Source organism: Ambystoma mexicanum, chromosome 3q, assembly GCF_040938575.1.
Source record: "Ambystoma mexicanum isolate Mex_15411 chromosome 3q, UKY_AmexF1_1, whole genome shotgun sequence".
Classification (NCBI taxonomy): Eukaryota; Metazoa; Chordata; class Amphibia; order Caudata; family Ambystomatidae; genus Ambystoma; species Ambystoma mexicanum.
In genome coordinates this window covers 1,081,710,892-1,081,959,673 of record NC_090926.1, presented here as the reverse complement: position 1 = coordinate 1,081,959,673, position 248,782 = coordinate 1,081,710,892, and the positions used below count along the sequence as shown (strand labels likewise).

The window sequence follows — 248,782 nt, the reverse complement described above, 5'->3', positions numbered from 1 at the left end:
AAGGGTGGGTGGGATAATACTCGCCTCCTTGTCTTTAATAGAATCTAAACCCCCATCTCACGCTAGTGTGGGGGATTAGCCATTCTATGTCAAGACAGGAGGCTCATATTGTGCAAGTTTGAAGCCCTTGCATCCCATTAGTACAACATGATCAATACAATAGTGACAATATAATAAAAAAATAATAGGAGAAGAAAATGTATTTAAATGCTTTCATTTGATCAATCAGCTGAATGCAAGAGTATTGCCCAAGGCTAGGCTACCCGAATAACTGCCTTATAAGACATAACCAAATCCACTGCAAGAAAAAACAACTGGAAGATGTGCCAATTCCAGCGTTCCTTACAGGCCACCAAAACCAACTGGTTAAAAGAGGGGGAAAGAAACACTGAACAGAATCTTCCTGTACTAATAGGTTAGGAAAAAACCCCATAGGAGTGATAAACACCTCCGTTGTCCAATCAAACAATTAAAACACTTACATTCATACCATCTTTGGGAACCTAGATAGTAAACAAAAGAAGTTAAACCCTTAACTCTCCTGGAGATAACAGAAAAAAATAAAATATATATATATATATACACATACTGTTACAAACTAGATGGTCGTGCAGAGTATGGGCAACCCCTCTGTCCCCAAGTATCACACTGACAACACCAGAAATACTGTCTGTGTGATCTTTGAAGCCACATGTGGAAGTCCGCAAGCCTGGGCGTGGGAACAGCCGGAAGAACCCCTTGAGCGCTGCAAGGCAAGGTGCAATGTGGTTAGGATACAGGGCAAGGCAATGTATACTGAATGCAAAATACAAGAGCACGATGTACCTGTGAGGATTTGAGGGTGGTTCCGGAAAGGCCGACGGAGGCGTTGACCTTCAGACAGCTGTTGGGCCAGACAGAGGGCAAGGGTAGGTGAACACCTAGTGCAGGACCGAAATCCTAAAGTGGTACGTGATCCGTAGAGAAAATCAAGCAGTCCGTGGTCAAAAACAGGCGATCCAGGTCGAGGCAGATGAAAGGTTAAGAGACAAATACAGTCCGTAGAGCAAAGCGTAGTTCGGCAGCATGTAAATCAAAGTTCCAAATCAAGTGAAGGGTTAAGCACAGAGCAGTCCGTTGGGCAAAGCGTAATAGTCAGCAGGCAATCCAAAGTTTCAAAACAGATGAGGGCTAAGCGTAACAGTCCATGAAGCAAACCGTGGTCAGGCGATGGACACAGATCCTTAGAACGAAGAAAGAGCGTCACGTGATCCAGACGAAAACAGCTGTGAAGCAACGTCTTCAGTTTCCGGTCTTTCTTTATCCCCTGGGAGAAAGTACGTGACCGTAGTCACGTGAGGTGTGGAAACGAAACGCTGCGGCGTTGCTAAGGGACCGAGAGTCACGTGATCCGTGACGCGCCGTGACGCGCAGGTTTCCGTGAACGCCGTATGTCTCGGCGATGAAGGAGTCTCCACTTCGTTTGCCAGCGATGTGAAGGGCGATAAACGCCAGTCCTGCCAATCCTGCCATGCCGTGCCCTGCTGTACAGGAAGCGAGGAGGCAAAACGGTACATGTGTCAAGGCGTGTGTGTCGGGTGGCAAGAGGGGTGGAGGCCACAGACGGGATAGGGCGTGTCTTTATTTTCATAGGTGCAGCAGGTAGCGTGGGGGGCGGCGTGACACATACCCCCCCAGGGGGTGAAAGCTTAGTAGGTTCCATCCCATGCATTAAAGGAAGATATCGTATTAGAAACAGGACATGTCACATAACTACACAGGAAACCAAGTGGCAAAGGAAATCTTCATAAAAGGTAAAGCGGGAGTAAAAGGACATTTTATTTACATGGTATAGGGAGACCTAGCTCAAGTGGAGCTGAAAAGCAATAGACCTGCAATAGACCTGGGGCCTTGTGAACACAGAAAAGTCTACTGCAAGCTCTGTCCTTAACACACCATTGTCCCCAAACATATGTGTATACTAAGACAGGTATGTCTTCTGGAGGCAGAAGCAGAATGGAAGAGAGGGGTCCCACCTGTAACCCAGCAGCTAGCATTAAATAACATCCGGACTAATAAAAAAGACCCACCAGGGGACCCTGATGACAAAGAGATAATCCCGAAAAATCCTTGAAACACCAGGAAGAGTTAAACCTGCCAAACCGCCAAGACGGAGACCCTCAGACCTCCTGAGCTCTTGAAGAAGGACACTGCTACCATGACAAAAGGAAGATATTTACAAACCTGACCCCCAAGAGACCAAACCTGGCAAGGAGAAAAAGACGTATCTTACATCTCATCGCTACCATTATAGTGATACCTTAATCCCTATGAAGATGTGCCAGGTGCTTGGACCTTATCCCCTCCCCCATGGTTGATAAATCCCCTAGAGGATCATAAACTAACCGAAGGAGGACCCACTAAATTCCATAGTCTTAGTAAAGACTCTAAACTGCAAAGAAACGGATCCCTAAACAGTTAAAATGCAGTTGTTTACCAGAAGAGGACGAACCTCTATTTTAGTAAATCTGAAGAATCTTGAAACCCCCAGCACCCTGCGCTGGCACCTTATTGCAAACAATCTCCTGTGAAAACCCAAAAGGTCTACCTGCCATGCAGGTGACTAGGAGACCCAAGCCATTAACTAAATATATATATATCCCAGCCCTCTAGCAATCGCACTGACAGACCCCTACTGAGATGGTTAATGTAGAGGTGTTGGAACGCCCTGTGATAGAGGGCCGCAAAATACTTGGATGGCAGATGAGGAGCACTCCCAGACCCCTCTACCCCCCCGAGGGATATTGTGCCTTCCCATAGGAGGAGATAAAACCTCCTCCACTTATCTCACGAAACCCTGCAACCGAGAAGAAGGCTACCTTGAGGACCACACTAAAGCCTTGCTTTACACTTTTAACCAAACGCCATGCCCGTGGAAGGGGCTCTGCTTAACTTAGTGAAATACCAGGAAATTGGTGCAAAGGAAAGTAAACTGATGGAGGGAAATGCCCAGTGCGAGTTTTGCACTGGTCATGAGCCAGAACTCCTGTTAAAGGAAAACCGGAAACCATCAGGTGTTACCCCAAGAGGTGTAACATTATGATGCAATCCCCCCGCAAGGGTGGCTGGGAGGGGAATGAGGGGGGAAGGGGAGGGGGGAAGCATTTTGGGATAATTAATGTGCCCCGTAATTGAAAGGTTGTGAAGGAATACTGGGACCACTCTCCCTTCAAACACTGAGACACTGAGGCACGGGCCTCCGTATGCCTGTAAGGCTGACTGGCCTCTCTGGGGATCAGGGGAAGGCAAAAAATTAAATTAAGCACATTGTCCATATCAAAAAGCATTTATCTAGTGCTACGAACCCTCAGGTATACGAGTGCTGCTCATCATTACTACCAACGGGGTGTGGTGTGTGGCTTCCAAAATTCACAGATTTGAAAGCAAGCGCTATACTTGCTGCACTGTAGGAAAATATATATAATGAAAGAAACTACACAACTCTCTTGAGGGTACAGAAACCTGCTTGTACTCCTCAAGCAGAGGAGAAATTGTAACACACCGCTAGGCGATTAGCGGAAAAACAGGCCAAGCCTTGGGAGGAAAACCATGGGCGGGCACCAATAAGTTATCATTTGGTACCCCGTCCCTCTGATACCAGCCAGTGTTTCCAAACACTCCAACCAAGTCAGAACACCGGTGCTCAACATTGCCTTGCAACAAAAAACTGAACCGTTACCCGTGAGCAGACGCTGTCCCCACCAATATTCCAAATTGTATAATGAATGTCATATTGGGACAATAGTAAGGGAAACACTCCACCCTCTAAGGAGAGAACATGGGGTTGCCGAGCAGGTAAACCCCATTTGCACATCAAGTCCTGCATCCTTCCATAGGGACAGAAAGTGTCATTTTCTCCTCCTCATGTCGAGAGAAAATTCTGCAACTTAATCAACACGGGTACTTGGTGGAGCAATTGTTATTGGGGAAAGAAATGTCTAAGGAAACGGACTGAGTTGTCCTGAAACTAACTAATGTAAAGGGAGACAACATTTTAACTAAAAGATGATGGTTAACACCGGAGTGATGGCTACAGAGGAAGGTACAACCCCCCCATGGGTCTGCTTAGACCATCTCCACACACTCTTTTCTTTAAAAGTACCTAATAAATAAATAAATTAATATATAAAATAATATAGCTACGCCCCAACAGGGGTCCGAACCCCGGCCCCTTATAGGAGCTGATGCTTACTGAGCTATCTGGGCTACTGGCAATCCTGAAAACGTAAATTTGCTCCAGGCACAGCTTAAATATATTGTTTAGCGGAAGAGTACACTGAGCAAGTGCACCTCCACTGCTCACCCAATCAGGGGGTGGAACCAGCAGTACACGAGGGGTTCACCCCACAGAAGAACACAGGCAAACCTGCCACCGAGCAGGCTATGGCGCACATACAGTGAAAGCAATCACCAATGCCATATGCAGCACCTAAGCAAAACTGCCGACCTTAAGGGAGGAATACACTAAGCAAGTGCACCTCAAACTGCTCACCCGAGCAGGGTGTGGAACCAGCAGTACACGAGGGGTTCACCTCACAGAAGAACACAGGCAAAGCCTGTCACCGAGCAGGTTTATGGCACACCTACAGTGAAGGTAATCCTCTATGCCATATGCCGCGCTTAAACAAGGCTGCAGACTAGCAGCGCATCAGGCACTTGAGCGGGCGGGTGACAAACATATATATTACAAAATATTCTTATTTAAAATGTAATTAAAATTATATATATATAATCTTGTTAAAGTGAAAAGTCCGTACTGGGCTGGCTCAAGTTGTCTCGCATAACTAGGGTGACCAGACGACCCGGTTTTCATTTTGGAACCCCGTCCGGGTTTTGGATGGTTGGGCAGTATGGTAATTAAAATTGTAATTATTTTAACAACACGTTCAGAATTTTGAAGTTGGAGGATTGGTTCGAACCTCGACCCTTCCAGGTACAAGTGACAACCCCTATTGACTGTGCTACAGAGACTGGCTTCAAAATATAAAAGAGAAAAGAAAGGAAAACATAGGAAACATAGCGGACCGAGCATGCCCGTAGCACCTGGCAGCCCCAGGTGCAATTTAAAGGAAAAATAAATGTAAATTTAACCAATATACATTTTTCTAAATACCCATGATGTTCCAGACATTGTATTAGAACTCAGGACACTGGAATTCCAACACCAAGCACTTAGCCATTGAGCCACTGGAGGTTGTGCTTTCCAAAGAACACTGCAGCCACAATTGGGCTGTGCACTCGGGTCGCAAACACTGCAGGCCCCCAAGAAGCTATTGCGCCACCGTAGCATTATTCCTCCTGCACCTGGAACTCCCAGTGCTTTGGAACACAGAGGGCGGCAAGCCCCAACAAACACAGAGGGCTAAATAAACAAAAGAGAGGCTCGCGTGCCCCGGCCTTGAAGCTTTATCAGCTTCATTCAGACATGCGCGTGAAAGCCGTAAAACCTAAAATTAACATAAATTACATCACCAAGAAGAAGAATGCTTGCGTGCATCGGCACAAAGGATTTGTAGCTTCTGTCAGACCATAAATCGTACATAAAAGAGACCCGTGACAGTACACGCTTAAGCATAACGGCCACAGGCAAACTAGCACAGGCATTACAAAGTTACATTAACATAAACAGTACCTGGGAACACCATGCAAAGCCAGATACATGCCTTATAATATAAAGGACCAATATATATTAAATGTAACACCAAGAAATGCTACAAGTACACAATTTTCTTAATGTAACAAATTAAGGTTGATTTCTACTGACAACATGCAAGACACAAAACTGAAAGGAGTGACTTAGCTGTGGTGTCAGCAGCAAAGAAAGAGGAGTTGGGTTTAGAGTAATGGATTTATATATGGAAGGGTCCCTGCTCATTGGTCTCCTGCAGGGCATGACCTGTTCCTCAATGATGGATTGGGGAGTCCTCTTAAATTCACATTGAACTCTATTTATATCTGTTTTTTTTAACAACTTTTGTTTTTGGAAAAGTTTTTCTTTGCTGCTGTGGTTTCAGAGTAAAGATTGTAATGCATAATATGAGCCTCCTGTCTTGTCATAGAATTCAGTAGCGTTTGGAGAAGGGGGTTTAAGTGTCACTGTTCAAAGAAACACATAGTATAATTAATTTATCACAAACTAACACAATCTTGCATTGAAAAATGCAGCATTTCTTTTTTTTGTATTTTTTTTTATACTTAATTCAATTGTGATTAAAAACAATTTTTACAAGACTTGTTCCTGGAAGTTAATTACGTTGGTGGTTAGTCAGGTCGATGCAGCATTTCTTCTGCGCCAGATTGTGCATTCCTGCCGGCCAACTATGAAGACCTACTACAAGAAAATAGGACCACTGCAGTTTCCAATGGGAACATAATCTTGAGAAAGGGGGACAGAGCACCAAATACTGGTTGCCCCTCATTAGTGTGACCGGGACGTCTGGTCACACTAATTGAGGGGCAATTGCCTACCCCCCATTTGCTGCTTTTTATCCCCTCCTGCCAATTGGTGGCCGGACCGCTCACCCTGCCCCCTTTCCTCTGCCAATGAACTATTTCTAGGAGTTTTAAAAGTGGCCCTTTGCCCAGCCGTCATTCGTGCGTTTGCACGGGAATCAATGGCCCATGAATATCACTGAGGCGGGGCCATCACTGCTAAAAGCAAGCTTCCTCATACCTGCCTACATTTGAAAATCAAAAGCCCTTAGATGTACCCCCATAGTCACACAAGACTCTACCTAATTACACAAGGCTCTGCTCACATACCCCAGTCACATGTTAACAGAAAGTAAAACAAAACGTTGAATATGCAACCAGTATTCAAATACAAAACTAAAAATATGTAAATTAATGTGGTTGACATAAACACTACTTCACATTTGAAGTGTAAAGATTATTTTAATTAATTGTGTGTTTTTATGAATCGGCTTACCTTAATTAGAGGCGTCCAATTGTACCTGGCAATGAAGAGCCTACCCCTGCACGCCTTCCTTTTTTAAATACTTGATCATGTGCTCGTTATGTTCCACTTTTGCCATTGGGATATATCTTTCTCGCTGCTTACTGCTAGAAAATTCTCCATGTGATCGATACATAATGTATGCCACCTTACATAATGTATGCCACCTTACATAATACCATAACCGCAAACATATTATTTTCTTTACACAAAACCTTACTCTAAAAAAGTACTCTGCATTCCTGTCAATTGGATTTTATTTTGCTCTTCCTGTTACAACTTTGCGTGCTCCCTTTCTCTCTTTCTTCCTGTCTCTCTCTTACACAGTAGAGAGGGACTGTAGTGTGCAGAGTGCATCCCTACAGAGAAGGGGTGTATGGGCCACTATTACACCCTAAAAATAGGCAAATACTCACACAAAATAAAAATAGGGAGTAAAAATTCTCCCAACAAAAGACAAGGAACAGACATGTAGAAAGAATCGCGTGCCCCTGCTTTCACCCACACAGCTCCATGGATATGTTGGGACTAGTAGTGCTACAAGAGAAAGAAATTACTATTATTACTGCCTGATCGGAAAAAGTAAACATGTATCTTTTAATGTACATGATTAACTAATTGCAAAGAAATAATTACTACAGTAACATTTCTGTTTTCCTTTTTAATCATATTTACTGGCTTATAAAAAATAATCCCATTGGGAAACGGATTTACATTTTACTCCCCCAAAAATTGTTTTACTCCCAACTTTAAAAAATAGGGTATAAAATACTCCCATTTCAAAATTTTATCTGAAGCACTGACCGAGCGAGAACTTATCAAAAGTGCCTCACTGTGCACATTTCACTCTTGGCGGCGCCAAATCTGTTAGGTGCTGTGACTGCTGCGATGGGTTTGTGCTCCCTGGGACAAGGGCCCATATCTAGTTCTGCCACTGACGCCGCGCATGTGGTCAGCACTGCTCTGGTCAGGCAGGGCCGTCCCTTCTAAGTCTGGGGAGACATTCAATGAACTGTACAGTCCGACGGCCGCTCAAACACAGGTGTAAAGTCCACGCAGGCTGTCAGTCCTCGGTGTCTCAGTACAACAGTACCGCAGACAGCCAAGAAAACCCAGAGACTCCACACTCTTGCCCGGAGACCCAGAGAAGAGCGTAAAAACCTGTAGTCTCTGGGTTCAACCCACAGGTTAGACAGGTCTGGGTACCCCCTACATGCTGTGCACACTATTGTTTTTCAAATGTGCATCTAGCACTTGTATAGAAAAAAACAAAAAAGAGATTTCCAAACTAAAATGTTTCTTAAACCTGCATTCACTAGTTATAACATGTGTTTCTTTTTTTGTCGTACTACCTACCACCGAAATACCCTGTGATTTTTGTGCCCCTTCCTTTGGGTTTTATAACAGAGCACTGCATCCATAGATGGTCACACATCTCTCTCTGACGTTCCTGCAGCAACATTTAAGGTAAACCCACCAGGGCTACTTCCACTTGCATCGGAGAATCTGCTCCATTTAATGATGGCCACCGTCCCGCGGCAGCCCGCAGACCCGTCGGCACCCGGATTGGCCACAACCTGTTCATCACCTGAATCCCACTCGAACCGACAGACGAAGCCGGCCACCCTTCAATGCCTTCCATTAAGGCCTAGGCTTGTCTGTGCCTGTCTGGCCCAATCCACCTGCATCAGCTCCCCCGAACATCATTGCGACCATCTCCCTCCATCTACCCCTACTGAAGAGACCAACCTCCAACAAGCAGCCTCATATCTTCCCCAAATCTGCCATCACCTAACACGCAAGGTAAGCAAGCCACTGCCTAAACCTGCTGCAACTGGTGCTCTTTTCGCCTCCTACCCACACCATCTATGCCCTTCCCACCGCCTACCACATTTTTGCCACCGCTTCTTCCCTCCCTCACGTCCAAACACCTTGCCATCTAGAGGTTCCTCCCACAAAGCGATGCCATTGTCGGTCCCACTTCTCGTGAAACCCCTAACCCACAAATGACGATTCCCCTTTCCCCACCCCTACCACCCTCTTCCTTCCTCCTCTTGGGGCCACTGAGTGTCTCTCTTGCCTCTCCCAACTCACACATACCGACTCTACCTAAACCCATCTGCTTCCTCCCCACTCCCCAACTCATCCTGCCTAGAGATAAACACTGTTACCCACACCAAGGCTCCACCATTCCTCTGGCTTATTCATGCACAGGAGCACGAAGACTTGTCAGGCTTCGCTCTCTCACCTTAAGCAAAGCCCCGCAATCCACAGATTTTAGCCTGCCTATTGTCAATGACACCAGATGCTGTAGGCTCTCCTCCTGCACTTCCTCTCCCCATGTCCTTCATTCACCCTTTCTATCCCCCCCACCCCTCTAGCCCGCCAGCCAATTCCACCTCCCTCTCCGGGTTCATGCCCAAGGCCAACCATATCCACAATATCAACTGTGCACTGATCAAAGCCCTCATTGCCAAATACTGTCTAGACATCAGACAAATCCCTGCTCCCCCCTCCAATACCAGGCTGTGAAATACTTCTCTCCAAACTGACCATCAACCCCAAAACCACTCTCAACCTCCTACTACTTTATTGCCAGCCAAAATCACAGATTGTCCCTGAGTCCGACATACCACTACTGCTCACTCCCCTCCTTAAACCTACTACTAAACTCATCCTGCTAGGTGATTTTAACGTTGGCTTTAACAATCCTGCTGATACCAAAACCTATGCCCTCACCAGTTCCCTTTTAGAGATGAACCCAGCACATCTCCACACCCACTCACTCTAAAGACCGTAGCCTTGATTGGATCCTCAATACAAATGCCATGGTTACCATCTCTGCCATCAGTCCACTACCCTGGTCCAATCACCTGCTTATCGAATTACTCCTTTCCCACTCCCAAACCACCTCCAACCCCACCCCTCCTCCAACTCACACCCTAGGCTTCAATACTTGGAAACCTACTGAAGAAATACTTATGTATACACTACAGAAGCTACTCACCCCTCATGCCCACATAAGTAACGACCCCAGGCACTGACTGACCTCTACAACCACAGCCTCTGTAGTACTATGGACCTACACACCCCCTTACACCTAAAACCCGGAAACCTCATAAATCAGCCAATAGCTAGTTCAACGAAGAACTTACCTCTCTCCTCAGGCACAAAAGAGCCCCCAAGCACTTGTGGAAGAAACACCTGACAACCACCAACCTTGAATCCTTCACTAGCCTAGACAGGACATACAAAACTGCTCTCATTAAGTCCAAAGCCAACTCTTATAATACCAGAATCACCAATGCTACCTCCAATCCCAAGGAACTCTTCACCACATCCAAAGAAACCTGTCCCTATCACCCTCCACCCTCGCTCAAACAGAGTGGTGCTCCACCATCCAAACTGCCCTTGCTAATAAAATTGATTTGCTGAATGAGTTGACTCCCCCCATCTCATTCCAAATCTCCCTCAACCCCGCCCTGTAGCTTCTCCCAAGACTCCCAGTCAGACGTTTTCAAAACTATCTGTACACTAAAACCTTCAAACTGTAAGGTAAACACCTGCCTAGCCCACATTGTCAAGCTTTGTGCCTCCACCTTGACTCCCTCCATCAGAGACTTCATCAACGATTCTTACGCTACCAGTTCTGTCCCCACTTGCCTCAAAGCAGCCTGGGTCACCCCTCTCCTTAAAAAGCCTTCCCTCAACCCCTCCCTTCCCACTAACTACCGCCCCATCACCACCGTGCCTTTCCTTCTCAAAATCTTGGATTGGCTGGCCTACTCCCAGATGCAACTTTTCCTAGAACTACATTAACTGCTAGGTTCGAGACAGTCTGGCTTTCGACACAAACAGTACCAAAATGGCCTTGTTAGACTTCAAAATCCATTTAGACAGCACTTGCAACTCCGGCGGTCTCGCCATCCTGCTTGATTTATCCACTGCATTCAATCTGGTAGACCATGATATACTTTGCCAACATTTGTATACCAACTTCCAATTCACCGCCAATGCTGTATCCTGGATTGAATCCTTACTTGACAATTGCACCGCCAGAGTATTCATCAGTGACTCCGCTGCCGATCCCATCGCTGTCACTGTTGGAGTCCCCCAAGGTTCCTGCATTTCACTGACTATCTGTAACACATACTTAAAGCCCCCTTCTGTCCATCTAGAGACCCTCGACACTAACTTCACGGACGACATTCAGATCCTCCTCCCCATCACAGGAAACTACTCCCTAGATGCTGAGTCCATCAATAGGACATTTAGCACCATCCAAAATTGGATGGCCACTCTCAGCCACTGTCTTAATGATGACAAAACGAAGCTGCCTATTGTAGGCTTCCCTTTCGCCGGAAAAACTTGGACCCAGCATGTGCCCTATTCACCATCGACAGTGCCAATATGCCACTTTCAGACAAATTCTCACTCCTAACAATTGCTTGACGCTCACCAGAGCCTTTATTATCAGCAAGCTTGACTATTGCAATTGTTCCTGGGTACATCAGCGAAAAACATTGCTAAGCTCCAACTTCTGCAAAATAAAGCCCTGTGAGTAGCCCTGGGCATTAGATGCTCAGACCATATCTCAGCATTCAGACGAGGCGTCCACTGGCTACCCATCAAAGCCCGAAATGAATTTGAAATGCTTGCTCTCGCACACTGCTGTGTTTACAAAGAAGCCTCCCTGTCCTTTTCCTGTAGTCCTTTTTCATTTGTGTTCTATATTGTTTTCTGCTCATGAGTCCATATGGGACTCCTGGCAGTGCAGCTCTTCCTGTTTTTGGTTTGGTGTATAGACCCATGGGATAGCCTTATGGCACCCATGGGTGGGGGTGCAACCCTGTGCCCCTAATGTATGTTTCTGGGCACCTGTGTGTGGCCCACAGAGCATAGTATGGGCTGGTGGCAGCTCCATGCTGAATTTGACAGGTGCTCTGAGTAACCTCCATTTTGGGATATCCAGGCCCTGCCATTGGAATCAGTTAATTCCTGATAAGAAACAATAGGGCCCCTGTGGCCTCTTGCTTTCTATTGCCTGTTACCTTGTTTTCCCAAAGTCCTGGGAAGCCCTGACTCTGTCCCTTCCCCCAGACCGGCTATTGGGTGGAAGTTCCATATATGGTGTTGTTGTGAAGTCCAGGCCTGACCGGCTGGAGCCTTCCCAGTGACTGTATGTTGTGGGTAAACCCTGTGGGTGGGACCTGGGTGAATGGAGTGGGTGACGAATACACATTCTGTGTTGTGGATGTCTAGTATCTGATGTTTGACACAATGACTGAGACACCCCTGCCCGAAACTGGTATGAATGCAGTGTGGAGTGTTGAATGGCTGGGTGCTTGTCCCAATATTTTTGTTTTATTTTTTTTAATTTATTTTTTTATTGGTTTATTCAACCTTTAAAAAAAGAAGAGACATAACTGCACACAGATCACTCCATTACGATTATCCTTTTCCTCCCTCCCGCTCTCCTTGTGACTTAACATCTTTAAAACAAGAGAAAAGCAGCCTTCCTTTCATCTCATACAGTACTTGACTATGTCCCTTTTAAGTTTTTTTCTTGTTCTTCCAGCCGAGTTTTTAGGACTTGTAAAAAGTTTATTACAATGCTGCTCTATTAAGTCCTTCAAAGAGAACTTTCCACCACTATTCAGTGCTCTTTGTACAGTGTGTATTAATCACAGGGGCAAAGCTAAGGCCCCTTTGTTGCTCCAGAGTCGGACAGGACATAATCAGATGTTTCAAAGTTTCTTTGGCCTCGTTACAAAATCGGCAGTTAAAGTTGAAATTAATTTGTTTGGACCATGTTCCTATACGGTCTTTTGTCAGAAAGGCATTTAGTCTGAATCGCATATATAATGCCCTTGCGTGCTGATTTGAAAGGCGCATTAGATAATTAAAGCGTTGTTCGTATGCTTTCGCCTCGCCCGGTACTTCAAGCATTGTTGTAGAGCTTGCTCTTCGATCGCAGGTTTTAATCCAGTCCAGTCTCCAGAGCTTCTTCTTTGCCGCCTACCGGTTTTTCCAATAACAGAGTAAGAGTGATATCATATTCTTCCAGTAGGTCTTGAGACAGGCGATTCCATTTCGCTAGAATGGAATTCGCGTTTTCCAAGTCAGGCCTGTGTAAAATGCCAAATTGGGGTACCGGGTCCTTCAACATTGTTTTGCAGTATAAACTTAGTAGATTCCATGCAACTCTAGCGTGCATTGAAATCAGCCCTAATTCATACCGTATGCAAACAGTTGATGTACCCTTTGGTAGTTTCAGCACTCGAGATCAGAAGATGTTTTCTAGTGTGTTCCAAAGCTCGTACGAGGAACCAAATGCATTTTCCCCTCCGTAGATCAGAATAGGTACCACTTTCTGTTGATAAAACATAATGATTGGTTTTAATGAAAATTTCCCAAATCTGTTATTGATCAATGAGGCTTGGGATGCTAGCTGATGACACTTAATTTTTGACTGCTTCTACCCAAGGTCCGTCGTTTCGGCTCGCACTAATTCTCATGCCCAGATATGTCGAGTGTTTTACAAGCTGAATATTGTCCTTGGCAATGTGCCAGGATAATTTCTTGCCCCTTCCACAAGCGCCTTGTAGCTTTTCTAAGATCAGAATTTCGCATTTTTGGCTATTGATAGACAATCCATTCGACGTTATATATGAGTCTATAAGAGTCATTTTGCGGTGAAGCATTGGGGTCTGATCTATCAGCACAAGGTCATCGGCATATACCATGTAGTCAATAGGCGTGCCATGTATTTTTTTGGGGGAAACGTGTTTACACCAGAAAAAACCTCTTGTATATCTGATATAAACAGGTTAAATATTGTTGCTGCCTGAGGGCACCCCTGTTTTACGCCTTTGTGTGTGTTTATTTTAGCAGACAGTGTGCCTGTCATATCTAGATGTATGTTAATGGAGGTTTCCGTGTGCAATTCGCGAATTGCACTCACTAAACTCGTGGAGCAGTCCCACTTGGCTAGTTTTTTCCACAACAACTCTCTGTTTATACTGTCAAATGCCTGCGAAAGGTATATCATTGCCAGGTACAGCTTGGTGTTTAGTCTGATTGTTTCCATCTTTAGGATGTTCGGTATAAGTAGATTTAGGCCACAGCCAACCCCCCTTACGAACCCAGCTTGCCTAGGGTCAATATGGTTGAAGTCTTTAGCCCACTTCAAAAGTTTCCGTTGGAGCAGTGTTGCATATATCTTCCCCAAGACATCAAGAAGTGCTATGGGTCTGTAATTTTTCGGATTCGATCGATCCCCTTTCTTGAATAGTGGCACCACAATGGCACTTTTCCAAGAACTAGGGGTTGCGCGACTCAAAACAATCCGATTGAATAAGGTAACACAAAAATCTGCCCATAAGTCCGGATTACGCTTAATCGTGTGGTTTGTTAGGCCATCCGGACCTGGGGCTCTAGATTCTCGCACACTTTTAATTGCGAGTAGGATTTCTGTTCTCTAAAATTCCAGGTCCCATTCAGTTGCAGTCGGTGGATCGCAAGCTGTCGATGGTACTCCTTTGCTAAATAGGGCTGAGTAATACTCTACCCATACTTTTTCGGTCACTGCAATGGCCTGAAGAGCATGTTGAGGCGCTAAGTTGCTGTTTATCAGTTTCCAGAAGTCTGCTGATTGTTTTCCCTCCATTTTAAATAGCATATTCTCAGCGTCATTTTGCAACATGATTGCCACATGGGACTTGAGCCAGTTCTTGTAATTTTGTTTAAGTATCCTTATCCTCCGTTTTGTATTTTCGTTCACAGGCCCCTTAATCTTCCTTATTTCTTGTCTCATCAGTCGTTTTCGTTGCAGAACGGTCACGTCGAATTTATGTTTTGGTCATAATTTGACTTGATTTAGGTTGTGTTTACGTTCTTCAAAATTAGACAACAGGTGTTGTTATTCGAGGCCCTCTGTATTTTTCCATAAAGTTAGTTGTTATCTCCTCTACGACGGTAACAAGAAGGTTTAAACGGATCCTGCTAGACCCAGTACTTACAGAGTGTGGCCAGTACGAACGAACGTGTTTATTCTGTTTTTCAAGGGTGAGTTGCACCATTTCGTGGTCGCTATGAGTCATTTTGAGAACGTCTAGGTGCATCACTCTCTTGTGGATGTTTTCGCTGACAAATATATAGTCAAGTACTGAGGTTTGCTTCAGCCTTCTCCATGTGGGCTGAGCTGGCATGTCACCCACAGTGTTACCATTCAGCATATACATTCCGCGTGACTCCATTTCTGTGCGCTTTTGGCACCAGGTGATTTTTCTCATTTAGACATATAATGTTTAAGTCTCCACATAGAATCAGGTCCAGCGGCTGTGTCTTTTCAAGTAGCTCATCAATCACTGTTGTCACTGTATCTCCAAACGCCTTTGCATCCTTTGCCTGGTGATTCCAATAGACATTAATGATGTATAAGTGGTCACTCTTGAGATTCACAGACTGTGTGACACTTATTGTAGTTATCTGGATGTAGGGCGACACGTTATATGATTCAATTATCCTAAACCCTGAGGCCTTTCTAACTGCCGTCAATAGGCCAGCCATCGGTCTTCCCTTTGACTGACATATCGCTGGGTTAAATGCAATTTCAAATCCTTCAAGTAGCGGACTTTCACTTAGCCATGTTTCTTGTAGGCAAATAAGATCCAAATTATTTGTCCATGAGGTTTTAAACAAGTGGCTGAAGCCTCTGGTATTCCACGAGGCCACTGTGCAGATACTTCTGGGCTCCACCTCCTGGCATTAGGTGTTTGACACCTTATTTAGGGTGGCTGCAAGCCAAGACCAATCGGACATGCTATGGGGAGAGTTAGATGCTGTCGAGCCGTTGGCCGTTGGCATTGCTGGACTCCGGGCTCCGTTGATTGTAATCCTTATCAGTTTGTCCTTGTGTGGCAACGCCGCACAGTCCACAGACAAAGGTAAAGCCATTGTTGGAGCCTTTATCATTGCGTCAGTTGTTCTTGATTCCTGCTCTTGCGATCGACCTCGATTTCTCTCAGACTCTGTTATAGTGCTGTTATCTCTTTTTATTGATGGCAGCCGCGCACTTTGGTCCACTCTAGTTATGTCAAACTCTAATGACATCAGCACAGGAACAGCATCAAGTATGGCGTCAGCTATCAGTTTCGACTGAAGATGTAGAATTACAGCATTGTTTTTCTTTTCATTAAAGAATTGTACAATCGTGAGATCCCCGGAAGCAATCGCTCTTAAATTTGGAATCAAGTGGCACAGCCAAATTACGTTGTGGCGGTTTAGAATTAAGTCATCCGAGGATACGATACGCTCAAGTAAAAGGCAGTGTAGACCTTGCTGGCATTTGTTCCGTAAGGTTTCCAACTTCCTCTCACCCATGCAGTTGCTTCTTTTAGCTGATTTTTGTCTATTATGATGATCTTTAGGCTGCAATGTAGAGTCAGACGGTTTGCTGTCCAATTTGTCGGCCCATGATGGTCCCGTCAAACAGGGCAACACTGTCTCATTGTTCCCGGACAGCAAACCCTTGCCGTCTGGTTTGAGTTTGGCAGCAACGGATCCTTGCGCTACACATAGAATATTAGACTTTGCTTCCACCAGTTTGCGTTTATCAGCCAAGGTTAGAAAATGTAAGATCTGGTCCGCTTTTCCGGGGGAACGAGGATGCGAAGGTTGAATGATTTGGCATAGTCTCGTCAGTTTTCTTTCGTCGTCTACTCCCTTTAGCCCTTCATTTATTGGGCACGCTGCAGCAGTGAGTGGCTTCATGGCATTGTCTGGAACCAAGGTTTTTGCCAATTGTTGGTCTCGCCTTGGCGTGGGCGGTAGGAAGGCTTGTATCAGCCTTGCCTCTGTGTCTAGGACAATCTCTGCTACTGACACCACTTTAGGTATGTGCGTCTGGCCAGTGACTACCTTTTTAGTTATACCATGCTCCAATGAGTTCCCTGATGGTACCTCATGAGCCGATATAGCCGGTGCCGGCAGACTAGGCACTTGAGAGGTTGGTGGATTTGTGGCATTGCTATGCGGCTCTTCATCCTCATAAATCGATACATTCATCAGCGCGTCGGAGACGTCACTAATGCACGTGTAGGAGGCTTCCAAATCTGTTGCCGTCTCCTTGGAAGCTTTCCCCGTCTGCTTTCTTTACAAGGGTTTACTTTTTGATAGCAGTCCATTAACCGTAACATTCACGGTTTTAATGTTACGTAGACATTTTTGTGAATTGTTGGCTCCTCTCTTCGCTTTTCTTGCTGGTAAATTTTTTGTTTTCTTACCGGGGCCACTTAATACATGTTCGTCACTTTTGTTTGTTTTATGTGTGTCAGTTGGGATCTTGAAGATGTCGTATATGACAGCCAACTTCTCGGCTGCATCCGTCATCGCTTTAGGTGGTTCCTCAGGCACCGTTTCCTGGTGTACGCAGCTTGCAGATGTCAAAGGCATTTGAGGGTTTTGTAAGGCTAAATTGGCAACGTCTTGGGCCTCTTTTACAACTTTCTGAAACCCGTTTACTATGGCGGAACAAGGATCCCTAGACGGGATAGTGACGGGCAAACTATGCTCAACAATACCAGTTAAGTCAGACCTTACCGGTTCCGGAGGAACTACTGCTGAGACCTGTACGCCAAGTGTACTTTTCATAGGTTCCAAATTTTTCTCAGGCAATGCTGCTATGCATGCCGAGTTGTTAGATAGATAGCTGTTTTCTAGTCTTGGACAAGAAACACAAGTGTCCAATACTGTTTCAGGATTGCACCTCTGACACTTAGCAAGAGTTGATGGTCCATTCGATGTATCTTTTTGAAAGATGTTCAAGGCTCCTTTTGCGACCTCCGCCAACAGTTTTTTGTCAATGTTGGCATTTCTTACATTGTCTAACAAGGCTGCAAACGTTGCATCCATCTTCTTGTTCATCTCTTGCAAAGCCGCCTTGCGGTCGGTGTACTCTTGTTCAATCTTACACACATTGTTTGTCAAGGTATTTACTACCGAAGCCAGATCTTTCATGTTGTCATTAAGTTGCTTGTACATTTTGAGAAACGGGGCAATGGACATACACATTGATGACATTATCAAGGCCTGTAGGTCTTGTGAGTTTTGTGCATTTCCTAGTGCCGCCTGCTCAGGCTCTCCACGGCGCGCACTTCTTTTTTTGTGAATGACACGGCGTCTAATCTTCGGAAATGGTCGCTCCATAAGAGAAGAATCGGAGGACACTTGCTCTAAATCGTCCTCGCTTACTGTTAGAAGTATTGCGCTCCCACTTTGTTCTATCTGCAGAGCTTCCATTGGGTAGGTTGTGTTCAATAATGAGTTGTGGTAAGAACTTTTCGCCTTTTTATTTTGTGAGCATCTGAGGCTGGGTGAAATACTTTCATCCATTCTTCTGCGTTTAACGAGGCAGCGGACTCAATGAATTTTCTGTTGCACAGAGTTGGACGAGGACGCCCTTTCTTCGTAGGGCAACCTCGTAAGCGGATCTGCGGTCAGCTGGCCGTCCATCGTTGTTCCTGTGTCGCCTTTCAACGTTCTTTGTTTATTGATGTGTGTTAGATCGGCCAGCAGTTTGTTCACAACCTCGAGTGAGTTTCTACGGTCCATGCCAACTACAATGGCATTGGCCGAGGCAGATTCGTGCTCCCTTGTCATTGGGGTCCAGAGGTCATCTGCTGGATTTCCTCACTGTCTTACCACATCGTCGTTTGGGCGTTTAAAGACCACATTTTCGTCTTCACAATTCGAGCCACAATTGAAAGCACAATGAACTCTGTAAGTGTGGAGTTATCTACAGAGCCTATTGAGGACACCGCACTGAAAAAGCGGCCGTGAGGTAGCTCTCCACGGGACGTGAATGTTGGTTTTGGACTTTGAGAAGAACAATTATTGCCGTGACAGCTCGCCACACTTTGGGACTGGCCCAGATTTCCAGACGCCGTGATCGTTTGGATCGTGTCACTCACTGTCGCAGCAAAGTTGTGTGCATCGGATGTGTAGCTCTCCGTCGACACTTGACAAGTATCCAACATTGTTGTAGCATTACTGATGCTGAGGTCGACCATTGCCACAGCGGCACCCACATTACTCCTACTCCCCCCTATAAGGTCCACCCTAGCCGGAACGCAGCCTGTGGTCACATCACTGATTGCCGCCGGAAGGTGCTCATGGGAGTGTGCCAGTGCAGTGTGCTTGTTAGTGTCATTTTCATCGCTGTTAACCACTGTACAAACGTTCATACAGCTCACAGTAACTCTCACCAAACAGTCACTTACTTGGGGATCATCCGGGAGTGCAGTAATGGCTGATGGAGAGACTGGCTCGTTGCTGGTGGCAGAGTCTGTGCGGGCAAGGTCGTAGCAGTTAACAAGGATTGCGGTCGCTGGAATTGCTGGTATGTCTAACAGCGCCGCTTCCAACCTCCGCTGTGCGCGTGTTTTGGCGGGATAAAGGTCTTTCATTGCCGCACAGGACCGTACCGCCCCCTCAAGCTCCCTCGAACTTCCTTGGACTCCTTCGACTCTTCACCGACTCTGCGCCCACTCCGCGGGGGAATTGAGTCTTTGTAGTCACGCAGGCACGCAGGTATGCCCACAATTGTGAAAGGCAGTGTAAACAGATTGCTAAGGGAACAGCTCTCTGCACCAGCCGCTCCTTCGACTCTTCACCGACTCCGCGCCTGCTCCGCGGGGGAATTGAGTCTTTGTAGTCACGCAGGCACGCCCACAATTGTGAAAGGCAGTCTAAACAGACTGCTAAGGGAACAGCTCTCCGCACCAGCCGCTCCTTCGACTCTTGACCGACTCCACGCCCGCTCCGCGGGGGAATCAAGTCTTTGTAGTCACGCAGGTACGCCCACAATTGTGAAAGGCAGTGTAAACAGACTGCTAAGGGAACAGCTCTCCGCACCAGCCGCTCCTTCGACTCTTCACCGACTCCCAATATTTCAAAAAAGGTAGCAGGCGCTCTTCTCCAGAAAGAACATGGCTTGATAACCTGTTCTGAACATGGCATGATAACCTGTTCTGAGATGAGAGTTTGCAGCACACGCATTTTGCTCACTGTACCTTTCACAGATGGGAAATATCCATTTGCATAACAGTCTTTGTCCCGCCCACATGGGCAGTCCAGCACCGAAATGCTATGGCAATTCCTCTCTGAACAAGAGTAGCAACAGCAACCCCATACACATGTTTCAGCCTTGTTGGACCTCATCAGTGAGGTGAAGCTGTGCCTCTCTGAGCACAGTGAGCAGGGAGTCCACGTCTGGTTGCCCCCAGGTAACTCAAGGTGACCAACCCCAAGTTCCTTGCAAATATTTCAAAAAAGGTAGCAGGCGCTCCTCTCCAGAAAGAACACATACATTGTTGTGAGTGTCTGGAGAGAAGTGAATGGCCTGAATGCACTATGCACCTGATTGGATGCCTGCCTGCATGAATGCCCTTCTGACCAATTAGTTGCCTGAGTGTGACCCAGCAGAATGAATAGAGATAAACTAGTATATCTGGGGGCCTCTCACTGCTAGAATTGGTGTTCAGAAGCTGAAGAGGAACTGGAGTTGAAAATGAAGCTTAACCTTGAAGCCCTGCTGGAAGAGAAGAATTGCTGTTGCCCTTCTTCATCAATCTGAAAGCTGCTGTGTCTCCAAGGACTGATCCAGAGAGGACCTGGTAAAGCACCCTCTTCCCGAGCTACGAGGGACCATTGTGCACCAGCCGTTCTTTGCCAAAGCTCCCTGGTAGACGGACCTAGGACAGGCTGCCGACCGGAGACGGGGACTGCCACGGAATCACAAGGAGAAGCGCCCTGACACTGTTGTCCACCACCGTCGACGAACACCGTCGCCGACTGGAGCCACCGTGCTCCCGTTGCCTAAGAACTTTCAATTCACGAATGTGCTCGTCCACACTGCCGCCCACCTTATCCCGCCAGGGACGGCCAGGCCATCAACGCACCGAGGCGCATCCGCTGGTGGGTTTCCTGGCACCCAAAGACCGCAGCGACGCTGACGACTTGACTCCCTTGCTGGGCCACAGTTCTTCAATCTCTTTGGGGTCCTGAACTATCACCTCATCCTTGCAGGACGTCTACGCTCCGTCGCCAATGAGCACCCCTAGGAACGAAGCTGCCACTTCACGGCCATAGTTCACCCTGTAAATCGCCAGACGTTCGACGACCCGTGGCTCCTGCCTTAAAGGGAGTGCACTCAAGAAGGGCCGTCGATTTCCCGACGAGGAACTCTACAATACCAGGTACTTTGGGGTTGCTGAACTATTGGAACGACTCTTGTGAACAATATATGGACTGGGCTTGTGATATATCTTAACTTTACAGGTTGCCCAGGTGGGGGGATATATACACACAATGCTGTGTCTAGGCAGCAGGGCCAGTATTCTGCCTATTGTTCTAACCAATCTAATCCAACTGCTTCCCTCTTATACCTATTGTTGGTTTCCTTTACGAACTGATTTGTGTGACATTTAACCGTACAGTTGATGCACATTAATGAGATCTAATAGTAAGAGTGGTACCACATAGAACAGTATATTTGCCATTGTAGATAACCGAGTACAAAATGAGTTATCGTGATATTGTACATAACCTTGAACATTAATTATATAAAGACTGTGTTTTAACTAATACAGTGTGTGGACATTCCTTTGTGGGGGCTTGGGGACTACACTGTACTTAAGAACCAGCCTGCATCACCTCCTGAGAAGGTAGGCCTTGATTGCTCGACCACGTACCAATAATAGAGAATCTTGGCTGGGGTCCTCTGTGCCTCTCTTCTACCATATAGAGAGCAGAAGTACAGACACCCCCCTCCAGTCTTTACACCTATACCTCATCAAAAGCATCTCCTGTAAAGCTGTGATGCAACCTCTTTTCGATCCTCCTCCTGCCTAGCTGTGCTCACTCCCAGATTCAAAAGAAAAAGAGCAGGTGGTGCAAGCTTTTGTGTCTCTGTGCCCATGGTCTGGAACTCTCTCCTGCCGAACATCAGGAAAATCGCATTGTGTGCGTGTAAGGTTCTGGAGTGCTCAGATGGCTGGCATGTTATTTCTTACTGGCCTTTTATGATAAAGCAAGCATGATACATTTTAGTATGTAGCTGTAGCTAGACTGGCACTTTAATGCAGCTATAGTCTAGCCATTTCTTACAGTGGCATAACATTTTGTCTTCGGGATCTTTAATAAAGTAAGCATGATAGGTGTTGTTATGCCACTGTAGCTACACTGGAATTTGAATGCATCCAGTCTATCCATTTATTATTGTGGCATGGCATTTTGTATTGGCCATCTTTGATAAAGCAAGCTTGATAAGTGTTATTACGTGAGTAGACTGGCCTTGTAATGCAGCCAGTCTAGCCATTTTCTACTACGACATGGCATTCTGTATTGGGCGTCTTTCATAAAGCAAGCATGATAAGTCTTATAGCTAGAATGGATGAAATTGATGGGGATGGATGTATGGAATGGATGGAATAAATCGAATGGATTGACGCCTGTGGAATGAATGGATGGAACAGATGACATAGATGCATGCAGAATAAGTGGACTGTATGTATATGGACTTGGGCGCTTTAAAGATAACCATCATATCACATCACTACGCTTACTCTCTACTATACACCATCATACAACTAGAACACAGCTATACCCCTGATAGAATTTGGCCTAGCTGTTCACTGTTCACATACGAATACTACTCCATGAACATCTCATCAGCCTAGTAAAATGCGCCTAGCCGAGGACATTCCGGCCTAGTTGATCACATAAGCGTCCTTCAGGCCTAAAGCAGCCAGAACCCAGTCTGGGTTTCCACCCACCAGACTGCACACATCCAACTGATATCTTCAGCACCACACCTAACGCTCGGATGCAGCTACCATCCGGCAATTACATCAGCTGCACACATCTGGTGCACCAATGACCCTACGACACTATCTCTCTACTGAACAGAACTGCGGTTCCCGAGGGTGTTCAACCTACCAGCGCTTTGAGATCATACCAATGATACATTGAGCGCTATATAAATGCCAAGTAACATAACATAACATTATTACGTTGCTAGACTTGCATTTTGATGCAGCTAGTCTAGCCACTTCTTACTGTGGCATCACATTTTGTATTGGGCATCTTTCATAAAGCAAGCATGATACGTCTTATTAGGTGGCTAGACTGGCATTTTGATGCAGCCGGTTTGGACATGCTTTCATACTGTGGCATGGCATTTTAATGGTAACAACAACTTTAGTATGTTCTTACTTAGGGATACTGCCATATATTGGCAGAACAAGCGTGGACATGCTTTTGTATAGTATCATTACAGTCATTATGCACAAAGCAAACAAGGGTATGTTCTTACATGGGGATACTGGCAGATATTGGTGAAGCCAGCATGGAACTGTATAGGCACAGCAAGCGTGCACGTTTTTATACTAACATATAATGTGGGCAAAGACATCATGAAAGTGTGTTGGGGAAATGCACCTATGCACTGTTGGTGACTTACATATTTTGGATTTTTTCATGAGTTACCCTACAAAACCAACAGCAAACTGTTTGGCTTTTTACTCCATTAAAAAAAAAAGGTCTGCTGTAAACTGCACCATTTTAAGCCATTATTTTTAAAAAAATTATCAGGGTGGGGGGTGCTCTCCTCAACCGCTCCATTGGTTGTGGCTCCTTCTCTATAATCGGTCTCTCTGGCGGGAAATATGCCCCTCAAATTTAAAAATTCACTAGTCGCCACTGGGGCGCACAGACTGCATAGTAAACAATTCTGTGAGGGAAAAGAGAGATTCCTGCAACCAATACTAAAGAATCAAGACAACAGTTGCCTCCTTCACCCCTGTATGTGATATTTCATCTGTTAAACAGACTATCCTTGACTATCATTTGGAACTGAGGTATGAGTTATATCTCTCCTGTTGAACAGACTCTTTTTGACTCGCTATTATTTAAAGCTGCCTGGAAGCGATATCTCTTCTGCTAAATACCACCTCTAACTACACATAATTTGAAGCTGCACTGGGAGTGATGTCTGCTTGAGTTAAAAGAATGCAGTCGCTTGCTGAGTGCAAGGGCATTTTTGCAATTGTTGGACATAAGTTAACTTGTTAGGATGTGTATCAACTTGATGCAAAACATGAATTGTCTTAAACCTACTCTGAACCTGCTAAATGACAATTTTTTTTAAGCAGCTTGGTAACATATAGGTATACTATATTGACTCGTATTTGATGTTAACCCACCCTGCCCCCCTTGTTGTATGTGTGCCCCCTGATTTGGCTCCCCTAATACTGATTTCTAGTGATGCCACAGGTTTGTGGGAGGTGGCAGGTGTGTGTGTGTGGTGTGTATGGGGTGTGCATGGGGTGTGTGTGTACTGCACACATTAAAGGCTGCTTTTATTGGCACCCTTAGGGCTTGAAGGGGCAACATTCAGGCACAGAAAAGAGCCTGGGTAAGGACTGCTGAATGAATGGAGGCACCACTTGTACCCGTCCATCATGGGACAGAGCCCTCCTTAACGCGACAGTTGGCCACCCTACTCAGGGCTTCACCTCCCTTGGATAAATAAGCCCCTTGCTGACAATTAGCTTTTCAATGGACACTTAGGGCCTCATCAGAAGTTGGGCAGTAGCACTTAAATGCGGTGCTAACGCTATAACCGCTGCATTTAAGGGTCAGCCAAAAAATGAGTATGGTGTGTTTACCCACAAAAAAATGTAGATTTTCGGTGCAATGACCATGCGGTTATTGGACCCAATGGGGAATTACATTTACCACTCAACCCGTGATCCAGCGGTAATACCGCCGGACGGGTGGGCAGTAACGCAAATACAGTTGGGCGGTATCCCATTCGGGATACCGCCCAACTCGTGATGAGGCCCTTAGTGCATAGCTGCCTACATTTGAAAATCAAAATTCCTGAGATGTATGCCCCGCCCACAGCCACACACGACTCTGCCCATTTGCACACGGCTCCGCCCACACGCCCCGCCCACCTTTCAAAAAGGTAAACGTGGTTGTTGTAGCCTTCAGTTTGCTTACTATAGCATTGAAAATAATTCATTCAATGCTATAGTAAATGCTGCGGCGGCGCCCTCAGTGTGTTTACAATATCAGTGTGAAAATCATCCATTCAATGCTATAGTAGCATTGAATGGATGATTTTCAGTGCTATTGTAAGCAAAATGAAGGTGGCACCGCCGCCGAAATACTAGTGCTTTTAATCCATGTCATTGAATTGAAAGCAGCATTATTTCGGCTGCAGTGCGACTTCATTTTGTTTACTATAGCATTGAATTAATTATTTTCAGTGCTATGGTTAGCAAAATGAAAGTGCCAACGCCGCCGTAATAATAATGCTTTCAATCCAATGACATGGATTGCAAGCACTGTTATTATAATGGAGCAGCCAGTGGACACGAACATTTTGCGCCGTTTCCGGTTACCGGCGGCAGCCAATCAGGTGGAGAATATGACGGGACCCGGAAAGAATCTCCAAATTCCTGAGATTCAAGGAACTTTTCTGGAGACCCAGAGAAATGCTTGAAATTCCAGAGTCTCTGGAAAAATTCCAGAGGTTAGGCAGGTATGCCCTTAGTGGCTGCTTGTCCAGTCATGATCTGCAGCTATTAACCCCCTTTGATGCATTCCTTAGTCTCCATTGCAATTTAAGCACCGCACAGGTGCCTCAGACTTTTTCCCCCAGCTGTAGTGAAGGGCACCCCATTCATCATGTTGAAATGGGCCTCCAAAAGCCCCGACTCATCTTCAATCGGCACTGAAGGGAGCTCTGTGTGCCTTGACTCCATACATACCAACATTCCGACCCACCTGTGAGGGGCATTTCCTCGGAAAAATTGGGAGACAACATTTGTATCATAAGAATGCATTGTGCAAAGATATATTTTTGGCGGGAGAAAGTGGAAAATAATATTTTTCACGGAAAAATCGGGAGTCTCCCACCAAAATCGGGAGGATTGGCATGTATGTGACTCTTTCATCTCACTGTGTAGGCCGCCTCCAAAGGAGCCAAAGAAAAGGCGCGAGCCCTGCTCAGAAAAACAGGGAAATGGAAAGCACGTTTCCACAGAGCTCAAGAATCCACAGCCGTGTGTGAAGATGTCGTTTAGATTTAGCTACAGCCCGTGTGTGAAGATGTCGTTTAGATTTAGCTATAGTGTTCACATTCAGGGATTTTGTAGTTTTGAGTTTCGTGTTTTAAATTCAGGACTATACCTACTCACACATAGCATGAGGAAACGAGAACTCTGGTATGGTGGTCTAGTTGCTTACCACTCGCTCAAAAATGCCGTACTGACATGGAATGCGCATGCGCGTGTGTCAAGGGTGTGAAAGGCGCATTTGCGAGTGGTTCATGGAGCAGGGAGCAGGCTGCAGGCGTCCCACAGCAAGCGGATGCATACTTAAATTACCTCCTGCTCATGCAAGGAGTCAATTTAGCCTGAAGTCACAAGGCTTTGCCCAAGTGTTACTCAATACATTCAGTACAAATCACTTGAGTCCAGAGAGTTTATAGCATGGAAGAGAGTCACCCAGCAATATCAAATCAGCATATAATCCCGTGCACAGACCTGTTCCCACCACTGTGTGCAACAGACCTATGCAACTCCTTGGCAAACCGACAAGAGTTGGCACCATTTCAGTCATTTATTCAACTGAATTGTTTAACCTCATGGCAATGATATAGAAACAGGCTGTGTTTAAACAGCAAGATAATGACTGAGGCGATCTTAAAACTCCCTAATGCGATCCTATTGGTAATCATTAGACTCGAAATAGGATTGATATCACCACACGTGAGAGTTGCCTGGAAAGCCCTGACGATCTTCGGCAAACTGAACACCCAAGTCTGTCCACCGCAATTCAAAATTATAGTCAATGTAATAGAATTCTCATGGTCACGAGTTAAGGGAATGTGGAATGTAGAATGTGGGAGGTAGAGGAGGCAGTTCGGTTATTAGATAAATATTAAAGGTGTTGGTACGATTATTCGCTGGTCTCTTGTTTATGGAATTATATCTAATTAATACACAACAATGGCGACGAGGATGAAGCAGGATGATAGAATTAAATAGTTGAGCGGCGTAGAAACGAAGAAACGCGAAAGAGAAGTACTGATGATGAGACTGAGTAGAAGCTGAAGGAAAAAGGAAAACGTACGAGGACCGAAGTCATGAAATGCCAAACAAGTGAATGATGGTAGGACATGTACTTTATACTTGTTAGTAATTGCATTAATACGCTGGCCAAACTAGCTTGCGACATTACGATTAAAAAAAAAAGCAAAATAAACGTACCCGGGCGAGGCACTGCCTAAGCCTGGCGCGAGCAGCTCAGTGTCGGCCTCCGTGTGATGTGAGCTCGTATCTCGCGCACACAATTAGAGGAAAGCACCAGCAAACGCACCAGTGCATGCGGCCATTTTGGAAGGCCCAAGAAAAAGCAACATGGTTGCTATGACAACGCGGCTCCGGAGCAATTAAACTGCTCGTACAGACAACCTGAAATACATACGGCAAAGGGACATTAATTGTTTAAAGGAAACATTAAATGTTACAAACTGCAGTATAAATAAATGCATATTTAAGGCAATTTTAATAGATAAAGCAAATAGAAAAAGAGCAGTAAATGCCAGTGAATGTACATAACTGTGCATAAATAAAACAAAGGTACTGTGAACAACAACAAGGTGCTTACACAACTCAAGGAACACAAACAATATACATTTGATATTAAGAAAGAAGAGCAATTAAAACATGTCTTCTGGCAACGAAAATGAAAGTGGAGATGCAAATGTGTCATCACAAGCAACACCAGGAGCATCATTTATGTCAACTGATGCAACATTTTTTTAAGGAAACCCCCTCCATTCATTCTGGAACCTCCAGACAACCAGGGATAGAGGTGTTAAGAATGGTTGGATGATTTTGAAGAATTTCTGAGAGCTGTGGGCAGCCAAAATGCTGTGAATAAACTGGATATCTTCACGAACTTAGTGGGAAGGGAGATGAAGAAGGTCATCAGGACAATTTCCCAAGAAGAAAAAACTACATACATATGATTAATAGCAGCAATAAATGTGAGAATCATTGTCCCACCAAATCAGGATTATGAGAGATACATCTTTAATCAGTGCACTCAAAGCCCAAATGAGACGATTGAACAATTTGCACTACGCCTGCAACGGAAAGCCACATATTGTGATTTTTCACATTTCAATGATGATGAGGCGATCAGATTAAGAATAATTGAAGGCTGTGTATCGTCACAATTCAGAAAACATTTTCTAAAAAAATCACTTCCTCTAAAAGAAGTACTCGAGCTAGCACAAGTCTATGAGAGAGTGGACACTCAGGCAGCCAATATAGAAAACCCTAAAGGACTGTACACAATAGCCGCCATGGTTCAAAGACAGAACATGCAGTGGCAAAAAAGAAATCCAGGCGAAGTACAATGGCACAATAATCGTAGAAGCTATGGAGAACGGCATTGCTACAGGTGTGGATTTGATTTTCCACACAGGGGTCAATGTCCAGCAGTAAGACACACGTGTTCACGCTGTGGCCAAGAAAATCATTTTCAAAGTATGTGCCGGGAAAGGCTGCCCTGGGCACCTGCACAGAAGTCAAACGAACAGGTGACACAAAATAGAAGATATGCGGATCAAAAACAGGCTAATGGAAGAATGAATGCAGAAAGGATGGATGAGGCAAAACCAAGGCTTAATCAACCAAGCCTGCGGTTGGGGCAATCAAGATTCTGGCCTGGGTTTGTGAGAACCATGGACATGCTGGAAATTGAAGAGGCTGGACAAAGATTCAGAACAGATTAGATATAGTGATCCTTATGAGAACTCCTCTTTGGTGGAAGACAGTGGGACCATGAACATAAGAGGAAAGGATGAAGAGGTGGATTATGATATATATGGCTGAGTATGTGAGATTAATATATGGGACATCTGATGAGAATAGAGCCATAAAGGTGACCATAAGATTGGGTGATCGGAACATACCTTTCCTAGTAGACACTGGAGCCACAGTGAATGTGATGAATAGCTAAATATATAAGGAAATAGTACATTTGTACCCTTTGAAATCATCAAGAGCTAACATATTTCAGTGGGGTGCAATCCACCCATTATCTGTAAAAGGAAAATGTACATGTGATCTGATACACAAGGACACTCACATGCCTTCTGAGATATTTGTCATTGACAAGTGGAAGGAAGATGTCTCATTAGCTGCAAGACGGCAACTGGTTTAGAAATCATTAATGTAAACTACAATAAAAACGAAATGATAGAAGGAATTCCGCATCAGAGACAAGAGATAATGAATATGTTGAAGACCGATATGAGCATTGATGTAATCAAAGAAAAGTTTCCTGACTTATTTAAAGGCGTGGGGAAATTAAGAGGAGATGCGATACATCTGCATATTGACCCGCGGATTAGACCAACTCCACAACATCCGAGGAAAATAGGATTTCATCTTCAGGAAAAGGCGTCAAAGAAATGAAACAATTACTGGACAATGATATAATTGAAAAAGTAGAAAGTGGTCCAACATCCTGGGTATCGCCATTAGTAGTGGTTCCAAAAGCGAATGGACGTTTCCGTTTATGCGTAGACATGACGATCCCTAATGTGGCGATACAAAGGGAAAGACATCCAGGACCGAGTCTGAAGATATGATTATCAGACTAAATCGAGCAACGAGGTTCACAAAGCTTGATCTGAATCAAGGGTACCATCAACTAGAATTTGACCCTGAATCATGATTTATCACTACATTTGCAACCCATGAAGGCTTATATAGATATAAGAGGCTGAGTTTTGGAATATCATCAGCAGCAGAGGTCTTTCAAGAAGCAATTAGAAAAGTGATTTCTCCTGTAAAAAAACACATTCAATTACAGTGACGATATATTGGTATACAGTGGTAATCAAAAGGAGCATGATGAGGCACTAGAAGGAGTATGTCAAGCTCTACAAAACAGCGGATTAACCTTAAATGAATGCAAATGTGAAGTGAATAAAAAGAGTCTGATGTTCTTTGGTCATATATTTTCTGAGCGAAGAATAAGTGCAGATTCTAGTGAAGTTCTTAAACCACCAAAGAATGTAACTGAAGTGAGGTCGTTTCTGGGAATGACGGGGTATTGCGCCCGTTATGTACCCAATTTTGCAGTGTTAACTTACCCTTTGCGACAATTATTGAAAAAGGAAACAACCTTCATATGGGATGATAAGTGCATGTCTAGCTTTGAACTGATAAAAAAAGAACTCATTAATGGCAGACAATTGGCTTATTATAATCCAGAATGGGAGACAGAAGTTATTGTAGATGCTAGTCCTGTAGGGCTAGGAGCGATTCTAGCACAAGTTGAGCCCATGAATCCAGAAAGACATGTTATAATGTATGCCAGTCGAGCTTTGAACAGAATTGAAAAGGGATACTCACAAGCTGATAAAGAAAGTTTGGCTGCTGTCTGGGCGTGTGAGAAGTTTCATTATTTCATAGTTGGAAGACCATTTATACTTATTACAGATCATCAGGCATTAATATCCCTGTTTGGAAATCTAAGAGTAAGAATGACGCCGCGAATAGAGAGGTGGGGAATACGCCTACAAGAGTATGATTATACCATTGTACATAAACCAGGAAAAGAGACCAATCCCACTGAGACATCCGACAATAGAGGAAGAGAATAAGATGCAAATTGAAGTGCAAAACTTATCTGTCAGCAAACACTTTACCACCAACAATATCAATAGCACTGTTTGCTGAGAAGAGTAAGGATGATTTGACAATTCAAGAAGCAGTACATTTGACAGTAACTGGACACTGGAGAAAAATATCTACACGACAAAAGAGTGGCAAGATTAAGATTAATGAAAGATTAATGAAAGGGTAGATATGAAGGAGTTACAAAGATTAGCGAAGATCAGTGGAGAATTAGCATCAACAGAGGATGGCATGCTGTTGAGAGGCAATAGGCTGGTGGCACCTAGGAGTTTAAGGAAAATGCTAGTAATGTTGGCACATGAAGGGCATAGAGGTATAACAAATACAAAAAAGATGTTAAGAAATCATGTATGGTTCCCATGAATTGATACAATGGTTGTAGAGACAGTAAAAAAATGCTTGCATGTCAAGTATCACAGTCTGATGATAATGTAAGTCCTCTTCAGATTGTGCCGTTACCTAATGCACAGTGGAATAGAGTGTCTATGGATTTTTATGGTCCTCTGGAGGAAGGGGGATATCTCCTAGTAATAATAGATGAATATTCACGATTTCCATTGGTGAGACATGTAATGTCAACTGCGTTCCATCATGTAGTTGGAGTGTTGGATGAAGTCTTCAGTGAGTGGGGAATTCCCAAGACAGTCAAGACGGATAATGGGGCTCCTTTTCAAGGGCATCAATTTGAGAATTTTGCTGCGTATCTAGGATTTAAACATAAAAAAATGACTCCGTTATGGCCGCAGGTGAATGGGATGGTTGAAACATGTATGCTCAATTTGAAGAAGACAAGACAGAGAGCTGTAATAGATGATATGGTAATGAATCAGGCGGTGTCACAAATGCTTAGGAGATATCGAAATGCTCCCAATGAGATTACAGAGCATACGCCAGCAGAACTAATGATTTGATATAAACCAAAAACCCGAATACTCCAAACAAATAACTATGCTCTAGAGGAAGATGAAGAGATAAGGAAACGTGATGAAAAAAAGAGAAAAAAATCAAAGATTGGACTGATCGTAAAAGGAAAGCTAAGGAAAACCTCATTGGAGTGGGTGAAAAAGTATTAGTTTGGCAGAGAGCACGATCCAAGTTGGATCCGAGATATAAACCAGTGATTTGAAAGGTGAAGGAAATAAAGGGACCGATGATCACTGCTGTGGATGAGGACAGTCACGAGATTACACAGAATACTTTGTTTTTTAAGAGGATGTTCCAAGAAGACGGTGTAAATGATGACTTGGGTGTGAAGGAAAGTGGCCATGATGAACTGAATGATGACTCAATGTGGGATAGTATATCTGTAGGGAGTCGGAGTAATGAGGAGGTGACTGAACATGTGGAAGTTAGTAATGTTCAAAATGGTTTAAGGTCTGTAACCAGTGGTGAAATGTTACATGCATGGATTGGAGAAAATAATGAAAATAATGGTGAGAAAGTTGATGATATTGCCTGAGATGAAGCGGTAAGAAGTCGACCTCATCGAGTAGTTCATAAACCAGATCGGCTTATTGTACAAATGTAAATTCATGTGAAGTCAACAAACTGTAAGTTATTTCATTTATGTAAATATGTTGCAGTATTAAAGTTGCAATAGAACAATGGTAAAATAACTGGGATGTTAAAAGATAAGTAAGGGGGGATTGTTGTGATGCTAATTAGTCAATGTAATAGTTAGAATTCTCATGGTCACGAGTTAAGGGAATGTGGAATGTAGAATGTGGAAGGTAGAGGAGGCAGTTCAGTTATTAGATAAATATTAAAGGTGTTGGTACGATTATTCGCTGGTCTCTTGTTTATGGAATTATATCTAATTAATACACAACAGATGACGTGCTAACATAGAATGTGCATGCGCGTGTGTCAAGGGTGTGAAAGGCGCATAATATTCCAAACGGAAGGTATACAGTGGACCCCCTGACCCTGTGACGCTTCGTGAACAATTGCAGCAAGCAGATTGGTTTGCGTGTTACATGCCCACTTTCTTGGAACTCTCCCAGAACTAAACAAAAGCACAGCGCGCGCATTTGGGAAGTGCTTTGGAAAGTGTTTTGGCTGCTGTCTTGCTGCTGCACAGGATTTTCTCATGACTGTATACCTTCCAAACGGAGCGCGAGTCGAGTCTTTGTGGACTCCGTGACCCTGTGACGCTTCGTGGACAGTTGCAGCGAGCGGATTGGTTTGGTACGCAAACAGAACTTTGAACATTGAGCCTGTTATTGGCTCACTGCCTGTTATTGGCCATTGTTAGCCGTTACGGTAAGGTTAATTATATACTTTTTCTCTGTTTGTTTTTAGCGTGTTACACGCCCACTTTCTTGGAACTCTCCCAGAACTAAACAAAAGCACAGCGCGCGCGCATTTGTGCGTGCACATTTGGGAAGTACTTTGGAAAGTGTTTTGACTCCTGTCTCGCTGTCTAGCGAGTTAGCGTTGGGAGCAAGGGAGTTGTGATCTATTTTTTATTTTAATTTTCATTTCAATTATTCTTTATTTTTTAATCAAGTAGGAGTAACTGTGAGTACGGGTAGATTTGTATTAGTTAAAAGTTTTCACTTTCTCTACTGTTTTCTTGTTATTCTGATTTGAATGATACATTATACCTTAACCAGTAACATGCCTCCTATCGCAGTAATAAGGGCTAAAACTGATGCACCATCATGAGATAATGTAAATGGCAAAGCTCTTCTTCAGAGCCGCCTGACAAGTCTTTTACCGCTTGTTGGGCGCTCTATCTCCAAGCGATCAGCCTCAGTGCCGGAGGAGATTAGACTCTGTCCCACTGAAAGCGCAGCTCCCCATGCTAAGTGTAATATTGAATCCTCCCACCCTATTGACCAAATTTTAACCCCTGGTGGAAACACCATAGATAAGCATACCAGTGATGTAAGCCAAGAAATCCCAGATAATCACTGTATAGGAAATATGGATGTAGTAAGCGAAACTGATATGAATGGTGCTCTCACAGACATCACCCTAATTGCTGCGTGCCATATTGAAGACACCCGGCAATTATTGCCTCATGTGAGTGATGAAACTATGTTGCAGCCGGTGCTATGTTCCGTTTTGGCGCAGCAAAAATTAAGACAGGCACATGCTCATCTCACCATGATAGGGGAAATTGAGGAGGAGGACATAGAATTTATGAATTTATCCAATAAAACCCAAGAAGGTACTAACAAAGTGCTATATATCTGCTCTAATACGAGTGATTTAATACAGCTGGAAGAAGGAAGAGATGGCAAAAGTCACATAAGCATGAATATAGAAGCATTTTCGCCAGTTTTGCCCAGTCCTGTTGACCAAAAAGACGAGCCTTCAAGAACTCCCAAGCACAATGATAAGTCATCCACTCATTGTGTAGAGGAATCAGTCTCATTTATAGCCCCCACGCCCAGACAATTCAGATTTGACCCAGCAGCTCGTGTTTCCGAGTTTTTCATTAATTCCAATCACCCAGGCAGGTGTTCCTTTCCGGAGGCACCAGCTCTGAATAATACCTTAACTGCAATGAATACCGCCCTATTAACCATAGCAAAACTCTATGAAATGCTGGATATGAAGGTTACAAAACAAACAGAGTATATCGAGCGACTCCTATCTTTGGTATCAACAAATGCTAAACCAAGTCCAGCAGGGCCCACGGGCATCTCTGACTGCGTAGAGTTGTGTGGAAGCCATAGTGTCCGGGGTGGAACAAGACTCAAAAATCCCTAATGATCCTGTGCTCTTACCATGGGCCATTGACCATAGCACTCAAGACTCAGGCGTTGTGGAGCAAAGTGCACCATGCTTAATGGCCCAAATAGATACTCAGGATCAGGGCAATGCTAGTCCAGACAACATCGATTCAGCGATAGAACTCCAAAACCCTACAATCACGTCAGCAATAGTGGACACACATCGAATGGTCGGGGGAGCATCTTTAAAAGCCTTCGCCCACACAAACATGTTTGAAGTATTTGGAGCAGTGGGGTCAAAAACTCGATCCTCTAGGGGATGTAAAAGGTGCAAAACCACGCCTGTAAACTCTCAGAGGCCCACGAGTACAAACAAATCGGCCAAGTATAAGGCCAGAAAATGTATTAAAATAAATCCAATTAAAACCAGCACAAGTACTAGCAAAAACAGTAGACAGGAATTTGGCAAAGAATCGATACCTACAAAATGTTTGTGATACAAGCCACCTGATGAGCTAGCAACCCTGATTGAAGTAAATGCCACTAATAAGCAGCGGGTAACATTGAAAAGCGTACATGAGGCAGTCGAACTGCCACTGATTGCTGAGGTGAACGGTCCCACAATTGAGAAAAATGTTCAAAATTTTAATGTTCCTGTATCCTCCTCGATGGCAGACATTCAGAAGCTGATTCAAAGCTCAATTAAATCTACATAAAACTTGAGTCCACTAAATCGCAAAAGATTATACTAGTCGATCAGGAAAACACTCCCCAAATTAATAACACACACCAATCTAGCCTTGATCAAGGCAATATTGTAAGTACTGTCGAAATTGTGAGTGTAAAAGAGCAAATGGGACAGGATCAGTCATTGATCAAGGCGAACAAAAAAATTGACGCCTCTACTACAGACTTACGTGATGAAATCAAAGTTTCTGTTGAAGCTTACATGACAGAGTATGCAAAGTTAAAGCTAGTTAATAATCATCAACATCAGATAATACCCTCTGCAAATATACCCTCTAGACAAGATATACGTGAGGAAATTAAGGCTTCTATTGAAGCATATATAATGCAATCTAATGTCACTAATCAAAGTGTAATACCTCAATACTCGACAGGAAAATTGTTTCCATCGATAACACCATTTCTAAAGGGACCCCAAGCATCCACTCATCCCAATCTAGAAAATGGGGTCTCGAGCCCACCTCAATATCCATTGATGAGTAATAATGAACCACAAGGTGTAATTTCTGCCAGATCTACTAACCATGCTTGGGAGAAACCTTACCAAAACAGAGAAAAAAAAGATCTGGGTCAACATCGTTTAATTATAAAGTGTAGAGATCTCCCATGCAAGAAATATGATTTGAATAGAACAAGTGTGTTAAACATCTGTGCAGAAATTCCAGACTTGTCTTCAATAACAACGGTGGATATTGATCAGATAGAATTTATCAATCACAATGATCTGACAACAGCCAGGATGTACATGTGGTCAGCTTTGGTAGCAAATACTTTCCGGCAAGCAAGGATGGCATTGTTCGACATGGGCTTTAGTCTAATGTAAGAAACGCCTCCCAACGTTTTAATGCCACAAGGACATACGCCAAGGGTTTTTGTAGCAGCATGCAGTGGTTCATCAAAACCAGGTCTAACAAATGAAACAAGGTCATCATAACAATTTTCAAAAACTAAAACCATAAGCTTGATATCCTGGAATACAAGAGGGCATAGGCATCTTAGCTCATCATCCACTGGTGACTTAGCCGATATGGATATCATAGCCCTAAAGCAAACATGGCTTCTGTTACCACCAGTCTGGGACTTGCATGTGATTTTGTTTACACCGGCTATAAAAAGTTTTTTAGGTCAACCAAAAGGTGGTTTACTGCTTGCTGTTAAGAAAACCACTGGCTTTCAAACTGAGCTTTGCCAGTCCCCTTTGCCCACTTTCCAATTAGAAAAATGAATCACCAACAGAGAGATATTGGCGATAGTTAATATCTACTGGAGTATTAATACATTGAAAACGGATGGATTTTTTGAACAATTTGTTAATGTGTTGGATACTTTAGCATTAGATATTGGAATACTGCACATTATTATATTGGGCGACCTTAATCTACATCTCCATCCGAGTATGGAAGTCAAGCTATCAGGGAATGCATTGACTTGGTCCACAATTATGGCAGAAAGAAACTTCATTATGGTGAATGGGAGTGTGCGGGGGAACATACCTGCGCATGTGACATGGCATCGAAGTCCTCAGGATGCCATTTTGGATTACATTTATGTTAACCCAACACTCTATATTCATATCAACACACTTGAAGTCATATACACTGATATGAGTGATCATAACAAGGTAAAGCTATCATTTGATATATCACTTCCAGTGACCATAATGCCAATTAATACAAATATAGCTGATGTATCCGTGACTAGATTGAGATGGTCTTGTACTAAACTAAATTACCTTGATCAAAATTTGGAAGACATGTATCAGGACAATAATGTAGAGAATGATGATTATACCCATGCAGATGTTTAGGCAGATCATCTTGATGGAAAGCATCAGCATAATCACGTATTTGATCTTGATGTGAAGTATAAGAAAGCGGAATTAAGGCGAGAAATCCGCCATTTGTACATGGCGACCACATGTGATGCTGTCATAAAGATTACATATTTAAAAAAACAGTACAAAATGTGGCATAAACATAAACGATCTAAACAATATGAACTTGATGGGTCAGCAATGCTAAAGCAACTAATTGTTAAGTCTACAACTGGAATTTGGGCCCTACTTAATCAGTCCTCAGGTAATCACCCACTAGCTGTCCAAGCAAATTCAATGACATCTAAGGCATGGCAGGTCTATTTTCAAGATTTGTATCAATCACCGTTCCCTAATATGCATTTAACCCTGCAAAGTGAGGTATTGTCGTATGACCTTTTGTTTGATATTGCTGATATCAAAAATTGCATCAGCAAATTAAGTATATCTCGTGCTGTTGGTCCAGATGGGCTGCATAATGCTATGCTTAAAATGTATCCGAATGAATGGGCTGGTATCTTACATCGTATTTTTGTCCATGTCTTTAAAACTAGCAATGTTCCTGATACATGGCAAAAGTCAATCATATTGCCAATATTAAAAAAAGGTGATCGTGAAGATCCTATGTCTTATAGACCGAGAGCACTACTCGACTGCCAAGGGAAAATATTTGCCAGATTATTATTAAACGTCTTTAATAGGTGGCTGACTAGTAAGAATCTCCATGATCCATTTCAGACGGGCTTCTTATTGGGCACAGGTACTGCCATTAACATGAGAACGCTTACAAGTATCATACAGAAAGCCTACCAGTATAAACAAGCCTTGTACGTAGCCTTCATCGACTTTAAGATGGCATTGGATGCAGTTCCACGAGAACTCCTGTATAAAAAACTTGCTGATGCACACTGCCCTTGGGACATCTTAAAATGGATCATACAATTACATACAAATACCAGTATTCAAGTCAGACTGACGAAGGGTGGTCTATTATCAGACCCAATTGTAACTGCTAGAGGCCTAAAACAGGGCTGCTTGTTAGCCTCAGCTTTATTTAATTTTTTATTTCGGATGTGACCTATGCTTTCTCGCAGTTGATCACTGATTCCCCAAGAATTATGGGCATGCAAATACAATGGCTATTGTACGCTGATGATATGGTTCTCATAACACGTACTCCAAAAGGCCAGCGTACATTATTGGGAGCCTTGGACGAATACACTCAGAAAAACTGTATAACTATCAACATTCCAAAAACAAAAATAATTCAATTTGGAACAAGAAAACAAAGTCTAGCCAGTCTACGATGGTCTCTGCAAAATTGTCAAATATCAGTGGCTACATTTTACATCTATTTAGGTATGTGTATATCCAACCAACGGGCAAATGATTTGTATAACCAACAAGGATTGTTAAAACTTCAAACGGCAATTTCGCAAGCCTGCATTATTAAGGCTAGATATTGTAAGTTTTCAATTGTGCTGCTGATTACCTACTTTAAATCAAAGGTAACCCCAGTTAACTTGTATGGTGCTGAGACTCAAAAATTGAAGACTTATACCTATTGGGCATTGAGAGAAGGACGGTATTGGAGACAAGTGTTGAAGTTACCCAATTGCCAACCTTTGCCATTAATAAGACATGAATTGGGATTAATCTCCTTGTACGCGATCTATAAATGGAGATTGTGTTCGCTATACCATAAATGTCTTATTAATACATTTACAAAGGGTATTACCAACATCATATCAACCTACTTGTTCAGCTCAGCGGATTTATTCCCTAAAATGTGGCGATTGAAAATACATACCATATTAGAAGAAGCCCAAATTGACGCAGATTTGCTAGTAGAAAATCCAGATCGAGCGAAAACCAAAATCTGGCAGATAGATTGGATTAAGACCAGAGCAGCATGTTCAAAATATCAAAATTGTATTGATCACCCCTTTGAGATGAAACGATATCACAACACAAGGTTGTGAGTTATATGGTCAAATCCCCTAGCCCACTACATCGAGATGGTTTTATGAGATTTCGCTTGAACTTATGGCTGACTAACAATGTGTTAAATAGGCGTAATATTGTTGGAACTATGCTAGTAAATTGTCGCTTTTGTAAACAGCAGGTGGACACTCTTAAGCATCTTTGCACTGAATGTACAGAACTGTTGTTGGTTAGATGTATTCAATATAAGCAACTATTTGCTGAGTATAGGGACATGACACCTGATAAATTGTGGGGCTTGCTATTTCACTCTAATAGGAAGTCAGTCAGATACGCGGTAGTACATTTCCTTCACCATCTGGATCTATAAAAATTGGGGAAACACGAAAAAGATGAATTGGCTGGAACTAATACATTCCAAATGTGTATGTGTTTTTTTTCTTTTTCTCTTTCTTTTTGTATATGTGTCTTTTCTTATGTAGAACTGAGGTGCGATATTATGATTATAAAAAGACAATTTATGTATGATTAATATGATGGATATTATGTTTTAACATTTGTATTGAGTTGAAAGGTCTCAAAATGTATTTTCGCGACAGAACCACAAAAAAAATAAAATAATAAGAATGGCCACATGTGTATGTCCCCACAGCCAACTATCATTAGCGGTGGTGTTATTCTTATTAATTAGGCTCCCTACACCCCCAGACATTTCTTGTTCTGTGCCATTTAACCCCTCATACCATTAGTCTACTTTCAGCAGACTACAAATTATTAATGGTGCAATACATACCCACATACAATCCATGGGGGTCATTATGACCCTGCCAGTAGCTGTGCGCTAAATACCGCAGTCATGAATTTACTGGCACCCGGCAAAGGGGACTTACCGGGGCATTACAGCCCCGGCGGACCCGGTACATCCCCATTGCAAGGGTGCTGGAAATTATTTCTCCCCATTCCCATGTGAGACCCATTGGACTCAATGGGAATGGGGAGGCCGGATGCACCGGCACCATTCATGAATGGTGCCGGTGCATCCGTCGAGGTCTGCGAGCGGGTGCCAGTCCGCCTGCCAGGTCACACCTGGCAGCCGGAAAGGCACCCGCTCTCAGAACTCGTAGTTTGCCGGTCCGGTAACAATGGTGCCGGTAGCTTACCAGCACCGTTGTGACCGGACCAGCAAACTTGTAATGAGGCCCCAGGTGTCTCTTCTATACTTTTCTTTTTAAAAACTCCCCTTTTTCATCATTAGTTTGGGCTATTAGGTGTCGCTTGCCACTCCTATAAGTAGTAGTAGTAGTAGTAGTAGTAGTAGTAGTAGTAGTGTGTCATTTGTATAGCGCCTTTCACCATTAGTGTTGTCCTAACGTGCTTTCGAGGGTATGGAAAGAAATTCAAGGAGGTGCTAGTATGCATGTGCTCAAACTATTGCATTGGAGTACAGATAAGGAGGAATGGCATATGAGGAGAGCCAGAGTCTGTAGATGTTGTTTGGTTATGTACACCCTCTTTGCCGGCCCATGGCCGTGCTAATCCCTAAGGCCCTTCCCACCCATTCCTGCCTCTGCCCGCCCAAAACACCTCTTCCAGGGAACTCTTTGATCTTGCTTTGTCAAGCCTTACCGTCAGACTTTGCATTCGAAGTGTCTGCCAGTGTTTGTCCAAAGCAGTCTTCTGCGAGTTAATTACTTAATTGGAGCTCAAAAGCTACTGGTGTAATCAAAATGTCAACCAGGCCTGCTTTCAGACATAGATTTATAAAGCACTCTGTGTGTCCTTCACTGAAGTTTTGAAATTTTGCCAGGCGCTGCTATTAGATACAGGTACTCGCGCCACTTTGCACCTGCTACCAACTATGGCCAGTTAATACCATTACTGGCAAGAGCCTTTCCCATGCTTACACAAAAGCCCAACTGTTGGCTTTGCCAATGCTTCTTTATGTTGTCTGCTTGAGCAGGAAAATATTGTGTGCCGTGTTGCAGCATCTCCCAGCGAAGCGTTCCTGCAGCGGGCGAAGAATAATAACTCGCTTTGCTTACAGCGGTGTTGACGAGAGGCGCTATTATTTGCGAATTCATTCGGTGGTGCCAATGTGGCTGCATGCAGAGGAACATCACGCAAGACTGGCGGGGGCGCTGGTGAATTCCGAGAAGGGCTGTAGAAGAACTCAAAAGCCAAGATGTTGTTCTTTATAATGAGGGTTCTGTGCTTTGTTGTCGCTTGAACGCAGTTGTGTCTGCAGTGGTGCACTTTATAATTGAAAGACACAAACATCTGAGTGTGTAAGACTAATTGTGTGTGTGTGGTTCAGTGAGCGCGAGAATAGCCTAGATGTGCTGAACTTCACAGTTGCGCATGCGCATCAGTAGATAGTTTGTGTAAATGTACTGTCAGTGGGCTCGGATTTCCCCATTTGTGCAAGGCTTAATTGTGAGGGGCTGGGGTGGCAGCTCAACAAGGCTTTCTATTGGGGCTGCATCCGTGATGACAACTTTTTCATTTCGATTTTGATGCTGCCACTCTTCCCGAACCACTGCTTGCCCAGGCCCCAGCACCTCCATTTCTGTCTAGGGCGAGCCACCCTCTTTGTTAAATACATCTGCTTCTGTCTGCACATCTTTGTTTTACCGTGTATTTACCACCCACTTAGACAACTGTTGGCTCAGACGAAGGAACCTGTTTTTAGTTTGGCTATTGGGTGGCTCTTGCACCACCTATAAGCCAAAACTATTGCATTAAGAGTATGGATAGGGGGAAATGGCATTTGAAGAGGGTCACAAAACCTGTAGATGTTTAGTTATTTGCCCACCTATTGATTGCCCATGGCCATGCTAATCCCTATAGCCATTGCCTTCTAGTTCCTGCCCCTCACCGGCCAAAACACCTCCTCATGGGAACTCTTCGAGCTCGCTTTAATCATGCCTTGCTATCAAACTTGGCACTCAAAGTGCCTGCCAGTGTTTTTTTTTCTAAACAGTCGTCTGAGTTGTGACTTAATTGGAGTTGGGAATGCGCTACTGGTGTAATAAAAATGTCTTATACAGGTCTGCCTTCAGCCTCTCGATTTATAAACACTATGCGTGCCCTGAAAAACTGAAATCCTGTTAAAAAGAAGCACTGGCAAAGCCAAGAGCTTTGGCTTGTTTATAAGTATCAGGCATTTGCCAGGCACTACTATTATATGTGCAGGTACTTGCGCCATTTTGCACCTGCTACCAGGAATGGCCAGTTAATACCACAACAGCAGTGCCTCGCAAGTGCCTTGCCTGAGCCTACCCAATAGCCCAATATGTTGGCGTTGCCAATGCTTGTTGGTTCTAAGTAGGTGTAAATCCACTTTTATCTTTTTCACTTTTATGCCTGTGTGTCCTTAATGTGCATTGGAACAGGCCCCCTCTACCATGCCTAAACCAGAGCAGCTACCTGCGCAATGATGCATGCACATGGGATGAATCGAGCCCACAACACGACACTAACAGGGACCCTGCTTCTAGTATGCCACCCTCCCCAGCTGACAACACTGTAGCCGCTTATCGCCCTTCCCCACCCACCAACAGGCAACTATCACTGGAAAGAGTACATGCAAAAACCACATACGGTTCCTAGTTTACACCCCAGACAAGTACGTCTTTTTAATGGCCTTTGAACACCCCACATTATCGGGGGTTGCGTTAACCCATCACCTTCTTAAACCGGCTAAGAGTGGTTTACTGCACACTCAATGAACTCTCTCACGCTCCCTCAGCTAGCTACAAGGGTGCAGTGGCTACCAAAGAACTGCACGTTACCCTGGTCTTCATTCTCTGCGCAGGCCCTCACAAGGTGCATTCCCTTTCGGCCACCCTCGCATGGAGCACGTGCCTTAGTCTCAGCTTCAATACTAATGCAGTACCAACAAACGCCACTGTGAGCAAGTGCTGGTCGCTGCGCCCACGATGGCCTCATTACGAGTCCGGCGGTAGCTGTGTCGGTAAAACCGGTAGGCTGCCGCCCGGACTCGTCTATTTTTCTTTGCCTGGCTACACGGTAACACCGGAGGATTACGACCCCGGTGTTCCTGGAAGTCAGGCGGCAGAAAAATGTAAATCCCCATTTTTTTTTTTTATAATGGTGCCGGTGCTACCGTCAAAGTCTGCAAGCACCTTTCCGCCAACCAGGTCAGACCTGGCTGAGCCCGCAAACTTGTACTCTGCCGGTCCGGTAACAACGGAGCCGGTAAGCCAACTGGCACCGCTGTTACTGGACCGGCAGGGTCGTAATGAGGCCCATTGTCACCCAACTTAAGGGTACTCATTTTGTCGACCTCGGAAGGATGAAGGGGATTCGAACCTGTAACCATAAGGTCAAAACCAGGCCCCTGATGTGGATGCATTTGTCCACTGAGCCACAGACCTGGCTCCATGTGGTGTACTGTGATTTTTCTACAGTGTGATACCCGTTTAAATGCAAGACTACATTTGCAAGCTTTGCTGCTTTCATGTTACCAACCAGAGCTGAGAAATTGATCATTGTATTACTTAATATGCAGCCTACTTTAAAACTGTAGCTTCATCACTTAACGGTGTGACCTTGGCCACAATGATGTTCATTACGAGCACCTTTTCCAAACTTGCTACTCTGCAAAAGTCATTAAGCTTCCAGTGTACCCTAATCGCAGTCTACATACAACCAACTGGACCCCTAGTAGAGAGGTTTCCCTATTGCTTAGTAAATTTATCTTTGGCAATTTCATAAACCGTTCAATAAAGATGCTGATATTCTTAGCTGGCTGGTCCACCCATCATGTTATATTTCATTTAAAACCAACACGTCTTAGAAAATTTACCTACACATATAGAACATTAATTTGCTCCCCCTTAATGTAAAATGTGCTCTTAATGTCTAAATAGAACTCACCAATTTGGTAAAATGTAAAGGCCATAAATAACTCTGCCATACCGTGAGTACCTTGTTATTGTACATTGTTCTTTTCCATTGTTGATCATTTGTATTTTAATGTATTCCGCCCCACTGTAAGTGGTGTAACAGGGGTTATTACCCACTTGTATTGTACTCCATTTACGAACATCCGAGGCATGAAAGGTTAAGTTGGTTCTTTATTGAAGCTTGCAAAATGCAGGCTGCTCTCATGTCAGAGAAAAAATGTGTTGTGTAAAAATTCACCACCATGCAAATGATCCAAATCTGTCAGTGAGCATTGTGGTGTCGCACCTGATGCGTTCCAAGTGCCGGATGGGATTACCAAATAAATTATCTCAAGCCCAAATAACCAGACACAGTAAAAAAATATGGCAAAATACTATTTTATTATCAGCTCAATAAAGTAGGGAAACCTGGCAAACAAACAGATTGCAGCTCACACACTCTCAAATCATTTCCATTACACAAAAGGCTTTATATCCTAATGTACGTCAGCTATTACGTCATCCTACGTGACAAACACTAAAAACATATTGGGCTGAGGGAATGGTTAAGGGAACATATATACTTATAGTTCGTTTAGGTTTTAGTAACATTATTGGCTGCCCCGTATCTGGTAGGCGCACCTTGTATTAGCGCAATGAGTATACTTTCTGGGCTATGCACTTCTCCTTAAATGATTCTCTAAACAAATGTGCATTCTTGATTAGAACATAAGCTTTGTAAGGAGTCTCCTTACCGGACCCCACATTATCAGGAGGATTTAAACCTAATATAGACGATGTTCAACTCAAAGATTTTTCAAGTTTTGAACTAATGGACTCAAAACTATTACGATTGGACAAATAGAAAGATGGCAGGGGAATTTACTACCCTTACATTGTAGAGCTTGGCTGGAACGAATTGTATGCCTTGAAAACGACCAGCAGTCGAAACACGTGTCAGAGGCAAAGTGCAAACAATAGGAAAATATAACCAATAAAAATCTTATGTTATAATCAAGACTGCAAATCTGTTTACAGAATCAATTAAGGAGAAGCGCATAGCTCCGAAAGTATACTCATTACAGTTTAACTTGTAGAGATAAATGCGTGAATCTCTGCTTTCAAGAGTGTTGACAATTATATAGTGTGCTTTTCATCTTTAAACCCCCAAGTGTGCCAACTATTCGGTCTACCCAAACGCTTTGTACTATCTCCAACTACGTATAATACAGTTAATGGCAGAATAACAGCAGTGGATTGGCATCTGCAACAATGTATAGTCCATCATTACATAGGCCCTCATGAATGGTTGGCATTCGCTTCCAACCAAGGACATTCGGCTCGTTAGCAGCACGTAAGCAAAACTAAACCCAGCAGCGGGGAACAATATCAGAAAACTGCCCACTTGGCCAATTAGCCATCATCTCTCATCAGTTAGGCCCTAAGCCAAAGCTTCTTCTATGTAGTTGACCTTGCTGACTGTTCTCCTCCTCAGAACTTTAAAGGGAGTGAAGGTACATTGCTATTTTCGCCTGGAGCTTTACGAATAGGCCTTGTTTCCTGATCTTACACCACATGGGAGGAGACCATAATTCTGTCCATTCTGACCTTTTTAAAGTGCTATTTAATTCAATTATGCAAGGTGCTATTACTCCTCTTGGCCTCTGGAGACTTGGTTGCTCCGTCATGCAAGTGCAGTCTGGATCTTTGATTGCACAATACTTGGCACTTACAAATGTTCACTCCTTTACTTAATCTAAGAGAAATATGTTCTGCGTACACGGCTTAGCCTCTTCGTCTCCTTTCGTGCCTTGCAGTTTCTTCTTGCAACTTGATCTTTGATCCTTAGCCAGACAAATATTCTTTGTTCTTGCACAGAACTGTATTCCAGTGCCTGTCAACTCTGTAGGCTTGGTCTCTCTCCTTGAGGTTTCTAGCTTACTTAGCTCTTCTATGTTCAGTGGTGTCTGCAGACATCCTTCTACCACGTCAGTTTGAGGGTACATTTGATACGGTTATCGGAGTGCATAACGTCTTTCATATCTGCAATGCGGTATTGGGATGATACCATGTGTCATGCACATTGTTTTCTTGCTGTTCTTCCAATATGATGCAGATGAGGGGGCATACACTATAGATGACACGTACATCTGCCACTCTACATTCCACCATCTGATCGAGTCATCGAAAATTTCCTCAATTTTCTTCATCCTTTCTACATACTGTGGGTTCTTCACAATCCATATCTTTGTTAACCCCCTCAGGTCACCTGCATTCTCTATGTGTTCATCCACACTCCAGGTCATATGGCAACACTCCCCAGTTGGTTGACAGACCGACCAACGTCCCACATAGTTCGTATAATCCTTGGGATGATAGAACTTTGTTCCTGGGGGTGCCAGAGTACATCCTTTCAGGTGCTCACGGGCGGTGCTTTCCGTCTGTGTATGTTCATCAGTAACAACATTTACATTGATCATTATCTTCATCCCAATAGCTTTCTTTGCTGTCTTCTTACACTGTCCGATGATTATTCTTATAAGACAGAAACCTAGCAGTACTAACACTAATATTGCTTCAAGCAGTTTGAAGGCATTCACCAGCCAGGTTGGAACCCATTAGAACAAGGATGAAAACCTGTTTTGATCTTCCGTCTAATCTACTTCTTCCACCATTTTCGTATGCAGTGTTGACAGCATAGTTATGACTTCTGTCAGGGATCCATTTTCTCCATCATGGGCAGGTGTGTATATACAGCATGGCGGCACGACATTAGCGCACATGCCTCCTTCCATTGCTGTAGTTCTGGAGGGTCATGAGTCTGATGGCACTCAATTCTTCTCTAATCACATTAAATCCTTTCATTGTTGTGTTCCTTGTTTGTAGCAGCACCCATCTGGTTATTTTTAACCACTTGGCGTTCACTGCAGTTTGAATTCCTGGCATAAATATAGCTGTAAATATTACTGCCGTTCTACTGAACAATTTATGCTTATCTGGAATGGCATGATAAGCTTCTGTTGATTTTGCCAACAAAATAGTTCTCTCTCCTCTGTCGGGTGAGGTTAAACGACCTCTTCCTCCTTTGGTGTGCATCCATTTTTTTTAAAGCTGTCTATGTGTAGATCACATTGGGGGATCACCAATGAAGAAGCATGTATGATCACTATAGAACATATTCCTCCCCAATTATTTGGTAGGTTCATATACACTTTGGATCCACAGGCCCAATAATGGTTCATCAGCACGGCTGTTCCTGTATCCATTCCTGTTACATCAATTATCTGCTTGCATCCTTTATTTTCTCCAACTTTGGTCATACCCCTGTTTCTGAAACACAGTGCCACATTCTTCATTGGCAGTATGGATACATGTCCTGCTTCATTTTCAACCCAAGAATTTCAAATACTTAGCCCATTCCTTTAGGCATTCATCATTCAATATTTGCACTTGTACTGGTGCGGTCATCAATAGGTATGCACTGCGTGCTAACATTCCATTTTCCCATTCTGTACTGGTGGCTACCTGTCCATATACCAATAGCTGAAGTCTCTCCCAGCATTCTGGAAATCCTGGTGTGTCTCACGGGTCTGCACGACACAGTCTTTTTGGTTCAACAATCCTTATTTGTTCTCCAGTCTAGCCACAAAATGAGTATAGGGGCATTCAAGTCACACAATGTATGAACTGCAAGTTGCAAGGCCACTTGATGCCACAGAAGTGAATAACGTCATGCCCATCTCACCCCCATAGGCACCTCGTCTGACAGCGAACAAGGTGGACCAAGAACCTCCCAGCAATCCACGAGGAGAGCCACGCCCCTCAAAACCTGCTACGCCAACAGAGGCACAGCTAGCTGCCACAGCAGCAACACCAGCTCCGCCCACGGAGGCGCAGCCGGCTGCCTCTGAGACACAGCAATGTGACCCAACAAGACAGCCATTAGCCTCTCACCTGCCTCCCATGTATGTCGCTACCTCGACACATGACAATGCTGGATAGAAGGGCAGGGGCACCAGTGAGGGGTCACCAGAACACACACCCTACCATCGTCCATCATTCAGCCCCTCATACCGCCACATCCCACCTCCACCACCGATCCTCAGAATCTGAGATATAGATGCATGCATTCGGCACATAGAGGCACGGCATGAGGAGATGGCAGGACTTGTGTGCCAGCAGCTGTAGGAGACCCAGAGAAGCGTGCAGGCCACCGGCTGGCGCTGTGCCTGTTCCTTGGTCCTCTTCATGTGCTACGCACTTGCTTGTGCAGATGGTCCGGGAGGGAAACGAGGCGATCTCGGCACTGGCTGAGTCCGTCACCCTTTCCCTTGCAGGCAGCCCTAGAGCGCAGGGAAACGGCAGGTTCTGACCCCCCCTCTGCAATCACCACGCCTGCCATCTCCCAACAGAGCAGCCCGAGGTGGTCTGACCAGGCGTGCAAACCGGCGCCCGCGAGCAGAACTCATGATGGCACCAGCACCGTTATGGGGCAGAATGGGGATCGGGAGACCGGCCATAACGGCACCCGCGAATGGGCAATTACTGGGTCCGCCAAACTCGGCATGACCCGGTTCTTGCCCGTTCGCGGGTGCTGGAAGGTGCTGGAAAAAAAACAACTCCGGCGGCAGCCGTGCCCTTAATAAGGGTACGGCTACCGCCAGAGTTACAGTGAGGGCCATTGTCATACTAAGTTGACACCAGGTCAGGAACACCTCAAAGAGGCTGAAAAAATGGGTCTGGGGCTCCTAAGACCCTGAGCCCACTCAAAGGGAACAATTGTCATCGGGGAGAGCGAGCCCCCTTTACAAGGGGGCTGTGCAGAAGAGCTTCTACCAAGATGCCAGTGTCTCAAAATTAACAACAAGGAATCCTACCATAGAGCTGCATATTAGGTGGGCTTAAGAAGCACATGCCTAAAGTGCAGAGAACCAGGTTCCAAAAGTGGCCAAAATTAAGACCCACATCCACAACTTCTAATATTTCAACCAGGCATATTCTTCATGCCACCTGTGATGAACTCATGGTGGCAACAAGTAAGGCAGACAAATGTGATCACAGTTCAATGGTGCTTATTGAACAATGAGTGCTTTATGCAGTTTGGCAAAACACCTATTCTAAACCTAAATCTAAGATGGGAGCAAGCCTAGACCATCAAATGAAAAATAAGGCAGTCCTAGTGGCGTTGTGTCAAAATAAAAGGGCCTATGCTAAGACACCTATTGCCAAACCTCACAACTAATACTAAAAGGGTGTGGGATAGTTCTCAAGAAAAGAAAGAAGTGTTCTCAAATAATAGGTCAGGATGCGGTAGCCTGGGTCTCCCCTACCCCCATTTTGAGCACGGGGTAAAATGAGAGGCTGGAGCACAGTACAGTCTCTGGCTTCTCCAGCACGAGACGACAGTTCCAATGGCAGCTCTCAGGACCGTTGATGGCCAAGTCTTGTTTCCTTGGAAAGTCTCTTACCTTCGGGGCCTGATGTTTTCAAATAACCAAGAACAAAAGTTCCTTTAACCAAAAGAAAGTTTGTTAGGGTGATAATGATTCACCCCTGGGTCCCCCTCTTCTAGACACTGACCCTGCTCAATTGTAATCCACAGTTCACGTAGGGTGATGCATCACCCCTCGATCCCCCTCTTCTGGGCGCTGACCCTTCTCAATTGTTTACCAGTTTCACATAGGTTGATGGCTTTACCCCTGGATCTCCCTCGGTCGGCTCGGACCCCTCTTGACTTTCAGTACTTGGGTGATGACTTCACCCCTCCAGTCAGAATCCCTTGTTCAGGTTCCCTCTTGCCAACTTTACTTTCACAATTGCTTGCAGGATTCACCTCCTTTTCTTTCACACTGCTTGTAGATCAAAGCCTTTCGGTTGTACAGGGATTTTGGTTGACCCTCTGTATCACCACTTTGACCTATTTCACTGGCCCTCCTACGGCCTAATAGTAACTGTAGTTTGAATACAAAACAAAGGGGGATCAGTCAGAGTCTTTCAGACCAGCACCCACATGGTCCCTGAACACTCTGCAGCTGGTTTTGAAGGTTTGATTTGTGTCTTAATAGTTTTACCACTGGGTCTACCTCTGTTGGGCTCAGAACCTTCTTGAAGCTCCTCAAGGGTCTCCCTCGGTCTGGCTCGGACCCCTTTCGAAAAGTCACAAACAAGGTTTTGGGATTTCTAGTCGCAGAATTTATTTGGGTCGATTTTGCTCCCACTTCGTTGCTCCCCGAAATGGCTCTTTGGAAGCTGCAGGAGCCAAAAGGGAATACCTGTAGGTGGTCAGGATCTCTTCCTCTGCTCCTCAGAGATCTGAGTTCACCTGCCTGGCCCAGCTGCCCCTGGACTTGCCCTCTCAAGGGACAGTTTCCTCCTCCACACTACAATCTCCTCTGACTCGCTCACACTGCTGTTCCTGGCTGCTGCTTTTATACCCCAGCTAGAGTTAATTGGAGTCAGGTGTGAATAGTTGTCCCTCCCTGTCTGCCATAGGAATCCATTGCCCATTGATTCCTATGGATAATCCTCATTACTCCCATCTGCCTCTTCCTCGTTCCAGTCCTTGTGGATTTCAATGGGGGAATGGAATTATGGAAGTTGTAGTATTGTGGAGAGGTAAAATTTGTTTTGGGTTTTAGAGGTAATTTGGATTTCCCCTGTTTTCTCTGTCTTTTCCGTAATGGAAAGTGCTAGGGGGGAGGGGAGATTTTGGTGACAACATCCCATAAAGACAGCTGGGATATCGGGTGGGGTTGCAATCGGGAAAATTGGAATACTGTGTCTCTCGACTAGGGTATGCCCATGAGAATAACGCCAGAATCCCCTACCCGGGGTGATCTTGCCGCCCTTGTCCATCCCCAGGGTCTGAAATCCAAAGGTGATGGCCGTGCCCTGGCTACACGAATAGAGGATTCTCGGGGTCCAAATGGGAGAGTACCCCTAGGGTTCCCACACACCACAGACCCAAAATAATTGAGGTTTGGAGTAAAAGGAGGCTAATTCTGAGACACCAGGAACTCCAAAACCTCAAAAACAATGCCAGACACAATCCTCTAGCATACCCAGTGTGAGATTGACCTCACCATCACAGCAGTGTTAGAGGACTGACAGGGAGATCCCACTCCACCATCCTCCAACGGTCTAAACAGGACACAACATTGCAAAGAACAGGCCATATGCCTTTAGCAGCCTGAAGGTAGGACCTGCCCCCCAACGAGAGTTTGCAGCCTCCTTTCCCCCCCATGAGGGGGAAAGAGACTCCAGATGCCAACATAGGTTATAAAGTACCAGAGACAACACTTATTACCCACACCATATACCCACATCTTTAATTGGCCTAGTACAGAGAGCCAACCTGTACCTGTTTCATCTATCAACCGGTGTGAAGCAACGAACTGGCCAAACCACCTAGGCCACTTCTACATATGCCCCTCCTAGATACCTTGGTTGAAACTACACATCAATCCCCCCCATCAATCCACTGCTATGGCTCATGAGCAGATCCAATGTATGCAACAGGTTAATCCCCAATTTTTTGTTACTGTGGGTTTAGTGGTGGAACGGGGAACAAAACATACAATATTCACAAAAAACCACAAACATCCCCTCCTCCTGCTTCTCTAATTTAGAGCCTATAGATGCCTTACCAAGCAGCCAAGTGGCTTACTCAGTTAAAAGTTACAACTCTTTTGATACAAACATATTAAGAACATTTCATAATCATGGTGACATATATTCACCTTTTTATTTCAAAATATTTAAAACACTTTTTGTATAAAACCTTTTGTGTTAACTTTTTTTTATCGGCCTCAGACAATCTGGCTTCCGTCCAAGGCAGGGAACTGAAACAGACCTAATCGACTTAAAAAGACAAATAGAGGACTTTAAAGACAATGGCAAGTTGGCCCTCTTACTATTGCTCGACTTATCGGCAGCATTTGATCTGGTTAACCATCAAATTCTTTGCCCGCACCTCAAATCTGCTGCCCACTTTTCCGATAAAGCAACCACATGGATTGGATCCTTCCTGGCGAATAGATCCATGAGGGTCTTCTCCCCCTCTGCTTCCGCCCAGACAACATGAGTCCTTTTGTGATTAAATTCACATAAAGAAATATGTATTGTCCTGATTCACTGTTGTAACGCATGGGCAGAGGCTAAAATTATTATACATCTTATTAATTTGTCAAGTGAAAAAAAAATAAAAATAAACACAAACAGCATAAAAAGCATAACCGGCCTCCCCCAATGCCTACCTCAATTAGTCCTCTGAACCTGTGAGCCTTCATCCGGACGTCCAAACCCCTCAGATCCGGATCCAAGTCCCTCAAACCTTCTGCACTGCCACGACACTTGATGCAGAAAACCGGTTTCTGCTGCCCTTCCATGATGCACATGAAACAAACCCTGCTTCTCCAGCACACTGCAACCTTCTTGCGGCCCCTCAACGCAACCAGGGAACATTTTTTGCGTCCCTCCGGAATCTTCACTGTTCCGTTTATTAACTTCTTCATGAAAACCCACAGTTATGGGCTCCTCCGGCAATTCCAATGTCCCACGCTGCACCAAAAACGCTCCCGCGTTTACGGATCACAAGACACCTCCACCTCAATGTACACACACCCCTTTGTAATGCCGCCAACCTCAGCAGCATCGAGTCTTGGCAGGACCGAACTCACCTTGCCTGCATCTGGCAATTCGAATGCTACGCTGTGTTCCAACACCACAACGCACTCCAGCAACCCCCGCTGGAACGCCTTTGCCGATTCCGCTGATGTCATCATTACAGCCACTAGCACCAAAGGGGAAATACCTCTGACCGGCTCACCTACGCCAAGATCACTAATGTCTTTGTCCCGCTGTTGCTCTGCCACCTTGGAAACAGCATGCTCCATGACGTCCATCCCGCACCTCACTGCCCTTAAACATCTGTCCTCCTGCTCGCAAAGGCCCATCGCCCGCTCCGGCTGTATTCTAGCAGGGCACTAGTATATTCGCATGGCAAAACGCCCGCTGCCTACAGCCAGCACGCCTGACGACGTGCGGATCACCTGAGCTTGTGATCCTCCTCCTGGCCACCTCAGCCTTCAGCCAGCCTGCCTGGCAACGTGCGGATCACCCGACCTGTGATCCTCCACCTGGGCACCTCAGCCTTCAGCTAGCTCCGGCCACCTCAGCCTTCAGCCAGCCCGCCTGACACATATGTAGATCATACAACCCAGTGATCCTAACACTCTGTCCAGGCGCCCCTTGTGGCACACCAGTTGCTCCTGCCACCGCACATTGCAGGATCCACCCAGCCAACACCTTCTAGCCGTCAGGACCCGGAAAAGATGTGCAATGTCACTTCAGGAAGGCGGTACTCCTCTCCAGCTGCCCCTTCCCAGCAACACAAACATCCTCATCGCCAGTGAAGTAACGTGGGTCACCTGTCTTACACGACGCCAGGACCAGGAAGGTAAGTTAACAGGTAAGTTTATTTCTTGTTGTTACTTTGTAGAGTAAGCACCGGGACATCCACACTCATCCAAAGCAACAGCCAACTGTCACCCCCAGAATCCTAGAACCCAGACCCCCTCCAACCTTCCACTAGCATAGAAGGTTCCACATGACTTCACAGCCCAGAAGAGGAGGGAAGGATAACCCACATTCCACTCTGATGACCCAAGCCACCCACAAGCCACCAGGAAACACAGACACATAATCAAGCTGACAAGCTATGATTAGGACACAATATCATTAAGGTTTCCAATGACATCAAAACCTTAGGCATTTATCTTGACTCTACCCTATCTCTTACTAGACAAATTAACTCTGTTATCTCATCCACTGCTTACACATGTAAACTTATTACAGCCTGTCGACCTTTTCAACTGCACCATCCTTGCCAGAACCCTCATCATGTCGAAACTCAACTATTGTAATGCCCTCTATCTAGGGACCAGTCAAAGGAACCTAAGCAAGCTTCAGGTAGTACAAAACAATGCTATCAGGGCAGCATTAAATATTCTGAGACACTAGCATATCTCTGACACTAGACGTAGCCTACACTGGTTATCTGTCTCCCAAAGAATCTCCCTCAAAACTCTTGCACTCACGCACAAATGTCTGGCTAGCCAGGCCCCAATGTACCTGGCAAACCGCTTCACACCTTACACCTCCATTCGCCCACATAGAGCAGCCCAGGCTCACTGCCTGTTACTACCGAGGTTCAAGCTCATGAAAGCAGGGGGCGGTAGCTTCCCAGTGCTCGCCTCTAAGTTGTGGAACTCGTTGCCCAATCCACTTAGATCTGAAACCTCCTTCCACTCCTTAAAGAGTAAAGCTAAACTGTGGGTCATAGCTCAGGACGCCTAAAGCATCCTTTTGTCTCCTTACACATCTCGCTGCTCAGCGTTGCGACATACTCCTTTGTTAATATCTTGTATGTAAATTGAAATTTTACATTGTTTTATGTTTGGGGCCGAGGTGACAAACACTGTTGAAAATATCCTGTATGTACTTTGAAATTGCATATTGTTTTTAATGTTTATTTTATGCTATGCAACTGTAACCTTAAAGAAATGCGCCCAGATGCCTTTGGGCCAGGCACACTATATAAATAAACAAACCACAAATATATAAAACACACACAACTTGTATCACATATCATATTTTAAAGTGCAGTGCATGCAATTGTGCAAAATGGGGTCAGTTAAGGTGCCACAGAGGGTTGTGCAAATATACAAAATAGAATTCAATACAATGTTCAACCTTTCTGCGAACATTGGTCTCAGGGAGAACAGAGGTCTAATCAAGCAAAGTTCTTTATTGTATTCTCAAAACAGTGCAGTGAGGTCCCAAAAGACAAATTAGCCCATGTCACTTCAATGTTTTTACCAGACTCTCACTATCCGATCTGCTTGTTTTGACATCCAGTTAATTTCCTGTGGGATTCTAATTATGCACTATCCCTCATCTTCCTATTCCAGAATGTGGTTGTAGTGTGATGTCGACACCCAGCATTTCGGCCTTTTCTTCGGCCTTCATGAACAGATCCAGTCATGACCCAGGAATGTCTGATGCTGCTGTTGTAGGAAGGCACTAACTCATGAAGTTCCTGAGACTTCACGAGTAGCAATGGCCAGCTTAATGATGCACCTGAATGTATGACCAGGGCTAGAGCTTTCCACCAAGAACACAGACCCTACCCAATACAACTACTAGGCAACAGCAATCGACCATCTGGTAGGACAGAGTTCAAAAGGACACCAAATTCACACACCACTATGGTATTTCACATACAACCAAAAGGCACCTCATCTGGTCCAGATGGGAAGCAACATAACTACACCTGACAACACCCAATCCATTGAGGGAGGGGACCACAACCCCCTCATCTAAAACTGTGGCCATCAACTGGAGAAGGCAGGAGGGGGGGGGGAACCCAGAGAGCACTTGTGCCCACCCAAATTACCTTGATGAAGTTCAGCCCAGAAGAGGAAGGAGATACAGCTGGTGCCTGACACACATACTCAAAAATTGATGTCTGGAAGATTTTGAAGAAATCATAACCACAGGCACATCTCTGGGCAACCCTCCAGACCATAGTTTTCAGCCTGCCAAGCCATTACAGAAGGGAGAAGACCTTATGCAAATCAGGCTTGGTTCCACCCCAAAAGGGGCGGTCCAGCCAAACTGCTAGGTCAAATCCATTCAGCACGAGACCACAAGCATCCCCCCAACAGGTTTTGATCTTATTGGGCACCATCAGTGGGGAGTAGCTCGGATCTCTAAGCCCAGCAGGCTCAGGACCCATGTCTGAGCATACCCGTCCCACTCAGGGTGACTAAAGCAAAACCAAATGTTGATGGCTGGAAGTTTTCAATGAATAATAACCATGGGTACAGTTCTGGTGCTGTGGAAGGTTGCCAGTGGTTCAGATGTATTCAAAACATTCACCCATCACGTTTCCCTGTATGAGAGAGGGTATGTCCAGATGTGGGTCCCTTGCTCGCTGCGCCACAGAAAACCAAGCTGCACCTGACTGATGAGGCCCAAGAAGGGTGAAACATTTCCGCAGTTGCTTGGGTTTCCGTGCAGAGGGGACCTGGCCTAGCAGTTCGGGCTGGGCTGCTCCCATTAGTGGCAGAACCTGACTGATTTGTATATGGCTGGGCCCCTTTGGAATGGCATAGACAGGCTAACAGTGGTGTGGAAGGTTGCCCAGAGCAGTGCCAGTGATTCAGATGTATTCAAGACATTCCACCCATCACGTTTTTGGTTATAGCCTGACAAACATACAACAGGTACCAACACCTAGTGACAGCTGAAATAAAATGTGGGAATACAGAACCTGCGATGACCTGCACACATCATCTGCAGCATACCTCAAACTGCGCACCTCAGGTCCAGTGGCACAAGGGACTACCACCAGGGCTCACCCAAACCAAAATCTACACCCTCACCCAGCATGTTATAAACAACAAACACCCACTCACTACCGTCGAGATTCGGAGTCCAAAAGCCATATTCCTGGCCATCCCGCCAAACAGTGAACACATCTACAAGCCCTGTGGCCACAAAAGCCCATGATACAGTAGCCAACAAGAAGGGCCTCCCCTGCCAAACCTCCTTGGTGCAATCACACAGTCAAAATGCCAAGAGATCTATATTTTCTGTACCCTCTGCCTTCCCAAAGTGATATTGCAATTTATTAGCTGAAGCTGTGAAGTCCATCACTGCATTCCGCACATGACAGGCAGGGATGAAACATTATGAACACGAAATCGAGCTGTAGTTTTCATGCTTAACTTAATTCTAAGAGGCAGGAGGCACCCTTTCCACCCTGTGTGGGTACTGAACTCCCACCTGCGGGGCTCATAGTCCAAGGCTCTTACTTACCATTGCGCTTAGCAGGTTCCACCAAACAGCAGGAAAATAATTACTTACATGAACAATACTATCATTTTCAAATATAGTTTAACAAACGTTTTTCACTGAAAACAAAACTGTATTACACATTCATGCTTATATCACATTACCATTTCCCTTTATAAACATTTATACCCAGATTCCAAAATAATGTGCTTGTGGGTCAAACAGATTTCTGCAAGAAGGAAAAATTAAATACAAAAATAGGTTTGATGACCCCCACACCACCACACCTTCATTCAATCTGCAGAGCTGCCTCGAAGGCAGCTTGGATCAGAAACTACTTTCAGCAAATGGTGTTTGCCTGGTTACCACAGTAAAGGGTCATTCACAAGGACAGGCAGTCCTGACAGCACATTCTGAAAAGTACAGCCCCTCTCTGTTGCAAGGAATCCCATTCCTCATGCATGATTTACCAAAGACGACTTACACAAGCTCCCTTGTGTTATCAAAACCAAGCTAAGATCGGTGTATAGAAATACAGTTACAACAGCGGAGTGAGAAATGGACAGAGGGGAAACACCTCAGGCCCAACAAGGCCGAAACATGTCTGCTAGACTCTGTTGTGGCAGCACTGAAAAACCCCACCTGAATATGGTGTGGGGGAGATGGGAGTTTCCCAGCAGCACCGGCATCGTGTCTACTGTGCTGTGGGAAGATTCACAGCTGAAATGTTCCTAACCCACTAAGTCAGATCAAGCTGCCGTGGCCGCAACATGGGGTAGTGCCCCAACCTGTACCCATCGCAAAAAACCTGGAAGCACATCATCGCCTGCAAGAGATCTTTTTGGTTGTAAACCCGAGATTGGGGTCATCTCCAGACCCCATAAAGCATAGTGGTAACATAAATGAGACAGAACAAACACAGTAGTTATATTCTCCCTTACCCACTGTGACCTCAGTGATCCATGAAGGAGCGCCACAATCCATATATCCCCTTGCAGCGCTCCTTCATCAAATTTGAGGGTGGGACAGAGGGTTTCCTACCAGTGGTGGCAGCATCCAGTGTGCTGAGGGAGGATTCACAGCCTAAAATGTCGCTTACCTCCTATGGCATTGTCTGCTGCAACAGGGGTAGGCACCAAGAGCTTTGAGACCCACTATGAGACTGGGAACTGCTTACTCTATCTAGATACTGAATCTTCCGCTATAAAATTGGCCTATTCTGATATCCAAATGGTCTACACATTATCTACACGTTTCAGCTGTCCTATTGAGTCCGTTTGTGAACTATGCCTGCCATCTTCTTCAGGACATTGTTTATTGAAGAGGTTTGAGCAAGTGTTTACTTTTCTGAATGAAGAGATGACACCACATTAGGTTTATTTGCGGAGACATGACAATGAATTTGAGCAATGATTGATATTTTCTTTTTGCAATGTGAAGATCAAAATAGTATATTACCAATAATACATTTCATAACTGCCTTTTTCTTCTTAGCAAGTGGTTTTGAAGCCTGTGATGGGGATGAAGGGTCTGAGTTTGCAAAAATGATAGAGCTGATTCAAGGCTGTCTGGGTTTTCTTCACCACCCAGGTCTCTAAGGAACAGCCATTGCCGAAGTTGAGAGATTCAGCTTTGGATGCGACCTGAGGATAGAAGCAATTATGTTTTGTGAGAGAGCTTGGTGGATCCTCTGAGGATGAACTGTACCAACATGTGGTTAAGTTACTGGCAGGTGCCAACACACATCCCCTTAGGTCCATGTAAAAATGAAAGCCATGATTGATAAACAGATCCCATGAGAGCAACTACAGGGTCCCTTTCCCATTCCCCTTTGACCAAATAGTCCATGCCTAAGGAGAGCTATTTAGTGCAGTCAACCTATGTAGTTCCAAAGTAGGATTAATTATCCCAAACCCTGAATACCAAACACTGCAGAATCTCCAATTACAACTACGCCTGCTTTCCTTCCCACGGAAAACATACAATAGACGTCATACTGGCTCTAAAAGGAATATTGTTTAATCAGTCCAGAACATAAAACATGGCAGTCTTTTATGCCATAAAATGGGTTACTCATCAATTACACTGATATTTTCATTGTCTGATGGATAAATGTTTTTAAAAGATGCAATTTTAGCAGCTCCATTTGTTTATGACTTTAAGCAGGTTTTTCGATTTACCTGGAAATTACTATACAAGAGTCCATGTTTGCAGTTCATCCCATTTAATTCAATTCAGTTAGCGTTGTCTTTGTAAATGCCTTTTAGATGCCATATAAGAAAATGGTAAGACATGTCATTTGATGACCAGTGTATGCATTTCACCTGACAAAGACAGGAAACATCGCTTGGCTTATTTACACCATCAGATCGCCCTCAACACGACCCTAACCAGTATGAGAAACAATGTCAGGACAGCAGTCCACCAGGAAGTAATAGAGGCTGTACCATTATAAAAGAGATACAAATAAACTGTATTTTCACACTGTTTTAATGATGCAGTTTGTTATCATTGTTGGTTGTTGTGATTATTATTGCAACACTGTTGCATTTTGTGTTCTCGCATGTAAAGGCAAGTCTGTGACTAATTAGGAGTATTTGGTAACATAGTTGGCTGCTTCAATCGCTGATGAAATGAATGGCTGTTGTCAATAATGTGGTATCCGAGTTACCCTTAATGCCAACCCTCTTATTGTCAATACACTATGAAATGTTTATTAATCAACCAACCATATAAAACATGTCAGTATCTTTCCTATAACATTGGTTATTCATCAATAACTCTGTAGCGTATGCCATGTACATTTCTCCAAGGTGTCTCATATTTGTTTATCCATGGTGTGCTATTAACCAAACCTTGTGTCTGGACAATCTAGCCTACTGTTTGCAGTTTCAAAATGTATAATGTAGAGTGCATAGAACCGGGTTGTGGGCAGTGGAGAGGCATGAAACTCAAGTTAAACAGAAGAATGCAAGATAGTAAAGGAGCAGCTGGTGCAAGTGAATCTAGGTGGTGACACCTCACCGTCTTCGCCCGGACCCTTTTCCTTACTTTAACTTTTACACCTTAAAAACACAAATGCAACCTACATGCTCTCTTCTACAGACACATGACAAAGACGTGTGGTTCACCTCCACACATCTGGCATGTCCTCATTCCCACAGGCAACAGCATCCAACACAAGGACTACTCAGGAACGACTGGAGAAGTGCTCATGGACCTCATGGACAGGTACCCTCATGGAGCAACCAGACATGCATCCATGGAACACCTCACTTGCCACTTCCTGCTCACCCAGGCTCAGACAGCTACCTACCACCTGATCTACCGACCATCCCAAACCAATAAGATCTTTCTCTGTGAAATTCACAACCCATCAGTAACAGAACTAACATTTTCCTTAAACACTTCAACCTGCCTGGAACCCAAGTCATCAAGAAAATCAGAAAGACTCTACTCAAAATACTTGACACCATGGACCTCAACCAATTTGTCAAAGAAACAACCCCACCAAGGTAACACCCTCAAACTGGTATTCTCCTCTACAACCGTTGTATGTATTACCCCTACCTTTGGGCTACACAGACCATAGAGCTATAACCATCCTGCCCCAACACACACCTCTCTCTCATACAGGCCATCCCAAACCAAGACACTCACCATTCTTCCAAGCACTTTCCCATAGATGAACTGGAAGGAAACTCGTCCCATTGGTCTCCATGTCTAACCCTTGGAGAATGTCAATGTCCAGCTCAGTGCACTCAACCACACGCTAACTGCAACCACCAACACCGAAGCACCATTGCAACTTTGACTCAACAAACAAAAGCCTCCACACCTTGATACGCACAGGACCTCGTCAGCAGCAAGCACACCACGCACAAAACAAAAAATTCTAAAGAACATTGCACCAACTAGAAGACCTCATCACCATGAGAAAACACCAGTCAGCAAACAGGGCAGATCGCCAAAGCAAGCTGGTACACAACAACCATTGTAGAAGCATTCCAAAAGAACAAAACACTGCACCAACCTGCTGCCTGACCCAGCAATACCACAATTCACTGACAAATGCAACACCATCTGCAGCTTAACAGACAAGATAGACCATATACTGACAGCTTGAAATGCCTGATCACCTCTCTTGCAGCCCTAGCGCCCTACTAAGAATACCATCTCTCCTCTTCCATTCTAAAGGTCATCACCGGTGAAGCGCTTACTTCACTTCTCAATTACATAAATGCACTGCTCACACAAGGCATTTAGACAAATGCACTGAAAATGTGAAAGTTCCTCCTGCAGCTAAAGCAACCCACACTAGAGCCAGATGACCTAGCCAACTAATCACCCTATCACGCATCTACCCGTCATTTGAAAGTGATTGAGAAAACCATTGCCATCCAGTTGCACAAAAGGATCACTCTGCACAATCTCCTACAGGACTACTAATCCCATTTCTGACCGCCACCAGTACAGAGACCACGACCATCCAAATTATCAAGGTTGCTACACACATCCAGCAAAAATAGGACCCTGATTACTTGTCCTCCGTAACATCTCTGTCTTCTATACCATTGACCATGAAGCCCTCCTTACCATCGTAGCCATTCGCATCAGCTTTGACAAAACAGCCCTGCCGGGTTATAACTCTCCAACAGAAATCAACTCATACATATAGGACTAACTAGATCTCAGCGCCACCAAGGAATGTGCAGAGTTCCAAAATGCTCCATCCTGTCATCTTTAACCTCCACATGGAACCTCAGAGGGAGGTACCAGCCAGCCCAGGCATCATGATAAAGCACCATGAAGAAGACACGCAGATTTACCTTAAAATCAGCTGCATCAACAATATCCATCGATTGGAGCACTGTCTGTCCCCATCCAAGTGTAGATGTCAAGCACCTACCTGAAGCGTAACCCCAAATTTGGCCGGATGACATGCAGATCGACAGATCGACTGATACAGGCACCAACTTTCACCCCATAAAACATCTCACAGCTTTATTCTCAACTGTGACATTCATTCAAAACATAAATAACTACGAAGACTCCTGTGTAATGGTACGAGTATTCTCAGCTGAACAAAGTCAAACCTTTAATAACTGTTCTGAGCTTCAGACCAGTTGAATAAGCCATGCCATCTCCCACCTGGATGGTGGCATCGCCCTACTCAAAGGAGTCCCAAATGCCACCTTGGCTTCTCTGAAAGGCGTACAGCAGGCTGCAGCATGCCTAATCACTGCATCCTCAAGAAGCTTCACTGGCTATTCCTTGAAGCGTGCATCATGTTCAAGATTGCCTGCATCACCTACAAAGCAGTTGCAAATGAAAGCACCACTCTACCTGGTCCAGAAACTCACCATCTCTGGAGGCCAGTGCACCACCAGACGCCACAACAGCAGCAGAATGGAAACAACGAACTACAAGAGGGAACGCTCAGGAAAGAGGCATTTTACTGTTATGCATCCTGTCCATGGACCAAGCGACGAAAGCAAAGAAGACTGACCATTTCCATCCTACACTTCAGGAAGGACCTGAAGACCCTAATCTTCAAAGTTCATCTCACCAATGGCTGATCGCTGCACTCAACCCTAATCTCCCCTGCTGGATTTCCCCCAGCTCTCCCCTACTCACCGTCTACCCATCCCAGCTCTGCTGCAACCCTTGAACTCTGCTTCTAAGCCATAGGTGCATCCTCTTTGTACAGCACTCCACTACCTTATTGGTTTATAAATTCCATACCTACATAAAAAGGACAATTAATTTCAAAGACTCCTGGAGAGGGAATGATAGGGGGGTGGAGGGATTCAGAATTGCATGGAGGCATTGGGTCCTGTGTGGAATATTTTAAAAGCACTGCCAGAAACTAGGGCTATAGTCTCTATACTTTGTATTTTCTAATGCTACATCACAAACATTGGGACTTTTAACATGCTCTGAAAAGAAAAACAAGGATTCTTTAATATGAATTCTGCCAATGAGGGTTATTGTAGAATTATTATGATGTATTGCCTCTCGAAAGCGTATATAGGTGAGCTGGGAAAGTTACCTTTTTGAGGCTTGTTGTTCCACAAAGAAAATGTTTGTTATTTTTCAACATTTTGTTAGGAGCTGCCTGAACTTCCTAGTGCTTGATTAAGTCTTCTCTCCATGAAGAATGATGAACAGTCCCCATAAAAGAACTATCACTTGATCCTAGCAGCTATGTTCGTAGATGTATTTTTTTCCTTGCTTGTTAGGCGTCCTGGTAATAACCATTATATTAGCCAAAATTGGAAAATGACATGCAATACCTACTTTCATTTCTGTAGGGTTGCTGGCCTCTTGGCTCCTTCATGGAACTGCCCTGTGTCTAATGCGTACTGAGTTTCAAAAGGCAGCAGCCGGAATATGTTGCCACATACAATTTGAAAATGTCAAGGGAACCAGTTGCCAGCAGTAGGATATAAGTTGTACAATTATTTTTCGATTCATCAGTATGCATGCATGCATGCACGCATGCAGTAAACAATTTCACATACAGTCCACTAACCGGACATCCAAATACAAATGTCATTTAATTCCAAATCAATTTATTTTGACGGACTTCAGAAGAAATCTGTTTTGAACAAAGTGACTACTGACGACGAGGATCACTAAATAAATACATAATTTGTTTTTCAAAAAAACAATAAAAGTTAAAATAAATATTAAATTAAGAGAATGTTATTTGTTTTTAATACTAGAATGTAGTTAATAGATAGCTGTTGAATGTAGCCCTCCCTTTCACAAAATAAAATATTTGGTTACTGTGCTATGGAAACCAATATCAAACCGGAAACATTTCAAAGTTCATATGAATGGTGACTGATGAAAAAAACGAAGTTGGAATACTGTATAATACATACTATAATGAAACCTGATTGAGGCTGCTTCAATTAATATTGTCTAAGCATTGTAGATTATAGATCAACGACTTGTGTTCATTTCTGCTGGTGTCACTACATTTTGTTTGGCTAACACATGCATTGCAGATCTCAGTAGAAAGGAAAACCTCCTTTTACAAACAATGCTCATTTTTTTAGTGATTTATTTCTCACTTCATTCTTATCACAGCACTTTCAGCAGAGTGGTGGCAGTTTATGCGATCAAGTGCTTTCAAGCGCTTCGACGATTGTGCAGTCTTTAGGCAGCAGTAGACCAGTATATGTTCATCCTTCTGCAAAACTTCAGGAAGTCTCCTTCAAGGCCAAGTAAAAAAGGAAGAGAGATTGCTAGAGTGTAGAGTTCATAAAAGGCAGCCATCTCCCTCTAACACGCTTGCAGCTGGTTGAGGGACGTGGATCTTGTAGAAAAGAAAGGCCTTGGGTAAGGTATCGCAACTTAATAAGATATCATTTCCTAATGAAATGGAAAGGTATCTCATTACAGAAGTGGAAGAGCCTATCCATGACAGTGAGCTAGCTCACATCTTTTCTGCGAAGCTTTCCTTCCACCAATTAATGGGCGTTTAAGTGGCACACGGCAAGTGGTACAGTAAGCCAGCATTTGACACCCAATTTTACAGAGCATATCTCTCAATCTGCATCTCAGTAATGACACTGGAAACTAGGGATACCTGTAACCCTAGCTATTTGGGCTGGATTGCCATTTTTGAACAAGGAACAGATTTGTGTTCATGAATCTCCTTCTATAATGCCACAGATGAGATTAAAAAAAATGGAAACTGTTCAGAGGACTACACAATCATTGTGATTGAGTCTAGGCTTTGCATTTGTCCCTTTTTGGTGTTTTCTGTGACCTTTTATTGCAGGTCTATATATGGAGTTAATATTAAGTTCCATGTCTCATGCTTTTGGGGTGTACATTGTTGGTTAGTACATGGGTCTTTAAGTTATATAAGACACACAATTCTTGATTATATATCCAATCAAATTGTGTTATTTAGGCCAATCCAATCTCCAAAACTGGATGTTAAGGCTTGACTGCTATAGCTTTTTATATATTACATCATGCTGTTAAGGAATGTGACGTTGCTCATTGTTTTGTGCTTAATCATGTGTTTGTTAAGATGACATTGTCTGCTAAAGCTTTTGTCACATTCATTGCATTTAAATGGTCTCACCCCAGAATGTATTAATATTTTGTGCTGATCGAGATTACCTTTTCGATTGAAGCTTTTGTGACAGTCAGTACACAGATATGGTTTTTCACCTGTGTGTGTTCTTCTGTGTCTCGTAAAATCCCCCTTCTTAAAGAAGCTTTTTTTGCATTCAGTACATGCATATGGTCTAGCTCCTGTATGTGTTCTAAAATGTCTAATAAGCTCAACCTTTTGATCGTAGCTTCTCTCGCATTCAGTACATGGGTACAGTCTCTGAACCTGGTTTTCGATGGTAAGACATGGAGGTACGGGTGCATTTCCCAAATTACTTTGACCATCGTTATATGGCTCAGATGATCCTACTTTGAGAATACCTTGATGAACGTTGATATGTGCCAGAGTACCAAAACCTGTGTGACAGTCATTCGGTTTCTCTCCACCAAGTTCCAAATAATTTTCTGACCACAACTGGCTTCTCGGGTATTTTTTCTTTTCAGGGATCCAAGGGACCTTCATGTTGATGTATCTTGCACCTTTCCAGGTGGGTGTTTTTTTATTAAATTCAGCTGAAACTGCCCTTTTCCGTTGCCTTCTCATACCCCCATCTTGTTCTGAAAAGAAAGGAGAGTTCCGCACTTAGTTGCATAGATCTCATAAGAATCCCACAAGGAAATAGTCCTACATCTTATATGAATACTTCATTGAAATATACCTCACCTGTTCAAACATAGCACTGATTTAATGATGTTTATTTTGTTTATCAGCAATCATAAATAATCAGTTTGGTGAAGAAACAAAAGACGCAGCTTCCTCAATTTCACCCAAGCGGCTGTTTCACACCCTGAAACAACCCTCTCTAACCTTAATCTTGCTATCTCCAACACTCTTGATACTCTTGCCCCCGTCATGAGGGTCCGACTGAAGCCTTCCAAAAAGTGCAACTCTTGGTATGGCTCCAATCTGGCAGCCCTTAAATGCAAGTGTAGGGCAGCTGAGTGGAAATGGATCTCGTCGGGTAGACCATCTGACCAACTCGTCTGCCGCCTCCTTCAAAGGCAATATCGACTCTGCATCCGCTCCAAGAAAAGAGTCTTTATTCAAGCCTGCATCTCTGCAGCATGAAACAACATGGCCAAACTCTTCAAAGTCTGCAAGGAACTGGCCAATCCTGCAGCAGCCTCTTCTTCTGTTACACCCTCCCAGGACCTCTGCTCTGCCCTGGCAGCACACTTCACCACCAAAACCCAAGACATCCTTTTCTCCCTTCGCCCCACATCACAGCACACAGCAACACCAGTGCCTCCTTTGGCCCCACCTCCACTCCACCTCTTCTCTCCCTCACCCATCGCACCCGGTGAGGTTGCCAGACAAGTCCGGTCTATGAAGTACTCATCCAAACAAGTAGACCCTTACACCTCCAAAACCATTAAGGACAACATTGGGGGTCATTATGACCCTGGCGGTAGTCATGAATTATCCAGAGCCCGGGAATGGACAATTACTGGGGCATTACAGCCCCGACAGACCCGGTAATTGCCCATTCCTGGGCACCAGAAAATATTACTCCCCATTCCCATTTGAGTCCCATTGGACTCAATGGGAATGGGGAGGTCGGATGCACCGGCACCATTCATGAATGGTGCCGGTGCCTCCGACATGGTCTGCGAGTGGGCGCTGTTCCACCCACCAGGTCAGAGCTGGTGGGCTGAAAGGCACCCGCTCATAGACCTTGTAGTTTGCCAGTCCAGAAACAACAGTACCGGCAAGCTTACCGGTACCGTTATTTCCAGACCGGCAAAACTCCTAATGAGGCCCATTGACTCCCTCGCCCCAGCCTTAGCTGACCTTTGCAATCTCTCCTTTTCCACTGGAGTTTTCCCAACTGTTCTTAAGCATTCCCTTATGCACCCGCTGCTCAAGAAACCCTCTGTGACCCCTCCATTCCTGCAAACTATCGTCCGATCTCCAATACTCCTTTCCTGGGCAAACTCCTTGAGAAGTTGGCTATCTCTCAGCTGAACCTCCACACTGAATCAACTGGCTGCGTCCATGACCATCAGTCTGGGTTTAGAGCATCCAGAGGCACGGAAACTGCTCTTCTGAACACCCGTGAAGACCTGCTCTCAAATCTTGACACTAACACTCCCTCTATCTTTACTCTCCTTGATCTCTCCTCCACCTTTGACACGGTTAACCACAATATCCTGATTGCATGTCTTCATGACACCCTGGGAATCACAGGTCAGGCGCTCGTGTGGTTAACCGCTTTCCTCTCCGACGACCCATCCCAGGTGGATCTTGAAGCCTTTCTCTCGACTATCACTCTCTCAACCTGCGGAGTTCCCCCGGGATCAAACCTATCAGGTTCTTCAACGTCTATATGGCTAACTTGACACGTGTTTTCGCCACTTTCACCTCTAATTACCAGTGTTGTGCGGATAACACTCAACTATCTTTCACGCTACCCTCAGCTGTTTCTTCCTCCTCACTCATATCGGACTGTCTGTCCGCTACGCAGTCATGGTGTGCTGCACCATGACCTCTGCCTCAACGCCAGTAAAACTGAGATCTTTCAGATTGGGACCCCTGCTCCCGCTTTCACTCTGGCCGGCCTCCCTTGGCCCCACGCCCACCCCTACCTGCAAGGCCAAAAACCTTGGGAACATCTTCAACTCCACTCTCTCCTTCTCCCCTCACATTTCTGACATCTCAAAAAAGTGTAACTATCAACTACACCTCCTCAGAGTCACTCTACCTTTTCTCACTTTCCCCCAGCATCTCACTGTCTCCAGAGCCCTGGTTATCTCTGGGCTAGACTACTGCAACAGCCTCTTCTACAACCTCCCTGCATCTGCCCTGCGTGCTCTGCAACTCATCCAGAACAGAACCGCATCTCTCCAGCGCTGAAATCCATTCACTTGCTCCCTGTGCCTTCAAGGATCAAATTCAAGACCCTTTGCACTGTCCACAAGGCTTTCTGGGGCTTGGGACCTACTTCCTGCAATGTTTCATACCTAAATACTGTCTCTCTCTAGCCCTTCGCTCATCTACCTCCAACCTTCTGCGAGTGAGCCAGTTCTCCAAGCTGAGATTTGGAGGGAGATCCTTATCCTCAGCAGGCACCTCCCTATGGAATAGCCTCCTTGCCACCCCCCGTATTGAGCCTTATCTTCTTAAGTTCCGGAAACTCCTCAAGACCTTTCTCTTCTCCTCCTTCTCTTTCCCCTACCCTGCTAACCTAGCTCTCTGCTCTTTCCATCTCTCCCTCATCTTCCATACAGCTTTGCTGACTGGCCGCCTGGTGTACCTCAGAGTCTCACAGGCCTCAGACACCCCCGCCAGTCCTCTTTGCACTTGCCTCAGGGCCCTGCACCCCATCCCCTTCACAGCACTTCTGAATAAATCCATGAAAGCTTCCCTCTCCGCACTTATCCGAGCCTATACCGACTGGGTGCACTTGGACTCTACCCCCTCCCTTGACCGTCTTGCACCTGCACGGTCTGAATGCATCTCTGCCTGAAGATCGTCTGTCTGTTTTCCTTGTCTTCACTCCTTAATGTGCACTTGATAAAAACCGCAGAATCGCTGTCAGGCCTATTTGCTGTATCCAAACTGTTAAATGTATCTTTTTTACTTACTCTGCCTGTGCAGACCGTTATCGTCTCAGAATTTCAAGGGCTCTGAGGGACTGTTTTCTTTCCTGTGTTCCCACCCTCCGCGAGCGCTTTGAAATACTGCCTATGTATAGGCGCTTTATAAATAGACAATACCATACCAGTTTGCTATTGGACAGAATGTGAGAAATTTTCAAACATTTTTTCAAAGGAGAACAATAATAACTATTGTAAACTATGTCAATTTTGATCAAAAGAAGAACACAAATTCCACAGTACCGCAAAATATCACAACCAAATCATTTCTATGGCTGCGGCGAATGTTAATACCAATAACAAAAACAGAATTTGAATATACACAATGTTTCTCTATCAACTAATGCAACTTGGTTCAAAAGCAACAACTGAGGCTGATTGAACAAAACATCACTACAGGGATGTGCTAAATGAGATACAGGGTTTTCCATGTAGTTCTTCAACCATCCCATCCTGCTTTCCATTACATGCACAGGGGGCCCATTCCCAATACTGGGCAGGACTAGGGTGCAACGCCAATGGAAATACGACGCAAATGCAAGCTTAATTACCCCCTCTCCCCACCCAACCTAGTATATATCTAGCTCAAATTCCACTTCAGTTACGTCTGTTTGGCTTGAAGAAAAAAATCAATATTAAAGGCCAAAGAGAAGATAGGTGAATTGTGTAAAAGCAGTGATTAACTGACTAGGGTGTGTGATTAAGTCCCCTGCCTGGTTTTGGGGTCGGCAAGTTTGGAGGAATTTAAAGGGGCCAGGTGCAATCAAAGGCAGTGGATGGCGGGCACATGGGCAGAGCCCACAAGTCATCCCCACCTGGCCCCTACCACATGACAGGGGACAATCTCAGTGTCATATGTCAGGCTAGTCTTGCAACACTAGACTTTCCTCACTACCTTGGCACGGTGGGGAAACCCAGTTCTGGCATGTCTAACTCTACCCAAATCTCTTATGCAATATAGCAAGGCACTCTTAGAACAACTCCTCCCCAACACAGTGCTGGAGGCTCTCCCTGAGAACACCCACTCATAACATTTGACAAAAGGAGCTTCTTTAAGGGAAAGCTCTTCCCTGCACATGATGATTGTAGCAAGCATTTTGGTACTGTTATAACCTTCGGCACAACTACTCCACCACAGTCTGGCAAACTTCTGGAACAAACTACACATAACCACAGATGAAATGTTCTGAATGTTTGTGACTTCCCAGATGCTAAGAGTTCAACATCTGGAAGTAGATCATCAGCAAAATGTTTCTCCAGCAAGAGAATCTCCGACCAGGGATGCAATGTGCCAATTCTCTGAATGCTCAGTGAAACAAAGTATACAATAAAAGGGCCTAGTGTGTTCGCAGCCAGTAAAACACACACTAGACAAAACAAAGAGCACAGTATAGGCGGCCCAAGCAGGTTAAGGCTAGAAAGAATGAAATGCAAGATGGCAGACAAACCAATTACAGACTTGACACAGCTACCTGTGGCCAGAGAAGCAGCAAGTTCATACAGAGAATACAGCCAATCAAAGCCCTCGCCAAGTTACCATCCACAGGTGCTCACACTAACTAGAAGACATACCAGGAGGAGCAATGAGCACACTATAAAACCACCCACATACAGTCAAAGTGTTGATTGGAGGAGCAAGATGCTTGTGTTCAGAAAAGGTTCGAGACAGAATAGTGGTGCAAGAAGCTGACTGCAGAGAATGAGGAGAGCAGAGGTGTTGCGCAATGGAGAGCAAGAAAAGGCTGAGAGTGCTAAGAGGGTCAAGGAGGAGCTGGTAACATCAGCGGGTGAGAGGAGAAGGAGAAGGTGGTAACATCTGAGGGTGAAAGGGAACAGGTAGCAATGGTAATCAGAGAGGAGGTGGCGACAATGGAGGGAGAATGAAAAAAGGAGGAGTTGGTAAAAAGTCAAGAAGAAGAGAATATGGTATCATTAGAAAAAGGTAGCTGAAAGGAAGGTAAAGTAACATCAGATCTGTAGAGCAGAAGTCATGAGGAAGACATCTGGTTGCAGGACACAGTGTCAAGACCAAAGGAGGAGGAAGTGGCAACATCAGAGACTGGTAGTGACACAGAAGAGGTAACATCACAGAGGGAGACAGAGTGAAGAAGGATAGAGAGAGCTGTGAGGTGTCAGAAATGTGAGGTGCACAACTTTGTGAAGGTTATTCAAAAGATGCCATTTTAGTAACTCAAAAGGTTGAATAAATGACTCACTATCCCTACCCCGACAAGGATTTCTCAGTCTAAAATAAACTAAAGGAAACACCCTAACAAAAGGATCCTGTCCCTCACACTTGTACATACAACCACTCAATAAGGTAATATATGGCAATTCAAATACATCAAATGTAACAGATTCACAACCTGATAACTGTCTCTCCTTATAATCTGGGTGTATTCCCCTTCCCCAGATTCAAGCAGGAGTCTATTCAATAGTTCGAAAAGGATAAGGAAATCCTGTCTTCTAATGAAGTTCCAACTCAGTTCTTTTGGTTCCAACTTGAAAACAAAAGTTCTGATACAGCTCTGTTTGTTCCAATTTGAGTTCAACCAACAGCTCAAAAAATGTTCAACAAGGTTTCCTCCTTCCACTTGTGACAAAGAACTCAAGGCAACTCCTTCACATAAATTAAGAATATTTCCAAAGTTCATTAAGATCAACACAAATGTCTTTGTCATGATAATTCTGCAGCAGTTCACACAACACTTGCTTCAGCAATATTAGTCAGGATGATTCTGTAATAGTTCACAAAAACACTTTAGTGGTTCTGCCACTTCTTCTGCAAGACTTTTAACCACAACACAGTACTTCAAAGACTCCCACCTGGTTCACTCACCTACCAGGCCTACTACTACAAGATGCTCTGCCCTGGTGTACTCTCCTGCCAGGACAGAATAAAACTACTAACTACAAGTATTTCTGTGGTAAAAGTTATCTTCCAACAAGTTAGCAATGTCTCTTGCTTCACAACTTCAAGTTTAATATTTCTTCAGGGGAAACAAGTAACACAGTGGTGGTGTTTGTTATACTCTTGTGATTGCCATACACAATACAGGTTATGACCGACTCCTTCTGAATTCCTTCTGACAGAAGGACAGCCCTCCTGCCACTCTGGTTTCCCCATTCACTTCTGCATTAACCAAGTGCTGACAATGATTCACTCTCACATTTACACTTGTTTGACAATGTGGGTTTGAGCCAGTGCCTCTTAGGACCTATTTTACTTATGGACAATATGTTTACAAACAATGAGATTCTAATTGTCCCCTCTTGGCTTTGGCAACATTGGTTCTTTTTAACTTGCCTTTGTCTGTTTCTCTTTTGGCATTGGCAATAGTTGTATGTATTGGTTTCTTGTGATATTGCCCTCTCTTGTTGCTGGCACTTATTCTGAACCACATGAATACAATCACACCTTTCTGGTCTGTTTGTCAAGTTCTTATTCTGCCACTTTGTCCTCTTTGCATCAGCCTAGTTTTCAACGGGATTGTTATTCAACTTCACATCAGTTAAGTATTCAAAATAACCTTTGTTTTGCCTCTTTACTGATTTTATATTGTTTTCAAACTTAGGGCACCCCGGCATGGCCAGTGGGTGATCAGCGCTCCGCGGTCACATAACAACAGTGAACTCACTGGGTCTGGCAGGCGCGTCTGCTCGCTCTGCTGCCTCCAAGTCTGCTGCTGCTTTACGCGGTCCGGCAACCTTCTTCCTTCGGTTCCCTGTGAACCGTGCCACTTGTAAATGGAGCCTTCACTGTTCCCGTGGCTCTTACGGTGCTCGCTTGCCACCGGAGCCCTCATTACTTCGGGGAAAGCTTCCAAAGCTTATGCTTCCCTCTGCGCAACCTCTGCAATCCTTGCCTGCAAGAGGGAAGTTGCTAAATCCAACGCCTCCTGCTGCACAACATCTACAATCAAGGTCTCCAGAGGAAAAGACCCTCCCAGGTCGGCAACTGCTCGACAGACAATAGTGTTCCTAGTGTCTCTGCTCTCCTCCAGATTCTACTTCTGCTGCAACGTGGAGAAAACACGACTACTCCACCTTCTACTGCTGCGCTCTATGCCCTGCACCAGAGGGGGCCTTTTATGCCTCGCAGTCTCCCTCAGGTGTGGGTAATTAACACAATTAGGCTACAACTTGCAGTCTCTTCCCTCTGCAGCCCTCTTCTTCGTCCTAGTACTCTGGGAATTATGCGACTTGTAGTCCACAATGGTAAAATCAGTTTTTCTCACAGCTTTGATTTTACAGTATGCCATCAGAAGGGCAGGGTCTCTGGGGAAATTATACAAAGGATTTTCCCATTCTTCCCGAACTGCTCCCACCCCATCCATCCCACCGTCTATGTGATCCTCCCACAGAACACCATCCACAGGGTCAGGATCAGGAAGCGTCTGCCTTTCCCTGGCCACATGAGAGGGGTCCAAGGTCGGGTTTTCTGTGGGAATCATCTCCGATTCATCACAGACTGCACCATGAGGAAGAAATGGCGGTGGTGCAGAAGAAACTGGGTGGATAACTTCAGGAGAGAAAGGAAAGCTCAGACAGAAGCATCAGGCAATGAGGAAAGGAATCTGGAGGGAAGAGACGAAGAGGTAACATCTAGTTAGTAAGAGCAGGCAGGTTCTAGCAGGCCTAGATGACTCTGAGCAGGACTAAACAGTAGGAGGGGGTACCAACTGGGGACAGGGAGATTTTTCTTATTTTAGAGATCTGGGGAAAGAAACCAAAGAGAATATGAGAGAGGCCCCAGGGACCACTCTATATCTCTCACTGCCAGCTATGTACACTATCCTGCCTGATCAGAAGAATAAACAACAGTGTGACCTGCAGGGTATGGAAACATGGATAGTCCATATCTAGGTAAGACACAGAAGAAGGGTTCGAGTCATCCTAAAGGTGGTAACAAAGATGTTCCCCACTATTTTTCTTATTCTTGCCGATCTAAAGTGATGCCAGGTTATCACCCTGTTCAGCACAAAAAGAACCAAAGAAATACGGCGACAGCCATTAGCCACATCGGAAACCCTCCATCGCTGCCAAGCGACATCCATGCCAAGAAGAGCCAGCGCAGAGCCACCCAGAGAATAGAAAGGAGAGAGAGAGCTGCAGGAGAAAGCTGCAAGCATACGCAGCAGTCACACAGTCTCGTATGTCTCTCTGTCTTGAGCCGGACCTCCTCAAGTTCCGGAAACTCCTCAAGACCTTCCACTTCTCTTCCTCTTTCTCGCTCCCTCTCACTTGCTAACCTCCTTCTCTTCCCCAATCTGCTCAGTTAGCTGACTGGTCACCTGGTGCAGTGCTAGAGACTCACAGGTCCCCGGCTTCCCCGTCAGTCCTTCACTTACCTCCGGGCCTCTGCACTCTGCCCGGCACTACTGCAATATGCTCCATGATAGGGCCAACCACTCTGCACTTAACCCTGGCCCTTGCTGGACTGGGCGCACTTGTCCCACTCCCCCTCCCTTCTTGTGCTTCGCACTTATACGTCCTTGAATGTTCTAGGCCCAGCAAGTCTTTCTGTTGCGTCCTCCTCTGTCTCCCCTCCCTAGCCTGGTCATTCTTGAAATACTCATGCATAGGTGCACTGGAGGACCAAACCTCTAAGCAAATTGAAATGTTCATCAGACCAGTACTGTTGTTCATTGATCTGGATGTTCCTTTCCCTCTCCCCCCTCTGGCTCCCGGCACCATTTGTCAAGCACTTCACTAGTAGAGATCCCTCTGGCCTAGTATGCTAGTTATTGTGGTTAGATCATTCTGAATCTTCAATGCCTAAGAATGACGACTGTATTCCCTTGTTACCTTCCCACCTTGAAGTGCTTTGAAACACTTCACCTTTGTATACGCGCTCAACAAATGAACAATTACAATTTCAGGGTGCGGTGCACACCTTCAACCTGATCCACTTAACCACCAGGGATATTTGCAAAAAACATATCGACACCATCAGGGAGACAGGTTCCGGAAACTCAAACTATTGCGCAGAACTTGGTAAGCCGCCATTATGCTGCGAACACCTGCAGAACCAGTAGTTCCTTTTTAAAGCCTCTGCATGCACATACACATGCCGGGCAGGAAGAGCAGCCCTGATTGGAAAGGCATACTGAACCAATCCCTAGGAGAGGAGGGATAAATAAAGGCAGAACAGGAAGTAGGGAGTGTGACTGTACCTGGCGAGAGCAGAGGTAGAGGACAACCAAAAGACCAGCAGAACAAAGGAAGAAGAAGCGGCTTGTGGAGGTGCTTGTTGGAACAAGTTAGGTATTGGTTTGTGGGCGATTGTGGTTCTGCAGTTTAAGTGAGTGTGGCCAGTGAATAGAAAAAGATGGTGTAAGGAGTGAAGAGAAAGATATTGGGTGTGTAGTAAAAAGGGAGGAGTGGTGCAGCAGTGGGCGGGGGAGTGACACAGCAGTGGAAGGAGGAGTGCTGCAGTAGTGGGAGGAGAAGTGCCACAGCAGTATGAGAAGGAGTTCCACAGCAGTGTGATGAGGAGTGCTGCAGCAGTGGGAAGAGGAGTGCCGCATCAGTGGGAAGAGGAGTGCCGCAACTGTGGGAAGAGGAGTGCCGCAGCAGTGGGCAAACAGATCAGAGAGGAATGGGAGAAGTGGCTACAGCAAATGGTGAAAAGCGAGGAGTAGGAGGAGTGAAACATTGGAGGGACAGAGGACTGAAGGCAAAAGTAAATGGAAAAAGGGGTAGTAAGAGTAGTGAAATAGAGGTGATGGGCATGACTGAGCTAGTCTGACTGAAATCAAGCAAGTGCAGGTCCTTTTCAACCTCCCGGTAGAACACTTACCTGTGGCTAGCATAGCTAAAGATAAAAGTTCCTCGTGGGAGGCGAGATGGCCTGTATTTCGGGAAGCAATCTTTAGTAGAGAACTAACTACAGACATCAGACTACAGAAGTCTGGGCTAGGGAGGAGATTTGTAGACATTTGAGAGAGAGAGGGAGGAATGGTACTAGCACACAAATATAAATAAAACCCTTGAACTGTTTGAAAGACTGTATTTTCTGTGCCATTTGGGAAACCTACATTTATTTTGTTTGAAGAAATGTCTTGTGACAAAATGCGTCTGCTGTGGAGGAGTATAAGGAGTAGTGGCTAAACCCCCTACTCGGCCCCACATTTCTACAAACCAACACTGATTCCTAATTATGAAGGTGAAACAGACACAGCTAAGAGTTATACCTTCTTCACCTTTTGTGGTAACGAGGCTGAGAGAAGGCTATTCTATCAAAAGGTGTGTAAATGTGACCCAGTAGCAACCAAAACAGCAAACTATAACAGCCTAAAATAGAAGGAATGTCAAGTAAAAATGTATATACTTTAACTAAACACACTACAAATGTACAAATAACTATAAAAACATTACAAAAGCCATCCGTTTAAAAGAAAGGCAGAAAAATGTATAATGTAATGGTGCAGCACTTTCGGTTTTCATCAGGCAAGAAATACAATGAGGAGTATAAAAATGACATGTTTTGAAGGAGGAAAAAGGGACAAAAGGGACTGAGCAAGTCTCTTGGGTCCCAAAGTGGACCAGTGGTACAGAGCCTCTCAAAAGTACCTTTTTCCAAAGCTTGGCAGTTTGGCAGCACCAAGCTGGTCCTAGAGCAGTTGTGCTTGCCGCTTTAATCAGGTCTGGAGGCGTAGAGTCGCATAAGTCGAAGTGGCAAGTCGCGTTCGAGGAAATGCTCCATGCGGTTAGGAAATGGTGAACAGTGCAGCTTTAAGGGATCTCCAGAAGTATTATGTCGATATAGCATGTTTTGAGACGATGGGTACAACTGGTACGGGTCAATGAGTTACGGAATGATTCATCAGTTCAAGTTGAGCTACAATGAGAAGTCCTGGTGAGACAATGAAGCAAATCTGAGTCGAGTGCGTGGAGTGCGGGTGCTCTAGTTGGCCAGGTGACCAGACTCTGCTGGAGCGATACAGCGTCAAGCCGGTTTTAATAATGCAAGGACAAAGGTTTGAAGTCAGGTGAGTGCCTAAGAAAGCACTGTGAGTACCCATTGTCTTGGCAGCATCAAATGTAACTTGAGGCGGTTCGACTGCGGACACATAGACCCTAGCTGCTCTGTCTCTCAGGATGCTGTAAAACCCACTGCAGGGCTTTTGGTAAAGGTGAGCACTTTCCGTCTTTGTGCTCTGAGCCTACAGAGGTTTTCAGTTCAGTGACAGGTTTGGTCCTCAGCAAGAGTCACCCCCAATGGGCTACGGGAATGGATAGGGCACAGAGCTTGCTTCTACCTTGAAACACTACATCACCTCAATGGCTGTGGGCTTTGGAAAGGTCAAATTAATTCTTCTGTATGTTCTGGATGGCACAAAGGTGAATCAGAAAAGGAGTGGGAGGCCAACTTTTCTATAGGCAACAGTCCACAAGTGACTGGAAAAAAACAAGCCTGCTTTAAGGGGTCCAATTCCCTATCCTTGTGAAAATGGGTCTTGCATTCTTGCATCATACCGAAAGTGTTTGTGCTAATGGAAGTGAAGGGGACAGGAATAAAAGGGGTACAGAGAGAGAAACCAGATGGTGGAACCCTTCCCCCAACTGTGTGGAGCTCTCACTGTCTAAACTAACCACACCCTTTCTCAGATCCAAAGCATCAAAGGTCCCTCTTGATACTGATGTAGCAGAGCACAGATGTAGCCTATGCTTTTGGCATCGAGTTTGCTGAAAAGAGGACGTGCTAATCAGGCCACACATTGAAAGCGAATGACCGTCATAATTTCATTATTAATTTTAAAAGAAAAGGCCATGGCTTCTATAACCTATACAAATGGCAGTTCCTCACAATCCTGCTTTTATTTCGAGTTGCACAACCCTGTAACAAACCATTAGTAAAAAGACAAGACCCAACTTCTTGGTCTTGAGCCCCTCCTTGATCCCAATTGGAACCCAGAGAGAAGTGCTACCAATTGATACAAAACCTTTGCGAGGTCAGGGCAAAATCTTTCTGAGAAATGCCTGTTCAAATTAATCATTTGCTCTAGTGCTCATATTCAAATTCAATGCATAGTTCTTAAAGGTATAGAATGCAACCCATGTAGTTGCCTTGCGGATCACATTAATGACAATATGCTTTGAAAAAGCCATTTTATCATACTTTTCCCTCTATCCTAAGTGTGGAGGCCTTTGGGAGAACGGATGCCACACTAAACATTGCAAGATAAAAACACAATCCAATAGGTCAGACCTTTATAAAATCCTTATTTTCATTGTGGTGCTGTCATATATCACTGACATATATCACTGCTAACCTACAAAATGAGTTAAATAACTTGTAAGCTCATAAGAATCACAAGGCTCTCCTTACATCCATATTGTTGACAATCTTTTCAGTGGTCAAAATTGGATACAAAAAAAGGACATAAGTAATATCTCATGAATAACGCAGAAATGAAGAAACTTGGGAAGAAAAGAAGTCCTCAACACAACCCCACGCTTGTAAAAACCAGTATAAGGCACCTTAGTCAAGACAGCCTAAAAGTTGTATTGAAAGCATAACCATTGGAAAAGCCACCTTTAACATCACTGGTGACATGCAAAAAGGGTGCTAACTAGTGAAAGGGCAGTGTTTTAAGTCAGCTACCTCTGTGCAAATACTAGCAGGGCTACATTTGTACGGTTAAACAGATTACAAACTTGGTTGGTCAATCTTACACCATCAGAAAGGTCTGGGTCTTTCATTGCATTAAGATTGATTTATTTATTGATTTTATTGTTTGCTTGTTAGGTGCTTCTACAATAAGAAAATACTGTTTCAAAGTGCATATCACTTTGAAAATAAATGGGAAGATAAGATGATGAAAGCAGACCACACAGCTGTAGGTTTTTTGAAGCACACATCCCTTCTATGTGTGCTTGTCCTCATGGCAAAAATATCTATTTCTAAGGTCCCAAAGGGAAACAGATCCTCCGCTAACAGACTGTGAACCTCCCATTTGTGAAGAACATCGATTCACCAACTTAACTCTTCTACCTGTAGAATTTACATGCTAGAGCTGGTTGTGGCTGACATTTTAATGCCCTAATCCAGTTCACACAGCCATCGCTTACTGGCCACTTGACACATACTCTACAAGTGAGGGCCTCCTGATCTGTTTACGTCCAGCATGGGTGTGGTGTTCTCATTGTCAAGCGAGACCCTTTGTGATGGGCAGTAATACCTTTTACTCATATGCTAAGAGACTCACTCTATAAATAGGATTTTGAAGGGATTGGTCTGGTGGGAAACAGAGGTTGTCAGTATGAGGTCAGAAAATAGGGTAGCTTCATACTTACTTTCAAAGAATCAAAGATGATGGACACATGGGAATGCCTGTGGAAGGAAAACGACCATGAAGCAGCGACTGTTGCACCACTAGTCCATCTACTGAATTGTACTTGGAAACTGGAGCAATAAAGTCAGGGCTTTTTTTCTCTAAGCCCCAATGGATCTGAGCAATCCTTGTGAAATTACATAAGGGCAATGGTCTTCCATCAAACTAGATAGGCATGACTTGCTCCAAATTATACATCACTGACTGACTGGTGGAGTCCCACAGACAGAAAATAATCATCAAGGCACATGTAGATGTGAATCTCTGTGACCACAAGTAAGGTAAAAAAAAAATGGCTATTACTTTGCTAAACACCCTTGCGGCTGCGTTTGAATAGATGGCCTTTGCAATGATTGTGTATTCCACTGCGATAAACCTCTTAAACGAGCTTGCCAGAACAATTTATAAACATACTGCAGGTCAATCAACAAAACAAATCCCTGTGCTGAAGTGAGACCAAAGTCTGAGCTAAAGGGACCTATTTGGTTAGGTCCTTTGACTCCGAAGTAGAAGCGCAAATGCAGTCCAGTGTTGTGATCAGCACTAACATTAGTCACCAATTAACCACTTCCTGTGAATCTTTTTGCAGAAAAGGTAGAGATCCAGAATAGCATGAAGGCCACTACTATCCTTGATCATCTTGAAAACGTTTAAAAATGGATTCACTCCATGTGGGAGCTCATGTCCTACAGCTTCAAATTGCAATAAAGTTCTTTGGAAAAATGTTGAGGGTGTCTGCATGTCCTGCTCATCACTCACATCACATATGGATCCTAGTTAATAGACCTACACCACAGGAAGATAAGATTACTAGATGTCACGCTTGACTGGGATTGATCTACATGCCGATCAGAGTGCATACAAACTCTTTTTCTTTTCTCTTTAGTATCGAAACTTTCTACTAAAACTTCCTCTCCTGAAGAACCATTGAGAGTAACAATGGGGAAACACGTGTCGAGAGAGAGAATTATTTGATTTATCTTGAAGAGAGAGAGAATTATTTGATTTATCTTGAAAGAGCAACTTATGAAAATATTTGATTTATTGAAAGAAAAAGAGAAATATCTGAGAGAGAGAATTATTTGATTTATCTTGAAGAGAGAGAGAATTATTTGATTTATCTTGAAAGAGCAACTTATGAAAATATTTGATTTATTGAAAGAAAAAGAGAAATATCTGATTCACTGTACTTTATGAACTACTTTATACTGGTGTGTAGCTTTATTTGGAATATGAATGTTCTCTTTTTTTGAAATCATAAAAGGAAAATAAAAATTATTAGTGTGAGAAAACACTAATAAAACCTACAAGACTGTTAAAGACTCGCCTTTATATATTCATTCAAAGGAGTTAGCGCATTTGAGTTCATCTTCCCAAAATCTCTTTTTTTCTTTCTTCAATGTAATATCTGTGTAGCAGCCACGCAGAATTGGGAAGTTCTCATGCAGATAACCCTTTAAAACTTTCTAAACTCATCCTTTTACAAAGATAATAAGCAGTCGCCAAGGAACCACCTCTTTAACAAAGGCTGTATGGATTGATTAAATCAGGAAGGGCAATCAATATCTGGATCAGAGAAAAGGAGAATAAGGATCTCAAGGAGGAAATAGGACATTTTCTACATTGATGACTGTGCATCCTCATGATCATCATGTATCAGGTAAAACAAAGCCCTCTTCCCTCTTTGGTTAATGCAGGCCAGTCGAAAAAAACAGTGCCACAGAGTATCGTAATTCACCTCTCAGTCAGTGGGACCTGGCCTGCAGTGTTGGGAAAGCAAGGAGTCCCCGTGCAAGATTAAAGCTGGGGCACTCAGGTGAAGCCAACATTAGGTATAGAGATTAAGGAGGAAGACGCAAAAACAGCAAGCAGGAGAGACACCATCCATGAAAGAGATTGGAAAAAGCATCAAGCAGAAGTTTGGAGGTGGAATCAAGCGAGAGGGGATGGAAGAGAACATTAAGAAGGAAGTTGAGAGAAGGTAGGACATGGCAAACTGGAAGCCTATCAAGAGTGAGCCAGGGAGTGGTGGAGATACATGTCCTTGGAAAAGCTTTGAGGTGAAGAATCAAGATGGAGAGAAGTCTGGTGAAGAGGAAAGGACACAGGAGGTCCCCTTTAGTTAAATAATTGTTGCGGGCCATCAATGAGGTAGACAAAGTTTCTTGGCTGTGTGATTAATCCAATGGCGTCATCACGGACTCCCCAGCCGTGATCTCTTCCCACGTGGCCAGGGGACTGCAGCCTCTACCTGATCCTGACCCTGGAGGCGGTTACAAGAGGGAGGATCACATGGGAGGAGACAACAACCGGGGGGATGTCATGACTTCATTGGAGGAGTCACTGTTTTTCCCCCTTCCCAATAAAGAAGACCCTCTAAAACCAGAGTTCTTGCTGGCCTATTGTCATTGTAGTCAGACTCCAACCTTTCACCCTAAAATCCACAACTCACACATAACACCTTTTGTTTCTGATGTGCCTTTATGTGAAGTCCAGGAGACACCCCATCCAAGAGTTAAAAGCCCAAAGACAGTTATGGACTTCAACTCCCATAACCACTCAGGTACTGAGACAAGGAGGAGGAAAAGGTAGTTTGTGCAAAGTGACAGGACTAGTTGTTTTTCCAAACCGTCAGAGCAGGAGATTTAAAGATGGCAATGCACTATGACGACGAGCAGTGCAAGAGGAGACGTTGCCATCCACGTGGAGGCTCTCGAACACGAAGCACACCGACAAGAGCTGGCGAAGCAGAGAAGGCCGCCAGGACAAGGAGTGAGACACCGCGTGTGAGCAAGAAGGGCCGAGGAGATGCTGGGAGAGGTGCAGGAGCTCCTGAAGGTCAGGGCGCTGGACGAGACAGCAGTCTTCATTGTGGGTCGAGAAGAAAAGCTGGAGCATGACCGTGGAGCCACGCTGGAGGAATGTCTGCACACTCCACACTGGAAGGCGGGTGCAGAAGCCAAAACAACAGAGGCGCGAGAGCATTAGAGATGCTGGAAGAAACCGGTGAGTCTGTCCATTGCAGCTGGGGCGTTTCAACAATCGCGCCAACAAGTGATTGAATGGTTCAAGCTTGCTCATGCAGAAAATATACAAAGGCAAAATTTGCTTGAATGCAGTCAAGGCAAAGTACAAATTCAACACCCAATACGAATAATGTTTGAATGCAGACAAGGCAAAGTACAAAGGCAAACCCCAATCAAGTACAGTTGCATGAGATGCCAACATGGGGGAGAGGTTTAAGCAAATACATTGTGAGCAAATATTACCATAGATAGATATACTAAGCACCACATATATGCTATTGTTGTATATCAATGAACGGGGAAACGCATAAGAGTCCTGGTGGGTAATTACCCCAGGCAGCTGAAGTTGTATTAAGGAACTGTGAAACACATACGAAGTCCTGGCAGGCGAGTACACCTGGCAGCAGAAAACAGTGTGAACATTCCTGGCAGGGGAGTATACCAGATAATCTGCAAATTTACAAGAACTTAGAAAGACTGTAACAGAACATTTTGCTTGAACAAGAACTGCGTGAGTCCAGTAAAGACATAAAGGAACGGTCAGCCAAAGAGACATTGTTGCCATCCTTGTTAAGAATCCAGGGGAAGGGGACCATCCTCTGGACCCAAGGGTCTTTAACTTGGAGAACATTTTCGTTGGAGTCATTCTTAAGCTTTTGGTTTGGAACACTTTTTCTGACATCAAGTTAAAGACATTACCTTGCACCTTTTGTTGGTTGTTTATAGTGAGACGGTCAGGATAGGATGTGTTGGACACAAGGACGGCTTTTCAGTAACTGACATCCTGACACAGACAGATCCTTAATTTTTGGTTTCTAGGTAAGGAAGCTCCTCTTTAGAATAGGGCTAGAGGTGTTTTTCCCAACCCATTTTTATTTAATAAAAATGTCTTTAACCATAAATACAACAACTCTGAGTCAGTCTATCATTTCTGACCCCTCACAGTTAGCAGAGCCTGGACACTGAGACAAGCTGTTTGTGAAACAGTTTAAGGAGAGAAACGAAACGTGTGAACAGTTCTAGTGGAAGGTCTGGGTTGCCCAGCCACTCCCTCAGTTCAAATTACTTTCCTTGGAAAGGCTTAGATTGCAGGCACACTTTGTTGGCACATCATCAAGGAGGAGAACCAGATGACCGGAGCCTTCGAAACCTAGAGACAAGAAAGAAGTGTGGGGAACATGTAAAAGCCCCAGGACTGCAAATCTATATTCTTTAACCAGGAATGGGACCTGGAGTGAGATTTCTAGAACTATTGAACACCAGCAGAACGCATCCTATTGATACTTAAACTGTTATGTTGCTTTGTGAAATCTTGTATGTTTTTTTGACCACTCCTAGCCCATCAATTGTAACTAAACCAAATCAACAATCAGTTAAAGCGATGCTAGTGTTTGTTCAGACTTATTGTATGCAAATAGCCGAATCCCATTTGGCGAGCTAAAGGGGGCTATGCAACTGACTGGATTGAAAAACCAGAGGGTGGATCCCTTCTCCTGGAATCTTCTTTCCTCTCTGAGGTTTTTCAACAACAGTTCTTTGGGCCTTCCTTGGCCTAGAACAACATTTGCCCACAAAAGTGTCTGTTTTGTAATGTTGTCTCTTGTAGTACACCTCATATACTTTTCTGCCAGGTGGGGTTGCTCTTTCTCTTTTGGTTAACATAATTCCTTTTCTCAATCCTGATATTACTTCTCAGGACTTCTTTGGAGCTAATCAACGCAATCCCTTTCCTGGTCCTGGTGTTCCTTCTCAGGACTTCTTTGGATCTATTCAACACAATTCTTTAATTGCCTGGTGTACTCTCTTGCCAGGGATTCTAGTTCACACGCTTGAAATTGGCTGGTATACTCTCCTGCCAAGGCTTCTTGTTTTCACAGACTTGTAATTGCCCGATATATTCTCCTGCTATGGCTTCTTGCTCTCAGACACTTGCAACTGCCTGATATACTCTCCTGCTAGGGCTTCTTGCTCTCACACACTTGCAACTGCTTGGTATATTCTCCTGCCAGGGTTTCTGTTCATTCGGGGCCTTTACCTACTCCCAGAGTTGCACATATATATTTGGTTGGATAATGTACCCTCCCAATATATTATCCAATCCTGGTTTCCAATGCACTTGCACTGTGTACATTCACATAATTGTAAAGGGTTTGTTTGCAGTTTAAGCCCCCCTTTAACAAGTTCATTTTCACTCCCTTGGTTACGTTGTTCACAATTATTTGCCTTTCAGCGTCGTCGTCGATATTCCCCAGGGTCCCCTCTGCCTCTGGGTGGACTCACCGGCTCTTGTTGGTGTTCCTGGATTCTCTTGCAGTCAGCTGGTGAAAGGTTTCCATCTGCGTCCTTCTCGCGACCACCTCTGCTTCCTTCACCCGTCTCTCGCAGTTTCCACTTGTCAAGTCTGCTTCCTTCTTAGCTCCAGTAAGTGCAGTGCTGCCTGCTATCACCTGCGAATGCCCAGGAGTCTCTCACCGGATCCTGGCATCCCCGCAGCATGTCCTGGTGCAGCAGCTTCTTCCTTCATTTTGGTGAGTCGCTTGGCACCACCACGCAGGTTCCAGTCTTCTTGTCTCTCGTTCCTCACAGAGAGGTGCAGCTCTCTCGAGCCAGTAATCGCAGAAGCAGATCTCGACTATGCTTCTGCTGCTTAAAATTCCCGGGCACAGGTGTATGCGAGCAACAGCTAGAGAGCACGCTGGGCATCTGGCCTACTGTGCTCTGCATTGCTCGATCCCTCTACCCTGTTTTTTGAGAATTCCAGGAAAGGAAGTTGTACTCTAGCACCTTGAAGCGTCTTTTGTGCTAGATGAAATTACCAATTAAGATCACAAACCAAATAACCAGACAGACTCAAGGAATATGCCAATACACTACTTTATTCTCATTTCATAAAGTAGGGAGACCTGACACACATCAGACTGATGCATGCACATTCACACCTAACCTTGATTATAAAAGGGTCTTATACCCCTTTGTGCATCCTCTATGAGGTCATCCTACATGGCAAAGTGCGAAACATATCCGGGGATGCAGTGGTTAAGGGAACATATCTACTTCTAGAACACATAAGGATTAGTGCCTCATTGGCTGCCCCTTAGCTGTAGGGCACGCCTTGAACTACCGCTAAATACATACAGTACTGATTATAACGGACAAAATGTCAGAAGACTGGTCTATGCAACACTGTGTGCTAGGTTGTCCACTAGACCCACTTATTGGTTGGCATCCCCACTGAACCTTGGACTTTTGGCTTATAAGCAGCATGTTAGCGAAACGAAAATTAGGTGTTTCAATAATGTCAGACTACTCCCTGTTTTCCCAATTAGTCCATCATCTCTCATTGGTAGGACATAAGCCAAAGTCTTCCATCTGCAGATGACCTTGTAGCCTGCTCACTGCCCTGAACATTCGAGGTAGTGTGAGCACACCACTAACTTTGTCTGAGGCTTAATGAATAACCCTTGTTTTCAAGTTCTGTATCACATGTTAAGAGACCACAAATTTGTTATTTTCGACCTTCTATTTACTGCTATTTGATTCAATTATGCTGGGTAAAGTTGCTCTTCCTGGCTTCTGGAGACTTGCTCCCTCCATCTCATATGTCTCATATGAGCTTTATACACTTAATTGTCCAATACCTGGCTCTTGCAAATGTCTTATTTTTCAATCTATGAGAAGCATGACTCGTATTTAGGGCTTATTCGTCTGCCTGCCTTTGTGCCCTGTGATTATTCCTAAAAAACATCATCCTTGAACCTAGGCCAACATAGACTCATCTCTGCTTTGCACACAGAGCTGTGCTCCAGCATCTCATGATTCGGCAGCCTCAGTCTGTTTCTGAGGTAGCTTGGTTAAATCTGACATAAGCCACTGGCCATTTCCCTATCATGGCCGCCCTAGCCATGTTAAATATACCTTCATAGCAAGCATCTATATGTCTCTCCTACCTTGCGTTGCTGCGTACTTACATTTATTAGCCAGTATGTTACTTCTTTCTTCTTTGTATCCATGATTACTTTATCTTCAGGTACATGTTTCTCTTGGTGCTTCAGTTACATCGTTACTCTTGGTATTTTCATATTGTATTAGCATAGGTTCATATTTCTGCTTTATGACATCACTCTGCCCTCGTCAGGTTTCACTTAGCGCTCCATGATGTCCATTGTTGGCATCCTTCCCCTTGATCAGTGTGAGGGTACATTCTGTATAGATGTCTGAGTGCATAGCATCCCTCAGACTAGATGCGTTGTAGGGACAGCACAGGAGGCCCCTTTACTGCTCTTCTACTGTTCCAATATAACAGTGGCAAGGGGACGGGAAGGGAACTAGTGAGAATGCATCCACTTGCTCCTCTACAAAGTTCATTGTTGAAAATTGACTCAAAGTTTTTGGAAAAACATTTTCAAAGGTCTTCAATGGAAAGTCAGTGTTGGATGCTTGATAGTTGGATTAGTAAAAGGTGTTACAGGGCTGACCAAAGTTGGAAGGTTGATCTATATAAAAAGGTTTTCCCTATTCTTCATAGGAGAAGGAGTAGATGCATGACAATAGGCCATTAGGATTTTGGATCTGAGAGGGTTGTTTTAGTCGTCCGCAGGGTCAGGATCAGGTTGCGGCAGCCATTCCCTGGCCACATGGGAGGAGCTCTAACTCCATCAGATTAATCAAATACCCTTCCCCTTAAGACCTGGCTTCCTGCACAAGAGCTATGTTTGGGTGTTTGTCAGTGGTTCCCTGTACAAAAGGACGATCATTTCTAATCTTAGTAATCCCACCTCCAGTTAGGCACTTCTGCAATAAAACCATCTTCTTCCCAGGAGTCAAAAGAGGAAGAGCGAAGGGGGGGTTTTGTTAGCGGTTTTCTGTAGTTTTTTATGTTTTATTTTATTTGTTCTTGATTCTATTACAACGTAACAGAACCTTTACAAAAAGTGTATCATAATTATATCAGTACAACAGTATTATAACAATTTAAAAGAGAATAAAAATAGCATTACAGTAAAAAGTCCTTAAAAGCAGTACTTATCATAAAAATTAATCTATCTCATACAAATGATTTGATCATATGACATTGTCATAGGCAACAGGGTAGATATTTCAGCATACCACATGACAACTTACATTTTATACATGTTGAATAAAGCTTCACAGTGTGTCGCAAGAACCATACCCAGGGAAAAATAGACATAACTATTATATGTCGATTTCGCCGATCTTGCAGCTAAAGTGAAAGTATGTTTAGCCAGATTTTCAAACCTTGGCATACATAGCTAATTCTTTTTCTATTAATTTGCAAAAGCTCACAAGGGCATAGATAAGCGGTTTATGCGTGCCTTGCATCATTCTGGCCCATAAGAATATTAAGCAATCGACATAATTAACATTTACAAATTCCATGAGTAATTTAGTTCTTGGTTTCTTAAAATGTGGACAGTATAAGATCAAATGTTTCAGTGTTTCAATATGTTCAGTGCATAAGGGAAAGCGACAATGCTTACTATCAGATTTGACATTGTTATCGGTCCAGTTTGAGATCCTTTCTTTAGTATAGTGCAAATTTAGTTTTAACCTTAAGTAAGCTTTTCTTGTATGATTGCAAGGAAAAAGCGTAATATGGTCATATCTTGGGATACGCTTCTCGGTATGCAAATAATATTCCTTATGCAATTTGTATTTCCCTATTTGTTCAATAGTTATGCACCAATCCACTTCAAAGAACTTTTTTTTCGCATAAGCTGGTCTAATATGGGCCTCCTTCAAAATGGCATATAATTTGGCCTGATATTGAACAAGAGATGCCGAGGACATTGATTCTATGGTTTTCCTCATATCGACAAATAATGAATTCGTCGGAGGATAAGTTATTTTTGCAAAATTAGTGAGGAGCCTCCATTTCCATCGAGTGGATAGTGCTATTAGACCTAGCTCATGTCTTAACACAGCATTGGGCAATGACATTGGGAGGCACATAGCGCTTTTCAACAATGTGCCTTGTAATTGATCTAAGATCGGACCCATTTCACATAAACATATATCCAACGAATATAAAACACCACTTTCAATTTTTAAGGTTAAAAACTCAATAACAGGAGTTAAAGAAAATTTGCAATATTTCGCATAGATTAGTTTTAATTGTGATAAAAGAGGTCTGGTCTTACTTTTTAATAGGTCAGTCCACGTTTAATAGAGTTTTGCTCCAATAGGTAATAGCCTAAATAAATCGTGTCTGTAATACATGGGATAGCTATTCCCATAATTTGCGATTGGAATTTTCCGCTTTTTTTCTGAACTCTGAATTTCATGGCAGCCGTTTTAGCAGGATTAGGGGTTAGGTTATGCACCGTAGCAAACTCTTCAAATAGCCCTAATTTGAATTGTAGGCCTGCCGGGGTGGGGTCAAATATAATAATATCATCAGCAAAAACGATCCATTTCAGTTGAATGGAGCCAATTTTTACAGAAAACTGTTTTATTTTCGTCCCAAGTTTTATCAAAGTCTGCAAGGTAGAGATTAAAAAAGGTTGCAGCAGGGTTGCAGCCTTGTTTCAGACCTAGGCCCGTGCTGATCGGCTTTGTGGTTCGACCCACTGTTGTGATTTTCATTTTATATGAGGTGTTAGTATGTAGCGCTATGAACCACTATATTAGGACTTAGGAATTCCCATGTTGATAAGTTTGGTCCATAGTAAGTTACGCACTACGTTGTCGAAAGCTGAAGACATGTCGATAAGGGCAATATAAACCGGGTTTGCAGATTTTTTTGGATCCTGCAATAGTAAGTGCCATAATCATAGCGTTGAGCGTGGTGCTCATCCCTTTCCAGAACCCTGTTTGATATTTGGAGTATAGAGCATTATTTTCAAATTATTGTTCCAAGTCGTAGAGCAGAAAATTGCAAAAAGTTTTGCCTCAGTGTCGATTAGGGCGATGGGTCGATAGTTCTGGGGAAGAGAGGGATCGCCTTTTTTGTATATTGGTATGATGTTAGAGGATAACCAGGAGGGAGGGATGATACCCAGATTGAAAATGGCCTGGAATTTGGTCTTTAAGATCACAGCTCATAAGTCTGGGTCTGCCTTATACAAGCAAGGGGGAAAGCCATCTGGACCAGCTGATTTGGTGTAATGAAGTCTGGAGATAGCCCACTTGATATCTGTGATAGACCATGTCAGACGAGGGATCTCATGGTAAGATAGAAAAATGGGAGGGACATTTAAGAATGTATAAGGAAGCTGGTATTTATTTGTAATGTAGGTATTCCAAACAGATTCTAGTATGCAGTTGGGCGTTGGTAACAGCATTTGATTTCGATTACTTTTGATTGTTCGCCATATAGTAAGTGTATCATGTTCTATTATGGCTCTGATAAGTTTGCAGTTATCTTCATTATATCCTAATATCCGAGCGTGTTTTAAGTTTTGTTTATATATGACCAAGATCCGATTCCGCTGTCTTTGATACATCTCACGCGAAAGTTCCGTTTTTTTTAGCTGTCTCAGAGCCTTGTTTTTTTCACGTTTCTGAGCCTTGCAGATTGGATCATATGAGTGCAAGTGGGTAGACTTAGACACTTTTTTGCTGAAGTATGCTAACGCGGAATGAATCATTTCGGAATATATTTTCTCCATTTCAGCTGTCGAGGTTCTCTTACTGATATTTCAGTTGGCAATACATGACGCTACATAATTAACAAATTGCTTGCATAAGCCTTGGTTCCACCTGAGAGAAATATGCGGACGATCCATTTCTACCAACACTGTAGAGTGATCAGCTTCAAATAAAGGACAGTTGAGTCTCATCTTACCAAGAATTTGCGCATGATCTCCGTATGTCATCTGATTGATTATTATCGGAGATGATATTAGAAGCAGGTTGTGTGTGGCAAATATGAAATCAATCATAGAAGACTTTGAATCTCTTGACCATGTGGACCAATGACTCATTTGGTCAGCTGTAATAATATCCAAGTACCAATCACTTAGGACATTTCTCCATGTTGTTCCTCTGTGTTTGGATAGTGCATTTATTTTTGAGCCTCTTAACTCATCATTTTTCCTACAATCACAGTTGAAATCTCCTCCTAGTATTATTTCAGCATCTTGATATTCATTATTAGTAAATTCCAGACAGGTATCAACCGCATCTATCATGTCTTCAATCGAAGTGTTAGCGAGATTCCAATAAATCGTGATGATGATAAATTGTCGGTACTTAGGAATGTTTGTGTTTAGCAATACCCCTAGCAGATTATTAGCTTTCCAAATAATCTTTGAGCTAAACATTAAAGCATTATCCACTGCTATTGCAACACCTCCGGATGGGCGGCCAAAACAGGATCGGGTGGCCGGAGCGAAGTGAGTAGTATAGTCAGGCAGGGTGATAGTTGTAATTTTCATGGTTTCTTGCATCAGCAGGATTGCTGGACGGTTATGAGGTTCGAGCGTGGAATGCCATTTTATTAAGTTGAGGTAGCCACATGAGTTCCAAGATAGGACAGTTAAGTGGGCTTTTGTGGTCAGCTATACTATAGAACCAGATTCTTTAGATTTTAGTATTGAGTTAAGCATTGGCGCCAACCAAGGTAAGCTCTGGGAATTGCCCACTCTGTTTAATAGTTCTTTAATAGCACCATTTTCATCCTCATGAGAGTTCAGTGGCAAAGACGACGTCATAGATGGTACTGCGTCATGAGGGCATTTGTGTTGAATGAATTTCTTTGCATCCAATTCATTTTCAATAGAGCTTAGGGTAAGACCTTCTTCTTTAATTCCTTCTCTATTGAACCATAGAAATTTCGTAACAGCTTCAGAGGTCAGATAGCACACAGCACGATAGTTGTTTTCGATTGACAATGAGACTCTAAGAATGTCTTCTGATCTAAAAATTCGAAGCTGGAGAATTTGTGTGTAGAGTGTTAAAAGAAATGCTCGATTGATACGATTTTTCCCAAGGAGTTCTCGGGTGCCTTCAAATCCTAGAAGATGGAGCTTTTCATTTTTAGTTTCTTGCTTCTTGTCTGGGACTTGATCCAGAAGTCTTGCTGGAGGTACGGAGGTGTTTGCATTAGTCTGGACCAGCTTCCCAGAGCATGTCTTGGTTAAGGTTAATGATTATGCGCCCGAATCTGGGCGCCTCTTTCGGCAAAATTTTCAATATTTCACGGCAGCTAAGCACGGGAGCGTTTCTGATTTGAGCTTCCGAAAGAGATTTACACAGAGCTAAGCCACGGACTGATATACGATTGTTGTCTGGGGAAGCTGGTACCCTGGCGATGGTCGGTTCTTGAATTCTAGGCTGCGGAGGTATTGATTCCAGGAGAGGCAATGTCGTCAGTGTTCTTTCTTTCCCCCTCCATTCACTACTATCATAGGTCATGTTGTATCAGAGGGATTGATGTTTTTTGCAGTGGTGGAAGAGCCGTTTGGATCATTTATACAGACTTCGCTGTAAGTTTTCTTCGTTGTTATGATAGAAGGTTCGATGAGGGACGTGTCATCGAGTCGAGTAGTACGGCTTCTGCCACATGTTGGAAAGTAGTTGTTTTAATTCCGGTCAATTGTATAGGCAATTGGTTGTTTAAAGACTTTACGGGCACTGACACATTAGCTTTTTGGTTTTCAAACTTGGTTGTAGTTATCGCATACATAGAATTTGGTTGGTTTGATTCTGTCTTTCTTGTGGTGAAGTTGATGCATTTGCTGTCATTGCCGGGGTTTGTCGTATCAATTGGATTGGTTAGTTTGGTCATTTTTATTATTTTTTTTGGCTTCTTAGTAATGAGCTTTGTAGCCGGAATTAAAGCTTCTTGGCTTTCTTTTGATAGTTGTTGGAGGTCTATATGATCTTCATCAGGAGTTATATCAGTAGTGGTAGGTATTGGTAATTTACCTGAATCAGCGCGATTCTTACAACCTTTTAACAATGCATCCTTGCGTCTTTTGGTGTATCTTTTGACAGCTCTTAGATGTAACTTTTTTGCTCTCTGTGACATAAAGCAAGAGTTTTCATCAGTTGGTAGAGCTTCATTAGGTTCTGGTTTCATTCGTTCTAGTTCTTTAAGTAATTCAGTGGGACTATCAGGACAGTCATTAGGCCGAGTTAGTTTTGGGAAATGATGCGCTATAGTGGTGTTCATTTCTTCAATTGCTACTTTGAGTTCTTTCAGCTCAATCTGACAATTGCACGAGTTTAAATTTGACAATGTCCCTAGCGAAGTTAAGAGAGGAATTGAGGTTACATCAAGGCAACATTGAGTATTTTTGTCTTTTGATGTCACCTGGATCGCAGGTGTCTGTTTTATACATAGATCATCATTCTGATGATCACCGGAAAAGTACTCGGCCGAGTGCTGCGCATCTTCTTCCATTCTGTTCGAGCCATCCGATATTTTTGGCTGAGAGGCTTTGACATGCATTTCATCAGGTTCTGGGGAATAAGTTAGTTGAGGTGGTGGGAGTTCGTTATTTATATCATCGACCATTTCGATGCTTGTATCCAAGAGGCTTTGGGAGTGTCTAGGCAATTGTGATTGAAATGACATGCGCCTTTTTACAGAGTTAAATACCACAGGAGTTAGAGTGCATCTAATGCCACCATTTTCTCCATAGTGAGGTCAAATTGTTTTTTGTCGCTTTCAGGAACTAAAGGCGATTCTGAGCAACTTCTAAAGTCGTCTATGGCTTTACGGACTTCAGGACTGATGGAATTAGTAGGTGGAATAGGCTCAGGGAGGAATAGTGATGGGATACAGCTGTGAGCTTGCAGGCCACCTTGGGCAGGGATTTGGGCGATATGAGATACAAGTCTAGAAGTGTGCGTTTCTTCCTTAATAGCATTTTCCCCAGGATCTTCGAGAGCAGTCTGGCTCGATGTATGAAGTTCTTCCGTGGCATATCAGAGAATCAATACTCGTTGATGATAGTGGGAGTGCAGCGGTCAGGTTTCCCTTCGCACTTCTCAATCCGCTTGCCATCTTTGCTTTGGAGTAAGACGAAAACAATTGTTTTCTTGGAAAGGATTAGTTCGACTTGGCTAGCGTTTTTTATGGTTCCAAGTCAAAAACTCCCTAGAGATCGGGCTTACAAGTGAATTTAGTAGTTAAGCTCGTAAAGGATGGACAAAACAATAAAAAGAAAAAAGATTAGAAATATAAAAGGGTGTGCGATATAAAGGGTAATGTTCCTTATTTTATTTTTATTCTTTTTTTAAATATTTAGTCGTTAGTGGCAACTCGCAACCAGCTAGCCAGCAAACAGCGCTACTTATAGCGCATACTTAATGCACTTCCGGGTATTTTTGGGGGCGGGGCCAACTTTAATAATACAAAAGAAAGAGAACATATAAGTAATATATACTTATATAAAGTATAAAGTATCAGTAGTTAAAGTATAATATATACCAATGTCCAAGCAGTAAGGCGGTGTCCAATGAAATCCAGTGGGGAGCACCTTCCAATGTTCTTCCACTCACGGGGTAGCTGGACGGGCCAGCAAACAGCGCTACTTATAGCGCGTACTTAATGCGTGCGCGCAAATGCGCGCAGGAAGTAGATTTTATGCACTTCCGGGTATTTAGGGGGTGGGGCCAATTATAATAATACAAAAGAAAGAGAACATATAAGTAATATATACTTATATAAAGTATAAAGTATCAGTAGTTAAAGTATAATATATACCAATGTCCAAGCAGTAAGGCGGTGTCCAATGAAATCCAGTGGGGAGCACCTTCCAATGTTCTTCCACTCACGGGGCAGCGGGACGGGCCAGCAAACAGCGCTACTTATAGTGCGTACTTAATGCGCAGGAAGCAGATTTTATGCACTTCCGGGTATTTAGGGGTCGGGGCCAACAATGTCCAAGCAGTAAGGCGGCGTCCAATGAAATCCAGTGGGGAGCACCTTCCAATGTTCTTCCACTCACAGGGCAGTGGGTTTTGAAGATTGGGAAATGGGTGACAATTATGTTTTCTTCGGGTAGCCCAGGAATAAAAGCATCATTTATTTGGGTTGATTCCCCCTGGACTTGGATGGTAACTGGGGTCTTGTGATATATCTCATCTCCATGGATATATGTCATTATTATTGGGGCTCCTCTTCCAAAATTCCTTGCTGTGATTAATTCCGCCCTTATTGCTGTCTGCTTGCTGCCTGAGTCGATTAAGGCTTTAACCAATGCACAGGTTACTGTGGTGGAGTTACGAGCTGCAAATGGCGTAACCCCTCAAAAACAATTGCCGGCGGTTTCAATACCTTCTTCTTCAAGAAAGCGACCTTCCTATCATGTAACCGATCTCCATCGGTTCCTCCTTTTTGTTTTAGGGACATTGGGCCTCATTACACGGTAGGTGATTACCGGCACCGGTAAGGGCACCTGTGCCAGTAATCCCCTACCGCCCTACTACGAGTTCCCTTTGCGGGTCCTCCCTTAACGCCTGGTTTTTCCAGGCATTAAGGACAGGACCTGCAAAGGGACTTTAGACCTAATAACGGTACCCCAATTTGCGGTACCGTTATTAGCGCCTTCCCATTCCCATTGAGCCCTATGGGGGCTCAAATGGGAATGGGGAAGGGCCCTGGTGAATGGGGAATTACCGGTCCTGCCAACCTCGGAATGGACCTGTAATTACTCCATTCACCAGGGCGGAGTCGGTAAGGTTTTGGAGGCAGCCATGGCGCTATTAGCGCCATGGTTACCTCCTACCGTGTAATGAGGCCCATTATTTGGCCAAATGTCCAGATTGTCCGCAAGAGAAACATATGATGGAGGTGGGTCTAGGGATCCGTCCCTCCTTTAGCTTTATTTCCCCTCTTTCTATGCTTGTGATGGGTTTTCTTTTTCCCCTCCCTGGATCTTTTAGTGTTGGTTAGAGGGAGCTATCTTGGCTCCTATCTTTTACAAGGGAACCGGTAAAGCTCTTTTGATCTTTCCTGGGTTCTTCATTTCGATGTAAGCTTTTCAATAGTTTATTGGTTGCAGCATGGTTTGGGGCTGTTTCTATAGCCATGGCTAAACTGTGTGTGTTTAACTGAAGAACTGCCCTTTGTAGATAGGGGGCAAGGCATTTATAAACTGCTATATGAGCAGAGCTTTTACTACTTCAGGTAAGGTTTTTTTACTGAGCCATAAAGCGATATTATTTTGTACTCGGGGGCCCCCATTTCTACAGGTGTTTCTTCTGGGTTTAACTTGGTTCTTCTTAGTTTTTGTCTATAGAAATTATCTGTTTGGCCCACCCTTTCTAACAATCCTTGCTTTATTTCATCAAAAGTGGCGTGTCCAAAGGATTTACCAGTTGATACGAATGTTGTAGCTTGTCTCTCAAAAGAGGAGCCAGATAACAAAGTCCTCTCCCCAATGGAATTGAGGCGCCAAGTTTAGGACACATTTCCCAGGTCTCCCACTTCCTTTTAAGGTTGTAGCACGCCATGGGGTAATATAGGTTTCTGTTCAGAGGCAATCATTCGATCCAGCCTGGTTTGAAACCGAACTTTGGCTTGGATCTGGTGGGCGGTTAACTGAGTCAACAGATTTCCTATAGTCGCCATCTCAGGATTTTTTGTTATATCAGAGGTTTTGCTGGTATCTTCCTCTCCAACAAAGCCAATATCATGTTCAAAGGTACATCAGGATCTGGAACCCCACTTTCCGTCTGCTTGGTTTTGAAAGGAAATAAATCTTCCTCTATTTATCGACACTGGCCTAATTCCCCTGGGTCTGATATATCTTTTTGTGAAATAAGTTCCCCTAAATTTCCTTTCCTGATAGGGAACCGGGTGGAGGGAGGCAGTCCCCTAAGGCTACGTTTTATACCTCGGATACCTTTTGGGGAAGATCTATTCCAGTTTTGACTATTAAATGGAGCTTACAGTTTGGCGTTTCATCATAATCTGGTCATTACAAAAGTGCCCAATAAAGGCTGACCCCGAAAAAGGAACTGTTGGTACTGAAAGGGGAAATGAAATGCATTCAAAATTCTTTGTTTAATATTAAGGATGGTCTCATCCGCAGGGGTTTGAAATATGAAATCTTCTAGCTGCTGGATAACGAATAACATTTAAGATATCAATGACACAACTAACATGGAATTCCGATGGGTTCCTCAGTTTTTTTTATCAGCTGGGTCAGAATCCCAGTCCTGACACCATATGCGAGGAGTCATCAATGAAACCTGGACACAAGTTAGCCATGATTTTGGTTAAAGACTTTCACTAAAAATGAAATGGGGTCTGGAAACTGCCTCTCTGATCCTGCTCTAAGAGGAATGTCCCTACCTAAACCAAAACTAAGGATCTGGTTGTGTCAGAATGTCCAAACAAATCTATCCAGTGTCTATTCAGACCCTCACACTAAAAACGTAACTCTAAGGTGAAGATGGAAACATTGTCATGGCCACTGGTCAAGGGCCATTACCATTATACTCCAAAGGGTCCAAATGGACCCAGTCCTGACGCCCTTGGCGCCAGGCTTATAAGAAAGTGTGCTCTGCACACTTAATGTCTAGGGCACGTGCTTCCAGCCTGGGTGTGGCCATTGGAAAGCATTGGAAGGCACGTGCAGAAGTCTGTGGGAGTGGCAAGGGCCAGGCTATTTAAGCCAGCCCCACCCGCATGCAGGCGCTTCGCGTTAGTCTGCTGTGTGCAGCGTAATGCTTACCGCCGTCTGAAGCTCTCTTACCTGTTTCCAGCTCAGCACGCTCCTCATCAGGTTCTGGAACATCTTCAGCGTGCATCTACCTGACTCCAGCCATACCATCGTTCCAAGCGCCGCTTACCTGATTCCAACTCTGCATCTTTAGCACGCATCTTACCTGACTCCAGCCATACCATCGCTCGAAGCGCAGCTTACCTGATTCCAACTCTGCATCTTCAGCACGCATCTTACCTGACTCAGGCCACACCATCGCTCGAAGCGCAGTTTACCTGACTCTGCAAATGCGTCGCCTGCAGTCTGTAACTTCTTACCCGATTCCCGGAGCCATCAGAGTCGGGCCGCATCCTCACCTGTTCCAGCATCCTCATAGATCCATCCATCTGGCACCCACTGACAGGCCCTCGGATCGCCGCTCTCCATCAGACGCCATCAGGTCATCCCTGCAAGAGAAAAGGAACACTCAGGTTAGAAACTGCATAAACATCTTACGCTTGGCCGCGCAACACATACGCCTTGCCTACATCCTTATGTCCCTACTTACCTTCGAGTGGGGACTGCTCAATTCCCCTCTGGCACCGTTTGGACCTGCTTTCAATATTGCAACACTGCGTGGCCATCTTTTCACCTATTGGGGAGAGAAAAGACATTACAAGAATTACATACAATAATCATTGGGGAAAGACATTGCAAAGGATACAGACAATAATCATAGTTACAAACACTTACCTACAAAGTGGATTGGTCACAGCCGGTCTGGGCCGCCACGCACACGGACCAGTGAAGCAACTCGGTCCATCAACGGCGCCCCTGCTGATGAGAAGCAGAACAGAGAGCTAATCCTTACAAAACAACAGGTGAGACCATATGGGAAAACGCATGCTCATCTCACTCTGGAACGAAGGGTTAGAGTGGGATCGCAATTCATCCGCAGCATTCTCACTGCCTCTTACCTTCTCCCAAGGGCATTGCCAGCAACCAGAGCAGTCCACACTACAGCAGCTGGGGATAAAGGCTGATCCAGGGGAACCAAGTCCAGGGAGGGCTCCAACCGTGCCCCAACGTCCCCGCAGAGACAAGGTGAGCGTAACAAATATCTTTAATCTTGGGTGTGTGAAAAACCTGAGGGTTTTTCCCTCCCTACACCCAGGGGATCTTCCGAACAGGTGGCCAGGGGAGGTCCATTGCTGTTGCACCCCGACCCTGGGGCATGCTAGCAAGGGAGGATTACCTGGGTGGTGGGTCCCTTGGGATTGGGAAGGGATTACCCGAGGGTGAGACATGCTATCCCCTGCCATTTCAGATTACCCCCTTCCCGACATTCCCATCGCCTACTGTCAACCAGACCCCTGGTTTCCCCAGAGACAAAGCTTCTCATGTCTTAATTACACCACAACGAAACACTTACACTCAAGAGAATTCTTCTCAGAGGCGCTGTTGCATGTTACTTAAGATGGCTGCCTCTATGTGAAGCTCTGCAGCCCAGCGTTTCCACACGCTAAATGCTGAGTTTTAAGGGCACACAACACTGAATAACTGGGCCACCCTTGCTACGGAGCACCCGTACTACAGACCCGTGAGATTCTGGCCGTGTTGAATCTACGGGCCTGCTTCGAGGCCCCTGCTGCCTGCAAGCCCCGGACCATCACTCCTCTGCTCCACTAGACACTATCACCCACTGAAGGAAACGTGCGGCCCCTGCTGCCCCCTCCTGGATGCCGATCCCAATTGCTTGCTGGTCACCAGCTCCAACTGCTTTGTCTCAGAGCCTAACTGTACAGCCGTAGCGGTCGGATCCCGCCGGCCGCTGGTGGTGCTGCCCTTGTGCCGGCCGGTGTGCTGGCGGTTTCCTGCAACCGCGGGCTGCACTACCTTCTGCTGCTCCAGTGCACGGATTACACAGCACAGTCCACATCCACCGTCGACTCTACACTACGGTAGGTGGTAGGGCAGCGGCGGAACACTCTCCAACCCTTCTACAATCCAATCTGGGTGCTGGCCCCCGCCCTTTTATTGTGCCCATACCTTGTCGCTCGGATGCTCCTGAATCCTGGCAGCCTGCCCCCTGAGCCACTGCCCGTGTGACAACCACTGCAGAAATCAGTGCCGGATTGTCTTGCTCCCACCTGATCCATCCCCGGGGCAGGCTGCCAGAACTTCAGCTAAAACCTGTGCACTGCTGGTGTTATTTCCCTTGTACCAGCCAGGAGCGCTGAGGGACTCTTGAAGCGGCTGCTCTGGGTCTCAAATTGAGCTGCACTGAGTACATCCACCTACGGCTCCACACTGCCGTAAGCAACTGGGCTTCAGCGGGCCGCTCTCTGCCCCCACTATAACCCATACTGTGATGAGCCCCCCCTCAACGCAGCTATGTCCCGGCGACCCATGACATAGAGAGCCTTAGAAATTTCAACCATGGACCCATATCAATCCTTGCTCCTGTCTACTACCCCTATGCTCTGCAGAGCCGCCATTGTGCAAGCTGTATATTGGTGTGGGTGGCTCTGAATGTGCTCCACAGCCTGCTTCTCTTCCCCATTGCCCCTCCACATTTCAATAGCTGCACTTCAAGATCGAAATGACTATGGGAGAGGGGAAGAAACACGAGCTCAACCAACATGTACGCCAAAGCTACACCTAAGGCTGTGGAGGGGACAGATGATGCTGTGGGTGGCACACCTGAACTGGGAGAACCCAGCAAACTCCATCGTATGACAGAGTAAATGTGTGAGGGGTCTACTGCCATACACATCAAATCGGACGACATGACCGGCACAATTAGCTCAATACGATCACAGATGGACAAAACCAATGCCCGCATTACGGAAGTGAAAACTAGAGTGGGCACCACCGAGGATATGGTCCTTGCCCTCAGAGCTGATGTCACCTTGCTCTCAAAACAAGTGCTATCCATCAGCAGGAAGAATGATGACCTGGAGTCCCGATTACGACGCAACAACCTGCGTATAATCGGTATACCACAGGATAACATTGATGGATCAATGGAGGACTTTGTGGAACGTACGCTAATGCCCTTACTTGATGCCCCCAAACTATCACCACAATTTGCAATAGAGTGTGCTCAACGTGTGCTTACCCCCAAGCCCAAGCTCAGGGCTCCTGCCCGCCCGATAGTAGCCTGTGTGCTCAACAACCGCAACAGTGACACACTACTACGAGCAGCAAGGGACAATGGCGAACTACTGCTGGGCTCCAGCAGAATTCACTTGCACCCTGATTTTTCGATTGCGGAGCAACATGATCGCAAGTCCTTTCTGGCTACAAAAGAGAGTCCATGATCTTAATGTGAAATACACCATGTTGCACCTGGCCAAACTGAGAATCGAACATGGCAACAGGGTGTACTTCTTCACCATACCCCCAAAAGGCCATTAAGTTCCTGGATGACCATTTCCCTGGGTGAACTTTGACTGTATGGTTCCATTGCCTTTCAGTTCTTGCCACTTGATCCTTGATGTGATACTAACAGTAAGCAGAATGTACCCATGTGCTATCATTGTGCTTTCCTGGTGAGACTGTTGTTGGGTGCCGGATGTTCATTCCTCCAATTGGGAGAGGGAGGAGGGTGGACGTTGGGAGTTTCGGGGTGGATACACGAAATGTGCTTGACATGTGAGTTTGTTAATAGTACGCAGCGATGTTGGACAATACTTCCTCTGCAATGCACAATATCTGCCCGATGTGGGCCTAGGATCTATGCTATATGTTGGCCCGATGGTGGTTGAGGCAATGCAGTTTATGAGCTGGAATATGCAGGCATTGGGCAATCCGACAAAAAGGCAGCGATTCCAGTTATATTTAGAGCGACACAAAGCATGTGTACTGTTGCTGCAGGAAACCCATGCCCTGGCAGTGGGAAGCTCGATATTTTACATTATACTCCACTGAATGTAGGGGGGTTATAACCCTCATTCACCAGTCCATACAATATATCTAGGTTTTCATGTATTAGGGGTTTATTTTTGTTTACTTCCGTGGGTGTTTTCCAGTGTTTTCAAAAATGTAAGGATCTGTGTTTATCAGTGTTTTCCTGTTTGTCACCTTCAAGAAATCATGGATAACAGTTTTTTCCAGTGTAAACACACACACACACACACACACATATTCTTTTATTGTTTCATCGCGTGCATAAGAAGTGTGAGGACTCTCAGAGCAAGATGTTTTGAACACTTCCGGAGAAGAAAGATGAATGTGTTAATCCAGTAATATCTAACATTTCTACAAGTCAAAATTATTGTAAATAATGCAATACTTTTTCAGGAACTCTTTGCCCATCCTAGCGCCTTGTCTTCCCATGATTTGGGAAAACGACCTGTCACATTGTAGAGACTTCTATTTTTAGCAGCCATGGCATAGTGGGATAAAAGGATTTGCCCCGGAAAACCAACTCTGGTGGAGATGAAGATTATTTTGGGTGCTCTACATTGCCACAGGAGGTTGGGAGGTGACAGTGACACCAACACCGTGGTCTAACGTGAGCTTTGTGCATGGAAGCCTCACACAGCTTTTCTTTTAAAGCCAACACTCAGCTGAAACGTTGCAGCTCTCCTCCGGACAGATACACATACAGAGGGTCTGTGGCCACAACCAAGACACTGAAAAATCCATGTTAAACTATTTGTTGTAAATACATATATTTGTCAGTGGTCAAGGGCTATTTTGAGGAATTCTAGCCAATTTTAAGACATGAATTGGCAACCACCCAACGTCTCAAATTTGTCTACAATGCCTCAAAATAGCTCTGACCACATACAACTACAAATATATTTTTTTATATAGAAACCAATGTAACATTGAATGCGCTGTGTTTTGAATAAGGTCAGCGGACAGGAGGGGAAGCAATGGGAGAAAGCAAACAAGCATTCATGGGTTTGAGTAGGGCCCCTTTCCTATTGTCTGCCAAGCCCCCTCTCCAGCCACCTCTTCGCCCCAAACCTCTGCTCATCCATGCTCACACTAAGGCACCACTGGGATGAGGGAAAACAGTGTTTGTCAGTTTAAACTTAGGAGGCGCTTTTTCTTCCAGGGGTGTTTTTCCAGTGTTTATCAGATTTCACTGAAAACAGGAAAGCCTAAATATATTCACAAAAAGGTTCACTAGAACCCGCTGGGACGATATGTGTTGTTACATGGTGTGCTGATAGGTCAGGAGATGGTACTGCTGAACATATATGGGACAAATATTGACGATCCCAAATTCTACTTATTTAATTGACCTACTGGCGCTATCCCCCCCTAGAGCCAGTTCTGTGGGGAGGTGACTTCAACACGATAACGGACACATACCTTGACAAGTCCGGATGTAGGCCCCGACTACTGACAAGAGCCACCCGTGTGCTAACAGAAGGCTTGACTGAAGAGGGGGCTGTCTACATCTGGAGAAAGCTCAATCCGACATCACACACATATATTCCTTTTACTCCACGGTGCAAGATTCCGATTCACAAATAGATATGTGGTTAATGTCCAATGCCCTTGTTAGCCACCTTGATGATGCAGATATATTGCCTAGGACCTTCTCAGATCACTCTCTGATCACATTGACACTGGGGGATACACTGAAGGAGAAAAGGGCGGGCTAGACTTTTTTTGAGGTTGAAATGGGGAAATGTATTGATGAGTACTTTAAGATAAACACAGGCTCTGTCGACAAACATGCAACCCTGTGGGAAGCCTTCAAGGCTTACATTCGCGGCATGGTCCTAGTCACAGAATGGGGGCTAATCAAGACAATAAGATGAGACATCCAAACTAGTGAAACTAACTTGCATCGGCTTGAAATGCAATATGCATCGTTACCTGACTCCACCACCCTGGGGGACATTCAGATCGAACTCGACAGATTTCCATCACATGCAGACAGGGAGTTGAAATTCCTCCATAACCTGTGTTTGCCAAGAAACTATGGCGAGGGGGAACGCACCGGTAGACTGTTGGCCAGGATGGTGTGGCAGGCGGGAGGCAGCCACCATATCCCATTTTTACAAGACACGTCAGGGACATTGGTCCACACTATGACAGAGGTGAACTTTGTGTCGATCTTTCTACACTACACTGTATGCCAACTGGGACGTAGCACCCCTACTTGATATAGAAACATACTTAGACGACCTACCGCTGTCTGTATTGTCTGATAAGGCTGGGGAGATTCTCGATCGTCCCATGTCTTCGGAAAAGAAGTATCCTGCGCTATTGAGGCGCACCTGGCCCTGACGGCCTGACAATGAATTTTATTTGAACATTTCAAACCCTGTTTTGTTCCTCAACTGGCTGCCCTGTGGGAAGATTGTTGCGCTACAGGTATACTCCCCCCCCCACATTGCGTGAAGCCGTGATTACAGTGCTGCTGAAGCCTGACAAACCGGCTGAGCAATGTGGTTCCTACCATTCGCTTTCCCTTATAAATTTGGATATTAAAATATTTGCAAAAGTACTAGCTCTCCGATTAGCCCCTTACATGAGATATAATATTTACTCCGATCAATCTGGCTTTGTTCCCGGCTGTCCCACTGGAATAAACTTGAGGCGCCTCTTCAATATCCTCGCTCAGATATACCCAGCTACTCAGGCAGTTTCTGCAACACTTGACATTCAAATGGCCTTCCACTCACTATCCTGGCAGTTTATGTGGGTGGTATTGGGGAAATGTAACTTTGGCTTCATATCATGGTTGTGGTTACTTTACACGTCACGTACTTCCAAAGTCGATGTGAATGGACATCTCTCAACTCCCATCAACATTTAAAGGGGGCCGCCGCCCTACCAATTGTTAGACACAGAGCCTGGGAACTCACTGGGTATACGGAGTGAGACATGGGAGGACCACGGGAACCATGGAGTTGAGGATACTGAGGCGGATTGGCCCAGCCCCCCTCCCTGGACAGCAACAGTAAGCAAGGCCGTCAAGAAGGCCTAGGGTGATAGACAGGAATATGCACATTGGATTGCCGTGGGACTGATTGGGCTGATTAGATATCTCCCTTTACCAGCGCAAACAAAACGCATTTCCCCCATAGTGCAAGTCACCTCCCTCAGAACATTCCAGTAAAGCCCCTCTGGACCTGCATCATACGGCGAAAAGATTCTAAGGACAAGGGAGCAACTACATTGCCCACAGACATAGGGTGGTTGAACTTGGGGTGTGCAAAGGGGTCCTCCCTTTCTGCAATCAATGAGGACTCGCCACTCTGGTAAGGAGGGGTCGTCTTGAACACGGCAGTACAGGCAAGAGCATAGCGCGAACCCCCTTGGTAGGGGCAGAGGCTCGTCCACTGGGCAGACTGAGAGGATGAGAGGCGGAGGAAGTTGCCCCGGACTAGGTGGGGGGCTCTAACGGTGAGGGGAGACATAGTGGTTGCCAGACATGGTGGAAAAACGACTACCCCCCCACCCCGGACACGAGGAATGGGACGAGTTCAAAGTGTGGGAGGCTTGTGGCCCACCCCCGACAGTAGAAGAAGACGGATCCTCAATAAAGGGGCCAGTGAAGGAAGGGGGAAACCGGGAGTTCAAAGAGGGCCCTGAGGGGGCGGACGCAATCCTGATTGCAAAAGGGTAAAGAGTGACCGCGGGAACGCGTCTGAGCACCTGGACCCACCCAGGCACTCCGTCTGCAGAAAGTGCGCTCTACGTAGTGCTTGAAGGAGGGGGTCCTGGATTGCCGGCTAGAGACAAGGGACCCCCCCGCCCCAGCAGAGTGTGTGGAAGTACCAGGCCGCTTCCAGGAGGTGTGGGCCCCTGATCTCGGGGCGTGTGCCCGCCTCCCGGACCAGAGACTGCAGTAACACCCCCCCCCCCCCCCGACTTGACGGAACCAGGAAGGTGAAAGCCAAGAAGGTGGCACTGATAACCGGTGCCTCCTCCGCAGATAAGTAAGAGACGGCGGGTGGAGGCACATGGAATCAAGGCTGAAGATGGCCGCCTATAAGTATATGTCTAGGGGTCCGGGAGAAGGGGAGACGGGGAGACATTACAGCCCAGAATGGCCACTTCTCCAGAAGAATCCGCAGCAACAAAGAAGGATGTTGCCGCTTTAATGGAGGAAATACGTAATATGCGAGCGGACATTGGGAGCAGGGTGGACAGGATTACTTAACGTATAGACACGATGGAGGAGAGACTCGAGGAACTCGAGCACAACCAATCCTCTCTTGACACTCTAGAGACGCAAATGGACATGAGGATTACTGAGATGGTAATTCTTCCCAAACTACTATACCTCTTTACAAACATTCCTCTATTACTATCACAGCAGTTTCTCCATCGTATTCAGAGCCTAATACTTGACTTACTATGGACAGGTAAGGTAGCGAGAGTGGCATACTCCACACTCATCCAGCCCATGACAAAAGGCGACCTGGCACTCCCAGACCTGGAACGCTACTACTGGGCCGCTCAAGCCCAATTCCTCAGGCACTGGTATTCTACAGACTTCATTAGACCCCATGTCCAAATCAAGCGAGCACTGGAAACCCCATACCTCTGCAGGACAACAATTCTAGGACGACTCAACATATCCCATACACGCTAAACCTGGTCCATATAACATACGCGATCTGGAAAATAATTGCGCAAAAAAGTGTCATCAAACCCAAGAAGTAACACTCAACACACGATACAAATACACTTCAACTACGTACATCAAGTGTACTATACACCGGCAAAACTCCACTCGCAACGTGCAACGACCTCGGCAACATGTGAGCACTGCAGGGCTCCGGATGCAGACATCCTACACCTAGCGTGGTCATGCCCAAGCATAGCTCGATTCTGGAACTCAGTACTGGAAAAGAAATGCAGCAATCACTGGAACTCAACTAGACCAGGACCCTACTTTGGCACTTCTTGGGCTAACTAGACACTTACTGTTCTTCGGACGCAAACTGGCAGGTTTACTACTGGTCCTAGCGCAAAGGACGGTAGCAATGACATGGGGGCGTGGACCACCCCCTAACCTGCAATGCTTGCTGAAAGACGTGACCTACTGTCAGGATATAGAAACAAACTTCATGAAGACCCTGCCACTCCATGCCCATCCTCCAGATATTTGTGGCCCCTACATCGCATACCTGATATCTACCACTGACTCAATCTAATCACAAAACTCATCCCCAGGTCCAGTCCAGTTTAGGCCATCAATGCTAAGCAAACACCATCAGCAGAACATAAACTGGACGCATTACTTGTGTAATTTATCACTGTTGGGTTTGGGGGGAGGGAGTCGGGAGGGTGGGGGAGGATCTTTAGTTGCAGCCTTTGCAACATTGTTGCATTATTGATATTCAAAAAACCAAAAATAAAGTTTAAAAAACAAAATAAAAATCAAGCAGTTCATTCAACACTGGTGTCATATCTTGTATGTCTGTATTCTCTTCTGGAGTTTTATTGTACAAATAAATAATTGGCCCAGTGGTAAACAAATTGTTTCAGGGTTAAACTATGTTTGACATGCAAAATTTGGGCTTGAAGGTGTTAATATTATTGGTGATACCATTTTTGATGGCATAGCGATCAAAATCATCTTATGAGATGGGTTAGGTGGGCTGCAAGCTTTGCGCATCAACAAGCAGTTTAAAATGTTAGAAGTTTTTAAATCAGCTAGCAGAGGCAAAGTACTTGCAGAATAGTCATCTGATGGTTAGCTGTTCAGCATGCATGCTTTTTTAACTGGGCCAGTGTATAGGACCAACACAAATGTACACATATAAATGTAAAATGCACTGAACAACAGCAAAAAGCCAACATTATTGGATTTCCCAATGGTTGTTTTGTATTTTTTTAAATTAATGGAATAATGTAGATGTAAATAAGACATTATCATATTAGAACATTAGGTATTATGGTTTGTAATACAGAAAAATGCAAATATACTAAACACAAAGCTGAAAATGTAAATGTTCAGATAGGCCATTCATGCAACACCCATGAAACCTAACAGCCCAATGTCTCCAAAGCAGTGACCTGGACACTAATACCCTTGTTCTTTGTTCCCTGTTCATGAGATTCCTCTTGCAGCCTCGATGGACATGTCAGATAAGTGATTCTTATATACATCATTCTTATTGACAAACTCAATGCTGTGAAGTAACCAAAAGATGACCTCTCTGTGTTTTACATAACATTAACAAATAAACTAATGAATACAGTGGATGATATAGTTTACAATTGTAATTCTGTATTTCTGTAATTCTTAATTGTATGTTCGTCCTATTATTTTTGAATTATGTTTTTGTGTATGTGTGCGCCCCGATGCCTATGGGCTACCTGGGCGCGCTGGAAATACCATAAATAAATCAATAAACCTCTTACTACTAGCCACCACCATTTGCTAAGAATCCAGAACTCATGGGAGAGGAGATAAAAGGTCTTTTGAACACTACTCCAATCCTGCGGAAGCTGTCAAGTAACTCATGACCATATATTCTGTAGCACAGTGGCACAACGGTTTCTCGAGGTTTTATCTAGATGTAAGCAGGGGGTGACAATTGTAACCACCATAGTCCCCACTTGCAACAGCTATGCACGCTTCTTTAAAACCATGTTCCTTTCTTGCAACACTGATGTAAACTTTATCTTCGTTGAGATGTAGAAGTTATTTTATTAATGTGAAATGTAATGCTTTGTTATGTATTTCCTTGACATTATCAGGTCTAGAGTATGTGTTTTGTCACAAACTTTTATGTCAGAGTTGCAAAGAGACCATGTCTACGGAAATCCGACATGGATCTGGCCCTTCAGGCCTGGAATTGAACAACCCTTAAATCATGCTTGTGGAGGGAGGCCATTCATATGTTTTTAACTCTGAACTTAAAAAATTAAGTACAGTTTCCTCACCTTTGGGACTATCAATCCTTCCTTTCTTTGTACTGTCATGATGATCCAAGGAACATGCCTCTTCCTCATCTTTAATAATGAATGAAATAACTTCATGACCTGCTGACAAAGGAAACATCTAAGTTAGTTTATTACCAACACACAACAATAAAATAACTTATAAGGAGTGTCCGGATTGTGAAATTGAGAGTGAGAGTGCACTATTGCAGGTGCTGGGAAGAAATCCGATAGACAAGAAAAATGAGAACTTTCAGTGGAATTTCAAATTCCTGTGGCCAATCAGGAACAACATCTTCCGAGCAACAAGCTCTGGTACGACAGCATTCCTGTTGACTCACAGGCATCCTTTGTCCGATACCATGCCTGCCAGTACCACCCTTACCTAGGCACAGTACCTCTGCTTTCAATGCCGACTCTCTCCTCCAGCTGCCCCAGAGTTGGGCTGCAGCAGATGCCCTGCCACGCTAGAAAGCGAAATGGGACTTGCATTGTACGACTGCCAGCGTCTGTTGGTAAGTAGCCATTTCTAAATGAGTTTTCCTTTTTAGCAAACAGTGACATTGCATAGAACCTGGCTCTGCGGCCGGGTGCTAATAGCCTTTTTACCTGGAGATGTGGGCAATATGTGGCCATATTGCACATGTTCTGGCAGATAATGATGAATTATATCACAAGCCTGGACCAGAGACTGCACAGGTCTGAGGAACAAGTCGGTGTGACAAAAAGGGAAATGACCAATTGTATAACCCTTGATAATGTTCTTTCCGATGGGTTCTCCTCACACAGATTCCTGATATTAGATACATATTTAGTACCGGCAGCCGCCACTGAAAAATTCACAGGAGGGGTTTGTAGTGGCCTTTGGCACAGAGACCCACAATTGATCCATTCTACGGCTGCAGAATAAAAACTGGTGTGTATAGAGCACACCACGACCCATAAACACAGTGCATCCTTTTTTCGCTTTTCCTCTTCTTCTAATGAACACAAAGCTAAAACAAGCTCATTTTATGAGTCCAGGCTGGGAGGTGGATGAGGAATCTGTTGAAAGAGGATCAAACAACATTACCAGGGGAATGTCATTTGTTTCCCACAGATTCCTCATAAATACACCCTACAGCAATATAGAGTTAATGTAGTAGGAAACCGAGTAAGGAAGATCTCCTGGGTCTAAGAAATTTTGGAGAACCACCCTGCCACAACAGGTATCCAGAGCTACATGGGAATTCAAACACTAATGTTTAGTGAAGGTGTAGAGCTAGGGTCAAGTCTCTGCTTGGCAAATGTCCAGCTTTGGTTCCCCCCTGCAATGCTAACATATCAGTTAACCTATAATCATTTGGGCCCAAAACACCAGCAGTAGCTTCTTGCCTGCCAAATCATAACACTCCATGATGCAAAGGATAATACGTTCTGAAATAGTTTGTTTAAAGACAGCCTTAACCTTTCTGGCCTCTCTGAAAACAATGTAAATGATGGTCTTACTTATTATCTTCCGTAGTGGTCAGGCACACAGAGCTCAATGCCCTCCTAGCCTGTGAAATCTCTGCTCTTCCTTGGAGGGATGAGGTGTAGGGGGGGTGGGAGGAGTGGGGCTAATCCTAGGCCAAAATGAAACTCTGCCAATGTTGTGCAAGAAATCTGGTTGAACATGCATCTTAATTTTTTCAGTCGAGAAGACCAAGAAAGGAGGTTTCAAAGACAGGGCTTGAATCTTTCTGATGCCCCTCGCTGAGATGATGGCTACAAGAAAAAAACATTTCATGAGGCTGCTTAAGTTTTAAAAAAGTGGAGAGGCTTAAACGGTGAGCCCATCAAGAGAGTAAGTAATAAGTTAAGATACCTTGCCAGAACAATAAACTGAACTTGGTGTAAAGTAAGAGCTCTGGTTCAGGCGTTCTTTTGAAGACTCAGATTGCCGTTAGCTCACCGACATGTAAACCTTGTTGGCTAGTGATAACAAAAACTGCAAAAGCAAAGCAGTGTAACAAGCCAAAGGATCAAGATCCCTCTCATACACCACGAGTAAAACCTTCTCCATTGACAGCTGTAAATGGCCTTGGAGGCTGAGCTCCTTGCTGAGAGGTCAACATCAAAAACATCTGGCAAATCTCTGTCCCTGTATCTCAAAATCTCAACAACCAAGCATGCAGGTTCAGTGTGTTGAGATTCAGGCAAATGGTTTGCTCTCCGGACTTCTTATGAGGTCCACTCTTCTTGGGAGGTTTCAAGTGGGATAGATGTTGAAGTCAGAATCGGGACATTCACTCCATGGACATAAAGAAGGAAGGCTATTAGAACAAGTGAGTGCCCACAGCTACATCGGATTGATGTGCAATCTGTACTCTGTCAAGGACCAAATCCTTCCCTAGGCGAGTGCTCCAGCCTTTCAGAGAGATGTACGTGACCATGGTGGCCTGTGGCAACAATGGCCCAAAGATATTCACTGCCATCCTTTTGTCCCATCTGGACCACCACAGCAGGTCAATTGATACCAGTATCGAGACCCCCAGCAGGTCTTTCATGCTACCTGAAAACTGGGACCACTCAGCATGAAGGAGCTATTTTAGCAACTTTATTCAAAACTGAGCCACCGGCATAACGCAAGATGACATTAGGTCCAGCAGGTGAAAGAAGGCACAGGCTGGCAGGTACTAAGTGCTCTGGAACCTTTCGACCACCTGTGAGATGTTGAAGACCCTGTTCTCGGGTGGAAATGCCTTTTTAAGAGCGAGTATCCAGGATTGTGATGCTGAACCGGAGTAGCTGTGAAGGTGTGACAGACTTCTACACCATTTGGACTTCTCCTAAAACTGAAAGAAGCAAGTGTGGCACAGATACAAACTCCTGCTCCTGAGGACAGGCCTTGATGAGCCAATCGACCCAGTATGGTAAGACGTATACCATTCCCCCCCAGAGATGGGCTGTCACTGCCAAGTTCAGTTTGGTGAGTCTCTGGCTCTAAAGGCAGGACTCAGAACTGGTAGTGAGCATTGCCTATCACGAACCTTAGGTACTTCCTGTACTTTGGATGGCTGGGCAAATGTAAATGCGCATCTTGGAGGTCCATTGAATGCTACCAAACTATGGGCCTGCAAGGTCTGGGATAGTGACCTTGGGCCTCATTAGGAGTATGGCAGTGCAGGAAAAAAAAGGTGCTAACAGAATTACTGCCACTTTTCCTGCCCGGTATACTACCCGTTTGTCCCTGGAGTGGGGGAGATTTACCTACAGCATCATGCTGGAGGTAAATCCTCCCACTTTCCACCAAATAATCAGCAAAATAATCAGCAGATAATCAGCAGAATTACTGCAGCAGTAATTCTGCCGAAATCCCCAATGGGGACTAACAACAACACTACCACTTGTAATCCAGGGGTCGATCCGCCAGACCAAATGGCAGTAACGGTCATTCCGTTGGGCGGTATTCTGGTGGATTTACCGCAAGAATACTGCCCAACTTGTAATGAGGCCCATCATCTTTAATTTGTCCACCCTGCAGAACTTGTTTAAAAGACTTGAGGTCCAAGATGGGACACATACCTTAGTCCTTTTTGGATCCAAGAAATGGAATGGAGTACCACCCTTTTCCATTCTCCAAAACTAAAACATACTCTATTGAACTCTTCTGCAGTAGAAACAAAGCTTCATGTAAAAGCAGAAGGTCCAGAAGAGAACATCATCACAAAGGAGTGTAGTCTGGCTGTCTTCTCAGGAAAGGGACAGTACTCTTGGGACAGGGTCTGGTCAGCCCAGACATCTTACTTAATAGCCTGCCATTCATTTGCATGCTTACACAAACGCTACTGGGGTTGCATGAGACAAAAGAGGATTTGGGATAGCAGGTTACAGTGGCACTGGAGACTGAAAGAGGTACAGTTACAAAAGATGACAGGGCAAAATAAGCTGCTGTTTGCTTCACTGCTCAGCCAAACGATTTTGCGGTTCCTTTTGATGCATTGCATTTTTCTAAAGATTAATCAGCCTTCATACCAGAAAGAATAATCCCATTAAAAGAGCATGAGCCTCAGTAAGAGTTGCCAGTATCCCGCCGGTATTATCGGCAGGATACTGGCAGGCTGCCCTTACCGTCTCCACTGCCCGATATCCCGGTATCACCGGGATATTAAAGGCAGCAGAGAGATAGTAAATTCCTATTCCCATGAAGTCCCATAAGAGTCCATGGAATGGGATTGCCTGAATCACCAGCACTGCTATTCAGGCATTTCTTTGCTGGTAGAAATCTACCGGCAGGTCAGGTCTGGTAGGAGATCCAGGGCCTCATCTGCACACTTGAAGTGTGCCAGTCTGGAACAAATGCGTAGCCGGAATTACCAGCATTTTTCCTGGAACCGGCACACTTGTAAAAGGCCCCCTGGTCTTACAGTTTTGCTTGCACATCGCCTGTGAATCCTGTCCAACTCCAGGCCTCGAGGGCTGGCATCCTGACAGGCTTTCAGGATATCCCTCATTAATATTCATGAGGAGCTATTTGCATACATTTAGAATCATTGTATGCACATTTCTCATGACTATTAAGGAGGGATATCCTGAAAACCCAACATGGTTCCGGCCCTCGTGGCCCGGAGTTGACAAGCCACAAATGGCTTGTGACCACCAAGCGGCACCCATTGAATGAGCCGTACAGTTCACTGTATTCAATGCTGCTATAAGTACTTTGCAAGTGGCGTCTTTACAGTATGCCACAAGCTCATTAAAACAAGTGCAGATCTCACCATCCAGTAAGTAAGCTGCCACCTCCAGGAATTAAATTCCTCAGGAAAAATTGCAAGTCTTTACACAAACCACAATTCTCATATCCTTGATGGGGTGGGATTATACCCTTAGTCCGTTTCCCCCAATATTGTGCATTGTATAGATTGATTGAACCCTGCAGATTTCCTTCATGTTACAATATCTCATCTCTCTAGTACTCTGCAGGCCCCTCTGGTACTTTCGATTACGGATTGCACTCTCTTTTTGCAACTCAACTCGACTCCTCCACCCTGGGAAACCCTTGTACCTTCTCTGCCTTCGGGTATACTCCAGCAGGGTGATGTCTCTGGTGCATACATATCTTTTCTCCTTCTCCAGCCCATCTCGAAAGGTTTGGGGTTCCACACACAAAGCAGAGGATTCATTCCTCTGTTGTTCCCTGGTTACTGTGTCGGTTTGCAGGCCTCACACCACCACGGTTGTAGCATTGTCACGCAGCCAGGTAAGTTGGTCCCAGTTTCCGTCTCAGCAATGTTGCCTTTCTCAGTGCCGGCCTTCCGGGTCTCAATTTCCTCTCATCTGTTCTCCACGCTACTGCCAGCTCCGTGGTGTTGAGAAGCACCACCCCTCCAGCACACTCATATCAGAGACTCGCCTCTGCGCAGCATTCGTCTTCCTCCATTCAAAGTTCCTTGTCTCTTTATTCCTGCTGCCGAACTTCAAACGGGTGGGCTGTTTTTCATGAGCTACTGGGTTAAAGGAGATTCCAGCATGACCTTGAGCCAATGATATGGAAGTCATGTAAACAGGGTTTTAGCGTAAAACCGAAGCAACAGCAGTCTTTGTCACTCCCACATATTCAGAGAGAGTATTCTTCATAGGGATTTCCTTAAAGGTATGGCGGTCCTTGTCCCTTAGAGGGGAGTCCCAGTGAGGTCCTTCTTGCCCAAATGCCTTAGGAGGCCTTGCATAGGCTCACCTCCCTAGACTCACAGGGATTGGCTCCCCCGAAGGGAGAAGGGACACATTTCCCAGATTCATCAGAGTCCCCAGGAGAAGGCCTGTATGTCTTAGACAGGACTTTGTCAACCATGGGCATTGAAAAGAACACAGATGTTGCTATAACCTCATCACAGGATGAGCAATATCTGCATTGAAAGGAAGGACAGTATCACTGGGTGGTTCTTTATCGATCCGTCAGGTCTCATGGAATGATTGGCTTTGAGGTAGTACCCAGACCCAGTGCTTCCAACTCCATAGTTTTGCGCAAGGCCGCATTAGGGTGACTGTAGGGACATGTCTTCATTTTATATAGTTCTGGAGAGGTGTATAAGAAAATGGCATCCCTAAGGTCTGCCACAATCATCATTAGGCTAGTCTCATCTGAAATTAACTCTTCAGGAGGTCCTTCTCTGGGGCACTCCGTTGGTTCAAGTCAGGTGGCAAAATTTCAAGTTGCAAGGTACTAGCCAGCCATAAAAAAAGTCACTCACCACCTCGATTCTATGAATACATACAGCACACAATTCTTTACTCACTGAGAGTCAAATATCACCAGCCAATGGCAAATTTTGTGCATTGGTACAATCCCATAGGAAATTTCATTGCATTCTTCATCAAATATGTATATAGTGTAAAATTCAGCATCCCTCGACAGTAGAAGTAACCTCCTTTCAGAAATTGAATAAATCAAATGAGTAGCAGTCAATGACAGTGACAATAAGCAGGCACCAGATTTCGGCATAAAGGCTTAGAAGTGTTTTGGCCTTTGCAGGCAGGCCTGGGAGAGTGGTTGTATCAACATCAACCTTTGAGGATTCACTGCCGGCCTTCAAATGTGCGCTGGGTCCTTGCTTGGCTTTCGGGACCCAGACTAAAGCCGCCATTGCTGATGTCTTGGCCTTTGCCTTTGCCGACAACATTTCCCCCACTGATCTGCTGAGTTGGAGGCAGTAAGGCAGGTTACTTTTAAGACCAGAATCAGTGGAGTGTTCCTCCTTTCTGTCCCTGCGGGAATTATGCTTTTTCTTGTGGGAAGAGGAAAGGGAGGAGTGACGCAACGTGCTAGTGTTAGCGTGTGTTTTTTATAGCGCTTCTTACAATCCCCTTCTGAAGAGTTTTTTATCCGCAGAGTGGGCTGGTTTCTTGGACTTTCCCTACTCAGAAGAGTGACTTTTGGAGGGGGTTGTCCCGTGATTTAGACTGTGGTCTAATGAGACAGACTGAATTTCGCTGCTCTTTCGCGTAAAATTTTCGGTTCATGGCTCGGCAAGAACTGCAGGTCATCACATCATGATCGGGCGCCAAGCACAAGAGGCAGTTTATGCGGATCCATTATCAACATTTATGATGTGCAGTCTCTGCAACAATTGAAACCTTTGTACTACAACAGGGGTGGACCAGGAGGATAGCTCCAGGGCAACATGCTCATCTTGGACACAAGACAACTCCAGCATCACGAGTTGTTCTTTATATATGCACCAACCATGTCACTTCTGTAGTCATATTATGGAGGATCAGAATGCTCAAGCACATTACGCCCCTGTTCTGAAAGGTTTTCCAATGTTAGCTTCTGCATATGTTTCAACGAAGAGTAATCTGTGTAAATAATGCATTAGAAACAATTTCTGCACCGAAAATGCTAAATGGAAGCTTTGCAACCTACCAGGACTTGGACCAGTGCTGTGTTCTCTGAAAGCCCTCAAAACATCTTTGGGCCGTTCCTCCTTCCTCTGGCATATATCAGCATTAGGTAGCGGAAATCCTGTTGGACAACATTTATACATAAATACATCACAGGAATACATTTTTCTATGAACAGATTTTTTTTATTTTTATTGTTCGCTTGTTAGGCACTTATATAGTAAATACTGTTTCACAGCAACCACAGGGCAAATGGGAGGTGACAAGGGGATGAGAAACAATTAAAATATATACAAAATATGAAATACAGTGGGGGCGTGTGGTGGTAGGACGAACCTACTATGCATTGTGAGTGTTCAGAATGTGCAGAAGGGAGGGGGAATGGGACAGGTGCTGGGGTGCTAATGAATGAGCAACAGTTGAAGTGCAATGTAAGGTAGGTGCAAGCCTCCAGGGTGGACAATGAGCTGAGGCAAGTGCTGAGGATAGACAGAAGCTGGGGCGATTCGGTGTGGGAGGTCAGGACCCCAAGGATGCATAAGGGCCCTGAAAACTAAATAAGCAACTGTAAAATTAGCAGAGGAAAGAGGAATGCAAGGAGAAGGTAAAGAGGAAAGTCTAGAGGAGTTTCTGGAATTTAAGAAAGTCCTGCTCAAGATGAAGAGGGAGGCTGTTCTAAAAAAGGGAGCCAGCTGAGAAAAGCGATCAATCTCCAGCCCTTTGTTTAGGGAAACGCTTTACACACAAAGAGTTGAAGATAGTGGGGTCCCGGCCCCAGATAGTCTTGTGGATGATACTGAGAGATTTGGATTTAATCCATGAAGCAACCAGGAGCCAGTGAAAACCTTCTAGGGCAGGAGAGATGCAGTCCCTGGGCTTGAGGCCACGGATGAGACTTGCTGCCCTATTCTGGATTAGCTGGAGGGATCGCAGAGTGGAAGAAGTTAGATTCAGGAGGAGGCTATTGCAATAGTCAAGCTTAGAGAGAACCGGGGCTCGGGTAACATTGAGCTTCTGCGGGTAAGGTGAGAAAATTTAGAATTCCATTGAGAAGGAAGGGCTGAAAGTGTTACTTCTTGACAATGTCCTGAGTATGAGGGAGAAAGGAGAGAGAAGAGTCGAAGATGACTCCAAGGTTTCTGGCTTCAGAAGAGCGAGCATGGGGAGAGGCCATGGAAGAAGGCCATGAGAGAAGGGAAGAAGTCAGGAGCAGGGGTCCCAATGGGAAGGATCTCTGTTTTGCTGGCATTGAGTCAGAGATCATTGGAAGTGCACCAGGCCTGGATGGCAGAAAGGCAGTCTGGGATAATGGAAGGTGCAAGAGGGTCAGCAGGAAGTTTGAAGAAGAGTTGTGTGTCGTCAGCATAAAACTGGAAGTTGGGGGAGATGGAGTAGATGAGGAGTGCCAACTGAGTAAGGTAGATGTTAAAGAGCCAAGGCGAGAGGATAGAGCCCTGGGGGACACCACAGGTGGAGAAGGTAGTAGGAGAGGCGAAGGTGCCCAGGATGACTTGGGAGGAGCTATCAGTTAGGAAGGAGGTCAGCGAGTCCAGTGCCCGCTCCGAGATACCAAGGGTGTAATGGAGCCTTTGTAGGAGGATGGAGTGGTTGACCGTGTCAAATGCAGAGGAGAGATCAAGAAGGGAGACTGAGTGACAAGGCCTTTCAGGATGTCCTGAGTTTTTTTGGTCAAGAGAGTGGTGAGTAGGTGCAGAGGGAATGAGAAGGAATAGGGGAGGAGGATACTGGCATCTACATTTTATTATTGAAGCACACAGCACTTTCTGTGTTGTTGTAAGTTCCTTAAGCTTTTAATTTGACTTTACGTGCATTAACACAAGTTACCGGGGCAGGGGTCACCCTTTTCTCCCTCCTGTATTTTATTTGTGTGAGATCAGCACACCGCACCCTGTGTAGAGTGCTGAAGGGAAACATTGTTTCAATTTTCCAGTAACTTTTAGTTACTATTACAAGTTCATCTGACAAGCTAGTGTACCTTTTTGCATGACTTTTTATGGACTTTTGTCACTGGCTGCCTTCGCAGCTGCGTTAAGGGGCACAGGGGCGGGCATTTGCATAAAATGGAGGCTTTACTTTTCTAAGTTCTGTTCATGATGACTTGTTCTTACTTGAGCCTTCTGCCTGCCTGGGTGGGGAAGGTTCTGATTGGTCTTTTGCCTTTGGCTGTTTCCCTTGGAAAACCCACCAATTCTCATTGAGTCCCTGAAAGGACAGGAAGTGGGGGAGATGACCGAAACTCCCCTGATCTTGTTCCTGGAGTGTGCCTGCCTGGATCCAGTTTGTGCTGGGAGGCTGGCTGCCCATTTTGGACAGCCACCCCTCAACTTTGAATGAATACATCTATGGGGATTGGTGGGCTCAGCCAGAAGAGGAGGAGGAGAATAAGATCGCAGCCACTTCCAGCAACCACCAGAGTCGTCTGAGTAAGTGCTGGAGTCCTGACATAAACTTCTGTGCAACAGGGCAGCTCCGAAGCAGACCTCCTCACTTGGACTTGTGGGCCTAACCAGTCCCAAGACGATCTGCATTTTGAGCCCTCCCTGGCAGAGCTTCAACCTCCATGGCACACTTCATCAATACCGGGGTCCTGTGCCATTTTGCAGTGCAACCTCAACCAAAGCACGGTTTTGTCTGAAAATTTGCAGAACCGAGAACCAGACAAGGTCTACAGCAAGACAACCGTCCTTCAACCATCCTTCAACCGTGCCTTGAAAAAAGCACCAACTAGCCAGTACTGATGAGATCTTCCGCTGGGAGTCCAACTACTCGAGAGAAACTGTCAGATCCACTGCAAGTGGATCTTCAGTCGCTAAGACCAAGAAACCCGAACCGGGGCCTGCTGTCACTTTTTATATTCTAGTGTATAAGTGTTTCCTTGAACTAGGTGTATGCTTTGACTACTGTGTGCCTCACTACAGTCCTAAGGCCTCCTAGGCTAAGCCTGGCTGCTCAGCCATTGCTACCAAACATTTGGGTAGTTCAGGCTAAACCTAAGGGGTGCCCCACTGTTCATCCAAGGTGGGCTAAAGCCTTATCACATTCAGCAACACTGCATGAACTCGGTTTGGATGTTCTCGGTCTGACTGAGACCTGGTTCACGGCCAGCTCTGTCATGAGCTTTGACACTCTCCTTCCTGATGGCTACAATATCCTCTCCGTGCCCAGAACCAACCGTCCCGGTGGGGGTGTAGCCTTGATGCAGGACTATTCCTCTTTTGAATGCCTGATCTGCAGGCTCTCTTTCTCTCTCTCTCTCTCCTGGCCGTTCTCTCACTGTGGCCAACATCTATCGGCCACCCGGCCAGGTAGCCTCCTTCCTCTCAGAGAGGACAGACCTCTCCTCCTCCCTCCTTGCCTCTACCTCTCAACTTCTCCTCTGAGACCTTAACATCCACTTGGATGCTTCTTGTCCTTCTGCAGGAGACTTTCGCAACCTTTGCGACTCTCTCTGTCTATCCTTCCCTCTGGCCCGACTCACTCTGTAGGGCACACCCTGGATGTTCTGATCTCCTCAGACCTCCCCATCTCCAACCCTCTCACCACTCCTCTCTCCTGGAGTGATCCCTTTCTCCTTTCCTACCATCTCTCTCTCTTCTCTCTCTCTACCCCTCAAGTCTAGCTGACTCCAGCACTGCCAACTACCTTCTTGGTCATTCGACCCATGAAGCGTGTGTCAATGGAAGCTTCGCCGCTACTTTCTCTCCTCCCTCTGCACCTTTGGCTGACTCACACCATGACACAGCCCTTTCCAACCTTCATCTTTCTATCTCTGACAGTCTTGATGTACTTGCCCCTGTCATGAGGATCAGCTTGAAGTCCAAATCCAAGTGCAAATATTGATATGAATCCGACCTCGTCACCCTTAAACGCAAGTTTAGGGTAGTGGAGAGCAACAGACGCACCCTCTGACAAACTGACCTGCCGCCTGCTCTAGAGGCAGTACAGACTCTGTCCTCGCCAAGAATAGAGCACACATCCAAGCCTGCTTATCAGCAGCATCTAACAACTCGGCCGTACTCTTTAAAATCTGCAAGGAGCTGGTCATCCCTGCTGCAGTCTCTACCTCTCCTGTTCCCTCCCAGGCCCTCTGTACAGCCTTGGCTTCTCATTTCCTCACTGAAACTCAGAACATCCTGTCCACACTCTCTTCCTCTTCCTCCTCCTCCCCCTCCTCCACCTCCACTCCTGGCCTTCCTCTGGCCGCAACACCTCCTCCCTTCTCTTCCTTTCCCTTGTGCACCCCTGACAACGACAGTCTGATCTATGAAAGTCTCATCAAAACAAGTTCTTCCCTATTCTTCCAGAACCATCACGGACTACTTTGACAGCCTTGCTCCAGCCTTAGCCGATTTCTGCAATCACTCTTTTGCCATTGCAACCTTCGTCGCCCCCCTGAAGCACTCCCTTGTGCACCCCATCCTTAAAAAGACCTCTGCCAATCCCTCCTCTCGGGCTAACTATCGCCCAATCACTATCACTCCTTTTCTGGGCAAACTCTGGGAAAAGCTGGCAATCTCCCAGCTTAACCTTCACACTGAATCTGTTGGTTGTCTCCACGACCATCCGCCGGGCTTCAGAGTAGCTAGAAGCACGGAAACAGCTCTCCTGAACATCCGTGAAGACCTGCTCTCTAACCTTGATTCTAACCTTCCTTCTCGCCTCATTATCCTGAAACTTTCTTCTGCTTTTGACACGGTCAACTATGCCATCCTGCTCAATCACCCCTGTGATAACCTGGGTATCACTGATCAGGCCCTGATCTGGTTGACCTCCTTTCTCACTGATCGACCTCTAAGGTCCAACTGGGGTCCTTCCTCCCCGCTACCTCTCTTTCTACCTGTGGTATTCCCCAGGAGGCTAACCTTCTCCCTGGTGGTTCAAGCAATACATGGCACCTATTGCCCACTGCATCGCTGCTCTCTGCTTCACCTTTCAGTGTTATTCAGATGACACCCAGCTCTCTTTCAGGCTCCCCTCGACTGCCTCTACTCCTTCTCTCATTCCTGACACAATCCAGGAGTGGTGCGCCACCAATGATCTCTGCCTTAATGCCAGTACAACAGAGATCCTCCTCATCGGAAAACCAGCTCCCTCATTTCCTCTCCCTCTCCCTCTCCCTCTCTGGCCACACACTCTGGGCCCTCTTCCTGCTCCTACCTATGAGGGTATGAACCTTGGGGTCATCTTTGACTCTACCCTCTCCTTCTCGCCTCACATCTCCGACTCTATCAGCTGCACCTCCTCAGAGGTATGCTTCCTTTCCTCACTTTCCCCCAGAAGCTCACGGTCTCCAGAGCTCTGGCCCTCTCTAGGCTGGACTAATGCAACAGCCTCTTTATAAATCTTCCTGCCTCTACGGGACTCAAATGGGAATGGGGATTTACGATTACCGGCGCCTGACTTCCCGGAACGCTGAGGTTGTAATGCCCCGGTGATTCTGGCAAGCCAGGTGCCGGTAAAATTGACAAGTCAGGTGGCAACCTGCCGGTTTTACCAGCACGATTACCGCCGGACTTGTAATGAGGCCCACTCTAGCCAACTATGTAACCAATCTCATTTGCCGTTACATTCCCTCCAACATTTGTCAGTGCTAATTAGTTTCATTTTATGTAGCCTTTGTGGGGTATAATGCCATTGTAGCATTGCCTTATAGCATGATTCTCTAATCTATAGGGAGCGTGTTAGTTCAGGAATATCCCTCCATAGAATCTGCCATTCTACGATAGATATCGATATTCCTGGTATCTGCTGCCAATTCTGAACATACCTCGAGCTGCCTTCCTGGAACTCCTCTTGTAGAAGACGATAAAAGTATGGAGATAAGGTTTTTCTCTCCTGAATTTGAAATAAAAAATGTCTCAAATGCAGTTAGGAGCATTGTTTGGGGGAGAAAACAACCAATGTCGACCCTGAAAGTATTGGTATTTATCCTTTTCCGTTAACCCCAACTCCTTTTTACATTATTCGAACAGAATAAAGTCTGTGCCCTGAAACATTTCCGAATTTTAGTGCAGTTCATTTCATTCCAATTAGAAAAGGATCTTTTTTCCAAGCCAGGTTTGAACTGTGTGTTATTAAATATTGGTGAAAAAGGGGAAGGTCAAGTTTTGATTTGGTATCGTCTTACTGCCCTGTCCCATATATTTTCAACCAAGTTAGTAATTTGGCTGGCATGCTAGTTCATAGGGCGGTCTTGTTTAGGAAGCCAGAGTAGTTGCGCAAGGTGAGGACCGCAAATTGCCTTTTCCATTCTGGCCCATATTTTCTCGGTCGTTGAGGAGAATCATTCTCTCAATACCCATAGGTGTGCTGCCTGGTAATACTTAACAAAATTGGGAAGTCCCATGCCCCCCTTGTTTGTTGGAATTATTAATGGTTTCATCGCTACATGTGTGGTTTTATTGTTCGATATACATTTCGTTATCACCCCTTGAAACTCCTGAAAGAATGTGTGCGGTACAGGTATAGGGAGAGCCTGGAATATATATAACACCTTGGGTAGTATTGACATTTTCACAGCGTGTATCCGCTTTAACCAAGAAATCGTAAATTGGCCCCACCGCAATAGTAAACGTTGAAGTTCTAGAAGAATGGGGGAAAGTTTACTTTATATTAATTTTGTCCTTTGCCCATTTAAATTTAGTGTTTGCGGATACCTGAGCTACTTGGGAAGGTGTGAGAGATAAATGAAATATTTCAGATTTAGTCATATTTATTTTTAGGCCCGCTACCTTACCGAATTCTTCCAGTTCCTGTGTGATCCCTATCAGTGATTCAGCCGGATCTATAACCGTAATCAATATATCATCGGCGTATGCCATTATTTTAAGGTTATCTGTCCCAAATGGTATCCCTTGAATATGATCGGTTTGTCTAATTTTAATTAAAAAGGGTTTCAGATGTATTGCATACAAAAGAGGGCATAGTGGGCATCCCTGCTTCGTTCCACGATGTAATGTGATCGGAGTAGATGTCCGACCATTTATTGATAACCTTATCTTGGGGTCTATATAATATACACGTATCATATTCATGAAATGAGGACCAAAGCCCAAAGCCTCTAGAGTTTGAAACAGGAATGACCATTCAACCCTATCAAACGCTCTGCGTCTAATGATAGGAAAAGCGCTGGTTGTCTCTTCTTGGTCATTTTCTCGATCAGATGGCATGCCCTTCTGATATTATCATGGGTTTATCGATATTTAATAAACCCTAATTGGTCACGGTGGATTAGGGACAGCAAATTGTCTACTAGTCTGTTGGCAAGAATTTTTGTGTACATTTTTTGCGTCAAGATTGATCGGGGCGATAGGTCGATATGATCCACATTGTGTGGGGTCTTTATTAGGTTCTGGGAAAATAATCATTTTGGCTTCCTCCATAGAAGGCGTTATATGTCTGGTATATTTAAATTAATTGTATAGTTTTGTCAGTCTAGGGGCCAGTATCGATTGATACGTTTTATAAAATGGGGCACAATATCTATCCAGGTCTGGAGCCTTATTAAGAGGGAGACTACGGATTACCTGCAACATTTTTTCAATAGTTATCTCTTGTTGCAGATATTCACGTACCTGGGATGTAATAATTAGGTGCTTACCTGAATGTAGATATGTTTTTTGGGCTGCAGTGTCGGGATTATCTTATTGATATAAAGTGGAGTAAAACTCCACAAATTGTGTGAGTATCCGTGGGGTTATTTTAACCAGTTCCCCTTAAATATTTTTTTACTCCTAAAATTGTGCACAATGCCTCACTTTGCCTTAGCTATCTGGCCAACAGCCGATCAGTTGTATTCGCTTTTATATAATATTTTGGTTTCGTGTATAATAAACCTTTTTCCGCATTTGATGTTAGCATAAACTGTAGTCTCCCCCTTACCTTTCTATATGGCTTTTTAATGGCTAGCCCTCCATCCATTTACATTAATTTCTATATTTGCTTCAATTCACCCTCTAGTTCAGACTCAATGGTATCACGTTGTTTATGTCTGCGAGCCCCCTCTGAGATGAGTTCCCTGCGAAACGTAGCCTTAAAAGCATCCCATAGTGTTTTTATCGCTATCTCACCTGTATTGTTTAACTCAAAAAATTCCTCAATCTTTCCTCCTTGTTTCTCCATCAATACCGAATCTCAGAAAAGTTCAGTAGGGCAATCCCAGGACCATATCTGTGGTGTTGTTCCTGGAAAGAGGAGCTACAATTCCAGGGGCGAATGATCAGACAATGCAATCGGGCGATTCACCATTTTTTAATGTATCCCAGCAGCTTGGTTGATGACCAAATATAATCTATGGGCCTCATTCCGAGACTGGAGGTAGTGATGGCGCTATTTGCGCCATGACTGCCTCCAGTAATGGTACCGGCACCGGTCTCGTTCAATGGGGACTTACCAGTTTAGTCCGACCTTTGCGGGACCGGTAAGTCCCCATTGAAAAAACCATTCCCCATTCCCATTTGAGCCCCCATAGGCTGCCATCAGGATTTGTTCCTTTTGTGATTAATCCACACACGCTGCCAGCATGTCCCTTGGGCGCATTCCAGGATTGGATCTCTTTGGGCCCACCCTGTGGACGCGATCCAAAGGTATCTTCTCTTTTTCATCGTTACCCAGCAGTTCTTTGAAGATAGAAATTATTGCATCTTTTAAATCTGGGTCTCCGACTCATTCACGGAGATTTCTGACTGGGATGTTTGGCCTGAGAGATTCGTTTTCTAAATCTTGACATTGTATCTCGAGGTTATGAGTTGATCTCGCCAAATGTTCCATCAGTTCCTCTGATTACCTATTATCATGGGTCAATTCTTGTATAACTCTTTCGTTTGCGTCTGTACGTTCACCCAGTTCTGTAAGATCTTTCCTGAAATCTGTGATCATTTGTTTAAACTCCGATGTGAATGCAGTGAACTGTGTTTGAAATGTCGCTGTGAATGAGCTCTGAAAGTCTTGAAAACACTTCTCGAAATCTTCCTTAGCTCCTGCCATTGTTACTGGAACGTCAGTAGCTTGAATAGTACTTGGTTGTTGGTACCTGGAAGATCTAGCCCAGATATCTTGTAATGGGCTTTCCTTAGTTGTTTGAGACAGAGCAAACGGCCAATCCAACTTTATTTTTTGTACCCGTCATAGGGTGTTTGCCTCTGGTAGGGCGCCCCCGGTCTGGAAGACTTAAGGCAATACCTTTCTGCAAGGAGCGAACCAACCCTGCTGCAGTCTCTACTTCTGCTATCGCTTCCCAGGCCCTTTGCATGACCCTTGCCTCCCACGCCATCTCTAAAACTCAGGATACCCTGTCCATCCTCCCATCCTCTCCCCTGCTCCCTCCTCCCCCCACTCACGTCTGTGAACTCTAGAGCTCCTACAGCCACCCCACACCTTCCTTCTCGTCCTTTCCGCTTTTCTCCCCTGACAAGGTCTCTAGACAAGTCTGATCTATGAAAGCCTTGTCAAAACAGGTTTTTCCATGCTCTTCCAACATCATCAAGGACAATATTGACACCCCCGCTCCTGGCCTGGCTGATTTCTGCAACCTCTCCTTTACCTCAGGAGTCTTCCCCTCCCCCTGAAGCACTCTCTTGTGCACTTTCTTCTTCTAAAATAAAAAAAAAAAACACAGCCGACCCTTCTTGCCCAGCTAACTATCGCCCAATCTCCATCACCCCATTTCTGGGCAAACTGCTTGACAAGCTGCCCATTTTGCAGCTTAACCTTCTCTCCGACTCTGTTGGTTGTCTCCACGACCATCAATCTGGCTTCAGTGCTGCCAGAAGCACAGAAATAGCTCTACTGAACATCCATGCAGATCTGCTCACCAACCTTGACTCCAAGATCCCCTCTGTCCTCATCCTACTTGATCTCTCTTCTGCCTTCGACACGGTCAACCATATCATCCTGCTCAACCGTCTCTGTGACAACCTGGGTATCACTGATCAGGCTCTGGCTTGGCTGATCTCTTTCTTCTCTGATCGATCCTCCCAGGTACAACTTGGGTCCTTCCTTTCATCTATCTCCCTGTCTACCTGTGGTGTTCCCCAGGGGTCTAACCTCTCACCCTGGCTTTTTTAACCAATACGTTCATCGCATCGCCATTTTCTGCTCCCACTTTCAGTGCTATGCTGACGACACTCAACTCATTTTCAGGCTTCCTTCGGCCACCTCCTCTCCTTCTCTCATCTCTGATTGCCTAGCTGCCATTCAGGATTGGTGTGCCGCCAACGATCTCTGCCTGAATGCCAGCGATCCTCCTCATCGGCACACCCTCACCCTCCTTTCCTCTCACTCTCTCTGGCCGGCCTCCCTTGGCCCCCCTCCTACCTCTACCTGCGAGGCTAAGAACCTCAGGGTCATCTTTGACTCCACGCTTTACTTCTCCGGCCACATCTTGGACGTCTCTAAAAAGTCAAACTTCCTACTGTACCTCCTCCGAGGTATTCTGCCTTTCCTCTCCTTCCCTTAGAAGCTCACTGTCGCTGAAGCCCTGGTTCTCTCTAGGTTGGACTATTCTAACAGCCTCTTTCTAAATCTCCCTGCTTCTACTCTCCGCCCTTTGTAACTTATCCACAACAGGACTGCGAGACTTGTCCTCGGCCTCAAGCCCTGTCATCGTATCTCTCCAGCCCTGAAATCTCTCCATTGGCTCCCAGTGACTGCAAGGATTAAATTCAAAATCCTTTGCATTGTCCACTAGGCTTTCTGGGGCCTGGGTCCACTGTATCAACAGCTGTCCCTTTGTAAATACCTTCCCTCTCGAGCACTTCGCTCCTCTACCTCTAACTCCCTTAGGGTCAGTCGTTTCTCAAATAAGCGAGCTGGGTGTAGATCTTTGTCCTCGGCTGAGGCCTCCCTCTGGAACAGCCTCCCTGCCACTCTTAAACTTGAGGAAAACCATCTCCGTTTCCAGAAGCACCTCAAGACCTTCTTCTTTGCTTCTGCCTTCGCCCCCTCCTCTCCCCTGCTGATCAGCTATTTCTTGGCACTGTGTACCTGGCCTACCTTCTGACTTCGGGCCCAGGTACCCGCTCACCTTGCCACCCACCTGCACTGCCTCCTGGCAAACCCTTGCACTGGGGCCTGTATCTGTAACCATACAGTCCCCCCGCCCCATCCTTTTTCTTCTCTCTGCACTTACCAGACTCAAACCTAGCACTTGCCACCTGCTGGCTGCACTACTACTGTTTTTTTACTTTTTATTATTTATTTATTATTTATCTGTATTCCTTTGCTCTGCACTTTTCCCCTTTTTCCCTCTCCAATTCACTTGCCCGTTCTCAATGTCACTGGGCCTAGTAAGATTGTTGTTTTGGTTCTCCCTTGTTACTCTCCCTTGCCTTGTGGCACTCTGAAACACCTGTGTACAAGCACGATATAAATAAACTATCAAAGTGAGTAGTGACACCAGGCTCTTGTGGATGTTGTAGGCGCACAATGTTATGTTGCAGTCACTACTATATGGTTGCCTCTGTTATGCTACAGCCCATGCAGGTGTGGCTAACACATTCACTATATGTGTCATGATGCCTACCCCCAGGCATCCGGACCAAGCCCATCAGCCCCGGGAGCAGGCATCTAGACATTTAGTAAAACCTCAGCAGCCCCGGCTAGGGGCTATCTGAGTTCAGTCCTGGCGCCTTAGGTGCCAGGCTCACAGTAGGAATCAGTCCTGGCGCTTAAGGCGCCAGGCTCATAGTCATTACTTACCTCAGGCAGACCATGCTGCAAATGACTCCAATCCAACATGAAGCCTGAAAGGGACTATTTTTCTACAGGGACTATTTTTTACTTGGGTGTGGTTGTAGGGACTTCTTACCTGGGACTACTTTTGAGGCTATTTAAACCACACCCGACCAGCAAAACACGCTTCGCGTTATTCTGCATCCAGCAGCGTAACACTCACCGTGCCTGCAGCCTGCATCCAGTCTTCTGCCACGCCCGCATCGAATCCAGAGCTCCTAAAACAAAGAGGAAAGAAAGGGACAAGGTTAGAAAACAAACTTATTTCTATTCCACACCTGATTCTGGATCCATCTTGTCTCCGGACCTGTAAAGAACATCATTTCTGCACGCGCCGCACCTCCAGCTGCAGCGCCGCGCCATACTCACCAGTCTTCACAGCATCCTTCGGGTCGGCGCTGCCTCCATCATTTCTTCGCCGAACTTTGGCACCTAGAAGACAAAAGAAAACCACAAGGTCAGCTGAGGGAACCAACAAATATAATTCTTACCACCATAGACTTACCTGATTTACCACTGGAGGCATCCTTTTGTGACTCTCCATATTTTCACGTGCCGCATCTGTAAAGAGAGACAAAACAACACGTTTTCCTCGTGCAACATTTACCGGACAGCGCCGGGTAATACAGACTCTTACCTGAGCGCCAACAAGTTGCCACAAGAGCATCTTTTCACGAGCCAGCTGAAAGACAAGAAAGGAAGGGGGGAACAAGAGTGAACATCAGACATATTGAACTCTATGAACTTAATACTTACTGGTCCTCACCAGGAACCTCAGAGTCAATACTCTCCGGAACTCTCCCGAGCCTTCAAACCAGTGAAGTAACTGGAATCGACGCGCCCCTGCAAATCCACGCCGAATGGAGAGCTCATCTTTCAAGAATATAAGGTGAGATTGCTGTGAGGGCATTTCGGAGGTGATTAGTTGGGGAGGACTGTGGGGGTGCCATCACTTGAATCCACAAGTGGCTAAATCCATCTCTCCACTTGCAGGAGAATATTTCTACGGGTTAAGCAGACAAGATTAGGAGGGCAGATCCAGTCAGTCATCGCTGCACTACGCATCATGTGGGTGGAGACCGCAGCTGTCCGGGTCCGACCGACGCCCCTGTGGGAGCCAGGTGAGCGTAACAATATGGGAGGTCACGATATATTGGGATTTATAGATATAATGATATAAAGGTTATGGAGTAACGTTGTATTGGAGCACTCTGTTTAACTGTAGTGGTCATAGAATTAGCTGAGGCTTCAGATTTGGCCTTTGGTGTTTGCTTCTGTGAAAGCTGAACTGCTGAACTTCCGTGAAGGTGGTGTTGGATGACCCTGTTTCTAGTATGGTGTAAGCTGTTGGCTCAATAGCTAATGTGCACTCACAACATCAGAAGTTGTGTGCTACTGGTAACGTTGGTTCAACGGGGGTTAATCTCCCTAATGACTCTGTTTGCATGTATCTTTATTGATCGTGTTGACCATGGGCCGAGGTGCCTTTAGTATTACATCTCCTGCTCCTTGCAAGCGTTGCACCCTTTCAGAAATTTTGCTGAGTGTATTCACTGGTGCCAATCCCACGAGTAGTAATGGGTTTCGGGTGCCAAGTGGAATACAATAGGTTTTATCCCTTATAGGGCTCCTTATCGCGTTGTGTTGATGTGGATACCAATAGAGTTGGGGCCAATGACATTTTTTACATTTGAGAATCACGGGGCTGCCAGAGTTGCCCCCATGTCCCCGAGATAAATCCGTTCAACTTCCTCAACAGTTTATGATCACAGTACGTGCTAACACCGCCCAGATTCAGCCCTGCCAGTTTTTTGAGAGTCTGCACTATGTCTGTAGAAAGGCACCACTGTAATTCTAATTTATATAATTGAAGCTATTTTTAACTCTTTATGCCGGTTAACCCGCAGTGATAATTTATGGCCCACAGTGGGATATCATTGCATTACCTCTTGAGTGTCGAAGGGCCACCAGTAATTTTCAAAAGCCTTTCAACTGCACGTCGCTATACCACACGTGGACCGTGTGAACTATGAAGCACATTTTCCAAGTTTCTTCCTTGTATATTCGTTTCCCTATGGCCAGCCCCAGCGGCACAACAAGATTTCCTGTCAAGTGGTTCCACCCTTATCTTGCCGTCTGCTAAAGTCTCGGAAGGGTGTAGCACCACGCGACCATTACAACTTCGCCCCCCAACTCCAGTGATACCATTGTGATTTGCCTTTTATGTGTGAGACGTGATCCCAACTCATCCGTGCTTGCTGTAGTTGGGGTGCGCCATACAGGATCTCGGGCGTGGCTAGTACATGTAACTCCTTTTCCTCTGATAGTTTTAAGTCCTGAGTCTTCCGGGTGTTGGCAGGGGGGACCCAGACTTTAGTGGAACATCCTCGTATTTATTTTGAAAGGGAAACATCTAGTTAATGTCCGCTTGATGTGCCGGTGATAGAGATTTCGGGATGAGGTCTGTCTGCACTCGTCTCTAGTGCACGGCGGCCATCTTGAAACATCGAACACTTATGTCTTATTTGTTTCCAAAGCTTTGTCACATGTTTTCCAAATTGTGTTGTGTTGATTCATAGCAGTGTTTGTATTGTTTATTTAAACTGGTGTTGAACTGATTAATTTGCATACGTTCTCGTTTTCAACCATATGTGCAATAAATAAACATTAAGGGTCATTTGTTCCTCATTTAAAATGTATAGCACTATTCATATCCTTTTGTTAACATAAAATACCTGGTATCAACATTAAATCCATTATACAATGAAATATAAGAACATTGTAAGTTATGTTAATTCATGATTACATGTAGGTAAAATGTGCAACTAAAAACTCACCAGAGCCAGTGATAAATCTATTTTCTGTACATGTTAGCACCATGCCCAAAAAGAATCCGAAGCTATGGACATTTCTTAAACCAAAAAGGCCTATCAATAGCAGTTGCTTGACAGAAAAGAAAAAGATGGTTTATCATTTCTAACACATTTTCAGACTTCTATAAACGACAGACGTGTTCAGAACTGGGCATGCCTAATCTTGGCCCTATAATAGCTAAGAATTCCAAATGATTTAACTGACTTTCTTTTTTTTGATAATTGATGCAATATGGAAAGTACTAGATATATTTTAGTGTGGTGTGTGAAGGCATCATGAAGAAGGACATGGACAGTACATATCAAATTCAAACAATCAATTTTCATGAACTTAAATGTCAGGATGGAAAAGGGCTTAACTTGCCCTATACTACAGAGGGATTTCCCTACCTAAATGAAACTAAGGAGAGTCTGAATCAAAGAGTTCAACTTAGGAATCTGTCTGTGTCCAAAACCCATGCTTGCCCTCACAACTATAACTATACAATGTGTAGGGATGTCAGCAACCAAAAAGAAAACAGTGCCAAGTCCTGAGCTTCTTCTAGCATGCAGCTTCCTTTCAGCTCCCTTCCACAAGTAGAAAACAGTTCAACAAAGTAAAGGCTCAAAATCCCTTGCTTAGAATTAAAATGCAAAATGTCTCTCCAGGTCTCAGGGTTTCCTTCCCCAAGTTAGGACTTGGGATTCCCTTCCCCAAGCAAGGTTCCCTTCCCCAAGTTACACCATTCCAAAAGAAACACAGAATGTCTTTATCTCCACCAGTCTGGTTAATATTGGTTTTTCTAAGTGCACAGTTCAGATAATTTTGTAGTTGTCCCACAGGTTGAAAATGTCTCTGTGTATCAGGCCATAGTGACCTTTGCCCGTTCTTGTCACCTCTTATTATGTTTCAGCATACAATGGTTGGTTTTATAAGGATCTTCGTTTTGGCACTTCAATGTACAAGGAATTGTATAGGTTTAAAGTTTCTTTCCTCCTTTTAATTTCAACTGATTAATTATGTTCACTGGTCGCTTAGAATGTTTAGGCTGCAGCGCGGATCACACATCCTTCTTCCTCTTGTGGTGGGGATCCAGTTTCTGCCCTTCAGACACTCCTGGGGTGGTCCTCTGTCACAGGGGAATGAGCACTTTAAATAGAAAGGAACGGGGCAGCCATCAGCACCACTCCCTTCACCTTTTCCTTCTGCATGCACCGGCCTCCTAGTCCTTCTCCTTTCGATTCCCTCTGTCACTGGGTTGGGCTCCATTTATACACCTGCAGCACCTTGACAGGCTGCAGGTGTGAATGATTATTCAGTCCTGCCAGACTCCCATTAGAGGGACATGTCTGACATTCACTACTCGTAGCTGACATCTTCCTCTTCCTAGTACTAGAGTGGTAAAAGAGCATAGTCTTCATTGCTCTTAGTAGCCTCTTCTTCGTCCCAGTACTGTCAAGTGTCAATTGTGGAGAAATAGAGGAGCTGGCTTGTAATAGCCCATAAAGGTTGGGGAGGGGTTGGGTGTCACTAGGGAAAGGGGAATACCATGTCTCGCTCAAGGGCACCCCACTCCCAGTTCCCAAGGATTCTCCACCCAGGTGATCCTCCCTCGCGTCTCTGCCCCCAGGGTCGGGATATAATAGCAATGGCCTTTCCCTGGCCACCTGTGAAGATGATCTAAGGGGTCTAGGAGTGAGAATACCCTCAGATTTCTCACAGGTGCCATAACTTGTCTTGTAAGAATTACAATCATGTAACCTAGGTTTTAGTTGTTTAGCCAATCCTATTCTCCAGCTTTTACTGACATTTTAGATTGACCTCTACAGAAATATCTGAATTCTATACAAATTCAAGATTGCTTTTTTTAAAAGTCTCACTCATGTCACTAAAAATGTATAACGATCTAGTATATTTTTGCATGCTGATACACCACTCCTAGTTTTTATTATTGTACTAAGGGCTACCCAGTTCCAATTCAATACATGTTCATGGGCAAGCCTAAAACCAAATGCCAAAATGTGCCTCAGGGTCTACTCTATACTTGAAGTCAGCACCTTCAGTCCATAGGTTACAGCTGGAATAATTGCGTATATATAAAGTGATAATGGGAAGGAGAGAAAACCCTCCCAATTTACTATCTAGGCCCTGTAGGTATGCACCCAGTACCCTAGCTTTTTTCACTCTATGTGTTAAGTTTTCAATTAGAGTACCCAGAGATTATTTTGTGAATTACCTCCAAAGGATGGTTGGACAAAAACCAAGTACATTTGCTAGGAGTTTGTTAATTGTTTTTCTTGGAAAAAGTCATAATTAAAAAATGTTTTAAATGTTTTTATGACTAGGTGTTTTTCATGCAAAAAGTTCCCAAGGCTGCCAAGGTGCATTGTTTATATGTTTGAACAAATATTTTATCACTGGCATATGATGAAAAGACAAGATGATAATCCCCCAAATTGGGGGGAAAATGTGTGCTGCTTTGAAGATGTGTTCTAAGTCAGCCAAACAGATGTTAAAAAGCAGCAGAACAAGCACACAACCATGCTTTAAGCCAAAAATGTTTATGTGGATTTGTTCATAAAGGAGTAGGCAGTTTAGATGTCAAAGTTCCATTAGTACCTAACCGTATTCTAACCCAAGTATCATTATGTAGGCCTTCTATAAATTTCATCCAAGGATTTGGAAAGCCGATCTCCTGCAATTTCGAAAGCAGACAATTACAGCATACTGTGTCAAATGGTATTGGGAAATCTATGAAATCTATGAATGCCATGTATAGTGCTGCTATCCTCTTTTTATAGGAATCCTTCGCTAATGCATGTAAGATCATTAGGCTATATATAGTAGAGCCTTTTTCTCTGAAGCTCACTTGCGACTTACTTAAAATCAAATTTTGCCTGGCCCAATCATTCATTTCCCATAGTAAGAGTTTACAAAAGGTTTTGCCCTAAGCGTTGCAATAAAGCAATTAGTTAGTACACACCGGGATACAATCTTATACCCTTTTTGAAAATTGGGATCATACCTGCTTCTTTCAATGAGTTAGGGATATTCCCCAGTTTCCATTATTTTATTGGCGAGCAGGTAAGCATAATACACCCATTTTTCAGACTGATGAACCAGTGTGATGATAGGCAAGTCATACGGGCCAGAGGCACTCATTTTTTAAATGTTCTAAAAAGTGAGACATTTTAATCAAATTCGACCAAAATAGCGGGGGTCGGGTGGAGAAATAGGTCATTTTGTTTGACCAGAGGTCTAGTTTTTATGCAATCAGAACTCCAAAAATGAGTGTTTATAATAATCAGACCAGACACCCTCTGTAATAGTCATTCATTGCCTATGATCCTTGTTGTCCTCAACATCATTCCAGATCTTCCAAAAGCCCAGGCATCTTTAGCCTTCATAATAGTCAACATGGATAGCCATTGCCTCTCACTTATGAACTGATATTTTTGAGTGTGCAGCCAATTTCTACAAGCCCTTTGTATTCGTTTTTGACAGAATACTCTTCCTCGCCACTGACCATAACAGCTTTGTTAAATATTTCCTCAGATTTATTTTCTTCCATAGTTTATCAAGGGATTGTAACTTTTACAGTACTCCACATACCTTGGGTGTTTACATCTTTCTTATTCTGCAAAGATACTCTTGACCCAAATATATATTTGATTTGCATATTGCTGAATACCAACCTCAGGTGGGATATTCCATGGGGCACAAACATCATGTGATATACAATTATTCAGATAAAAAGAAAAAGCATTTTGATTTTTAAATCAGAGCAGGAGCAGACGTTCCTTTGGGAGATTCAATTTTGCACTAAAGATAGTATTATTTCTATGGGGTAAACATGCCTCCATAGTTAGTAATAAAAATGCATAATCAATTAACACATTTTTGGTAATTGACAACAAACTAAATCTGTCAGGTTGACAAGCAAAATAATCAATTGTGGTTTTCAAAGTTTGGTCAAATATTGTACATATTCCAGAGATATTAAACCCCAGCACCCACGAGTATGGCCATTCAACATGATCATATTCCAGGGATTAAACATTTCATCCCTTTTAATGCCATTGCCTTCACCAATGAGAAATGTAAATCACACCAATTTAAATTCTGTCATGGACAGCTCAAATTCAGGTCACCCCCGCACAGGATGCATGATAGTGGTTCTTTTTCTGTGAAAGAATCTTATCTAATTTTAGATTCTTAATCTTTACTATTATTGTACTGGAGAGGAGCGGAAAGAGTACAGATTTCTTCTTAGGAGACCATGCAGTTGTACTAATTTCAGATCTCATGCTTGAATAGTGACAACAATAAGATTACTATTTCCTATACCTTCCATACATGGTGTGGATTTCAGGTTATTAATTACCCATAATAACAGACTGCCTTTTGGATGGCCTAAAGGCCCCTTCACGCCGGGATTACCAAAAAATGAAATAGCCATTACACAACATTAGGGTCATAAGCCACGACTCCTGAATATTACCCAGGCGGTGATATTCCCCCCTGGAGTTCAATGACAAACTGTATTCTAGCAACTGAATTATCAGGAACAAGACTCCCTCCTCCCCCGTCACCAGAACTTCTGTTAGTCAATAGCAATAAGTTGCACTCTGAATATTATCCGAGGAACTTTTCGGATAAGAAAATTCCAATATCTTGCCTTTGTTATGTGTGCAGCATATGTTATGAAGATTGTTTGGCACCTGTTAAAACCTTTTTGCATCTTTAAAAAGTGTTTTTGCTTGTGCAGGGAAAAGTTTTCTTGGGCAGGGAAAAGTGCTCAGTGACTTTCCAGGTACTCAAGAACCGTGCGTGTAGCAAAAGGAAAAAAAAAAACACAAATCGAGCTAAAACAAACGTTGGCAATACTATGATAATCAAAGTACTCATACGCAAATAAAGCTATAACTTCTAAGGCTATCAATCATAGCTGCAGTATGGTCTTAAAAACGGTAAGGATTTTTGTACGATTCAGAGGCACATGGTTGTCTGGCAAGATATCCTCTGCATACCATTGGAGAGTGACTCTACTATGAGACATCAACCAGAACTTCTCTCGAAGATCTCATGGCCTCTGTGATTGACTCACTTTTACTTTCACTATGAATTCATTTATCTGTTGATTTTTCATAATGTTTTATGTTATGATTGGTATTCCTTGCTTGGTTCCTGTTCCCTGAATGTATGGTGTGTGAATGCCTGGTATGATGTCATAAATGGAATGTTTTAAGAGGGACTAGAATGTTTGTGATTGAATGTGTTTCCACCCAGGGCAGTTTGAAGATGTAGCCTGGGTGGTGGGAGCCAGTGGGATCCCCTCTGTACTACCCATTTCCCAATGTACCTGATGTCACTTGATCCTTTGATGTACTGATCCTGTAACTTGATTAAAGTATCCTGATCAACATACAGGCGGCCTACATGAGTATCTTTCCCTCCTCTTAAATGTAACAACTGGCGACAAGCTGGTCTTTGGTGAGGACCCAGGCCAAGAATAAAGAAGAAATGACAAGGTACCTGTGTGTGTCAAAGAGAGGAGTGCAGGGGTGCAGGAGGAAGTGACATTAAATGGAATAGAAAAAGGGACTGAGTGCCCCCCATCACTGTTTAAGTCCCACCACCCAGAGGAAGATAAAAGGCACAGTATAGGTGCTTGAAAGCTCATTACAGATGGACATATCCGGAGTACCAAGGATGTATGGAGAGAGAAGAGCGCGTTTTGTGGGGTATATGTAGCTGTTGATGGAAGGATGGAAAACCCCAGGGCAAGCAGATGTTGTTGTAATAGACTTTGTCCCCAGTATCTCTATCAGTGCAAGTTTTAGTTTGTGCTGACAAGGATTCTGAGATCTATAGTGAACTGATGACCTCTGTTTTTTGGCTTGGCTAGCACTTAAAAAAAGGGGAAGCATCATTTCATCTAAGGAAGCAAGGAAACGAGCTCCAAATATCCCACGTGAGATCACTCTTCAACAGAACCAAAAATCACCAATAGAACAAACCATCACTGCAGTTCTAAGTTACTCTGACAATACCAACATAATCAAAAATGAGATTCTGAAACTCTGGCCTATACTTAATGTTGGGGATACAGTCTTACCACCCCCTAGATTTGTAGACTAAAATATATTGGGATGACAAACAGACCGATAAAAAATCAGATTCAAGAACATATGTCGTGCATTAGACAACAGATGGAGAATGCACCCATGGTGGCACATTTCCAAGAACTGAACCATTCCCCTACAGCCCTACAATGGTCCATAATTGAGATGGTCATGTGCCCTTGGAGAAGGGGGCATATGCAAGCATTGCTACTCAAACGAGAGCAAAATTGCATATTCTGCCTAAAAACTGAAACGCATGGTCTAAATGAATCAATAGTTTGGCAGACTCTGGGCATGCTATCTTAATCATGACCACGCACTTCAGGATAGTCTTCCAAAGGGAAGATCTACTATAAATACTGCAGGAATACAAACAAAAGATTGATGGAATTCACTTCATCACTTATTGGGAATTGAAACCACTACTCTACATGTTCCTGCCCATTTGGTTTGACTAATTTAGGCTATAATCTGCGACACCCCAGAGCAGGTCTATACCTTAGACTGAGTGAATAAAAACGTCCGTCACTAAGAGCATACCTTAGGGTTACAACATGTACATTGGCTGAATTTCTGTGTCCTAATAATTCTTCCCTGAATATGTTGTGTCTCAGCCTTGGCAGATACGCTGTATCTGAATGGCAAAAACAAGATAGGGTTCCTGTGAAAGCACTATATGCTTTTATGTATGTTGCCTTGGAATATGGTTCAGTGATTATCGATTTGGGGTAATTACTTGTTTAGACATATAAAATGGTTATCAACCAATGTAACTTGCTACATCTATACATCACATCAGGCATCACCGTGCAACAGGAAAAGAAGCCCTGCATGACTTGCCTGTCCTAACATATTGGACATCACGTGGTCTCTGTGTGTGCGAGGTCACGTGATTTGCTAAGAGGATCAGGGCTTCAAGTAAGTAGGCAAAGCCGCCCGCGTTTTGCAACATTTGGATTATTTCCGCATTTCCATGGTCAACAAGTCTTTTCATGCGGCACGGGTCTCCCAGTCCAGGTACGCTAACTTATGCTTTCATAATTCTATTTCATCCGCTGGCAAATCATGGACATCTATAAATCTAACAGGCGTACCACCTTTTTAACTAGGGTCGTTCTGCCTGCATTTGTCTGCCGTGAACAGCATTCCATCAGATGAATAACTAACAAGTCACCAAGTTGACAAGAACTCACGTCTCTGCCTTTACCTGGGAACATATGCGTATTTAACACAGATAGGTGGGCGAGAAAATTGTCATCTCATTTTGACTCATTTTTAGTAAGATGTGGATTGGTCCAGAATCTAACTACTACAGTGAAGCCCCTTAATGGATTTTATCCCACAGCACATGGGACAAGTACAGTACATCTGTAAACACCTTGCGGTGAACGATTAAAAAGTGCACATGCATTACTTTTGGAAAAAATGTCATTATTTATTGCATTTGGTTATACGCCCAAACACTTGGGTGCCACGGCGTAGGTTACATTCATCTTAGGCATCTTGAACAGTTACATACATCTTGGGCTTCTAAAGCAGTTACATACAACTGGGGCATCTTGATCAGTTACATCATGGGCGTTTTGCGCCATTACATAGGAAAAACAGTGCAGGTGGGTTCCAAAGAAACAAGCAGGGTACATGCGGATTTGTAATCAGACAAAATGCGGCGACATAATGGGTTGGACTAGCGCTGTTAGTATTTGTTAAACAGCCAGGTTTTTAGAAGCTTCTTGATCTTCGGGAAGGAGGTTTCATTACTAATGTGGGTGGGAAGTGAGTTCCAGATATGAGGAGCAGCTGTGGGGAAGCTAGCATTACCTGTTCTGGTTAGTGGTGAAACGTGGGATATGGAGGTGTGTATTGGTGCTGGATCTGAGGGTTCTAGTCGTGGTTTTTGCGAGACATGCTTTGGCTGAGGTAGATGGGGGCGTTGTCAGAGATGCATTTATGGGTAATGGTAAGGGTTTTGTGGAGAATTCTAGATTATACTGGGAGCCAGTGTGCATCTCTTCTATATTGAGATATGTGCTCTCTTCTGTTGATACCCCAAGCTGATCTAAGGGCTTTGTTTTGGAGGAGTTGCAGTTTGTTTAAGTTGTTTTTAAAGGTGCCTAACCGTAAAACGTTGCAATAGTCTAACTCCGCTAGGGTAAGGGCTCTGGCAAGTGTGAGGCAGTTTTCGGAAGAGAGGAAGGGCCTGCTAAGTGTGATGAGTTTGGCTGTGTACGCCATGGAGGAGGCAAGTGCGCTAATATGGTTATTCATGGCGAGACTAGAGTCCAGGTATACACCTAGCGCAATATAAATGGTGCATTGCAATACCATGAGTGTAGACCAAGGGGTCACTAATATATGAGTCACAGGAAGATGGACTATTGATCCTGACAGGGTTTTTTGGATCTTAATTATGGGTCTGTCCTAAAGATGAACAAGTTTAAATATATCGATCATGAAATTGGTAAAAATGAATTTTGAGCGAAGTATGAAAGTATGACATATTATTCACATGGTGTGCACTGTGAAACATGCTAAATTAAGCAATGTTTCAATTTTTTAATTAATGTAGGCTTCAATTGTTTGATTCATTACAGGGTCACCTACCTGTTCACGTGTTTGACCGCAGTAATGGCAAGGAGGGTTGAAGCATCACGAAATCCGCATATATATTGATATGAAGATGGTCTCATGAAGTGGTGTATGCTCATGTTGCATGTTTATGTGGGTTATCTAGAATAAACCTGTTGATGATTTTCAGCGTTAGAGTTGTTCAAAGTAGTAACATGGTTTGTTAGCACATTGATGCTTACGTTATGCTTTGGTATACTTAACAACTTTATTTGAGTGTCGCATGGAGGAATCACACCTTGAAAATGGTTGTGTTATGTTTGACTAAAATTGAACTGAAATATTGCTATTTGCTTTTTGTAGTGCAGTACACCACTGCCCTTGGATGTGTGGTGATAAATTGTCATATGGAGATCATCTTTTTGTGTTTGGCGGTTGTGAAAAACCTGAAGGTGTTTCACTGCTTAGTCCCCGGGGATGTCTTATTCAGGTGGCCAAGGAAAGGGCCATTGCTAATGGATACCGACCCTGGGGATGGACTAGGGAGGGGAGATCACCTGGGTAGGGGGTTCTCATGGACTGGGGAGGAGACAACGAAGGGTGAGACATGGTATCCCCCATTCCATGACAGTAGTTTACCCCACATTCCCTCTACCATTGTGGGGTACTACAACACCCATAATTCCCCTACTTTCATTTGGTCTGCCTCGCCTCGCTTTTTTTCTCATCATATGCTTCTTGTCCTTTGTACTGAAAACATGCATCCCCTAGAGTACATTTCTTACTGCTTACAAAAACGTGGCCGTTTTTATATCATATCATGACCATTTCTATTTGATGGGGATTAACACCATGCCTCAGATCGTCAGCTAAGAAGTTATTCTTTAAGAAAGGAATAACCTAATCCAATGCAGCCCCTCCTCTTCTGTGGTTCTTGGCACCATCTATTTACATGTTCACAGTAACAGAAGATAGGCTGCTGGGTTAATGGTATGTACAGTATGACTTGCACACTTTTGTATTTAAATAATAATTCATTGAAATGGCGATTTATAGTTAAAATAATGCTTTATCTTAGTTTTCCAAAGTAGTGTGGTCAGTAGTATATGATTTTAGCAAACACATAGAATGTCGCGACTTACTTTATTTGGATTCTACTAAAATGAATGCTTCGTACACTTTTTGACTCATATTTATTGTTCATGAATGTTTGTATTTTTTCTTTTTACTTCAGTACTTTTACTGTATATTTTGGTTGTACAGTGCTTTGATGACACAGAGTGGTACATGTCCAACAAATATGTTTAAGTAATATTTAATCGGGCCCATTTCTCCATTGTTTAAAAGAATCAAAGACTTGCTTTTACAGTTCAGTGGGCAATAGAAGTATATATAAAATGTTATCCCAAGCTAACTGCCATCTGTATTTTGCCGCTGAAGGAGGCAAGAGGAACTAGCAGCATGCAATTAAACTGTACATGGGTTGGGCCATATGCATCTCTTTATATTAATCAAATTTCTGCGAATGCGTGGGCGATACATCCAGTAGCGGGCACAAACATTTTTTTGCTGTGTGACATTAAGTTTGCAAAAATGAAGCTGGCCACAGATATGCTGTTTTACCTTGGATAAAAAAGCTGAAGTGAATCACTGTTGTTCCTTGACAGATTAGGATTTGGAGGTGGAGCCACTCCTTGTATGATTAAGGCCCTACCGAGGCAAAGCCATAGTGCAGACTTCTATTGCCGCCATCATCATTCCATAAGGTCGGTTGATACTCTACACTTATAGAGCAGTCCAGCTACCCGAGATTCCCTACACTTATCCCTTTTCCTTGTGATAGACATAGATCACACCTTTATCCCCAGTACCTATTTATTAGCAGAATCGACATATAAGGGAGTATGGATAGTGAAACAGTGTGTTTTTTCAGAACAAGATCATCCAAGACATACTTACAGGTCCCTCCTTTTTTTTCAAACCTTCCTGACAACCTATCTGCACAAACTAAAATTACAACAGATTACCTACTGGAACTTAACAAGAATAAATGTCATACTGAATTACATGGCACCAACAAAGGCATATTTAAGATGTAACATTGATCCTTTAGGTTTTCAATTGTCCATCCATTCAGTGCTCTTTTTAGATGATGCAGATTACAAACGGAGTTTTAGTCAGATCTCAATCAAGTTTAGTAGAGACCTGATGCTACACACCATCAACACTGCCACCAGGTCAGCAACACAAATTAGTAAAGAGCTAGAACAAGTAATGTGACGAATCCTTGGATGTCGTCTCTTCTCCCATGGGGGAGAACCCTTTTCCTGTGGCCAGGGGGTGCAGCCACAGTCCAATCCCTGAGGGTAGTGTACCGCAGGAGGATCACATGGGGAGGGAAAACTCTAATGGGATGAGGGATGACACCCTAGGAGAGATACAGTATATTCCTACCACTGTCCCAGCTCCCTGACCCTCACCCTCTTACCCTTTCCAGATTCCTGGAATCTCTCATACTTCTCTGTATGTGAGCAAGGTATACCTTTGTCCTCCTAAATAGTACTGAAACAAAAAAGAACAGTTATGACATCTTGAGAGAAATATATTGAGACAAAGTAGATGTGCCGAGTAGGGAAGAGCATCCTGCAGTACCGCAGTGAGTAGCCAAGTCTATTTAAACTAGCTGAACTCGGCTATGAAATAAAAAGGAAAGGGAGGACTTCCAACAGTGAGCAATCCTCCCTGGAGGAGCCACGATGGAAGGCACTGTGTCTTCCCGGAGACGGGTAGAAAGCAGACAGGTGAAGCACAGAGTTGCGGAGCTGGTCCCGAGACAGAGGAAGGAACGGCAGGCTGGCAGACACAGGCTACAGGATGTCCCTGAAGCTTGGGAAGCGCAACGCTTCCAGGAGGATGGTTGGTGCTGCAGAGCTGCCGCAGACCAACCAAAGCCTCCCCCAGCACCATGAGTCACGCCACCGATGGTGGCGGCTGGCGAGAAGACAGACGCAATCATGAACCAGGAAAACAGGTACGCAGAAGGGCAGAAAGATGATGGGTGGTTCCTTCTTCTGGGGAGAAGGTGGTGGCAAGCAAAGAATGGGGAGAAATACCCTGAACCTAGGGTCTTGGAGCCAGAGAAGCAGAGGAAGTAGTGGCAGAGAAGGGGGAGAATCACCCTGAACTGAGGGTCTGGGACGTTGAAAGTAATATTGAAGAAACGTTCACATCTATGATAATGAAAGGTGTACCGAAATTTTGCTTCGAGTAAGTACTAGACCGAATTTCTGCTGAAAATTAGATATTCGGTTAAATAATTATCACTCGAAGCCGAATAGTTTACCCTTCAAAACACAGACACAAGTGATCACATTTCAAGGGTGTTTATTAAACTGTATAAATAGGTGAGAAAAACGCCTGATCTAAACATAAATCTAAGATGGGAGCAAGCTACGACCATCAAATAATAAGGCACTCCTAGTAGCGCCTTGTCAAATAAAAAGGGCCTATACTAAAAATAACTATTGCCATTCCTTACCGCTAAATTACATAAAAGTGAGGGATATTGTTCATCAGAAAAGAAAGAAGTGTTCACAAAAGTCAGGATGGTATAACTGGGGTCTCCCTTCCCCACATTTTTAGCACGAGAAAAGGGGTGACACTCGAGCACAGCACACTCCTGGCCTTCTTCAGCACAAGCTTACAGTTAGTTTCTAAATTATCAGGGCCTTCTGTGGTCAAGTCTCTTTGGCACCAAGTCACTTGCCTCAGATGACCAGATGTACTTTTAAAAAAAAAATTTCATTGCATTTTATAAACCACGAACAACAAATAACAACAAACTGTCATTGTATACATCATTCCTTTGACATATGTCCTATCCAGTCGTACAATTGTTATCCTTATGCATCAATCCTTCGCTGTTGACTCAGTCTCTTCCCCTCCTTTATTAACAAAGTGTTACTGTTAACGCTATACATCTTTGTATATTCATTCCTGCCTCTGCATTTTGTTCTCCAAGAGCCCTTTCCCATACCCCGCTCTCCACTACACACCATTGTTCCAGTTCCTTCCACCATCTGGTTATATTCGGTTCTTTCGTGTCCTTCCACCCAATGTCTATGCTGTGCTTAGTCATTATGTACATCAGATCTTTGAGTCTGTTCGGCGGTCTCTCTTTACTTTTACTTTAAGAGATTTATTACGCGCATCCATGAACCCTGGGGCTTGAGTGCGCAACAAGAAATATACAACATAAAAACAAGTAGGCCCTGGGGAATCCTATATTCAGCTAGCGAAAAATGCTGCCTATGTGAACAGATGAGTTTTCAGTTTCTTTTTAAATGTTTCAGTGCATTCCAGGCATCTCAGATCTGGAGGCAGATGATTCTATACTTTTGTGGCAATTGCTGAGAAGGCTGTGTTGGACACTCCAACCGTACAGCATTTGGGAGTGGTGATAAGATTATGATTATTAGATCTTAATAATCTGTCATAGGATCTTGTGACCAGTAGTTGTAGATATCCTGGCATCTTACCCGATCTACACCTCTGAACAATGGTTAGGATTCGAAAACAGATACTCACTTCAATCATTACCCCTGCGTTTGAGCCCCATCACTACTCTGACAGCTCCATTCTGACAAACCTAGAGTTTAATCTGGCTAGTTTCATCAATACCCAGGAGTAAACTGGAGCAGTAATCAATGTTTGCCCCGATGATTGCTCTAGCAATGGTTTCTGCATTCTCTTGGGAGATCAAGGGTCTTAAATGAGTGAGAAACTTTATATAATATGCTCATGATGACACCAGGCTGCTTACATATGGTCTCATGGTAAGATGCTGGTCAAGTACTACTCCAAGAATTGTCACTTTCTTCAGAAGAGCAATAATATCGTCTCTATGTGAAAACTCTCATATGCCATGCCTAGTTTCAGTAGCATACGAATAGACCCAATTACCATCAGCTCGGTTTTGTCCTTATTGAGTGCTAATTTATTGTGAATCATCCATGACTCAATGAGTTTGTTACTTTGTTAATTTCTTTTTAAAATTACTTTGTTAATTTCTGTTTCATCCAATTCATGATTCACGGTAAGGGGGACAACACATTGCGTGTCATCTGCGTAATTCGTAAAAACTATGCCCTCATGCGCCAGCCTTGCAAACAGTGGCACAGTAAAAATATTATAAAAACACGGTGAGGTGCATGCCCCTTGAGGGACCCCACAACCAACATTAAATGGTAATGATTCAGCGTCTCCAAGGTAAACCCTACTTTCGTGATTGCCAAGAAAAGAGAACACCCATTGAATAGCAAGTGCTGAAAAGTTTGCAACTTCCTTTAACCTGGTGGACATAATTGAATAGTCCACCTGGTCAAAAGCGCCCATTAGATCCAGCAACATTAGTAATGAGGCTTCATTCCTGTCCATAAAAGTAAGTAGCACAGTCTCAGTACCAAACCCCACTCGAAAGCCTGATTGATGGTCATTAAGGACGGGAAGGGTTTTAAGATGGGCTGAGATTTGTTTGTACGCCACATGATCTAGGATTTTCAGTAGAAAGGCAGTATTAGTAATAGGCTGATAACTACTAGGCAAATCGGGTGACAATCCGTGTTTTTTCAGAATTGGCATCACCTATGCCTTTTTTAGATCCTTGGGAACCATACCGGTTGTCAAAGAGGTATTAATAAATTAACATATTGCTCCTAACAATGTGGGCAGGCATTATTTAATATTCATTGTTGAGTACATCTAATTTTTGCATTTGGTGGGTTTGAGCCGTTTAATGATAGTATCCAGTTCCTTTAGTGAGATTGTCGTAAAGTTAAAGTTAAAGTTAAAAACAGGATTGGAAAGGGATTTCTCATAAACCCACTTTGGTGTTGCATTTTCTTGACTCAGGTTATTGTTTTTCTCCATAAGTGTATGATTTTCTTCAGTTTATCCTGCAATGCTTGTTGCATCAAGTCACACCAAACAGTGTTATTTTTTTAGTATCCGACTGGGCATTTCTAATCCTGGTATTAAAGAACGTTTTTTGCTTCAAGAATTGAGTTTTTGCAATTTTTTCCAGCACTCTGCTAAGTTCCAAGGGAATCCATCGTTCTTTGGATTTTACAAGTATGGAAATACTTGAAAGAAAAGGACTTTCATACATCGTAATTCTGGTGAGAAATATGCATTCCACTTGCTCTCTGCCTTTGGTGTCTTTTTCTTTAATGGTGCTATTGTATTGGCAATATCACATTCTTCTTATATCGGCCAAGCATGCAAGCCTGCGGTGTCTGGAACTCCAATTCTATGCCTCCCTGGACTACTTTATCTGCCACCTTCTTCCAGAATCCCTGTACTACCGGACACTCCCAAAACATATGTATAAGCCCAGCATCCTCTGTCTTGCATCTGGGACATTCTTGTCTACCGGTCTAAAGGTGGAGATAACAGCAGGCATGAGGTATGCTCTCTGTGTGACATACAGTTGTATTAACTGCAGTCTGGCGTTCCTGGAGACCCTATTGCGGTACAATTTTACTTCTCCCCATTCTCTATCCTCAAACGTCCTCCCCAATTCCAGTTCCCATTTCCATTTGCATTTCAGCTCTGATCACGAGGATTGGTTTATCAAGATCTCATAGATTCTAGAAATGGTGTGTCCACCCTCCGCCACAGTGAGCAGAATCTTGATGTCCTCATTCCCAATATGCCCTTGCGTGTTGTTTGGCCATCTACTTCGCAATACACTCATGACTGTTATACGGCAGGAACTGCCCTTATGTACACCTGTATTTTCCTGCAATTCGGGTCGCCGCTCCGCACATCTCCCACCTTGTTTCTATCGCTGCCCTACTGCCCAGCACTCGTCCAGGATCGCCGCTATCGGTACCTGCGGTGAGAGTGGGTCCACCATCGCCATGACCCTACAGGCCCTATGCCAGACTCGGATACCCAGTTTCACTAAGTAGGGGTTTCCGTTTTCCTCCTTGGTGGAGATCCAGAGGAGGTCCCTCAAGTATCTACGTCCTATATTTGGCTCTAGCAATGCCGTTTCCGCTGTGGGATCGTCTGCCATCCATTGCATCACGTATTGTAGCTGGCAAGCTACGAAGTACAGCTCAAAGTTTGGTATCTTCAGCCCACCCTGATCATACAGCCTTTGTAGTGTATTTAGGGCTACCCTGTTCCTCCCTTCCTGCCACACGAACAGCCCCTACACATCTTTTCTAAGTCTCACAAGTATTGCTTCAGTATATCGTATGGGACGTCTCCAAAGCATTACATACTTCTTGGCAATGCCACCATTTTTAACAATGCTACGCTCCCCATCACCGACATAGGTAATTTGCTCCAAACCCCCATGGACGCCACCAACCCGGCTTTGGCTCTGTGTTGGCTTCGTGCTCTCGCTTAGGGTCATGATGGACAATAATGCCCACATATCTAAAGGAGTTCTTACTCCAGGACATGGGAAGGTCTGGGAAGTCCTCTTCTACTCTCTTTGCAGTGGCTGCCAGCGAGAACAGGCATGACTTATTCTTATTTATTTTGATTCCTGTTAACATACTAGAATTTTCCAGTACCTCTAGAATATATGGCATATTGATTTCGGGATCCCTCACAGATAGCAACATATCATCTGCATACATGGATATCACATGTCCCACCCTGCCTATGTCCATGCCTACATCTGCATATTCCTGCCTTAAATATGCCGCCATGGGCTACGCTGCTTAGATGTATAACATTGGGGACAGTGTGCACCCGTCTCGTGCTTCTATACAGTTGCCATGTCTCTGAGTAAATACTTCCCGTCCTGACCCTGGCCGTTGGTTCTGTGTATATTAACCATACCCATTTCATGAACTGCGGGCCAATCCCCATCTTCGTCATTGTGGCATGCATCCCGTCCCAGTGTACTGAGTGAAATGCCTTTGTCACTGCGCATTCCGAGGCGCGATCCGCTGCATTATAAATCACGTGGTGGAGTCTTCTAAGGTTCTCAGAGATGTTTCTCCCAGGCACATACCGTGTCTGATCTGGATGAATCAGCAGATGTATCACCCTTTGGGGTCTATTAGCCAAGATAGCCGTAAGGATCTTACTATCCTGATTTAGCAACAAGAGTGGTCTGTAGGAACTGCCGTCTGTGCTTATTTTATCCGCTTTGAGTAGCAGCACTCTCAGGGCTTTCATCATGCTCCTAGGTAGGGTATTGTCTGCATCAACGGCATAGACTTTATAAAATGTGCTCGGGAGCCCATCCGTTCCCGGTGCTTTCCCCGTCAGCAGGGTTCTGATGGTGGCAACCACCTCATCCGAAGTTATTGGTGCCTCCAGCGGCTCCGCCTGGAGAGCATCTAGCTTGGGCAGGGTTATCTGCCCAAGAACTTCCTGTGTATCCTCCTCTGTGCTTCCTTGGGGATCCGCATATAATGTCTTAAGTACTCAGAGAACACCTCATTTATGCCTGCTTGTGTATGTACCTACTCCATATCTGTGTTCCGGATGGAGCATATTGGGGATCTGGTGTCATGCCGTCTGCACAGCCATGCCAACGTTCTCTCAGGCTTATCCCCCTGCGCATGGCTTGTCTTTAGGTATTTTGCCTAGTTAAACTTCCCGAACCTGTCCCATTGTGCCAGGCCTGCCTGTTTCAATGCGATTATACCCTCAAGGTGCTCCTTGTTTGTCAGGGCCTCCACCTCCTGCGTCTTCAATTCCTCTTCTATCTTCTCCAGTTCCCTTACTAAAACTTTTTGCACCCCTTCCAACCCTGCTATCATTACCCCTCTAATGAACACATTGTATGCCTCCCAGACTGTACCCACCTTCTGCACTCTCTCCTCATTTTCTACGATGTATTCGATAGTGCTTTTCCTGACATACTCGGCAAATGCTGTATCTTGCAGCGATTTGCTCCTCAGTTTCCACGTGGGAATGGGCAGCCTCGGGGTGGACCCTCTCCACCTTGCCACGAGCGGTGAGTGATCTAACAGTACTCTAGCTAGGTACTCCACCTCCGAAAATTCAAATGCGTGCTCCACCCCAGTAAACATGAAGTCTATCCTGGTATATACCTTATGTGGCGCTGAGTAATGGGCGTATCCCCTTTCTTCGCTATGCTTGGCTCTCTACAAGACCTGCAGTTGAAAGTGCTCCACTAACGAGTTCAATTCCTTGGCCGGAGGGGATGGCCGTCTGTGTTTGGCATCCGACCTGTCTTTGGTGGGGTCTATCGTACAGTCGAAGTCTACAGCCCAAACCAAAGTTCCCCTTCAGTAGGGTCCTAACCTTGCATATTGTGATCTAAAGAACACTGTAGCATTGTTGTTTGGGGCATAGGTGTTGACAACACAAACCTTTCGGTTTTCCAGGATCCTGTGTAACATGGCCATCCTTCCCTCATTATCAGTTTTCACTGTCAGCACTTTGAATGGTATATTGGGGGCTATCCAGATGAGGACCCCACTTGCAAATTTCGAGTATGTGGAGCCCACCATCACCCCTCCCCACGCCCTCTCCAAGTTCTTTTGCTTTTGTGCCTCTAAGTGCGTTTCCTGCAACAGCGCTATCCCCACTTTATTCCTCCAGATATACATGCTCACTTTTTTGTGTTTCATGTAATTGTTGGTGGTCAGTCATAATCTCGAATTTACAAATCTCGAAAAAAAAAATATAATAGGTAAAAACAAAAACAAAAATTAAAAAAAGGGGGGTTAGGGGGGGAACAACCCCATTCCGAAAAAAAACGTCAAAAAAAAATTCGACATTTTTTTTTCAGCCTTTTTTTTTCGACATTTTTTTTTCGAGATTTGTAAATTCGTGATTATGACTATAAACCTAATGTTAAGCCCCCTGACATTCCAGGTCATAATTCTAATAGTACCAGATATTATAGACCGTGCCAAGGGTATCAGTGAGGCCTCCAACCTGTCACCATTCTCAGTAGGATTTTGATGCAGTCTGCAATTATTTTTAATAGGCTCCCCATTTCTATCCCTCCCCCTACATAACAAACTTCAAACATAACTCGTCCTGCTATGCCTTGTACGCTGGGACAACCCAGTTTCCGCGCCATTCAACCAGGTCGCTAGACTAGTCTCCTGGAGCCCTATGGGCAGGCCCTGTACAGTAGCCCTTAATCTACTGAGAGGGGGTAGCGGATCTGCATTAGCGTTCCCTCTACCGGGTGACCGTGATTCCCATAATGCTCCCGCTATTCCTATCGCATCATGTAGTTGCCTTGTTATTAAATGATTCACGTGCATGGCATGGGCATATCCCACTCTATTGCTTAGCTATACAGTGTCCATGTTATGGTGTCAGCGCACGCAGTGTCCTGATAACATTGTCAATCTCTCTGGCTCTGCTCCGCTGCATCTTGTATCTGTGTCCTGTCCATCCATTCCTGCGTTTCTTCTGGGTATTCGAAGAAGAGGGCTTTGCTGTTATAGATCACCTGTAACTTTTCTGGCTATATTAACATATACCTTAGTCCGGCCTTCCGAAGTCTGGCTTTCGTGGTGATGAAATGTGCTCTCCGCTTTTGGACCTTAAATGTATAGCCAGGGTAAACTGCGATGTTTGTTGATTCTCTCTGTATTGTCCCACCTGACCCAGAGAAGGCCAGGATAGTTTTGCTGTCTTTATAATTTAGCACCTTGGCTATCATTGGCCTGGGTGGAGCGCCTGGGGGCAGCCTCCTGTTGAGGAAGCGATGTGCCCTTTCTATTGTGAACCCTTGAGTGAGTTCCCCCGCTCCAATGTCCTGTATCAGTAAGTTTTCCACATAGGTGGTGGGGTCTGATCCTTCAATCCCCTCCGGCAGGCCCACAATACGTATTTTATTCCTGCGAGCTCGACCTTCCGCTTCCTCTGCTCTGTCCTCCAGTAGTTTCAGTTTTTGCATGAGGGCATCTATGTCTTTTGTCGCTTGCACTCTGACCTCTGTGTTTTCCTTTACTTGTTCTTCCAGCTTGCTTGTGTGATCCGCAATGGCTCGGACATCTTGACAGAGCAATGCCACGGCGATCGCCACATCATCTATCTTGCCCTAGCGTAGCTTGGAGTGCTACGATAGTCTCCAGGATCTGTTGGTTTCCTGGCTCTGCCATGTTGCCATTGGGTGGTGGTTGTTCTTTAGCTTTGTCGTCGTCATCTTTCTCCCGTCGAGGTACTTGGCCTGATGTGAATGATTCTAGTGTGGTTTGTTTATTCTTTGCTTTGCCGCCTTTAGTCGCCATCTTGTGTAATGGGATTATGGAACTCACGGTGCTCAATTGTTCAAAAGGAGGTTTTTCGGCACCTAGTGTCCTCAGAATTAGGTCCTCTGGTGCCCTGCAGGGTGGGAATTTCAAAGTACGAGTAGACAGGTACATTTGAAAGTATGAATAGACACATCCCAGGTGCCCCTCACAGTGATTGTATACATGCATACTATATTTATACAACGCCCTCTACATCCTAAGACAGTCAGCCTTTTTAGGACGAGGACAAAACGGAGGTCACAGACACCCAATCCTCAAGCAACCGCAAACTTGAGGATCGTTCAACACCAGGAGAAGAGCATATCTGAGGCGAATTCACTGATCTTTAATCTGTCTTCCACAATCCTCAATGACAATCCTGTCATTCTTTTACATAAAGGATGGTCTTTTGTACCCACGCAATCTGTCATGCAGTCACAGACAGAACTGTAGATTTGTGACTTTTTCATAAAATCAGATTAAAAATCTTCCTTGCTAATAAAGAAACTGAAGACCAAAGTGCATTCACCAATTTCCGGGATAAGTCTACCTTTACTTCTCAGGATACAGACATGCCTACGGAAGTATTACCTTTAAAGAAATGCATATTAAGAGAATTAAAGAAATGCATATTAAGAGAATTACACAAAGCGTTCTCATGTAAGAACATATATACACCAGACAATCTACATAAGGAAGATAGAGACACACTCTCTGTTCTGCAAGCTAACTATCATCTGGTAATTAAGCCAGCAGACAAGGGAGGAGGTCTAGTATTATAGGACAAGACATAATGTGAGCATATGATCAATTGTTAGGCGATCCTCTGCACACCAGGCCACGACACATCAGAACACTGCCCACATTCCCCCAACATCTCCTCCCAAGCTTCGAGGCTCAAGTGATTCGGTGAACCCACAGAACCGAAAGCTCCGTACCAGTGTACGGGCTCGATTGCAACCCTTTCTGCATTGGCAACTGCCTTGGAGAACGTATAGCAGTAAGGGCGGCCTTACGTCTTCCCGCCAGTCACGTGATACACTACGGCGTTCCCCATGTGATCTTGGTGGACGTCACATGATCCAGAGAAGTCACATGACCCAGGGGCGATCAGTATAAAGTTCTGAGAGACAGAACGCTCATTGCTTCTCAGCTGGCTTCGGACACTGTTTGGCGTTACAACTTGCTCCTTGTTACCTTGATCACGAAACTCTATCTCGGACTCCCTCGGACACCCCTTGGTACTTTTGCTTGGAACTGTTTACCTGTTGCCGGATTTTTGGACTGCACCTCGACTTGTCTTTGGATCATCCCTTGGTACCTTGCTGATCTTCTACGCCTTTTTCCCCACTGGGGATTCAAGTCAAGCCCTAACTCCCACAGGTGGCTACTCTTCATCCACGCTGAACCTGCGGTTCTACCACTCCAAGGATCGCCGCATCTAATGAGCCTCGAACCTCCATACTAGGTCACCTGGGTCTCCCTTACACCAGATAGGTAAGACACTTTAGTTACTTGTCTTCTTCATTGTATTGTGCTTGCCTGGTACTTAACCTCATTCCCTCTTGACAGCAGCATCGGTGTTCCAAGAGGCTCCGTGGATCCGAGGAAGACATCTCTCACCTGTGGCCTCAAGGGTCGTACAGCGGGTTTATATTTAGTTCCCCTGTGCGTCACTTGGGGACGGAGGTCTCATCGGTCTACACGACACTCAAGTCAGAACAGACTGAGAAGCCGTATAGTCGTGTTAGACGATGCAGGGATCCACGGATGAACCCATAGCCGCTTTAGTTCAGGCAATTACAATATTAAGGGCAGATATGGCCGCCGCAAACACTGTGATCCATCAAAGGTTGGATTCCATACAAAGTGTTCAACATTCCCTTCCTGCAGACCCTGAGTTTGGCGATACCGGCTCTTCCACTACACCCTCTCCCGTTACTGCTCCTGTAGTCCCGACTCCGATGATACTCCCAACCCCTTCCCCCTTAGCTGCCCCTGAACGCTATCAAGGGGATCCCAAGAAGTTCAGAACCTTTATTAATCAGTGCAAGTTACATTTCCTATGCAGACCTTTGGCTTTTCCCACCACCACTGCTAAAGCTGCCTTCGCCCTTTCCCATTTGGCCGGAACAGCAGCTGCTTGGGCTAATCCCCTGTTAGAGAACAATAGCCCAGTTCTTTATGATTTTGATTTGTTGGTCCTAGAAATGGCCCGAGTATTCGATACCCGACACAAGGTACAGTCTAGGGATTTGGAGTTGTTGGAATTGACTCAGGGTAAAAGGTCTCTGATAGATTACATCACCCGATTCAATCAGCTAGTTGCGGAAACATCATGGCCAGAAAACAAGAGGGCGGTGGTTTTCTATAGGGGGTTGAGTAACACCATGAAAGATGCATTAGCAGTGATCCCTTCTATGCCTACTCAGTATCAGGAATTGGTTGATCTGGTCTTGCAGGTAGATGCACGACGATCGGAGCGTAGAGCTGAAATAGGGGCCTCTTCCTCTCCCACTCTTGTTGGCACACCTGCTTCCAGTACCGAAGAACCTATGCAAGTGGGAGGGTTACGTAGTCCCATTACAACATCTGAGAGAGAACGTAGAAGGGTGGATAATGCATGCTTTTATTGTGGTACCACTGGACATTTCGTGAAAGAGTGTCCTCGACGGCCCAGGAAGAGTCAGGTTTTTCGGACGGCTCGACCCTAGAACCGGAGAACAGGTCGAGTGTTCCGTCATCTTCTCCGGGTACCTCCCTTGCCTTTACTCGTGTTCAACCCATTTCTGTAAAGGCTACCCTATGTCCCTCTACAGGCCTTCTTCATGCAGTCAATATCATTATTGATTCAGGTGCCACTGGTAATTACATAGATATTGATTTGGCCCATTCCCTCAACCTACCTTTAGTGGTGAAAACACGACCGGAACATGTCCAAGCCGTAGACGGCTCTGCACTGGTTTCTGGTCCTGTCAGACATCAAACCGCACCCCTCCTGTTAACCATACAAGAAGTACACACCGAAACCCTGAGTTTTGATTTGATCACCACACCCCAATTCGGCATCATACTAGGGATTCCATGGTTACATGAACATAATCCATTGATCAATTGGCAGTCAGGTACTGTAGACTTTGAGTCTGATATCTGTCAGAATTATTGTCTTCCGGTCCATCAAGCCCCTGACACACCTTCTCGGGCCTTGGGGGCCTTAGCCCAACTCACACTGACTGTCGACGATCCAGAGCTTGTGCATACACATACTGTTGGGGGGTTGGTATCTGGGATTCCGCCAGAATACAGAGAATTCGAATCAGTGTTCGACCAGGGCTCGTCTGAGGTACTCCCTCCACACAGACCATATGACTGCCCAATCGAACTGCTTCCCGATTCCAATATTCCTTCGGGCAGGATCTATTCTTTGTCCCCTTCGGAGGAACTGGCGCTGAAAGAATATGTACAGAACGCCCTACGATTAGGACACATCCGCCCCTCCACTTCACCCGCGGCAAGTCCTATCTTCTTTGTACCCAAGAAGGAGGGGGATTTACGCCCTTGTGTAGATTATCGGCGTCTTAACGCTATCACAAAAAAGGATAGGTATCCCATCCCGTTAATCACTCCACTTCTAGACCATTTAACACACGCTTCCATTTTCACTAAGCTCGACCTACGCGGCGCATACAACTTAGTACGCGTCCGCGAGGGAGACGAGTGGAAGACCGCCTTCTGCACTCGGTATGGCCTGTACGAATATCTGGTCATGCCCTTTGGCCTATGTAACGCCCCGGCCACTTTCCAACGATTCATGAACGACATATTCAGGGATATACTGGATGTATATATGGTTGTGTACTTGGACGATATCTTGATCTTTTCTCGTGATCTTGACGAACACGTGAACCATGTCCGAGAAATATTGACCCGTTTGAGAGAACACTCCTTGTTTGCCAAACCTGAGAAATGTCAGTTCCATAAGACAACTGTTGAGTTTTTGGGTTTTCACATCACCCCTGGGGCGTTATCTATGAATGAATCTAAGGTCAAAGCAGTATTAGATTGGCCAGTACCTCGAACACTCAAATCCTTGCAGGCTTTTTTAGGGTTCGCCAACTTTTACAGACGTTTCATTTCTTCCTTCTCCACAATTGTAGCCCCGCTTACGGCCCTGACTAGTCCTCAGGTATCTTATCAATGGCAGAGAGAACAGCAGGAGGCTTTTGAGGCTTTGAAAACCGCCTTTACTACCGCACCGGTACTCCAACATCCAAATCCTGATCTTCCGTTCATAGTAGAGGCGGATGCCTCTTCCTTTGCCCTCGGTGCGGTATTATCACAAACATGTCCAAATACAGGCAAATTACATCCAGTTGCATATCATTCCCGTAAGTTTTCCAGTACTGAGTCTCATTATACCGTTACGGAGAAGGAACTCTTGGCTGTCATGGATGCTTTCCGTGTCTGGCGTCATCATCTTCTGGGGGCTAGGCATCCCATCACGGTTTACTCCGATCATCGGAACCTACAGGATCTGGCTTCTTTGAAATGCATTAATAGCAGACAGGTCCGATGGCATCTGTTCTTTTCCGCCTTTGATTTCCATATCATGCACCGTCCTGGCACTTCACATGGGAAGGCGGATGCCTTGTCACGTTCTCCGGGAGGGGTCCAGTTGCCTACATTTCCCGACACTGTTCTCGGTAAGAGCCATGTGATTTGTCTCTGTACACCCTCATTGTCACTATTGGATTCGGTCCGGTCCTGGACTAGCAATCATTCTGACCAGTTGCGAGAATGGGATCCTGTATATTCTGATGGTTTACCCTTCGTACATGAACGCCTGTTTCTTCCTACACCTGATACACGTAATCTAGCCCTTGAGTGGTCTCATGACGCTCCTTTCAATGCCCATCCCGGACAAGAGCGCACTTTAGATCTACTCAAGCGTTGGTGTTGGTGGCCTTCTATGAAGCGCGATGTGGAGTGTTATGTCAGATCTTGTGCGGTATGTGCTCAGGCTAAACATCAAAGGGGTCGACCGGTTGGATTGTTGCTTCCACTTCCGGTACCTCCCAGGCCCTGGCATACGTTAACAATGGATTTCGTTACCGATCTCCCCAAGTCAAAAGGCTTTGACACCGTCTGGGTAGTGGTGGACACGTTCACTAAAATGGCCCGTTTTGTTCCTTGTAGGGGTATCCCTTCGGCCCCTGTCTTGGCGGACTTGTTTTTTGAACATGTGTTTATGCTATTCGGCCTCCCTTCGGTCATAGTTTCCGATCGAGGTTCACAGTTCACCTCTCGGTTTTGGAGGGCCTTGACGAAACTATTGGGCATTGATACGAGGTATTCTTCGGCCTATCATCCGGAGACCGATGGTCAGACCGAAAGGACGAATCAATCGATGGAACAATACCTTCGTTGCCTCATATTACAACATCAGTCCTCTTGGTTGGCCGTTTTGCGGCTTGCGGAGTTCGCGTATAACAACGCGGCTCATTCAGCTACTGGTTACTCTCCTTTTTACGCCCTCTATGGTCAACATCCCAAGGTTTTGCCGGTCCCTGATGCCTCTGGTTCTTTGAATCCTGCGGCCACGACGTGTCTTAGGGATCTTTCTGCTATTCATGCGAGTACAGTGGTTCATCTCACTGAAGCAAAGGCCTCTATGAAGGCCCGTGTGGATGGCAAGCGTCGTGCTGCTCCCCCCTTGGTGGTGGGTTCTAGGGTCTGGTTATCTTCCCGACATCTTCGCCTGGTGGGTTGCCGGAAATTGCTGCCTCGCTTTGTCGGGCCGTATGTGATCTCGCAGGTTGTTAATCCGGTGGCTTTCCGTCTAGTTCTCCCCAGCTCTTGGCGTATCCATCCTGTGTTTCATGTCTCCCTCCTCAAACCCTGTCCTGACTCAATCCGTCTTCGCACCCCTGTTGCGCCGGTGTCCTTGACCTCTCCTGATGTTTTTGAGGTGTCGGCCATTTTGGGTTCCAGGTGGTTTAGGGGTAGGCTCCAGTATCTGGTGGATTGGACGGGTTACGGCCCGGAGGAGCGTTCGTGGGTTTCCGCATCTGATGTGAACGCCCCGCGGTTGGTAGCTCGCTTCCATAGGGATCATCCGTCCTGCCCACGGGGTCGTGGGCCGTTGGGGGGGGGCTATGTTAGGCGATCCTCTGCACACCAGGCCACGACACATCAGAACACTGCCCACATTCCCCCAACATCTCCTCCCAAGCTTCGAGGCTCAAGTGATTCGGTGAACCCACAGAACCGAAAGCTCCGTACCAGTGTACGGGCTCGATTGCAACCCTTTCTGCATTGGCAACTGCCTTGGAGAACGTATAGCAGTAAGGGCGGCCTTACGTCTTCCCGCCAGTCACGTGATACACTACGGCGTTCCCCATGTGATCTTGGTGGACGTCACATGATCCAGAGAAGTCACATGACCCAGGGGCGATCAGTATAAAGTTCTGAGAGACAGAACGCTCATTGCTTCTCAGCTGGCTTCGGACACTGTTTGGCGTTACAACTTGCTCCTTGTTACCTTGATCACGGAACTCTATCTCGGACTCCCTCGGACACCCCTTGGTACTTTTGCTTGGAACTGTTTACCTGTTGCCGGATTTTTGGACTGCACCTCGACTTGTCTTTGGATCATCCCTTGGTACCTTGCTGATCTTCTACGCCTTTTTCCCCACTGGGGATTCAAGTCAAGCCCTAACTCCCACAGGTGGCTACTCTTCATCCACGCTGAACCTGCGGTTCTACCACTCCAAGGATCGCCGCATCTAATGAGCCTCGAACCTCCATACTAGGTCACCTGGGTCTCCCTTACACCAGATAGGTAAGACACTTTAGTTACTTGTCTTCTTCATTGTATTGTGCTTGCCTGGTACTTAACCTCATTCCCTCTTGACAGCAGCATCGGTGTTCCAAGAGGCTCCGTGGATCCGAGGAAGACATCTCTCACCTGTGGCCTCAAGGGTCGTACAGCGGGTTTATATTTAGTTCCCCTGTGCGTCACTTGGGGACGGAGGTCTCATCGGTCTACACGACACTCAAGTCAGAACATCAATGACCTCCTGTCTAATGAATCACTCGATTTAGACCCTAACCTTGAGATCACGACACATTTACAATACCTGTGCAAAGAGGGCATCCAACAAGGATTACTCACAGAGAAGGAAGCTAGAGTTCTTACACCGCATGACATTAAGGCCTCACGTTTCTATGCACTCCCTAAAATACATATGAATGCTACCCATCCACCGGGCAGACCAATAGTCTTTCTCTGCGGCTTCATTTTGGAACCGATTGGCCAATGTATCGACTTCTTTCTGAAACCATTGACATACCGAACCAAAGCATCTCTCACAGACACTAGAGAAGCTATTCAGCTAAATCGAGAATCGCCCCTTCTAAGCACAGTCCAACTCATTAGTCACACTGGACATTACAGCATTGTATACAAATTTCCCACAAGAGGCGGCTTCGGAAGTGGCTGGACCTTTGCTTAACTCTCGGTATACACCACATACAGTACCCATAGAATGTTTCATTTGTCAACTGAACAAGGCAGACATTACTTCATGTTTGGTTAAAAACACTTTCTACAAATCAAAGAAATAGCAATGGGTGCAACATTTGCACCCAGCATAGCTAATTTGTATATGGCAGCATTTGAGGAGAAATTTGTTTTCAAGCACCACATGTTTAGTCAAAACATTCTATGCTGGCATCTCTATATTGATGACATTTTTCTAATTTGGAAAGGTACCAGTGACCTTTTACATCAATGTGTGACACGGCTAAACAGTTTAAATTCTAATCTACAATTTACAATAAACTTTAGTGCCCATGAAATCACGTTTCTCAATCTCAAGGTCCGACATGTTAAAAACCCACAGTTTACAACCCTTTAAGAAACACACACAGAGGAACATCCAATTGCATTACTCGAGCCAACCTCTCAAACACATGCGAGACAACCTACCTTAAAGTCTCTTTTTACGATTATGTCATAATTGTACACTTCGAGCAGACTACCAAGAACAAGCCAATGATATGTTCATTAAGTTTCTGGAAAGGCGGATACCCATTATATCTTCTCAAGAGAACTACCAAAAGGGTATGGAACACTGACAGAGACACTGCTTAATTCCAACAAAACCACAAATGCTAAATCTATTTGTGCTTGGGTTACAATGTTCTCCATATTTACTCCCACTTCCAAACAACTAATTCGTAAATATTGGACTGCACTGGAACGTTCTAAACTGTAAAGTCCAAATTGCTTGTTGCCTTAAGAGAGGCCACGACCTCAAAAATAAATTGGACAAATCTGCACATCAATCAAGCGCGACAGAAAATATAATCACTGCATTGGGCCCCAAGGGATATTTTACATGTGACCACAGCTCATATTGTCAATTCACCACTAAATAAGCAGAATTTACATACAAAAAATATCCATTGAACAATGAAGCCATTTACTACATGTCAAACATAAAATGTGATGTATGCCATCATTTGCCCCTGCAACCGATGGTATTTAGGTACGACTACTCGAAAACTAACACACGCATTGCATAACACAGATCTAAAATTAGGAATAAATATATTCAAGCTCCCCTCTTTAACATTATCAGGAATATTCACATAATGAGAACGATTTCAGCTGGTTCATCATTGAAACCAAACGCCCCTTTAATTAACAGACTGTACAAGTTAAAGCAACATTGGATCCACAGATTACATACCCACACTACGGGCCTCAACGAGCAGATAAACTGGGCAACACTGCTGCCCAGATAAAAGAGGTAGTCTTTAATATCCTCCAGCAATGTCACATGTATGATTGGCTTTGGAGCACAATCAAGCTCTCACAAGATGTTCTGAGTACCACTCCAGTGACACAATACTGCCCAGCAAAAACCAGTTTAGTTTAGTTTATTATTTGTAATGCGCTCCAGACCAGAGGGTATTCAGGCGCAAGGCATAAAGATATTCAAAGCTTGGATACAGCATGTAAAATACATTTGTGTGCAGGTGCCGATTGGTTACATGTGGGCACAATAGGTTACGATAAATACAGGTAGGTACATTGAGGTATGCATAGTTTTACAAAGTAGTTGATGCGGTTGGTGCGTGCAGTGTAGAGGAAGGTGCCTGGCAAAGTCAGCAGGGTATATGCCTAGATGTCGGCATCTTTGAGCCATCTGGTGACGCTCTGACGGAACTTGTGATAGGTTTGATCGATTCTTAGAGGGAATGGTAGTGAGTTCCATAGGAGTGCTACCTTGACCTGGAAGCTGCTGCCTCCGATTTTGGCACGTTTGTATCTGGGGACCCAGAGGTAGTTGGTGTTGGCTAGTCTGGTGATTCTTGTGGTAGGCTTCAAGGTGAATCTGTCGGATAGGTAACGGAGTGCTGCATTGTTCAAGCATTTGTGGGTGAGGGAGGCAGTTTTTAGTTTTATTTTATCATGAGTGGAGAGCCAGTTGTTCTTTCAATAATAAATGCTCATACTGACACTCTCACGTGACAACAACCAGTATCTAACTAAATTGTGTCTTTGTGCCAGAACCATACTCCATAATTGGCGGTCTCACTCCTGTTAATTACGAGAACGTATTCGAGCAGTATAAGGGGCTGAACATTACGGATTCCCTTAAAATGGCCACCTCAGAACTTCATCCAAAAGAGTCTGTCTTAACATACTAGTGTCTTGTAAATAGGTCACTTCCACGCACACGCGCCGTGTTCATAGAGAGAGTCAGAACTCAAGACTTGCTAAGCACAGTGCCTTACAACGGCGTGGTCGGTCATTCTGGTCTATTTGCAAAATGTATATGCGCAAGGCGATCTACACGTGAAGGTAACTCCACAGTTATTACCCTTACAAACCGGTTACTGCTAGAGTAGACCTATGTGCAGTATCCCCCTTAAACAAATTTTTAGTAAAAGTTTCCTTTTACTTGATTTATCCACACAGATCCGTTTGTCACAGTAATCCACTCCAGTAGCTCAATTTAAGTCTTGGGGACTGGGTAAAAGTTTCCATACTTATTAACCCGAGTGCGCCGTGAGACTCAAATAAAGGGCGACCCACACACTCAAAAATTCAAACAACTTTTCATTCTGGATGCATCCCACACACTCTATACCATATGATATACTTTCTGTGCACTATACGCAAAAGCTGAATTGCTTACTGTGACAAATAGATTCCACTGATGGGAACTTGTATACAAGCCATTGTGAGGTTACACTTCATAACGACAAATAGACTTCAAAGAGACACAACAGTATACATTAACGCTCATAATATACGCACCTATATGGGAATTTTAAACTTTGACCTCAAAAGTGTCAACTAAGCTCACTTGCTAAATATTGCCCACTATTTGTATCAGAAGTTGCTGCCCCTACTATATTTCACGTTATGAGGAAGGCTGGGCTGTTTCTCCAAACCTAGACCCAACAAGCCGAAACTCAAATAGCTTGAGTTGACATTCTCTCTAGACGTTATTTTCATATCACTTCTTAATGCTGCGTAGGTTTGCCTTTAATTTCAATCACCCTTATAAATTACACTGAATGTCACGTGTTTCTGTTAAATTGACTATGCCACACATGTTTACAAAAAATCAGATACTGCTGCACACTTTGAAATGAGATGAAATATCTTAAGGCAGTTTCTATGATATAGCCACGCTTGACATAAAACTAATTCTATTCTTAAGCAAAAACTGATTGTTACTGGCAGCACTCTGACATTTCTGTGTAACCTGTCTATTGTGTTTTGTAAATTGTGTTTGTTGTCTCGTTGTTATAAAAAAAATGGAAAGACTACACTTCCATTTTTATGTACTGATCTGTATTTCAATTGACAGATGGACTTACTAGATGTTGTCTTGGGTCGAGTGGTTTTTACCCTTGCATTTAAGAACATGTCACTCACCTTTGGTAGGGTGCTTACTCATTTCCAAACTGTCTGAGGCAGGCCAATCTTTGAAATTCAGCTCTTGCTCTTCTGGAATTGGAAGTAAAATGTCTGGGTGGATGGCAGGATAGCATTCTGTGCAGAGAATACATGCCGATTATACAAAGGACTAGTGCTTCACTTCTCTAGGAACATGTGTTGGGTCAGAACACTAAAATGTAAAGAGCTGTACTTACCAGGTGTATTGAGCTTACTGTCCATGCACCTCTCTGGCTCTCGAGGGCAGCAGCTATACCCCTCTTCACTTTTACTCTTGACTGAAGCATTATGATCCAACTTATTCTCTGCTGTTATGAGGAGATAAATATATTGTTTGTTTGTTTATTTTATTTATATAGCGCTCCAGACCCGGGAGTAAAAGGGCGCTTAAGGCTAGGTTACAAGGCACAGTAACTAAAAATTGCAACGAACATTTGTAAAGTTATGTACAGTATATGCATTCAGAGGTAATTAGACATACAGTTGCAGCATTTATGCATGTACAATATATAGAATTTCTAGTACGCTAAATCAAACTAAGGTGGTTTTTATTCAGTAACCATCCAATGACAAGTTTCCTAAATAGTTGGAAGGATTTGGTCAGTTTGATGTTCAGAGGCAGGGTGGTCCAGAGTTGAGAGGCGAGGACCGTGAAACTCGAGCCGCCGGCTCTTTTAGAGGTGAATCTGGGCAGGAGGCATAGAGTGTTGGAGGATCTGGTAATTCTGGTGGCTGGCTTCATGATGAATTTGCTCGTGAGGTAGGGAGGGGCTAGGTGGTTTAAGGCTTTGTAGGTAAGGCACAGGGTTTTTAAGTCAATTTTTTGTTGAATGGAGAGCCATTTGCATGAGATTCTAGTGGCAGAGATGTGCTCACGCCTAGAGATGTTTAGTGCTGCTCGTAGCGCATTATTTTGGAGAACCTGTAGTTTATTGATGATAGATTGGTTGACACCTAGGTAAAGGCTGTTACAGTAGTCTTACTTGGATTGTATGGGAGCCCTAGCCAGCGTGAGGCAACTACTGGTGAATAAAAAAGGTCTGCAGGCTCTAATTAGTTTCCCGGTGTAGGCGGTGGCTTACGCGGTCGTGTTCACTTGTTTAGTGAGGTTGGTATTGGCATCAAGATAAAAGCCAAGGGGTTTCACATTTTTAGCGATGGGTATAGTGTTGCCATCCATAATGATGTTGGTGCAGTCCGGGCTAAGTTTCTGTAAATTATTAGGTGATCCGACAAGGAGAAGTTCGGTCTTATCATTCAAGCAGAGGCCATGTGTGGCCATCCATGCCTGAACGATGGAGAAGATTTCGTTGATCCTTTTATCAGATATTATCTGTTAAAACTGGGACGATAAAGATGAGAGGTATATTTTTTTTCTAGTTTGGTGTAATTCTGTACATTTGGATTATAGCACCATTCTGAGATTTTATTTGGTTTCTCTGAAGCTAGAAAGCAGTCTTGCCTCTGAAAACATGCTCCCTTGTTTATGGGGTGAAATCTCCTGCAGTGCAGATTATCATTGTGATTACTTCTATTCTGCTGCACATTCAGTACAGCTGAAAGAAACACCCTTTGATTAATGTATTGAAAATAGCTGAGATGTATGCTGGACAGTTGGCTGTGGTTGGAAGTAAGGCATAAACATTTCCCACATACAAAACCAGGCATCCACAGACTTTTTTCCTGCCTCCGAACAGGGGTTTAACAGAACAATTTGTGAGATAATTGTCACCTCAACAGACTTTGAAAATGTAGATATTATGAAAGAGCAAACAACAGCATGCCCAGGCAGTGACTACAGATTGATGTTCTAACTCAGTCGAAAAAGAATGTTATATTGAGGCATATGAAATCACTTGCACTCGAAATAATATGATCTCACAGACAAAGCACAAAAGTAAAATTATACATGCACAGAACAGTGGAGGATATGATATTCAAGCAGGTTTTTGCATCTCTGTGTAATTTATAAGCACATTTTTACATGTGTTACGCTAATGTTTCCCAAGACTGTCTAATACACACAGCACAAAACAAAGATGATTGTGTCAGACATACAAACTTTTGCTTGTTGGGTTAAAATTATATGATTCTTATGGATCAGAAAGGAGGATAAAGTAAGGGCCAGGTTGGCGGTTAAAGGAATGGATGATATCCAGGTGACGAAGAATGCCACAGAAAAATGGTTACCACAGATAACTGCAGGATGATGTGCTGCACATTGCCCTTGCTAGCTCTTCAACAGATATGAATTATACTTGAAATTAAATGAATGGATAGATAGATATGAAGGAGTAGTGAGCGCTACCAGAAGCCTCATTGTGCATTTACTAGTTAGGCAATGAAGATTATGGTTTAACCTCAGTTGCAGACAAAGTACTGCTTGTTCATAGAGAATAAAGGATGCGTCCATATTTTTGGATACGCAGCGTGGAGATGACATACCTCTGGTTTGTGACACATAAACCAGGGTGCATGGGCACCGCATTCAGCCATTTTTATTATAACCCAGAAAATTGTACGTTTGTAGATGACATCTGCCATTCTTTAAAGAGTAATAATAAACTATTCTTTGAACTTCAGCATTTTTAAGCTTACTCTGTGTTACTGTGTAGATTATTGTTCCTTACGTTTGTGAAGACACTTGACACATTAAATGTTCCAAACACTCCCCCTACACTGCCTACCTGTGCAAAGATAGTTGCTGCTTTCCCTTCCGTCCGTCTCCCTGGGATCCTTCAGATGTTGGTTGATCTCTCCTTTAATACTAAAGGGTGTTATAGAGCTGGCTGTCACACCACCTGTAAGTCGAATGCAGGCCTTAATGATCTGTGCTCGCATGGGCATGGTCTCTAGTTCCTGTCCCATAGTCCAGGAAAGCCCATAACTCAACATTACATTTTCGATTACAACTTTTTAATCTCTGGAGGATAGGATTTCCATGTATATTTATTTGTAGAAACCAAACCACCCTGTACCATGTTATATTAACCTTAAAGCACACTAGACATCGCCAGATAAATAAAAAGTAGTCACCATTCGAACAGCACAAATTGCAAAATAAATTGTGCATTGGTTTCGTTTTGAGCTACTCACTGTCTTAATGTAGTACAAAGTATTACACTGGGCGTGGGACAGCATAATCAATATTTGAATAAAGATAATTTAGACAAATCACATTTTGTTTCATTCAGCCCTGGGCTGAAGAAAAGCAGAGCTTAACTGGACCATGGTCCCCTCACACTAGCCCCAATTGGTGAATAGCTCACTGTACATATAAAAGCCAAGATAAAAAGTGACTATGATGATAGTCAACGTAGTGGAGCACCTAAAGTTTTCAGCCACTGGACATTTTCAACTCACCTGTTGAATGAGTACTATCATGATGACTCTCAGTATCTCGTTTTTCAGCAGTACAGAGTGCTTGATTTTCCTTTTCTCTTAACGAAAAGACAGTGCTGGCAATGACAGGTCCTATTAGAAAGAAAAGAAATACACAAACTTCTTTTTAAAAAAACAACCAGAATAGTAGTATTAATTTCCAACATCTTATACCCAGAGTGAAACAACAAAGTTGTCAACATTCAGCAGACATTGAAGAGTGAGAATATAGTGGACCATGCTTTACTGTGAAGTAACAGGAATAGCCAAACATGTTGGGAAGACAAAAACCTTCGGCCATCATCGATCTAAAAGTGTTGACATGACACACTGGGAATGTGAATGATGGAAAGCTTACTACGCACTCCCAATAGTAAATAAATTAATCACTATGAAAACTCTGCGTGCCACTAGTTGTGAGGGGCCAGAAATGAGATGCAGATACAAAGTTGTGCTATTTTCATTATCAGACATCTTTATTAAAGAAAAAGCATTGGATGAATGCCTCTCTGTTCCCGTCTTGAAGAGAGTTTCCCACCCTAAGAAACTAAAGATCTGTCTGTGTCAAGTCCTCAAACTTATAATATGTTTAGCAAAAAGTGTTCACAACTAAAGCAATTAAATTAATTCAATAAAAACAGTCTTTTCTAAGGAGAAATCCTTGGATCGAGAGATTGGTTCCTTTCCCCTGGATATTTAGGTGAAATGGCAAAAAGTGTCTTTTTCAAACCACAATTCCGTAAAGGACGGTAAAAGAGTTTCTGTCAAACAGTTTCTTAAGAATGGCAAAAGTGTCTTTTCCAAACCATCATTCCTTAAGGTTATTAATACTCAGTTCAGGAAACTTCCTATGCAAACAATATGTTCCAGCTTTGGATTGAGTTAACAAACAGAAAGGATCTTATTCAAACTCAAAACAGCTTTCATGGATCTCCTGGTATACTCTTCTGCCAGAAATCCCCTTGTGGGTTCTTCATATCCCTTCTGTACTTTCCTGCCAGGTATCTTTCCCACATTGCCCATTCTTTTCCACAATACTTTGGTTGGAGGGCCTAGTATACACTCCCCTGCCAAGAATTTCCCCTTGGGTTCTTGTAAAACCCCTAAAGTGTTCTTCTCTGCCTGAAGTGCTCCTTTCACCAGGTCTTCTTATGGGTTCCTCAGATCCCCGGAGTATTATTCCTGCCAGATAGCTTTCCCACATTACCTTATATATTCCATGTATTTTGGGTAGAGGGACTGGTATACTTGCCAGCAATGCCACCCCCACCCCCGAGGTCTTGTAATTCCCCATAAATTGTCTCTGCCTGATGTATTACTTTCACCAGGACTTCTTTTCGATTTTACTGTCCTTTAATATAGCACAGTTGCATCACTTCACTATGTTTTTACTTTATTTGCCTGAGGTATTACCGGTTCCAACTTTCCCCTCATTGACATCTCATACACGAGGACTTGTTCAAGATCTGCCTCTGTACTTATTTCTGAAGTGTTCATTTACTTAGGGTAGTACTTGATCCATTGTTCCCCACATTGTCATCTCATATAAGGCGACTTGCCAAGTTCTGCCACTGATATGATAAGTCATGTATAACTGTTATGCTTGAGCTAAAACATGGCGCTGGTGCGCAGTGCATTCTGGGAGCGCACGGAGCCATGATGGATATTTACTTCATGCCAAAGTGAAAAGCTGCACGCATTTTGCTGAGAGTTAGATTCACGGTGCTGAAGAAAACATGCTTTCCAAACCTGGTATGCAGTCAAGGACATTTCAGCTGGGAAAGCTAACTTTGTTATGTCTTGTTATGAGCTATGGGACTGTTTTTCGTGGTGCTAGTTTTTAGAGGAGGAAGGCACTTTGCTCCTTGAGGGTACTGTCGGTTGACCCAGCTGGTGTGGGATGTTTTACCCATGCATCCAAGCCCTACCATAAAACTGTGCAGTAATGGCATGGAAAACATCATGATGGCCAGAACTCCCCAGAGAGTGCACAGGGAAAACATGAAGAATAGGCTGCCACCCATTCTTGCCTATGTTGTGAGCACAGGAGGGCACTGCCTAAAACCACCATTGGGCTACACACACAGTAGCCTGAAACCATTGGGAATGGCAATGCTGATTGCCAAAAAGCAACTCAGAACTGTGGGGAATTCATTTTTTTAATCCCAAAAATGGTTGCAATACCGGTACTCACCACTATCAGAAAGCCGGCGTTTTCAAACCACCAGATTTTTGTGTAAAACTGAACAAATGAACCGAAACCAGGCCAAGGAAAGACTTGCTAAGAGGTGGATACAATGTAAAACTATATTCTGAAATGACTTGAAGGAAGTAATTATTTAATGTATATATAAAAAATAGCTGCATGTAAGTTGGATTTGAATGTAGAAAACTGGGATCTAAAGTGACATTTAGCTGAATTATGCCTGAAAACTACCCCCGACAGGAGAAACCTGCTCAGCCACTCTTCCCAGGCCTAGCTGCATCCTGCTTCCCCACCAAAAGGAGCTGACACCTCTCTGATTGAATTACCTGGGGACTGCAGGAAACTGAACAATGGACTCAGGCAAATGTTATATTGGGGGGGCGTAAAGTAGCTTCCTCCTGGGAGAAGTGGGAGGAGAAGTGCCTGTGAGAGCCAGCTGAGCTTGGGGGAAGTGGATAAGCCAGTTCTTCCACCATGTGATGTGGGAAGCCCTCCCCTTTTTGACCAGGGCATAAGTTAAAAAGATAGATAACTCATAGTGCGGACTGGTCAAAATTATATAAGTAATATCATTATTCTTGTGATTTTTCTGTGCATGTTTTAAGAGGAGTTAGGACCCTGTGGTGTATTCTGGGGGGTTGCTAGCGGAAAATAGGGTCTCACTCCAAATGTCTGCATGTTAAAAATCTGACACTTCATCAATTAATGTCCATACTCCTTGCGCACATGTGTGTAATTTTTGGTAAATGTCCGATATTGGTAAACCAGTCAAAAAGCGCAAAATGTTGTCATTTTTGAATGCAGGCCCCCAGGAAGAGCAGAGGCGGACAAGCATGGACCATAAGGAATATATAATGTGTACATGTAATTTCAACAAATTGTGTATCTGGGAAATATGTATTTGAATCAAACTTAGATTTGTGGGCAAATTGACCAGGGGAGGATCCTCTGACCCATAAACAGACCTCATCATGATGACAATCCATTTCCTTCCCCTTCATGGGAGAGGGGAGAATTGGGCCAATGACAAGTACAGAGGGGCAGGCTTAACTAGGCCCAGGCACACACCCATTTTCAAAACACATAAAAAGAGACTGCTGGGACAGGTAGAGACATTCAATTCCATTTTCTGCGGTACGCTCTGCCGGGAGACTCAAGACTTCACATCCATCAATCTTCAGAGACCAGAAAGTTACTTCAGAACTTAAAGCAAGGGCCTAAACCCACAAACTGAGAACTCTTCTCAGCAGGCCTCAGCATCCTTAAAATCATTTGCAAACTATTCCACAGCCAGGCGAGCTGTCTGAATTCTTTGCCAAGAACCTTTGCCAGTACCCAGAAAGCAGTGTTACATCCAGAATCCACTTGATCCGGACCGGAAAGCAGAGCAGTATCCAGAACCAGAGGCCGCTGTATCCAGAGAGGCTAGACAAGCAGAGCAGAGCTGACCCAGACCGCTGTGAGCAGAACCAGAGATCCGGATCGCTGTGAGCAGAACCGGTGCCTGATTGACTCGCCGAGCAGACAGAACTGCCGCCGGACGTGTTGACCAGATCCGTGACGAGGCCTATTTCAAATTTATATTGTGAGTACCTAGCAGAACTGTGCAGAACCAATCTCTTAGTTAAAATAATCTAATTCAAGCTATTTTAACCTAAGTAGAACTGCCTCCTAGAAATCGTGTCATCTGTCATTTTTAAAGCTGCACAACTGTCACCTGTCAATTCTGCAGCTGCAAGCTGTCACCTGTCATTTTGAGTTTTACTTTAAATCCGAAAATCTACCTTTATTAAATCGTCCGTATCTCTGAAACAGTTTGGGCTAGGAACGAAATTTTAAAGCTGTGATTCTAGGCTTTCCAACGAACCTAGAACCGACTTATACTTTTTCCGCAATCGCGATTTACGCACTCGTGAAATTTACCGCGATTTGCGATTTTGGGTCAATTTCTCCACTTGTCAAAATAGCAGCTCCATTCTTTCCTTTGTTAAAATCTGTTTGCAACCTGGTAATAACTCATAGAGCATTGCTAAAGTGAGCCTGAACTAATACCAACAAGCATCTCTCACTCACCCTGAATCTCTAGAGGGAATTAAAATCAATTAGCACATTTTCCCATCCATTGCCATCACATTAAAAAGCATTTTGGGCCTGTGTTTTAAAAAGCATACCTGTTGTCTAAGCTTGCTGGGGGGGGGACTGAGTTCCGTATTGTATTTGATTGTATTCCTGAAGACTGTGGGTGTTACTTCCATCTCCTTGCTTTGCATATAGGGGGGGTGAATTGCCACCAGGGGAAAAGTGAACATATTATCTCTTGTGAAACCATATCAGTTTACTTTCTGTACTGCATTTATTCCACCTTGCATTTCCTTGAAACCATAAAGCATTTCAGCTACCTCATTCTCTATACTACTTCTAAGTAACCCAAATCAGTTTACCAGTAGAACGTTATCCATTGTTGATCACTGTCATATTTTAAGTGTGATATCCAATATTAATTTATTATAAAAGTGTGATATATATTGTTATTTTTCCCAAATAAACCTTTTAAATTTGCAAAACAGACCTATTCTTGGCTCAGTGGGGTCAGGGGGATTCTAAGAGGGGGGTGTTATACAAGGGTTGTCATCCAGAGTACTGAACTGGACCTAAATATATATCAATAAGGGTTTCCCACAGCATCCCAGACTAGGCATTGACTTAGCTGTAGTGTTGAAGTGAAGCCGCTTAACAAAGTGGGGGCTCGTAGCCGGAGATTCTGGGTTAGACTTGTGCAGATTAATACAGTGTGCTAACTGACAGGAGACATACATCCGGTCGGATCACCACGTTGCGTTACGCTGTAAAGCACTCCTCAAAGGAACGCTCTATGGAAACGGTCTGTTTTGCAAAAATAAAATACAAACTTCTGTAAGTCAGGAAGGAACTCAAATTCCAGAATGACGACACTGGTAGACATCAAAATAGCCAGAGAGCACTTCTTACATAAGCTATTTGTGAGAGGTGAGTGGACTCATCAGGACCAAATAGTCTGGTTGCAGGCAATCGCGCAACAGGTCACTGAAACAGGGTCAGATATATGGAGGGATCAGGGTCCCCTACATGTGGCCCTGAGTGAACTATATATGGCCCCTAAAGCCAAAGATGAACATAATAAGATTGCCAGGATAGCGGCATATTTGTACCTATATATGGGAGCCATACAGAATAAATGTGCTGAAGGCCAAGATCTGGCAAATAGGCAACAGATGGCGTTAGAGAAGGCCCAATCTGATCTGGACTCTTCTGAGCAGAGGCTGCTCAGGAGCCAGGAGTCAGAAAATGACAGCAGAGAGTACATCACTAAAATAAAGGAGGATATGGATGTGCTGCAACAGGAAAAGGCTAACCAGGATATCAGATTTCTGGCCTTGCAGAAGGAGTACCAAGAACGTTTGGACTCCCTACTGCAGAGCCAGAAAAAGCTGGAGCGACAGTTAGACTTCAATAGGGCATGTGCTGAGCAGGTAGTCACCCTGCAAAGCCACCTAGATAGGGAGAAGGCAGAGAGCAATAAACTGATTTTGAAAGACCTGCATACCCAGGCAGAGTTTGACCAGGAGCGCCAGAAAGCTGGTGCCTTCCAAAGGCAAAGGGACTACCTGGCGGCACAGATGCAGGCTCTTTGTCAAGAAAGGGATACCTTAGGCCAGGAAGTCTGTCACTTAAAAAGGAAAATGGAAGAAAATCACCTGGCCCTCCAGGGACTGGGTGACCTCCAAAAAGAACACCAGAACTTGTTAGACCACAACAGGAGGGTGGAGGAGGCTCTGGCAAGAAAGGAGCAGGCCAGTAGGGATGGGACTCAGGAGGTAACCCTCCTGCAGCAAAGACTGGCCCAGTACTCCAGGACCAATCAGGAGGCACAGAGAGAGAATGAGGCTCTCTGCCAGCACAATGATAGGCTCCGGCAACAGGTAGCGATGCAGGAGAGACTGATAGAGTCTAGTAAGGCCTTAACTGAGGAACTGAAAGCGCAGGCTCTTGCATTGCAACAGGGAACAGGGGCGGATAGAGATGAGGTTCGCTGGAAAAGAGAAACTCCTGAGCATAACCTCAGGAGACCTAGTACCAGAGGCCTTCATCTCTCCCAGTCCCTGGACTCTGCCACCCCCATGCCCCCTTGCGCACATGAGCCCAGGGCCACGGGGATGGCAGATTACTATCCAGCTAGAAGTATGGGGCTCATAGGCCAGTACCTTCCAGGAATGGATGGGCGGGCATCCGGGTATGGGCACCGAAGCACAGTGCAATTTAGTGGGGAACCCCAGGAGAGTAGGCCCATTAAGTGCATCCTGAAAACCTCTGCCCAGATAGGTCAGTGGGGGGGGGGTACCCATCAAATCCTGGCAGCAAGGAGGGATCTGAAGACTCCTCTGAGCATTACAGGACACAGGAGACCAGGTCCCCACATTCTGCCAGCCATTCCCAGACTCGCAGAATCCGGGAATACCTGGAAGATCAGACGTGCACCTCTGGGAGCAGTGCTTCTGAGTCAGAGGATGAATGGACCAGGGTTACCCGAACCAAAAAGGCCAATAAGGCAAAAAGGGCCTTGCTTAAGGACCCATTGAAACAATTAAAGGCAATAAGGAGTGTCATCATGCCTTATCATAAGAACGCCAAGTATTCTGTTTGGGAACACTTGGAGCTCGATGAGCAAATGATGGAGACTTTCCATTTGAAGGACAGCAGTAGCTGCATCCAGTACGTCAAATGGACCTTCTCACCAGAATACTCCAGTTTCTTTGCAGGGCTGGAGGATCAAAACCATTCAAGGTGGTCCACATACAGGGCGGCCATCTTGAAACATTTTTCTGTGCACAGAAATCCTCAAGAGGCTCGCAAGGCAGCCTACAATTTGCAATGTGGGGAGGATCAGGCCCCACAAGAGTTTGTGCAAGAATTAAAGCGTGCTTTTGCGCAGACCACCAGAAGGGTACGCACGGATAGCAGATAATTTATCAATACGTTTTTCCATGCCTTACCCAAATACATAATGACCCAGCTCGTGAGAGATTTTCATGAGAAAAGATCTTTAGACTGGGTCATTGAACAGGCTACCCGGATCTATGAGGTGCAGAAGCCCATAGAAAATAAAAGTAATGCGCAGAAAAAACCCAAAACCAACAGCACCCCTGCTGCTGCCAAGGTGGCAGAATGAAGGTTGCCCCAGTTTTAGATTTGGAGATGGGGGGGCCTAAAAACCTGCCTGCACCAAATAATTCACAGCCCAGAAGGCCCTCGGGCCAGTCAAAGACAGGGAGTCAAGGAGGTAGTCCCACAAATGGGGTCCCTCGCTCCCCTGATTATGTAAGTCCCCGCTACAAGGGAAATCGACCCATCCTGGGTTATGTGTGGACTCCTCCAGCCCAAGGGGGGGGATCCAGCCAAGCACCTGACCCAGGGAACTTCCCTCCCAACTTCCCACAGGAGGGCAGAAATTCCCCAAACACTGGGCAGAACTTTTTTCCCAGGTATCCACCCAATTTCCAACCCCAAAACCATCCATCCTTCTTTCCCCAATTCCCAGAGCCCAGACAACCTAATCCGGGAGAGGGGAGGCCATGGGTGGAGGTGTACCCAAATCTTCCCAACCCAGGGTATTACCAGAGAAGGGATAGCTACCCTTCCCGGGATCAGCCCAGGAGAGAAAACAGGACCCCGTATCAGCCTGAGCGGGTTTCCCAGTTAGAGCGCCAGGTCCAAAATATGGCACGGGATCTGGGTCACATACTGAGGGCTCAACAGAACCCTCAGATGAGCATGCCACCGCAGAATGCCCAAACTCTGGACCTGGTGCTCCAGAACAATGACGGGGGCAGCACCCGGATAACCCACCGGGTCCCAGGGAGGAGGCACAAGGGGAAGGGGGGTGTAAAGCCTGGGAGGAAGCTTCCTTCCCAACTTGTAAACAGCCCCTGGAAAACCAGGAACCGGAAACAAAATCTCCTGCCCCTGAAAGTCTGCCACCCAAGGAGCAGAGGGCGGGTAGGAGAAACAAAGGACCCAAACAGACCCACTTTGTGGAGGAGGTACAGGTCTTCCAATTTGAGGGAAAGGGATCCTCAGAAGATCCTGGGAAAAGGATCTTCTCCTTCAGAGATGGGGGAACTCCTCCCAAAGAAAAATGGGTCCCAAGGGATTCCAATCCAGACTGGGGAGATATGGAGACTGAGCTACCGCCACCCATCATCTCATCCCAGAACCGACAATACCAAAATCCCCTGGTTCAAACCCATCCTGATGACTGCCTCCGAAAAGGGGGGGGTGGCCCAGAACTGGAACCAGGGGAACCCACAATGGTCTGATCTTCAGTTGCCAACTTTTTCTTTCAGATTCCCAAGACTCTCCACAGAATTTTGCCCAAATCTCTTCTCTCGCCATGTCCAAAACCAGAAAATTAGCCCACCAGTTGTCCAAAAATGTGCATTATCTGTGCCCCCTTGAGGAGAAGGAGGGAAGATATTATGCCCCGGTACAAGTACAGGGGCAGGGTACAATTTTGGCGCTGGTGGACACTGGATCTCAAGCTACCCTTCTGTCCAGAAGGGCCTTTGATGAACTGAATGTAGGAAGGGGAGAGAATTATCGTATTCCTCTCACCTCTCTTCCTGGACAACTGTAGAACTTTGACGGGAAGGAAATTCCTGTCGAGGGGACTGCAGATTTGGACATCAAAATTGGGCGACACAAGGTGAAACACCCGGTCATAGTAGTGACTCCAGAGGGCACACCTTATTTACTAGGGAATGACCTTCTGAGAAGGTTGTCACCCCTAATAGATTGCGTAAACAAGGTCCTCTGGACCCAGACTAGCCGACCAATAAAATTAAAACAGAGTGTCAACCATGTTAGTTTAAACGGCACCTGCCACATGGTTGAACAAAAATCTGACCAAGTAGAATTTCACTTCCAGAACAACCAAATTCCAGACGTGACAGTAATACCAGTAGGACAACAGACTGGTGATGGGGGGTCCTCTCTATTTCTGAAAATCAACCTTCCTTCCAGTTTAAGGTGGTATTCCACACTGGAAGGAAACACCCTGAAATTCTTAAACTAATCCACAATCAGAAACTCCCACTCCTATAGTCCAGAAAGATGTGAAATCAGCTCAGAGCCTGGCTGATATTCAGCAGATTGGAGAGCAGTTGTTCATCCCTGTTCAGTTAAATGAAGGGAAGGACTCTGTTCTCGCTCGAGTGTGTGTGAACAACGGTAAGAGCTTCATCAGCGAAGCCATGTTCCGCCAACTCCTAAAAGATCCAGCCATTCCCACATTCAAACTGATAGACAAATGGGAAATGGACCTGGAAGCACCCAATTCTAAACATCAGGTGTATGCTCAAAATCTCCATTGGCAACAAGAGCATAGTCCATAATTGTTGGGTCGTGCGAGACGTCACTGCCGCCTTTTACTTAGGCAGTGACATTCTCAATCGCTTTGCCATTAGTTTGGACCTAATAAACTTCAAAGCTTGGTCCCGATTAGCGGATAATCCCATGGGCTTTGATGATCAAGAAAAAGAATTTAGGTCAGCTCAATTGCTACCTTATGCAGTTGAAATTCAGATTAAAGAGGAAGTCACCATCCCGGAAATGACCCGACAATTCTCCCTGGAAGTGAAAGTTAAAAGAGGACAAAAATTGAAAAACCCGGATGCTTATATTCATCTAAATGCTTCTCTCCAACAACAAGGGTTAGGGGTAAACCCAACACCATTAGTCAACATAGAACATGACACCATTCCAATAGAGGTGGATAACAGCGACTTACAGAGTATTACTCTAGCCGCAGGCACCATCATTGGAATGGCGGTTGATGACCGACATTTCTCCATTGATTTAGGAAATTAACTGTTAGGACCGATCCCCAAGGACTGTTTTGACAGTGACAGTGAGGACAATACAACACCAGACAGGATTTTCACCCGGCATGGGGGGAAGTTCCTGGTGTACACTTCTTGCCCTTATGGTAAGGAAGATGTGACTTGTGACTTCAGAGGGGATGAGGTGATTTTCCAGGTCCATGAGGGTTGCCTTGCCCACCTGAAGCCTCCGGTCCAAATCAGCACTCTGACCAGGGACTTCTCCACCCAGCTGGAGGAGGCCGCTGAGATAGCAAAACCAGAAGTCTTTTCAGGCTTCAGGCAGATGGTGGAAGAGAGAGTCAACCTAGCTGATGCCTGTGTGACTCTGGAACAGAAGCAAAAGTTGAAACAAGTTTTCTTGGATTTTCAAGATCTCTTTGCGGTAGACTCATGACTGTGGCCGCACTGACATCCACACCACAACAATTCCCACAGACCCTGGAATGACTCCAGTGTTTGTGAAGCAATATCGTTTGCCTCTCGCATCCATGGAGTCCCTTACTGAAATAATTAAGAAACTTGAGTCCCGGGGAATAATCCGTCCAGTCCACAGCACTTTCAATAATCCGGTGCTGGGAATATTGAAGCCAAACGGCCAGTGGATACTCTGCGCCAACCTTAGGGAGCTCAACACGGGTCCATACTTCCCGATGGCTTCTTCCCTACATTGACCAAGGGCTGGCCCAGATCCAGGTCACAGGTATTCACTGCAAAAGACCTGACCAATGGGTACTGGACCGTGCCTGTCAGTAGGGAGGACCAATACACAAACTGGCTTTTACCTTTGGAGGCCAGCAGTACACATAGACCCGGACTCCCTTCGGATACCTCAACTCCGCCAATGAATTCAACATTTTCCTACATAAGGCCATGCCCGACCTGGGTGCGAGGGGTAACCTGGCTTATGTAGATGATGTCCTCATCAAAAGTTCATCTGCGGAGGAACACATAGCGGAGATCCGTTATGTTCTGACACAGTTGAGGGCCGCCGGAGCAAAACTTTCCTTTCAGAAAGCACAGTGGTGTAGAACCCGTGTTAATTTCTTGGGGCATGAGATTACTCCTCAGGGTCTCTGTCCCCAAGAAAAGAAAGTGGAAGCACTTCAGAAGCTGAAAGACCCCACAACTCTGCGGGAACTAAGGAGCCTCCTTGGACTGACTAATTACAGCAGAAAGTTCATTGAAGGCTACGCAGAGATCACTAGATCCCTGATTCATCTCTTGAAGGGGGGGTCAAGTGGGAATGGGGTCCAGAACAATCCGAGGCAGTAAGACAACTCAAAAGAAGCCTCTCACAAGCGCCTTGCCTAGCTTACCCTGTCAGAAACAAGGAGTTCTTCCTGGAGACAGTGTTCTCTAATACGTGCTTGACGGCAGTATTATACCAAAAGCATGACAAGGTCAATAAAGTAATCTCCTATGCGAGCAAAACTTTATCCTCTGTGGAGGAAAAATTCAACGATTGTCAGAAGGCACTCCTGGCAACGGTGTGGGCATTGAAGAATTACCGCCTGTTTATCCAGGGGGAACACATCATAGTGGAGACTCCACACCAGCCTCTGCAATATCTCCAGAGTGACAGAATCCGGGCCGCAAATGTGAGTAATTCCCGAATTACTTCCTGGATTCTGTCAATGCAAGGCTTTCCTGTGGAGGTCAGATATGGCCAAAACAAGAAGAGTCCCCTCGCGCAAGGTCTGGCTGACTTGCATGATTGTGCCAGAGAAAACTGTCTCGAGGACGAAAGTCTAAAAATCAAGGACAACATGGAGGCATACCTTAATTCCCCACACAAAGTCTTTGAAGAAGACAAGTGTGAGGGAATGCCCACTGTCTATGTGGATGGATGCTCTTACCATGTTGACAACAACGGGGAGAAAGAACCGGTGGCCGGCGTAGGAAATGCATGGGTGAAGGAGTTTCCAGAACCCTCCGCTGGATACAAAATTGGTCCCCAAAGTAGTCAGGTGGCAGAGTTGATGGCTGTGCATCAGGCCATCCTCACTGCTGTCCAACATCAACCCCACGAACTGGTCATAATCACAGATTCGGATTATGTACGGAATGGGTTCGTGGATCACCTGGTGAATTGGAAAACCAAAGGCATGTTATGTGCTAATAACAAACCCCTGAAACATGGGAAGCTAATCCAAAATATTGATGATCTGGTCACATCGAATGGGATGACCATCTACTGGAAAAAGATCAAGGGTCATTCCAAAGTAGAGGGACCAGACAAAACTGGAAATGACTTAGCTGATCAGCTGGCCAAAACCGGGGCCATCCAAGGGGATCTAATAGAAATAGAGTCCCTGTTGGGGGAAATCCAGGTCACTGCCATCACTAGGTCCCAGACCAATGCTCACAATGATCTTTCAACTGCACAATGGAGTAAGGAGACCCCTGATGCTGATTTGATTACAGCTCAGAAGGGGGATCCAATAATTGGTAAGTTTTACCAACACATTGAGGACCCTGAGAACTTTCCCCTGACGGATACCGATTACATTGGGAAAGAGGACCTAAGAGTGTTGATGAAATGTCCAAAAAGGTTCCGAATCCAAGACGGTTTGTTGGTAAGGAAATCCCAAGCTGGCCATGATCAGTGGGTGGTCCCTACCTCATTTCGAAGCCTGATGTTAAGTCACGCCCATGATGCGGCCACCGCCGGTCATAGGGGGTTTCACACAACACTGGAAATATTAAGAGAGGTTGCATACTGGCCACACATGGGGCAGGACCTCGACCAATACTTGAAGGGGTGTCTTGTGTGTGCACAATTTCAGGCCATCATCCCGCACACACCGTGCGCCTCTCCAAAAGAGGGGGATGACACTGCCATGGTCAGATTTGCAAATCGACTTTGTAGGCCCTGTAATTCGCTTGTCTAGAGGAAACAAGTACATGTTGACCGTTACATGCTTGTTTACCAAGTGGGTGGAATGTCTCCCGGCCCCAAACTGCAAGGCAGAAACAGCAGCTGCCCTGATGATTAACCACATCTTTTCCCGTTTTGGTGTACCTCAAAGGATTGAGTCAGACAGAGGTAGCCACTTCACCAGTGAAGTAATGACAAAGATGTGGGAGATACTGGGGGTTAAAAGGAAGCTACACATTGCTTACAGGCCAGCTTCTTCTGGAGCAGTAGAGAGATACAACCGAACCATTGTGAGCATATTAAAAAAGTTTGTGGCAGATTCTGGGCCAAGTTGGGATATCCGATTACCTCTGGTCCTAATGGCCATCAGATCTTCCCCTTCATCTGCAACTAAAATGTCACCATTTGAGTTGATGATCGGACGCAAGATGGTGCTTCCCCAGCATTTGCTCTACAGGACCCAAGAGCAGACACTGATAAATGCCTCCACAACTCATGAGTATGTGGAGAATTTAAGGAAACACCTCCAACATGCTTTTGCCTATGCTCAGCGGAATCTAGAAAGATCAGCTGAGTGATTTGAAAATCACCAGGAAGGAATATGATGTGGGAGACCGGGTCTATCTATACAATTTCCAAAGGAACCAGGCAAAACAGCGAACATTTTTGCCTACATGGAAGGGACCCTTTGAAATTATAGACAAGATCTCCCCTGTTGCCTACAAAATCCGCATCCCCAAAGGTAATTTGGCGGAAGGGGAAGATAAGTGGGTCCATATTAATCAGCTGAAGTGTTGCCATCCCAGGCACACTCTGCAGCAACTGGAGGAGTCCTCTGCAATACCAGAGGGGGCCGCTCCAGAGTAATTCAGTTCCAACCCTAAAATATCCCATATATAGTCTCTAAAATATTATGACGCTTGTAAGCCACTGTCTCTGAATTATATCTTGTTTTTAAAAATTGGAATGCTATGTCTATTAAAGTATAAAATGTATAGGTCGCCCCACTATATCAATAGTGGGGGAGAAATGTCTATGAATAGGTATTGCCGCTTTCCTTTGTCGTCCTAGGAGAAAGAAAACATGGAGACTGACCACGGAAGGCGACCTGGGGACCGGGAGCGAAGATCCGAGTGGGCCCGGGGTACCGCCCAATCCTCCCATCAGGACCAGCAAGGAGAACTGATTGATCGACTGGAGGGAGGAAAAGATGCTTAACTGTGCCATCTATGGAATTGGAAGAAGAGGAGGCGAACATCCCAGATCTTGCGAGTTCCATCAGTGAAAGGACAGAATGGCCATCGCAAGAGGGGGGGCTTGTGGGATGTTTTTACCCATGCATCCAAGCCCTACCATAGTACTGGCATGGAAAACATCATGATGGACAGAACTCCCCAGAGAGTGCACAGGGAAAAAATGAAGAATAGTCTGCCACCCATTTTTGCCTATGTTGTGAGCACAGGAGGGCACTGCCTAAAACCACTATTGGGCTACACACAGAGTAGCCTGAAACCATTGGGAATGGCAATGCTGATTGCCAAAAAGCAACTCAGAACTGTGGGGAATTCATTTTCTTAATCCCAAAAATGGTTGCAATACCGGTACTCACCACTATCAGAAAGCTGGCGTTTTAAAACCACCAGACTTTTGTGTAAAACTGAACAAATGAACCGAAACCAGGCCAAGGAAAGACTTGCTAAGAGGTGGATACAATGTAAAACTATATTCTGAAATGACTTGAAGGAAGTAATTATTTAATGTATATATAAAAAATAGCTGCATGTAAGTTGGATTTGAATGTAGAAAACTGGGAACTAAAGTGACATTTAGCTGAATTCTGCCTGACAACTACCCCCGACAGGAGAAACCTGCTCAGCCACTCTTCCCAGGCCTAGCTGCATCCTGCTTCCCCACCAAAAGGAGGTGACACCTCTCTGATTGAATTACCTGGGGACTGCAGGAAACTGAACAATGGACTCAGGCAAATATTATTTTGGGGTGGGGGCGTAAAGTGGCTTCCTCTTGGGAGAAGTGGGAGGAGAAGTGCCTGTGAGAGCCAGCTGAGCTTGGGGGAAGTGGATAAACCAGTTCTTCCACCATGTGATGTGGGAAGCCACACCCCTTTTTGACCAGGGCATAAGTTAAAAAGATAGATAACTCATAGTGCGGACTGGTCAAAATTATATAAGTAATATCATTATTCTTGTGATTTTTCTGTGCACGTTTTAAGAGGCGTTAGGACCCTGTGGTGTATTCTGGGGGGTTGCTGGCGGAAAATAGGGTCTCACTCCAAATGTCTGCATGTTAAAAATCTGACACTTCATCAATTAATGTCCATGCTCCTTGCGCACGTGAGTAATTTTTGGTAAATGTCCGATATTGGTAAACCAGTCAAAAAGCGCAAAATGTTGTCATTTTTGAATGCAAGCCCCCAGGAACAGCAGAGGCGGACAAGCATGGACCATAAGGAATATATAATGTGTACATGTAATTTCAACAAATTGTGTATCTGGGAAATATGTATTTGAATCAAATATAGATTTGTGGGCAAATTGACCAGGGGAGGATCCTCTGACCCATAAACAGACCTCAACATGATGACAATCCATTTCCTTCCCCCAATCATGGGAGAGGGGAGAATTGGGCCAATGACAAGTAGAGAGGGGCAGGCTTAGCTGGGCCCAGGCACACACCCATTTTCAAAACACATAAAAAGAGACTTCTGGGACAGGTAGAGACATTCAATTCCATTTTCTGCGGGACGCTCTGCCGGGAGACTCCAGACTTCACATCCATCAATCTTCAGAGACCAGAAAGTTACTTCAGAACTTAAAGCAAGGGCCTAAACCCACAAACTGAGAACTCTTCTCAGCAGGCCTCAGCATCCTTAAAATAATTTGCAAACTATTCCACAGCCGGGCGAGCTGTCTGAATACTTTGCCAAGAACCTTTGCCAGTACCCAGAAAGCAGTGTTACATCCAGAATCCACTTGATCCGGACCGGAAAGCAAAGCAGTATCCAGAACCAGAGGCCGCTGTATCCAGAGAGGCTAGACCAGCAGAGCAGAGCTGACCCAGACCGCTGTGAGCAGAACCAGAGATCCGGATCACTGTGAGCAGAACCGGTGCCTGATTGACCCGCCGAGCAGACAGAACCGCCGCCGGACGTGTTGACCAGATCCGTGACAAGGCCTATTTCAAATTTATATTGTGAGTACCTAGCAGAACTGTGCAGAACCAATCTCTTAGTTAAAATAATCTAATTCAAGCTATTTTAACCTAAGTAGAACTGCCTCCTAGAAATCGTGTCATCTGTCATTTTTAAAGCTGCACAACTGTCACCTGTCAATTCTGCAGCTGCAAGCTGTCACCTGTCATTTTGAGTTTTACTTTAAATCTGAAAATCTACCTTTATTAAATCGTCCGTATCTCTGAAATTACGCACTCGCGAAATTTAACGCGATTTGCGATTTTGGCTCAATTTCTCCACTTGTCAAAATAGCAGCTCCATTCTTTCCTTTGTTAAAATCCGTTTGCAACCTGGTAATAACTCATAGAGCATTGCTAAAGTGAGCCTGAACTAATACCAACAAGCATCTCTCACTCACCCTGAATCTCTAGAGGGAATTAAAATCAGTTAGCACATTTTCCCATCCATTGCCATCACATTAAAAAGCATTTTGGGCCTGTGTTTTAAAAAGCATACCTGTTGTCTAAGCTTGCTGGGGGGGAACTGAGTTCCGTATTGTATTTGATTGTCTTCCTGAAGACTGTGGGTGTTACTTCCATCTCCTTGCATTGCATATAGGGGGGGTGAATCGCCACCAGGGGAAAAGTGAACATATTATCTCTTGTGAAACCATATCAGTTTATTTTCTGTACTGCATTTATTCCACCTTGCATTTCCTTGAAACCATAAAGCATTTCAGCTACCTCATCCTCTATACTACTTCTAAGTAACCCAAATCAGTTTACCAGTAGAACGTTATCCATTGTTGATCACTGTCATATTTTAAGTGTGATATCCAATATTAATTTATTGTTATTTTTCCCAAATAAACCTTTTAAATTTGCAAAACAGACCTACTTCTTGGCTCAGTGGGGTTAGGGGGATTCTAAGAGGGGGGTGTTATACAAGGGTTGTCATCCAGAGTACTGAACTGGACCTAAAAATATATCAATTTCCCTCAGCATCCCAGACTAGGCATTGGGGGTCATTACGACCCAGGCGGTAAGTACGCAACTTTACCACCATGGTTTTACCGGATTTACCGCCCCATTCCAAGGTGAGTGGGGCGGTAAATCCCCATTTCCCATTTTCCCTTCCCCATTCCCATTTTTGCCCCATAGGGCATAATGGGAGTGGGGAAGGTGCTAATTACGCCACCGTAAATTACGGTGGCGTAATTAGCATCATGGCGGGTTAGCGCCATGGATTTTAACGGCTGCTAAAAGCAGCCGTTAAAAACGGAATCAGGCGTTAAGGGTTAACCCTTAACGCCTGGGTCGTAATGAGCCCCATTGACTTAGCTATAGTGTTGAAGTGAAGCCGCTTAACACTGGCAACCAACAGCTGCTCATCAATGCGCAAGTGCGTTGCCAGAAGGTTCGAGTAATAGCCACCCCTTTTTGAAGTGTGCATATATGCGGAACGCCTGAGCGGTCAGGTGAGACTTCAGCCGGAGGGGGACGCTTTCGTCCGGCATACCTGTGGCATGTTGTGCTCTTAGCCTGGCTGTTATTGGGGTCTTCAAGCCGCTTCTGTCGAGATGAGGAATCCAGTTACGCTCACGGTGATGTGATGTATTTCCTTTTGAATTCTTTACTTCTTCTGTGATTTATTTCTATGTTTCTTCTGTGATCTATTTCTATGTTATCTCTGGTTGCTTTTAAGCTTTGAATAAATAGCCGTAAAAGTGCTCATTATTTTATAAGAGTGTGTGGTTGCAAGTTATTGCGTCTTACTGCGTTCAAAGTATTGGCTCCGTAATTGCATTGGTGATTTATGATTTTCCGTGACTCTGGAAGAGCAATACATTTTTGGCGTCACAAACAGGATATTTGTGATGAATTGTTCCAAATATTCAAGAATCTGTTTGAGCGTAGATAGGATTCGGTTACCTTGCAAGTGAACGTAATTTGGCAGTGAGTGCTGAACAGTGAAGTTGTTTTTTTTTTTTTCTTCCTTTTGCCGGTGTGTGCGTGCTTGTGGGAGTGATTGAAGTGTTGAAAGAGAAAAAAAATATATAGATATAAAGAGGTTTGGTTTTGTTTCCAATAATGAGTAGTTTGTTCAAGAAAAAGAGCATTACCGCTGGTGGTGAATGTTCTGATGTTATCATTCCAGGCTGGACTAAGAGTCCATAAAATAAATTGGCCCAGGCGTGGGCATGCGGTGCAGGGCTAAGTGAAACATGGGATCAGGGATTGGGAGATGCTGATCCGTCTGATGTAATGGTATGCTTGCAACAGGTTCCAGTGGAACGTGGCAGAGAATGCGCTGCATTAAGTAGGCGAGGTTGGGTTCTGTTGCATGCTTATAGGAAAATACCTCAAATGAAGGTGGAAATAAAAATGAGGTTTTGCAATTAGAAAGAGAGCTGGCTGCAGAAAGCCAGACTGCGTTAATGCAGCAGATTCAAATTAAACTTTTTAAAGATAAGGCTGGCACATATCAGGCTGTGGCCGAGAGGGCAGCAGTCAGAGTAGCCTGGTATAAGTATAGGAAAAGAAGGGGAGGGGTCAACAAAAGAAAGGTGGCAGCTGTAATTGCTACCGCCGGTGTGGGCTGGGATCCGGATAAGTGGGATGGTGATATTTTTGACTCAACCAGTCTAGAGAGTAGTTCCGCAAATGAGTCTGACCCCAAAATGGAAATGAAGCAGAAAACAGTGGCGGCTAAGCCAGTTAGAAGACGGCGAGCCGGACCCCACCCGCAGAATCCTGCAGGCGGAGTGGTGGATTTAACCACGCTGGAGGATTACACCCAGCAGGAGGTTGGGGAAATTATTACCCGTTTGAGGCAAAAATCAGGGGAACCTTTATTGACATGGATGGTGAGATTGCTAGATGGGGGCGCTGCAGAGTTGTTGGTAGATTCCACGGACTCACAGCGTTTTCTACCCTTATCAACTGACACCAATGTAGAGGAGGTCTTAAGGGCAGGACCGCCCCCTGAGGACAACGGTCAAGATGCACAGGTGTCTTTGTTGCACCTAGCAGCCCAAGCATGTAACCGTAAATACCCCATTACCACAGACTGGCCTCGTGAAGAAACAAAGTGGTATACTTTGAGAGAGGCAATTCAAAAAGTCAGAGAGCATGCTAGGAAAGAGGCAATTCACGTAGATGCTCCAGGACACATGGGGGCCGTGCCGCTCTCAGTTTCAACTCGAAACATGGTTATTAGAACTGCACCACCCGCATACAAAAGTGTCATTATGACTTTGCTCGTAGGTATGGAGGGCAAACCCACTGATGAGGTAGTGGATGCCATTCGGCAACTGGCAGATTTAGGGGAGTGCGACAAGAGTGATGACAAGCCACGGGAGAGAGAGGGGCGTAGTGAGAGAAGAACCGAAGGCAGGAGGCAAGATAGCAGAGACTCCCGAGTGTCCCGAAAGGACATGTTTCTGGCTTTGTTAAAAGACGGTGTGCCACGAGAAGAGATTGATGGCATTGAAACCCGAGTAATGTATGAATTATACAACAAAAAGACGACTTGCAGCCAAAGAGCGCTATAAACAGGTTAAGAAACAGGTAGCAACCAAGCCACAGGAGGACACCTCACCTTCCGCTCCTCCTGCGGAAGAACAAGGAGAAGGGTCTATGGGGACACCTTCCCCATACCAGCCAACATGCGCTGATTTGGGGAAGGTGGTGAGTGCAATGCTAGAGGCGGAGTCAAGTCACACTCATTCGAAATTTGACTAGGGCTACGGCCAAGCTCCGGCAGCGTCCGCTCGTATAAAAGTTGATAGGTGGCCCCATGTTGATGTTAAGATTTTTTGGGGGCCAGGAAATACGCAAGGGGTGTGAGCATTGATAGACACCGGGGCGGAGGCCTCTCTGATTCATGGCAATCCAGCACGATTTAAAGGCAAACAATTTACTATTACAGGTCTCGGGGGGAAAGGAGACCCCCGCAGTACAAACGAAAGTGGAGATGAAAATAGGCAATTTAAATAGGCAGAAATACCAAGTGCTGATTGTCCCGATACTCGAGTATATAATTGGCTTTGACATTCTGTAAGGGTTGACTTTGGGACCTGGAGGTAAAACGTACCAGTTTGGGGTGAGTGCATTGATCTGTATACCCATTACCGTAGGCAAATTGAAGATGCCCCCAGTGCAAGTGCTTGTGGCAACTAAGCGGGTAGCAATGAAACAATACCGCATTCCTGGGGGGCACAAGGAAATTTCAGACACCATCAAAGAGTACGTGGAGGCGGGTGTGTTACGCCCTATCACCACCGCATGGAACAATCCTCTCTGGCCTATTAAAAAGGTGGGTGGGTCGTGGAGGATGACGGTGGATTACCGTGAGTTGAATAAACACACTCCTCCCTTAGTGCCCGCGGTCCCAGATGCCATTACCTTGATTGAGAATGTCCGAAAGTTTGAGGGGACTTGGTATGCAGTGATCGGTTTCGCCAATGCATTTTTCTCTGTGCCTATTGCTGAAGAGTGTCAAGAGCAGTTTGCATTTTCTTGGAGTGGGCGTCAGTGCACCTTTACAAGGCTACCTATGGGGTACATACATAGCCCGACTATCTGTCACCGGATGGTGGCAGAGCACTTACACAAGATACAGTGTAAACCTGACATACAAATCTCTCACTACATTGATGACATTTTGATTCAGGGCAAGGATGAGCACAGAGTGCAAAGCCAGTTAGATGTCATAATGGAAGGATTGAAGAAGGAAGGGTGGGAGATTAACCCAAATAAAATTCAAGGCCCAGCTGAAACAGTGATATTCCTAGGGATTCAGTGGCATCATGGGCATCGTGAAATGGTGCCAAAAGCCTGACAGAAAATACTTGTATTCACCACTCCAATGAACAAAAAGCAAGCTCAGCAGTTTATAGGGCTGTTCGGGTTTTGGAGACAGCACATTCCCCATTTAGGGCAGATATTGGCCCCCCTCTACAAGGTGACACACAAGAAATATGAGTTTCAGTGGGGGGAAGAGCAGCAGAAAGCATTTGATTTAGCCAAAGACACCGTGCAGCAGGTGCTTGATTTATGGCCATTGAAGGAAGGCGAAGTGGAACTGAATGTGTCTGTACAAGACAATTATGCTAACTGGAGTGTGTGGCGGAAAGAGGACAGGAAACGTGTGCCATTGGGGTTTTGGAGTCGTAAGTTGCCCGATGCTGGCAACTCATACACTCCGTTTGAGAAGTAGTTGCTGGCATGTTATTGGGCCCTTGTTGATACCGAGCAAATGACGGTGGGCCATGATGTATTGATGAGGCCTGAAATACCAATCATGCAATGGGTACTGAGCTCTCCTAAAACGCATAGAATAGGACATGCTCAAGAAGCCAGCATAATTAAATGGAAATGGAACATTCAAGACAGAGCCAAATCAGGGAAGGGTGGAGTTGCAAAATTACACGAGCAAGTAGCCAACATGCCGCCCTCCGATTACATACCACCGGAAGTGCCTGAAAAACGTGAGTCTCCCGTGAAATGGGGAGTACCTTACAGCGATTTGACCGCGGAGCAAACAGAGCATGCCTGGTTCACAGATGGCTCCGCCCGATATGTGAGAACTGAGCGATACTGGAAAGCAGTATCGTACAATCCCAAGACAAAAAAGATTTTGACAACGTCAGGGAAAGGGAAGAGCAGTCAGTTTGCAGAGCTTTACGCAGTTTACCAAGCATTGAAACAAGAGACCCCTAGTTAATGTCATGTGTACACAGATTCATGGTCAGTGGCGAATGGATTGGTGGTGTGGTTGCCAACCTGCAAAAGAATGGGTGGAAGATTCAATCAAAAGAGTTTGGTTGAGGAAAAGAACTGTGGCAAGATATTGCAGAAATGTTATCACAAAGTGAAGTCACTGTGTATCATGTGGACGCGCATTGTGCCACAGACTCATTAGAACGTTGGTTTAATTCTGTTGCAGACGAACACACCAAGATTTCATCTGTGGATGCGGAGGTTCAGGAAGACGATTTGGAGGGTTTGGCCAAATGGGCTCATCAGAAATGTGGGCACCTTGGAGAAAAGGCTACTATCAGGTGGACACAAGCTTGAGGAATCAGTATTCCTTTAGAGGTAGTGAAAACGATCATTTTGATTCTTTGGTTCAAGATTCTGATATTAGGCAATCTTTTTCCGTCTATGAGTACTGCAGGTTTTGCCAGGAAACCGATCGCAAATGGATAAATTTGACACGTGTTATAACCTATAATATAACCCAAGGTGATGTGTGCTACCTTATGACATGCAATGCACAAGAAATTGGCAAATGCCAACAGCTCGATTTAACCAACCGCAAAATCATACAGTGTTTGAGCAACGATTATGTTCGCGAGTGCCACGCACATGTACCAGTGTAAATAATACCATGTCTTGTAATCATACAGTGATAGCTGCCAGTCATTTGAATCATGTGAAACTTCCAACAGGATGGCTCTTTTCATGTGGCAACATCACATACACTTATATTCCAGCTAACATTTCCGGAGGTCCATGTGCCTTAACTCGATTAGGACTAATGATGTTCCCTTTACACCCAGCGATAACTCGAGGCAAAAGGTCAACTTTCGAGTCTGTGGGTCTATCTCCCGATTGTGATTCACATGTGCATTTGCTATCAGAAGCTGAGGTTCTAGCATTAACCCTTTTATTAGTGGGAGTTTGGGGTTTAGCTGCTGGGGGTTACAAATCTTTGATTAAATTAGCATGTTTAGTAGTCAAAGGACTTAATCATACTTCTCAGGCATTAGAAGAATTACTCCTTGATACTCAAGTTATTAGAAAAGCAACTTTGCAAAACAGAGCTGCTGTTGATTATCTATTGCTAAAGCATAATTTAGGGTGTAACGCAGTTGAAGGTACGTGTTGTTTCAATCTAAGTGACCATTCACGATCCATTGAAAGTCATATTCGAGGTTTGAGGGATCTCATTTCTCAAGTGTCCCAAGATCATACTGGGAATTGGTGGGATTGGTTATTTTCATGGATTCCTGAGGTTGGGGGTACACTATGTTACGCTTTTGCTTGCATTTGCATTATATTAGCTATCATAATAGCTTGTTGTTGTATTCAATGCATTCCCAACTTAGTTTTAATATTTCATCGGTTTCAGAGACCAGCTCCTCTGCCACTGGGCTATGGAAGATAAATATCCAAGGGTGGAATTGTTATGCTTGAGCTAAAACATGCGCTGGTGCGCAGTGCATTCTGGGAGCGCTCGGAGCCATGATGGATATTTACTTCATGCCGCAGTGAAAAGCTGCACGCATTTTGCTGAGAGTTAGATTCACGGTGCTGAAGAAAACATGCTTTCCAAGCCTGGTATGCAGTCAAGGACATTTCTGCTGGGAAAGCTAACTTTGTTATGTCTTGTTATGAGCTATGGGACTGTTTTTCGTGGTACTTGTTTTAGAGGAGGGAGGCACTTTGCTCCTTGAGGGTACTGTCGGTTGACCCAGCTGGCAACCAACGGCTGCTCATCAATCCGCAAGTGCATTGCCAGAAGGTTCGAGAAATCGCCACCCCTTTTTGAAGTGTGCATATATGCGGAACCCCTGAGTGGTCAGGTGAGACTTCAGCCGGAGGGGGGGCGCTTTCCTCCAGCATACCTGTGGGCTGTTGTGCTCTCGGCCTGGCTGTTATTGGGGTCTTCCAGCCACTTCTGGCGAGATGAGGAATCCAGTTACGCTCACAGTGATGTATTTCTTTTTGAATTCTTTGCTTCTTCTGTGATTTATTTCTATGTTATCACTGGTTGCTTTTAAGCTTTGAATAAATGGCCATATAAGTGCTCATTATTTTCTAAGAGTGTGTGGTTGCAAGTTATTGAGTCTTACTGCGTTCAAAGTATTGGCTCCGTAATTGCATTGGTGATTTATGATTTTCTGTGCACTCTGGAAGAGCAATACAATAACGCGGCCCCACCCAAGTAACAAAATAGTCCCTTCAGTAAAATAGTCCCTCCTAAGCCTCATTTGGCTTGGGTCTTCATGCAGCATGGTCTGCATCAGGTGAGAATGCAGCATGGTCTGCATCAGGTAAGTGCACCAAACACTTTCCTTTATGAGCCTGGCACCTATGGCGCCAGGACTGATGTCCAACATGAGCCTGGCGCCAAAGGCGCCAGGATAGAGTCCAAAGAGCCCCTATAAGGGGCTGCTGGGCTTTTACCCGGGGCCATGATGCCTGCTCCCGGGGGTGCTGGGCCTGGCCTGGTGCTCCGGGGGTAGGCATCATGACAGATTCCTAGCCTCACAGGAAGCAGCAGGAAGAGAGCCCACGGTGGGCGGTCAAAGAGACAGAGGAAAGGAGGGAGCAGGTGTTACTGGTATTAAGGCAGAGATCATTGGCAGCACACCATTCCTGAATTGCGGCCAGACATTCTGGTATGAGAGAAGGAGCAGAAGTGACTGAGTGGAGCCTGAAGGAGAGCTGGGTGTCATCTGCATAATACTGAAAATTAAAAACCAGGGAGAAAAGGTTACCCCCCTGGGGAACACCACAAGTAGAAAGAGAGATAGAAGAGAGGAACGACCCAAGTTGGACCTGGGAGGGTCGGTCAGTGAGAAAGGAGGTCAACCAGGCAAGGGCCTGACCAGAGATACCCAAGTTGTTGCAGAGGCGATTGAGCAGGATGGCGTGATTGACCATGTTGAAAGCAGAGGATAGATCAAGGACATTGAGGACAGAAGGAAGGTTAGGGTCTAGATTAGAGAGCAAGTCTTGAGAGGTGTTCGGGAGAGCAGTTTCCATGCTTCTGGCCGTTCTGAAGCCAGACTGGTGGTTGTGGAGACAACCATCAGATTCAGTATGCAAATTAAGCTGGGAGATGGCTAGCTTTTCCAGTAGTTTGCCTAGGAAAGGAGTGATGGAGATCGGTTGATAGTTTTCCAGAGAAGAAGGAACGGCAGAGGGCTTCTTTAGAAGGGGGTGCACAAGGAAGTGCTTAAGGAGCAGCTAAAGTTGTGGTGGATTGGTTCGATTCCTTCCTACAAGACAGAACTCAACAGGTGGCCCTGGGAGCCTTCCTCTCAGAGTTAATACAACTGAGATATGGAGTCCCCCAAGGCTCAGCGCTTTCACCTCTGATTTTTAATCTATATATTCGACCACTGTTTGACATCCTGAGGAAACACGATCTATGTTTCCACTCTTATGGCGACAACACGCAGATCTATGTGGAGACAGATGATCTGCCGGAGACATTCGAAAGGATAGACCGGTGTATGCAGGATGTCAAAAAATGGATGACTTGCAACCAGTTACAGCTTAATGCAGCCAAAACGGAGGGAATCCTGTTTAGATCAGAGAACAAAAATAGAGAGGAAGGAACCCACATAACTCCACAGATCTTAGGCGAAAGCATCCCGTTCTCTAGGAAAGTAAAAAATCTTGGTTGCATCTGGCAAGAAAATTTGGCCAGCGAAGCACAATTTGGGGCAAAAATAAAAGCAGTCTACTACGCCCTGTGCCTGCTTAGGAATGTACTTCCTTTTTTAACCCCAAGATCAGCCAGTGGTGGTGGGAGCCTTGGTAAATGCCCATCTTCATTATTGTAATAGTCTTATGACATGGATTCCTATGAAACAAATGTCAAGACTACAAAAGGCCCAGAATGCAGCAGTAAGGTTAACTGCCCACCTGGGCAAAAGAGATCACGTTTCTGCATCTCGGAAAGCATTCCACTGGCTGATGGTGGAGGACCGTATTAAATTCAAGGTGGCGTGTTTAGTGTATAAATGCTACCATAAACTCGCACCCAGATACCTGAACACGAGAATCCACCAATATTACCCTACCAGAGACCTCCGTTCAGGAGATAAACTCCTGCTATGTGTCCCCCGGACAAAACACACCTCTAAAGGAGACAGGAGGTTCTCTGTGTTCGGCCCCAAGTTGTGGAATCAGCTGCCTTTGGGCATTCGCTCATGCACTACATGCCAACCTTTAGAAAAAAATTAAAAACATTCCTATTCAAATGAACTTAAGTATCTATGGTGAACCTACAACCCACAGCTAAATATATAACATATAGTTAACATCTGCGCCCGAATGCAATTGCTTGCTTGGTGCGCGTAAGAAATTAATCAAAATCAAAATCAAAATCAAGGAGGGGGTTGGGGGATCCAGTGGCAAAAAAAGAGTGATCGCAGAAATCTGCCAAGGCTGCAGCAAGTGTTTTGATGTGGTACTTAATGGTTCTGGATGAGCTGGGGAGAACCTGCTTTGACGAGACGTTCGTAGATCAGACTTGTCTAGAAGCATTGTCAGGGGTGAACAGGGGGGAAAAAGGGAAAAGGGAGGAGGAGAAACGGCCAAAGAGGGGCCAGGGGTGGTAGAGGAGGAGTAGGAGGAGGTAGAGAAAGAGAGAGTGGACAGGATGTCCTGGTTTTAGTGGTGAAATGAGAAGCCAGAGCCGTGCAGAGGGCCTGGGAGGGACAGGAGAAGTAGAGACAGGGTTGGCCAGCTCCTTGCCGATTTTGAAAAGTTCAGCCGAGTTGTTAGAGGCTGCAGAGATGCGGGTTTGGTTGTAGGCTCACTTTTTAGAGAGGGCAGAGTCTGTGCTGCCTTTGGAGAGGGCGGCAGGCCAGTTTGGCAGAGGGTGCCCTTGATGCCATCCACTTCCTTTCAGCCACCCTACACTTGCGTTTAAGGGTCGCAAGGTTAGAATCATACCAAGAGTTGCACTTGGATGGGGGCTTCAAACAGATCCTCATGACATGGGCAAGGACGTCAAGAGTGTTAGAGATAGACAGATGAAGGTTAGAGAGGGCTGTGTCAGTCGACTTGACCTGAGGGGTAGAGAGAGAAAGGTGGGAGGAAAGAAGAAAGTGGTCACTTCAAGAGAGAGGAGTGCTGAGAGGGGGAGGTCTGAAGAGACCAGAACATCCACGGTGTGCCCTTCAGAGTGAGTCAGGTAAGAGGGAAGTATGGAGAGAGAGAGAGTCACAGAGGTTGTGAAAGAGCTCAGAAGATGGGCTAACAGCCTCCAGGTGGATGTTCAGGTCTCTGAGGAGGAGAAGTTGAGAGGTAGAGGGAAGGGGGGAGGAGGAGAGGTCAACCCACTCAGAGGAAAAGGGCGACCTGGCCAAGCAGCCTATAGATAGTGGCCACCGTGAGAGAGAGGCTAGGAGAAATAGAGAGCCTGCAGACCAGGAATTCAAAGGAGGAGGAGACCTGCGTTGGAATGACAGAAGCAGGGATCCACTCCAGGAAAATCAGGGCTACACCCCTACTGGGACAGTTGACTCTGAGTTCGGACAGGATCTTGTAGCCGTCGGTGTTAAAACTCACGACAGAGCTGGCCGTGAACCAAGTCTCGGTAAGACAGAGTACATCCAAATCAGCTCTTGCAGGAGACGGTAAATGTCAGAGGAGTGTTTGACATCGGAGCGAGAGTTAAGAGTAGCAATGTGAAACAGGTTGCCACCTTTGCAGGACTTCTGTGGAGGGGTACAGGCCAGAAGTACGCACTGCGGAAGTGTTGTAAGTGCCATGGAAGGGGCAGAGGAGGAAGGAAGAGATGGCAGGGTAGTCAGAGAGGAAGAAGAGAGTGCCGGAGAGGTGGCTGAGGGAGGAGGCAACAGGGCGGCCAAAGAAGCAGCAAAGGCTGCCAGAGGTGGCGGAGGAAGGAGGCGGTAGAGGAGCCAGAGAGGGTAAGTAGGGATAGCAGGAGAAGAAAGGAAGTTGATAAAGAGCGGGAAGTGTCTATCAAAAAGGAGGAGATTGGCCTGAGGGCCCTGGACGAAGACGGTACCATTTAAATAGACATTAATGATGGTCTTGAGTAGTGGAAGGGAGCCAGGAGGGCCTCCCACCGGGAGCCACCATTAATAAGGAGAGAGAACAGAGACCATATGGGGGGTCCATATGCCTGGAGAGGGAACAGCAAAGAGGATGTCGATAAGGGTCTGTCTGGAGGAAGCACTGGTGTAGGTATCCGCGATAGGGAGGACTGGGTTGGAGACCAGGATGTCACTTTTGAGCTTCTTCCTGACACACTTAGTGAGAGGGATAGGATAGTTGATAGAATAGCAGTTAGAGAAGATAGGGGTGACAGAGAACACCATAGAGGGTGCGAGCGGCAAGAGAGTGAGGAGGAGGATTGGACCAAGGAGGAGGGGGGTAGTGCTGTGGGCAGACAGGAGGGAGGCACAAGGGGGGACACGGGAGAGAGGGGAGAGAGGGGAGAGAGGGGAGCACAACACAGAACAAACACCAGGACCTACAATATTAAGATGCAATACAGAAAACACCAGGCACAATGAAACCTAGAGGTAAAGAATACAGACAATGCAATGGAATGCCAATAACGTAGAGACTAACACAATGTCAACACAGTAGAGAAAACAACAGCAGTGTCAAAGTACAGTACAGAAACCCAACCCAACAAGGCACAATACACAACCAAGGAACCTAGAAGATGAGGAATGCAGGCAATGCAACAGAATAGTAGAGAAAACAAAACAATGGAATGACCGGGGAAACACTGCACAGGGGATGACAATACAGCAAGTGAGATAACGAAGGAGGGAAAGATTCTAGAGGAAGGGAGGGAAAACGCTGGGAGGGGAAGCAAAGGCAAGATGCTGGGTGGCCTCAGTTGTGAGGGAGTGTGCACACAGCCTAAGTAGTAGCGCAGCTTGATGCAAGTGAGCGCACGCAGCCTAAGCGAGGGAGCACACACAGCTTAAGTAGTAGCACAGCCTGATGGTGAGTGCACGTGGCACATACGTTGCGGGGGAGTGCATGTAGGCATGGGAGAAAACGAATGTGGGGGGTGCGAGGACCCGTTGCAGGGGGAAATGTGTGTGCAGAGGAAGAGGGGCACAAGGTCAAAGGGGGGGTGCATAAAGTGTAGCAGTGCTAGCACTCCCGCACTGTTACAGTGCAGACGCAGAAAGGAGGGTGAAGTCATTCGAGCTCACGATTTGCAGTGTTACCCCATCGCCACCAAACACCTGTGTTGCTCAACACTGCGCCCTTGTCCTGCGAGGGCCTAGTCGCAGAGGGTCCAAACCACGGTTCTTGAAGGCTCGGAAGCATGGACGTAGCATGCTACGTGTAATGGGCAGCGTCTCCTGCGCACCTGCGTGGCTCAACACAAGGGCTGCAAGGGCTTTGCCTATGTGCGTTTTTTTGGTCGGTATTGAAATATTCTAGTTGTATTTATCTGCTTACATGCCTGTCGGTTCGCCCCAGGGTCCCCAATGCCTTTCGGCAAACCCACTGGTATCTTGCAGCGTTCCCGACCCGTAGCACGTTGTGGGGGTGACGTTTCCTCCCTGGGACAGCCCCCTTCACACTGCTGACATTCCTTCTGGGTTCCCAGCAGCTCTGCACTTCCTCGCCGGCTTCTCGTCATGACCGGGATCCAGGGTTGCTGCTTCTCGGTATGACCGTATCTCTGGTGGCCCTGCTACTGCTCCCGTAGCCCCAACAGTCTCCCCACGGTACCCGCAGCGTCTCTCCAAGATCCATAGAAACAGCTAGTCTGCATATTCAACTTGGTGTTCCTTTCAATCAGCAATGACTCCTACTTTGTCTTCCTCATCTAAGTACTTGAGGTTTTATGAAATGAAGTCTATGGAGATTCTTGGATTTATGAAATTATGTTGTTCAAAACTCTTATTAAAAAAAACATTATAAACAGGAAATGTGTGTCTTATGTGTTTTTGAGGTATGAATGAACATTTGTCTAGAGGGATGTGCGGGAAGGGGTTTCTGCATTTTATAAGGGGAGGGATTTGTATGGTGACAAAAAGCCATCAAGAAATCAGGAATTATGAGGTCTTTTTCTCTTCGAAGGGAAAAATACTGAGCCTCTCCTGATGGGGTCAACGCCTTCCCCCGACAGCCGTCTCCTCCCACGTGATCCTTCCTCATGATACCACCGCCAGAGTCAGGATCAGGTAGCAGCTGCCGTCCTCTGGCCACATATGAGGAGATCTCCACAGGATTCATCACATATTATGGAGACAGACATATCACACAATAAGCAATAACGCTAGAAAAAGTACTACAACCAAAGCTACAAGTAATCGATGCATGGATGGCCCCAGAATGGTGTCAAGTTGTCAAAAACGTAGGGGTAGTGGAGTTCATGCTATTTGATGGTCCTGATTCTGATGAGATTATAGCAAATGAGAAATCTACTACATAGAATTATGAATTGCAACATTTCCTTGACTTGATTATTTTGAAAGCACAACGCTCGCTTGCAGGTCCTTCTTGGCGTGGCAGAGAAAATACAAGGCCAGACCAGATAAACAACATAATTGGACAATAAGAATAAATACTATAAAAAATATTTAAAAATACAAAAAGGAGCCCAACTAGTGCACGCTAACGGTCCAACTGAAGAATGAGGGGCCTAGGAGTAGGCCATACAGCGAATTGACTGGATTTTCCATGTCTATCAGAACCAGTTTCTTGCAAGTCCAATGCAGGTTAGAGTTTTGCAGGTCAGCCCAAGGAATTGCACCAAGTGCCATTTGTTAATATGACAAGGACAGTAATCCAACCTTGTCATGAGAGGGTAGACAGCCTCTCAGGTTTGCAGTGGCAGTTAAAATGCCTTCGCCCTAGCAGAATTTCTCTCACACATTACCTAGAGCAATCATGCAGAAGTTGCATTTCCTGCTAAAGTTCTGGACAAAGGGCAAAGGCACAAAAACCATTGCTTCTTCAGTCTCGAATTATCAGACTAGTTCACCCTCATCTTGAGGACAGTACTGTAGTCCCAGATCAAGCAATGAGTAGAATGTAAAACCCTCACCCATGCATAAAAAGCCCAGCCATGGCACCTAAAGTTGACTTGTCATAACACAATATGTCCCTATTTGGAGAGTTGCTAAGCTTAGGAGAGAGGATCCATTTACTCACTAGTTGATGGAGCTCCCTATTATTGCCACAAACCTGACGTCGTGAAATAGAAAGGACTGAAAAAGCTATTATTCTGGCACGTGCCTTGATCTAGTAAGTATATTTCCTACAGATCTTGGTTCTGCCTTATCCTCCCTCTCACTGAAGTACTGAAGTGCCTGAGAGGGAGGGTTTGTTTTGCCTCTTTTATTTTATGGTCTTATTTTGAGCATGTGACATAGTAAGGACCCAGTCCCAAGAAACAGTCTATGTTTAATACATTGGGACCATTAATTACATTGTACAGTATTGTGTGTGGGGGGATAGGTCTGCTTGAGGCCAAATTACTTAAACAAGCTTCCAAAAGGGCAGTAGAATGGTGATTATCCAAGCAACAGGAACCACATTTACTTTAACATGGCCAGATGCTGGTTCAGGTAAAGGTGTATGAAAGTTGTACATATTGTCAAATCTAATTTAATAACTAACTCTATCACATTAAGGCAATTTCCAAGATGTTCTAGAAAATTATTAATTGTATCTGGATACAAGATATCCTGCTATCCTCATGCTTTATCAAACCTATGTAATCCCCATAATCTCACAAATATCATGTTATCACCCAAATGTAAGAAACTGGATACAAGAGCCTTAGTTAAACCCTGAAGAAAGACGTTAAAGGTTTGTTTCCTCATCCTGGGATTGATCAAATGTTCAAGATCTATAACCTGTTTCCTCCTCTGGTAAACTACTTTTCCAGAACACACTCCAGTTTTTGCCATCATGATAAAAGGTTGGCTACAGTAACACCCATCAATAAAATGTTTAAACTAATAGGTGTAGCTTGCTCCTCATGCACGAGATACACTGGAAGGGATCCATAGTTCCCTTTAGCAAATATTGTCCAGGGGACTCGGCTAAATGGTCCAGGACAGCCGCGAAGTTTTTGACTGTCGCTCTGCAAAGAGCTAATGGGCCAAATTGAACCTGTAAGAGCCGACAGGGACCCGCTGAGGAGGCGCACACGTCTGGCCGGCTCGCGAGCCCAGAATAAGAGACAGGAATCCATAGGAGTGGTGTCCCTAGGTAGATACTAAACAAACGGCGCAACTGGGAAAGAAAATTTTTAAAACATGTTGTAAAAACCTATGAGGTTATAAACAATGGGAAAAAAAAAAAAAAAAAAAAAAAAAAAAAAATATTGTCCACTTCTTTCCATTTGTTTTACGCCTGGTCAAATGACTATCAACCAGCAAAATGTAATTACTGTCGGTTATGTAGGAGGGCAAAGTCTGGAGTTGTAGCCTGGTGAAGCTCCTGGTGGCATGTTATGAGCATCTATTTTCGTTGTACAGATCAGATAGAGGGCACTGCTATATAAACATGTCTGAGTCACAGATTGTCATTTAAAAAGGACTGAATGAGTAGGCTACTAGATAATTAGGAGCAAGCCCCCTCATGAAGTGTTTTAGCAAGTCACAAATCACAATCCGTAATATCACAATCCATAATAATAATAAAAAAGTACTTTTGCAAGGTGCTTCGATACAGACTATTCAAAGAACTGTAATAAACCGTTGAGATAATCACTGTCCCAGCTGCTTTATTAACTCCCACAAAGCAGGCAAATAACCTCCAGCCCTCTCAAAAACAACATGCCAATGAAAATGGGAATTACTTTCTTGTCATCAACTAAAAAAAACAGGGAGTAAAATGGTCTAACTTCAAAAATCTTATCTGGAACCATGGCTATAATAATCTGTGTGATTATAATCCAAATCATAACTGCTCCGCAGTCATTACCTCCGGATGTAAAAATGCTGCCAGTGGTGACAACAGCTGTAATTAAAGAAAGGAATAAGCTGGCAATGACAAATGTAATGGTCGTGGTCTACTAAAATCCCATCATTACTTGAATATTAATCAACAAGTTGAAAGATAAACAACCAATAAAACATAAATAAAAATAAAAAAAATTAATAAACACCACCATTTCAGAGTTGCCCTTATTTTTGGTGGTAACTGACACCATTTCAAGACATCATAATTTGGCGATTCCTTCCCCCAACCGGCAATGGATCATACTTTTTATATTTTAAAAATGTTTGCAAAGAAGTGGAACTTTACCTAGTGAGATCAGAGCTTGGTGAATTTCCTTCATAACATTTATGTAAAGTTCCTTCTGCCATTGGTGTAAAAGCTTCCACTCCTCGTTAGAGAAATAGGAGGAGGCATCATAGAACGTGTCTGCCACCTGTAACAGCAAAATTGCAAAAAAAACATCAGGAAACAAAAAAGCAAAATGTGATATTAAGAAGACAATGTATTAATTCACATTTTTGGATTTGCACCTTACACATTCTTTTGTTTTTCATCTTTCAAAAGGCCAACTTCGGTATAGTTAACACATAGGCTCGTTGTCCCAAAGCTACAGTGGTTTGTGTGGAAATGCAGCGAAAACCTCAAGGGGCATATGAAGCATTTTCTTGGAAAATTCTTGGGTTGTCCGTGTCTGATGTCGGCTCTGCAGAGAATCAATGTTACCTTTGTGGCACCCCCTTCACTAATACAGACACCCCAAAATTCCGGTCCCCCACCCCTATTCCCAAACGTCTATCATGCTGGGAGAATCCAACCACCCCAAGCTCGTATTCACCGGACTCATCCCCATTCTTAACATATGTGCACACCGTACGCACACACCCCTATCCCACCCCAAAAGCTCTCCTTACATCACTGCCCGTCACCTCTTCACGAGGCCGCAGAGCGCAGTAAATATATGTGCTGTTCCCTGAAAGGCCGCCGTCCGTTGAAAGTGGCCTTTTGGGGAATTTTATTCAAACAACTCGGCCAGAACTTGGGAATGCCATGGTGTGTCCTCCATCTGAAAAACGGTCATCAAAGCTTCAGATTTGATACAAACAGGCAGCAAAGGTGTGATAAACTCCTTTGAGCGCCTCACCACGGTCATGAATGCCTGGATTAATAGGGCGTGGGGGTACAGACCACTGAAGGCCCAGGAATCAAACTGCACTTCCCGCTAGCCATTGCAGTTTGAAAATTCGCTCTTGGGGAGTAAGAAATTGTGTTCTGTTTGCATGTGGCAAGCAATCATTCATGCCAAGGAAGCTAGTGACATTTTGCCTGGCTGGTTGGTCGAAACTTGAAATTTGTACCCATTCATTTCTAAGTTTAGCAGACTATTTTAATTAAAAGTATAGTGTTCTTGAGAAATGTATGTTACTTTCGTATTATAATATTTTGTCCAACCCCACCAACTATAAAAATCAGTTTGTTGTGTCTGTAGCAAACATACAGTTTAATGAGGCAGCAAGCAAATTGATGGACCAGCTGCAGTGCTAAACATGGCAATGGAATGGCAGCCAATAGGCGCCCTACTTCATGAACTCGGGAAGAGCACATAGATGAAATGACAAAATAACGTTACCATTGTGGTGACTGTACTTTTGGACGATGAAATTGAATTTCAGGAATGTATAAACGCACACAAGGACTAACTGAATTGTATAGAGGCTCAGATGATATATGGAGACACAGGGCAGAGCCAACAGACAGTATTAGGGTCCAGTTTTTAACTGGGGGCGTATATAAAAAAAAACAAAATAGCCTCTAACTGCCCTTTATTTAAAAAGAAAGGTGTTATGGGCTCTTAGAAACTGGTAGATGGATTCCAAAGCCCTAATTTCTCGAGGGATGCTGTTCCACAGCTTGGGACCATATGCAGAAAACCTTCTATCTCCCCCTTGTAACACAGCAGGATGGAGGAATTTTCAACACAATTGGTCCCCAGAGTGTAACGTCCTAGCTGGTTGATACAGACTAACCTTGTCTGCCAAATATGACGGGGCAGAACCCTTCAAACTATTGAAGATCAGACAGTCCACATTGAAGTTGATTCTATCTTCCACTGCCAACCAGTGGAGAGTTCGGCAGGCGACCGTTACAGTTGCCGACCTGCTCAATCGACAGACCAATCGACGGCAGCATTCAGTGCCCTTTGCCGTCTCTGGTGTTGCTTATATGGATTTCAAGCAAGAATGCTGTTGCAGTAGTCCAGATGTGCATTTACTAGGGAGCCCAATGCAACAGCATGATCATTGGCTGGAATAAACTGCAAAACCTGTCCTAGCTGATGCAGAGAATGGAATACTGCCTGGACCTTGACACTGACCTGGCTTCCACTGCCAAGGTTGTCCTGCCATATACATGCAAGTACTTTCCTTTTAGAGGCAAATTTAAGTTCAGCCCCCAAAAAGCATGGATTTTGGGGACGATTCTCTGCAGCAAGAAGATGTTTCGGTCCAAACAGGGCAATTTCAGTCTTGGCCGGATTAAGTTGTAACTGATTTTCCAACATCCAGAGGCTGATTTTGTCGATGCACTGTTTGACCTTAAGGAATGTTTCATCTATCCGCTGCCCCTTGCAAATCATCCTGGACTGCAGAGCTGTTTCAATCCCAAACTTGGGTCTGAAACCAGACTGAAAAGGGTCAAGTAGAGACTTCTTCTGTACATACCCCTGCAGTTGGCTGGTAACCACTTTCTCAAGCAGTCTACCGGGCAAAGGAAGCCCTGCAATAGGTCGATAATTCTGCAGCATGGATGAATCTGTTAGGTTTTTTCAGCAGGGGCGTGACAATGGATTTCTTAAGATCCAAGGTCACTATTCCCTTCTCAAGAGACTTATTTATAACATCTGTCATGAATGGGGCCATCTCCAGTGCCATACACCTCGAAGTATACGCTGACAATGGAAATAAGAGCTCATTAGTTGGTTTGAGCAGAGCATGCTCTGATGCGAAATGATTTGCAATTGGAAAGGAACATTCCCGTGTTGCTAGTAAGTTCATACACACAATCCAATGTGCTGCCACCAGCAAAAGGATTCTTGCCAAAACTTTAAGCAAAATGTGTGCAACAAGCAAAACTGCAACGGTGCGCTCTGTACATGAACAAGTGTACTTTGTAACAATTCAACTTTTCATTTACCATGTTAAAAGGTAAGGCTAACTTGCATCCCTATCTGTAGCACAACATTGCCCATTTTAAACTGCAGGGAGAACATTGTGAGGATATTGTTTTTATTTACTGAACAAGTTTGCATCATAGCCTCTTTGCTATGCTATGCTACGCAGGGTCAAAAAGGAGAAAAGGGGTTTTAGAGAGCAAATGGTTTGTGGTTCAGCAGAATGAAGCTGGACTCCCCTCACTGCCAGTGCTATCAAGAACGGAGAAGTCCAGAAGTCGCTGGCAGCACTGTGAACCAGCCTTCATGGAACATGATTTATGCAGAGCCACACAGCTAGGAATAACAATTACAAAATGCACCACTCTCGAGCACAAGAGACATACATGCTAATAGCGGACCCTTTCAATCTCATTCAAGTTTATGCCCACAACTGAGGGTTCTACAGACAACAAATCTAAATAAACAATGCAAAAACGAAAGTGCACATTCTGCTCATGATGCCACATCACAGTTTGTTTTTAAAGCTTTATTTTCCAAAACGCATATCCAGAGGCATTGCTAGGGGGAGTGGAGTAGAGTGGGCTGAGGGGGCTATAGTGCTGGGTATTTTGGTTGTACCCCCAGATAGCTCAGGGTCACCAACCAAAAGGCTAGTTAGCCCAAGAGTCCCGACATTAGCATAGCTCCGGATATTTTCCAGGGCTAGCCAACACCCCTGTGCATATCCATTATACAATGCTGCAGTAAATCTGGAACGAAACAAATAAAAATACCCTAAATACGGGTGCAGCAATGTCTATATAAACAAACCCACAGTAAACAGAGGACTTCGGACTGTCACATTTAAGGAGAAGAAATATGAAAAAATGCGATCTCAAAATAACAGCAGATAACTTTGAAATGCAGTACGGAATCGTCTAGTCTCGTTACCACGATGGCTCCAGCTTCCATTCACATCTACCATCTCTCGAGGCCCATTGCAAAACAGGGATAGAAGCAACATTTATCTCCCAACCTCAACAATGTGGTTATCAACACAAAATATGTTTCTTAAATTGAATTGCAGAAGGTGACATCTGCCAGCCATCTATCGCAATCCGGTGCAGGGCAGCAGAACAAAGATGTGGCCACCCTATCATTTCACCAACAGTGGGCCAAACTCAATCAGCATCCTACAACCATCTCTGCAAATCCAAATATCCATCTAGGCCTAGGGAGTGAATGGACCTGCTACCTCTTCGATAATTTTAACACTTCACACAAAAATGTTGCACTAGAGAGGCAGGCCCATGCCAGGTGCAGAAAACCTGCGTCCGGTACTCCACATCAACGGCCAGAGACTGACACATCTAAGGAGTAGGAGAAGTGTGGAAAACTATATAAACAAACTTAGAAAAAGTTTATATTTGTAATGCATTGAAAATTCTTTCATCTGCCTACATAGACACAGCGAATGGTCAGGAAAAGTCCCCATGACGAAGAGGGGTTCATATTGCGCATACCATATTTGTGACGGGATGTGCAGCAAACTGGGCACAATGTTGCAAATATGTAAAAAGATAAAATGTTAAAACCCACCAAATGAAATATAAATGCTACGGAATGCCCAGAAGCAGGCAACAAGGAGTTTCCTAATGCACATCCGGGGAATGGGGGCCTGTCCTGAAGAACCCACTGTAAAGGTGGGATAATATTTATTAAACATGCATGCACACTGCGGAGCATACAAGGGGAATGTATAAATCTGTAGGTAGTGAGCTTTTATAAATTCATTTAGACTCTGCAGACAGCAGTTTATGCAGTGAATTGCAGGTGGCTGAGATCATCTATTTCTACAGGATTGAGGGCTGGGAGAGGATCAATGATTAACCAAGCAGATGGTCAGCTATTGAACAGAACACAGTGTTTATGGCTTGGTAGTTTCAGAGGAGGAGATGTCATCTCTTTAAGTGCATAGAAGTTTTGCAGAGGGACCCGGCTGTTTGTTTTGACCAGCAATAAAAATGGGGTGAAGGAACAAGGTTATTTTCATTCTAGTTCAGCATTTAGTTTTGGTTTAACCAAGGACTTTACAGTAACTATGGCAGTTCCAAGTAATCATATTATTGATTCTTTGAACATTGTGTCTTGGAAAATAAATGGCTTAAATAACCCTATAAAAAGGAACAAAACAGTGTTGCATTTGAGACATCTAAAAGCAGATATTATTAATTTACAAGAGAAGCACTTGACAGATGCAGAGGCTACTAAATTTGAAAAAGGTCGGGCTGGACAGATGTCTCGTTCCACATACTCTTCACGCTCAAGAGGTGTATTGACATTGTTTAAAAAGAACTTCCAGGGAACTGTTGTAGGTTTTAAGACAGATAAGGAGAGTCGTTGGTTAACAGTTACAATCCAAATCCAAGAGTTGGAGTTTACCACATGTAACCTCTATGCTCCTAATATTAACAGTAGTCAATTTTTCTATGTATAAGGACGTTCCTTATTAGATACAGGTGGAAAGAACTTGCTGGTGGGAGGGGATTTTAACCTGGTGGTGGACCCAGTTTTGCATAGAAACAGTCAGATGGTAAGGGACGGCAGGAAAAAAGATAGAGAAGCATTGAAGTTGTTAATATAAGATTTTGGTTTGACGGATGTCTGGAGATTGGAACACCCGACACGGTGGGAGTATACTTTCCATTCGGAAGGCACATAATATCTATATGCGTATAGACAATGTGTTGACATCAGGAATAGTGACACAAAATGTTATGAGCAGTGAGACTGAGGGCTTCGTCTTCTCAGATCATGCACCCATCAAATTAGAACTTTCACTCAATTATTCATCAGGTAAAACAAGAATTTGGAGATTGAACACCACAATTTTGAGAGAGGAGGATTTAAGGAATATTTTAGTGGAGAAACTAATTTGAATGGGGAAGTGGGGATTGATAATGTCTGGCAAGGTTTTAAATGTTTGATGCGTGGGGTGGCTATGAGAGTGTCTGGAATTTAAAAAAGGAACAGATATGAGGAAGTGAAAGAACCTAATATCTCAATTTAAGAACTTAGAAAAAGTACTAATGGGTTTGTCTGATAAAGGGAAACAGATGAAGTTGATGAAATTAAAATATGATTAAACAACATTCTTAGTGAGAAGGCAGAGTTTGCAATCCTCAGGTCAAAATGCTGATACTACGAAAGAGGAGATAAATGCGGGAGATTACTGGCTCACTGTTTAAGAGTAAGAGAAGCGATTAGAACAATTGGTGCGATTAAAAAAGATCAAGGAGTGACTAGGGATCTGAATGAAATAAATGAGATATTTAAAGACTTCTATATGAATTTATACAACAAGCCTATGAGGGTAGACCCAGATCGGATGGACCAATTTCCTAACGACTTTACAGATTAAAAAACTGACAAAGGAGGAGAAAGAATAACTAGAATCAGAAATATCTTTAGAAGAGGTCTAAAAGGCTGCATGGATCTTGAATTTAGGGAGATGTCCGGGTACAGATGATCTACCAGCTGAGTTTTATCGTGCAATGCCAGAAAATGCTCTAGTTCTGATGAGAGACATGTTTGTAAATTGTAAAATAAAGGGCATTTTACCACCTACGCTAAGACACGCAACAATATCCCTCTTACTTAAACAAGGTCGCCCGGAGCTGGAACCAGGAAGTTATAGACCCATTAGTTTAATTAATAAGGACAGCAAAGTATTATCCAAAATCCTGGCTAATAGACTGGAGAAGGTACTTGTAACGCTCACCTGACTCCCAAGGAGGCTCTGGAGTGGTTCGCGCTGCTGTGACCTCTTCTAAGGTGATGCGCAGGGTTCGGAAGACGGACTGGACTGGGCCCCCAAATCTGGCTTGTCTGGCTCGCAGAAGTATCCTTCTGTAGGCGAAAATAGGGGATTAACTGTCTGCAGGGTAAAGCAATCAGCCTCCCACTTTCCCCTCTCACCCTCCTCAAAACCCTTCTGTGATTCCTCGTAGCGTCTCACCTTAGGGTCTGGAAGGACCAGCTCTCCATCCTGCTTCCGATGCAGGGGCGCGTTGGTATCCAGTTACTTCACTGGATTTTCGGATTGGTGAGAACCAAACTTGCTTGGCTTCCAGGTAAGTTTTTTGATAAGAGGTTCCCCTTGTGTCCATGCATTAATGTACTAATGCTAGTGTCTTTTTCCCCATAGGGGCCGGGGTACGGAATGCCGGGGAACAGGCACCGACCCGAGATGAGAGGTGAAATCCTTGTAGAAATCAGGTAAGTCTTTAATGAGCATTTTTTGGTAATGTCTTTTCATTCGCTCATTAATGCTGATGTCTCTTTTTCCCCTTAGGGGCCGGGGTCCGGAAATGCCAGGATGCGGCGCGGACCGGAAATGAAGAGGGAATGAATCAACAGGTAAGTCTTAACATGGAGATTTAGCTTTCCTTATTCCCTTCTCTCTCTCACCTTTTGTTCTGGTCTTTTTCTCCCTGGGCGCTGGGGCGTGACTGCGAATCCGGATGATCGCTGCTGAACATGGAGGCGCCCTGTAAAGGTGAGTGGAATGCGGCGCTGCAGCGATCGACGCAATGAGCTTTTAAATAAAAGTCTTCCTTTTCAGGATTGTCGGTGAGATGTCTCCGGGATGCGGATTTAGCAGGTAAGGACTTTTCCTTCTTCTGTTCTCTTCTTCTCTTCCTTTGCAGGTGATCCAGGATGCTGGCAGGCGTGGCAGAAGTCAGGATGCAGGAGCAGACACGGTGAGCGTCCAGCTGCTAGATGCAGAACAACGCGAAGCACGTGTGGCTGTTCGGTGGGGTTTAAATAGCCTTGTAAGAAGTTCCAGGTATGTATCCTTCCTCCAATCAGGTATGTATCCTTCCCCGACCGCCTATCGTGCCAGGACTGATGTCTTTTATGAGCCTGGCGCCACTGTCCAAAGGGCCCCTATATGGGGTTGCTGGGTCCTTCCTTGGGGACTGGATGTCCGCTTTCGGGGACGCAGGGCTTGAACCGGCTCCCCGGGAGCGGGCATCATGACAGCACTTTCAAGGTTAAGACATCCCAACCAGGCAGGTTTTATAAAGAGAAGTTTTGGCTTCGAACATGCAGAGGTTGTTGCTTACCTTGGAAGAATGCCAGAAAATGAAGATAGAATCAGTGGCCTTGTCCCTCGATGCTGAGAAGGCTTTCAATAAAGTACGATGGGAATTCCTGCTGAGAACGATGGAGAGGATGAATTTTGGATCTGAATACCTAAGTTGGATTAGAGTGCTCTATAAAAACCCCAGAACAGAGATTAACACAAACGGGAAAATATCTGCAAAATATGAGCTGCAACGTGGAACCCGCCAAGGTTGCCCTTTATCCCATTACTCTTTGTGATTTTGATGGAACCACTGGCGGAGGCAATCAGAGCAGATGACAAAATTGTTGGAATCAACTATAATGAGGTTTTTCAAAAGTTTTGGCTATACGCAGATCTGCTAGTGGTTATTCAACATCTCACATCATCAATCCCGGCATTGATGAAGTTGATTGAGGAATTTGGCTTGATATCAAATTATAAGGTAAATTGGTCCAAATTGTCTTGTACTCACTCAACCAGCAAAGTACTGATAAGGAATGTTGGCTTCAGATGATATCCATTTAAGATGAATTACTTGGGCATATGGATCACGAAGGACATTGGGGAAATGATGAGCCTAAATATGGCCTTGACAATGAAAAAAATAATATTGGAAATAGAACGATGGAAACCACTCAACCTGTCATTAGGAGGCAAGGTAAACGCTATTAAGATGATGTTAACACCAAAAATAACCTAAGTATGATTCCCCTTGCAGTGAAGAAATCAATATTGAGGAAGGTGGATAGTATACTCCAATATTTTTTGTGGAATAAAAAGGTTCTGTCATTGAAACTGTGGAAACTTCAACTGCAGTCTGACAGAGGAGGTTTGAGCATTCCAAACTTTGAACGTTACCATCAGGCGTTCAGTCTGCGACTTGTTATGCCATTCATAGTCATGAAAGAAGATGAATAGGCAATTGCGGAGGCAAATGGAGCAAGTCAGTTGAACACATGGGCCATCCTATCATCTTCCATTATAACCATGGGGCTCGCTCTGCCTTAACATAATTTTTGAGATCTATTTGGAGGGCATATGAAGTTACATCGAAATTGAGACCAGGTAGAACCAAAATGTCCTCAATATGGATGAATCCAGTATAAGATAAATAACAAAACTATATTTTGGATAAATTGGTTTGCTGCTGGAATCAGGGAAATCGAAGATAAGGAGAAAGGTGGAAAACATTCTGAGAGCTGAAAGTAGAATACAACTTAACTGCACGTATAGAGAATATAGGAGTTTGAAACGGGCAGTGAATATGCCGACATTGGAAGATTCAGAGTTATTGGATACTATTAGGAAAACAGGAAGTAACAAAAACATGGCATCTAAGATGTACAACATGTTAAGCGGGTTCTCAGAAGGGAATAAAAATATCCTGGATACATGGTCGGCGTACCTAAAAGATGAAATGACGCAAAATAGATGGGAAGCATTGTATGGGAACATCAAAAGAATGTCTTTAAACATAGGAGAACAGGCACGTCAAGTTAAGATTCTAAACAGAGTGTTTTGGACACCGGTTCGAATGCACAAGCAAGGTTTGATTATGACAGACATTTGCTGGGGATGTGGTCACGCTCGAGGAACAATGGAACACATGTTCTGGGAGTGTTACAGGCGAGAGATTTTTGGAGTGGAATCAACAGTCTGATGAACAGAGTGCTGAAGGAAAATCTGGATTTTGACCTTGAGACATTGATCCTGGGAGAAACAAATATTGGAGGTGTTGAACCACCATCAAATAACCTGGATTTTAAAAGGGGCTTTAGTGGCAAAAAAACGAAGTCAACAAGTTTTCTGACATGGAATACTTGAGTGGAAGAAATGTACACTACTTGCAACATTGAAAAGGTGGTTTTAACAATGCAAAAGAAAGAGTCACTGTTTCAAAGAATTTGGGGGGCCTTCATAAGTTTGGATCTGGATTGAACATGTGTTCCAATGAGAAGTTTGCAGCCAAGGTAAGTAACTCTTTCTGATACTCCATATTTGTGCAAAATTATTGTGCAGTTTTATATATATGTGGAGTATTGGTATTCAACTAATGTGAATTTGAACATTGACCATTATTATCTGTTGTTTTTTTTTTTCTTTCTTCCTACCTTCCCTCAATGATTGGTTTGGTCGCTACATCACAGTTGGTTGCTGGGAGTGGGTCTAAAGTATATACAGTGTTTTACTATTGGGGGACTTTCGTTATATATGTGCAAGTTATAGTATTTTTACCTTTTTGTTGGAAATTTTTTATAAAAATGTTTTTTTTTTAAAAAAAGGAATGTATTTTGAGAACCTAAAGGCCCTACTGGAGAATTGTGTGTTTACTTGCACGGTTTCCATGTTTGGATTGGATCTGATTGTCTTGGAATGTCTCCCCAACAACATATCCCTTCAAAATTATGGCACCACGCATTCTGCAGGCATCTCTATAAAAACAAAAAAAATAACACCAACACAGAGGGGTGGGGCAGGGTGGTCCCGAACAATTTGTTTTTTACTCAGGCGGCCCCCAAACAATTTATTTTTTGCTCAGGGGGGCCTTGGCATAAAATGTTTGTAGACCACTGCCATAGGGTCATCTAGCTGCTCCCCAGATGATTGTACAATATTCCAGCTTGACGTACTTGCTTCTTAATGGTCTTTGGCTCTAACCAGGCGCGGGGCAAACTCGCACCAGACTACCAATCAATTAAAATTAAAGATTCCCGCATTGAAGTCTCGGGTAAAGTTAAAACCTTAGGCATGACATTAGAAGCATCTCTGAATGCAGATGCCCAAGCAATGTACGTAAGTAAAAACTGTGCCTACTACATCAGGTTGCTCAAAGCAATTAAACCATTTCTAAGTGAGAAAAACTGCACCACAATAGCCACAGCTACTATTTTATCACGCCTGGACTATGGAAATGCACTCCTTGCAGGAGCCAGTAATGCCTTTCAAAAGACGTTAAAAACCTTCCTGTTCATATAAATTCACGGTGATCCGTTTTCATCCTTAGACCAAGAACTGCTCTAATTGTACTGGTACCCGTAAGTGTCCTGTGAACACTGTTTGTCTTTTTTTTTGTCCTTGTCTCCTTGTTTGCGCCCTGACGCCTGCCGGTTTTCGGCCCAGTACAAATAAACAAATAAAAATAAAAGTGGTGGGCTTTCCCTGGATTAAGGTGATTAGATGCCCACTCCTACACCACTGTTTATCCCCAGTCATAGTTCACTCCTTAACACAAAGTGGGAGTTTCTCCACAAGACGTCACCGCCCCACGTACACTGGAAAGGAGCCTACACTAATCGAAACGCAAAGCTCTAAGGGTCCATATGTAAAAGACTAGAGTTTACTTAAGGAAAGATTCAACTAAAAATACACATAAGTATCAAAAAGGAGAAGTATCCCCAGTGCTCCACATAAGATTGGGAAATGGGAGCATTTTACTCTTACTTTTTAAACTTGGGAATAAAATGATTTTTTAGGGATAAAAAATGTAAGTCCATTGCCAATGTTTTATAAGCAAGGACAAATGTTTTAACTGAAAAATAGAAATGCTTTTGTAATATTTATTTCTTTGCATCTACTTATTCATCCACATTAAAAGATACACGTTTACTCCTTATAATCAGGCAGTTAAGATAGTAGTTTCTTCCTGTGGTACTACATGCACTACTGGTCCAAAAATATCTATGGAGCTGTGAGGGTGAAAGCACGGGTGCAAGATTCTACATGTCTTTTTCCTTTGTATTGCTGGGTGTATTTGTACTCCCTATTTTTATTTTTTGGGAGTATTTACCGATTTTCAGCGGGTGCACGTGGCCAATACACCCCATATCTTTAGGGCTGAGTATCCCAGCAACCTTTAAATTCCTCCAACGACAGTAAAACAATCATTCACAAAAAGGTCTCCAACTGAGGTAATCTGAATTGTATCCATAATTGCACAAACTGGTAGTCATGACTAAGTGCTATTCCAGGTATCCTGCCCACATGTAAGGGTGAAGCATGCTGGATAGCCACGACACAGCAACCAAGAACAAAGCCCCGCGAGTCACATGAATCACATTCACCTCATATGAGATTAAAGGAGCTCTCAAATCATAAAACAGCTTACAAGACCTGTTACAAAACAAACATTCGAGAGGCCTCTAACCAATGTGAAATGTACAAACCCAGGGCCACCAAATCGTCCCAAATTCACAAACTTCCAATCCTATTTCAGTATATGGCCAAAACAAGACCTCCAACCTTATCCTGGGTTGTTTACGAGTGCAAATGAACTGCAACAAAGCTGAACACAGCCTTTTAAAAATAACTGTGGGATGTTAATCAGGACATTAAGAAAAGGAGAAACCATATTTGTTTAGAGAAATCCAACCAATTATTTAGAACAATAACTTAACCCATAATGCAAGCTGATCCATCAAATTACATACCTAAGCCTGACAGACAGTTCATAGCAAAAAGGTGTGTAGCTCTACCGACACCCAGATATTGAGAACTGTTCTTCCTCCATTCAATGGGAAAACCTACCAGAGATAAAACAGTCAACTCTGTTAATGGAAAAAGTTTGAACTTATGTCTATTCACCGTAAAGCCAGGGCGTGAACCACATTTCTCCACTTCATACAGAATTACAGGAACACTATGAATGAGAACCTACATGTTATGCAGGTGTTAAAATGTCATGTTTCAAGGCACTAGCTAGGCATAAAAAGACCCTCGCCCCTCAGTTATCCACCTACACATAGCACACCATTTCTCACTCCCCAAGAATCAATTATCATTAACCAATGGCTACTGTGAGTGCACATTTTGAAGCCTGGTTGGGATATAGTACAATATCATGAACATATTATGACAAAAAAGCTCCTTTATCTACACAGAAAGTTCTCAAAACTGCAGTCAGGGATTACAATGCAACAGCAAATGCTCACTGCACTCATTGCAGAAGGAATGGCTTCGAGATTAACCCCTTAGTTCAAACCTTGGCAATTGGATCATTATGAAAAAAAGTGTAAAGCTGGAAAACAAACCCTCTACCCTCACCCCCCAATCAACCTTCCACCCTTCTGAATGTGGCAGAGGAGGGAAAACAACCAACCTGGAATTAATTCTGCTTAATCATATAGTGCAATCTTGGGCATCCATGGTAGTAATCGGTTAGCCAAAGTCCCAGAAAAATTAGTATTGACAATATTTATCAAAGAAATCTGGAGATTAAGAGCCACAGTTCTCCCGGCTTGTACGGATCAAGAAATGTAGCAATCTGCATCACTATGGCAGTAAAACATATGGTATAGGAGGCCACCAGGGGGCGCGGGCAAGATGGCTGCCTAAACTATATGCTCCCCACATGGACCCGGGAAACCTCAAATATAAGCGCCCCGTCGGACAGTGACCCCCACCAACTAATGGAGAATTGAGAGAGGAGACACCGGGGAGTTTGGAGGCATTGGAGCGGCCTCTGTGGGTGCCCCCGCTGCGGAGATAGGTCCGTGTGAATCCCAGCCCTCCCCCTCCCCTGAGCTACACCGAGGGCGACTGCGAGTGGGGACTGCTGCGCGGCCCGCTGCACCGTGGGGGGAGGAGCCGGCGTGCCTCCACGGAGCGACACCAGCAAATACCTGAGGGGGCCCCAGAAGTGCTGCAGTGGTCTAGGCCCCCCGGGGGTCTGCTAACCTCGGATCTTAGCGGGAGGATCCTCTCCCCGCCCCTCCTCCGCCTCCGTGGTGCGGCGCTGCCTGGAGCCTTGACGGTTGGAGGAGGACTCGCTGTGAGCTGCGATGCGCCTCTGGCCCTGCGGCTGGGGCGCGCCAGAGGCCGTGTCCTTCTCGCTCCCCCCATCTACGCCAGCCGAGACACACACCGGCCAGGGCCGAGGCGGGAGCACGCCCAGGCCCCTCTCCCTGCAGGCAACGTCCCAGCCCTATAAGAGCGAACGCCAGCATGGACCGCCAACAGTGGGGCCTCGCCTGGAGCACCCCGGAGAGGTGCACCAGCAGAGGCTGTGGGGCCTTGGTGACATTGCAGTCCCTGGAGGATCCACCTCCCCCTCACGGCCTCTTCAATAGACCCAGGCCGACACAGGAGCGCGCCAGGGCCCCCCCCTTCTCCACTCATCGGGACACACTGGTACTGATTATGCGGCTGAATGCGCCCCACAGACAAGGTGAGACAAAATTTGCCATCCTACACCAAGAGGCCACACCGGGCCCTCCAAAATAAGGAGCTGTACCTCCACCACCCTGCCACACAACTAAACTTGGGGATACACATTAATACCCCACTGCAAGAGGTAATCAGCCCTGAAGACATTACAGGAGGCCATCTGATAACACTGCCCCTCCCCATCATACTGAGGGGGCACAGAGAGGGGGCACCGGGAGGAAACACAGAGCGGGTTGCACCGAAGAGGAGAGTCCTCACCATTGAACTCTCGACTTCAGTAAGGAACCGCCTGGTCCCCGAATGGTGTACTAAAGAGGGCACTGGAATCCCCCCCATAACGCAGATCTAGAAGTGGGACACCAGTGGAGGCCGACTTGGGGAGAACACAGTAGTGACCTGCACGAGGGGTTACACATAAACCCTGAACGGGGGGGGGGAATAAAGACCTCAAATATCCACCCTGCATAACAGTGTTGACGTCCCAGGGTGCCAGGAAGACACAAGCGAACACACCAGCGTATCACAGCAACCCAGGGCTGGTGAAATCCCATGAGCTGGAAGGAGACCCTTGCGAAATATCAGTTTATGCCGGGGCAATCAGAGATGGAAACCAGACCCCCCTCCACGCCAGCTCCAGACATGAACACTATCCAAAGTAACATTCAGACAATCCTCGAAGAAATCAGAGGGATGAGGATGGACATGGGCGCCAAGCTGGCCGACCTCATGGCTAAGGTCTCCACACTGGAAGACCGGATGGAGGGTGTAGAGAATAACTAGGCATCAACGGACCTCCTTGAAACACAGATGGATATAAGGTTCAGGGAGCTGCAGTGCCGTGAGGAGGATCTCTGCCTCAAGGTCGACGATATGGAAAATCGCGAAAGGAGAAACAACTTAAGGATCTTCGGCATGGCAGAGACAGAGGGGGATACCCAGGTGGGCCTGGAGGGGAAATTCCAGGACGTTATCAGGATCGTTCTGGGGTCGGACTCCGGAGAGACACTCCTGCTCGACAGGGTCCACCGAGCGGGCGACGGCGGAAGGGGCCCACGTTCAGTGCTGGCAAGATTTCACTATTACCGAGACAAAGCCAGGCTCTTGGAAAGGGCAAAGACCCTGAGAGATGTTCAGTACGGGAACTCCAGGGTGACAATCTACCAGGATATCTCGGCCCTCACTCCAGATGAGAAAGAAATGCGGAACCATCACCAGATGGCTACAGGAGAAAGGGATCCGATACCGCTGGGGGCACCCATTCTACCTAGCGTTCGAATGGCAGGGCCAGAGGTACCAATTAGTAACGGAGGAGGACATTCAGAGAGCCACAGACGAACCTTACAGGGGACATGGCAGGAACATCCAGAGACCAAAATGCAGGGGACAGAGATCCTGGACGTGCCCCCTAGGGCCCTGATCTCACTCAAGGGAAGCTTAAAGTTAAGGGCTCTCGGAAGTTCCAAAAAACCAGACATCCCCCAGCGGACCGCAGGGGCCCCACATGAACGCATGGGTAGTGTGAAAAAGGTTTAATTTTCATGATTAAAATTAAGCAGACAACTTCCATGATCTCAACGATCAGGGGAAAGTGTTGATTATCTTTTGTTTTCACCATGGTTTGGGGGTTTGTCCTTTAGTTCAAAGGACAGGAGTTAAAGTTGCAAAGTTATTTGATGAGAAGCCGGTAAAGTGTTATGTTGAATGATTTTCAGTGCATTGCCCTTGTGTGGGGATAGAAAATCGAAATATGATCTCACGGCTGGGTGGGGAGGTTCACATGAAGTGGACAAGGAGGGGAACATGGGGGGGGTGGGGCCTTTATTGGAACTCCAACGCTAGCGGAGAGGGGATAACACTCCTGACTTTAGGGCGTGAAAGGAACGTCCCATGCAAAGGTTTTTCCCAGGGCCAGGGTAGCAGCCCTGGTGGTTCGTTGCCGGATCCAACCCCGGCTGGGGTTGCGACGACAAACACCTTACAAATATGGGTAAGGGAGGGAGAAGGAGGGGAAAGTTTTTTGAGGGGATTAGGGGAAAGGGGGAGAAACAGTTCGAGCCAGGGCTTCGGTTCCACATCGGGTTCTATATAGGAACTATACTAAGGAGTTTAAAGAGCGCAAGTTGAAGAACGAAAATGATTGAGGGGAAAATAGGCACGCCGAATGTTAAGGGCTTAAACTTCCAGAATAAGAGATCCCTTACGAGCAACGTGTTTCGCAAACAAAGAATGACAGTCCTCTTTCTACAGGAAACATATTATAAACAGGGGAAGGAATCGATGATAAAGGGGAAGGAAATTGGCAATAACTACTGGACCTCCCATAGAAGTAGCAAGAAGGAGGGGTTGGGCATCTTCTGGGCAGAACGCTCCGCCTTACAGAAATAGAAACTAAGAGGGGTTTCGGGGGAGGGTTCCTGGGCGTCAAAGTTACCTGCGAAGGGGAGCGCATCACCCTGGCAACCCTCCATGCACCCAACTTGGGCCAGATACGATTTCTCACCCAAATCTTCAGAGTAATGGATGAATGGGCAGAGGGGGCCACGATACTTGGGGGGGATTTCAATCTCATAATGGACCCCCGCCTAGATTGGTGGTTGGCGAAAGGGGGAGTCCCCAAGGCAACCTCCAAAGATAACCTAGCCCTACAGACCCACCTGAGAGAACACTACTGGGTGGACGTATGGTGCAGAGCACACCCAACCCAGGGTGGATACACCTTCTTTTCACCCCCACACTACACCAACAGAAGAATTGATCTCTTGCTAATTTCTGAAGAAGGGAGATTGGAGGTCAAGCAACCTGAAGAAGGGAGGGTAGGGGCAATAATGTGGTCAGACCACAAACTAGTGACAATCAGCCTCATTACACGGATGGCGGTGGACCAAGGTGCTGTTAGCACCTTGGTCCATGCCGGTAAAATACCGGCACCGCCTTGGTGGAAAGGGGAATTACCGCCCTATTCCAAGGTTGGTGGGGCGGTAATTCCCCCTTCCCCATTCCCATTTTAGCCCCATAGGGCATAATGGGAATGGGGAAGGTTCTAATTATGGCACCGCAAATTGCGGTACCGTAATTAGCTCCCTCGTCCCTTTGCGGGTTGGTTTTTAACGGCTGCAAAAAGCAGGCGTTAAATTCCCCAACCCGCAAAGGGACCTCGTAGTAAGGCGGTAAGGGTTTACCGGTACCGGTAAAATACCGGCACCGGTAAACCCTTACCGCTATCGTGTAATGAGGCCCAATGAATTGGTCTCTGCCCATCTCCCCAAGACCATCACGATGGCGATGCAATGACACGCTCCTTAGAGACCCGATATTTCAGGAATTCATGAGAAAGGAAATGTCAGCCTATTTTGAGATAAACGATAACGGGGAGACAGATATGGCCGTGGTGTGGGAGGCGGCGAAGGCCACCTTTAGGGGCCTCCTGATAGCGGACGGCTCAAGGCGTATGCGCGAAAGGGGCCTAATTGAAAACAAGATCCGGACAGAACTGGGTGCCCTGAGAGCAAAGCTAGGCCAGCCGGGGGAAGATCGAGAGGCTCGTCTAGTGGAAATGCAAGGCAAAAGACAGGCGCTGCACACGGTCCTTAGAGGGGAAGTTGTTAAGAAGTTGTTAAGAAAGCGAGATATACCAAACAAAGATATTATGAACGGGGTGACAGGGTCGGGACCCTCTTGGCGCACAGGGCTCGTGGGTGCAGGGGGGTTGGCCTGCTTCGGGACAAAGAGGGTAAGGTGCGCAAAACACAGGAGGAAATATCAGAGGGGTTCGCTGATTTTTATAGCAAACTCTATTCCAGACATGAGGGCGAGTCGCCGGAGGATATTCGGACCTACTTGGCCGGACACCACCTGCCCCGACTGACTGACACCGAGCGCGAGGCCCTGGAGGGGGAAATATCTGAGGAAGAGGTGGAGGGAGCCATTAAAAGACTGAAGGCGGGGAAGGCCCCGGGGGAAGACGGCTACACGGCGGACTTCTATAAACAATGCCAATCAATACTGTTGAAGCCCCTGGCCAAATTATTCAATCATATTAAAAATCAGGACTCGATTCCACCGACGTTCTTACAGGCCCTAATCACTGTAATGCCCAGGCCGGGCAAGGACCGGGCAGAATGTGGGTCGTACAGACCTATCTCGCTCTTGAATTTAGATGCCAAGATCTTTACCAGAATCCTGGCGACCAGATTAGAGGGTTGCCTCCCCCGCTTAATACACCCCAACCAGGCGGGATTCATCTTGTATAGACAGGGCTCTGACAATATGCGGAAAACCCTGCACGTGCTCAGCTCAAGGACAGTCCGGGAAGAGGGCGCAGTCTTGCTGGCCCTCGATGCGGAGAAGGCCTTTGATAGGGTAAGCTGGGCCTTTATCATTTAAAGCTGATGATGTGTTACTCTATATCACGAAGCCAACCCAGACAGTCCCCAGGATCCTCCAGGGCTTGAAGCGCTGTGGGGACTTATCAGGCTACAAGGTCAACATCGGGAAATCCGTAGCATTTATGGGGTGAGGTCTGCCAGACCCAGAGATAAACTATGTGAGAGGGCTCCCCTTTACATTACAAGAGGATGGGTTCAGATACTTAGGGGTCCAAGTAACACGCGACCTCGATGAACTATTCCCATGTAACTTTCCCCCCCTCTGGCCAGCAATCAAAAAGGACCTAGAGAGATGGGCAAGATTGGGCCTCTCCTGGATGGCACACCTTAATCTGATAAAAATGGTGATTCATTCCTCTTCCAAATGCTTCCAGTGCAGGTCCCCAAGACATTTTTCACAGAAATTAAACAAGTCCTCCTGAACTTCCTCTGGTCTGGCAAAAAACACAGGATCTCCTATGAGGTATTAACCAGGCCAAAGGAAGATGGTGGGGTGGGAGACCTATTACAGGGCTGCTCAGTTGAGGCTGCTGGTCGATCATTTCACCCCAGGTACTGAAAAGCAATGGGTGGCCATGGACAATAAGGTCCTCTCACCTGTCACAGTTGAGGAATGGCTATGAGTCCCAAGAAAAAACATTCCTAGGAGAGTCCTGAACCACCCAATCTTGAAAGTGTTATGGTCCCTGGGGCGGGAGGGAGGCTACTATCGTTGGCCCTCCCCACTGAGCTGCATCTGGGCCCCCCCTTTTATAGACAAAATAGTAGAGCCAGCTGCGTTTCAAAAATGGTCTGAAGCCGGTCTAAGCAGGACTGGCCACCTTTGAGTGGGGGGCTTATTCCTACCTTTCAGAGATTTGGAGGAGGCACTGGGAATAGGCACCCTGTCACCATTCCGATACCTCCAGCTTAAGGGGGCCCTTACCGAACCATCGTGGGGGGGACACCCTCAGGAGGGATCTAACCGACTTTGAAAGACTTCTCATCTCCACTCAGGGCTCCAGGGTGGTGATATTGCGCCTCTACAAACGTTCTGCTTTCTGTCCCGAGGGACCCGCTGTTACGCTCACCTGACTCCCACGGAGGCGCAGGCCTGGTTTGGAGTGCTGTTGCCTCTTCTATGGTGAAGCGCAGGACTCGGAAGATGGATAGGACCGGACCTTCAAATCTGGCTTGTCTGACTCGCAGAAATATCCTTCTGTGTGTGAAAAGGGAGTATTAACAATCTGCGGGATAAAGTGTAAGCCTCCCACTCCCTTCTCACCCTCCACGAAACCCTTCTGCGATTCCCCGTGAAGTCTCACCTTAGGGTCTGAAAGGACGACCTCTCCATCCTGCTTCTGATGGAGGGGCGCGTTGTAATCCAGTTACTTCACTGGATCATGGTTTGTAGAGAGTTCAAGTTTGCTTGACCTTCCGGTAAAGTACTGTGAGAATTCTGTTTATAAGAATGAGCCCGAAATAATAATTGTCCGTTGTCTCTATTTCAGGTGCAGAACAAAGATTCCGAGATGAGCAATGGAACCGACAAAGGAAACTCAGGTGAGTTGTTTGATGAGAGGTTCCTTTAGTGTCCTTGCATTAATGCACTAATGCTTGTGTCTTTTTTCCCCATAGGGGCCGGGGTTCGGAAATGCCGGAGATATGGCACCGACCCGAAGTGAAAGGTGCAGTTCCAGTAGATATCAGGTAAGTCTTTAATGAGCGTTCAGGTAATGTCTTAGCATTCGCTCACTAACGCTGATGTCTCTTTTTCCCCTTAGGGCCAGGGGTCCGGAAATGCCAGGATGCGGCACCGACCCGAAATGAAGTGGGAATGACCCAACAGATAAGTCTTATGATGGCAAATTAAGGTTTTCTTATTCTCTTCCCTAGCTCACCTTTGTTCTTGTCTTTTTCTCCCTAGGCGTTGAAATGTGGTTGCGGATCCAGACGGTCGCTGATGAACATGGAGGCGCCTAGTAAAGGTGAGTGGAATGCGGCGCTGCAGCGATCAATGCGATGTGCTTTTAAAATGAATGTCTTCCTTTTCAGGATCGTCGGCGAAATGTCTCCGGAATGCGGATTTAGCAGGTAAGGACTCTTCTTTCTCCTATTCTCTTCTCTTCTCTTCTCCCTTTGCAGGTGTTCCAGGATGCTGGCGGGCGTGGCAGAAGTCAGGATGCAGGAGCAGACACGGTGAGCGTCCAGCTGCTAGATGCAGAACAACGCGAAGCATGAGTTGCTGCTTGGGCGTGGCTTAAATAGCCATACATACATACATGCCTTCAAAGTAGTTCCAGGTATGTATCCTTCCTCTCAGGTATGTATTCTTCCTCCGGCCACACCCGTGTGGTTAAGTAGTCCCCAAAGAGAAAGTCCCATTCAGGCCTCTAGATGGCCCGGATGTTGCAACATGGTCTGCATCAGGTAAGTTTACACCAAGCACCTTTAAACACAAAGTCATCTTTTATGAGCCTGGCGCCTATGGCGCCAGGACTGTTGTCCAATATGAGCCTGGCGCCAAAGGCGCCAGGACTGAGTCCAAAGGGCCCCTACTTGGGGCTGCTGAGACTTCCCTCGGGGACATGATGTCTGCCTCTGGGGTAGCTGGGCCTGGTCTGGCTCCTTGGAGGTAGGCATCATGACAGTACCCCCTCCCAAGGCCCCTCCCAAGGTTGTTCTCTCCGGGGGTTTTGGCTTGTTTGGGAATTTTCGGTGGAATTTTTGTATTAATCGCGGCGCGTGTACATGGTCGCTTGGTTCCCAAGATCTCTCCTGAGGTCCATACCCCTTCCAATCAACTAGATAGAAGAGTTTTGACTTTAACACCTTGGAATCCAATACGTCTTTAACTTCAAATTCTTATTCCCCATCAATCTGAATTGGATCTGGTGGTTTGATCAGTCTGGTTCCTGGTTGCACCGGTTTCAACAGTGAGGCGTGAAAAACGGGATGAATTCGCATCTTCGCTGGTAGATCGAGTTTAAAGGCCACCGGGTTGATTATAGCTTTGATGGGATAGGGTCCTATGTATCTGGGGTTGAAAGTCTGCGGTCCTTTGAGAGGTAAATGTCTAGTTGCTAGCCACACCTGGTCCCCTATTTGGTACGGAGGTGTTTCACTTCGATGTAAATCAGCATTTTCTTTGTACTTTCTCTTGGCTTGCTGAAGATGAGCCGTAGCTTCTTTGAAAGCTCGGGTTATCGTGGAATGCAAATGATCTACCGCAGGCATTTCCAGGTTTTGAGGAGGGTCCAGATCTGAGGTTCGAGGATGATGACCATACAAGGTGTAAAAAGGGGTTTGTCCTGTTCCAGAATGTACAGAATTGTTATATGCATATTCCGCGATCCAAAGAATGTCTTTCCAATTGCATTCAGATTGGTGCAACATACACCGAAGATATTGTTCAAGGGTTTGGTTAGTTCTCTCGGTTTGGGGATGGTGACTGGTGGATAGTCGTACATCAATTTGCGCCAGTTGATAACATTTCCTGCAAAAATGGGAAATAAACTGGCTTCCTCGATCTGAGACTAATATGGATGGAAAACCATGCATACGAACTATGGTCTCCAGAAATTCCTTGGCCAAGATGGAGGCTGAGGGTAACCCTTTTAAAGGGATAAAATGGGCCATTTTGGAGAAGAGATCCACAATCACCAAGATAGTGTTGTATCCATAGCAAGGAGGCAGGTCGGTAATAAAGTCCATCGACAAGGTGTGCCAAGGTGCCGGTGGAATATCCAAAGGTTGTAGAAGACCGGCTGGTCTTTTCTTTTAACCTTTATTTTGGGCGCAAACTCCGCAAGACATCACAAAAGATTTTATGTCTTTTCTCCAGGATGGCCACCAGAATTGTCGTTTGATCTTTTCCTCAGTTTTAGCGATACCAGGATGTCCTTCCATTAATGTATCATGATAATGGGCAATAACGAGTTCTTGCAGTTCTTTGTTAGGCAGAAATAATCGCCCCTGGAAATACGGTAAATCGTTATTAATGGAAAAGTGTGACCCTTTTTGGCTCCATTCTTGTAAGGCTGTGGAGTCTAATAGTTGTTTAACTCGAGTTTGAACGTCCTCGATAGTTTGTAAAGAGGTCAAACCCAAAATTCTCTGTTCAGGTATAATCGGTACAGGTTCTAAGCTCGAATTTGTTTCTTCCATCCCAATCCGGGATAAAGCGTCCACTTTGCCATTCTTGCAACCAGGGCGATATGTGATTACAAAATCAAATTCCGCAAAGAATAAAGCCCATCGGAGTTGACGTGATGATTGGGCTTTGGCCGTCTTTAAATATGGCAAATTTCTGTGATCTGTAATCACCGTGATGGTGTGTCTTGCGCCGAGGAGGTAATGACGCCAAGCTTTGAAGGCGGACTTAATAGCTAGTAACTCCTTGTCGGTGATTGCGTAATTAATTTCAGGAGCCGAGAATTTTCTGGACCAAAAGGCTACAGGGTGTAGTTGGTTATTTATTGGATCCCTTTGAGACAGGACAGCTCCCATGGCTAAGCTGGATGCGTCGGTTTCAACAATGTAAGGGAGATCTGGGCGTGGATGCTTCAACACAGGTGCGGAGGTAAATTTAGTCTTTAGGTCTTGAAAGGTCTTGAAAGGCCTGTTCTGCCTCATGAGTCCATTCGAAGCGTTTATTCTTCCGTAAGAGAGCTGTGATGGGTTGGACCACTCGAGAAAATTCTGGGATGAATCTTTGATAAAAATTGGCAAAACCAAGCATGCTCTGAACCCCCTTCACAGAGCTAGGAGATGGCCATTTGAGGATGGCGTCCACCTTTCGCGAGTCCATTCGGACTCCTTTAGGTGTCAGGATGAATCCGAGAAACTCGACTTCTGTGGTATGGCATTTTTCGAGTTTTGCAAACAGTTTGTGCTGGCGCAATTTTTCAAGAACTGCCCTGACATGTTTTCTGTGATCGGATTCCGAAGAGGAGTACACCAGGATGTCGTCGATATATAGGATGACACAAACATCGATAAGTTCCCGAAGAACATCATTCATAAAGTATTGAAAGGCGGCAGGTGCGTTGCACAATCCGAAGGGCATCACCTGATATTCAAAGAGCCCATGTTTTTTTTGTTTTATTGGTTAAACAAAGTTAAACCTTTAACATTCCTTTAGCAATCCCTCCTCAAAGAGGGTCAAGTTCAAAAATCCCTAAATGATCGCCCCTAGGCCAGAATCACCAGTTGTTTGGGTGGCGTCCACCTCAGACTCCCCCTCCTCCTGCTCCAGTTTTAAGGATTCAACAAATTTCAATGCGTCCAAAGTACGGCCCACTTTCTCAGCTGTGATGAGCCTTTCCCAATACTCTTCTTCGTTCTCCTCCGAGATCAGGCTCGTATAATTCCCCATGTACATCAGGCGATTCAATATCAGGTTCGGACAAGTTAGCATCACATGCCTTATAGTTTCCAGTTGGTCCTTCTTTCTGCAAAATCTACAGTATGCTAGTGATTTGACAATTTGCCTTCTTCGCCACCTTATTTCTCTCGAGTGCCAGATGTTAAATCTACAGCGCATAAGCAGATCTCGGTAGTGCTGTGAGGGAAATTTAATCAAATATGGAGGTAACATGTTCAGAGCTTTGCGTTCCCAGATGACATTATGACATAGGTCTCGTGTTAATTTCTTTTCCTGTGTTTCCTCCCAGTCTTTTTCCCGATTTGTTCTTTTAGCCTTATCTGGGTTATTTTTCAGGGTGTCTTCAGAGATCGCCAGGTATTTTAAAGTTTCTTCACATCTCATTTTCCAGTCTTGGAGAATTGAATCACTACTGGAAACCCCTGGCTTTGCTAGGATTCTGAATGGCACGGGTGGATTGTCCAAAATACACTTTCTATAAAGTGATAGTGATTTCCACGTCGTGAATGAAGTGATGGATTGCAGTCTTAGTTCCGATCTTATAAGTTCCAAGGGTAGCGAATTTGGAAGGCGCAAGATCTTTCGCCAGAAATAGGCTTTGCATAGGTTCCAGACCTCCCATCTTAGGGCTATAAGGGCCTCGGCTCCATATGTAATGACGGCCACTACCTTTTGCTTATAGAAGGTTGTAATCGGCAACAGAGAAAATTTCCTGTATCTACCATGTAGAAGTAACCCTTGGTTAACCAGACTTTTTAGTTTTTCTCTGATCAGGGTATAATGGGCCTGCTCATTGCAGTTCCTATTAATTCTTATCCCGCGGTAGATCGTAGTATCGACTACTGCCAGTTTTTCTTTTTCCAATGACCAAGTCTGGATTTTCCCTGCTAATTTCTTTCCGCGGCTTGATTTCATAGTCAAAATCATATCATTTTTTTTGCGTTTACTTTCATGTCATTGGGCCTCATTCCGAGTATGGCGGTAAGGGATAGCGGCCACTGCTAACGAGAGCGGTGGCGGTAATCCCTTACCGCCATACTCCGAGTTCCCTTTGCGCCATGGAGGTTTTAACACCTGCTTTTAGCAGGTGTTAAAAACCATGGCGCTAAGGGACCTTGATGTTAATTACGCCACCGTAATTTACGGTGGCGTAATTAACGCCTTCCCCACTCCCATTATGCCCTATGGGGCAAGAATGGGAATGGGGAAGGGTAAATGGGGATTGGGGAATTACCGCCCCGCCAACCTTGGAATGGGGCGGTAATTCCGCCATCCACCAAGGCGCTGCCGGTCCGGGTACGGCGTCAACCAAGGCGTTAATAGCGCCATTGGTTAGCGCCGTACTCGGAATGAGGCCCATTGGCTTTAAGATAGTCATTAAAAGCCTCAATCCTGCGCTGAAGGCCTATCGGCATCTGGTCTATGAACACTGCGTCATCCGCATATAGAATCCATGGTATCTCTATGCCATTTACCTTCGGTGGGAAGGCCCGGATCTGATCTTGTGAAGACTTCATATCAGCCATATAGAGTATGAAGAGAAAAGGGGCGAGGGCACATCCCTGCTTGATGCCTCGGGATGTCTTGATCCGCCTTGATAGACCTCCATTTGCAGTAATTTGAACCTGGATCGAGGTATCGGTATACAGTGCCTGGATTGCCTCCAATAGGTCCACAGGGCATCCCCAATTCCTCAGTTTTGCCCACAGCCGTTCTCTATTCATTCCATCCAATGCCTGTTCGAGATCTATAAAGGCCAAGTAGATTGTTGTTTTTCCTTTTAGGGCCTTTGCTTTTAATATATTGATCAGGAACAGGTTAAGGCAGGTGCCCACTCCACTCACGAAAGCAGTTTGTCTCTCGTCCAAAATTCCGGCTTGAGCTGCCCAGTTCTTTAAATTCCGTAAGAGGATGGAGGCAAAGAACTTGCCAATGGAGTCTAGTAGCGCAATCGGCCTGTAATTTCTAGGATTGCCGCGGTCACCTTTTTTAAAAATAGGCACGATGTAGGCCTCCGTCCACGTAGTTGGAATTTGTTTAGTTCTCGCTACTAGTTTGAAAAGTGCGTAAATTAGGTCTGACCAGCCTTCCATGTTTTCTTTTAACATTTTGTTGGAGACGCCGTCTGGACCGGCAGCCCTGGAAGAGCTTAATTTTTTGATCAGTATTTGAATGCCTTCTCTATCGAAGTTCAATGACCAGGTAGCGTTTCCTGTTCTTTTATCAACTACTTCTTCCTCATTTTTTCCTTTGAACAGGGCAGTATAGTGGTCGAACCAGTTTTTCTCAGAGACTTGGTTAATACCTATGGCCGATTGATTAGAATCTCTGTTGTTAATTAGATCCCAGGTACTTTTTGTATTATTTGTTGCTAAGGCTGCCATCATTTGTTCTGCGTCTCTTTGAGTTCTTTGGTATCTGGTTGATTGCAGCCAATTCTTGTAGGTTTGTCGGCATTTTCTTTCCAATTCGCATTTGTCTAGGCTATGAGACTTTTTTATACGCCTGAGGTCAGCTCTGTATCTTTTTCATCTGGCGACTACAAATTCATTAAAGGCGTGTTTCCTTTTGACCTGCTTCAGTTTAGATGAATCGTACTTAACCTCATAAGCTTTAAACAGCCATTTATAATCGACCACCTCCTCGCCCTTTTCTACGGCTTCCTGGAAATTTTTCGTCAGTGTTGGTATAATCTGATCTTTAAGTCGCAGCCTGTTTCTTCCCCACGATATCTCTGTTTCCATCACTTTTCCTCCCTTTGGGAAAGCTCTTGAATCCCATGCAAGCTCAGTTTGCAGAAGAGAGTGGTCACTATTAGCTTGCTTGATGACTCAAAATGATTTTATCCAGGCAAGCGTATCTCTTCCCACAAAACAATAGTCCAAGCATGCTCTCAATTTTCCACTATGCCAAGTGTCGGCCCCCATGAGGTCGCCATTTGTTTGGCTGTTTAACATCATCATATCCCGTATGCGGATTTCCTTCATCCATTGGCTTTCTTTTCCTGTAAGATTTTCAATCTCTTTAATTTTGCCCCCTTTGTCCAGGAGCTTGATGTTTAAATCACCATTCAGCAATATGAGCTGATCTTCTTCCTCCGTCATGGACTTGTCAATGGCATTTGTGATAGATTTTAAGTATGACCCTGGGTTTGGCATATTTTCCCTCCAGTATGTATTAATCAATAGCAAATTGATCATCTCCTCCTGATTTTCTGTTGTAGAGGCTATTTTCAATATTTGAACGTAAGGATTTGGAGCTTTGTGCTTGAGTATTTGTAAGTGGCTATCGATTTTTTTTAATACCAAGAGGCCTGCAAACGGTCGGCCTTTCAGTCCCTTTTATGCCGGATTGAAGTAGACTTCATACCCTTCACATATTGGAGGTTCACACAGCCATGATTCTTGGATGCAAATGAGATCATATTTGGTCAAGAAAGAGCTTTCCGTCGAGAACAGATGATGAAATCCTCTGGTATTCCATGAGGCACAGCGAACGGATCCATTTCCAACTTCCTTATTCTATTGTTTTTTTTTTTAGTTGCGATCATTTGCCATGGGGGGCCAATCATTTGGTTCATTTTCAGGTTTGTTTTCATTTATTTTACCCTTCCTTGGGTTTTGTGAATTATCTACTGTAAACCTCAAAGATTTTAGTTTTTCAACATTTTCTTTGGTGCTGTATAAATGGTTTTCGGGATTTTTATTTCCTTCTTTTTCATTTTCTTTTGGAGTCTTACTCTTCTTTTCCTCTTTTTCTTGACCATTTTTTTCTCTCTTTTTTCCCATAGATTCTTTTTCCGTGCAGGATGAGACCTCATTATTAGCACGTCTTCTGTCCTTTGGTGATATATCCATTCTATCAGGCTTAATGTCATCCTCTAATTCCGTCAGACGAAATCCCTTTTTTCTTAGGATGTCAGTAGCCTTCAGAAATTTCTGCTTGATCTCATTTGAATTAAGATGCAATATAACTTGGTCCATTCTCTGTTCTCTTGGGAATTCCACAACTTTAATGTCCTCAGTAGATATCATGCGTAGAGCTGATGTTTGGTTTCAAAGCGAGACTACATAGCTCCTATTGAGCAAAGCTCTTCTTGGTCCATTGAGTGTCGTCTCTAATTTCAAATAGCATTCTTTTGATGGGGCTTTCCTCGAAGGAGGGACAGACGCTTTTATTCCTTTGTTGATCTTCTTTGTTTCTTTAATTCTGTTTTTACCATCCTGTTTTAGATGAAAGCTTTCAAGTTGAAATCGTACCCTCCTTTCTTTGGTAGCTAGCTCCTGTATTTTTTGTTCTAAGGTTTTGAAGTTAGCAGGATTGTCATCAGCCTCATTGACTTCCTCCCTTTCCGATGAGTCAGATCCGCTTTTTGTCTCCTTTAAGGTTTTCGGCAGGATATCTCGTTGGGGTTTCTTGCGATCAGAGGGATTAGGTCTCCTCTCCACCATCTCCCAGTTGTCCATAGTTTTCCATTCTGATGGGCTGATGCTTTGCCACTCTTTGTCCTCCCTATTTTCTTCCATAATGTCAATCAGGTCACTTAGATCTTCTCGTTGGTCTGACTCATCTCCATTATCCTCCAGGGAGGGAGGAGGGTTTTCCCCCCTCCCACATCCTTTGCATTTGTGTCCACCAAAATGTTCGTGTCTCCCATTGCCAGTTCTCTCCTCGGCTTCTTTGCCTGTTGGGGGTTTTCTCTTCTTGGGGGCGTTCTTAGATTCCTTAAGAATGCCCTGGAACCATTTATCTTCCGTTTTAAGCCTTCATTTTTTGTTTTTTTGCCATTTTCGTTTGGTTTTTTCTTCTGCTCATTTCCCTTTTCTGAGGACAGGTTCTTGGATGTCCCACCACTAAAGATAGCGAAATTGGATTTTTCTGATTGAATTTTTAAGTCACGACTTCCCACCCCCTTACAACCGGGAGAGATCAATATAACCTCTTTGGTCATTTGCTCAGTTTGCATGGGTTGATTTGGTTTATTTTGACTCAATTTCATGGGGCCTTTCCCTCGACACGGATTTTCAACCATGCTTACCTCATCTTTTTTCTGTTCGCATAAATTTCGCATCCACTTGCAATCTTCCAGAACCGCCTCCATCAATAAGGACTTATCATTAGCATCTCTCCTTGCCAGATCAGTGAGGCGATTTTGCCATGTATGGGATTTTTCGGCTTCTTTGTCCATTCGTACATTCAAATTCCGCAGGGACAAATCCGTTTGTATATTTGCCTCTTTAATTTGTATGTTAGTAGTAGTCATCTCTTTTACAGAGTCATTTATCATCTCATACAATTTTAGGTATGGTGCCAGTGTGATGTTCAATGAGGTCATGATCACTTGCTGGATGTGTTTCATATCCTTTTCTCTATCAGTTTGGTAAGCGTCTTTAATTAGGTGTATAATTTGATCTTTCGTAAAGATTTCAGAACACTGCTTTTGGTCATTTTCGTTATCATTTGGGGTTCTACAGATTGTCCTTGTGGTTTTAAGCTTGACGGTCTATCTTCGAGGCATGGATTTCTCCTCTCAATTAAAGATCTTTGTGACAGGGTCATTAACCTGAAGTCTCTTTGGGTTTTTGTTGCGAGGACCTCGGCCCCCGCGGCCTCCAACTCCAGGGAGCTCCCTTTAGTTTGCTCCTTTTCCAGTTCAGCCATTTTCTCGCTTATTATCGAGAAACTCCTCCTTTTTTCTCTCTCTATTTTCCCCATCAAGAGAGTGAGGTCTTGCATAATTTTGTTAGCTAAACTTGAATTGCTCAAATTAACTAATGGCAACATTGTCTTTCCTTCAGTGCCTGTAGTTTTTGACGGAGTTTCACTTACAAAATCCCACAGGGTTTTCTTTTCTAGTCTGGCCTTTGGAGGGAGCGTCCCCTTAGGTTAAGGCATCGCCGGCATATCTTTGTGTAGGGTCCGAGGAGGAGATTCACGGTCAGTTAGGTCATTTGAGAGCAGGGCATTTGCCCCCAGCTGGGTATTATTTTGGGGGCTCTTTTCCTTGAGCCACTGACATCTGTTATCTTCCCTGTATGGGCTTTCTCCCATAATTCCGAGTCATTTGTGTCCCATTGGTCCTCCTTTTCCCACACAGACTCAATCAGCAGAGATCTGTTTGTGGTTTCCTTTAAGGTCAGAGTAGGGGAGTTCAATGCCACATCCAGACTAGAATTTTCATCCAACATGCTTTCGCACATGTCCGCTATAGGTGTAGTTCCATAGTTGACTAGATCATTAGTCGGCATGTTTACAGAATCATTTCCCCTCCTTGGGGAAATTAAAGATGGGATCGGACAACACGAGTCTCTCCAAGTATCAAGGTTGCTAGGTTGGTCTAGTATTTCCGTCGTCTTTTCAAGGCTCAGATTGACCAGGAGAACTGGGGCTTTCTCGGGTAACACCCCTACCGTCTGGTTTTGTTCAACTATACTTTTTTCTTTATCTCCTGGGGGCGCAGTATTGATCGTTTTGCTGGAATATCCTTCACCAGCAATGAGATCTAACTTCTTGACCTGATCGGCATCCTCCTCATGCAAGCTTGGTGTTTCAAAGGGTGGAGGGAGGTGACTCACGGGCTCTTCGAGAGTGGAAACTGTACAGGCCATAGGTTGAACAGGTGATTTTGGAGCTAACCGCACAGGGTCTTCAATAACCAAACTCAACATTTTTTCGCTACCCGTATCGGTCGCGGGGCCCCCACAGACAAGCTTTTACGCTTCTTGGTGCAAAAGGGTAAGCGAGATTGTTTCAGCATCGGCATGTTTTGTGCGCGCTCCGGGCTTCCATTCACTTCCGGGAGTGATGCAAATTTTTGCCTTACCTGCAGGCGAGTTCGCACGGCTGTTCCTGATGCATCCGTATGTACAACCGTAGGTTTCATCCTGTAGTGCAGCTCCTCAGTATAAGCTTTATTTCCTCAAATCTCAGCTCAGCCTATCGTGGCTGCTGGCTTATGCAGTGTAGTACTTACACAGCGAGCAGCCCAGCAGCCAAACAGCACAACAGCAGGATACTCCGTGTATTCGATGCCCTTTGCGCACTCGGGCTTAGCCCATATTTGGTGCGCAATGCAGTCTTCCATTCGTCACCTTCTTTTATACGCACCAGGTGATAAGCTCCCCGGAGATCTAACTTGGTGTACATACAAGCATCTTTTACCTGGTCGAGAAGTTCAGGGATCAGAGGCAGAGGATAACGATTCTTAATCGTTATTTGATTTAGGGCGCGGTAGTCAATACATGTTCTAAGGTCGCCTTCTTTTTTCGGCACGAAGAACAGAGCTGAGGAAACAGGAGACTTTGACGGGCGAATAAAACCATTGGCAAGGTACTGATCTAAATACTGACGCAAATAAAGGTTCTCAGGTTCAGTAAGAGCATAAATCCTACTGCAAGGCGGTTGAGCATTGCGTACCAGATCGATTTGACAATTGTACGACCGGTGGGGAGGTAACGTGTTGGCCTGTTCTTTTTGGAAAACGTCTTGGAATTCTTGGTACTCAGCCGGTAGTTGTATAGTGGCGGGAGTTACTGAGGCCAGGCCCATATTTGGATTTCTTGGATAACAAGTTTGTTCACAATCAGGAAAGGTTATACTCTTTGCTCGCCAGTCTATTCGAGGATTATGTGTTTCTAACCAAGGAATTACTAGAATTACTTGAAACTGTGGGGCCTTGATTACGTCAAACACAATAGCTTCCCGATGTCCATCCTGACCCACTAGTGTCACTTCTGTAGTGGAATGAGTTACCGGCCCTGAGGCTATTTCGGTTCCATCAACTGTAGTAATGACATCCTTGTTAGTTTTCGGACGGAGAGGGAGATTAATCCTGGAGGCCAATTCACGATCTACATAGTTTCCAATAGCTCCACTGTCGATGTATGCCTTTATAGCATGCAACCGCCGAGGCTGATTCGGATCTACGAGGACCATTGGCATGATGAAATGCGAGGTCAAAGAGTTTGTTTTCAAGCTCGGCAAGCGGACCTCTACGCTTGTCGGGCTTGGTCATTTCCCGAATCAGGTTCTGTTAAATTGTTGTCAGTGGCTCCAACCACCTTCTTAGGTGGTTTTACCAGACAATCTCGTAGAAAGTGACCAGAAGCTCCGCAATAGAGACATAATTGCTTTTGCCGCCTTCTCTCCCGTTCCTTCTGCGTTAACGGTCCTTTAACTCCACCGATTTGCATAGGTTCTGAAACGTCGGTACTCTTGGGGTTAGCGTGAGTTTTGAGCAACACTCTGGTTTCAAACTTGGATCGATCTGCTTTTCTATTCTGAAGTCTGTGATCAAGTTGGACCACAAGGTCTATGTACTCCGCGCAGACTTGGGGTGGATTTACTATTTGGGCTAGCACGTCTTTAAGTTCTCCGCGCAGACCTCGATGAAATAATGTGATCCTTTTATTCTCTGGCCACCCAGTTTCCACAACCAACCTATTAAAGGTGGCGATGTAAGATAAGAGATCCTGGTTACCTTGTTGTAAGGATAGCAGTTCGTTGTCTAGGGCCTGTCCCTGAGAGTGTCGAGCAAATAATCTTTCCATGCTTGCCTGGAAGCCTTGAAAATCCTGGAGAATTGGGTCATCTTGATTTACCAAAGGAACTGACCAATCGGCAGCACAGCCGCTGAGATAAGATAATACAAAAGCTACCTTGGTCTGGTCATTAGGGAAGGCCCCAGGTCTGCATAGGAAGTGTAAGCGACATTGGTTCATAAAAACGGCATATTTCTTGGGGTCCCCAGCAAAACGTTCAGGCGGGGCCAAAGGCATGTTTCCAGGTAGATTGATTTGTACCGGGTTATTCGAAATCATAGAAGTGGGATTACCCCCGGAACTAGGTAAAGGAGTTTGTCCTGCCTGACCCTGCAACAACCGTTTGGCCAGGTCATCAGTTCTTTCCTTAGATAAGATCAGTTCTCTTTTGAGAGCGTTAGTCTCCTGGCGGGCGGAGTGTACCTCTGCCCGTAATTCCCCCAAAAGTTGGGCCAGCTGGTCTGTCTCGGAAGTTTCCATAGCGCCCGGGTGGGAAATTGTAGGTAGGCTTCGCGTTCTGTTACGCTCACCTGACTCCCACAGAGGCGCAGGCCTGGTTTGGAGTGCTATTGCCTCTTCTATGGTGAAGCGCAGGACTCGGAAGATGGACAGGACTGGACCTTCAAATCTGGCTTGTCTGACTCGCAGAAATATCCTTCTGTGTGTGAAAAGGGAGTATTAACAATCTGCGGGATAATGTGTAAGCCTCCCACTCCCTTCTCACCCTCCACAAAACCCTTCTGCGATTCCCCGTGAAGTCTCACCTTAGGGTCTGAAAGGACGAGCTCTCCATCCTGCTTTTGATGCAGGGGCGCGTTGTAATCCAGTTACTTCACTGGATCATGGATTGTAGAGAGTTCAAGTTTGCTTGACCTTCCCGGTAAAGTACTGTGAGAATTCTGTTTATAAGAATGAGCCCGAAATAATAATTGTCCGTTGTCTCTATTTCAGGTGCAGAACAAAGATTCCGAGATGAGCAATGGAACCGACAAAGCAAACTCAGGTGAGTTGTTTGATGAGAGGTTCCTTTAGTGTCCTTGCATTAATGCACTAATGCTTGCGTCTTTTTTCCCCATAGGGGCCGGGGTTCGGAAATGCCAGAGATATGGCACCGACCGAAGTGAAAGGTGCAGTTCCAGTAGATATCAGGTAAGTCTTTAATGAGCGTTCAGGTAATGTCTTAGCATTCGCTCACTAACGCTGATGTCTCTTTTTCCCCTTAGGGGCCGGGGTCCGGAAATGCCAGGATGCGGCACCGACCCGAAATGAAGTGGGAATGACCCAACAGGTAAGTCTTATGATGGCAAATGAAGGTTTTCTTATTCTCTTCCCTAGCTCACCTTTGTTCTTGTCTTTTTCTCCCTAGGCGCTGAAATGTGGTTGCGGATCCAGATGGTCGCTGATGAACATGGAGGCGCCTAGTAAAGGTGAGTGGAATGCGGCGCTGCAGCGATCGATGCAATGTGCTTTTAAAATGAATGTCTTCCTTTTCAGGATCGTCGGCGAAATGTCTCCGGAATGCGGTATTTAGCAGGTAAGGACTCTTCTTTCCCCGATTCTCTTCTCTTCTCCCTTTGCAGGTGTTCCAGGATGCTGGCGGGCGTGGCAGAAGTCAGGATGCAGGAGCAGACACGGTGAGCGTCCAGCTGCTAGATGCAGAACAACGCGAAGCGTGAGTTGCTGCTTGGGCGTGGCTTAAATAGCCTTCAAAGTAGTTCCAGGTATGTATCCTTCCTCTCAGGTATGTATTCTTCCTCCGGCCACACCCGTGTGGTTAAGTAGTCCCCAAAGAGAAAGTAGTCCCATTCAGGCCTCTAGATGGCCCGGATGTTGCAGCATGGTCTGCATCAGGTAAGTTTACACCAAGCACCTTTAAACACAAAGTCATCTTTTATGAGCCTGGCGCCTATGGCGCCAGGACTGTTGTCCAATATGAGCCTGGCGCCAAAGGCGCCAGGACTGAGTCCAAAGGGCCCCTACTTGGGGCTGCTGAGTCTTCCCTCGGGGACATGATGTCTGCCTCTGGGGTAGCTGGGCCTTGTCTGGCTCCTTGGAGGTAGGCATCATGACACCCGCCACCGGCACGCTTGCAATGGGGAAGGGATTTAGGTGTGGAGATAGATGATGTAAGGTGGTCCAAAATGTGCAGGCGGGCCATCTGCTCCACGGCCTCGCTGCAATTCCGGCACCAGACCCTCAAGGTCATACACAGGTGGCACTATGAGAGCGGGGTATGACCAACATTGTTGGAAATGCAAGAAGGCAAAGGGTGACTACTTTCATATGTGGTGGAAGTGCCCAGTGGTCCTGACATATTGGGGGAGGTACTATCCTGGATCAAGGGGGTGGATGGAGTCGAGAGGTCTCTGAGCCCCTGGCTCCTCCTCTTTGGAATTGATGTAGGAGATGACCACGAGGGAACTCAGGGCCACATGCTACAGGTTATGTTGGTGGCGGCTAGGTGCTGTTTGGCACAGAAATGGAAAAGCCCTGCTATGCCGGGAGAAAAGGTATGGGTCACGAAGGTAAGGGCCATATATGATATGGAGTTTCTCACCCACTTGATTGACGAGTCCAAATCAAACGTTAAAGAACTATGGCTCCCCTTCTTTGAAAAATATGGTCGCAGGGCCTAAGGGGGCAGAACCACACCGAGGGCTTCCCCCCCTGGACGGGAAAGGCCGCTGCCGACCGGACCAATTGAATGTTGCCTAAATGTTTGGGCCAAAACTCCAGCATGCAAAGAGACAAATGAATAATCACTGTTATGCTTTCCATGAACTCGCTAGGTGGACTATGTGCGAGTGCTCGAACTGGGTGAGGGTGGGGGGAGGGATAGAGGGAGAGTGTTATGCTTGTGTTTTGGAGACTCATTTTTAAATATGTTATGCAATGTTATAACGCTAAATATTAATAAAATTTGATTTAAAAAAATATATATGGTATAAAGGCATTTTTTAAAAGAAAGAAAAGGCTAATTTATTCCAGAAGGTACACATGCCCCTCTTAATCCCGATCCGCTGGCTTTTCTGACAAATCCAGATCACCAATCTCCCAGGCTGGATGAACTAATGCAAGGTGTAAAGGATTGGAAGCCCACAAAGACAGGTCCAGGTGCTGGAGCCTTCAACGGAGTTCACAGAAAGAGAGCTACTATCTCAGCAGCCCACCATCTATTTATTCAATCCCTGCAACAATTATAGCAAGCAGTGTGAATGCATCTTGGAGTAAGACACAGACAATGGATTCTGAATAAACAATAAAACTTTATTAACTTAAAAATCAGGATGGTAAATGGCCTCTCTTGCCCTATACTATGGTGGGATTTCCCTACCAAAACAAAATGAAGGAACGTCAGAGTCAAAGAGTTCAACTTAGGAATCTGTGTCCAACCCCTATACCTGACCTCACAACTAGCCTATACAATGTGTAGGGATGTCAGCAGTCAACAAAACAGTATTCAACACAATGCTCAGAGCTCTGTCCAGCTCACAGCTTTCTTTCAGCTCCCTACCTCAAATATAAAACAGTTCCAACAATAGTCTCAGGATTGCCTTAAGTTTAGGATGATATAGAGTTAACCAATACTCAGGTTTCCCTTCTCCAAGTTCCAATACACAGTTCCAAACACAAAATATCTTGAGACTTTGTCCTCAAGTCAATACGTAGGTTAGCCTCAGGATTCCCTTCCCCAGGATTCACTTTCCAAAGTCATAATGGTATTTTGTAGGTGTTCTTTAAGTTCTGCGCCACACTTGCACCCTCTGTATATGGTTGGTCTTTGTACAAAAATGTCTTGACTGAAAGCTGCCGTTCATTCAGCTGTCCAAGTATATTTTATTATTTACAATTCCTCCCACTCTGTTGTTTAATAAACTTTTCTTCAGTTCACTTGTTATAGTTAATCTCCAAAGTTCCATTCTCATTGGAGTTCTATCTATATTGGGGTTTATAGTCATAATGTAGAAAAAAAAATGTAGAAAACAATAATGTCGAAAACCTATACATATAATGAAAAGAGTCAATTTTTAGAAAACAAAATGTCGAAAAAGAAATGTCATTTAGCACTATCAATAAATACATAAACAAGAAGAGTATAATTTACTAGGGGGGTCCCCCCCAACCCTCCTCACCCAACACCCCCCGGCCACCCCCCCACCACCCTCTCACCCTCTCACCCCTCATACTCAACACATTTTAATTATATATATATATTTATTTATTTTTTCTTCGAAAAATTCGAAAAAATGTAGAAAAATTCGACATTATTGGTTTTCGACATTATTGTTTGCGAAATTTTTTTTTTAGACATTTTGACTTTCGACATTATTGCATTCTACATTATGACTGACCACCCCTATATTGGGTTCACTTGTATTGTTAAAGTTCTGTTTGCTTTAAAGTTCAATGTGTATTGGTTTCTTTGGTTCAATGTTTTGTTGACTTGTAGGTTCAGCATCTATGAGTTTTACTTGCATTTAAAGTTTCATTCACTTTTTAGCTTGGCACATGGTAGTTTTATTTGAATTTTAAAGTTCTGTTCATTTGTAATCTTAATAGGTAACAGTTCTGTTTATTCATTAAGTTTTCTTTCAATTCAATATTCAATAAGTGTTTGCTTAAGTTTTTCATTCGGTTTGGAAGTCATAATTGTTAAAAGTTTCATTCAGTTCATCGCGTTATATATCTTTATAGACTGCCTTTTATAATCATGCCCAGCATTCGAAAACGTGCTTTCATGTACACGCGACTCTGCTACAAAATATTATCAATTGTTCAATAGTTAACAGAGACTTTCAAAAATGTGTTTTATCATGCACGCGACCAGTCTGATACAAGGTAATCCTCTGCATAAGTTCAAATACTACCATACTGGGTTTCCTCTCTCATATACACTCACTGGTTGCTTCTTTCAGTGTTCCTGCAGCACAGATCTCTCAGCCTTCTGTTCTCCGTCTCAGGGGTCCACCTCCTGCCCCTCAGGCACTCCTAGGTCGGCTTCTGTCCCCAGGAGAACGAGCACTGCGAACACCAGAAAAAGGAGCCACCTCCCTGCACGGCTTCCGTTTCAGCGTTTGTTCGGTTCCACAGAGCCCCAGCTCCCAGCTCGTACGCCCATGAACCGTGGGCGTGCTGCACACATACAGCTCCTCAGTGCTTCTCTTGGCCTCTCTACTGCTGCTTCACCATCAGCGCCACTGTCTCTCCTGACATCATTTGATTGGGCTTTATTTTATAAATCTGCAGCCCTTTAACAGGCGAAAATCCAATTACCTATGCCTGACCATCATTAAAGGGACATGTCTGACCTCTACAACTCTCACCAGGCCTCTTCCTTCTCTGAGTGCCAGAGTGTTAAAAGCACCTACTCTTCATTACTCCCGTTGGCCTCTTCTTCATCCCAGTACTAATAGTGGTTATATATATGAGGAAGTCAGAAGAGTTGGCTCACAATAACCCATGAAGGTGGGACAAGGGTTGGGCTGGTCGTCAGTAGGAAAAGGGGGATACCATGTCTCTCCCAGGGGCATGCCACTCCCAGTCCTCAAATACCCTCCACCCAGGTGATCCACCCTCGCTTGTCCCCCAGGGTCAGGATCCAAAAGCAATGGCCTTTCCCTGGCCACCTGTGCAAAGGACCCATGGGGAATAAGAGTGAGAATACTCTCAGGTTTCTCACAGCAGGCACAATGCAACAGAGCTAGTTCTCTTCAGCTTGGAAGAAGACCTGTGGTCGAAACACGTGTCGGCTGTATTATTCTTATTAAATGTTGCTGTGTTTGAAATCCTTTGTACATGTGCAGTGTGGTTGTGTAATTGTTGAATTTATTATTAAAAGAGCCGAGCAGTCTTCCGCTCGTCAGTTACAGCCCAACCACATGTGTCACAGTGATCATTGCAGCCCTGAGCTCCCAGGGCATGCTCACAACGTGGGGGCCGGACCCCGAACAACTGCTGCCTCCAGAGCACACATGGCAGCTCCTGCATGGGAGAGCCCGGTACTGTGCAGCGCTGTCCACCGCCTGTTAAAAACGAAAGAAGCAGGCTCCTGCCTGGGGAAGACATGGTCGGCACAGCCTGTTGGGGAAAAAGCGTTCCAGGATGGGGGAGCCTGGTCCCTGCTGTGACATGGAAAAAATAAAGCAAAGCATGAATTGAACTTCACCCCGGGAGAAAGAAAACATGGCCCACCTCAGGGATCCTGATGATTGAGCGGTGATTGCTGCTAGAAAATAAAAAGAGGAAGGTGAGCGAGGGCATGGCCGCCACAATAATCCATTTACCTCCCGCCTGAGGGATAGGGAACGAGGCCGCCACCTTGTTTGAATCATCCCCGATTGGGGGCGAGAGAATGAACGTGGCCTCTGCAGTCTCAGTGAGCCCAGCAGGGGGTAAGAATGAGCGCGGCATCTGCCGCCACGTTAACTGCACTAACGTGAAACTCCCACCTGGGGAGATAAGGGCGCAGCCTTCGATGCCGCCACAGCAGAGTGACCTTCTCACATTTGGGATAGAGAGATTGCGCTACCTGGACCGCTGCGTTTCCTGTGTCTCGCCCATCACCAGAAATTGCTCCCACCTAGGGAAGTCCACAGATGGCACGACCTGGATTTCAGCCACAGCGAACTCCCACCCGAGGGGGGAAGATGAGAAGGGCACGACCTGGACTGCAGACACCCACCTGGAGGAGAGAAGATGTTGCAGGGGAGCCAGCACATGCGCTACCCATACCTCTGCCAGAAGCCCAATACCACTGCTGGGGACTGGAGCTGGCACAGCGTCCTGCTACTGGTCCCATGCCTCGCCTGCTACCAAAGCGGCGTGGCCAAGACCGCCTTGTCAGCCTTTCCATGCCCGACGGGGGGACGCAAGTGACGATTTCCCCACTTGGCCCCATCCTCATGGGAGACATGAAAGACTCCTGACAGACCGCTGCAAGTAAGAAACCTCCAAAGCTTTGCCGGAAGCAGCATCCAGCTGCAGCGGGAGCCATAGGAATAGGGCTCCGAAGACCCTCTGCCAGATCCTGAACGGTGGCCCACGAGCTCAGCCCATTCTGAGCATTGACTTGCTTATGAGATGACAGTCGATGTGGGCCCTGGAGACTCCGGGTGCGGCTTTGCCGGCTAATGGAGCACTCTCCACCTTTTCTGGACTACTCAAGAGGGACTGTCCCCATTACCAAATTGTGGATCTGGCCCCAGTGTCCCTAGTGCGGCTTTGCTAGCCAGTAGGGCGCTCCCTGCTCTTTTCTGGACTAATAAAGTGTTTGAAGTGTAAAGGTTCTAAATGTGTGTAGTTTAAACAAACCTCTATGTACTCACCCTTGGGGACTTCAATATGGGCTTTAATGACTCGGCAGACCAAACCGCTAGTACTATACTTAATACACAAAGATGCTTGGAACCTACACATGCCAAAGGTAGAATACTCGACTGGGTGGCTGACTATAAGTGCCTAGCCAACATCACTGACATCTCTCCACTAGCCTGGCCTGACCACCATTTGGTATTGTTCTCGCTCCCTACCATCCGACTCCCACCCCTACCGATTAGCAGGGCCCCACCTACACTTACGAGAAACAAGCAGAGTATCACTGTGGAGAGACTTATCACTAATCTACTCCCCACACTCAATTCACTCCCCGACAACTTGGATCCAGAGATTCTGGTTGAAGAATTCAATAAAATCATGTCAACCTCTTTGGATCTAATCTCCCCCCTTAAACTTAGACCTAGCAAGCCCAAAACGCACTTGCACAAATGGTACACACCATTCCTCAAAAATCTAAGACAGCAAAAAAGAAACTGCGAAGCCGCATGGAAAAAACTCCCTTCAGCAGCTAATAAACTCAAACTTATTAAACTAGCTGCCCTCTACAAAAAAGAAATCTACCTTGCTAAACGAACCTCCTTCGACTCCCGTATATCCCAACCAAAGTCAAATATGAAGGAACTATTTTCCATCCTCAAAGAAGTAGAAACCCCTATAGCAACACCAGATACTTGCATTAAAGATAAAAACTGGTGCTCAGAAATCTAAGACACGCTAGCTAACAAGATTGCTACTCTACAAAACAAAATTTCCCAAAAAAAAGCTTCCCTGAAGGACCTCTCCACTCTAAATTGCCTGAGAAGTCTACTTTAAGGGATACCACCGCTTTAACTTATCTAAAGTCTCCACACTCGAAGTAGAGAAAATTATCTTGTCACTGAAACCCTCTAATTGTCAGGGCGATCTATGCCCTGCACAGCTCATTAAAGATGCTGCCCGCAAACTTTCCCCGTTCATCACGAAATTAATGAACGCCTCCTTCTCCACTGGTTCTATCCCTACCAACTTAAAACAATCATGGGTACTTCCACTACTAAAAAAACCTACACTTGATCCAGCCACACCTACAAACTATAACCCCATAATGACTATACCATTCCTTCTAAAAATATTGGATAAGGTTGCATACGTACAAATACAGAAGTACCTGGAAGAACATCATCTACTAGGAGCTGGACAATCAGGCTTCCGTCCTCAACATGGGACTGACACGGCTCTCAATGACCTCAAAGCTCAGATCGACAAGCTTAGAGACAATGGCCAAGCCGCCTTACTCCTCCTCCTAGACCTCTCTGCAGCATTTGACCTGGTCGATCACTCTGTCCTATGCACACACCTACACACATCAGCTCACTTTTCTGTTGAGGCCACCACATGGATTAGATCATTCCTCAACGGCAGAACCATGAGGGTCTTCTCACCCACAGCCGCAGCAGACCGCACACCCATCACCTGTGGTGTGCCACAGGGTTTCTGTGTCTCCCCCACATTGTACAATATATTTACCAAGCCCCTTTTCGATGATTTGGATCATCTCGGTAGCACCTACACGAACTATGCAGATGATACCCAGATCCTGCTTCCGCTTTCTGGAGATCATGGGAAGAATTTGGCCTTGGTGAATAGAGTGCACATCATCATCCAGACATGGATGGCCACACATGGACTGTGCCTGAATGATGGTAAAACTGAACTCATAATTCTAGGCACCACCACCAGCCTAGAGAAATTAGGCCCTGCCTATTCTTTCATGAACAATGGCAATAGCATCAAAATAGGACAAGAGGTTAAAACACTAGGAGTCTATTTGGATTCTATCTTATCCTTCAACCGACAGGTGAACTCCCTAGCCTCCTCCACGGCCTACACATGTAAATTGATCCATGCAGCCAAACCCTTTCTGTCCGATACCAGCTGCTTGACCCTCGCTAGAGCCCTTATACTGTCCCGCCTGGACTATTGTAACACTCTCTATCTTGGATCCGCTAAAACCACCACCTGCAAATTGCAAACGCTCCAGAACAATGCTCTTAGAGCGGCACTGGGCATCTCCAGAAGAGTGCATATTACAGCATATCGCCAACAGTATAATTGGCTCTCTACCAAAGATAAAATTCTCCTAAAATCTGCCTTGCTCGCTCACAAATCCCTCAATAACGCTGCCCCCATCTATCTGATAGACAGATTCCATAGACAGACCTCCCTGAGACCCACAAGAACAGCTTACGAAGACTGTCTTTCTGTCCCCAACTTTAAGCGCTCCACTATAGGGAGTAACAGCTTCCCAGTTAAAGCAGCTAAACTGTGGAACTCTCTACCACCTACTCTCAGAATGGACATGCCCTATCAGAACTTCTGATCCAAGGTCGTTTCATGGTTGAAAACGCAGGGATCCTAGGTCTTCATACCACGACCACCCGCTCATATTATATTGCCTATTGCCTGTACTTATTGCCTGTACTTATTGCCCTATTTGTATATATGTATATAATCCGTGATATTACTTTTACTGTGTGTTATATATTTTTATTGTTGTAACTAAGCTTCGCAATTTCTTGAAAATGCTGCGCACTGTTACCCCAGGGTATGATCGCGCACTACAAATAATAAAACAAACAAACTATGTGTTCCAAAGCCCATATCATGACAATGAACAAGGAGGCGTGTTTGAGAAGCTGTGGTCCAGCAAACGTGCTGTGCTTAAAGTGGACTCATTAGTAATGTAAATTTGAAGCTGTGATCCAGCGTATGAGTCACCTGCTGAAAGTAGGCAGAGTAAGATAGCAAGTCAGGGTTTGCCAGAACTACCTGTATGTCAAGTAGTCACCACAGTCACTCACAAGAAGATAATCAGTACCGCCAAATGTTGATAGGACCCCTCCCAGCAAACTGTGTATTTGATAATGTACTAACCTGACCTTTGGATCCAACGTGAGTTTTTATTAGTTACGATAATGCTCTGATTACTTACCGGTAATCTTCATTGCTCCTAGTCCTACTCTTCCTCATCACAGTACTTACTTTATGAGGCCCCTGCCTCCGACACAGGACCTTCTTCCATTTCTTTTCTTTTGCATAACCCCTCCCAGTATCCGCCAGCTTCCAATTTAACATATCCAAGCCGGAGCAGGGGACCCCCCGCAGGGAGGGAGAGGAGGTTCATCAGTTCTGTGACGAGGAAGAGTAGGACTAGTAGTAAGGAAGATTACAGGTAAGTAATCAGAGCATTACCTCCATGTCCACTCTTTCTCGTCCCAGTACTTACTTCATGAGGCATACCACAGCAGCAACGGGGAAATGTCCCAATGAGACACAGAGACAGAATTGCAGCGCCATAAACTGGTTGGTTACCAATGTTTCGGGATAGCCCTAGCCCTGCCCTATACTAGGCTACACAACCTCCTGACTTGCTCTTCGCATATTCTCTTCATGACTTGTTACCCCTACCCTGGTACAATATATTTATTCTCCCTTACCCTAGCCTGTACCACTTACCGGTACACTATTCCCTGTTAATCACACCCAGCCACTCACCATGTGCCCCACCAAATGTTCACCGGGCATGCATTATTATCCAAGTTACCTGTGCATTATGTATCCGAATCGTTGTCACTTACCTATAATATGCCTCAACTGCTCTCCACAGGTCTAGAGTCAACCAAAATGCATTGATAACTGCCTATTTACTGTACCAGTAATGCTCTAGGCTCAGCTAAACTGCATTGATAACTGCATTATTTACTGTACCAGCATTGCTCTAGAGTCTGCCTAACTGTATCAATAACTGCCTATCTGCCTACTGCACCAGCCTCCTGATAACACATGGCCTCTTCCCACTGCCCTAGGACTAACACTTATTGCCAGTAACCCAACCACATAGTCCACCAGTGGCCCTCCACGCCTGACACTAAACATGGCCACTTACCAACCTAACAGGCCTCCCTGCTCGGATTCTATCCCGCCTACCCCGTTCCTGCCGGCCTTAAGCACATATGAGCGCCATACCCACCACTCCTCAGCTACACCACCTACTAACGCTATCCTCAGGCCCAAATCCACCACCCATATCACATCACACACACTACCAGGGCACGTAAGAAACGCTAGATTAGGGGCTTGCATAACCACAGCGCACACCAAGTCTTTCAAATGTACGATGGGGACAACCCCCCCCACCAACCACAATCACTCCCACCAACAAAATCACAGTTGCCTACCGTCACACACCACAACAACACTGCCAAACCTAAACCTAGTATACATGAGCCCTCCCATATCCAACTTGCCCTCATTAATGCTAGATCATTGCCAACCCACGCCACAGAAATTCATGACCTAATCTCCGACCTGGAGTTAGACGCTCTAGCCATAACAGAAACCTGGCTACATGAAGCTTCAGGACCAACCATATGACAGTCCCTTCCCCCGGGTACATCATCCTCCGACAAGATAGACCAACACACAAAGAAGGAGGGGTGGGCCTTATAATCAAGGAAACTCTTAAAGCTAGACAAATTAAATCCACTTCATCTGAGAGCTTTGACACCCTATCAGTAAAGATCGCCTTCACACCCAATGACACTATGACAATGCACCTCATCTACCGCCCCCCGGGCCCGCTTCTATACTTCCAAGCCAACCTTCTACACCTCATAGGTAACAACCTCAAAACAAACACTAAAGCCTTACTCTTAGGAGATTTTAATCTCGGATTCAATGACCCCAAAGACAAACACAGTAAAGCCTTTGCTAAAGCCCTCCAGGACCTACAATTCATCCAGAAAGGTGACTCTGCCACTCACACTAAAGGTCGCATACTAGACTGGCTAGTGGACCACAACTGCAGGGTAGACATCAGCTCCAACACCCCTCAACCCTGGACAGACCATCTCATCCACTTCTACATCCCAACAAATGCAGCACCTACGCAAATCCTTCCCACGCCAGCTGCCCTAGCCAGATCCAAAAAAAACTCACCAAAGAGAGAATTTGCCCACTCTTAGAAGCCTCAGCATTAGCATCACCCACTTCAAATAACCCCAAAGAATTGGTCGAACTCTACAACACAACTATCAAAGAGATGATCGACAATATTGCTCCATTAGAGAACAAAAAAGCTAAAAAACTCTTTCACGCCAACTCATGGTTCAACCAAGAGCTACGTGACCTGAAAACATTCAAAAGACACGCTCTTAACAAATGGCAATCCTGCCCCTCCGCTCCCTCAAATGTCTCATACCTAGCTATTGCTAAACAATACAAAAACGCCATAGCCAAAGCTAAAGCTGCTGCCTACAACACAAGAATCGACAATGCCCAATCACATTCAAAAGAACTATTCGCCATCTTCAATGAGCTAGTCATACCTCCACGTCCAAACACCAAACAGTCAAGGACGAGAAATGGTGCAATGCCATCCAGAAGGCCTTGCTAGACAAAAGTGAACTACTCCAAAAAAAATCAAAGCTAACTTTGACAACCTACCTAAGTCCTCCCACACAAATCAAACCACTCCAAACTCTATGACCGCTATCCAGCCTGACAGTAACCTAATACCGCCATTTACCTTTAGAAAGGTAACTACTCCTGAAGTTCTACACATCATGAAACAAACAAAACCCTCACTCTGCAAAGGTGACGTATGTCCAGCAAATATAATCAAAGACTGCGCTGAGTCTCTAGCACCGTTCATCGCAACATTTATTAATATTTGCCACTGGCTCAGTACCCTCTTCTCTTAAGGAAGCATGGGTTCGGCCACTGCTAAAAAAAACACCCTAGACCCAGACTCACCCAACAACTACAGGCCAATCACAACTGTACCTTTCTTGCTGAAAATCCTGGATAAGGCTGCATATCTACAGATACAAGCCTATCTAGAACTACACAATATCCTTGGAAAAAGACAGTCCGGTTTTCGCCCATGGCATGGCACAGAGTCGGTGCTGCTCGATCGAAAAAACCAACTCCTAAGAAATATGGACAAGAGCAAATGTGCCATTCTCCTGCTCCTCGACCTGTCGGCTGCGTTCGACCTAGTCAACCATAAAATCCTAGAGACACACCTCACCAACACAGCACACTTCTCCATTGAGGCCACCACATAGATCTCATCCTTCCTGGAGGGCAGAGCCTGAGGGTATTCTCAGAACAAGCCTCAGCCACCTCGTCCCCTATTAACTGCGGAGTACCACAAGGTTCCTGCACTTCCCCCACACTATACAACCTATTTACACTTCCCCTCTTCAACGACCTATAAGAATTCGGCATAACCTTCACCAATTATGTTGACGACACACAAATTCTTCTCCTTTTATCGGGGGAGACCTCAAAACCCTACAAAACACATATGGTATCATCCAGGCCTGGATGGCAGCCAATGGCCTCTGTCTCAATGGAGACAAGACTGAGATACTAATAGTGGGCCCAAAAGAAACCCTTAATAAACTAGACAGTAAATATAGTAATTTCAAAGCTCTGTAATCTCAGTCTCTGCAGCGGTAAAAACCCTGGGAGTATACCTAGACTCAACTCTGTCCATGGATAGACATGTCAGCTATATCTCCTCCTCAGCTGCCTTGACAACCAAAATAATCAATGCGGTAAAACCTCACCTGCCCACCGAAAACGGTCTCAGAATTGCCAGGGCCACCATAGGCGTCAAACTAGATTATTGTAACATCCTCCTTCTAGGCACCTCTGCCAGAAACATTAAAAGATTGCAAACGACCCAAAACAACACACTGAGAGCTGCTCTCGGTATACCCAGGAGGGAGCACATCTCCCTAGCAAGACAAAATGCCCACTGGCTCCCAGTCAAAGAGTGCATCCAGTTCAAGACCCTCACTATAACCCACAGATGCATATCCCATTCTGCCCCTAGCTATCTATCTGAACGAATACTACAAGTTCAGACAATTGGACCCAAAAGGGATCTGTACACAAACCAACTCTCTTTCCCTAACTTCAAAAGAGCCAGGGCTGGTGGCTCGAGCTTCGAATTTCTAGCACCAAAATCTTGGAACTCACTACCACCAAAACTGATAGCTGAAACATCCCTCACGTCATTCAGAAGGGCACTGAAAACTATCCTATTCAAGTAAATCTGTACCAAATAAAATATGCCAATGTAAACATGAATAATGCTGTAACCAACAATTGTACCTATGCTCACTGTTCCCATGTAACCTTGGAACATTAGCAATGACTGTTAACCAAGCACCCGCTGTTTTTATGCCAAGTAAGCTCTCTTGTAACAGCACCACGATGCCCTAGGGCAGTTGTGCGCTTTAAAAATGCAAATAAATAAATAGATTCCATTGTCTATAGATTTCCACTGTATCACTCTCTGCATAGTATGTAGAATTAATCTTCTTGTATAAATTGTATATATCTATGTTTCATGTTGTATATTGCATCTACTGTAACCAAGCTAAAAGTATACTTGTAACCATCTGTGCTAAAGGTGCCCAGATACCTTTCGGGTCCGGTGCGCCATACAAATAAATAAAACAAACAAACAAACAAACAAAACAAACCACACCTTTATTGACTCCCACCATCACATCTTAACAGACAAAACACCAACCCCGAAGGAACCATCCCTGGAGTGAGGGGGACATTCAACCGATAGCGGTTGGCAAAGGTGAAGCCCTACAAATCTCCTGTAGAGAAACCCCTCGAGCATCTGCCCAGGAAGCAGCCAAACCCCGGGTAGAGCGACTCTGAACGTGGTCAGGGACAGGCAAACCAGAATCCAAATAAGCCATGGAGACAACAATATGGATTCACCGGCTAACGGAAACCACAGAGGCCTTCCGCCCCACACCAGTGGGCCAAAAGTAACCAAGAGACTATCAGAGTGCTGGAAAGGGGCAGTCCGACCGAGCCAAATATTTCAGAACCGTGCGCCGCACATCTATGGCACGCCAAGCCACCTCGTCCAGCGTCTGCGGATCCTGAAAAACGCAGGGAGACCCAGATCCTGAGAAGTGTGAAACCGAGACACACCTTTAGGCAGAAACTTTTAATCACATCGCAAAACCACAGAGTCGGCAGAACTCTCAAGAAAGGGGGTCGACACAACAGAGCCCCAACCTCTCCCAGTCTACGGGCAGATGTGATAGCAACCAGGAAAGCATTCTTTAGAGTAAAATGCTTGATGTCAATTTCTGACAGGGGCTCAAAGGGAGGCCCCTGAAGGAACCTAAAGACAAGAGGGAGATCCCAGGGGGGAAGACCTTATTTGTAGAAGGATGGGAAGAAGAGAGACCCCGAAGAAACTTCCCCACCAAGACTCCCCATTCAGGTGGCCATCAGAGTCCCCCAAGAGGATTTTAATGTAGGCCCATTGGGAGCGAAGCGTGGACATCACCGTCTCTTGTCAAAACCCTCTTGGAGGAACTGGAGAATAGCGGGCAGACCGAATTGTAGGGGGGATCCCAGAACACCCACACCAATCCCGAAAATGGCCCCGGTGCCTGTCATATGCCTTCAGAGTAGAAGGCCTTCGAACATTAAGGATAGGCTCGACCAAAGGACCCGAAAAAACCCTGGGGGACTAATCAAGACCATGCAATAGCCAAACTGCCCATTGAATCTGCCTGACCCTGAACCCCAGCCCCACCTGCAGGGGACAAGGCCAACTCTGGACCAACCAGGGCTCCCAGGACTGAAGTTCCATCAAGGAGGCAAACCAGCTCGGACGAGGCCAGAACGAAGCAACCAACTGCACTGTCGCCCTGCTTTCCTTGATATGCTGAACCACCTGGGGGAGAAGGGGGAGAGGTGGGAACGGAGACCCCGAGGCTACTCCACCATCAGGGCATCAACCCCCAATGGCCCCTTGGCCAGAAACTGGGAGCAGAAGGGAAGAACCTTTGCAGAGGGCCGAGAGGCAAAGAGATCTAGAAACGGGCGCCCGAACCAGAGGCAGACCTCTGCAAACAATCTGTCCAACAAAATCAGCTCCAAAGAGGAGGGCAACCGGCAGCTGAGTTGATCCGCCCAAGCATTGTCCACTCCCTTGACATGAGTGGCCACCAGGGACAATAGGTATGACTCCCCCCCCCCAAGAACGTATTTGAGCCGCCAGAGCATTCAAGGACCGGCCGAACCCCCCTTGGTGGTTGGCATAGGGCAAAGATGTGGTGTTGTCTGTCCGGACCATCACTTAAACTGGAAGTGGAGAGTTAAGGGGAGGAGTTATGCAAAAGAAGCGAAATAGAAGAAGGTCCTGTGTCACATGCAGGCACCTCATGAATAAGTACTGGTACGAGGAAGAGTGGAAGTGGAGGTAATTCATGGCATTTAATGTTGTTGTTATTGTGTAGTTTATTTGCCTTTACCCTTGGCATGGAAAGTTGTAACATCAGCACAGCACCACGTGACTGTTAATAAAAGAGCCAAGCAGGCTCCCGCTTGGCAGTCGGGCCATACGCCAGTGGCAGAAGTTCCACATGCCTGATCCCCTGCAGAAGTACAACACGCTCACAAGACTCCTGTGGGAGCAAATCAGACAACAGTGGAGAGAAGTGGGAGGCCGCAACAACCAAGTTGAAGGAGGCGGACAACTCAGTATGGAGAATGATTTGTCACCTGACTGGGAAAAAGGAGCCAAGCCCACTTATCCAGGGACAAACCCACCTTGCATGCAGCAACAAGGATAAGGCAGAGGTCTTTGCCGAGACACTGGAGGCTTTGTTCACACCGAACAAGGCAAGTAGGCTCTCAGACGGAGTGGAGGAAGAAGTTGAGAAGCATCTTGCAGAAGACCAAAGTGGGATGAAAGCAGAAGATATCAAGGAGTGCACAAGCTCTGAGGTAGCAGGACTTGCAGAGAAGCTGGCGAACAACAAGGCATCAGGTAGCGACGGAATAACCAACCTGGCAATCAAGAACCTCCCGCCGGCATCAATCGAACACCTCACAGGGATATTCAATGCACGCATGAGGCTCCGGCACTTCCCGAGATCCTGGAAGGAAGCAAGTGTCCTCCTTTTCCCAAAGGCCAGCAAACCACTGAGGGATCCTGCAAACTACTGCTCCATCAGCCAGCTCTCTGGATTATCAAAGCTCCTGGAGTAGGTCCTCCTCGCCCGACTCAGCGACTTGCTTCCAAATGAAATCTACTAGCAAAGAATCAGTTTGGATTTCAAAAGGAGCATGCAACGACCCATCAGCTGTTGAGAGTGGTGGACACAATCAGCCACGGATTCAACATCAAGAAGTCCAAGGGAATCGTTTTCTTGGATGTCGCCAAAGCGTTCGACCGAGTCTGGCACAAGGGACTCCTACGCAAGATGATTGGCCTTGGATTTCCAAACTACCTGGTGAAGACGATTGCAAGCTACCTGGGAGACCGCACCTTCCCTGTCGCAATGCGGTCTGAGATGTCCTCATCACATCCCATCCATGCAGGTGTGCCACAGGGATCGAACCTCGGACCCTTCCTATTCAACATCTTCACTAACGACATCCCGACAGATCTCCACAAGACCGACCTGGCACTGTATGTGGACGATGTTGTCGTCATCTCCCAGTCATTCAGCGAAAAGAAAGTGGCAAAGAACCTGCAAGCTTCATTGGATACCATCTCGAAATGGTACAGTGACTGGTGGATAGAACTCACCAGCAAGACAACTGCAACACTGTTCACCAGAAAGAAGATCAAGGAGCACCCGCACATCAGCCTCAACGGAGAGACCATCAAGTGGGAGAGCAGCAGACGCTACCTTGGTGTGACCCTGCACAGCAAATTCAACTGGGGAAGCCATATCGAGACTACTCAGCAAAAGTCAACAGGAAAGCCCTGTACCCACTTGTGAAGGCCAAATCAATGCCCCTCCAGACAAAGATCAGTTCCATGTGTTAATATCCCCGAAAAAATATCGCCATACAAAAATATTGCCATTTTTTGCAGCGATATTAAGACATGGAACATGCGGGGCACACACCCGCAACCCCTGTATTATTTTAAAAGGAGCGGGGGACACCCCTGCAACCCCTGCTCCCAAAAAACCCTAATATTATCCCCACAAAAAATATTGCCTTTGGCCATTCCCGATGACCATATATACAGCGATATTCTTGGTGGGGATATTACCTGATACCCAAAGATCAATGTCTACAAGGCGATCATCAGACCTACACTGACGTATACCTCCCCAGCATGGATGACCTGCCATGTGCAACACCCAAAGAGTCTTCGGATAGTCCAGAACAATGCCCTGCAGATATCTTCTGGAGCTCCAAATCTTCACAAGGATAGCTGACCTTCACGGAGCACAGGACATTGAGATGTTTGACAAACATCTAGCAAAGCTGAGTAAGAACTTCTGCCAAGGACTGGATCAGAACCGAACCCTCTGATTAGAAGACTCACTGCCACCACTGCAAACCCATTTGACCGCTACCCGCGGCCCATCACGGCGAAGACCCTGTGAAACCAGTCCTACTGTGACAAGTCCACACAGACCAAGAAGAATCTTAACCCGAGAAGATGGAGTAATGAGGCTCATTGCAGTTGCAGCCAAACCACCTGTGTCAGAGTGATCATTGCAGCCTCGAGATGTCGGCTGAGCGATGGGCACTGCCTCCCAGGGCATCCTCAACATGGGGGCCGGACACGTCTAACTCTGAGAGGTTTGATCAATAACGTCTTAAGCCTGAAAATGTTCATAAATCTGCTGGAATAGGTTCAACTAAACCGCACAAGCAGTCACTTTCATGAAAAGAAAACCACTCACCTTTCCTGCATCCTGCTGGAACATATCTCTCTGTTCTTTCTAACTATATGTTGCAGGAGAAAGTTCATGCGTCGAGCTGTACCCGAGCAGGGAATAGAAATTGTACATGTATCCAAATGAATCAGCTCCCTACCAGTGATCAAAACTGACAGGAAGTTCTTAGACAGTATCTGCGCATGTGCAGAATTGGAGACGTGAAGATTAATACTTGAACAGTGTCTCCCTATCGGGAATGGAAAGGGCATCAGACAACGCATGCGTAGGATTATCTAGTGCTGTGAGCACGTTTCGAGTGAAAATCCTTTGAGCATGCGCAAACGAGTCCCTTTTTATTGCGCCAGGGTGGTCTGACTTATGAACCTTTCACCTTTTCATGACACTTTATTTTATAAGTTGTTAATATGAGAGCATGCGCCATTGGCCTCCAAGGGGCGATTCATTTTCACTACCATCGGCTGAGT

The 248,782-nt window shown here is 45.1% G+C and overlaps 1 protein-coding gene across 4 annotated transcripts; it reads right to left on the bottom strand.

Annotated features, from left to right (window-relative positions):
* Nucleotides 1-63,793: 63,793 nt before the first annotated feature.
* LOC138583271 (zinc finger protein 2-like) lies at nt 63,794-248,486 on the bottom strand. 4 transcript variants are annotated; one of them, XM_069655360.1, is made up of 9 exons: nt 248,322-248,486; nt 196,815-196,941; nt 163,592-163,702; nt 162,916-163,029; nt 160,426-160,536; nt 160,208-160,324; nt 114,721-114,819; nt 107,340-107,441; nt 63,794-65,435 (listed from the first exon to the last, which is right to left on the bottom strand). In XM_069655360.1, exons 1-9 carry the CDS (start codon nt 248,343-248,345, stop codon nt 64,726-64,728), a joined length of 1,515 nt encoding a protein of 504 aa, XP_069511461.1. In that variant the 5' UTR covers nt 248,346-248,486; the 3' UTR covers nt 63,794-64,725. The 4 variants fall into 4 exon arrangements, with proteins under 4 accessions (XP_069511461.1, XP_069511462.1, XP_069511464.1 ...); XM_069655361.1 differs by having other exon boundaries at nt 107,340-107,438; XM_069655363.1 differs by lacking the exon at nt 107,340-107,441.
* Between the last annotated feature and the right edge of the window lie 296 nt (nt 248,487-248,782).

Excerpts from the sequence above, each read along its gene's own strand:
- LOC138583271 (XM_069655360.1), bottom strand. The coding sequence starts at position 248,345 with ATGTTCCAGCAGGATGCAGGAAAG. Across the intron at positions 163,703-196,814 it reads CCAAGCTCTGATCTCACTAG|GACCTGTCATTGCCAGCACT; the intron begins GTAAAGTTCCAC and ends TCTTTCTAATAG. Across the intron at positions 160,537-162,915 it reads CAGCAACTATCTTTGCACAG|CAGAGAATAAGTTGGATCAT; the intron begins GTAGGCAGTGTA and ends TCCTCATAACAG.